At 47.6% G+C, this 223,203-nt stretch overlaps 1 protein-coding gene across 4 annotated transcripts; it reads right to left on the bottom strand.

Moving 5' to 3' along the window:
• Positions 1-2,506: 2,506 nt before the first annotated feature.
• On the bottom strand, positions 2,507-173,434 carry Pld (Phospholipase D). Of its 4 annotated transcripts, XM_055062215.2 has the most exons (26): positions 172,452-173,434; positions 80,626-80,852; positions 79,977-80,142; positions 79,565-79,808; positions 61,272-61,337; positions 58,859-59,019; positions 58,197-58,349; positions 56,438-56,587; positions 54,732-54,897; positions 50,760-50,870; positions 47,492-47,631; positions 45,307-45,388; positions 44,996-45,092; positions 44,025-44,257; positions 40,738-40,773; positions 38,541-38,609; positions 29,486-29,544; positions 27,139-27,281; positions 26,469-26,587; positions 25,855-25,977; positions 20,222-20,332; positions 18,077-18,168; positions 16,307-16,473; positions 14,898-14,965; positions 10,918-11,265; positions 2,507-9,143 (listed from the first exon to the last, which is right to left on the bottom strand). In XM_055062215.2, the coding sequence occupies exons 2-26, from the start codon at positions 80,798-80,800 to the stop codon at positions 8,919-8,921; spliced, it is 3,504 nt and encodes a 1,167-aa protein (XP_054918190.2). In that variant the 5' UTR covers positions 80,801-80,852; positions 172,452-173,434; the 3' UTR covers positions 2,507-8,918. The 4 variants fall into 4 exon arrangements, with proteins under 4 accessions (XP_054918190.2, XP_050050469.2, XP_050050470.2 ...); XM_050194512.3 differs by lacking the exon at positions 40,738-40,773; XM_050194513.3 differs by lacking the exon at positions 38,541-38,609 and having other exon boundaries at positions 172,452-173,433.
• Positions 173,435-223,203: the final 49,769 nt, after the last annotated feature.

The raw sequence follows: 223,203 nt of genomic DNA on the forward strand, positions 1-223,203 counted from the left end.
GCGCCGATACACTCCGACGTAACGCGCGCGCGCGCGCGCGCGCTCGTCATGGCGACGTTACGTTGGCGAAAACACGACCCTCTACAGTCCGGCGGCACCTGGCGCCGACGCGACCGGCGGCATTCGGCGCGCTCGGACGTCGTCCGGCGCCGAATGCAACAGACTGCATTTCGCGCCGACCGCGCCGAGCAAGTTAGCGCCTAGCGCCCTCTCTCGTCGAGGTAGAGACTCACTACTCGGCAGGCTGAGCCAGAACGAGATGGCCTTTTCGCAAGAAAGCGTGTCCGACCTGTGCGGCTACAAAATCGAAAGGGTTCTGGACGTCGTCCAGCAACACCCGTGTGTCTACGACACCAAAAGAATGGACTACTGGGATGCGGAGCGGGAAGACAACGCGCGGGAGCAGATAGATACGCATGTACTCTGGCCTCTCAACAGGAGCGTCAACGCTACGCACGTGTGTGAATACGTCTCTGGATATGCTATTCATTCAGCGCCTGTTTGTTTGTCTTGTTTTCCCTGTTTCAGTCGAAGAGTGCCTGAAACTATGGAAGCGGCTGGGGGACCGCTATGCTCGTGAACTGAAAGCTGTTGGAGCGACGAAAAGGAGTGGCAGCGGCTACGTGTCTGTGTTATGTAGAGAGACCTGTTCCTCTTTCGACGCAGACCACGCGACACACGGTCCGATTCGGTGTCCGACGCACCGGAACGGCAGCCGGAATCGAGGTGTTTTGCCGTGCCGAAGCGCCGGATCGGACGTCCGGCGTGCGACAAACCGGGCAGATTTTCATCGTCTGACGCGTCCGACAACCGCACCGTCGTTTGGCCGCAGCCAATGACAGCGTGGCTAGCATGTGACGTTCTCTGACGTTCCCTCCACGGAGGCGGCGCTGGCTGGCCGGTTTCTCGCAGTCTTTTTTTTTTTTTTTTCCTTGCCTGCTGCAGTTTGTTTCCGACACGAAATAGTTACCAGTCCAGTAAAATTATCTCGAACGTGTGCCTGTTATGCAAAGCAGCGCCTAATACACTAGCACCAAGCTACTGGCGAGATCGGGAGCCGTGACGCGAGGGCATTTCGCGGGCAGACAGCACACACCGACCGTCTGAGCGAGGCTGCTCGCTTCGCTTGCACGTTTGCCCTTCGCAACGACTGCGTCGAGTAAACCAATTGTATTTAATTACGGGCGACCTAAATGTAAACTGTTAATTGTTTTGGCAAAAATAAGCGCTCTTTGAAGAGCTCGCGTTGGATCGCTAGCGCCGTCGGCCGCAGCGTCCGCCTAGCTAGGCCTACCGGCCGTATCACTGGTTGTTGGCGGAGCCGTCAGTAGACAACGCGCCGTTGTGAAGTGTTCCGTCACTCGCAGGGGCATAATTTTATTGACAGTATTCGCGTAAAGCGAAGCAGTGTTGTGCAGAGTTGTTTGTATTGTGTTTCTCGATGTGGATATGAAGTGAAGCTGGGGGGCTGTATCTGGGCGGAGCTTACTCGCCGCTCAATCTTTCGGATGAACGCACCGTGTGCCCCGAATCGTCGTATGCCGCATGCCGGTGCATGTGGCGCCGCACGTCGGATCGTACGCCGAATCGTACCGTGTGTCTCCTGCTTAATTTCGTCTTGCGGAATGTGTCTGCATCCGTGCCATCGCCGAGCAACAGTCCGGTCCGCGGTCGCAATCGCTACCGACAGAGAAAGCGCGCGAAAGATTTGTTTCGATGTTCCACGACAGGCGCCACGGAGCGGCGCGGTGTTCTGCGCATGCGCTACTCCAGCTGCGGCAGGGGCGCGGCGTTGTACTGTATGGGGACGGATTTACGCCTGACGCGGCGTAGCCGACCTGGCGTGATGTAGCACAACCACTGCGCGCGCGCGCGCCGGGTCACGTCGAAGTGTATTGGCGCCTTTACCACGATAAGACGCTAGGTAAGCCAGTAAAAGCGCAAGGACGAAAGACGGGTGGCGACGCCTCCTTGAAGTTCCCGCATCTGGTAGCTGTGACGTCATGGATTTTGATGGCATCTTCTAGGGCCTACTTAACAATATAGCGGTACAGATTTACTACATTGTGTTCTAAAGGAGCCGAATATTAAACATGGCAAGTTGCGGTAACCTTTACTCAGCCAATGCGGCCCTAATGCGAAAACATACTTTGGAATCCCAGACGTCACACTGACGTACCGGCATAGGGGTTTCGGCGCGAAATTCAAATACTGATACTTCGACCTTCATTGCCTCATCTAATAATCAAACTATTATTTGGAAATGACTGCCTGCAGGGTTCTCAAACAATGCTTTATTATATAGTCTCAACTGATTTATTGTTTCGATTCAGTGTCCCTTTAGAAATTCCATAAAACAAAAATTATCCCCCTGTATGCTGTGGCAACTATAGCTGCACTCACCGTCAGGAGCACTACAGTCGGTGCCGCGCGACTAAACTAAGTGCAGTGATTACAAGATTAAACAGATTGCATACTTCGTGTGACTCAATATGATGCACAAATATTTGCTTTTGAACTCTTTATTTCAGCGTGCTGACAAAGAGATGAAAGCATGCACACAGAAACATGCCAAAGCACTTGACAGCAGCGACATGCACGTGGCCTGAGGGCAGTGTCACAACATGGTGGTTGCACCAATGTTGCCATAGAAAACGGTTAAAGACATAGATCCCCACATTTGACACATATTTGGACGCCTTTTTGACATATGTTATTACGACTCAGAACGCACAAATACACATAAGATGATGTCAATAAGTCAGCCAAGAATACATGAGGTCATCATAAGAAACATTTTCATGGAGACATGACAAAAAGATTCACCAACATGAACCGGAAGGCAAATGTGATAACGAAATGATATACGGGTATGGAAATTGACCAGCTTTCAAGTGACATTTGAGACAAGACAAAAACAGTAGCCCAGGACATTACTTCCAGAGGGTTTTCCTAAATGTCACGCACATCCGATATATGTATGCATGTCAGAAGTTTGGGATTGGTTTGGAGGCATAAAGCACCGTCTACCGATGTCACTCAGCACTGTCTGAAATGCAAAGCGAACGTGACTCATCAGTTAAGAATACGATGTCATCTGTTTAGGAGCTTCCAACCGAAGAGAAATGGTTGTGTATATGTGGCACTTATAAAACTCATAAAGTGAAGAACGATGTACAGAAAAACAGACATGACAGACTTCTTCATTCTTAGGTCAACACAGAGGCACTTCAACGCTTCAAGAAATGTTATGAGCCATGAAACACTAAGACTGTCCAGTGAAGTATACTTAAGAGTCCCTCACCAGGTATGGTCGTTTTAAACAGACGCGCGTAGTTTATACAACGCTCGCTGACGATCGTGTGTGCAAAGTATTACACCGCTGCGTGCCCTCTGCGAAAACAGCTGAGATTTCAAACCAAACGCCGCGCGCCTTTCTTATCGAGGGAGCTTCGACCTCAGCCGGAGTGGAGGTCAGACGCACAAGTGTGCCTACGTAATTCGCATTGCTGAAACGTCACTCGCCGCGACACACGACTTCGAGAATTATTCAAAGCTAAAGCACCTATACGTTGGTCCTGTTGCTTCACAAGATGATTTAAAGTTTAGATAACGAACAGAATTTACAAGCCGAATGCCTGCGAGTCTTTTTTCTTTACCATGTTCCGTAGCAAGAAGGACGTCCTACCGTTTCCTCTGCTTGTTCCGACGTCGTGCAGTCGCGCGTGCAGAAAACGAAACTACTTGCAATCGTGTGTGCACTATAGGGGATCCACTTCAATGCAGCGCAGAAGCAACCATACAACCGCGCGGTTGTCCTCATGCACAGCGCGCAAAATCGTGCACAGAGCGAATGGAGCCAAACGCAACGGCTAGTTCGCGCGCGAGACCGTCACCGGAAGTGCACTGCGCAGCAGAAACGCAAGAGAAAAAAAAAGAAGGGCGGGGTCCGTGACGTGTGAGTGACGCGAGCTTCCGGGTACGATATGGGAGAACGTAGGGAGGAGAGAGAAAGCGTGATTGCAGAGAGGAAGAGGTGGGGAAAAAATTTCGCTTCCGGAGGCTAGACGGAGCAAGTGGAGAGACATTGTCGTGTTGGCAGTGAAGCTCGCCTCCTGAAATCATGGAATGACGACACTTCAAATATTTCTACATCTGCCGTTAACGAACCACTTTGAAAAATTCTTGCGACAGAACGCTCCCTGGAGGGTACGTAAAGACTTCCAGTACATAAGCAAAATTTGCTCTCGGGCCTGGTGAGGGGTCCTTTAATAGAGGACTAGTACGTCCATCATAGTACATAAAGATGTATGAATCTGAGACATGCACGGCGATTGACTTTTATGCCCTAAATTTTCAGAACTTATACGATGGTTGTACACGTAACTTATAACAAGTGCCGGCCTTTTTCATAACTAAATAAACTACAGTTATTCCAGAGCTCCCTCTCATGATAAGTTCATATGCTCCTTCATCTAGAGCAGAAAAAATAATCTCCGTAGTAGCATATAATCTACGATGGGATAAAAGCCCTGAACAAAGCCTGCCCTAAGAATGGGAGCACACCAGAAGTGCCAAATAAAATAGATCATAGTTATCCGTCTCCAGCAACACTTACACCAAAAGAAAAAAAAATATGAGTGCGCTATGAAAAAAAAAGGGAATAACAGATCTGTCACAATTTCAGGAAACGCCAAGGGCCTTAAACAGAGTGAAAATAAACAAGCCATTATTACCGCACCAATATTCATTGTGCGTAATGCATGACTTCCAAAGAAAGTGGATATTTCATTAAAGAGTGCCTACGTCAGCAATAACACCTTAATTTCCCAGCACAAGGCTCTCAAGAAAACAAACGTTAAAACTCTTTCAAGACTAGATAACAATAGAAGCGTTCACCTTCCATACATTTCCATTGTTCTAGTATGCAAATGTTCACTTCAACAGACTGCTTTCCACATCAGCACAACAATGCTGATAAAATGCATTATCACCTCTGAGCAATCAGAAATTGGGCGAAATATTGAAAAACGATAAATGAGGTTCAGTGAAATGTCCCGATAAAAAAAAAAAACTTATGCTTCATACTGCGACAAATCTCATGTCCTAACGGTTCAAACACAGACCGATTTCTTGACACAGTTTATCCTCCCCAGCCAAAAAGGCGAAGAAAAATAGCCCACACAAGCATTTAAAAACAATACAAAAGAATACAGAGCCCATCACCTAGAAAGGACACAGTTTCTAAAATTCTCAGCCGCCATGCTATATAACTTCACCGGTAAGGAATCCGTATTATGCACACATACTAGCAAAGTTGATGTTGTATACTGAAAGCGCTTCAGTGCTAGTTGCACCACACGTAGCATGTGTTCCTGGTGACTAGCAAATATTCACTGTCTAATATGAAGTTAGCCTAGCTGTTTCAGCAACCATCACACCAAGCTATAAGCATGCTGTTACACCCATCAAACATTAATGCTCTCAGCATTAGTGCAACCCCTCCGACCGGGAGATGGGAAACACATTACATACGGGCAGGCAGCAATAACATCCTGGCTGACGTTCCTGAGTATACGCTCATTGAGAGCCACAAATGTTCACCAACCTTAAGTCAGACAACACGCACAATGATGTTGCCGAAACTCAGCAGTGATGATGCAGAGCTAACAAGCAAGCTGAACTATAAAAAAAGGCATAAAAGAGAGCTTAACAAATACACTGAGCAGATGCTGTGATACCCCTAGGGATTAACGCACTTGGAGTTCCTTGATGTTCGTAGCATGCTGACAAGAAATTCTACCAAGCTTCAAGTGAAACATGGATAAAAGTACCACCTACACAATTTGCCCTCACATTTGCACTTCACAGCAATACATTGCCTCCTTTCACTTGTGTGCATGCAAAATCACAGCAATTCTCTCACAATAGAAGCACTTGCTGCCTTTCTACACAGCCTTTCACACTCAAGGCACATCATAAACTTCATAACAGAGCAAATAACAATAAGAAACTTTTCGTCATTGCAATTCTGTTCCCCTATATAGACATGTCATTCAACAGATACTTTAACAGATCAGCTGAGACATTAATAAGACAGCTGCGGCCTTACCAAAGTAAAGAACAAAGAGAACACTGGCACACTGGCATGATGGACATTGAGAATGAAAGAGCAAAATCCATGCTTAAGCGACCAACCTTAAATATGACAAGAAACAATTTTAAAAACTTTGATGAAGACTGACAGCCTAACGTAAACAGCAGCTGCGTTCGTAGCGTTTACTTCTATCCAGTTTCTTATTTAGCAATTGGTTATTAAAGCTTCCCTGGATGTCTCATAAATGTTCAGAAGACAGAAATAATTCTTGCTGCAGTCAGGGTGATCTGTTATAGCATGGTACTCATTACATTAGACAGTTTTAGCAGAGTGTCGCTTATACTCCGCTTACATTCCCGCGCACCAGTGGCTGCATGAACTGCATTGATTTAACTTATTTAACAAGCGTGTCTCCCAGAGACACCATCGACGCGCTCTCAGCTTGGCTATAATACGACAAAGAAACCAAGTAGACACAGCCTCATGCTCTGCTCAATTGGTTTTTTAGCAGGACATGGGCAGCCTTCTACATTCTGCTGCCAGAAAGAGTGTTGCGTGAGCATGCATTAGTACTCCCACTGGCGTTTTGCTGAGCAGCTGTGTGCACATTATTAGGATGCACTGGTCCGAGTGGGGCAGACTGCTAGCACTTTTCTAAAGCTGTCTATTAACAATGTTGATAATGGTGTTGCGTAGCAAACAAGAAGATGACGCACAAAGCACTTGACGAAAAAAGGCAAGAAATGTCACACATATTTGATAGTGTACATCCCTGAAAATCTTGGAAGGGAGATAAATCATTTATCTAACAGAAACAAAAGAACTGGCCCTTGTAGAGTGAATGTAAGAAAACAGATCGAACGTGAGATTAGCGAGTAATTTCATCAGTCCTCGAAATTCTGTTCTGTCAACCCTATATGATTTCCCATTGTTGAGAGGCCATAGGAAACACATTTTGGGGAGCTTGCTCAAACAGTCACAGAATATGGAAACGGGTAGCCTCAGTGAAAGCTTGCATGTGCACTCATTTCTTCATGTTTCACAGGCTATCCTCATGCATCCCAGAAAAAATAGTACCTAGAACTTGCTTTTATGGGTGTTACAAGTGTCTGGTACATTGATTTCCGACTCGTGAACTGTAAGTAGCAGCAGAAAGACTAAATGGCTTGTATACTCTGTTTTGGAAAAGCTCCTGACCTGAGGTGCTATTATGAAACATAGAAACAGCAAGCGCATTCTTGTAAAACAAGCAAAGAGTCCTTTAACCTCGTTTATTTAGAGCAGCTATAGCCTGTCACATTTCTAATGTTTAGGCAGTACAGCCACTATATAATTAGGAGTGGACTTCTGAAGTTGACCTCACACAGCAAGAACTATAACCAGTGCCATTACAAATAGGTGAGCGGTCAGCTTCCCCCCCCCTCTTACAAAAGAAAGCAAGAAAGCTGACCCTGACACACTTGGCCAGACAACGTAATGGCTGGCAGGCAATTATTCCTCCCCCACTTTTCCTTCCTTCTTACCTCTAAGCACATCTGATGCCTCTGTCTCTACCCTAAAGACTGCACTACATGTGACCTTGGTTATCATTCAGATCTGTAACACCGCAGCACTCAGCATGATTATTTTGTTTCACATGTAAACTTTTCTAATAGTGCACTCTGGGTACATAACAAGAAAATATGTTTGACACACTAGGACAACAAAAATGTGGTGGCAGATGGCACAGACAGGTTTGTAGTATTGGACTTAATGAACCAAGTAGCACAAGTTCAATGCATGCAGCAGCAATAAAACACATATCATAATTAGTGTTTACAGCAGTGGATGCTTCATAAAGAAATAGTAACATGAAATAAACTAAAAAATTGTAGCGAACAGCCCCGAATTCCAGCAATAGTCTCACCAGAAAGCTATGTCGCTGTTTCGTATACTTATGAACACAAATAATGTTAGAGAAAAGTTGCAACTTAATCGATTACAATCGTGATCTTCGTATTCCTCAATCTTCCTACACAGGTGATGGTCTTCTAGTCATCTTTAACATTATCACCAGATATCATGAGAGCTGCTATTGCAGAATCATGCAGCCGGGGGATAACACTTAAACTTCTTTGGATTGTATATTCACATCGACTGTGCTGCAAAAAGAGTGTCAGAATACGAAATAAAGATGCTAGGTAATGTTTCATGCTCTTACACCTTACTCAACGAACCTACCACAGGTAACAAAGTATGCATAGGTAGATAAGTGCTCATACAAGAGAATTTTCACTGCTGTTGTTGAAAATACCCCAACTCAAATGCAGGCATCATCAAAATTGAGCAGGCCTCTATTTCGTGTGCGTAGGCAGCCTAGCACGATGTATAAAAATTATAATTTGAAGTTCTGGCATAATCAGGAAACCTGCACAGGGCTTTGGAGATAGTGCTCTTTGTTAACTTTTGACTTAATTGCAGCACAAGTATGAAGAAGCCTTGTGCGAACCGACACACACTTTAGAAGCAACTTTCATTTGTAGTCTCGTGCTCCTTCATTCAGACTTGGTGCCTGTGTAGGCAGCGCGGCTGTTGCACAGTTGTGTGGCCTTGCGTTTCAGTTCTCAGAGATTTGCGGCCACTGTCGGAACAACAGTCACAGCTGTGCTCACGCTGTGAACTGTAAAAAAAACGCAGCATCACCCAGAGGTGTTTACACATATAGGTAGTAGCTCCGATGCCACGTTTTCGTAGCCCACGCAGCGGGAAGACAAAGAAAACATTTCGATGCACAGGGATTGGTACTCAAGGGCCGATTGCGCAGGACCTCGAATTGCATCCTTTAGGTCCAGAGAGCAACAGGCATGAGAGCCTCCTTGGTGCCGGATGCCGGTGTAAGGCTCTCCTCGGCAAGAAAATCCATGGGCATGTCAACCAGGTGACCTCTGACCTCGCACAGTTCAGCGCGGGCCTGGTCCGGGTCAGTCTCAGCGAGACCGGGAATGGCCGTGAACTCCCGCAGACCCGCGAATGTACGCACGCTATCCGATGGGATGCAGCGGAATACCTGTGTATAAAGAAGTCGGCACGCACATGCATCGATACTTAAAAGTACACTAAAAGTAGATATTAATAAAGCCTCGCTTGTACACAAAATGGAGCACTCGTGAGCAGGGTTGGGTTGCCGCTGCCGCTATGAAAGCACTGTACTGGCTTTGATGACAGGTCCCCTTCATATTTGGTAACAGCCACTGAGACACAAATTTATTTGTCTCATCACAAAATTAAAAAAAAGACAGTTTGGAGAGAGAGAGATGCAAATGAGAGTAAGGCAGGGAGGTTAATCAGACTTCAAACCTCCGACATCTTTATTGCTCTTCCCAGGTAGCTCTTTACACAACTCAGTAGGTGCTGTTTGCACAGTGTGGCGCCACCTCTGGTTGGACCCCTGTATCAACGCCAGAAGTACGTAAGCATCCAGCAGAGTATGAGCTTCGAGATCACTGGCACAGTGCAGGCACTCTACGTGGGAAACCTATTTCGTAGCGCGCAGTTTGAATTGTGGAAGATTTACGCGGCTCATTCAGTCCCATTTATTGTTTCAATAAGTCACGCATTCTGCCTTAAAAGGACCCTGAACCACTTTTCATCGAGGTGGAGATATGTATCTGAAGCGAAAATAGGCCATTTCAGAAATACTTTCCCGCAAAAAGTACATTGATGCATTCAGCATAAGCGGAGTTACTGGCAATCAAACACATCATCTGTGCTCCCATTCTTCGGTGGCTTGCACTGCGAAGGCTACGGTGCAGTGGGGCATGTCCGCAACGCTCCGCCTTCTAATTTTCACCGTGGCGCGCATTTGGAAATTTCATTTTGAATGTTAACCTAGACGGCACGACTTCCGCCTTTGGTGCCTACGACGCACTTACCATCTGCCAAACGCGGTTGCCCTTAGGAAGCCGCAGTGCGCTTAGCCAGTGGTTTCGTGGCGGCACCCCACGGCGGCCGCGGTATCTACACTATGTAGCCGACCGCAGCTTGAAGTCGGCTATCGGTCAATAGGAGTCGTCTGAGGAATGACAAAATAGTACGTCCAGAAGAGAGTGAGGACAGGGCTTTCTGTTGGAAAGAAAGCGTTTGAGAGAAAGGAGACTTGGCGATCCGCTTGCGAGTTCCACGCACCGCGTACCACAGCAAAAGTTGGCCGAGATGTTCGCAGCAGCGTATGCTACCCGCAGACTATGTTATTTCGCCAAGCCAGAGGGGTGGTTCAGGGCCCCTTTAAGCAGATTCGGCCAAGCTTGCTTATAGTTTACGCTGCATGGCTAACTATGTGAACAAAAAAACATCTCCCGGCATAATATTTCTTTAGGTTTCTAGAAATGTATTCTAACATCATATGCTAATTCAATGTTACATACAGGTATTCCATAGTGTATAAAAATGTACGTACGTGTTAAACAATGCACTGCCAATCTACACAAGGCATACTTCATTTTGGAGTTGAAATCCGAGGAAAAACATGAAAAAAAAAAAACAATATGCACTGTCGCATGAATTAAAATATATTTCCATGGGTCTTACAAAGGAATCTGATGAAATAATTGCATAGCTATTGCAGCAGTAATTGTATTGATTGCAGCCAATACGCGTCGTTTAAGGTTGTGCATTGTTGGGCCAGTTCATTGAGGGAGCAGTTGCGCGTTACTGAAACCATTTAAGTTACTGCGTGACTTAAACTTCAAACACTGGGCCTGCGACCGCCTTCGTGCCCCGTTGACAGTTGGGTCTTTCGCTGGGAAGCCGGCGCACCTTAGCTACAAAATCCGGGCCCTCACCTTCTCGAAGATCTGCGCGTTCCGGCGCGCCGTGGTCCTCCAGACGCCGTCGTAGAACGAGGAGGCCACGGGGTCCCTGATGTCGATACCGTTGGCGCCGCCGTCGCCCTCCAGCAGGCCGAGGTGCTCGCGGAACAGCGTGCGACGCAGCGCCCCGGCGAACCGTCCCGCCGAGTAGGGGCAACCGTCCATGACGCTCTTCTCGCGGTCCGTGTCGTGCACGACCACGGCCAGCTCGCTGTCGCGCCTGCCCAGGAGGCTGCGGTCGTTGATGTTCGCCGAGCCGATGATGGTCACCTCGTCGTCCACGATCATCATCTTGCTGTGCACGTACACCAGCTCCTGGGTCTGCGAGGCGCGAACGAGAGCGAACGTGGGCGGTCGGGGCTGAGCACAACCGCGTTGGCACCGACACGTCGGCAGGCCATAGCTGCATCCTCCCACGATCAACCACACAGCGTTTACGTGTACAGAACAAGTCTCGCCCGACGAGTGCGGAGCCAGCGCAGATGAGGATGGGGCGCTATAGAATGCTGGCTGATCCGTTTTCCTTCTATCACCCTCCACGCGAAGCGCGAACCGTAGGCTTGAACTCGCTAAAGGCGACGGCCTCTCGATCTATCGTTGGCCATCGAATCACAGAAGCATTGGAGCAGTCTTCTTTAACACTGTAGCAAAATGTACGTAACGTGTAGAAAACGATCCAATGAACACGCCAAGCAAATACTGTTCCGCTACATGCGGCAGGGAGGCTAGGCTCTCGTATAAAAGGTCACCCACTCTAACCTGCGGTTTTCAAATCTGTCTCTGTTACGTCCCGCCTATGATGTCATACACCCGCGCGACAACCCATAGACGCCAGCCAGTGGGCCATTGTTCATCACCAAGGGCTACCTCCTCGCACACGCAGGCACATTCCTCCAATCTCCCAACCAACATATAAGCGCAAAACATTTAACGCGTCACGCCATTCTTGGCAACGCTCCTTCGTCACTATCGGGAATATCTGTCAGAGGCTAGCTTTGTACAGCGTCACCGTAAGTGCACCGCGGAACCTCAGCCGACAGAAAACGCTCTGTTGAGGAGGAATGGGGAAAGTAAACGTTGAGCATTTTCTACCTCCGTTATTATTAGGTGCTCTTCAAAAATTTCTGCAGGAATGTATTCCTCGGAAGGCATCACATTCGCTGCAGTGCGTTTTCAGTTCTTAAGGAAAGACGCCGGGAGGCACCCCTTTAAGGCAATGCAACGCCCTAGTGCATATGATCCCGGTTTACGCATCAATACGGTGCTCTACTACTTTCGTGTAAACGATGATATGGTGCTCCAACAAGACGCCCAATAGCTGTGAGCTCGAACAGTATAACTATACCGACGATGATAAGGATGTCAGTAGAAGCCATGGATAATGAATGGCAAAGACACCATTAGCGTCCTTGAAATCCACTCGAATTCCGCTGAGCGTTCGTGGCAATTTTTTAAAATTACTATGACAATAATTATCAGTGATATACACCTGCATTTCTTTAAAAAAGAGCACCTAAAACACGAAGCAAGTTTCTACAAGAATGCGACACACCAGGAAGAAGAGTGGCGTGACGTGCAGCGACTCGCGTGCTGAAGCGGCGAGAGGACGTGAGCCATGGCGTCACAGCTTCCTACAGCATGCGCGCCTCGCCACATCACCACTAACACTAATTTGCACTACTCCACATCCAATTACATAAGGTTACAACCGCGACCGACCATGCGTTGAAGAATCATGTGCTGACGCGTTGAAGGCCTGGATCATGCTCGGATCAACGCAAGGAAACCTAACAATTAAAATAGCAGGGTGTGCTGCAGTGCTGGCATGTTCAGCGACCATTTGCTTAGACAAACAGGCGTAAACGGTTCACGTATTTTTTTGGGGGGGGGGCTAATCAAGTTGGGCAGTTGCAAGAAATGTTCGTTCACTCCCCGCCGAACAGTAGCATCGGGCGAAAATACTCAGTGCACGAGCGCGTGCCTTATAACGTGGCAGGGGTGCAGTGAGACCAGACGTGACATTAATCTCGACTGTGTCAGCTTCACGCTACAATTTTGATGATTCACTAATCGAATTAACGTCACACAGTAACACAGAGGCGATGAGGGAAACCGTAGGGAGCGCTTCACGCGTTTTGATAATTTGAGGTTGTGTGTATAACCTGCACCCAAAGCGCGGTATATGCGAGCGCTCGCGCATTGCTGCCCAGGCCGCGCGCAGCCGCCGCGTCCGGGAATGGATCGCGGAAACCGTGGTCACTAAGTCACCGCCGCAGGTCTCGAACATATTTACGCATACGTGGCGGGCATGTCTTCGTATACATCGCCAAGGGCCTTCCTGAAAACCTGTTACATATTCTGAGTGGCCCTCCGGACAAGAACTTGGGTGCAAAACAACGGCCACATTATTGCTATACTACTACTACTACTACTACTACTACTAAAATAATAATAATAAAAATATTATGACTGTAACTACATGATACAATTGCGCGCTCTTCCTGACGTAAACAAATGCAACATCTGCTGAAAATCAATCTATATTACGTTTTTTTGCCACAACAATCGCTTCCGGTGCATGCAGCCAGCAAAAGCATAGCCTTCGAGAACTGTCTCCGTTACTGGGAGGGAGCCGCGACTGGCGTGTCGATTAGGGCACCACCGATTGCTTAGATCAGCTTCACAATGAAAGCCGACCGTTCCTGATAGTAAACTCTTGCGCGAAGCGGCCTTTGTGTATGCGCGTATTTGCAACAGCATGGGCGGGCAGGAACGTCAATGTGGTGGCAAGAGGGTTGACAGTGGGCTTGTTGGTAAAAATTACACGACACGGCAAAAAGCGCAAACATGGAACAAAGACTATAAACGGACAACACATCCCTTTTTTTTCACATCGGTTCTGTTTCTATCCTGCGCTGTATAGCAGTAAACATTAGTTGAAAGTAAGTGTCCGTGCTTAATATTTCCAACTTTTGTCTCGCGTTAGCGCTGTTTACCGTATAATGTGGGGAGGGGGCGGGAGGCGGCAAATTGTTGATGTCTATTCATTTACACTGCGTACGCCAACGAAGATTGATCTACAAAGGCTAGCAGGCCTATAGAACCACTTTTTCTAAACTTGTCAATGAATGTATTAGTTATCTTTTTGCTATAGTTTCATTTACTAATGTATGCCTGTATGAGAGTGCATTTAGGAATGCTGTGGAAGTGTGCTTATGCATCATGTTCGTCTTTCTGGCGTGCGTCATTTTATATTTCCTATCTGGAAAGTGTATATATGTACACGTACTGCATGTATTCCAACTTTTAACTTGCTTCGCCGAACAAATGCCGATGATTTCGCCATAATCACGACGGCGTTCGTACACGCTCCAAGCCGGTGAGGCACAGCTGAGAACCAGTATGGCGTAGGCGGAGACCCTGTCCCCACCCAGAAAGCCGAGCTCGGCAAGGGCTTGGTATATCGCGGCACCTTAAACGCCGGTGTGATGAAGAGCACCGGCAGCGAGGAGCGAACGCTTCGTGCTGCCTCTCGTGTGACCCCGTCACCGAAACTTGAGACTACGCGACCTCCAAACCAAGGAGCGCGGGAACTTGCCCTGGATTGCCCTTACCTTTTGCGCCCGCCACACATTACCTCTACGATATAGCACGCGGGCAGGGTTGGCGCTCCGCCTCGCGGACAGCCAGTGTAGCCAGGGCCGGACTAGTAAAGGAGACGTGCGCGCTACTCACGCAGCTCGCTCATCAAGCCACCATCTTTCTCTGCTCACCTTCGCGCGCTTCACCTCGCACCGAGACTGCATACGGCGGGCGGTGCGTTGTCTGATCGCGCTAGGACTTTATGCGCAACGTCACAGAAACGACGAAAATTCGCCTGAAGTATCCACACGATTGCTGTCGCAATAAGGCAGACATGATGACGATGATTCTCATGATGACCAGAGGCTCACCAGCTTTCCGTGCAGTTCGTCGTGTTTCCTGAGTCCAAAGAAGTCGATGTATTTGGTAGGGTCAGGAACTGCACAAGGAGCAAAAGAAAAAGAAAGTCGCAGTTTCGCCCGAAAGCCGAAGCAACGATTCCAACAGCAAATTATCAGACAGCTACACAAAGTAAGGATAGTACTTTTACCGGCCGTATTAAGTAGTACACATTCGCTTGATGACTACATTAAGAAACATGGTGCCAGCGCGCACAGCAAACACATCGCACTCGATGACCGCGCACACTCGCTGTCAAAACGCTAGCGTGAGGAAATGAGGCATCCGCAGCGAGCGAGGTGACCTTCGTGCTGTCTATCGTTTCAACGTAAACTGAGCGCCTACAACACAAAGCACGCTCAAAGCTACTGGCCGCAGGCGCACCTAAACTCCGCCCTAAACGCATATCGTTCTCAAGATACGGCTGCGCGACCGCACACGACCATCGCATGCGCAGTAGCAGCCGCAGTAGAACGCCGCCCCCCTCCACCCCACGGTGCCTCGCACGCGACGGAAGGGGGCGCGCTTCCTCCCCGCTTTCTTCCCTTTCGCGCGGCCGAGATTGAGCTGCGATCGTCAGCTCGCCTCACACTCTCACTCGCACATGCAGCATAGGGCGCGCGACCACGGTTTTATAGTTCTTGGACTTTATACGGAACAGCAACGCGACTGCAGAAATTCGCCTGCAGTGTCCATATAATTGCTATCGCAATAAAGTTGCAGAGTACTACTGAACAGAATGTTGCACGTGCCACTGAAACCAATTGACGACAGAACGAAAAGCACGACGTCAATGGCACGACGAGCGACGATGACGACGGCTTGATGACGTCACGGAACCAAGTGCTGCTGGGGAATTCCCGCAGCCTTTTAGCGCAAAACCACAGAGCGTTCGCCCTGTGTCCTCCTGCCTGTCACCCTGGTGTTGCGATATTACTGTAAGAAAATGTCAAACCGGACAAGGCCGAACTTTGTCTGTTATCGGGCGGGAACAAGTACACAGCTTCGGTATCTCTAAACTTTTACCAAAGAAACCAGTGATGACATCTGTAATGACGACAGCTGCGACTAACGCAAAATAAAAGACACAGCTAAAGTACCCTTCACAACTATTGTTTTAGGCATATAATGATTGCCTAAGACAGCTATAATAAACAACACGAAATATATTTAGACTGGTGACACTCTGCCCAAGCTGTATATTAATTTATTCCGGGGAAATATCTCGATCTCTGACGAAGAAACTCGTTACTGCTTAATTTCGTGCTTACCACGCTAGGCATCACGGTGTAGCGTATCTACATGGCCTCCAAGATATGGCGGCGCGACAGCGCGCGCGGGCTAATCTCGGAGGCGAACGAATCACAGATCGCGTGCTCACCGTCGGCCGCCTTGAGGCGCTCGAGTATCGAAGAGTCCCCACGACACATGGAAGCGTAGTTCCAGTGGGTGATGGCCTGGATGGCCGTGCCGGTGTCCGTGCCCACTTCGCCTTCGAAGGCCGGAAGTAAGGGCATCACCACGTACACCCGGAAGTTCTGCTTGTTCCTGCACGAAGGATGACGATTACTATTGTGAGTGTGCACTCGGCTTTGAAACGGGGCGGTGGCACATGTGCCAATATTTTCCATGCGCGCTATTCACCACATGCAAACGGAATTCGCAGGAGAGGAATACGAAACAAGACATTGATTGATTGATTGATTGATTGATTGATTGATTCTTTATTGGTTTATCACATATAGATGCGATGGGAGGCGAAGGGAAAAGCCATTCAAGGATGGCTTCAGGGAGTCCTTCGCCCCCCATACTGGCAAAGACAACAGCAGAGGCACACGCATTTGTTCACATGGTCGTACACTTTAACAAAACCATCATATTGAACACAACGTTGTCATACACTTTGACAAAACCATAAAATTAAACACATCATAGTGCCCCAGCAAGCGTCGCCCACACCGAGCAGAGAAGTCTATAGGGCGTCCCGTGGCCGCCTTTAGCGAGACGGGTGCACCGTAAAACCACTAGCATCGAGCCGCACAAGCTGTTACGAATTAATACACCATCCCGTCTTCTGCCTGCCCACGACTGACTTTATACTGGCATATATAATCGTTTAAAGAGCCACGAATGCACGTACGCGACGGTATATCGTACCGCATTAAGATCTTTAGCACCTGGAACTCCTGTAAACAGGGACGATATGCTAGGAAAGCCGAATCGCCTGAGTGCGCCAGCGAGAAGCTTGCGCGGGTGAAGTCACCTTTAGCGAATTCATGCACAGCGGCTGACGGATCACATCGGGGGTCAGAAATTGAAAGCGGGGCACCTTACGTTTGCCCTCATTCACTCGCAGACGAGGCATGCTGGATGAAAAAAGTAAACAGGCATGAGCTCGTTTCGGACAACGTCGAACGTGCATACGATGGTGCATCGGATTAATGCGCGAAGGAAATGCGATGCGCAAGCATCACATCGGTGTGAACGCGACTTCCAATTAGCTTGCGCGGTAGCGCGCGCCCCGCATATATGTGACAACATGTAATGGAACTATAGACTATACGTGTGTGTTATGCGAGGGCTCTTCTCAAAGTTCACAAGCCAGCTTGCGCGAGGTGAAACGGGACAAAGAAAAAAAGAACTCGCGCGTCTAACGCAATGTTGGAATCTAAAACGACGTGAAGCTTGCTCGAGTTATCGAGGTAGCATCGAGGTTATCGGGGTAGCGGGTGACGCGAGCACAGACTCGTTGCCTGTAATGTAAGAAAAGTGCGGCCCCTGCTCTGTTTAGATAAGAAGAACGTTCGGAAATTCCGTGCCGCAGGTACGAATGAATCGGGGAAGACGGTTTCCGCATTCGTAATTACTGCGGAATCTCGCACACGATATGGTTGTATGTAGCATAATTCAAGGATTCTCGGCTATCCAATAAGCTTAAAGCAGAATTTTAAAGCAAATTTATAAAGGTAAATGTAATTTAAGTGCAAATTATTTTTCGAAATAGTTTATTGTCGAAAGTAGAATTCCCAGGTGGAACGTTGAAAACCGTTTTCGCTGAAGTCGACATAAAATTGAGTGAGCACGCACGACTTATAGGTTCAAAGACAGCATCGATCCAGGCTATATATACCAGCGCCAAGCGCACTCAGACCTGTGTGCCTTGAGGATTCTCTGAAACAGGGCCTCGCCGATCTGGTTCTCGACAGTCGGATTCCCTTGCTCCAGTGTGATGAAAAACTGGTTCTGGAAAAGAAGGAAGAACATAAGCCTGGCACTGGCACTATTTCTGAGATAAGATAAGAAAAAAAAAATAACGCCGCCAATACCTCGCGATACACACCCTAAGATGACTCTTGGAGTTAAAGATTTCTCGAGTAAGACTTCTAGGGCCTCAAGTGACCACTTATGGGGATGTTTAACATCGTAACGAAACACATGGGGCTGTGAGGGAGCAAGAGAAAGGGAAAAGATTTATCCAGTGTGAGCAATTTATTATGCGATGTATTTAAAAGCCTATAGCATCAAGCTCTTGCATAAGGCTGTCAAAGACATGGCACAGCGAAAAGCTCGGTATCATTGTAACCACCCGAACTTCTTTCCCCTGCACTCAAATCTCGGCAGCATAGCGTCTTTACATTCTGTCCCCGTTCAAACTGCAGCCGCAAGATTCGAACCCGCGGCCTATCAATGAACAGTAGAATTCACGTCATAGCCACTAATTAAGCTGTCGCGGGGCAGGTTCCCGGAGCACTTACACTAACCTCCGAAATGATTTGTCGCTAGGTTACGCAGATCAATCTTAGACACAGGCAGACAAGAAATAAATTGTAAAGTCAGATTTGTTTTATTCTTTTGCCTCTTTATCACTGGTTTGCATTCGCATTACCATGTCATCGATACAATCTGCACGTCCAGGAGGTCGCTGAACTTGAAATGAACGCTTTTAGTTGAATTTAAAAAAAATATTTTTTTGACGAAGATCATCGCTAAATGCGACGAATGCAGTAAAGAAGTGTCACTAAACGAACGCTTTCTTTTCGTGTCTACGCTTCGCATTCCAATTATCCCATCGTGTACGAAACACGCAGCCAGAAGTTAGTACATGATGGGTAATGCACACTGGCAACACAAGAAACAAAACAAAATTGATCATTTCCGCCTGAAGGTCAATGCATTAACAGAGACGGTAAACGATGCCAAGGGCGCGGCACATCTACTGAGTCTGGCGTGTTAACGAGTGACTCAACCGCTCGCGCAAGTCGAACAGATAGACGTGGTTCTTGAGAAGAGGGAAAAGTGCACGCTTATCTTCTGCGGCCCTCGAGGTGGGTAGCACGGCTCAACGCCAAAGTGATACTGCACGCTGGCGTCACTGAACTCCACCGAGCCTCATCTCTCATTTGAGAACGCCGCTTCGAGCCAGTAGCGAGTAAAGCCCCTTAAACTTCGTAAAGTCGTGCCATGCTTTGAAGAATGCCGCCTCCTCCTCGCGCGCTCTGGCCGAGGCCAACGCCGCACCGCTATTGGCCTAACAGCATCACGTGTGCCCGCGCGCCGTGCATCAGCGCCATTTTTGCTCGAGAAGCGTCTACGGAGTGACGAGGAACGCATGTTGGCGCCGTTGCTACGCGCGAGCAGTGTAGGCGGCGCCACGGTCGAGGAGGGAGCGTGAAAGAGAGGAGAAACGAAGAGGAGTGAAGGCGGAGGAGGAGAGTGTCGCTACTTTACGAAGTTTAAGGGGCTTTAGTAGCAAGTGCATCTGAGCTTTCCCCATCCCACTCCTCCGCGCCGCTCCAACCAGTAGCGTGCGCGCATGCTGCCCAGCTATCGACGGCAACGTCCGACAGATGTGCGACGCGGCTCTCGCCGCGCAGGAAGCTCTGCTTCACCACGACTAGGCGCGTCAACCGCGCCTCATAAGCGAATGTAAACAACTTGCCCTCGCGCACTGTTTGGGCAGCCGCCGCCGCGTCTCTTTCACCCTTCTTTCAATTCCCTTTCCCTATTGTGCAGCGCGGTTGAGGTGTCCTCACCTGAGAGACAGTTACTGCGCTGCACTTTACCCCAATTTTTCTTCCCTCCAACAAGAATCTCTCTCTCTCTCCTCTCTCCTCCCTATCCTGAGTGCACCACCCCTTCGTCTTCGCACCTCCTGCAACACCCTCACCACATGTTTCAGCCAATCAGCTGGTTTTAGGTTAGAAACGCGATTCAACGACCACAGAAAGTGGCTGAAAGTTATCGCTGAAAATTATCTTGCGAGTGTTCACCGTGACTTCAGCGATGATCAACTGACCTCGATGTAGATGTAGTGCTTGGCGTTGACGATGTTGTCGATGTAAGCGGAGTGGATGGAGGACTCGACCGCCTTGATACCCGTAGACCAGTTGCTCGCGCTACGCAATATCTGCAACGAAGAAAGTTGCAAGATTGGTTCGAAGATAAGCTGATTGCTCAAGCTTATAATATAGATAATTATACAGAGGTCACCTGAAGATACGCTTACCTGACACTTAGCACCTGATTTTACAGTTATTTGTCTAAAATAAAACACAATTTTTTCGTTAAAGATGTTAACAGCTGTAACTCTAATGCGACCTGAGCGCCATCTGCAAGCTATTTTTGAGACTGTTCAACAATTTGCTATCTAATGTAAGAGCTTCCTGGTCCAATAGAACGAACTGTGCTTGGAACGAAGGTAGGTTATAGTATACTGAACTTAGTGCACGTGACATACTGTCGGTCACTTAAGGCCGAGGGGAGTTGTAAACGCACGCATCAGCATACATATGTACACAACATAGCGCACAAGCAAAACGACACGACATATACATACGCACAAACGTGCATGTACGCACAGATACACACACACACGAACAGCACGTACAAAAACACGAACGTACGCAAACGCGACAACAAGCACGCGCGCACACAAACATACACACATAAAGAGAGAGAGAAACACACGACACATACGCAACCACATGCGCTCACACATACGCATTAACACATACGACGCCAAACGCATGCGCACGCAGACAAATAACACATAAGCACACCTAAACACGAAAGATAAGCACACACTGCACGTGAATAAAGGGGGGGGGGGTCAAACACTGCACGTATGTACACGTCTCCACATGCACGCTAACAACACTTCCGCACGCGCACACACGTACGCACACACGCGTGTGCACAAACACACGAGAGCGCGCCCGCTGAAACAGCACACGTAAATACAACGCACCATTCCTTTGACTTATCGTGTTAGCCACGAACGATTTCACAAAAAAGGCCCCATTTCGGCCTATGCAGTAATCGATTACGATAGCAAATTATTAGACAGCTATATGCGAAGGATATATATTAGTTCAAGGCCGCATCAACTTGCAAACATTCGCTTAATAACTAAAGTAACAAGCTTGGCGTCACGCAAGCACAGGAAAACACGAACACATTTCACTCGATGACCGCGGACATTCACTGTGAAAAACGCTAGCGTGAGGAAGAGCGACGGCAGCAGCAGCGAGCGAATTCACCGTTGTGCTACCTCTCGCTTCAACGCGATCTAAGCGGTGAAAATACAGCGCATACGAAGCTATCAGCATTCGGCGCACTCTGTCCCCATCGCAGATCGCTTTAGAAATAGGGCCCGCGCGGCCGCGCCATACGCAGCAGCCGCCGGAGTAGAACGCCCCCCTCCCCCCGGTGCCTTGTGCGCGACAGAAGACGGCGCGCTTCCTCCCTGCTTTTATCCCTTGCGCGCGCGAAATGGAGCCACCATCGTCGGCTCACCCTCGCAAGCTTTCACTCGCACATGTGCCATACGGCGCGCGGCGACGATGGTATTTATAGCCCTCAGACTACATACGTAACATCACGACGGCGACGACAGAAAAGCGCCTGGAGTATCCATATAATGGCTGTCGCAATAAAACTAAAGCAAACATCACACGTGAAATTTTAGAGTACTTGTAGACGATCATGCTTCAGTACGTCATCAATTTTACTAACCGTACAAAACAAACGTTCCAGCTGTGCAAATCTAATCTTAGCATGTTTGTAGAGTGTAAGTAGTGTGTTTTTCACTTTAAGTGGTTGTTAATGCTTCTCATATTTATTATGTTTATTGCGACAGCAGTTATATGGACACTCCAAGCGCATCCTCGCCGTCGGCGTCAGCATCGCCGTCGCCGTGAGGTTCCGTATAAATTCCAAGGGCGATAACACCACCACGCGCTCTACGCGTATATGCGAGTGAAGGCGTGCGAGGGGAGCCCACAATCGCGGCTCAACCTCGCCCGCACGAAAGAGACGAAAGCGGGCAGGAAGAGCACCGTCTCCAGTCGTGCGCGAGTTACCCAACGTTGCGAGGCACCGGGGGAGGGCAGAAAGAAGGGGTGGTGGCGTTCTACTCCGCCCGCAAATGCGCATGTGGCGGTCGCGCGACCGTATCTCAAGAGCGATCTGCTTGGGGACAGTGTTTAGGCACGCCGGCGGCTTTGTGCGTGCTGTGTTCTCGGCGCTCACTTTACGTTGAAGCGATAAACACCGCGAATATCACTTCGCTCGCTGCTGCTGCCGCGTTTCCTCACGCCAGCGTTTTGACAGCGCGTTTCCGCGGTCGTCGAGTAAGATGCGTTGATGTTTGCTAGTGCGCACTTGACACCATGCTTGTTCATTTAGTTAGTGTGCTTATGTTTGCAAGTTTATACAGCCGATAAAACTACTATCCTTACTTCATATCATCATCATCATCATCATCATCATCACCACCACCATCATCATCATCATCATCATCATCATCAGCAGCAGCAGCAGCAGCAGCAGCAGCAGCAGCAGCAGCAGCAGCAGCAGCAGCAGCAGCAGCTGCCTAGTTTATGTCCACTCCAGGACGAAGGCCTCTCCCTGCGATCTCCAATTACCCTTGCCCTGCGTCAACTGATTCCAACTTGCTGAAGTGACTAGCACAAAAGTGCACACGGGACACTAAAAAGGCGCCAAGGAGAAGCGCAAATTGCGCCTGCGAATTTCCTAATTTCATCACCCCACCTAGCTGTCGGCAAGTATAGCATGCCTATGTTTACAAGTTTATACGGCCGATAAATCTGCTTTCCTTACTGATAGCTGTCCACTACCTTGCGCAACGGATAGTTTGCCTTTCGGGCGAAACTGCGACTTCTTTCTTCTTATATTGGTTTTTCATTTAGTGATGTGTTATTTTGTATTTAGCTACAATAGTGGTATAGCGGGTTCGTCGGTAGCCAAACTTCTCATACTGTCGCATTTCAAACACACACACACACACACACACACACACACACACACACACACACACACACACACGCGCGCACACGCACGCACACACACACACACACGCGCGCACACGCACACACACACACACTAACAAGGCTAATGAATCAAGTAAAAAAAACTACTTTTCTGGGGCGCCTATAACGTGAAGCTATTCCAAACTTTTCTATTGCAATTCTGCAATCTACCCTCCACGATTGGTCAAAAAATTTTCGGACCACCCCCGCTTCGCCTGTCTGTCACGCGACGTCACGAAAACCGGGAGAACGATTCATTTGATATGATACGTGCACTAATTATGCATAATTATGCCAAAACGAAAGAAATATAATTATTTCTGATTCGATGCCTTTTTCGCCATTAGCCCTCCGCTATTCAATCGTTTTAGGGCTTCGCTCACTCCAGCTGTCTGTCACGCGACGTCACAAAACCGCGACAACTCACCGCGTCAACGTGACGTGTACGCGTTAAAGGCGCATTAGTATGGCGAACGAAAATGAATTTTTTTTTTCTGAATAGCCGGGCAGTGGCCCGATCCAAAAGGAATAGAAGATGGCTGCCTGCCGATCGCTCTTAATTGCAATGGCGAGTCGGGGCTGCCGGGAAGCATGGATTAATTTGCGAATAATAAAACTTTCAGCGTGGCAGTATAACGTTATCGAGCGCTTTCGCCGGATATACGGCAGTTCTCTGCCAGCTCTTCTTTGCTGAGGATCCGTTTCAGCGGCATTTTCAACCTTTCGTTGCACGCCGCCGCGATTTTCGATCAGCCACCACAAGCTAAGTAAGGGGAAACGGACCAATCGCAGACGCCAGCACCACCCGGGTTATCTGCTCTCACTGTGCTGGCTCGGCCACGTCGAAACCCTCTCCCCTTGAGCGTGCTCCTCGACTCTTTTCAGCCAATTAGATGAGAAAAACTGTTCAATGTAGGAAACACTATAGGCTTTGAAAGCAAGAAAAGTGACCTCCTATAATGTCACAGAGTGCATGCCCGCGCTCCTCTCAAGATGGCCGCCATTGCCGCAGCAGCAGCAACGCCGCTTGAACGGCGATGGGGAAGAGAGCTTCCCATTGTCCCGAGCTCGCCAGACCGGTTTGGTCACGTGTGTCGCCTGAGCGCGGCGGAGGGACGAGGCGGCTTGGCGAGCGGCAGAGCAGCTTGGAGGACGAAGGAGCGGGGAGACAGCTCAAGATGTGGTCGGCAGGCTGAAACCTCCAGGCCGAAGTCTTCGCCGTTCGACCGACAGACGGTGCAAGTCCGTCAGGATCTTCGGCAGCGAGGTACCAGCAGCCCGACGCTCTTCAGATCGGGATCTCGGCAAGCACGCCCCAGATAAGCCTCGTGTTCCAGGCCGCTCTCCGAACTTTCCGCCGGACTCTCTTTTCTAATCGCGTTTAATCTTTCATTTGTTTATCCATCGCGTGTTAATTTTTGTATGTTCTGTTAGTGTAGTGTTTGCCGTATTTATTGTCGCGTATATTTTTCATTTGTGTCACGGATTTTTTGTTATTTCGCGAGTGTTAATGGTTCCCACGTGGTGGGCTTAGTGTCGCGCGAGTGGCGTCAGGGCGTGTGCTGTGTGACCCGCACGCCTTCCGCGAGCTAGGACCCACTACTGGAAGTTTGCATGTTTTTTTTCCAGTATGTCTCGGACATGATTTTATTTTATTAAATTGAATGTGTGTGTTTTACGTCGCCTCCCGTCTCATGCCTCTGGTTCACGGTCGATCAGGCGTGGACCTTATCGCCGGTCAGCAGTCGAACCCTCACTAAACGCACGCGGGGTGGGTTTGTTGTCACCCCATCCCCTCCGGTTCGGAGAGTGCGAATTACCCCACCACCAATATTTGACATATAAACGAGGAGTGCGTGCAAACGAGGCTGTGAGTTATCGCCCGACGCTTGCGTCGGTGGTTACGTAAAGTTGACGTCAGTATATTGAAACAAAAACAGATTGGAACACTTTTACGCTATAGAGCCCCAGCGTCATAAGCAGGAAGAACCCTAACTCTTTCGTTGTTTGTTTTGCTATAGTATGCCTGTTGAAGCGATCATTAAACTTTCAGTTTTTATTTCAGCGGAGCGACATTCGTCTTCCTTACCGGTGGTTATGTCACTGCATTCAGCTAAAACTTATTCTGCAACGTAACATCGCTCCTGCGCGTACTACGGGCATGCACGACATAAATGTCTTTAAGATGTGAAAACCGCCACCCTGAATCAAACCCAAAATGCATGCTCTGTTGTTCAAATAACTATATGCGTGTACTTGAAGTCAGCGGTAGCCGCGTTCATACTTGGTCTTGAACAAGCGCAGATGTTGCTAACTCACAACTACAGTTTGTTCAGAACGCAGATATATAGAGGCCAAGGAACTCTGCACTGACCGCACCGCGTATAACAGGACAGGTTCATCGTGGTGTCCTCGCAATGCATAAAAAAACAACCAAATCATTGTTACTGAAAACTCTTATTCACGGCTGCGGAACTTTACAGATGCCTCCTGTCTCGTCTAAGGTGTGCGCTTATTTTAACCTGCAAATATGTGAACCTGCTGGCTCAGCTATACACCTTATACTAAGCCACGTTCGCGTAAGCGTGCGGGAACGCACCTGGCAGTCTGCGGTGAAGAGGGTGCCGACAGCAGACTCCGGTAACGTCGACTCCAGCTCCACGTCCTGGTAGGACTTGGGAAGCAGCCAAGGGTAGTTCTCGTGTTGCTTGGCCTTCTCGAACTGTCGATGGGGGAGGGGGGAGAGATGTAAGGTAGAAGAAAAGAATAACAGAGGAAAGGGATATGTGTCAAAAGTGGTAAAGTCTTACAAGGATTTATATTTTGTACCGTACAGGAGGGAATACGCAGGTACTATCGATCGGCATCAAAAGCTAACCAGGCCCGCAACACAATTTCAATTTCCGCGAAGCCTTGGCATGCGCCTGAAATTACCCGTAGCAGTCTGCGGTATACCTTGTGTACGGTTTTTTGGAAATAAAGATGACAAAGGCGAGCGGCATGTGTATATATATATAGATATATATATAATTTACACATTCTATACGTGACACAAACACTTTCTTTCTCTTTATGATCGACGCTCCTGAAGCTGACGCACTAATAAATTCGGAAGTCAATCAGGCAATGCCATTTCGTAAAAAGAAAGGAGAACCGCACGTCCCCTCCTCTTGCAACGAGCAAAAGCGCGCTTGTTGTACATAGAGGGCGCACCTTGGTGAAGTTCCAGCGCTGCACGAAGTGGCGCGCTATGTCCCGCGCCGCGGCGCCGCTGACGGCCGCCCCGATGTCGTGCCACGGCATCCTGGGGGTCACGTTGCGGTCCACGATGTCTGCGCGGTGGGCGGCGAGAGACCGACTCACGACTGTGTTCCTCGCATTTCGTCTAATTGCACAATTGGTAATTGGTCATTAATTAGGCTTTGTTGACCTTCTTACGTGACAGTGGCCTATTAGAAAGACTGTAACGATCCAATGCCATGCGTTATGATTTTTTTTCGCGCTTTTATTTTCGTCACGCTCTTCTTTCCGTGTTTGCTTCCCCTTCCCCTAGTGCAGGGTAGCAAACCGGAGGTTTTAACTCTGGTTAACCTCCCTGCCTTTCTCTCATTTGCATCTCTCTCTCTCGTAGTTATTAATTAATTCAGTTCATTAAATATTACAGTACTCAGAGCAAAAGTGTCAATGAGAAAACTGCTGATCATTCTGATAAAAAAACCCGATTAAGCTTTCTTTTGCTCAATACGCGCTATACATAAATGTTCCTTGCAGGCCTAAGAAATACGGCTACAGGGCACCTAAAGCTCTCTATTCTAGTAGATAACCGCCGAGCAAGCAGAACTGGTCACGTTCTACGTCGCCAGCGATGGACATGAGGACGCACCGACAAAAGGGTTGTCCACTTCGGTGAGGTCCTTGAAGATGAAATTTGTGTAGTCCTTGCCGAGCCAGTACTTGGCCGATCCTTGGAGGCCCATGTCATCTTCCAGTGAGCTGGCCCGAAGTTCTGAGCGGGGAACGTCGGAACTGTGGGACCAGGCGCGAAAAGCATGCGTCAAACGCTGAGACGTGCAGCCGCCTGTGCTGGGTGATTTCTTATTGTTTTTGTTTTGACGGACACGTGTCCGTTAGGAAGCTTTAGGAAGCTATAGTTCTGGGCCGCCTCCGAATTCTCTTTTCGATCAAATACATGTAAAACAAAGAAATATACTTCTGTGAGACAACTGCTATACCAATTTGGATAACACTTGTTGCATTCGTGAAACAACGTAGGATTCGAGCATGTAGGAAACATAATTTTGATTTAGGAGCGAATTTTTAATAAAAATTGCCGGCAGTCGGGAAGCTTAAAATAATTGATGCACGAAGTTTACAAATCCGAAAGTCTCCGTGAGCCAAAAACAGCTTTCGCAGTTCTGTAAACGGAATCTATTAGATCATCTAAGGCGAACATATTTGATTCAGGAATTGACAACTTACGTGAACTTGTTACAATTTTTACGAGCGTTTTCCGAAAGTCCTACGCATTCAAGTAATAAGTATACATTTCAGAGCGGTGTGATACGCCTTCCACTTTAAGATATATGTAAAGGTGCAGTTTACATAATCGTGATATCGTTTTTCATATTGCTGAGTTGCAATGTAGTAAACTTGGTATTCTCGCGTACCAAAAAACGAGAACTGGAGTTTTTTTTTTTTTTGAACTTAGGACAATTCAAAAGAAATGGTGGTATCAATTGAAAATTAGTGTTTACATTCACTAGATCCTCCTTTTAACACAACAAGCCTCCCTAAATTCTCACTATATATATATAAATATATATATATATATATATATATATATATATATATATATATATATATATATATATATATATATATATATATATATATATAAGACCTTTAGTAGTGTTTCTGAAGATTATTATTATTTTTATTATTAGTCTTGTTCAGCAACAACTTGCTTACCTATTAATAGCTTCTCGCTTTCGTCTCACTCTTAATAGCTGCCCAACTTCGGTCACATCTACGCTGTCTGTACGACTTCTGTAGTATTGCCTTTGCGATAAACTAGTACTATTATGCCAACCACAGGTTAACGCTATAAACTGTCATAGTAATTTTTGTCGTTCTTCCTTTTTCTCACGTGCTACGAGGGCGTGCACTATTCTCATTACGTAACTCGTGAGATAAAAAAAAAAGTTTAAACACCACGGCAACAGCAAGAAGCAAAAATATTTATTCTATCACGGCTGTGCAAATTGGAATCATTTAAGTGCATCGTATTGTCTCAGCTTCCATGCCTAGGCTGCAGATAAATAGATAGAAAACAGAAAAACTTTCGTCGCGGGCATCTGTGGTCTCCAAGCTTTCTCGCTCCAGAGCGATTGACATATGTGGCGTTCATTTACACTCGTCTGATTGCCGGGATGTGTGATTATCACAATTTTCAAATCTGATCGAATATTCGAGAAATATAACCTACGTATATCGAATGGAGTATCGAATATTGTGGCTTGCGAAAGTAATCGCGACATAAAGGTCACGTGGGGTCCAGCTGGAAAAAAGAACTCCTTTAAATCGTGTTATGCACATATCGTCTTTGTCAACTTGGTATCAGGTCAACTGGGAGGACGGAAAATAACGGAAAAGTGAACGTATCAGCTGCGTCAATGGCTACGGTAGAAACGATATAATAACTAGTTGCACGTGTATTTTCCCCTGCAGACTGAACCATGCGATTTTGTGCCTTAGAGTATTGGGGCAGAAACGAATATTCGACAACTTCGAATAGCGAATTCTCGAATCGAATACGAATCGAATTCCCGCCGCGGCAGCCTAGTGGCGTCGCGCTGCTAAGCTCGAGGTTGCGGGGTCGAATCCGCCGCGCAGGCCGCGTTTCAATGGGGGAGAAATGAAAAAAAAATGCTCACGTGCTTACATTTACGTGAACCTTAAACAACGCCAGGTGGTCGAAATTAATCTGGAGTGCCTCATAATCAAATTTTTGGTTTTGTTACGGAAATACCATAGAATTATTTATTCGCCAATCGAATAGCAAACTCCTATTCGATTCGTATTCGAAATATTCTCAAACTCATATGTTTTTGAGACTGACAGTATCGCCAATATATAGATTAAGCAAAGCAGTGAGAATGAAACCTGGTAGCACATATAACAACATAATAGCAGCAAAATAACAGCAGGTGTAGTGCTCGCTGGACACCTACAGGTCGTCGAGAGAGTCCAGGGAGCCCTTTCGGGTGTGCCGATGGAAGGCTTGCATGCCCTGCAAAACAGAGAGAAGCGTCAGCAGTGCAAAAAGGAGAAGAAAAAAGAACAGAAAAAGAAAGACACCGCAGCGCTCGCAACCAGAACGGCAGGACGGAAGGAGGAAGGCGAGGCGTGTGTTGTGCATACAGTGCAAGGCGACGGCGACACAAAGCAATGCACGAGCACAGCGTTGCTGCTTACGCCGCGATCACATTCCGGGAAACACCAACGGCGCATGCGCTCGGGACAATGACGCAGCCACTTGGCAGTCGACGCGTCACGGCAGTGGACGATGGCAACGTAACGCGCACTTATAATGCAGTACGACAAGCAGAGGCGAGGCTGTCGAAGCGGACGGCACCGAAGACGAAAGCGAGCACGGACTTTGTGAAAAATACGCAATGTTTAGGAGACGCTGGCTTACTCCGTTTCGACGCAAAATTGACTACGCACGCTACACCTGAAATACGAAGTTAGCACTCAATTGAAAGGTAACAGGGACGAAAAAAAAAACAGGGTGTGAGACCGGGCTAGTTGGTATTCCATGCTGAAGTGACTAGCGCAAGAGTAGACACTGGACAAGGACAAGCGCTTGTCCTTGTCGCCCTCTCGTGCCCCGTGTCTACTCTTGCGCTAGTCACTTCAGCATGAAAAAAAAAAGGTCAGAAGTGAGGTCAGGCGACAAATGCACTAAGGACAGCTCACGACAGAGGTCACATAACACACTGCAACGTAAGGTCAGGTAGGATGAAAAAAAAAGGAAAAAGAAACGAAGTGACACCACACAGAAAGGCACATGAGGTAGCGCCGAAAAAGGAAACCTAAACTCGGGACAAACGAAACTGATACAGTCCGCTTACACTATCCTTTCGAAAAAGGCAGTTTCGTTCACAGTTTCCCACTGTTAGTGGAGTGAATCTCCTCGGAACCTTTTACCGTGCGTGCAACTTTTGGGCATGCTCTCTGCACGTACGTCTACTGCAGGACGACTGCTGTGCGATGTATATGACGGACAAATCGGGATTCCTAGTGGGTAAGTTCTCATTGAACTAAAAAAAAAGGGGGAGGGGAGAAGAAATACCGATTAGAGGAGTGCAGTCTATCACCGAACAGCAAATCCCGATAGCAGGGTTAATATGGGGAAGGACGACGCCTTATTGTACGAGAGAGATAGACAAGAGAGAGAGAGAGAGCGAGCAAAGGATAAATGAAAGGTAGGGCGGTTAACCAGGACTGAGCCCGGTTGGCTACCCTACACTGGGGAAAGGGGACGGAAAGGTTAAAAGAAGAAGAGAAAGTCCACTAGGGATATCATTCGGTCACTCAGTCCGGATCAGAGAGGCTGACTCAATCCTGTAGCTTTCAAATATAGCAGCAGCGCTTTTGTGGCCTTTTTCAGGAGAGAGAAAATCCATAGTAAGGCAGGGAGCTTAACCAGATGTAGTTGCGATTGGCTGCCCTACACGGGGTGAAGAGGTAAAAGAGGTAAAAGAGGTAAAAAGAGAAATAGAGCAGGCGGCGGTCTTAAATTGCATCGTGAAGGCACGCAGACGGCAGTTTCCCACGCATCGTACACAACACTACACGACCAATCAGGAAAGAAAAACCCATCGTGATCTCTGCATGCCTTCAGTATTCCAGTTCACGTCAAACGTAGAAATGCTTGCGTGAGGAAACCATTAAACTGACTGCAACGAACGTTGCTGTAATAAAAAACGAAAACGTTCAACTGCAGCGTTAGGCGCGGATATTTTAAAGCCAATAGCTTTTTCTGCCTCTTTCGCCCGTTTTCGCGGTGGTCTGTGGTGGCTGGACTTTCAGCGCAGATACAGAGGCAACACAAATGACACAAAGCAGATGCGACTGGCGCGGCTCTCGACCAAACCGAGTTGCGGTTCGCGGTCGCAGCCGAATGCGAGTCATTAGAGAGCTTTAGGTTAGGTGTCTGCGCATGCGCAGTACCGTGGCCCAAACCGCTAGGGGGCCCTAACGCCTCGCGGCCCCCTAACCTAAAACTCTCCATTGCAGCTCGCTTCAGATGCGCGCGGGCTGCCGCGCGCTACCGCTGCCGATGCGCCGATTAACAGCTCCGTTGTCTACGAAACTGCGCTATAAAACAACAAGTGCCGGCCGAATAACCTCACTGTAACTAATTTACGAGTTCACGCGCATCGTTCCTTTAAGAAAGTCAATAGCCTTCGTTAGAAGCGTTTTGGCTATTCGTTTTACATCGACAATTATTGTCGATGGCACAATTTCATTTTTGTTTGGGACCTCCAATTCCTCCCCTCACCCCTAAATATTGAGGAAAATTCATTAACCCCTTCAGTCCGTGTACACATCTGTTTACGCGACTCGTCTTTGCCACTGCTATCCAGGGGTGGCAAGAAATTAAGAAACCAATGACATCGTATCTGCAGGTCAATACATTACACAGAGCAGCTCTACTTCGCTATGGTTGTTCAGGGTGTCGCTACACACGAACACTGTTATGAAAGCACTATCGTGTTTCAGCGTATGCTCCACACGTAGCGTTCCGACAGCCATTGTGAAGGAATAGCTTCGTCTTCCTCGTAACGGTCGCAGAAAACGGTCAACTTGCACGCGTCACGAACCCCGGTGATTAAGTTATTTATTCTTACGAAATAACGCCACGTGACTGAGCGCGCGCTTAGCCTATTGATTTAATGACTCTGTAAGTGCGAGAACTCACCAGATTATGCATGTGAGATCACTGACTTTCTTTCGACGAAGCTTGCAGCACGTCGGAATGAATTTACGTAACTTCGGCTCACTTATTGACAGTTTATGATTATTCGTAACACGAAAGGTCTAAGCTAAACAAATTTAAGAACAAGGCGTACAACACAGCAACTGCGTGCCAAAAAAAAAAAAAGAAGAAAGAGAGATCTCGCGTTTCTGTAAATTGCACAGGTTAGACAGTCTAGGTGGCCCATTATGAAGCATATGATGGATCATAGATGCGTCCACACTTCGAGCCAGGTCAAGTACTGCAGCAGCCTGCACAAGAACTTTCAAGGAAGCAGAAAAATCCTTAAGAGGGAAAGCATTTCCGACGGGGCTAACACGGCGAACAAGTACAAACAAACGTAATGCACCGTAAATAAACTAAAATGGCGCATTAAAACAGCTTTAAAATGTTATGCGTAACTGAAGAGAACAGGACAGTGCTAAATGCATTGCTAATGAGTAAAATAGGCAATTAAGGCATTCCTATGAGGCCCTTAGCACAAGAAATTGATCAATTTCTAGCAAATAAGAAGCTTAGAAAAGACAAAATGCGGCGGAGAGGTGAGCATAGCTGCTAAAGTGCGTCGTGCGGTGACATGCATTGCAGGGGGGCGAAAAAAAGTATGTAACAAGCAGTAGTGCAACTTTTGCGCTAGTGCTGCCTGAAGTGTTTAAGGATAATTGCAACGATGTTTCGGACAGCGTAAAATATAGAGCAGCCTCAACGCAAAACCTTGCGTTCGAAATACGAGTGGATGCGTCCAGAGAAGCTCGAAAAACATTGTTTTTATGCCGAAATTAAAGAAAAGAAGAAAAAGGAGGGATTCCCACTCGTCCGAAGCGACGCCGAACCTAGAACGATGACAACCAGGCGTGGCTCCTCGGCCTTGCCTCAGAGATTGTTGGGCGGTGCCCGCAGCGCGCTGAAAGTGACGGAGGCCATGCGCTGGGATCTGCGTCACATCCGCTCACCACCAGCTGCCCGCGTCGTCTGCTTAGGTGCTAGTTAGAGGAGCCATGACGTGATCGTCTAGCTATTGTCAGTTTACCATTGTAAGTGAGAATGGAAAGCCTTAGAGAGAGTAGGGTAAATTAAAAGCAGCGAGGCTGGCATGGGTCTCATACGCGTTCCATAATGGCGCTGAACTTTCGTGAGCTTCGCCGCAATACAGACATGTATTGCGATGAGATCACTTAGCAGCGAAAAAAATAATGCCGGCAGACGAAGGCCGCCGGAAAGTACCTGAGATAACATTTATATAAAAAAAAAAAAAAGAACGGGCATCGGGCGATCTTCAGGACACCCAGTAGGCAACGGGGACAACAAGACTGGAACCTGGGCGGTGTGTGTGTTTGGACCACCAAGGCCGGAGCCTGCCGGAGGTCGTTTCCATACAAGATCTTGTACGACCCTGGCACTCGGAGGGTTCGGCGAGCCCCTTAACAGACGCACCAGTCCTGGTTCCAGATTTCGATGTCCCCATTGACCCTTCGGTGTCCTGGAGGCACCGCCGAAGTGTACTAAATAATGACACGTTGTTTACACTTTGTACTTGCGCAAAGTGTCCCTTCCTGTACTTTGTACATGCTTCCCTGCATTACGGAAGTAAGCTGCGGTGAAACCATTACGAAACGCATAAAAGATTCCTGCTGAGAGGTTAGCCGAAGGAGAAAAAGAAGGGGAAAAAGCCCGGTTCAGTGAAAATTCTCAGCACTGTATGAGTAGGGAGCACAATGTGGTTATACACAGAAATTAACTGGGCTCGCGAGGCACATATTAATTTGATTTTTTTTTAAATCGCTACGACTCGCAGCCCTCTCTCATTTGCGTGTTCATAGACGTGTGAGATGTAGCAACTGACTCATGAGGTGAGCGCCGTATCGATTTCAATGAAATTTGTCCATCCAAAGCGGAAAGTTCCATTAAGTAGTGAAGGGTACAGATTTTTATTTATGTAGCATTCAAACTTTTGTTTACGGTATTTTCCATAGGCGTAAATTTCCATAAAATTGGAGCATTAGATCTTCAAACTCCGCGCAGCAGGCATCACTATTACGTGCAATGCATGTATTAGAGTGCCTCAAGTGAAAAAGTGTAATCCACCATGCCGGAGTGCCCCCAGTTTACGTAAAATCTTTATTCTCTAGAAGGTAGTATTGGAGAAAAATGTCCTACTCAAACATTTCTCACGACAGCAATACATAATATATCGATTTTGGGTGTATTAAACATGAAAACAGATGTAGTTAGCGTAATTGCAATCAATCAATCAATCAATCAATCAATCAATCAATCAATCAATCAATCAATCAATCAATCAATCAATCAATCAATCAATAAAACATTTTATTCCCTCCGCAAATCTGCTCTTTCACAAATTGCTCTTTTGGTGACAAGCTATGGAGCCCTAAGCGACATGGTTCAACATCTTAGAACTTTCCGGTTTTAGGTGATTATAGAATTAGTATTAAAGCTAAGGTAACCTATTTGCAGGAAAAAGTCAACAAAGCAGAACTTTTTCTTTTCGAGTGCAGGAAGTTACGTTGAGATAGGTTTAGCAAAGGCTTAATTGTGCGCATTTTGGTGTGCCACGCGTATTCGATTAGATAGGACTTGAGGTAACGCGTCATCCTAAATGTCGCGCTGCTTACGCGAGAATACGGAGAAGGCGGGAGATGGAAATTCAAGACGACTTAAGAGGTTAAGCAGTTATACACATGAATCGCACGGTGTGTTTTGATAAGATGATCAGGCGGGCAGCTTCTGTGCTCACATATATTTTTTTGTATTAAAGCCGTGAGCCTTCACCGTGAGCCTTTCTAGGCTCACGGTGAAGTTTGTCAGCAGACCTGACCGCCGGAGTGTCCGCCGAAGCGTCATCACGCCATATGAAGACAGATTAAAAGGAAGCTTTAGCTCAGGCCCAATTCCGACGTGGCCTATCCAAATACCTGTAAAACGCAAAAAGCGTTTTTCTGAGATAACCCCTGGACCGATCTTGATTAAGTTTGTTGCATTTGAAAGAGAAATTTAAATTCTAGTGACTGTTGGAAGCGGAATTTTGATTTAGAGCCTGAATTTGTTTAGAAAAGTTATCAAAAATTCAGAAGTTTCAAAAAAATAGAAGCACGAAGTTTACAAATTAATAGCTCTGCATCAAGAACAGATATCGTGGTTCTGTAAACGGTACCCACTAGATCATTGAAAGCGGACAAATTTGGTATGTCATTTTATATCTTCCGTGAATTTGTTACGTTGTGTAAAAGGGTTCTGCAAAAGCTGTATCTCCATATTAGTAATTTTCTTTAGATTCATGTGCAACATATCAATTTTGTGCGCTTTAGACGTACTATCAGATGCAATTCACAGAATTGTAGTACCCTTTCTCATTGCTGAGTTACAGAATTGTAAACTTGGTAGTATCGTTTCCTGAAAATTTTCGACTTTTTTCCACTTTTAGTAAAAGATTGATGATATAAACCGAAAATTAGAAACCAACAGTCACTAGATTTTAAGTTTGTCTTTTAAATGCAACAAACCTCAGCAAATTTGGTGCAGTTGATGCCGAGAAAAATGAAGTTTCCTTTTACATGTATTTAGATTGGAGCACCCGAGCTAAAGCTTCCCCTTAAAGACAGATTAAAGAATGAAAAATAATTGAGAGTGACAGTTAGTGAATTCTAACGTTATAATACAGATTGGTAGAGGTTAACAATGACTAGTAATGACTCATAATGACTACTAATGACTTGTGATGACTAGTAATGACAACGGAATGACCAATATGTCTAACGACGGCTTGTAATGACCACAATGCATTACAAATGACTATAAATGCTTACTAGCGAGTAGTAATGACTAGTAATGACTATGAAATGACCAATATGTCTAACGACAGCTTTTAACGACTACAATTCACTAGAAATGACTAAAATGCTTAGTAATGACCAGTAATGATTATAATGACTGAAATGGCTTATGACTACTAATGACTACGATATGACCAACATGTCTACCGACGGCTTGTAATGGCCACAATTGATTACAAATGACCAAAAATGCTTAGTAATGACCAGTACTGACTAATAATGATTGAAATGACTTGTAATGACTATGGTATGACCAACATGTCTAACGACGGCTTGCAATGACCACAATTGATTACAAATGACTAAAATGCTTAGTAGTGAGCAGTAATGACAAAAAAAAGAAAAAGAGAATAGGCATTGAGAAAGAGGCGAATGATAAGAGGAGGAAGAGTGGGTTTTCACCGTTCACCTCTTAAGAGAGATCTTAAGAGACCCTGCAATTTTTCCCCAACTCAAGTTCATTGAGCATGTCCTTTAGCAAGTAATTTCGAAAGTAAATTCTAATTGAATAAATAAATTACAAAGGATGTGCGCAGACGTGAACTCCAGAGTGCAACCATAGTACCACGTGTTTCTGGGAATACTGTCTCACATAAAAAAAAAACAAAAAAACACGGCATTCCAGATAAAATAACATTTGCTGCCACCGAACTTCAGAGCAGTGGCGGACATCGACATTTTGCGCGAAAAACGCCAATAGCTTATTAAACACGATCACTAATTAGCTTTTTACCAATTACATTATGGAGTATGTCGTACACTGTAACAAAATTTACACCCCTAAACAGTGAATAAGAGCGTAAATTATTTTACAGTGTAATCGCAGAATTCAAATCAGCCAGTATTCAAAGCACAACCTTTCGTTAGGAACATTTGCTACCAGCGCAAGTTTAAAGAAACGCGAACACAAAATATGCCGCAGAAAGCACTGCTTTTCAAGTGTAAATGTTTTTCGCACTGCATTCCCCCCCACAATATACGGAAACATACGTGCGAAAAATATATATTGTATGGAACTTCGAGCCCTTATCTCTCGAAACTTGTTTCGTTTGAGTACTAGCTGACTTCGATTCTGCGATAACAAGATGCCGTCTAAAGTTATAAAAGAGTTCATAAGAAAGAGAAAAGAAGTTTCGATGAAAAATGTCGGAATGGGACGCAGTGGTACTGCTTGTTGCTAGCATCTGCTAGCCCTCCCTGAATAAGTAGTCGACAAGGGTCCTGCAATCGTCAGGCAATTTTGTCGGACGAATACATTCAAGGAAGGTTTTTTTGGGCATAGAGTTCTGCGACCTGCGCCTGCGGCCTAAATGTGAGGTTTATAAAGAAAATTGTTCATTAATAACTGCACCGGCGATTATCGCGCACATTGTGATGTCCCCCCCTGCCATGATGTTTGTTCACTAAACATTACAATCTCGCCTCGTATCCGATATTTCACATACAGGGTGTCCCAATTATCTTGCGCCAAGATTTAAAAATATGCAAATGCCACCTAGCCGGACAGAACCAAAGTAATGTTGTTTGCCGTCGCTTGGAGATGCTCAGATTATTTTTTCATTCCCCTAATTAGATAACTAGTCCCAACTAATTAACCAGCTTCTCCAATATTATAATTAACGAAAAGTGTAATTGAGAAAATTGTAGAGCAGCATGAGAAACTCCCGATGCAGCTTTCTGTTGTTCAATACGTGCTACAGAAAACTTTTTTTTTTCGAGCGTGAAAGAAGCCCGCGAATACACGCAGGGTGCTTCGAGCGGCCAGTCGCGCGGCAATTTCGCGCGTATTCGCGGGCTTCTTTCACGCTCGAAAAAAAACCAAAGGGCTTCGGATCTCAACAGTGAGGAGGACTGGAGTCGGCGCATATCCAGCGAAGTCCTCCAAGATCAACTCCTGGCCGTCCGGAGAGCTCACGACATCGGGAAAGCCTTTGGCCTACCGGTGCCTACGTGGGCGCAGCCACCGACTTAGCCTGGGGGCTTGTGCCCTCGGATCCTAGTTTCTCTGGACTAAAATAAAGTTCTTGCCATGCCATGCCTGTAGCACGTATTGAGCAACAGAAAGCTGCATCGGGAGTTTCTCATGTCGCTCTTCAGTTTCCTCTCTGACACGTTTCATCTAATTACAATATTTGAGAAGCTGATCAATTAATTAAGGCGAATTATCTAATTAGGCGATATGGGAAAAAAGTAATCTGAGTATTTCGAAGCGACAGCAAACAACGTCACCTTGGTTCTGCGCCGCTACGCGGCACTTGCATATGTTTAAGTCTTGACGCATGAGGGTCGCGAGACACCCTGAACGCATATGCCGATACAGTCGTCACAGAAACACGTGCTACGAATGCAGTGCCACCATGATTGTGCGGTGCATGACGTACAAAGACGTACCATGAGCAGGGGACCACTGCGACGCTTCTTTAGCTGGCTGGTTATGGCACTGGCGTCAACCAGAGGAACCTGTTTCGAATCCCAGGAGTGGCCGCGAAACATTGTTGATATTTTATATGGTTCAAATTACGTTTCGCGTCCACGTCACGGGCAGACAAGTAGTGCACAAACTGAGCATTATCCCAATTGCCCGTGTGATCCCGGCAAAAAAAATTCCAAGTGCATCAGGACGTGCGCGTCTCAGACACTGCTAAAGAAGGGAAACGTGTAGCGAGGAGTCAGTTATTTTTTTCACGACTGAGGCAAGTGACACGTCTAGTTTAGTACGGAAACCTAACCACCGACGTGGTTTTCATTTTTGTTGTAGTGTCTGTTATTGATTCCGTAGTGTCTGTTATAGATTTTATTTTTGGCCGCATATTTTCAGCCATCGCATGAAGTCGGCTGACACAAGCCAGCTGTAACTAAACAATGCTGGCCAGAGTCCATCGTCCCGACGCCAGAGGACATTAAGAACGATGATGATGACTACGACAACGAAAATTTCTTTTGCGAAGACGGGAAATAAAAATGTGGCACAAGGCACAATTGCGTATTTCGAAGCGAGCGCCAGCGGACGTTTGTCGCTCGAGCCATCCCGACATTTTTCTTCTTGCCCCCCTGCCGCCGCGCGGAATAGATGTAGTGCTCTAGGGCCTTTACCTTTAAGGCCTTTAAGGTCACCGAGTTGCAGCGGTCGAGCTCTGCGAGCGCGACTTCGATCTACTGTGGAAGTAGCCGTACGTCGATCGTGATACGGCAAACTACAAAGTACGCTACGAGTACGCTGCAATCGGGCTGACACGACAGCAAGGCGATTGAGTATCGCATGGAGTTTTGTATGTCGACAGGTAGTCAGCTAGATTACTTTTAGTTTAGGTTGGTCAGAGATTAGCAGCGATGCCCTATGCCAGTGACTTCGAAAGGGAAAAGCTCTGGTCGTCTCCACCTTGGGGACGGCTGAAACCGAGGCGAAAAGCGCGAGAAAGGTAAGACGACACCTGCAAATTAACGAGTGCGGATTGCTTCTGACGACATAGCGCGTTCGTGAGGGCCACTTCGTGATAGTCAAGGTCATCAGTCAACGGTCACGAAGGCCTACACTGCATTGACTGGAATGAACGACAGTGGTGCGTGCGACGTCCGAGAGAGCGAAGAGAACATCGAGCATTTGTTGTGCCACTGCCGTCGATTTCTGTCGGAAAGACAAACACTGTCCAACGCGTCGAGACGACTGGACGGTCGGCCTTTGTCCGTGCAGGCGCCGCTCGAAGACCATCCCCATCGCTCGCCGGCCCGCAGAGCTGTGAAGGCACTTCTTGAGGGTAACTGGCCAGTGTGAACGCCTTAGTCTTGGTGAGACCCTCCGTGCGCGTGTGGGAACTCACCACGTCTTTCCTCTCCTCCCCCTCCCCCCAACTCCTCTCTCTATCCCTAATCTTTCTATTGCCCCATTCCCGTTCCCGGGTATAGGGTAGCCAACTAGACGCATTTCTGGTTAGCATACCCGTCTGCTCTCTTTCTTTCCTTTTCCTCCTTTATTGCCACATGGAGATCCAGTGCAGGAACAACATGACTGGCCAAAGCAGGCTATATATACACGCCGAATGACGTCAAAGTATTCTCTTCGGCACGCGCTACAAAGGGCACTTGTTATGCAGGACTGCATATATGGAACACAAGAGTGTCTCATACCCTATTGCAAAAGACCCACACGGCCCCATCTACCACAATCCTACGTAACTGTGTGGATTCATACGGGAACAAGCAGGTTTTCATACGGGATCATAAAAGAATCAAATGGGATTATCGGTACAGGGCGTATGGGGGCATAGGAGATTTTTCGATAGCAACACAGAGCACGCTTCTGGTTTGCGCTGTATGGTCTCACAATTGTCGCGTCGAAGCGTCGCTTGAATGGAAGCACGAGTGACTCTAGGGGAGCGGCGAGTCACAAAGAAAAAAAAAAGCAAGCGCAGTTTAGATCGACAGGCAGGCCAACATCGAAGGCAGCATGCAGGACCGCAGAATGCACAGCGTTGCCAGAGGACAGTGAAGCACGGGCAAACAGCTGCTGCTGCTGCTGCTGCTGCAGCAGAAAGATGTGCGAGCAGTGTGGTGCTGCAGTGCGTGCGGTTAAACCCAGAACGAATCGTACCTCATCTTGCTGCTGCTTCTTTAGCTTCTGGCATGCCTGCGCAGCACCGTGGCAGAGCCCCAAAAAAACAACAGGCCGGGTGTGAGCGGCATCGTCGAAGCCATACGCCGAACAAAACATAAAAAAAAAACAGGCCGGGTTAAGGAGGCGACGGCAAAGTCGACCTCCGCAGAAAAAAAAAAAGAAACGTAGAAAAAAAAAAAGAACGCTTGCCAGGACGACGTACAGCCACGCGTGAAGGAATAGCGAACGGGAAAAATAACAAAACCGGAGCAGCGAAACGAGAAGCTTGCACCATAGGTGGGAGACACTGTATATTATGGCCGAATTTGGATGTATGTAGGACGGGTAGTACATCGCCTTCTTTGTTGTTATTGTTGGAAACTCCGGAAGATATTCGTCTTTAATTTTACATCGAGAACTCTAATAGATTCAGTAGTCCCGTTCACCTTTCCGCACGCCGATGACTGTACACCGATCAGACAGAGCTGTACGACCACCTATGCACTGTCTCAATGAACGCGCCCGGCTTACAGGGGGGGGGGGGGGGGGGTGTGTGGAGGCTGCCGAAAATACCTATTACAGTAACTGGAAGGACACAAACAATGAGTTACAGCTGACGGCTAGCCTTTATAAGTCACCTCATTTCCATCGAATATAGATCATTGACGCGACAGGCACCAATTTCTTTTTTTTAAAGGAGTTTACAAATTACGTCCTCGTATTGTACACAAAACTACGCGAACTGAGTATGCGAATCGTTCTCCCTTTTATCCTCGCATAACCCAAACGAAAGAGGGTTTCCAGGAACGTATGCAGAGACCTAAGTTGGGTCAGAACATGGGGTGTATATACAGGAGGGTGGTCATAACGTTCTGGGTGATCGGTGTCTTTAGTGGCGCCGTAAGCTTAGCCCAGGTTAATCACAGTCATGCACATTAATTGCAACGTGACCGTTAGGTAACAAAAAAGGAAAGTCACACACATCACTTACCTTCATACGAAAAGCAAAATATTTCACTCGGATGCACGATAAACAGCTGTTCGACATCAGTTTTCAAATGAAAACACACTTCTCTGTGCAGAGGTTGGGAGATCTCTGTTTATAGAATATCTCTTGGCAATCTTAGTACGTGCGAAATCAGCTAATACTAATGCTTCCGTAGTAATTTTAATATGTAAACTAATGCAGATTCGAAAGATTTGCTCATTAAACGTACTATGCAACATAACTTCACGGCACAGATTTGGACGGGGCAGTGCCGGATGCAAACGTCCATCCCGCAGTCTCGTCCAAATGTGCACCGTCATATCATGTTGCACAGTATACTTGTAACCAACGCCAGCTTTTCTTGAATAATCACCGTATGTTCAGGAAACAGTTTCACGAATACTCGACTTGGTTCAGTCTACTCGGCTAAACATTAAAAAGAAAGTTATACATTAGCGTAGCGGCATGGACCCAAGTTGGATGTAGATGAAACACTGTCACGGAAGCCCCCTTTTTATCATTCTATTTTTTCCCTGTAGAACTGAGAGAACTGAAGTACACGAGGTATTTTCTTCTCCAATCTCCACACAGCCGCTGACTTATAAAAAAATAAAAAAAAATACAGAACAAAATAAGAATATCAGGAACTGTCATATCCACTGCAGCAGACATCTTGTAATTCAATCCATATAGTATAAAGTAAACTACACACGCTCTGCCGCGTACTGCGAAACACTGCAGTAATGGCGACACGCAGATAGCGAGAAGGTAATATTTAGGCACAAAGAAAACTACACTCTCGCTCTGGCCACCATGTAGCCGAAACCACCTGTGGGAACGCGACCATGGTACAACGCAGCGTCCGACACGACGCAAGGCAAGCTAATCTAGCAACGCTGACGCATGGTGGGTCCGTAAGTAGGCTGGCTCAACACTGTCCGGCTGCTGCTGTTGAACACTTGTTCGACACGACTGCTGGCACGATAGTTCGAACACCAGATCGAAAGCGGATTCGTACTACGAGATCGACTTTGCCTGAACGTGGGTTGCATGGGACGGAAGTTTCGATCGTACGTCCGCCATTGCCGAGCACACATCGTCGCGGGGCGAGTGCTTGTTTGCGACCGCGCGGAGGATCGTGCACTTTGTTTACCTTGTCTCGTCGTTTCGCACGGCGAAGAAGAATTCTACACTTGGTTTTTTTTATAGCGAAAGTTTCGCCGTCGCCAGCAACTTGACCTTCATTTCGCCGCAGCTGCGCCGTAGCCTTGGCAGCGCATCACGTGACTCGCCGCGCCGAGCTCCGCCTCGTGCGCTACCCGCCGCCGCCGACTAAAGTGTTCACTACGTGCGCTGCAGCGCCCGCTGAACGGATAGGGCTTGAGAGTACGGGGGTGACGATTGGCGCCTGCCCTTCCGGCTTCGAGCCAATCAGTGCACGCCGAAATGGATAGTCCGCTAGGCTGACACTTACAGAATAGTCCCCCAACCCCTCCGGACTGCGTCCGGCATACCTTCATAAACTTCGTACTAAGATAAACTCGGCAGAGAAAGAGAAGTCCATCTGTATCAACACCAAGTCCATCCATGCCAAGTCCATTTCGCTACTGATGCCGCACTTAAAGCGAGCCTACTGCGCCAATTGTCGCGCACGTTGACATTACAAATTGTCAACAAATTAGGCTTGGTTATGTTGCTAACTGGTTGGTCTTTCCAAACACTTACGCCCGCTGGCACGAACGACATTCAGTGTTTTCGAGTCCTTTCTGTTGAACCACGCAAGTGGCTGACTTCTCGGTACACACCTTGGCGAGGTCGCACTGCTATTTTTTTTATCACCTTCGGCAAACGCATGCAAACCCTTTTCATCCCCCTTCTATTTCCCTCTCGATCGTTCCGCAGACTCAAAATATCACGCATATCGCACGAATCGCCTCTGCGACGGCGGGAACGGAGGAGGTCAGAAAGCTCGATCCAGCGACGATGTCGATAGTTCGCCATCTCTACTGCGCGACGTGCTCAGTAATGGCGGCACCTAATCCCAGAGTTCCGTCCTGCGATACCCGTGCAACCTATGTACATGCGGTACCTGTAAATACGTGCACGCCAGGCTAGAACTACCAGGGAAACAGTTCCGAGATACCGGCCGCTGTCCAAGAACAAAACGAAAAAAATGGACAAAAGAGAACAAAAAAATGTTTGTAGGTCAGTTCATGCTTTCCAACTAGCTCGTGCGCATGCGCTAAGCACTCATTTGGAGCCCGTTCACGGGCGCCTCTTGCATTGCCGGACTCACCGTGACGGCTCGGAAGACGCGTCGGGCGCGCATCAAGTTCGACGCGATCCTGGACGAGCCGTCGTCGCCGACGACGACCTTGCCTTCCTCCTGGTCGACGTAGACGGCGCCGCCGTTGGACATGGCGGCGGGTCCGATGGAGAGCCTGCCGACCGCCAGGGAGCGCCTGCCGCGGTTCCTGGCGTCCGAGTCGGTGACGGCGCCCGGGGGCGATGCGTCGCCGCCCCCGTCCACTTGGAGATGAGACCGAAACGTACATTAATTTATAACATTGTTCTTTTTTTTATTGTAATCGAGCATGTCACACTCAAGGTGTCGCTATAGCGTCTATATACGGAAGTTAGAAGTGTACGGTCGTTTATACGTTATCAGCTCCTGCACGGTTACACGTGTGAGGATTGTTAATTGCGAACGGACTGACAGACTTATTCAACCCATTTAAAAACGAGCAACACTGCTGCTTTCAGTAAAATCCCAACATAAAGGCAATGTGGAGCTGAAGCGACGCTTACAACTATGGCGGAAAGACGTCAAACCGCAAGAAAGCAACGACCGGACAGGTAAGAGCAATCAGACTGTCGCTCTTTCAAAGAGCCCTGGACTGCTGTTTTTCCTGTACTGCCCTTTCCAGTCCAATGGTTTCTTCAGAAGGTATCGCGTCTTATCCGACATAAAACGTGTAAATAACTAGTCCAGCAACATGTAGTGACCAGCCGTGGTTGCTCAGTGGCTATGGTGTTGGGCTGCTGAGCACGAAGTCGCGGGATCGAATCCCGGCCACGGCGGCCGCATTTCGATGGGGGCGAAATGCGAGAACACCCGTGGTACTTAAATTTAGGTGCACGTTAAAGAATCCCCGGTAGTCGAAACTTCCGGAGTCCTCCACTACGGCGTGCCTCATAATGAGAAAGTCGTTTTGGCACGTAAAACCCCACAATTTAATTTTTTAACCTGTAGTGATATGACCTCACCGGCGTCGGTCGTCCCGTACCCCTCGGAGAGCCCGGCATCACCGGCGGATTCCCTCTGCTTGCGTAGCCGGTGCGACGCGAGAAGTCTGTTCGCCACCTGTCTCAGAAGAAAAAGAAGCAAGAAAAGAAAACATATATAAAAAAACAAAGTAGATCAGTGGACACTGAGAGCCGGTAACCAGCTTGCCGAGATAACGCAATTTTAATTAGATCAGGCTAAGCGCCTGTCACTGCGAAACCAGGAATTTCATTTGGAAACAGCTTTCGACGCAGCAAGAGGGCAAGGCGCACTCGTGCATCTATGAGCGCACCTCGCTCATAGATGTGTTGACTTCAGGCTGCTCCGACTTGGAGATCTGCCTCTGCATTTGAATTCCGCCGACATCTGTGAGCCTGCGAGAGAGAGAGAGAGAAAAAGAAAAACCGCGCAAGTGTCAATAACGATAAGACATCACAGCGTCAAGTAATGCGCGTGCGTGCAGCAGGGGAAATGTCTAGATAACTCGCGTGAGCGCTTAGCGACGACGATGCTTTCTACTGTCAGCCCTTCCGAAACAGGGCGGCGACATATAGCGTGCTTGATGTAATCGGGTCTTATATATATGCACAGCAGACTATATAGCATTTTGCGTACGCATCGCCCTGATATTGTCTCCCTTCATTTTCTCGCTTGCCGCAAATTCGATGGCACGCATTCGATGACCCAAGTTGGCGAGACGGTCATTGAAGCACACAGTGCGAGAGGCTCATTGAAATTCACATAGTGCAATTGTGGCTCAGCCTGCAGATGCGTCGGGTTGCTGTTCTCGAGGAACCCTTGCGACGTGGGTTCGATTCCGCTCAGCATGTGAGAAATTTGCGGGATCTCTTTCGTCACTGCAGAGCGGCACACTCCCAGGGGCACACACCTATAGTTACCCAAGTTGGCACCAAATAACTTTCCCTGATGAGGAGGATGAAAAGGAAGGAAGGAAAGGTAGGGAGGTCAACCAGACGCACGTCCGGTTAACTACCCTGGGGAACTTTCACTGAAGAGCGGCACAAAGCTGCCTGCACACCACCCGGTGACCCAAGTCGACATCAAACAGGTTCGTTGAAGTTCGGTACACTCTGATCGGCGCATGCCCGGTGTTCCGAGTCACGGTCAATGAGTTTTTTTGAACGGCGGCGCCTACCCAGTCCCGCGTCTACAGTGACTCGTGTCGGCATGAAAGAGCAAGAGAGGCACGCATGTACGCACACTGGCCCGCACTCAGTAACCGAAGTTGATCCCACGGTTGGTTGCTCTTATACCGAAGGTTTCGGCTTCGGAGCCGAACCTTATTCGGTCTCATGGGGCGCTGTGATAATGAAGCCGAGCCAATTGAAGTGGCCGCGCTCTGAGTAAGTCGCTCTTCTCCTCGAACCCTGTTACCTCAGCACGGCAGTCTGATGTGCTAACAATTCGACCACGGACTACACAGTGACACCGGTAGGCGAGAAAACAGATGGATATATATATATATATATATATATATATATATATATATATCTGTGTGTGTGTGTGTGTGTGTGTAAAGTCATGGTGCAGTTTTGAGCGGTCACAGGAAAGCAACGAAGCAAGATAGAAATGTGAAATCTCCACCAAATAAAAGGAAAACTCCAATTTTCCGTAGTATAACGTGCAAGGGTGTGCGCACACAGGTGATGCCGCAGCACCACACTTGTGGCGTTAAGTGAAGCAACATACGTGCAGTTAACGTATCAACAACATCAATCATTTAAAACAGAGAATCATTCCGTTGCACCAGGCGTCCTTAACCATGCGTGGGAAGAACTTGAATATCGTTTAGATGTGTATAGGGCGGCAAATGGAGGCCACATCTAACTGCACTGAACAGGCATGAAAGTTCGAGAGTTTTCCTTTTATTTAGCGAAGATTTCACATTTCAATCTTAGTTCGTTGCTTTCCTATGACCGCTCAAAAGTGCACCAGAACTTTACGGACACAATATATATATATATATATATATATATATATATATATATATATGACTGGATTTCGAAGCACAACTACTTCGCGGTCTTCTTTGGTTTATGTGCCCAACAATTTCAGTCGGTTCCACCGACCGAAACTGTTGAGCAACTGAACCGAAGATAACCGCGAAGTTGTGTTCTTCAGCTTTATATGTATAGCCCCCCGGAAAGTGCGTGAAGTACCCTAAGCATTCAAATCAAATCCGGCCACATATAGTGGCGGGATTTGATAAGTGTCCAGAATAGCAGCCCAGGTTGCGCTGGCAAGCCCAGGCATTCGGTTACGGACTGCACACAAACTAAACTAATAGGCTGGGTGCCATTTCCTCCAAGACCACGCGCACACGCGTCGCCCGATCACGGATGCCACATCGCAGACGCAGCTAATGCAGGCTGTGGACCGCGGATCCGTACGACACCTTGATCAGCAAGCGGGCCAGCACAGCATCTCAAAATATCCAACACCATAGCCGCACGTACCTGTGGTTGAAGTCGTCCCAGCGTCCGTAGCACAGGTCCAACCCGCCAAGAAAGGCGAACTTCTGGTCGATGACCACCAGTTTCTCGTGGTGCGCCCAGAGGAGGATGCCACCTGTCATGTGGTCGGGATGCCTCAGGATCTGTAGTCGGAGCCACCACCAACATTTATCACACACGCCATAAAGCTTTTGTTTGGCGCTTGTGCTGCTCCCGCAGGGGAGGCCCACACACCCAGCTTCGTCCCAGCGCCTTTAAGTTCACTTGAATTGGTAACAATTGACTAGATACGGAACCAGATAGTGGCTTCACGGATGAGATTTCTGAATGTTTATTATGATAATGTTGAAGTTGCTTTCACCGTTGCGCATCCCTCTTTCTACGTCATCACAATCCCTCATCACACCTTTATGTCCCTGTTCCCCCTCCCCCTCTGCAGAGTGGCAGGCTAGAGCGCGTTAGCTGCCTTCATTCTGCCTTCATCTGCCTTCATTCAAATAAATTATCTATCTATATCTATCTATCACAGAAGTGGTGTGCGAAGGAAAAAAAATGACGGAGATATATTGAGGGAATTGGGAGAACTGATTTCACCCAGTACCGCAAACCTAATCAATAACCCAATTATTGAAATAAATTTGCAACTTTTATAGGGGTCCCCTGTAGTACTGTATGTCCGGGCGTGGGGAACAATCAAACTTCGAGTGTCAGAGCCCGGATAAGTACTTGGTCGAAGAATGTGTCCAGAAAAATTTAAGGACTACTAACAGCCCACGTGGATCTGAAAAGCTAATAGCATTTTTGGCTCTTTAGGTCATTTTTGAGGTTGGTGGGCGGTCGATCGATGTTTTATGGCCGGACTTGGCAAAGAAAATGTTCGCTCTCTCTCTCTCTCTCTCTCTCTCTCTCTCTCTATATATATATATATATATATATATATATATATATATATATATATATATATATATATATATATATATATATATATATACATTAAAATTAAATTATGGGGTTTTACGTGCCAAAACCACTTTCTGATTATGAGGCACGCCGTAGTGGAGGACTCCGGAAATTTCGACCACCTGGGGTTCTTTAACGTGCACCTAAATCTAAGCACACGGGTGTTTTCGCATTTCGCCCCCATCGAAATGTGGCCGCCGTGGCCGGGATTCGATCCCACGACCGCGTGCTCAGCAGCCCAACACCATAGCCACTGAGCAACCACGGCGGGTTATATATATATATATATATATATATATATATATATATATATATATATATATATATATATATATATATATATATATATATATATATATATAGTTTGTTCACTTTCTCGCTCTCTCGTTGTGTGACAGTATCTCTCTCGTTCGCTCGTTCGTCCGGTCCCCCTACCGCTCATTTTCTCGCTCGCTCTCTTGCTGTCGTTCACGCTATTCACTTCTTACATTGACTATCACTGTCGGTGGTTTCTGCAGACGTCTTTTATTGAGGCCATCGAATTTTTAAAACAAGAATTGAAGAAGATCGCAAGTAAGAAAAAGCAAAACTGAATCAAGCTTAAGGTTGTGCATATATATATATATATATATATATATATATATATATATTTAAGCGTGGCTTCCGAGATCACGCCGGTGGAAGCCACGCAGGCGTCACCACTATGTCAAAAGCAGGCAGGACACAGCAGAAGACAGGCGTAAGCTGAAGGCAATGTGAGCGTCTCGCGTACTCGATCCCATCGCGTGCCGTCGCTGTTTTTCAGGCAAGATCTTATTTTGCAGAACCACTAATACCCTAGCTCGTCTGCTTGATTAGCTGTCATGAGCGGTACAAAATAACTCCGCGTGAGTTGCGTACCCTGCTTTGTGACGTTGGGGGCGTTTGGTGTCACTTCTGCTGGAGCAATGCCCTACGAAGCTGCGGCTTCCATGGAAGGCAGTGTATCGCTCTATGGCCACGAGAAAATGATTATGCACGGTCCCGCGCAACTATGACCGAAGTGATTTCATTGCGGCACGTGACTGAAATCGTCTGCATAGCCGCGTTCCCCCGTTAAACAAAAGAAAGAAAAACAGAAAAAGCCATACGGTATAAATAGCTACTCGATGCAAAAGTTACTACAAGGTTCATTCAACGCCACCTCTGCGTTGAATGAATCTAGTATGTATACCTGGTAGTGAAGCTTCCGTAAGAGCCCATACGTTCAACACATGGCGGTTCATCGGTGGTTCATGGGGAATAGCACCATCTGTATGTGGTGGGAACACTTCCGGCGGAAGAAAAAATGTGACGCCTTATCCGTTAAAAGCAAAAGTGACGTCATTTTGTTTTCGAAGGCGCGAAATTTGTTTTGTTGGCCTGCCTTTGGAGCTATATATTCAATAGCCCCGCCATTCGACTTGATGGGTGTTTCGAGCTTTCAACGCGGAAAGCGATGCAGGAAAAGATCAGCCGTAGGGTTGTCGAAATCGCGCTCCTGCACAGAACATACTTTCTTTGGAGGCCGACGAAAGGTTTAGGTGTAGAGTGCTGATCCTATCGTCGGATGCCAAGCCCGTCGGCCAGCGTAGTCGCACGAAAACAGCCACACAATTATCTGGCGGTCGTAACTCCCTACTTTTGACTGAACAGATTAAGAAGCGATGAAGCTACCCGCGTCACCAAATTCAGACAAACTTCGACAAGCAAAAAAAGAAAAAGCACAACGTGTGAGGGGGGCGTATTTCAACAGGTGAAGTTTACGAGCGCGCCTTTCTGCACATTTCAAGAGCTGCATTGCATTACGAGCGATAGTGGCGTCAACGCCCCCTGTAACGGTGGGCTCTGAAAAGAAATGTATTTATTATTAATAATAAATTCAATAAACTTGTATTTCCTTAACTCGTCACGAATATATAAGATTGACCGGGACTTTTATTTTCGTTGAATGAATCTAACTGTGTCTCGCTTGAATGAAAAAAAAAGAAAAAACACTTCTTTCTTTCCCTGTGTTTGTTGTTTGTTCCCTCCAAACTATGTTTGTTCCCTCCAAACATAGTCGCACTTCAATCGCTGCTCCCTTAACTCCCCTTGCTGATGTCGGTGACAATTCGTAGTGAACCGTTTTTCGCCCAAAGCTTCGCGACCTATTTGGATCGACCTTGGTTATACTGTATATGTCAGTGAGTCACACCGTGTACTTTGATGTTGGGACGCATGGCATGAACGGCAATTTTGTGTAATATTTACGGTACAGGTCACTGTATAAGTTACTCTAACCCGCCGTTACCTTGATGTTGGGATGCATGGCCGCCAGCTTCTGCTTGCTGTAAAGGCTGTTGATGCTGAGCGCCATTTCCACTTCCTTGTAGAGGAGCACGAACACCTTCACGCCTTCCTCCTGGCGAGAGTAGAAATGCGGAAGAAGAAAATAGGCCTTGCTGAACACGACCACGCCACAACACTGCACAAAGCGCATTTGTTGAGCAACTGTAGACGACAATAGAGTTCATATTCTGCGTTTAACAAACAAACGAAACTTCGAAGACTATTGGAGCAAATACAGAGCGATAATTGTCTGCTCAGCACGTATACCGACTACAGTTAAAGAAAGCAACATTATTTTAATAACGCTGAGTAAAAAGGCACGATCGCGCAAAAATATTCCAATATGTAAGGACTATCCGTAAGGATTGCGGGTCCTTTATTTAACCCGTACGTGCCGACATGCAGCACGTGGGTAAAATGTAGATAAGTTTTCTTGAAAGTCCATAGAAAACGAACGCGTGTGGGCCGGCCCTGCTTGCGCAAGGGTCGGAGCGGCGTCTTAGATATTACCGATAAGCAAAAGCTAGCAGGGGTGCATAACTGCCTGCTCCCTTAAGGCGATATGAAATGATTCGCCACCTCTGCTTTATGAGCCTCACTCGGGCATCTCACGCAAAGCGTTGCCAATTACACAGGAACACTAAACCGGTGGCTAAGCGACGTAAGTGGCGAATGACGCGCGCAGTGCGTCTCTATAGGGTAGACCAGAGGTAAAAAAACCTTCGCTCTCCCCAGGACATGGCTCCCATCAGATAGACCAACTTCAAAGCCCTTCTCCCAGACGTATTCCAAAAGGCAATCTTAAACAAGCGCTAAAGACAGGACAGTTTACAATAAAATCGGCAAAGCCAGACGTCCGGTATGGATAAAGTACGATAACTTAAGGCAACAAAATTTAGAAATTTATCGGATGCTGTTTACCATCCAGAAGCATTCACCATTAGAGTACTCTGTATACGTACTGCTGAAAAAAAGAAGAAGAAAAAGGGGTAATTCATAGGGTTTCGCGACCGAAAGCAGCACTGGCCTATATTAGTATTGTATTGTTACAAGCATTATGCGGCTCCGAATTAATTTTGACAGGCCACCATTCTTTGACGTGCACCTAAACGTAGATATACGAGCTCTTTTCGCATTTTGAGCCCATCGAAATGCGGCCCCCACAGCTAGGATTCTAACCAGCCACCTCGTGATTAAAGCTTCATGTAGTCACTGATCCAACGCGGCGCGGCGGTAATGGAAGGAGGCAAAGTACAGAGAACTAATTAAAAAAAATATTGCGAGAACTCTAGGCGATGAAAGCATAGAGAAAGGGACGGAGGAACCGTCACAGGGAAGAAACAGTGCACACGTATAGCCGACCACGAACCCTCAGCGTATATCTCGCCGAATTCGGCGCCATATATACGAGACGGACTGAAGGCCTTCGGATGCGTTTCGCCGAAGTCGCGCGCACCATCGGAAGCTCGTCGTCCGCGCCGACTCCACGCTAGCGATTCACGACATACGTTGCATCAGCTCGATCTACCCTCTCAGTCAGATGCTGTATCCACCGGCTGGCAAGGAATGCCACGATTCCGGTCCACATTCCAGTGATTCCCACGCGTGCGGCTTCGTTCCTGGCCAGTTACAGCGACGGATTCTGCCAGTTGGCCGCCCGCCATATGTCACCCAGTATACTGCAGTTTCCCGAAGATGCCTGCGGGCAACTTCTGCGCCGAAAGGAAAGTCTCCGGTGCAACACGCGGACGCTCTCTTATACCTCCACGAGAGCGAGAAAGGGAGAGATAGAGAGAGATAGAAGGTAGGCAGGGGTGTTAACCAGTCAAGAGTCCGGTTGGCTACCCTGCGCTGGACGAAGGGAGAAGGGGAATAGAAAGAAGGGAAAGAAAGAGAGATGGGGGTACGAGGTTCCAAACTCCCTGGTGGCCTCACTCGCCGAGAGGAGGTGACGCTTCGGAGGCATCGCGTCGGGACTGCGCTCGCGCCATAATGCCGTGACTACGCCGGCAGTGAGCGCCATCTAGCGACAGCAGTATCGCGCCGCGTATGGGTCTTCATAACTCGTCTTGTGCCACCTCCACTAACGCAGTGAACGTGACAGACTTGCCGTGGTCGGGGCCGCGGCTATGCCGCAAGCGCGTCTGCGGCACGTCAGAGCTCCCGGTCTTTGTCCTGGCCACCTGCCGCTCGACTTGCAACATTGTCTACATACTTATTTTATTTACGTATGTTACCCTCAACGCCTGAGGACATTACAGCGGCTAGTGGTGAAACGGGAAGCGTGACAATGTCATATGAAAAATAAAAATAGACAATGTAACATACACGGGGCTTTTCATGGGTCCTTGCTCGAGTTTATGCAGGAACACTAACTTGTTCGCATACGAGTGAGGCCCCATTTTTGTATTTGTGTCGTGAATTGTACTATGCCTAAGGGCAATTTTCTGAATAAATAAAACGAATGCCACCGCTTCACCCGAAAGGCGATGCGCAGATAGCGACAGCAAGATATTAGACAACTAAACAAAGTAATGCTCATGGTTTCATATCGGTCGTATAAATTGCAGTCAACATTCGCTTACCAATTACCGATAATGGTGTCACAGGCGCACAGGCTAACATTCGCTGATTTCAGTCGAGGACCGCAAACACTCGCCGTCACAACGATGAAGTGACGAAGAGCGCCGGCAGATGGAGCGACCGCAGTGTGCTATCTCTCGCTTCAACACATTCCCGAAACTTCAGATTACGTGACCTCCAACACTAGGCGCGCGGGAAGACAGCCCACATGAAGCCATCAGCCACGTCGGCTCGCCATAACTTTGCACCCGCTGCAGGTGGCTTCCAGGATGGGGCGCAGAGACCGCAGATACGCTAAGGCTCACCAAGTGCAGCCGCAGCTGGGCTAGAGGAAGAGACGCCTCCCTCCTCCCTCTCTGCTCTAGCTGGATGGAAGATGGCGCGCATCCCGGCCTTACCCTTTAACTCTCGCACGCTTTTTCTCGGATCCAAAGCAAACAGAACGCGGAGATCGATAGCATCTTCTCCCACGTGGACTTGTGCGGAACATCACGGCAATGGCGACGCTAACGAAGACGACGAAAGTTCGCCTGGAGAACCCATTCAACGCATTAAAAGAAAAGGTGTCCGTGTTCCACACAATGTAGGAATCGGCTGGACGCGAATTTTCCTGACGGTTTGCATCGCACATTCGAGCAGAATTGCAAGTAGAATTGCACAATTGCAAGTGCTTAGTGAGACGTACGTAACGTGAAATTTGACGTTTAACGCATTCACACCTATTGCAAAAATACGATAAACTGTACTTTCCAATCTAAACGTCAGCCAATGCCCTTTACGTTCGCAGTTAACTATACGAAAGTCATTTGTGACGTATAAACCGGCACTACGCACTACGCAAGCGCTTCCTCTACGAACTCCTCCAGGTTAAAGTCACAATTGTTCGTGCTTCCGACAACCGTGCCTCAGCTGTGCGGGAGACTCCACGCTTAGGTCTATTAGGGAGGACACCGAGGCCAAACCAGGATAAAGGGGCAAGGAAGCTAGGTCTACATGCTACACCTGAGCGATTGTAAATGTGATAGGTACGCTGTTATGGGACACACGAATAAATATATCAATGCAATTCAGTTACCGAAGTTGGACTGTCTGGAGGGATCGGCTCGCTTATAGAAATCACATTAGATACCTTGGAGGTATGTAATGTGATTCTATAATTCGGTGGGCTAGATTCGGCCCACCGAATCACCAACTTCGATTACAATCTCTCCGGAATCAGCGCAGCTTTGATTACACCGTCTCCGGGATCGGCTCGGTTCACCCGGCGAGACAGCCGGACGACAACATGCCTCTAAAGAAACCAGTGATTTGCGGAAAGAGAGCTTCGCTTTCTCGTAAAGCAGCAACTCACCGCTTTCTTCTGAAGGAGCTGGTCCAGTCGCCAGCGGTTGTTGGGCACCACCGGGCGCTTGAGGTAGATTTCGGGGGTGAGCCACCAGTCGGCGATGAAGATCTCTTCCCGGGCCAGGTCGATGGCGTTGGCCACCGCTTCGCAGTACTTAGACCCATCGATGTACCTGGGGTATGGTATAGGGGGGTGCGAAGGCTTTCCTCTCACGGCCCGAGATATCAAAAATCATCGCACAGAGTACATGTTTAGTTACACTGCCATGGTTTGCTTGCAAGGCAATTATTTAGAACAGCGATCGAAGCTGACGGTTCCGAATTTAGTACCTTCGCGTGTTACTAAAAGACACTGCAGTTACAATTAAGTAGTGGTATGCAATTTCACTTCAGGAATCAGTGGTTTCTCAGGTTGGTAGTATGTGCAGTTGACTTTTTATTTGCTTCAAGTATAAGCAAACAGTGAACTGTACACAACAGGCAAGCCGTCGGTGGCATATGTACGACCTATGGTGTCGGATGCAGCACCGATTAACACTGGTATGCACGAACTGCTGAATTCCTATAGTGGATCACTCTGCCAACGTCTTTTATTCGTCATAATTCACCATAATTCAGTATAGAGACATGTCAGAACATGTTTCTATACTGAGACATGTATAATGAACATTTATTTATCAACTCATTCGCACAATCATGTACGTTAATTGACCTAGTCTTTTTTAGCAGCGACACCATAAGCTCACACTATTTTTTTCTCCCTACGGCCGAGACGCTCGCCTTTTTCGCCACTGACGGCGGAACTTAAATGGGCTACAATTTGTTTCTGACCCGAAGTAATAGCATAAAGTGACTTCAAAAGTTCGAAAGCGTGTCTGTCATAAAACGCTGCGCGAAACAGTAAATTGTTGGCGTGAGTTCAACACGGGAGCGGTCAGCGCAGCCGCCGCGCAACCATAATCTATGCCAAGTGGATTGCCTGGCTGGCGTGTTTTCTTATCGCTGGTTACATTACGTCGGCTACGTCGGCGTAATGTAGGGTTACGCCGGCTGGTTACATTAAGAGCGACATAAGTGTGCAGGCGTTGACTGTGCTGGCGAATATAGGCGCCTTATTACGAACTGCGGACGGATCCCAAGGGCCATCGGCACCGGATACGACGGCTAGCGAGCTAGGCCTAGCGTGTGCCAACGATCGCCAGGTCGCCTGTCTTGCAAGCTCGCTCTTCGTTACCGTCAGCGTCGAGAAAACCAACTGCATTGTAATTTGTGCGCGACATAATCACGTGCACGTTATGCTGACCAATATAAGCGCATTATTACGAGTTGCATGCGGCCGTACCCCGAACTCCACCGGCCTCGGATCCAGCGACCCGGCGATCTAGGCATGCCGGGTCCTAACCATGGGCGGCTGTCAGCGGAGCCGGCACTGCATACGGACGGCCTTAAGGAACATTTGCCGCTCGCAACGACGTGTTTTTATTGGCATCGCTAGTGTAAAACGAAATAGCTTTTATTGGAATTATTTATCGGCATTACTGGCATTACGTGTTATTTTGAAAGTCGTCGATGTCGTAGGGCCAACTATATGCAGACGCTTCGGGCGGCACTGAAGTCTTTCACGACCCTCTGGAACTGTTATTTCGGACTCCAACTAACCAACAACGCGAGAATATCACACAGACTTTTGACTGCGTGTATATATATACGCACCATCGGCAGCGACTCGCGGACCGGACCGGGGCGAAAGCGTCGTATCGGTTCGGGTTGGTGAAGTCCCGTCCCGACGTCTTGGCCAACTCCTGCAGGTGGTCCTTCCACTCCCGCTCCTTACGCTTCGTCCAGCACTTCACCAGCAGGTTCCTGACGAGGGAGACACGCGCATATGCGGTGTGCGTCCACAACCATTATATACACGAGCACGCGGGAGATTATTATTATTATTTGTTTTGAACACATATACACATATACACAGTCAACAGGAAAGGGAAAGCGAGGAGCAGGCTGGCAACTGCCACCGGAAGGGGCACAACGCCTGTCTACTCTTCTGAAGGGAGGTGACAGCAACACAGAAATGGAAGATAGGAAGGAGGGGAGGAAAAAGGAAGTCTACAGACTAAAGTAGAACACTGCAACAGGACAAATCTAAAGACTAAAGTAGAACTCTGCAGCCGGAATGAAAGTGACGCCGCGTCGAACAGCCTCCACAATTATCATCCACATACATGGCTAGTTCGGTATGCGGTTATACAAGAGCGGAAAGAAAGCACAAAGCGCCGATGCGGTATACCACTTGTCATGCGGAGTTTCCCTATACAGTTCACAAGGCACGTACCGGAGTCGTTATTGAACAGGACTCGGCTTTTCAACGTGAGCTGTCCGCTCCATTCAGCACGAGGATTCAATCAGACTGTGTGTCAGAGACCCTAATAGATTGCTGAATGATGCCGGCGTTGCAAACGTTTAACCAAGAGAAATTTTCAAACGAGCTGTGAATCAGCCAACACTGAGTTAAATGGAACAGATTACGTGGTTATTTAAAAATTGACAAAAAAAAGAGAAAAAAAGGTGTGGGGGTGGACCTAACATGATGAGAGCAACTGCGATTTCTCAATGACACAAGGAACATCGGCGTGGGTAACGTAAATAGAGAAACAACTTTTTAATGAACCTTAAAGGTCAACACTGAGCTTCTTTTCTATACTTTTTATGAAGAGGACATTCGCTATAGTATAAGGATTCACTGATAAGTTTACTTTCGCAATGTTCTAGGAAGTGGCAACTACGCTATGCTTTGGGAGAATTTTGATGTGGCAGTGAAAGCGTTCGGAGCCGAAAGAATCACTTACGTTAGATTTTTTTTTACAAATGCTGCGACTTAATTATCTCAAGGTATCTAATTTTCACGCACCTCGCGAGACCCCTCAGTCCCCGAAATTCCGTTGGCACGAAGTATCTACAAGACGCATCCCATTTGGTTGGATTGCTATGTCTTGTCCTTACATTTTATTGAATCACGCACTAGAAATTGTTTCCGTGCCTCTAATGGGGAAAAAAAAGAACACACTCACACGGTCATCACTCGTCCTCGTATTCTTCTCTCGTCCGTGTGCCTCTAACGCTGTTTCAACATGAGGGTATCGTACTAACTAGCTCACGTATCAAGCTCCCAAATAGAACTTCGTTCACAGCAAGCGCAACAAATATGACATGCTGATCGATGCGGTCTTCACGCTTCAAATTGGTCCCGAGGGCGATCGAATGACGTACCAACAAGAAACAATTATATATATATATATATATATATATATATATATATATATATATATATGTATATGTATATATATACCACGCACAGCGCGGAACGAGTTTCTCGCCTCAAAGTGAGGCGATATCGAAAAGCACGCTGCAAGTGCAGCCGAACGGCGCCTGCCAAGTCGAGCGACGGCAGCAGGGGGACGTCGTGGCCCACCTGGTGAGGTTCGTGACGAGCAGGCCGTGGTTGACCCCCGTGGCCAAGAAGCCGGACTGGACCTGGAAGCCCTGGTCCATGAGGAGCACCGACTTGATGACGCCGTCGCGAGGGCGGACGTACAACACGCAGGTGTCCTTCGCAATCAGCCACCTACGGGTGCCGCAAGAACGCGAGGTCATGGAACGAGGTCATGGAACGGGGTCAGGAGCCCAGAATTAACTGCAAGACCCGCCTGCACCGATATGACCTACAAAGCGCATATCCGATCATTGAATATATCCAGCAAGTGCATAGCTCCGTCAAGCCTAAGTCTGTACACCATCTGACTAAATCCGCGCGGAGTAGCGAGAAGCTACGAATAGCGTCAGCCAATCAAAGAACAGAACCAGAAGAAGGGCTCCTCCATTGTCCGCATGTGACTGCGCTCCACGTGATCGTTTCTTCTTTTACGGAATATTCGCGGAAGGGTTAGTAATGCGCCAATAGCCGAGCCTTCCTCCCTTCTCTGAAACACACAGCTAGCTCTCGCTGCTGATTGGCTGACATCGGCCTTAGCCTTCGCTCTACTGCACGAAACTGACGAGAAGGGAACTACGGGAGCGCGCTGCTGCTTAAAGTTTCTACAGTTGAGGCAGCGTGAGGAACAGCACACAACTCACCTCTTGCGCCACCTGCTGCAGCACTGGTAGAAGAGGAAGTGGAGCCGGACGCAGCCCCTGGCACTGTAGTGGCCGCCGGACCGCTTGTACACGAGTCCCTCACGGCCCTTGGGCCCCAGGCCACCCACGAACGAAAGGTGGCTGACCTCGAGGAACTGCATCTGCGAGCATGTGCAGCGGCAGTGTGTGCATGTCAACAATTGAGGACACGAAACGTCTTTCATTCATAACCTCCTATTGCGTGAGTCACTGTCGCTTCTCCGCTGCCGCAACTCTCCGTACTGCGGGCACGCAAGAGATTAGCACATATGCAGCGTCATCAATGGGAAAGTGCTCGGCACGCGCTTCGCGCGACCAAATGTCATGCGGCCCTTAAGTGGCACGCTATCCGGCACTCTTTTAATACATTACTGCGTGTCTCGTCACGAGGCTTGGCGGATTGCTGCGTCATCCACTGATAATAAAACGAGGTAACATGAAGTAAAGAAAAAAGAGAAAGAAATAGAACTTAAACAAAACTAACCTCAGGATTACAATTCTAGAACGTTCCTACATTGCTTCACAGAGTGCTTCACAGAGCACTCCATGATAAATAAAGCGGCCGCACCTCATATATTACTCTCCACGGCGATTCGCGAAGCGAAATAATTTCGTAGTCTGGTGCTATTGCTTTCTGCTCGAATGGACTCTAGTAAAGGTGTGTACCTCGAGCTTATCGTCGCCATCGGTATCACAGATAAGCGTTACTAAAAGTGCCGCCTTCTGTCGAGAGGCGGCGCTGTGCTGCATTCGGCGGTAAAGCCCTTTAAACTTCGTAAAGTAGCGGCACGCTTTGAAGAATGTCGCCTTCTCCTCGCGCGCTCAGGCCGAGGCCGACTCCACGTCGCTATTGGCCTAATAGCATCACGTGGGCCCTCGCGTCGGGCATCAGCGCCATTTTCGCTCGAGAAGCGTCTATGGATGGCGAGGAGCGGATGTTGGCGCCGTTGCTACGCTCGAGCGATGTAGGCGGCGCCACGGTCGAGGAGGGAGCGTGAAAGAGGACAAACGAGGAGGAGTGAAGGCGGAGCAGAGTGTCGCTACTTTACGAAGTTTAACGGGTTTTATTCGGTGGCCGAGCCACATACAGAGTGTTGCAGTTAGCCAAGCTGCTAAAAATATATATATATATAACATACGATTATGGTGCTAACGGGCGTTCGGCCATGAGTACACTTCCGAAACCAGGGCAGTTTCGATCTACACTATCTGGTTAATTAGAGAATTTAACATTTTTAGAATTTTTGAATTAAGATCGTTAACCCGCCGTGGTGGCTTAGCGGCGATGGCGTTGCGCTTCTAAGCACGAGGTCGCGGGATCGAATGCCAGCCGCGGCGGCCGCGTTTCGATGGGGGGGGGGGGGGGGAACGCAAGAACGCCCGCGTGTCCCGTGCATTGGGGTCACGTTAAAGATCCCCAGGTGGTCAAATTTAATCCGGAGTTCCCCTCTACGGCGTGCCTCATAATGAAATCGTGGTTTTGGTACGTAAAAAAATCTACAATTGAATTCGAAACGAGGTCGTGACATATCTAATCAGGAAGCTCTTATCGCCTGGAAGCAGCAAGCTGTCGATGTTGGTGGGTCGTGGCTTCCGCTGGTAGCGAGCTGAGTGTACCGTGCGACCGCCGCAGAGCACGCTATGACCAGGCTGGTATACCGACCCGCGGTTCCTTTAGATAACTTCTTTTTTTTTTTTGGGGGGGGGGCACTGGTGTTCAGTGGTGGGCACGTAATCAGGTGGAACTTCTCGTATTTGGTGCGCAACGATTTAAGCGGGTAAAATATATATATATAATCACGAAGAACGTAGCACGCTGAAAACGATTGAATGTGTCGTTTCAGAACACGACAAAACCTTTCCCATCGCAAATCAGGTCCTTACTCGGAAATGAAATGTTTGTTAAATTATCCTTCCCTAATTAGCGAGACAATCAGTACCAGAAGATTAGCCTCGTGGCTAAACAAGTATGACGACAGAACACCGTACGTCTTATAATCATAACATGTTTTTCTTAGCTGCTTTGCTAGCGTTAGCTGGGAGGCTCCATTTTTGCACTGCTTCCATCTTTAAGATGGCCTGCTTCTCACACTCAGGTCCCTCGCAGTGGGGTCACCTACAGTAAAAATAAAGACGAACTCGTACGCTTTCACCCGATTTAGCAGCCGCCAGCTGCCTCCACATCGTCGTTTTCTGTGCGCTGCCGAAGTGAAAAAACACAAGAAATTTACGTAAATCTGTGCCATGCGGCTATAGCGGACTGCGAGCTATCCGCGCAGAAATATCCTTCACTAGAGGACGTAACGCCAGTTACGAAGTCATGGTTCCGAGAATAAGGCACGCTACCGTACGCAGCCTGCCTGGCGCCTCTCACCGTGTGCGGGTTCATCCGGTAGGCCGGAACCATGACCAGGTTGCTCAGGTAGGCTTCTAGCTGCTCCTGCATAGCGAAAGAAAATTAGAGAAGAAAATTTGCGATACCCGCGAGCGTCGGTCAGGTACAATATTTATACACTGAATGCGCAATAAGTAAACTGCAATATATATATATATATATATATATATATATATATATATGTGATAAGTGGGCGTGGCCAGGCGGTTGGGCGTGGCTACGAAGATTCCTGGAAGACGACATATCCAGAATGAATCAATGCATGAGTAAATAAATAAATTGCCAGTTTTACCCGAACGCGAAGCAATGAAAGCCGCATAGCAAGGTCTAGCGCTGCGCTGAACGCGTCTCACAACGCCGGCGTTACGGGCAGCGTTGCCAGGTGGCGCTGCTGGCGTCGCACCTCGATGGTGCAACGAGACGAAAGAGCGAAGGAAAGTCGCCGGCGCGTGGCGTCCCAAAGAAAGCGCGACCACCTTAAAGTGACTTGCTGTGCTGTTGCGCACGCTTGCGTTTAGCACTGAGGGACGCCGTTAAATAGAGTCAGTTGTTCGTCCCGGCACCTTTCCTGGGTCGCTCAGGCTTCTTACTCGCGCTTCTTCTAGTTTGCTTCCCACTCGGTGGCGTTCTCTCAACCAAAGAACGGATCGGAATATGCACACATAGATTTATCTTGACGCTTACTGGTGCGTTCCGCTCAGACCATTCCGTCCCGCTCAGACCAGTCCGTTCCCCTCAGACGAGTCCGACTCCGCTCAGACCAGTCCGACTCCGCTCAGACCAGTCCGACTCCGCTCAGACCAGTCCGACTCCGCTCAGACCAGTCCGACTCCGCTCAGACCAGTTCGTTCCGCTCAGTCGGCAGAGTGAGCGGAGTCGGTGCGACCGCTTGGCTTCATCGCTTTTGTAGCCAGGGACATAGCCGCGCATCTCTGTGAGCTTTCTAACCAGTGTAGCAAACAAGGTAGCAAACTCAACAAAGAATTTAAAAGGCTGCAAGAAAGCTGCTTTGAACTGCAAGAGAGATTCGAGAATTATGAAGACGAAAAATTATGAAGCGCAAGCCTTTGACGACAGTTTTCAAACGAAAGATAAAAGCTGCCTCATTGCAGCTTTTATCTTAACCCCCGCCATTGTATTTTAGCAATGGAAACAAATAAAGAAAGAAAAAATAGCCGTAGAAAGTAACAAGAACGCCAGGTCCGTATTCCACGAATGTTCTTGTAGCGCAAATCGCCAAAAAGCCACCCGCTATTGCACGCCAACGGACTCAGCTCGTTCCCAGGAACAAGTGGATACCGAAAACCAGGTGGGATTCCCATTTTTCAAGCCTCTACGACAATATTTTGGCCGGACCTCGTGGCGGGAGAGCCGCGAGGCCACGCGCCGGAGCCGGCTTCCTCAACAATTGCCGATCATTTTCTCAATGTTGGAAGTCACCGTAGAGGGGTGCAGCATATCCCAGGAAGAAGTGGATACAAGCAAGGGATGGAAGGAGGTCAGACACAGAAGATCAGACCGGCGAACCTCCCAACATCGCGAGAGCACCTTGTCGCCGACGCGGCTCGACAAGCGCAACAATAACCCATGGAAAGGCAGGCTAGAGCAAATACGCAAGGCAAGCAGAATGCCACAATTGCCAAGAGGGGATTACAAGATTGTGATCAGACCGCGTGGAGGACTCAAGATATCCGAGCACGGTATAGTTCCCCTCACAGCTGCGGTACAAGATGCGGCAGGCATTCCTCGAGACGAAAGGGAGGAGGACATTGTCTGCCCCAACAATTATCAAAATATCCTCATCGTCAGTACATCGGATCAAGAGCGTGCAAACAAATATCAGGAAGTAGCACGTATCAAGATTCAAGACACGTTTTACGAGGCCAATGCTTACGAGACAGCGCCTGACATGACGGCCAAAGGAATCATCAGAGGAATCCCACTCGACGAGGGCCCAAGAGACATCACAGCAGCGGTGGTTACGAGTAAAAACCCAACGGCGATAGCAGCAAAGAGACTGAGTAATACTACCACAGTGATTGTGCTCTTTGAAGGACACAAAGTGCCCGCGTACGTCCGATACAGGGCAGCGCTACTCCCTTGCTCCCTGTACAGGAAACAAGTGGATTTCTGTCACCAGTGCAACAGACTTGGACACAGAGGAGATGTATGTCCCAACCCTGACAACAAGATTTGTGCGGGATGTGGAACATCAAACCCAGATAAGACCACAGGTGCCAACCTAAATGTCAGTTATGCGGCGAGGACCGTCCGACCGCAGACAAGACGTGCAAAGCCAAATTCAAAAAACCCTTCATCGTTAAACAGAGACAATGGCACAGACTGCAACGAGAACGACAAGAAGAACATGAAGACGCTATCTCAACAGAAGACAGAGCAGAGTCTCGCGGAACGCCTGGCCTCCTAAACGCCAGGGAACGACGCTCCAGATCGAGAACAAGGTCTCCATCCACCACCAGATCATTATCCCGGTCCGGCTCCAGGCAACCGGGGACACGATCCCGATCCAGGTCCAGAACTAGGCCATCCTCTTCAGCAAACCAGACTAACACGGTGAGCTGGGCAGACGTGGTCGATGGCGTGCGCCCGGGGGCTGGTGGGGAGACTGCCATTAATAACGAGATCAAGCAACTAAAACACGAGAACGTGCAGTTGAGGATTTTGCTAGCACGTATGAGCGATGAAATCAAAATTCTGAAGGAAGGAAAAAGCCAAATAAATCAGGTAACTCCCACTCCACACGCGAGCACGAAAGAGCCATCTGAAATCCCGGACAATAAGATGGACGAAGGGGATGACCCCCCTCCACTCAAACGCAAGGCCCAAGCCATCAGTGATAAACAAGATACCGCAGTGGTAGATAAAGCATTAGCCGATATTCAAAAGACCCTAGAAGAAATACAAAAGTCAAATGAAAAACGGGACGAATTGATGAATCAAATGGCTAAGGCAATAGCAGCAATTATGAGTAGATTAGACATCCTAGAGGCAAACCAGTCACCAGGTAACGGACTCCCCTCCGTTGCCTCCGAACCATCACAATCATTACCCACTTCACAACCACATAATTATATAAGATCAGCTTCTCTGCAACCTCCCGTCTCCCTCCCATGGTCGCACCCGAAATGAAGCGCGCTAAAAAAGGGTTCAGGATATGGCAGTGGAATTGTAGAAGTTACGAAAACAAAAAGTCAGTTTTGCAGCAGTATTTAAAAGACAAGGATGCACCAGACGTCATAATTCTGCAGGAAACACACGGGATTGCAAAGCTAGCAGGATACAGATCTTTTGGCTATGCCGAAGGGGACACCAGGGCATTAACTACGCTGGTAAAAAGAAACATAACTTGCGTGCAGCACAACACAGGCATAACGCACATTGACAATATTCTATTGGAACTCATCCCACAAAAAAAGACAGGACCTAGCTTATTTATTCTCAACATTTATAGCAACCCCATGCTACATAAACACAAATTCAAGAACCTATTCCAGAAAACACTCAGACTTGCTGGAGAAAATCCGGTAGTTATAGGAGGAGACTTTAATGCCCCGCACACCACGTGGGGATACTTAATATACCAGAGCAAAAGGAAGGGACTTATGGAACGACTCGCAAGAATTAGGCCTCACGCTCGTCACAGACCCCGCCACTCCGACCAGAGTAGGCACGGCGCTAAACAGGGACACAACCCCAGACCTAACCTTTACCAAGAATATTGAAAAGGCGACGTGGCACAACACACTGGAAGATTTGGGTAGTGACCACCGCATATTGGAGTTACACGTCAGAGAAGGGCCGAATAGACCCAAGGAACGATAGATAAAATTAGTAGACTGGGAACTATTTCGTAGAACGCGAGAGACGAAACAGCAACGATCAATCGCAGACATAGAACAATGGACTAAGGAGCTCAGTGATGACGTCAAAGCTGCCACAAAAATAGCACCACCTGAATCTAACTTGGATAAATGCGACAGCAGACTTCTCCACATGTGGGAAGCTAAGCACTCGCTTCAAAATAGACTTAGCGGTCAGAAGCATAACAGAAAGTTAAGAAAGCGCATAGCACTCCTCAACAAAAAAATAGAAGAACATGCTAAGCAATTGACCAAACAACAATGGGACGAGATATGTAATTCCATGGACGGACAATTAAGCACCGGCAAAACCTGGCACCTGCTCAGGTTTCTGCTTGACCATGACAATAACAAGAAAAATCACATGCAAGCCATTAATAAGTTAATACACGCATATGAGGGTACACAAGAGGAATTTCTCAATGAATTACAGCAGAAATACTTAAACCAGGCACCCCCTTGCATCTATCCTAGCTACAACGGGAATACAAACGCAAAATTAGATGAGGAACTCACGGAGGCAGAAATCCGCGCGGCCCTACAAAAGTTAAACACCAAATCCGCCCCAGGCCCGGACGGTATAACCAACAAGACTCTCAGGAACCTCGATGATGAATCGATAGCCAAACTAACAGAATACATAAACGAGTGTTGGGTAAAGGGAGAAGTGCCACCTCAATGGAAGAAAGCGACGATAACGCTTATTCCAAAACCTGGTAAGAAGCTTGAGATCGACAACCTCAGACCAATCTCCCTAACATCCTGCGTCGGAAAATTAATGGAACATGTAATTTTAAACAGAGTAGACAACTTCTTAGAGGATAACAACATATACCCAGATACAATGATAGGATTTCGCAAAAATCTTTCGACACAAGATCAGATAATCAGATCAGATAATCAGATCAGATAAGATAAGCATCAGATAATCGATTATAAAACGCGCTCGACAAGGGCCATCTTGGGCCTTGATCTTAAAAAAGCTTTCGATAATGCCAACCACGCAACCATATTGGAAAACATCGAACGAATAGGACTAGGGCAACGGACGTATAACTACATCAAGAGCTTCCTATCAGATAGGAAAGCAGTCATCTCCGTCGGAGGGCTCAAGTCGCCCGAGATCGACATAGCGGGGGCCGGCACGCCGCAAGGCGCTGTTATCTCGCCGATGCTGTTTAATCTCGTCTTGATGGGACTCCCCGAAAAATTAAATCACATAGAGTCCCTGAATCACACAATCTACGCGGACGATATTACTATCTGGACCTGTGATGGCAGCGACGGATCAATAGAACAACGACTCCAGACTGCAATTAACACAGTAGAGGAACACCTCATAGGAACAGGCCTCACATGCTCTGCAGAGAAATCTGAACTTCTATTGTACCGCCCCACACTTAGAGGCAGGCCTCCCAAAGGATACGACAGAAACAAGGCTCATGAGGAAATCAAGCTACACACCAAGAACGGGCGGCATATCCCAATAGTCAACCAGCTCAAAGTGCTGGGTCTGGTAATCGAGAACAAAGGCACAAATAGGGAAACCGTAAAGAAGTTAGACACAAAGGTAACAAACACCATGAGATTAATCAAACGAATTACTAACAAGCACCAAGGTATGAAGGAAGAAAGTATCATACGGCTGATACAATCATTCGTAATCAGTCAGATCACATACATAGCAGCCTTCCACAATTGGTTTGCAGCTGAAAAGCGTAAAATTAACAACATGATAAAAAAAGCATACAAACTAGCACTAGGTATTCCCATCAGTACGAGCACGGATCTCTTGCTAAGGTTAGGACTCCACAACACACTGGACGAACTCATAGAAGCACAACAAACATCTCAAGCAGAGCGACTAACCAAAACCAAAACGGGACGGCATATACTAAGCAAACTAGGAATGAATTACCACAATTTATACGGGGAAAAGAGGACGATAACGAGAGAAATTCGTGACAAACTCCTAGTACCAAATATACCCAAGAACATGCATTCAGGTTACAACGACGGCAGACGCAAGAGTAGAGCAGAGAAAATTATCCGAAGCTTTGGGTCAGACGACAGAGCAACCTTCGTAGACGCTGCTGAATACCCAGACAGAAATAGCTATGTAGCAGTAATCGTAGATCACACCCAAAAACTCCTTACAAGCGTATCAGTTAATACCAAACATTCCGAGACCGCAGAGGAGGTAGCCATTGCACTAGCATTGGTCTCCACGAATGCTCAGTACATCATTAGTGATTCTCAAGCGGCCATTAGAAATTATGCAAAAGGTAGGATCTCTCCTGAGGCATGGCACATCATCAGAGTCAATGAAGCAAAGTTCTCCAATGCAGAGAAGAACGGCAGGCAATTGCTCTGGTTCCCAGCGCATACGACTTTAGACATTCCCGCAATCAACCTCAACGAGGTAGCACACCGCGAAGCTCGAGGTCTCACTCGCCGAGCTGAGCAAAGAGTGACTTCCATCGGTCAGGAGAACGCGGAGGAGGAAATCTGGAGAGAAAAAGATATATTAACAAGATTTAGCGATATTACCAAATTCTATCAAAATCGGAGGCGAGTATTACCACCGCCTCACACTAAACTGAACAGAGCTGAGTCCGTTACTAGGAGGCGACTACAAACAGAAACTTATACGAGTCCCGTGCAACTAAAAACTTTCTACCCCGATATATACGAGAGCGATATGTGCAAGCTCTGCAAGTCTGTTAGAGCCACCCTTCAACACATGTTGTGGGGTTGTGAAATATACCAAAATAAAATGGCAGTCTCCCCAGAAAATCTACGGGCGCGGTGGTCGGCCGTGCTGCTCAGCTCAGAACTCCAAGACCAACTTTGGGCCGTCCAGCGAGCCAAGGAAGCCGCACGGGAGCAGCAGCTCCCAGTGGCCATCTAGGCGGCCCCAGGCCCGGGCCTCCCAATCGCCGGATTCCAAATAAAGTTATCACATCACATCACAAAAGATACAAGCAGGTACAGGTAGCACAACAGCTAAAGCTTCTTGGTTCAGATAATTCTGGCAGAAGACGACTGCCAAGTGGACAAAATGCTGTAATGTATTGGACATGCTAATATACGTTACTTTTCTGCACTTGCATGTCTTCGTTTCGTTTATAAATGAACATAATTTATACTTTTACTTGGATCCGATATTGGCAAAATTAGCGGCTGTCAGTCATTCATCGAGCGGCCGAACGTTCGGCTGCTTCCTGACGATAATGATGACGATTATTTTTATTGGCATTCCCGTCGAAACGGTACGACGACAAATAGTCACCTAGCCTGTTTGAGCTAATCAGGTGCACATATGACATGTATAGCGCTCTAGCGTCTTGCCTATCTCTCATTGAACTACTCGCTCGATTAAAGTTATGTCACTATACTGCACATAGTTAACTATGCTTGTAAACACACCCGTTCTATCTATAGACCGTTTCATCGGGCGAGGAGGATAGGGCGCGCGGAGAGCCTTTCCTCCTCTCTGGCTTGGGCGATCCGGCGCGGCGCTCCTTGAAAGTATTGCTGTCGCGTGCTGCGGAACGATTTTGAGATGTTTTAGATGGTACTTTGTGAAATTTACGCCATGTCCGTTCATATAAGGTCGTGCGGGAAGCCTTTCGGTGCATCGGTAACTACAGTAGGCGGAAATATCTATTGGGGGCGCAAAAATGTGACGCGTTTTATCAGCCGCGGTGTACGCACATTATCAGTCGCGGTGTGTGTTGTGGGAGATATGGGGTTGTCCTCCGTACTCTTGGGACAAAGGAACGACAACACAGTAGTGCAAACAATCACAAGGGCATTTATTGCGCCTTTCATAGATCAATGCCTGCTAGCCGAGTTGGTATCCACAAAACATGCCGATGGGCGCGCGACAAATCTAGAAGTCCGACTCACCGCGACCGCATAGCGAGCGAATATGTTCGCCCCATGCTGGATCCCAACGCCTGGTCGTTCGCGTGTACGGTCACGCCAACGGTGGCGCGTTCGAAGGCGGCCACGCGAGACGGTCTCGCCGAAGCATGGATTGGAGCACGCGCGGCACGACACGTCCGTCCCGCTCGCAGTCCCGGATCCAAGAGAGCGCGCCTTGTCTTCCCCGCACCCAAGTAACCCCGCAGCGGCGCGACACTCGCGCCATCTCTCGCACCGCGCTTGTACCACTCCGACCGCCGCGGGCGCCAGGTCACGCGAGCCGTCCGGGAAAACCAACATATCAGGGGATGCGTGAGAGTCGCGCATCCCCACAGTGTATGTGTTGTGAACTATTTTGCTTATATCGGTTTTAATTCAACAAAGAAAACCGGTGTCTCTGTATTAGCAGCTTGAAATGGTAAATCTGCTCAATATCTGATCGCTTGGCGCAGGGAGTAAAACATGAAGTATAAGAGCGCATGCTCGTGCACGGCCAACTTAAGGATACCACGAAACATCTAAGCAGCAGGCGCAATCAAATATTTCTGATGCACCGGCATCGTTCTCGCGCATTTGAAGTCTAGTAGGCTTCAAATTACCATATGTCTACGGTAGCCTTCCTGCATGAGGCCGATGGCGCTGCTCAACACAGCGATCACTGCGGTTGGTGAACCAGCACGGTACATATGTAAGCTGTGCGCTTCGGCATTGCCTTTTTTGCCTGCATACAGCCATAATATATGAGGAATCGCATAAAAAGAATGCGATGCTTATTTTCGAGGACAAAATTTCCGTAATACGCGTGAGTGCGTCGTAGAGAACGGAACGAACACAACCGAAAAAGAAATTCGGTTATCATCCTCTTTCTCGAAACAGCAAGAGAAAACGGGCTAACGCCGCAATAGGGCCTCGCATGGTCTCGCCGCACAACGTTTATAAATATATAACCGCTGATGCGGTATGCTTGGACCATGCGGTGTATATAGAACAAAGATATTTATAATCCAGCACCTACCACTGCTTAGGACGCTCGCGCAGTTCGTAAACAGTCCCTTTGCTGGACAAGCGCGTAATTCAGACTGTAAGGTATGCTGCTATCACTTGCCAAAACTATTTTATTCAGGGGCGGAAACCTCATCCATCGAACCAAGTAGTCACGCGATGTAACCTGCAGCGAACAGTTTGAACGCTTGTCAAAGTATAACATCACAGCTCCTATCGTAGCAGAACGTTACCCACACTCACGCTGTTACGATCGTCGCGTATGTTTCATGGCTCCTAAATCGCAGCTCAGAAATAGAGGATAATACTGCAATAAGGTCACATTAGTGATTGAAACATTCAGAAATACACAATTGATCTCCGAGGCTGATTGTAGGCTCGAATATGCGCGCACACATCGCGCTGCGTGTTCCGTCCACCTCAACGCCAGCAGAAATTCCGGCCATGACGCCTTAAACCACTTCAGCACGTCTCACAGAACCGTTTACCACGTAGAAGACGCACGTCATACTAAACAGACCGCACGACCGCGAAAACAAACGCCAGAACCTGCCGCCTAGCGTATACCTGCCATGCTAAAGACCGCTTTCACCCAAGCCAGTATGGCGCTGCTCATAGGCGGCGCCACTGCGTTCACAATATGGCGGCGCCTACGAAAAAACAGTCTATACCTTCCCTGCTTTTCCCCCTACGTACTCTAGTACTCTAAGCGTCTCTTGCTTGCATCGACTGCCTACCAGTTAATGCTTCCGTCCGCTTTGAATCCCAGCGCTTCGGAGCGTGTACGTTTCTTACGCGTCTCGCAGGGTGAATTCCCTTTGCATTCCGCCGGGATGTTCCGAATCGACCTTTCTATTTAAAGACTCCAGGGGCGGCCTACAGGAACATCAATTAAGGAAAATAATAACGAATAATAACGTTCTTGCGCGGACAAGGCGTTGTACATGGTACATTCAAGAACGCGTTCGTAAATTCGTTATTATTTTCGTTATTAAATGCTCGTGCAAGCCGCCCCGAGTCGTCTGCTTGCACTTTCAGTTATCCTGCACTTGGCTGCCAACTTTCTTGACCTCTTCCTCTATCACGTGTCCACGCCTTTTAACTTGCAGATATTAGCGCACTGTATGCAGATATTAGCGCACTGTAGCCGCCCATTCCTTCTTCATGCATGTTCCCGAGTCTTCAGAACTAATTTTGCTCCGCGCTTCTCTTCTGACTTCAAAAGAGGCCCAACCCACGCCACCCTGCAGCCCCATCACTAGCGCCACGAATCGCGTTGCGGAGACGAGCCGAACTAACACCCCCCCCCCCCCTCCAACACGGCTACGGGCGGGGGCGGAGGAGGGCTCACGGCAGTCGTACAGAAATAATGCATGAAGTTCAACGGCACCTCAGCGCACGTTATATAGAAGGCAACGCAAATTCAATAGAAGCGCAACAATTGGTGTAAGGGTAGGCCGCTCCATGGAAGATCTAGCGGCCGTGTGCGCCAGTCTTCGCTCTCGTCTTTCAATTTGGAGCCTCTCCTACAAGGTGAAGAATCTGATAATGCCGAGCACGAAATGCCGTCTCGCGTCTTGCAACTGTTTAAGTTAGAGACGTTAGTTTTAAAAGTGTATGCTGCGAAAGGGTTCACTGAGGCAGCTGTTGGTTCGATCTACTGCTAGATTGTGCACGGGGGAAGTACGCACGGAATCCCTCTGCAGTGAGCAGAACAGCTGCGAAGGTGATGCAGCATGGCATTTACGTGGCGTTCCCACTATGCATTTGGCTCCAAAGGCAATGCACGAATTCGGTCAATTCATGTTCCAACGCGGAACCGCAATGTAGTCTGAGAACGCAAACGCGAGTACTTTTCGGAGTTGTGGTGTGTGGGGGCATTCGCGTTGTGGCGTGAACGAGGGGCCGGCCAAAGAAAGCGACGTGGCCATTACGACGCCGCTTACGGAAACACATGTACGAGCAGGCTTGCCTGGACCTGACCAACCTAAATGTAGACCAGTTCCTGCGACGCGTCTTCATAGAGCTCCGCAATGGACGCATTATACCGCGCAGCTGTTACCGCACTGACACCTTAATTCGCGGCAGTTAACACCACTTCCCAGACTTGTGTGTAACCTAAATGTTTGCCTTTTCGTCATAGTGTGCCCAAGCTGTTGATGTAATGTAACATTGTCGCTGATGTTTTTTCCCTTTACTTCAAACCAAGTCCGCATGTATCTTTCTGATTAATTTTGTTGGAATAAACTTCCATTCAACATTCAGTGCACGCACAATGTAATCCAATATAGAAATGAACTGTGCACACACAATGTAACACCCCAGGTCCTTCAATATCACGGCCACAGCGGACGCACCACGGCGCTGGCGCAAGTATAAAAAATTGGAGGCTTAACCTTAGCGTATCCTTAGCGTTTGGAGGCATCTTGACCGCATACACGCCCGGCGCAAAGATGCTGGCGCGGTTGCGGGCACAGAGACTGACGCGACGGCGGGCGCGCGCCGCTTCATCCCTGGCGTGACGTCACATATCACGTGATGCAGCGATGGTGGCGCCGCCGCCGCGTCGTGCGCGACGGCGCGAACCGAAGCGTGGAGGCCTCCGCCGGGCGACGTCCGACGGCGCGATATGAGGCCCCATCTGCAGCCGGTGTGACGTCATCACGTGACGTCACATCATGTGATCTCACTTCAGGGTCAATGGTGGCCACCGCCGGGAGGCGACCGACGGCGCGATATGAGGCCCCATCTGCAGCCGGTGTGACGTCATCACGTGACGTCACATCATGTGATCTCACTTCAGGGTCAATGGTGGCCACCGCCGGGAGGCGACCGACGGCGCGATATGAGGCCCCATCTGCAGCCGGTGTGACGTCATCACGTGACGTCATGTCACGTGACCTACTTGAAGGTCACTTGAAGGTCAATGGTGGCCACCGCCGGGCGTCGCGCGAAGGCCCGAAACCTACGTTAATATGCTTCGCATAAAAGGTAGTGCGGTGATGTTTCTGGCGGACGGACGTGTTTTTCCAGGGCTCCGTGGCGGCGACGAAAACATAAGCTGCATGCTTCGAGCTTGCTTCTGTTTTTGATTTACTGTTTCTTTAAGCCTTCAAATAATAATTGGCTAGATTTTTTTTAACGTGTGCGCAGGCGTGTTTTATGTATATTTGGTTTTGCAGGATAGTCACAGCATCCTTTCACGCCACGCACCACGATGGATGGATGGGTGGATATTATGAGCGTACCCTTTGGAACGGGGCGGTGGGTTGTGCCACCAAGCTCTGGCTACTATACTGCTTAATATCCTACCTAGCTTAAACAATGAAAAAAGAAAAAAGGAAACACTCTGAACTACCACGCCCGAATTTTCTGATCCCCTATTGCGAACTGTGCTTTTGTACGTCTCCGTCTTTTGTCGTTTCCCCACTTTTCTTCCACCAATCCTCCAGTCGCCTCTTACTAATGTCTATTGCGGACATGTTTGCTTTACCATTGCTCCCTCTGAACCCAAGGGCTTCAAGGAGGCCAGTGGTGCCTAAATCGACCACTGGGTAGACGTCTTCACATTCTAATGTGAAGACGAATGTGAAGACGATGCCAAGGAGGCGAGCGCCAGCTGGTGGTATTGAAAGGAACCGCGCGCGCCGCTCCGTGGTCCCCGAGACACCCGCGCGCCAGTGTGCGCAGATGGCGGACGCCGCGGCTGGCTTGTGAATGGTAGAAACGCTAGAAAACGGGTTCCTTTGAGTTTTCGCGTAACAGAATTATGTTTTCTTGTATAGTCAAATAACAAAGCGAGAGTTCTCATGTCTGTAGGTTGTGTGTAAGTCAAATTTTGCGATCTTTCCTCGCATTTTCGCTTGAGAAATGCCTTAATTCAGCACATTTCTTGCGTCATATAGGGCCTGGGTATGGGTGGTGCGAAAATATTTTGGCCGAAGCGACGTCCGACGCCGAAACCGGATTTTCTGCGACATGGGCTCCTTAACTCTATCGCGTTAAAATGTCGTTGGGCGTAACGTATTTGTGGATTGCAGAGAGAATAATAAAGAGTTAGTGGAATGTCTAAGAGCTGATATTAAGGGTTTCGGGAATGATGCCGACATTACCCTATTAGGTGAGATGAATGCCCCCATACATGATCTAGATGGCTGTACCGACAACAAAGGGAAGTCAGAACTAGATCTCTGTGAGCGACCTAACCTCGTTATCGTGAATACAGGGCCTAAGTGTGTCAGGCAGACCACATGCGAAGTGGGAAACCGGCAACTGAGCAGTGATTACTGTCTGATGACAGAAGGAATTTATGATAAGTTGAGAGAAAAGGTAATTGACGAGGAAGGGACAGCATAGGGATTGACCATAAACGCATCATTTTGAAATTGAAATATGTAGTTGGGAAATAAAGCAACGAGTGCAGAATGGCCAGTCCAAATTTGAATGCTGAACAAATAAGAAATATAGCCACAAGAGTCGAGTGCTGTGCAGGGTGATATGGGCTGGGCTAGTTTTGAAGTCAGGGAAGCTCGCAGTGAAATTGAGTATGAAGAACGGCTGAGGAATATGGAAGTAAATGGGCTGGGATAGTGTTCAGACATTTGTAGAGGAAAAACATTGATTCACAGTGCAGGAAAAGAACCAGGAAGTTTACCAGCAAGTATGCGAACGGCATGGTGAGGAACATGCCAACAAAGAACGTCAAGCGGAAAGTCAAACAGGCTGAAATAATATCATGGGTGGCGGCAATGGAAAAGAAACCTGCTATGAGCAACTACTCAGGAGCGAAAAACGAAATCAGGAAAGAAACAATTTATGATAACTCAAAGGGAAGCTCACTACTTTTCGAAGCGAGATAAGGATTCCTTAGAACACACACTTAAAAGCGACATACAAGAAGGAAGAAGAAGCATGTGCTTGCTGCGGGCAAAGCTAGGGTAACCATGGAGCACGTTTTATTAGAATGTGGAGATACGTGCCCAGCGGTAGATTTAAGAAACACTGGCTTCCTTGAACCTCTCGAGTTGAGCGAGAGCAGGGCGAAAATAAACATGTCCGCAATAGACATTAGTAAGATGCAATCAGAAGATTAGCGGAAGAAAAGTAGGGAAACAACAAACAACGGAGGCGTACAAAAACAAATGTCAGAATAGGGGTTCGGAAAATTCGGTTATGGGTATTTCTTTCTTTCCTTTTTTTTCTTTTTTAACATAGGTAGGACATTAGGCATTATAATAACAAGAGCTCGGTGGCGCAACCCACTGCCCCGTTCCAAAGGGGACGCTCATAACATCCATCCATCCATTGAAGAGCATCGGAGCCGACGCCGGACGGACGTCACAGGCGTTGTTTGCTGAAAGCTCGACTGCCATTATCGGCGTGTGGATATTGTTGGTCCAAGTCCAAATCCCCGTCCTGTTTCTGTGCGGCGTTCAAATATCATGACAACAATTTCCACACAACTACAACGCCTTCATTTCCAGGTTCGCCCGCATTTGAAACAGCGGCCCATAATGCATAATCGAAAGGTATACTTGGAACTACTACATCGTTAGAAACCATCTGCAACGCGACTACACGCCCCATTTTTTTATCTAATTACGCGTAAGAGGCCCGCATTGACATTGTTAGTCGCTCGTGTTTTAGTTTTTGTCCTCTACATCTCTATCCATGTAGTGATGGCATGCTTCGTGATAACGACAATGCCTAATATTTGACCGACATGAAGGCACATGTGGGTCAAGTTATACAAGGGCACCTAACTAACCTTACTAAGTGCACTAATTAAGAGGACATACTTATTAATTAGGTATAGAAAAACCATAAGTAATAACAAAATACTAATTAAACTAGCGCATTAATGAACTAAACGCACTAATACTGAACTTAACTCATCAATGCCTACCATAACAAAGCTTACCAATCAACGAACTAAACGAATTAACTAACTAAACTCGCTAATAACTAGCCAAAATAAACTAACTAGACAATAACTAACACCATCGAACCAAATATAACTATAACTAAACAACTTGCCTAACTAACTATACCTAACTACCTAACCAAGTAAATAAACAATTACTAAACTATTTAATGCTCAATCTAATAACTAAGTAAGCTAACCTATCTTACTAAACTTACTAGTTGCGTAGCTAATAAATGAGCGGATTGAAAGAGCCCATTAACGAACTAAACTCAATAATAAGTTACGTAACAAACCCCACTAACAAAACTAAATAAGGTATGGCAAATAACAAAACTTACGAATTACCTAACTAGCAAATTGAAACTATAGTTATTTGAACTACCAAAGGTAACGAATTAAGTTATCTAACTAAACTAACAATACTATATATTCCCTAACTAAACTAATAATCCACATATAAGTCAGTGTAGTAAATAATCAAAAATATTTTATTTACCAATTAAGCTATTTAATCAATGAATAACTAACTGGTTTACTCAACTAGCTAACCAAGTATAACTAACACAACTTAAAAAATACACCAAATAGAGACAGCCGAACGAAATAGTTTGTGCAAAGAAGGCTACTAAGTGGGGGGGAGGGGGGAACGAGGTGAGTCACGTCAACCACAAAACGGTGCCGTGTATAACTTAGCACAAAAGTTCCCGTTGGAAGTTCACTCTGCAAATGTGCTCAAATAAATATGGAAGAGGCGACATTCCTCGTGAAAGATTTAGATGATGGCGCTGCCCGGCCGTCTGGCACGGCAGATTGTTCGATGATGATGATGATTTATTTGCATCCCATTTGAAACGGGCCGGTGGTAAATAATAACCAAGCCCCTTCTTACGCCAGCGCATCTGGTGCCGCCTTCTGTGCCTATATGAAACTTCAGAGCAAGTTTCGTGACCAGAATGAAAGTACAGAAGGAGCCTGGTTTAACGTTGCGCAAGAACGTGTCGGACGTCGTTTTAGCTACGTGAGTCGGTGAAAGATCGCGCAACGCTGCCCGCAAGGCAACTCCTGCTGCGTAGAAGGAACAGCGCCCAGGCAGCCACCGGGCATCTCACAACGGTCGCTTGATGAGGCGCGTCGCCATTGGACCTGCAGGCGTCGCACCAAGCTCGGCGGCGCACGAAATGAGACTGACGGGAAACTTTAGGTGTAAGTCAGCGCCCATAGAGTGAAATATTAGGTAGCGTCAGCTTCGCGTTCACTGTCTGTTCATCTCAGAACAGTGCATACACCCAAATACTTGCTAACTGGGACTGATTGAAAGAATGCTCGTGTACCGTGTGGTGTGCGCACGTTAAAACGCGCCACGTGGCATAAATTTAGCTGGAGGCGTTCCCAACTACGTCTCTGTCATATACCCTGGCACGATAAAACGATCGATTAGCAACAAAAATTGAAATAAGAAATTCTGCAGGGGTTGGAGTTGTCTAAGTATGTGTAAGCACTGTGCCGCTTGCTCGTCTCCACGCCACCCGTCGTCATTATGAGTCTTATAAAGCTTGATCCGACCAGTATGGACACTTATCAACCCTTATCGAACTCGATCCAACCTTTATCTACTCTCATCGGTAGTTATCAACCTCGTCGGACTCGATCCGACCGTTATGAATCCTTATCGTTCATCAACCTTATGGCAGTCCATCCGATGCTTATCAGCCCTTATCTCTCTATGTGAACCTTATCGGACATGACACGACCCTTATCAATATCATTAGAATTGCTTCAACCATAATAAGCCCTTATCACTCTTTAGCAGCTCGCACATCCGCGTCGAACCATTATCAGTCACGATGAGACCCATACAACCCCTCATTGCTTCTTATCATCCTTATCAACTGACTACTTATCTGTCTGTGTTGCGCGACGCGTCGCGAAGCGCATGAGCCCTCACAGATCGGCGGCGTTTCGGTAGGTGAAGGAACGCCCCAACGGAGGGCACATCCCGCGACCACCGAAGCGCAGCGGGGATGTGGCGGGTGTGGCATTAAATTTTGGCAAAAACGGAATTTTCCTGATGCCTGCCAGGCTATATTTAAGGCCCTACCACACGGAAGACGGCATACGTGTCTCGCTAAGCGTATACGTGAGCGTTCGAGTATCAGATTCTGTACGCGTGTGACGAAAGGAAGGGCGAGCAGCCACACGATACACGCACAACTGAGCGCTTCAGTGCGCGTACCGCAGTGCTGTTAGATCACGCTAAGTAAACAAGCACTTTGTCACGCGCCCACGGACAAGCATGGACAGGTCCCACAAAGGTCCCACTCGATGAATGCCAGCACTCGCTATCACAACGTTGGTGGGATGAGAAGCGCCGGCAGCGGGAAACGTGCGTGCAATGTCCCAGAGCAAACATTTCGAGCAGCCGCTCGCTTCACCATTTCAACTGTGCCGCGTCTCTAAAAGTCAAATTACACGACCTCGCACACTACAGGCGCGCGGGAAGGCGACGCGCATCAAGCCACCATCTTTCTCGGCGCACCCTCAAATGCTTGCGCTTCGCCCTGGCAACTGCGGCAGATGAACACACGCTCGGCCGCACAGGTAGCCACGGCGCCGCAGGGCAGTGCGGGCGCAATCACGTGACCTCGAACATTGGGTGGGCGGCAAGCCACCATCGTTCTCGGCGCACCCTCAAATGTTTGCCCTTCGCCCTGGCAACTACGGCAGATGAACACGCGCTCGGCCGCGCAGATAGCCACGGCGCCGAAGGGCAGCGCGGGCTCAATCACGTGACCTCAAACATTGGGTGGGCGGCAAGCCACCATCTTTCTCGGCGCACCCTCAAATGCTTGCGCTTCGCCCTGGCAACTGCGGCAGATGAACACACGCTCGGCCGCACAGGTAGCCACGGCGCCGCAGGGCAGTGCGGGCGCAATCACGTGACCTCGAACATTGGGTGGGCGGCAAGCCACCATCGTTCTCGGCGCACCCTCAAATGTTTGCCCTTCGCCCTGGCAACTACGGCAGATGAACACGCGCTCGGCCGCGCAGGTAGCCACGGCGCCGCAGGGCAGCGCGGGCTCAATCACGTGACCTCGAACATTGGGTGGGCCGCAAGCCACCACCCTTCTCGACTCGCTCTCACACGCATTCCCTCGCATCTACGGAGGAACGGAAAAACGTCCTCCATTCTCGCACCCGCCGGACATCACGTGATCACCAGCATGCGGCCGCTCTTTCTCCGCGCACTTGGACTTTATTCGGGACAGCGCGACGGCGTCGAAAATGCGTCTGGAGTGTCCGCATAATTGCCATCGCAATAATAAGCGCAGTCAATGAGGGCGCCCAGAACTTAGTGGTGTGATGAGATCGGGGAATTCGTAGTAGGCGCACGATGGTGTTGGCAGACGCGCGCAAAGATGTGGTTGGGGGTCGCTGGGAGGCCTTCGGCCTTGCACTGTGCACACGGATACGATGATGACAATGACGCTGATGAAGATGACCAATGATGTCGCGACAGAGTTTCAGCCACTGACCGCCCTCTGCTGGACCTCTTCCTGCGACAGCAGGCTCTCGGGCTTCTTTGGAAAGCGAGGCAGCGGCCTGCGCGCGTTGTTGTCCTCGCGGTAGCTGCGCCGCCGCTCGCGGTGCTTCTTGGTCGGCAGCGGGATGGACATGGCGGCGCGGTACATCTGCAGCTGCTGGTGCAACTGCTGGAAGTGCTTGTACCGGCGCCGGATCGACCACTGGAAGTCCCCGTGACGCAGCTCGATCACGTACCTGCGAGATGACAACGCTGTGTTGGCATTCACCCCCCTTCGAAACAGGGCGGCGACAAGCAGTCACATAGCCCGCTCGATACAGTCACCACACTCTAGCGTTTCTATCGCACTCTGTAACCGCCCCCACAGCAATGGCAGCGCTACATAGGAGCGTGGTTGTTCTTACAGGTTGGGGTAGAGGATGTGCGTGCTGCTGTGGTCCCGCTCGACGGAGACGATCTTCACCTCGAGGGGGCAGTCGGGCAGCGTGAGCAGCCGGTTGGGCGTCAGCAGGCTGCAGCTCGGCTCGTGCACACGCGAGAACGAGAAGCACGTCCCTCCGCGCGGCAACACTGCGTGAAAGGGAAGAGAGAGAGAGAGAAGACAGCACGTCGTCAGAAACAGAGAGACGCAGACATTCGGCTTGGGTGCGTGTTATTACTTTTCTGAACTGTAACGCGCCTATTGAAGCAACAGATTACACAAATAACAGATGTCGCCTCGAATAATTCTCCAAGTGTCACGGGTCACAATGAAGCGACGCCACAGCATACGCAGGCACAAGGCACACTTGCTGATGTACGTCGTCACCCCGTCTTGGAGCGCGACGCCCACGATGAGAAGGGCGAACGGCGTCTAGTTTGAAATTTCGGCTCTTTCCGCGGCGCGTAGCGGTGTATTTTTGGCAGACACGATCGTGAGCTCGCACTGCATGCACTGCGCTTGTCAGTTAAAAATGGCCGGACCTGGCGAGGGGCCCTTGAACGAACGTCTCCTTTGTTACCGTGGCAGTAGGAAAGAAAGATGGGTGCCTCGGCCGCAGAGCCAACGCTCACCGTCCATCGAGTCTCCCCCGTCCTGCTCAACGGTGCAGTCCTCTCCTCCGCCTTGGTCGAGCAGATCGGCCAGCGGGTCCACCTCGGGCGGGCGCAGCTCCTCAAAGTCCGGGTCCTCCTCCTCTTCCTCCTCTCCTCCGGAGGCGAGAGCGTCCTGTGACGTCGCCTCGGCCATCTTTTTCTTCTTCCTCTTACTCCCGCCCCGGCGCTGCTTGCCGAGGACGCTCCTGCACCAAGAACGTAAGAGAGAGAGAGGGTGATTGAACTATACGTGAGCAGTACAGACCTAGACTGCTGTGCCAATACCTGCTAGATCAAGTTATTACCTATCCGGTGATCTAGGACCTAGAACAGGTCATTAGGAGGCGTCGGCTGTGCACGCATTTGCTACTTGGAAAAGCAGGTTTCTTGTTCAAGATGCCTGGAGTTCAGACACGACATTTCTTGCTTTCAATCTTTTTTTTTTTGGCGCTAAATGAAGCTTCTCGAACTGAAAAACCCCAAAAGAAAAGAAAGGAAGAAAAAGAAGCACTGACGAGCAGCATGACACGTCGGCAAATCTACAAAAAAAGTTTTTTCTACGAACAAGTTCCGGGTTAGCTTCCCAGGATGCGTATGAATGAGTAAGTAATCCATTGGAATGAAATTGGAAATGCCGGCCACTATTTTGTCACCGGCTTCTCAACAACAACAAAGAAAAAAGACATTCTCGAATGATCAAAGGACGATAACACGTAGGTGGTATGAAAGAACGTTCAGGCAATAAGGCACATTTCGTAAACACAATATAACAGTCAATAATAATAATAATAAAAGGAGCAGCAGTAACAGCACATTCTGCAATAAGCACACAAGGACATACTAAGTGTTAATACTGAGATACAATGTCACTCTCAGTAAAGAAGGTTAATAAAGCTCTCAGAGTTGATCGCTCTAAAGACGCGTTATCCAATGGCCGAAGCACCTCTTGTATGCCGAAAGTCCAATCATCAGGGGTCATAATTACTGCCGTCAAAGGGCATACTTGCAGTTCAAACTTAGGACAGCTTAATAGAACGTTAGTAGAAAGGCACAGGTGGACGACGTGTACGATACAAAGAGTTATCTGTACACGCCCCTTCCAACCTGCACGTGTCGCGACGTCATCGTGCAGAAGATGGTCACGTGGGAGCAGAATACCGTGACGGTTTAACTGGCACCCACTCGGTCGGCTGTCGCGCTGGTATACACGGGGCCGTGCAGCGCCCAAATGCGTGCTTCACTCGGTATAATGGTGGCCGCTTTAGCTACTGCGGAATAACGCTTAACTTATTAACCCTCCGCAGTGCCACTTAAACGGGATCCGTTATTGTTTGAGCTTCACGCTGTACGCGTTGCGATCGAAAACCTCGTCAAATTGCCGAACGTCAAGGAAACGCACATCAACACAGACACCTCCAGCGCAGTTAGGCAGCTCAAACAGGGAATGTGTTGCTTATTTTGTCAGTAGATTCAAATACTTAACGAGTATTCGCGTGCGAACATCAATGTTCGATGGGTAGAGGAACACGGTTATGACCACAAAACCATGACATTGAGGGACGAATGACACTTCGTATTTAATGAATCACTGTGTAGGTGACGAAGGCTACTACATGCTGGAACATTTAATTCGAGGCTGTGTGACCCCGCTTCGCGAGATTTCAGCTTCTTGGCAGATACTGCGTTCCGCAAACTTTTGCGGTTGACTCTACGTACATCCGCAAGTACGACAACTGCGTTACTTCTTGGAAGCAGCGCAAGCCACACGTATCGCATGCACAGCTGGTCAGTATGCAAATATGGAAACAGGCGAAATGTCGCCACTTGCGTTGACAACGAAGTGCCCGTGCGAAACAATAAGTACAACTATCTCGGATTACGCACTGGAGCTAGGTTGAAATAATATTGCGAACGTTGCTGAGAGAAGATGGCGCGCATTCACGGCGATCTCAGAGGCAACGCGATGAAAGACGCCTTCGCTGTGCCCGTCTGTTCTCGTTGAGGAAAAAATAGAACACGGCTATCATTCGAGCTGCTAGTCTCCCATTAACTAACGGGAGACTAGACGGAAGTTAATGAGGTGTTACAGCGAGGGCAACAACGAGGCCACAAACTCCGAACTTTAGTTATGCTTGCTGAGCGCTTCCTAGACTTGCTTCCCTCACGCACGATTGAAGAAAACTGGGCATTCTTCAAGCACAAGCTATCTCAATCAATAAATCAAATATTAATACATTTGTTCAGGTGATAGTGATAAAACACCAAAATATCGAGTCGTGGTGTAAGCAAAAATTGCGGCGTAATAGCAAAAAAAGAACCGACTTTACCGAAATTCCGCTAAAAAACCGTCTTTCAGAAGTATGCAAAGTCTGATAATTGGAATACCAATAACTGTTAAGACCTACGCGCTGTAACTTCTTTTAAACCACGATGTATCTTCCATGCTACAAATAAACTCCCTCAATGTGTTGGCGAGTAATTAATCCGCGCAGGCATCATGATGTCATTCTCAACAATAACAGCAGCAAATAATTTCGGGGTCTCACTGCGCGGATTATCTGAATACTGCTGTCATATCTGTCCTCACGCGGGAGAACGCTACTGCATTTACTGATATTTACATTTCTGTTTGCAGAAATTTCTATGCCAGCGGTAATTATTAGTCAGAATGTCGTGCTCTCTTTGCTGAATAAACTTTCAACTGCTTATCATGACATTAGATTTAATAAAAAAGATAAAAAAGTGTCGTCCACACTTGCTTCTGTTCTATCCACTTTTCTTTCGCAATCATCATCAACTAACACCGCCCCTCATGACTGGCGTGTTGCCAAACTAATAGCCATTTTTAAGTCTAGTGATCATTGTTCCCCGCTTGACTATAGGCCAATATATTTAACTAGTATCATTTGAAAGTTCTTGGAACATGTAATACTGTAATCTAATCCCGGCCACGGCGGACGCATTTCGATGGGGGCGAAATGCGAGAACACCCGTGTACTTAGATTTAGGTGCCCGTTAAAGAACCCCAGATGGTCAAAATTAATCCGGAGTTCCCCACTACGGCATGCCTCATAATCAGATTGTGATTTTGGCACATAAACCCTCGTGATTTATCTTTTTTAAACATATAATACGCTCTAAAGTTCTAAATCACCTCGAAGATCACCGAGTCATCTAAAGTATCATCGCATTTTTCACAAGAGATATTCATGCGAAACTTTTTTCGGAGGGTTCTTTGATAACATCGTTACCTCAATAGACGCCGGCTTATAGGACGATGCAATTTATTTTAAAATTTTCAATAGCTTTCGACCGTGTCTTACACAACAGACTCCTATTAAAATTAACAAAGCCCAACACTGACCGTGATGTAGTTGCATTGAACAAAGGATTTACTTTGCTCTCGAACACAATCTACATCCTTTAGTAACCGTGATCTTTCTGTCGTCCATGTAACTTCCACTGACTTTCAAATCAGTGTTATCGCTCCCTTATTTTTTTCTCTTCTATATGAACGCCTTACCATCTCGCGTTTCTTCCCGTATTAGATTATTCACTGATGATTGCGCGATCACATTTCTTGTGACGCCGACCACCTAGCTTTACGAAAAGGATCTTGACGTACTCAAGATTGGTGCAACTGCTGCCTAACGCCTATAATTTTTTTCTAAAACCAAAACGATGTCTTTCACGTACAAACCACATTTCCCAGATGAAAGGCACTCGCACAATTAACAACCAGCCAGTCCACCTTCCTACCACTTATAAGTAACCCGAACAGCACTTGCAGCCCGACTTATCGTGGCACTACCGCATTGATCGCATGCTTGTATCGCAGTACCGCAGTTTCTGCCAACCACGCTCATTAGTATTACTCAAGCGCAACCTCCAATACCTTCCCGCTCAAATTTGCGAAGACGCTCGAGTTCAGGTAATCCGTCTAAAAGCAGAATGCGCTTTCGCCCCCTGGGACTCGGAGCAAGGCTTAAGAGGAAGCTTTAGCTCGGGCCCAACTCCGACGCGGCCTATTCAAATATATGTGAAACGCAAGAACGTTGTTCTGAGATAACCCCAAATCGGTTTGTAGCTAAAGCCTTTATGTCTTTTTTTTCTAGGTGTTTATGTCGGTTAGGGACCCGTTTACCATGCGGCTCGTGCGTCTGCTGTGTTCAAGGCCGCAGAGACCCTGCTGCGTTTATTTTTAGAATGCACCCACCTGTTGTATGACCGCCTGTGACTAACTCAGAGACGAACGTTTGTCTGTGCAAGTCTGTAAAGTGTGAGCTTCTCTCTTCCTTCTCCTCTTTCACTCCCCCTTCCCTCTTCCCCGGTGCAGGGTAGCCTACCGCGCTCAGCCTGGTTAACCTCCCTGTCTTTCTCTTATGACCTCTCTCGCTCTCTCTCGCTCTCTAAGGGTGTAATTTATCTTACAGTAACTCTTTCGCTAGCACTATAAGTGTGCCCACTTTCCGTGCTTTCATGTTTGAACATTTTATTTCAGAACGTAGTATAGTTGCAACGTATACTGCGATACATAACATTATAGCTTGATCACTGGTGTTTTAAATGGTTGAATAGCAGGAATAATTACCCGTGCAATTTTTCCGAATTATCACGTGACACTTCAAAGAAGCTCTTCAAGGCACACGACTGAAAGTAACAATTTCCTTTTTTTTAGCTTAAGCGCTGAGAGTAAAAGAAAATCTTACTTATACAACATATGCAAATGATTCCTAGTTCTGAACTCCTGTGAGTCAGATCACGCAAAAATATATATTTATATATTATGAAGATTAGTAGGTGTCAATAAAATCCATGACGGCGATGATGAATGTGGCGTTTCGCGGCGCAAGGACCAAATATGGCCAAAGAGCGCCAGGCCGGTGCTAACGTCGAGTTCCCCGTTACGGCGCGTCATATCGTGGTTTTGGCACGTAAGAACCCAGAAGTTCTCGCCTCTCTCTGATGTCCTTCTCCGTAACGCGCTACATAGTCAGTGACGATGCATGGCAAAAGCACTTCTCCGTTGCCCTGTATATGAACGGGAACTGGTGAGCCAAAGCTTCCTCTTATCTAAATGTTTAGCACCAATCCGCGGTGAAATGCATAGCTGTTACAGTTGTTAAAGTGACTTCTTTTTTTTTTTTGCAATGATACGTTGGTATGAATGTGCATATAGAAAAATCTTGGCTGAAACGAAGACCACCTGAATTCCAGAGGCATTCCACTGAAAATATTGCACCCTTATTTCTCGAGAGTCGTTTCATTGTCGCTCATACAACACACGCCACTTAAAGCAGTTAAGAAGTTGGCTGTATGTTGTAAGTCCACCAAGATGTGATTAGCGCACACACCCTCATGACCGTCGCCGGGAACTGTTTGTTTCAAAAGAAGAAAATGAGGAAAAAAAAGCGCTTCTTCTTTTCCGCTGCAGCCCGCATAGTCGCGAATAGACAACAATCCTAGCAGTTACACATGCTAGCTTCTTGGCAGAGTTTGCGAAAATTTCTCTCTCTCTTTGTCACACACACACACACACACACACACACACACACACACACACACACACACACACACACACACACACACACACACACACACACACACACACACACACACACACACACACACACACACACACACACACACACACACACACACACACACACACACACACACACACACACACACACACACACACACACACACACACACACACACACACACACACACACACACACACACACACACACACACACACACACACACACACACACACACACACACACACACACACACACACACACACACACACACACACACACACACACACACACACACACACACACACACACACACACACACACACACACACACACACACACACACACACACACACACACACACACACACACACACACACACACACACACACACACACACACACACACACACACACACACACACACACACACACACACACACACACACACACACACACACACACACACACACACACACACACACACACACACACACACACACACACACACACACACACACACACACACACACACACACACACACACACACACACACACACACACACACACACACACACACACACACACACACACACACACACACACCTTTTTTGTGACAGAAAAACCACCAGCGGAACGGCCGACTTCATGCACCAGCTGCGGCCACTTTCCCGCACAGCGACCGAGCACTGCGGCGAAAACAGTTCACAAACCGCAAAACCTCTGCGCGCGCGCACACACACACACACACACACACACACACACACACAAATAAAAAATAAATAAATAAGAGTGCAGAATAGGAAAGCCATGCCACAGGCTCTGACACTGGCTCCCGCCAGACTGGCAGCGAGCTCCCCACCGCCCTTCTTCTATCACAATAAAGCGACGGCCCGGCAATGACCCCCAGCCAGGCGCGTCGCCGGTTTCGAAGCTCGCGGCCACCCCTTTACGAAGCATAGCGAGAATTGACGGCCCGACCCTTGCCAATTTGCTGCGCGCAGAAGGGGAAAAAGAATAAATATACAAGCGAATACGCGCAGAGTGCAATAATGACCGCACGGACGAAAATGCGCAATATGACTTCCTATAGCGTTCGCTTCTCTTTCGTCGTCGGTGCCACGCGCTCGAAGGCTGCGGGCCCACTGCGAACGCAATTTTGGGGCTCACGGGGCAGCGCTTTTTGAAGTGTAACCATTAACGCTACCTGACTGCGAAAGGGCGGAAGCGTTCCTCGAAATTGTCGAGCCTATGCGCCGACTAGCGACGCCAGCTTTCCAAGAGGCAAATAGGTACACAGTTACAGTACCCCACAGTGCACGGAGGTTGCAATGTGGGCTTGTTGGTTATGCATCTTCAAGGGGTGTACTGTAGCGCGAGCAAAAGGCGGGACAAAAGAACGCACACACAGCGCTAAGTTGTCCGTCAACGCACGTAAAGCTTTAATTCTCAAGTTCTCCCGTAAAAAGAAATTTAATATATATATATATATATATATATATATATATATATATATATATATATATATATATATATATATATATATATATTATCCTAGCGGAATTATTGCATATTGCATACGGATTCGAAGAGAAAGCTAAATAGGGGTATGCGAAGATTTGAAATTTCGAATGCGGAACGAACAGTCCCTGCTGCTCGATTAGTATTTGATTCGTGACTTCGGTATTCAAAGCTGTCGTTCATTCCTCTCTGTTCGAACGCTCCGAGCGAGTCTCGAGGCAGACAGAACGATGGACGTAAGCACTGTTTCGGATGGCTGTGCTGCAGGACAGCTGCAGCTTTTAGGCAGGGGCACCGGTTCCTGAACGCATACGGACGGGCCAGACAACGCCTGCTCGGAAAACTCCGGGGGACATCCAAAGCATTTCTTAGGATAAATATTTTTAAAGCGCAAATAAGAGACACCGCGCACAAAAGGAATGTCATATACGGTACCATGCGCTTGTCCTTGTCCGTCTTTCTTGTTTCCGTGTTTTTATTCGCGCTAAGTTACTACTTCAAATATACGGTACAGGCGCTACTTTCAACTACTTTCAACTGTCTGCGACCTTCCTTTTTGCGTGGTGTCTCTTGTTTGCGCTTTATAAATGTTTCTCATGCATGCACCAACTAGGCCCGCAGAAAGTTCTTCTTAGCCACATTTCCCAGGAGTTGTAAATGCGAAAGCATTAATGTCCACTTGAACGCCGCAAAGCGGTCTCCCTCGAGCTTTGCGATTAAATCGATGCGGGTAGCCTGCGGCGTTGGCACCGCAGGTCACGTGCTGCCCGAGCCAGCAAGCAGCAGCAGCAGCCTGCGGTGCCAGCGCCGCACAATCACCGGCGTCGTGCGCGACGAGAGACCGAGGAAGCAGCAGCGGCCACCAAGGCCGGGCGGCGCGCGCAGCAGCGAAGGCCAGTGACAGAGAGAGAGGGATACGGCGCGCTGGTGACGTGGCGTCGAGGCGATGCCATCTCCCCTCACGCAGCAGCTTGCACTCATTCCGTTTCGCCTGCTCTGAATTTAGGTGACGTTTCGCCGCTACACACGCGGCTTTTTCGCTCAATGGGCCATTCAATAATTTCCATTCATTCAACAAGCACGATTTACGTTCGAGCAGCCTATATACAAGTTTGCTTCAGTTTATTATTCGGCAAGTCTCACCATCTGTGTATCCCTTTAAAACAATGTGAAGAGCTGTAGCATCAGCTACCTCTCTCTCAGCGAATACAACGCTGTACACGTGCCCTTGATAACATGTCTTAGGTTGGTTATGACTGTATTGGATTGTCCTGCGTAATGGCTGGCATTGTCATAGTGCCCCGGATGCTAACAGTTTATCATTTGCAAGCTCCTCAGTTGCCCGGACGTGTAATCCTGAACGGTATAATGTGCACGTACCTTTCTATATCAGGCTGGTTTCCAGTTGCACTATGGGAACTTGTTGCAAACTTCATACTTAATATTACTTTAGAAATTAGACCTTCGATACTTGATTTGGTATATTCGTATTCGCTTCCATTCAGGAATTTCACAAATGCAACGCCCCTAGAAAAAAGAATATATATATATATATATATATGTGTGTGTGTGTGCGGTTCATCCCTTTTAATGACTCGAAATATCAATGAATAAAGACATCTCTGTCTGAAAAGACTGGATGTCTTTCCCTCAGCACACGTGTAAGCTCCGAACGTAATTACCTGAACAGATCGTCGAAGACGGAGCATCAGCTGACGTGCGACACCATGATCTAACACGGCGTCAATAAAATTCGGAGACGTCTAGAACGTCGCACAGCGCACAATGCCGCACAATAGGGTCTCGTTTGCATAACGCGAGATGGCCACCTGTGCTTGGGGAACACGCCGCAAAATAAATTACACCCTTAGAAGTGAATAGCGGCGTAAATATGCCTTTAACTCACACTCGCACACCCTTCTTGGGCGTTAATGGCGCGATTTACGCCAAATTTGCGCCAATTGCATCGATTTACAACCGGCTCACATGCGATTCACAAGGTGCATTTATTATTTTACAATTTTCAGAGAGCAGTTAACCGCCATCACAGAAAGCGTTATCCGTGCAGCGGTACCAAGAAGCGAGAATGTAAGCATCCGATTTTGCTAAGGTCAGTACTGTTCGTTCGAAGAGGAAATTGTCACGGATATTATATTATATATATATATATATATATATATATATATATATATATATATATATATCAGGGCAGCTTCAGCTTACGCCGTTGTTTGCTGTTTCTAACGGTCCGAATTGCGCGTCGAATCCTGGGAACAGAGCCCGCTTTGGTTCTTCGCATATTTCAGTACATACCGCTAGTCCGACAGAGCAGTCGCCGCCCTCTCTGCTCGCCGCATTCGATGCCCTTTGTTCTGCGCCTCGAGTAATGAGGAAGCATTGTCGCTGTTGCCGAAAGCAACACTCGACGCGGAGCGCCAGCTGATACGATCAGCCGGGCGTTACAATAACATCCGAGCGGCGCAGCAGACAAGCCGGCGAACCCAGCGCAGGCGAGCGGAGCGACTATGTACATCACGTGGCTCCGGTGCTTTTCTCATGGTACTTCCTGTTCATTTATTAATGTGATTAGCATTCTTTGGGAAGCTTCTCCAGTTTTCGGTATGTATGTATGTATGTATGTATGTATGTATGTATGTATGTATGTATGTATGTATGTATGTATGTACGTACGTACGTACGTACGTACGTACGTATGTATGTATGTATGTATGTATGTATGTGCCAAACCTCTTTTACCCTAGCTGCGTGACCGAGTAGTCGGTGGTTAAATAGAGCATCACGCTGTGGTTGAGATGCAATACAGAGCATGCACCGCTCTTTAGTGAACATGCTTCACGCCAACTTGGGTTACAGGGTATGTGTCTTTTTCTTTTCTTTATTGAAATGAAAATAAAAGAAAGAGACGTAGTCAGCTTATAATAGTAACGCCTACTTCTTTTCCCATAGCGGAAACAATATACCGTATTTTCGCGATTCTAATCACCCCCCGATTCTAACACCCCCCCCCCCTCTATTTTCGCGAGAAAATTGGGAAAAAAGTTTGCATGCGAATCTAAGCACCCTCCCTATTTGTTAGGAAGAGCGCGTAGCCAAGGCCGCCAAACGCGCTTGCTCACTCTGTCCTCGAGCGCGAGCCGTTGGAGTCCCGAGGTGGCACGGCGTCCGCGGCGCGAGTACACCGTAAAGCCGGACTCTACGGCTGCACGGCGAAAGCTACAGAAAGCGTACCCATCATCCATCGCAAAGTGGATTTCGGACGCTTGGAAGCGGGTCCAAGTGGACGCTGTGGTCAAATCATTTAAGAAGTGCTCGATCACAGACCACTTCGACGGAACGGAAGACGACCTGCTGTGGGACACCGAGAGCGGTGGTTCAAGCGGTGCGACGAACTCGAGTGGCAGTGATAGTGACTGAGCATCCTACACAAGCGGTGGATTCACACTCTGCACCGATTTTTCTTTTGAATGTTTGCAAAATAAAATCTTATTTCTCGCACCCGTCTCGTCGTGATGTCGCAGAGAAAAGAGGGAGGGGGGTCATTCTAGATTTTTCGAATCTAAGCACCCCCCCTCACTTTAATTGGGCATCCTGATCGTGAAAAAAGGGGGTGCTTAGAATCGAGTAAGTACGGTAAAATATATGTAAGAAAATGAAAAGAAACCATGTCATATGGTCAGAAATCCACAGCACATAGTCCTATACACCCATGAACTGATGACTGTGTATGTGTCGCTGAGTATCATCGTATAAATACATAATTACCCATTACACACACAGCATAAGACAGATTGAGAATCACCTCATAATGTCGTCACTCAACTCCAAATGATGGATGCGCCACCAATTCTTACGACTAGGCTTCAAGACTGTCACGTGACACTCCCTGAGTATTTGCTTCGCTCCACGTAGATTGGCCAATGAGCACGTCAGCCCCCATTCGAATAATGTCTCGAATGAGAGCGACATGCTCCCACATGAGGCTTTACTCGAATGCAATAAGCTGTGTGCTATTCAGTTGCCGAGGTGAAAGCGCCGGCAACAGCATAATCACGAATGTATAGCGTACGTGTTCCTTATTAACTTGCGACGAGAACTAGCAGAAACACACATCAAAAAAATTTAGGACACTCTACGGTAGAACCAATTACCACGAGATGTCATTGCACCAGAGCTGCTGAGTTTTTCTTTTTATCGGGAACATGGATGATAAGAAATGGGCAACCAGTGAGTACAAATATGTGCGCCTCGAAAGCGTAGACAAGAAGGCACAAAAACTGGCAACCAAGCACAGGGTAATCGGAAGTACAAGCAGACAACACAGAGTCGCCAAAAGGCAAGTGAGAGAAACAGAGATGGTAAATTGCATGCAGAGGACTGAAACAGAAACATTCCGTGAATGCTTACATATGCGGCAAGCAAAAAACCAGGAAAGAAAATTTGTACGAAAACATTAAGGGCCGTGCCTCGCTATTTGAGGCCTCAACTGGCAGCCTGAAGACACAAAAAGGAACGAAAAAGAAACGTACCGGAGCAAGTTTTCGAAACAGGATGATGCATGTGTCTACTGCAGAAACAATCAACAGAGGACTCCACACGTTGTAGTAGAATGCCAAGTCATTCACCCACAAGAACTGTAAAAAGAGCATCCACCTTTCCGAAACGTCAGGCGTCAACTAAAGCTGATCGCAGAGCAACTCGTCAGCGGTCGAGGTAAGTAAGATACGTTTAGAGGATCAATATGAAACAAATAGCCGGGAAGAGAGGGGCCGGGATCGTTACAGGCATAGGTAACCTTACAAGATCAAGTACAGTTAGGCAAAATGCTGGACTGAAATCGACATAGTAATGACCTGATCCACTCAAGAAGGCTAGGTGACTATTTGCAACCACTTTGTTTCAAAGCGGATGCTATCATAAATAATCATCACAGGAGCAATGTACACTAAGCTAGCTATGAACAGAGCAATAACGAACAGCAACATTGAAATCATAAGAAAAAATTTACCATAATTCAAAAGACAGTGTCCTGCTGTTTGAAGACGGGTGAGGATGCCCAAGAAAGCAAGCTATATGAGAATATTTTCAGATGAACACGTCTCTTGCACAGTGCTGGAAAACAGTATTGGAAAAGAGCCAATGTTTCCCTTATTGCCCTCAAAACGCATGACCTCGACAAGTCTAATTATTCAATAGACAGCTAAGGAGACAGTGACCATCGTAAGTCTGATTCCAATTCTGACGAAGTCGGCAATGAGGATATCTTTGCGAAGACAGCTTCGTAGTTAAAAGCAATGCGGGCTACATTGCTTTGACAAGGCAATGGCCGAGAAGAAGGCTTGGCGTCTTGACGGGAAAGTAGTCTGCTCACAGAAAAATTCAGGCAGCCATTTACGCACTTAATGTAAGCTACGTCGTGTTTTCCATAGGTTAGTACACAGATGCCAATGAGCACATTCTGTCAATCTCAGAGTGCTCACACACAGACGAACACTGAATAATTAAACTTGACGAGACCATGCGTTTTCAGGACAGTAAGGGAATCATTGGCTGTTTTCCAATACTCGCCGTAGACGGCTAAACAGACAGCTAAGGGGACAGTGACCATCGTAAGTCTGGTTCCAATTCTGACGAAGCCGGCAATGAGGACATCTTCGCGAAGACAGCATCGTAGTTAAGAGCAATGCGAGTTACATTGCTTTGACAAGACAGTGGCCGAGAAGAAGGCTTGGCGTCTTCACGGGAAAGTAGTCTGCTCACAGAAAAATGCAGGCAGCCATTTACGCACTTAATGTAAGCTACGTCGTGTTTTTCATAGGTTAGCACACAGATGCCAATGAGCACATTCTGTCAGAATCTCAGAGTGCTCACACACAGACGAACACTGAATAATTAGATTTGACGAGACCATATACGTTTTCAGGACAGTAAGGGAAACATTGGCTGTTTTCCAATACTCGCCGTAGACGGCTAAACAGACAGCTAAGGGGACAGTGACCATCGCAAGTTTGATTTCAATTCTGACGAAGGCGGCAATGAGGACATCTTCGCGAATACAGCACCGTAATTAAAAGCAATGCGGGCTACATTGACAAGATAGCGGCCGAGAAGAAAGCTTGGCGTCTTGAAGGGAAAGTAGACTGCTGCCAGAAAAACGTAGGCAGCCATTTACGCAGTTAATGTAAGCTTCGTTGTGCTTTTCATAGGTTCGAACACACAAAGTATTAAAATACATCAATAATACATGCTTTTTCTAGCTCTTCCTTTTCGAAGCAAGGTGGCGTGATGTCGCAGGAACATGTTCCAGGCGATTGCAGATGGATTACGTTACTTGGGCTCGAAACTGTCTTCCTGGTTGTCAACGTAGGCTGTCCAATGCTGGCCAGAATCCGAACACTAGCATAGACAAAAATGATGTGGAGACTGGAGACGTTGTAACAAAAGACGGCTGGAATATTGGTTGTGCGTATGTATAACCAGCGCTGAAGCGAGCTTCGTACAGTGAATATCACAGCATAGAGGATGAAGGTATCGAAAGACTGAAATGCACCACAAAGTTTTAAAGAACGGAGTTGGCGGGATGTTCTATCGCCCCATATGAAACAGGGTAATCACACCGTCATCATCACCTATTACAGTGTAGTTCTATGCAGTGACCCTGTCCGATGCCTCGGGCTTTCAATATAAGAGAGAAATAGTTCATAAACCTGCAGTGCATGAAGGGAAAGATAGCTGGAGGTGTGAAAAGAGGGGACACACAGAATAAAAAAAGACTTACGTATTTAGGGTAACGTTCTATCATGTTCAGTAACTTTTTTGTACAAATCACTGGTAATATGGTTCGATGATGAGTGCCGACAAAAGATTAAGATAAAGAGCTGCCACCAACCCGTTTTGAAAACGACTGCGCACAATATGCACCTATTCATCCATGCTGCCGTCCATCTTTCCGGTGTTAGGGTATAAGACAGATCAGAGAGTTTTAGCGTGTCCGTAAGCGTATTGCTGTTTGCCGATTACCGGGCTCCCAGAGAGCTATAAAGCAGTACCAACGCTGCTAGTGGCATCTGGAGAAGCAGGGCCCCTAACCAGAGAGCACACAAAGCTAACACCGCGATGACTTACATACCCGACTAGGCTGTTGTTGTAGAGCGTTGGTAGCGAGATAATCGTTAACCTGCAGTACTTTTATAGTTTTCCTTCGGCAAGAACAGCGACTCGAAACAAACATTTTTTTCAAACGATTATAATTGAACGATACGCCACACGATGTTGCTACCAGCTTTTTTATACGGCCATCCACGGCGCCAATAACCGTTAATCCGCAAACGATAGGAAGTTTGCCAACAAACTAAAGCTCCATTAACCTTATCTGTAGAGGTATCACACTTTGCAGAATCATCATCATCATCATCATCATCATCATCATCATCATCATCATCATCATCAGCCTGGTTATGCCCACTGCATGGCAAAGGCCTCTCCCATACTTCTCCAACTACCCCGGTCATGTACTAATTGTGGCCATGTTGTCCCTGCAAACTTAATCTCATCCGCCCACCTAACTTTCTGCCGCCCTCTGCTACGCTTTCCTTCCCTTGGAATCCATTCCGTAACTCTTAATGACCATCGGTTATCTTCCCTCCTCAATACGTGTCCTGCCCATGACCATTTCTTTTTCTTGATTTCAACTAAGATATCATTAACTCGCGTTTGTTCCCTCACCCAATCTGCTCTTTTCTTATCCCTTAACGTTACACCCATCATTCTTCTTTCCATAGCTCGTTCCGTCGTCCTCAATTTAAGTAGAACCCTTTTCGTAAGCCTCCAGGTTTCTGCCCCGTACGTGAGTATTGGTAAGACACAGCTGTTATAAACTTTTCTCTTGAGGGATAATGGCAACCTGCTGTTCATGATCTGAGAATGCCTGCCAAACGCACCCCAGCCCATTTTTATTCTTCTGATTATTTCAGTCTCATGATCCGGATCCGCAGTCCCTACCTGTCCTAAGTAGACGTATTCCCTTACCACTTCCAGTGCCTCACTACCTATTGTAAACTGCTGTTCCCTCCCGAGACTGTTAAACATTACTTTAGTTTTCTACAGATTAATTTTTAGACCCACCCTTCGGCTTTGCCTCTCCAGATCAGTGAGCATGCATTGCAGTTGGTCCTCTGAGTTACTAAGCAAGGCAATATCATCAGCGAATCGCAAGTTACTAAGGTATTCTCCATTAACACTTATCCCCAATTCTTCCCAATCCAGGTCTCTGAATACCTCCTGTAAACACGCTGTGAATAGCATCGGAGAGATCGTATCTCCCTGCCTGACGCCTTTCCTTATTGGGATTTTGTTGCTTTCTTTATGGAGGACTACGGTGGCTGTGGAGCCGCTATAGATATCTTTCAGTATTTTTACATACGGCTCGTCTACACCCTGATTACGCAATGCCTCCATGACAGCTGAGGTTTCGACTGAATCAAACGCTTTCTCGTAATCAATGAAAGCTATATATAAGGGTTGGTTATATTCCGCACATTTTTCTATCACCTGATTGATAGTGTGAATATGGTCTATTGTTGAGTAGCCTTTACGGAATCCTGCCTAGTCCTTTGGTTGACGGAAATCTAAGGTGTTCCTGATTCTATTTGCAATTACCTTAGTAAATACTTTGTAGGCAACGGACAGTAAACTGATCGGTCTATAATTTTTCAAGTTTTTGGCGTCCCCTTTCTTATGAATTAGGATTATGTTAACGTTTTTCCAAGATTCCGGTACGCTCGAAGTCATGAGGCATTGCGTATACAGCGTGGCCATTGCGTATACAGGGTGGCCAGAATACCGACTACTAATAATGAAGCTAGCGACACATTACGTTTAAACAGAGAGCATATCAAGTTAATTAATAAACCCTTGACCAGCCATTTGCAGTAACCACGATGCATGCAACACAATACCAAATGTTTCATTTGGATACGTATTACGTATACTATGCTGATCTGCCTAAGCACATTGTTCTTGTTTCATTGATCAGGCAGTCGGTGGAGTTCGCAAATAAGCGTTTTCATTCAACTCAAGTTGATTTGTATTACCAGTATCTCCTTCATGTGAATTGTAATGTTGAATTACAGCACGGTTTATTATTCTACTTAATCGCCCGTGCAAAGCGTCAGGCCAGTACAATGGTTGACACACTGCCCTTTTGTGATTTCACTCGACGAGAACACTCCTCAAACGCGTCGCAGTTCGATAAGGCAGTAGAAGGTGTCGCTACCAACATTGCCACTGCAATCCGCGACGGCGACAACCAAGTAATCCGTAAAGGTAAACAAGTTTAAGGACAAACAAAAGCTCTCTATTGAGTACGTTCAGTACGTCTGATATAAAGCCAGGCCTAAACACCTTCTGCTAAATATCAATCAATCAATCAATCAATCAATCAATCAATCAATCAATCAATCAATCAATCAATCAATCAATCGGTCCGCGTCAACAAGGTCAATATCTTTTTACGCGATCCCAGCGTTGAGCGAGTCCAAACTATTTCCTTCGGAATTTCGGTTAATTCCAAGCACATCAAAACCGAAGAGCCTGGTTGGAATTATGCCCAGCACGCTTCGCTGATCTCGATCTCAGACCTGGCCCATCCACGAAGAAAAGCTGAGCCACGAACTGGGTGTACATGTGTGTGGAGGGCTCGGGATGCGCGTTTCTTGCGCAATACGCATGTTTGCCGAGGCCGATGCAAAATCGGGCAACACCGCACGGCAGGGGTGCGACTTCGACTCTCGCCGTCGTATCACCGCTTTAGTCGTGAGTGCGTGCGTGCGTGCGTGTGTGTGTGTTTCTCGAAGTCAACCATCGGAAGTTATCGCCGTCCGTAGTCGTTCTCACGTCAGTCCCTGTTTTCCACAGCGCTATACTTAGCACCTTGGTGCAAAGACTATATCCTTCCAGGCAGCTTATACTTCCTTCGCGTGTCAGGAATTTCCACGCTGAAATGGAGAGAGCTATACCAACTTGGAGAGACAAAACCAACTCCCGCGGCGCGCAAACGGGCAAGTTCGACTCGAAAGTAAGAAAACTCGGTTACTCATAAGCCCATATTCAGGACATCGGCGAACGTTTTTTTTTTCTACCTTGCGCAGTAATTTTCGCACAGAACTGAGAAAATCCGTTCGCTAAGAGGGAGCTTCGCGTTTCGAAACGGTAAACTTCTTAGACTTGGCGTGCCGCAGTCTTCTTAGACTACGGCACGCCAAGCTATAGACTCACGGAACGCCGTGGACAAGAATACGGCGGCACGCCCAGGTCCCTTAATTCCTTCGTTCATTCCAGAGGGGCGCCGTTATTGCAAGCTTTCGCAGAAGACAACGCGCGGCACGTCGCCTGGCGTTTTTGCCGTCGCCGCCGCTCTTCGCTAGCATCAAAGAGCTGCGTGGGGCGCGTTTACTTTCATCCAGTCGTAAAAAGTGGTGATGCGTGCACGCGCGGAGAGTGTACTTTGTGCGCAAATAAGGTGGTCTCACAGTTAGTGAGTGCATGCGTGGTGGCGATTAATGGGAGTGAGGGGGAGTGCATCCCTTTGAAGGCACCGCAAAGCGAGTGCTCCACCCCTCCCTCCCTACCCCGAGAGCTGCAGGATGATAGTGCCAACCTTCCCAAACGAACCACTTCGCTCTCCGACAGAAAATAAAATAGAAAAAAAAGGTTCGTGCGCTTTCTTGGGCGGCGCAGTAAGTTCGCTCGGCGATATTGCTGTGGGCGCGCGACCTCCGCGTTCACGCCTCGTGCGATTTTCTGTTAACGCGTTTTTTTTTAACACGTTTACTACTTCTTCTACACCCCCCCCCCCCCCTCCCGACCCACCGATTCTTTCTTTTCTTTCCTTTTCTTTTTTCCTAGAGCATAGCGCATTTGATGTGCAGACTGTGACAAGGCGTGTCCTTCTCCGGCCTGCAGGCTGCACGATTCCCTATACTACGCCTACATGTACTACCGTCGAGGGTGAATTCGGAAAAGAAACAGAAAAGTGAGCCGTCCCCGGAATCGTCTGAATGACGCGTGACAACCAGCTGGCGCGGCCCGCCGTGGTCGCTTAGTGGCTATGGTGTTGGGCTGCTCAGCACGAGGTCGCGGGATCGAATCCCGACCGCGGCGGCCGCATTTCGATGAGGGGGCGAAAAACACCCGTGTGCTTAAATTTAGGTGCACGTTAGAGAAACCCCGGTGGTCGAAACTTCCGGAGTCCCCAACTACGGCGTGCCTCGTAATCAGAAAGTGGTTTTGGCACGTAAAACCCCATAATTTAATTTTCAACAAGCTAGCGTTGTTTCAAACGCTTATTAAGCAGAGAAAGGGGAAACCAGCGGCCTCCAGCGAGTGTTGTAGCGCGTTTCCGGCTAAGTTCCCGAAATCCGCAGAGCTAACGTTCGAGGTCACAGCCTACTGTGGCAGAGTGCTTGTCACAGTATGTGCAGATTGCTGGAAAGGGACGTAGTTGTCGGGGTCGGGTCTTGAAAAGTGAGGTGCGTTGCACTCACGTTTTTAGAAACAGAGCGCCAGCGCTCACGCGTTGAGACGAGGCACGTGAACTTAAGACGAGGCACGTGACGAGGCAAGACGAGTCACGTGAACCTAAGAAAAAAGGCTTTGTGATCTAAGTACCAGAACCACGAGGCACGCCGTAGTTGGGGGCTCCGGATTGATTGTGACTACCTGGGGCTCTTTAACGCGCGCCTAAACCTGTACAGTACTAAGCATACGAGTGCTATTGCATTTCCCCCTATTGAAATGTGGCAGCCGCGACCGGCACCGAACCCTCGAGCTTGAGATCCGCAGAGCATGCAGCCACGGCCCCTGATGAGCCAACAGGGCTGCTCACGCGAGCTTTCTTGAACGACCTTATTACCCAAGTCAGTGTTCAAGCGTTCCTAGTGCAAGAACTCTGTTAAAGGGACACTAAGGGGAAATAAAGTTGAGCTAGATTGAAAGATTAGGCTTTTGTACTAACGAGTTCACCCTTCTTAGCGAGGATAGATTGTTTTCTAAGCGAGAAAACGAACATCGGCTACTTTTTTCAATTGCGTAAGCATTTCTGTGCCTACCCAACCAGAAAACCCGTCCGTCACGTGAGACGATCTCTTTCAAGATAGATGGCCTGCAGCAGCGAGCGAATTCACCTTCTGGCTGCCACTCGCTTAAACAGGGGATCTTGAAAGTGCCCCCAATGCACGGGACACGGACATTCTTTTTTTTTTTTTGCATTTCGCCCCCGTCGAAATGCGGCAGCCGCAGCCGGGATTCGATCCCGCGACCTCGTGCTCACTGGCGCCGCACCACTGCCGTAAGCGATCGCAGCGGGTAAGTGCGAGTCGTGTTCGTTGGTGGCAATTGAGTCCTATACTAAAACAAGACTTTAGCTTCTTACTGCCGGATTCGTCCGGCTTTTATCGGATTTATTTTTGGCCTTCAACACTTAGAGGAAGCTTTAGTTAGGGTGCTCCTATCTAAATGCATGTAGAAGGAGAATTTGTTTTTCTCGGCAACCACTGCACCAAATTTGACGGGCTTTGTTGCATTTAAAGGACAGTGTTAAAGTCTATTGAGTGTTTGTTTGCAATTGTCGATTGAGGTTGTCAAATTTTTATTCACAATTGGCAAAACTCGATAATTTTAAGAAAACGAAACTATCCAGTTTACAACTTCGTAACTCAGCAAAGAAAATGATATCACAATTATGTGAATTGCATCTAATAGTACATCTAAAGCGGACAAAATTGGTACACTACATCTGAACGTAAAAAATTCAGTAACACGGAAATACAGCTTTTGGAGAACCCTTGTACACAAAGTAACGAGTTCACGTAAGATATAAATTGACATATAAATTTGTCCGCCTTGAATGATCTAATGGATACCGTTTACAGAACCGCGATATCTGTTTTTTTTAAGCATGTCTATTAATTCATAAACATCGTGCGTCTATTTTTTTATTCGTACTTACGAATTCTTTATAATTCTTCTACCGAAATTCCGGCCCTAAGTCAAAATCCCGCTTCCAAGAATCCCTAGAATCTAACTTTATCTCTCAAATGCAACAAATTTCATTCAAATCGGTCCAGGGGTTAGCTCAGGAATAAGTCATTTTTTGCGTTTTACGTGTATTTGAATAGGCCGTACGAGAGTTGGGCCCCGGCTAGCTTCCTCTTAAAGGCGTCACACTAACCTCGAGGAAAATAAGGCGACGTGCAGCACCATTCAGTAAACACGAGAAAGAAAAAATAAACCGAACGCAAGAAAAAGAAGGCTCTCGATAAATCGCTCCGGGGTGCCCTATTAGTGAGACATTTCATCCCATCATCGTCGGCTCAGATCAACCCCCCCCCCCCCCCCATCTGCGGTACGCATCGGATGAAATTGATCGAGAATGCCACGACACTATAGCAGACGCATTCAATTAGCGTCCTTACACGCAGAAAAATTGTGACATGGCTTCCGCAACTTCAGGAGCTCGCGACGCTCCAGAATGCAAAGGCGCGCGGACGCCAGCTCTCGCGCGATAACAGCAGCGAGAGAGCAGCCCCAAGAAACTTCCGGCGACGGGCCTTACCAGTCCGCTGCGCCGGAACACAAAGCGCGTTTTTTTTAATTCTTCCGCTGTGTGAAAAGTCTACTTTTTAAGTTTTGAGATAAAAGACATACGCGTTGGCCGTTAAAATCAATACACAAAGTTTCTCGTATATCTATACGGCAACCTTTGACTTGTAAAATTGTCGTTATGTACAGAGGAAAGTGTTGAAAATCTGTGGGCTTTGATTTTAACGCACTCCTGCTACTCGGAATAACCGCCGATGCTTCTCTTACTCGCTAGATTTAGCGGGGCTACGTCGGTGAGCAAAACCGGAAGCCGTACAGGGCGTTGCAGTCGATGACGGCAGCCGCTGGCACGATCGCGCTCTCCAGTACAGACCTCCACAGCCGTAGTAACATCGGCATGCGTGGTGGCTGAGAGGTACAATCGTCGAGTGCCAATCCATTGGTTCGCATGTAGTTCGAATCCTCGCATCACAGTGAGAATTTCTCTTTCTTTCGAATTTCGATGGGGGCGAAATGCGAGAACACCCATGTACTTAGACTTAGGTACACGTTAAAGAGCCCCAGGTGGTCGAAATTTTCCGAGCCCTCCACTACGGCCTGCCTCATAATCAGAAAGTGGTTTCGACACATAAAACCCCGTAATTTAATTAATTTTAACACGGACAAAAGACTCCTAAATCGTGTTGCCAGCTTCCTTTTTCAAAACAAATGCGTACTCACGTTTCTCAGGACCCGAAAGTCCGTACAGGCGAGCTACAACGAAGCTACCTCCGGCGAGCTACAACGAAGAAACTGCCAAGCAGCAGTACAGCTAGAGCTGTGCCGAGAAACACCGGAAGCGGAACTGGCTTCCTTTAAATGACAAGCAGGCGGTTACGCGCGACCGGAAGTGCGCAGGGGGGACGCCCGACAGATACGACAAGGAAGAACGATTGGACCGCGCCTGCGATGACGCGCGTATTTCGCAGGTGCCAATGCGGAGTTAACGAGCATTTTGTCTGTAGAAGAACATCACTAATCTGACGCGGCTGTCCGTGGCTGGCGTTGAGTGAACGATCGGCGACGTAGCACGTCTGGGCTGATCACATTCAGCTATTCGCGTCCTTGTTAATCTGGTCGGCTCCGATGAGTCATTTCAAACACACGTAAAAAAAAGAAAAAAAGAAATGACCTTATGAGAACTATACAGCCGGACCGATTTGAATTAAATTTATTGCATTTGTGGTAGAATTCAAGTGACCCTTGAAAGCAAAAAAAAATTAAGTTTCGGGTCTGCAATTTTATAGAAAAATTTCCGAAATGCAGTACGTTTAGAAAAAAAAATTGAAGAGCAATGTTCACAAATGCGGAACTATATGGTATGTTTGTAAACTGTATCTGTTAGACCATCTAAAGCCGACAAATTTCATAAATTAGGAACAGGTTACGTTACATTGTTAGTGTTTACTAGGGGTTTCTCTCTCTTTCTTTTGCAAAAGTTCTTTTTGCAAGTACGAAGTTGTAAACTTGATACTTGCGTTTTACTAAATTTTGCGTTTTCTACAATTTTCTTTTTTTGTGTGTGTGTAAAAAAAGGGTCTAGACGAAAATTCGCTTCCTAGGGTCACTAGGTTTTCATTTTTTCACCTTAAATGAAACAGACCTCATTAACATCAGTGCAGCATTGTTGCCTAGCAAAAGGATTTATCCGTTTGCATGTAGCTAGATCGCAGATCCAGACCTTAAACTCGGGGGGCAAACACCAGTTACCTCAGTTCAAATACGTGTGACGCGCAGAAAGGCTCTCATTAAACAAGCGTGAAATCAGTTCGCGCGAAGTTTGTTGCAGATTAATATGCAGAAGACAAATATAATGATGAATAACCGGGCAAAGGAACAAGAGTTCAGGATCGCCATTCAGCCTCCTGAGTCTGTGAAGGAGTACGTTTACAGGTCAGTTACTCATAGGGAACCCTGATCATGAGAAGGAAATTAATTGAAGAATAAAAATGGGTTGGATCGCATACGGCAGACATTGTCAGCTCCTGACCGGAAGCTTACCGTAATCATCGAAAAGGAACGTGTATAATCAGTGCGTTTTACCGGTGCTGACATATGGGGCAGAGACTTGGAGACTGACAAAGAAGCTTGAGAACGAGGACCGCACAAAGAGCGATGCAACGAAGAATGCTAGGCATAACCTTGAGAGACAGAAAGATAGCGGTTTGGATTAGAGAGCAAACGGGTATAGCCGATATTCTAATTGACATTAAGAGAAAGAAATGGCGCCGGGCAGGTCATGTAATGCGTAGGGTAGATAACTGTTGGACCACAAGAGCTACAGAATGGGTAACAAGAGAAGGGAAGCACAGTAGAAAAAGGCAGAAGACTCGGTGGTACGATGAAATTAGGAAATTCGCGGGTGCTAGTTGAAATCGGTTGGCGCAGGACGGAGGTAATTGGAGATCGCAGGGAGAGGCCTTCGTCCTGCAGTGGACATAAAATAGGCTGATGATGATGATGTCGATGATGATGATGATGAACCGTCGCCTGATTAGGAACAGTTTCCCGAATTGTGATACAGTTTCTCATTGCCGAGCTGGAATTGTTAACTTCGCACTTTAGTTTGTATTTAAAATTCTGAATGATCTTCAAGAATGTATCTAAAAACGTTACTCGCCAACATAAAAAAAGCATTCTGCAGATCCAAGCCACATGTAGGAATCAGAAGCGAATCTTTGGTGAAGCGGTTATATGATTACTATGCAGCGGATTACATTCTGCACGGCCAAGACGCGACACCCCCACCTCGTTCGTCTCCGGGATTGTTTCCGGCCAATCCCTAAGACCATTGTCTCCGGGATTGGCTCCCTTTGCTATATGACACGGTAACCAGGGTCAGCCCGCCGACTATAGAGCGGGCCGATTCTTGAGACAGTGACCGATGATTCGGACTAGACGTCGCCGAAATATCGATAAAGAAAGGAGTTTTTTACCCCTCTCTATCTCTCTTTGGAGGTAGTCCAACAGAAGATTCCACTTTGCACTTGGTGAAATACCAGCCATGAAGACGCGCCAAACCCCCCAAACCATAGAAATAGAAAGGTTTGGCTTTACTGAAGAAATTGTCCTATTAATGAGGCATATTTCGTGGCAATGAAGGTATTTAGTATCGTTTGTTCTATCACTGCGTAATTGCGAAAAAAAAATTCAGTGCCATTCCACTCTGTGAAGGTGGATGACCAACAAAGCTGTGTATGTGGGCTCCTTAATGGCGAACTGTCCATTGCCGTGCGTCAAACGCTGCACGCACATAAACGGAAGGCGAGGCGCGGCTAGTCGTTCCTCCACGATGTTGAGCCTCGGGAGATGATGAGGCACCGCGGGCTTCACATAGCCATGTATTGTTGCAAAACGCGGCACGACACATTTTACTAATGACTCCCGGCACGTAAACAGACACGCACCTCATCGAATTCCGAAGGCACACACTGCCTCACCGTAGCCAAGGCGATCGTGCGTTGGCTGACGTCATCCGGAGACCACTCAGCACATCCTAATACGTAGAATGCGAAAGCATTCACCCAGTGATACCCGTAGGTCACGCACACCTTCCAGAAGCGCTTGGCTTTAAAGTGGACGGAAGCTTCAACCGGTCAGCAGTCGAGATAAGCAAGTGACGTTTCAGAGTATTGATCCGTTACATGCATGGCATAGGTAGCGGTACAAGACAGACAGAGAAGTTATCAAGAAGAAATAAAATGATTAGAAGATGTATGCAAAAATGCTAGGATAAAAATGTGTATAGGATACTTGATTAAATTAAGCCGTCTAGGTGACTATATGCCACCGCCCCGTTTAAAAGGAAATGCCAATAAATTGTAGTCATCATAAAGCATCACCTAACTGCAACTTGAACGTGTCCTACCTAGGTTTGAATTGACGCTACAGCGTAAGTGACATGTTACGTCTCAACTCACAATAGCGCTAATTAGACATTTTCCCAGAAGTAATTAAACATCCACCTATCCATCAGCGCCTATACAAACGTCAACTCAACGCCCAGATGCGCGGCCGGTCCCTCTCGCTTCGGCGGTGCGTCTGACGAATGACGCATGCATCTGGCCCGTCATTCGCCGATTCGCCTGTCGCTAGGCAACGGAAGTAAGCCGCAAATTTTTATTTATACGCAGATATTCTTACTTCTGCCGGGAAAGAATAAAAAAATAAAACAATTTCTGTTTATCTCATTTCGCATTTTCTTTTCGATGCTCGCGGCAACAAACGGCCGGCGTTAGTACTATAGCGTGACGTATTTCCTGTTGCCACTTTTCGCCGGGTGTCCCCGCTTGTTATATTGCTTTCTCTATGCTGCAGCTTTATGCGAAGGTAATCCGCAAGGTGAGATCTCGTGTAGGCTCACAGGTCCGCAGCGCCGGATGAGGTGAAACAGAGCAACCAAGTCGAGTGGGAATACAGGCCGCATACAGGCCTGCTGCGCTCAAAAAAAAAAAAAAAAAAAAAATGAAAGAAAGAAAGAAAAAAAACGAACAAGAACATGCCACTCATATTTCCAAGAAAGCTTAATTTTAAACCGTGCACGTATTTGTACCAAGACGTCAGTCGTCAAGAGAAGACGCACGAGAACAAAGGAAGTGCGAAAAGCATAACGTCACTTAATGATGCCTCTTGATAGCTAACACAAAAAAGTGCCAGCTATTGCTAATTCGGAGCCCGAACTGCTATAGGTCAAAAACAGAGGCAGGAGGAGACAAGAAAAAGCGCTGAGTGGCAACTGAAGCTTTATTCGAAAGCTTAGAAACTTTAAAAAACGCGGTATGTACATACCGCGGATGCGTATCACGTGATACGCCATCCAACTATATATATAGGTAAAAGCAAAGGATTTGTGTGTGTGTGCGCGTGTGTGCGCGCGTGTGTGTAGCACAAGACAAAAAAATAAATTGCGCGAAAGAGACTACGTACAAGCCTCTCGCAATGCATATAAGAGACTGCAAGTCACCTGGTAGGTGTACACCCCAGCTCGAAAACTACAACTATTTTATATAAGCCCGAAGATCAAACGACAAGAGAGGTTGTAGAAGCCCACGATACAAAAAAAAGGGGGGGGGGGGGGGGGGAGGGGGTTCAGCCACGCCTCCATAGCTTCATGATACTGAAGCGACTTTTCTAGATGCGACTTAGGACATACGGCCGAGCTTTTTTTCTTTTTTTTTTTTGCGTATAACGCTGAAAAAAAAAAGCGGTATTTTGTATTGTGTAAGCGTTCCCCCAGTGCACATATCTATTCTGTCTACTGCTAAAGTGCTGATTGGCTGGGTGCGCCTGTCTCCTTCACACGCGTTTACCCCAGGCCAGCCAATCAGAATTTCAGCAGCAGACGAAATGAACATGTCCACTAGATTGGCACTTAGCGAATATTCCCTCTCACCTTTGATGACGCATGACATATCGCGTTTTTAAAAGTTTCCAACCTTTCGAGTAAAGCTTCGGTTGCCAGTAAGCGCAGTGTCTTGTCTCTTCTCGTGCCTATGATTTTGTCCTTTAGAAAGTCGCCCTGCGAATTAGCCACGTTTCCATAGCAACGCGCCCATTTCTTGCGCTTCTCTCAGCTATGTGTCTGCCAGGACTACCTTAATAGTGCTCACAGCGATTGGTTTCGCGCCTCTTTCATCTCCACTTCAAGTCATCACATAAAAGCGCACGTTTCTAAATGAACAGTACATCAAAGAAAGAGGACTTCGTTTACACATTCAGGCCATTCGTATTTATTATCGTTTTCTTCAGCCGCAAAAGTTAATAATAATTAATAATAATTATGGGGTTTTACGTGCCAAAACCACTTTCTGATTATGAGGCACGCCGTAGTGGAGGACTCCGGAAATTTCGACCACCTGGGGTTGTATAACGTGCACCTAAATCTAAGTACACGGGTGTTTTCGCATTTCGCCCCCATCGAAATGCGGCCGCCGTGGACGGGATACGATCCCGCGACCTCGTGCTCAGCAGCCTAACACCATAGCCACTGAGCAACCACGGCGGGTTCAGCCGCAAAAGTTAAAGAAGCTCAAGTGTCAAGATCGCACATGCGCAACTCGGCGATAAACAGAAAAGTATGTACCCCGATTCTGTAGACTCCACCTATCCAGACATCGAACGCGGATACCATTACTGTATTATACAGCGCTGTGAGATACGCACATCAATAACTCGTGAGAGTGTCATTTGCGAAAGAATTCGTAAATATTGTCGGAATATCGCGTATAAGCTGCAAACTAACAGAACAGATGTGTCCACTTCGGGTGCTCTACGACGGATGCACTGTACAGAACTGCGATAACTGTAGTTTTGGTGCAGAGCTGGGATTTGCAAACGTTATGGGCTTCCATTTGTCAACTTGCCAATTTTAGTCAATCCGCGACATAAGTTCGAGGCCCTAAATAAATATTTTGCTTCCCGCATTCAGTAGAATTCAGCCTTTCCCTGTTAAATGCAAAGGAATTTTATTCGGGTCGGTTCGACGGTGGCGTAAGAGGACAGTATCTGTGTTTACACGGGTGTTCGGATATGGAAATCACCAGTTCGTCCCCACGGTGTCAGCTTCCTGTTGAGCCTGCATGGCGTGCGCGGGCAGAGCGACAAAGTCTGTGACGGCATCAGAAAGGTTGACGCCGATCGCCGATCTGGCCTGGCCAGATTATTGGGAGGGGGGGTGGGGGTGCTTGATAATTTCGTCCGGCGAATTAAAGTCGCCACCGGAATGAGCCAGTCCGAGTGCGGAATCCTTGGGTCTAATTAAACTGTAGTAATACGAAACGAATACGTAAATAAACAGCCCAACCTACGCGCCCTGCCGTTCATCCGGATTCCTTTACGGGAATCGGCGGCGCGTCCCGGCAAGGTGATGAGAGAGAGAGATATAGAGAGAGAAAGGCAAAGGAAAGACAGGGAGGTTAACGAGAGATTATCTCCGGTTGGCTACCCTGTACTGAGGGAGGGGCAAGGGGATGCGATAGGTGGGAGAGAAGGATAAAAAAATTAGAAAAAACCTACACACACACGCACGTACACGCGAACTGTTTCTGTGGGCACTGTCACGCAGCCCGCAAAGGCGTTCCTAGTGTTACGCAGTGTCACCGCACCATCCTACGTCACACAGTACGGTGATGAGGACAAGAACTGCGCCAATACGCCACCAAAAACGTGCTCGAAGTGCGACGCCGCCAGCACGAGACATCGGCCGACTTGATATTTGTGACACTTCTCGCCACACTAAAGCTGCCCGCACGTCATTGGTAAATTGCCGCGACGCAGCTAATTAGCACTGCAGCCTCAGCGCGTCGTCTCCGCACAGCAGCCGGCGAATCCACGCGTCAGGCGCACTGCGCAGCGCGACGTCAAATTCACAGTACTCGTTACTCGTGCCAAGGCGGCAAGGCGACAAAGGTCACGGAACAAGCCGAAGCTGACGCGATCGTCCTCTGTCGAATATTCTCACCTTGACCTTTGCGGAAGACAAGTGTCGGACGAATCGGAAGAAGCGTCAGGCATAACCAGAAATAAAGCTCTCCGAATGGACAGGTGTATACTGCCCTCGCTCGAGGGCGACAGGCCAGGTGGACGGTCAAAGAGCGGTGGAGACGTTCGAAATGGCTGCACGGTTCGACGAAGGAATTCCGCCTAATACAGTGAAGACGCTTGCAAAGTCTTCGGCAGATTTCGGGCAACGCCATGTACGGATCCCCTGAGTACTACCGAAGGGTGTGAAGGAGTGGCTTGCATGTAGCTTCGCTGTCTTTTACGTTTGCGTTGCTCGAACTGGTTTATATCTACGAACGTGTTTAAAGCGACGCTTTCTATTTGCCTATAGCTCTCTCACGCGTAGGGTAGCAGACCGGACGCTCGCCTCGTTATATATCCCTCCTTACGCTTCCTGTGCTGTAATCTTTTTCTCTCTAGCTATTTTTCTCTCGCTTCCGCGTAACCAAGAAGAAGCAAAAAAAAAAAAGAATATATACGATTTCACGGCGGCCCGGACAAACGAAATATTGGTGCAATAAATACCAGGCAACAATGTTCTGTGTCGGTCTGCAATGTTTCGCGCGCCGGAGCAGCCATGCAGTGTGGTGCAGTGCACTTCTTCCGACCGCGGAAACCGCGTGTCGCAGTTCATATCGCACGCGACTGCGCACGTGCTCAGTCGGCTCACGGGTGTCCCCAAGGCGCGCAGACGCTCTCAAGGAAATGGAGCACGATACCATTGCGGCGGCAATTACGTCGACGCTCGAGGCGCATTCCGCCGTCGGCGTCGCCGCCGCCGTCGTCGTGCTGCCCCCGCTTAGACGGCGCCCGCTCGGTTCGCGATGTAGAACTCGCTTAATCTGGGTACCTCATCGCGACGCGTAGGGTTTACTGGGTAACACGTCCTGCAAACTCGGGCGCCGGATACCAGAGTGATCGTTCGGGCGGATACAACACGTCTGCTCAATAATTTCCGGTAAATGAATAGGAGAAGAACGTCCGACGATTACGATACTTCGCCTAATGCGAAATTTGAGCTCAATTGGATACGCGTTTTCATTTCCGGACGTACTGAGGCAAAGGATTTGAGGCCGCAATCACCGCACCGACTGTAGTACTGGGCCAGCGCCGTCGATCAGCGCCTTCGCAGGGGGAAGGGCAGTGTGGGAACTCTGGCACGATGAGCGACGCATCGCGGTGCCAGCTGTGGAAGAAGACGACGACGACGAAGGCGCGAGCAGTGGATGCTACGCAGTGGTGCTGCTCGAAGACGGTATTTCGACCCTCGGATTTACTTGGACGTGCCCGTAAGCGGCCACTGCTGATCTGATGACGACGACCGGCCTTGCGACGTTCCAAGTTGGCCAAGTTTGTGCTACCCTTGTAAGTGCACCCCGTAAATAGTTTCCCTGCTGTGCTTTCACGTAATTGTATATATATATATATATATATATATATATATATATATATATATATATATATATATATATATATATGCGAAGATTATCCGTGCGCCAAACGAGTACCAGCGAACGGACGTATACAATCCTTGAGCACTGACCGACAATCTAGTACTACAGTAAGAATCAGTGCCACTTGTTATGGGTAACAAACAAATGATTGTTTCATGAAACGTGATCATATAATGGCGACTCACGGGTATCTCCAAAGCACACTGATATGTTAATGAAGCAGCTCATTATTCTCAACTGGTTATACGAGTTACTTAATCTTCTTTGACTTAGCCATTCGGCATGTGTCACTCCGTGTGTGCCCATTCCTGGGGAGGAGTTCCGCAAGAGTCCACCTAGTGGACGCGTCCAATTCGTCTGCTCCTCAAGTGCTGATTGGCGGCGGCGTCTCGCTGCGGTAGACGCGCAGCCGAGCACAGCCAATCAGGTTTTCAACACCAGAAGAAAATGGACACGCCCACTAGGTGGACCCTTATACGGAATACCCCAACTGGGCAATCTTTGCGGAATCGGCACGTGCCACTGTGACATGCCAGAGGTACAAGAATTCCTAATGACATTTGGCTAAATGTGTGTCGCTATTCTCTATGCCCGCGCCTGTCATCGCCGTTCTTCCCGCGTCAGGCATCAACACACCGCCTTCGATCTCGTAACGCCGCTGCATAGACGCCTCGCACTAGGCATCCGCGTGATTTGGTGTCCGCATTTAGGCTTAGCTTGAAAGCTGACACCCTTTTCGGGCGTATAAGAGCATGAGTTATACGCCGATTCGCATCCTTATTTACTTTTTAAGGGTGTAAATTATTTTACAGTGTGTAGTGCATAAACGTAAAAATTGTGCGCGATCGAAGCTGCGAACGTTGTGGCGAATAAGCACAGACGTTGCACTTCGCATGAGAAGAAAGTGATTACAACTAGCTCCGCTGTGACCCAGCCTTGCACTACTATAGTGCAAGCTGCCCACATTCTTTTTTTTTCTTTCAGTTCTGGTGTCACTGCGCTATAATTTCTTGCGGAAAGGTTCAATGCGCAGAGCCGTGAGCCTAAGCCACATCGTACGCAGATCGGATGAACTTGCGAGGTAGCTGAAAAGGCCATTGACCAATCGACGCAGTTCGCGCAGCGTTCGCAAACGTTCATTAATCGTGTCCGTTGATAATTACTATGCTCTAACTACGATGTTCTGAGCGACATCGTATATGCAGATCGGATGAACTTGCGAGGCAGCTGAAAAGGCCATTCACCAATCGACGCAGTTCGCGCAGCGTTCGCAAACGTTCATCAATCGTGTCCGTTAATAATTACGATGCTCTAACTACGATGCTCTAAGCGACATCGTATATGCAGATCGGATGAACTTTTGCGAGGAAGTTGAAAAGGCCGTTGACCAATCGACGCGGTTCGCGCACCGTACGCAAACGTTCAATAAATCATGTCCGTTAATAATTACGATGCTGTTTATTTCAAGTTGGGCTCGTTAAAGGGCAACTACCGCTTTCTGTTCGTTTTTTTTTCTTCTGTGTGCGGGTGTTCCTACGAACGTCAGGTAAATGTTCGCGTCACGAACCGTGATCCGGCTGTCCCCTTTCTCCCGCTTGGCGCTGAGCCGCGTAGTCCCCTTACAGGGGCACTAAGGGCAAATGCTAAGCCAAGCTAAAGTGATAGATTTAGTGCTCGAGAATCTCTAAGGCGTCAATGTTATCGCGAATAGAGCCTTAATAATTGAGAAATCGAGATAAAATGCAGGACACGATTAGGGTAGATTGCCCCAGAACATTCAACCACTTGCCCGATGACGAAAGCACTCCTCAGCTAAATTCTGTCGCTAGTACTCAACTATTCGGCGGAAAAAAAAATCCTCGTACTGTATTGTAAGATCAAACAAAATGCTACTTGTCCAGTTCCATTTCGTGTGTAGAAAAAAAAAGAAGATAGCTGATGGAAATTACCGTTGACAACGACGCGGGCGGTCGAAAGGTTTCGTTTTGACTCGACTTATACACCGCCCACGCTTTCGCGTTTCAGTACTTTCCTGATCACGTAGTGCTGCGCTGGTTTTGCTGGCTCGCGAAACTCGCACAAACTGCAAGTAGCAGGGAATTCAACTTCCATGTGATGTCGCGGGATGCCCGAATGGTCTACACCACTTGACCAAAAAGCAGCTGCAGCGGTGAACCCGCCGCTTTGGATGGATGGATGGATGGATGGATGGATGGATGTTATGAGCCTCCCCTTGGGAGCGGGGCGGTGGGTTGCGCCACCAAGTTCTTGCTATTATACTGCCTAATGTCCTACATAGGTTAAACAATAAAAAAAAAGACACGATGAACTCCCACAACTAAATTTTCAGATCCCTTATTGCGAACATGTGCTTTTGTACATCTCCGTTTTTTGTCGTTTCTTTAGGGGGGCTCGTGGCGCCCTCTGTCGGGCGCCGTTTTACTCACCGACGGCAGCAAAGGACGGTGATGGCGTATGCAACATCACCACTCCCCGGGGTCGGTGGCGGGAGATTTGAATTTTAAAACTGGTATTCGGACCCTTCAGATACAATTTTCTCCTAAACTAAGTATTTTCTTGGCGCGAAACAGGCGTTGCGAGGTTTCTGGAAAGGAATTTAAACAGTCCACGTCGACTTAGTAGTTTCCTTTAGTGACCTTTTAAGGGCTGCCGAATAAAGTTTTACCCGTTCGAATAAGGAACGATTTCTCCCGCTCAGCGAATCGATTCACATTTCAATAATTACGAATAGACATCGTGCAAAAAAATAAAGTGCGCTAACGGGCGCCGCTGTAACCCGCGTCAGAGCTTTGCCATAACCTCAGCGATAAAGTACCGCTGCATCACCATGAATCAAGCAATTAATTAATTAATCTGTTTATTTCCGTTTTACGCATACACTCTACGACGAAAATAGGTGGCAAGAGAAAGAGCTGCTTCATCGCAGCTTGACTGAGCTCCTGCCACCAGCCGCTCGACACCATTTCGGTAAGCCCCCCCCCCCTCCTGCATTTTTCAAAATTTATTTAATGCTAAGAGAATTCTTTAGGAACTTCCCCCAGTTTACGGTGTGCATGACTGCCCATGCCTAACCTCTTTTCCGCCAAATTCGGTCAGTGTATATTGTCACGTGGTAGTGACGGTGAAGAAAGCAGCAATACCGTGGAATACAAAACTAGCTTTTATTGGGCGAACCTGTGCCCACAAAAACAGGCTACACTTATAGCACAACGATAGCGGCGAAGACGGTCGGCGATCGTCGAAAACCTGATCAGCGGGTCAAGCGCGTCCGCTTTTATACAGCAGTCGTCGAATGTTCCAGACTAATCGTTCGGACCCGCGTGCCTTCCACAAAGTTCTACACCATTCGCGTCACGCGATGAAATCAGATAACACAAGGTTCGGCGACAACAGACAGCCGGGTAGAAGCATCGATAACTTTCCAGAAACTTCGGATACATGCAGGCGCGTCCCACGCTGTGCGATTACATTTGTTAGGCGGCGAAACGGGGTTGCCCGATAAAGATAAGTACCCGTGTCAATATAGACCATGGCCAAATGCATGGGCGGAGCATCGGGCTCATGCGCTGAGGCAAGCGGGTTACAGAAATTCGGTCATAGAAAGTCGAGTGATATATATATATCACTCGACTTTGAGTGAATTATGCTCTGATGGTTTCTGCAAAATTTTCTTTCCTCAGTCATGGTGAGCAAAAAACAAAACGCTAAGTACAGGTCGTACAGTCGCTAAGCGCAATGCCCCGGCACAATTACCATTCATGTACTTTCATTGCCTTGCAAGGAGGAAGCTTCAGTCCCCTTGCTGAAGGTGAATGAACTCATCACATTCGACATTCGCAACGGTCAGATGTAGCCGATTTAACATAAAATGCCGCAAGCTCTGTAGGAAACCTCCAGTAGAGCCGCCTTGCCTGATTTGGAAATGCGTTGTTACCATAATCGATACAGTTCCAGTGAGGTGTCCCGAAGCGCTGAATAATTTAAATCTATTAACGTCGACTGTGTGCAGGTTGATGTGCCTTGGTCCTGGTTGCCCCCGAAAAACTCGTCCTACCTATTCGTACATTTATCCCGGAAAGGAACAATTATTGTTGAAGAAGCGACGCTCTCGATTCAGTGTTTTCCGAGCGGCTAGTTTCAAAAAGGTTTCGGTCACAGTCAATCGTTCGTAGGTGACGTTCGGTCCTGAAAAGCGCAATCTAACAGACTGATTTCGAAAACGCACGAAGCGCAGAGGGGCGGTGATTATAATCAGGCAGCCTCTTATGTCCCACACCACTATCTGGTAAGAATTTTCATTTTACAACGAATTACGCGCGTTAATAACCGCCCGTTTAATAACCTAAAAGAAATGATCCCCTGCGCGCGACCACGCGGGCGAGGACGATGGCAAAGCCAAGGTAGCGTACGTATACACAGGCCGAAACAAACAGTCACGTGTGCACAAGCCCGCGTCGAGCCGCGCGCAAACAGTCAGCGGGAGCTCATCACATGCTGCGTTTCTTTGTTTAGTATCATGCTATGCATAGAGTGTTGGCATGCGCTCGAACTGCGCGTATAGTGTGGGAGGGAAGCGTGGCGGATATCGGTCGTCCTCGTCCTATTTATCCCGCCTTAATGAACGCCCTTGTCATCGACGTCCAATGGCCCCTGCCTAGAGCAAAGATTACCGAAATTTAACAATTATCCCAGCTCTATTTTTTCGCCCCCCCCCCCCCTTTTTTTTTCAGGACATCTGACGCGACACTGAAGACTCACTCAATGTGCTGGAGAGAAGGGATACGTAGTAACGTTATCGCCAGCTAGTCGTCTAGCGACAACTGCAGGCACACGCATTCCGGAACCCCCGAATGAGAGAGAGAGAGAGAGAGAGAGAGGGAGAGAGAGAGCGAGGGAGAGAGAGAGAGAGAAACATTTATTTATGCACGCAAAATTACCGCGCGACTGGCCGCTCGAGACACTTTGCCTGTGTTCGCGCGCTTCTTTCGCGCTCGGAATGGAATGGAATGGAAAACTTTATTGACTCTTTTAAGGTTTTAGCGGGTCGAGGCCGAAGTCTTCATTCTTGAAGCTTGGGTCCTATTCAGCCATGGATGGGCCCCTAGTCCAGGGCTCCACTGAGGCGAGCCGCCTCGCACGCGTGCGCTATTAGAGCTCTTTGAGCCTCTAGCTCGCGGCTGGTGAGCCAGCTCTCCCATTGCTCCGCACTTGGTGTTTTGTGTTTGTGGAATGCCTGGTTTCTTGTACACTCCAATGTAATGTGGAAGAACACTCGGAAGCATGTGTTGAGCAACAGAAAGTTGTATCGGGAGTTTTTTTCATGTAGCTCTACAATTTTCTCATTGACACTTTTCATCTGATCAAGAAATTTGAAAACTTGATTAATTAAGACTAATTATGTAATTATACGGAATGCAAAAAAAAAATTAATCTGATTATCTCCGAGCGACGGCAAACAACGTTACCTTAGTTCCGTCCAGCCACGTGGCATTTGCACATTTTTGAAGTTTGGCTAAAGTTACGTGGGACACCCTTTATTCGTGCATGGGCGAGTGAGCTTGATTCCCTGTACGCATTACCGATGACCTGTCCAGGGGCTCGCACACAAGCGATATTGCTTTGCGGGCTGAATATGTATTTCATCTAAAAATTCTGCTACGTAGGTTACCTAAATAATGAATTTTATTAAATCCGTTCCGTACTTTGTCCTGTTAATTGAAGGCCGAGGAGCCTTTGGCCACACACTGTGGCACACGTCATGCTTTCGGCGACGAAATTCGCGTCAACTTCGTTCCGCGACCGGAGCTATACGTAAGGAAGGCAGGCCACCGTGGCCCTACAATCTGACCGCGACTACATTGGGTCCATCGGCCAGGGGCAGTGGCGAGCACACATTCTACGCAATGTAGCGGCTATCTCAGTAGTGTTGCAAGCCGGGCTATCTTCGGAGCTATGCGGGAACAATTTGCACTTGTGCCAGCTGCACAGAACAAAAGTCCACGACCGGTTGAGTGCGGGCGTCTATTCTGGATACCGCCTAAATTTCGGCCCATTGTCGCATTCCGCCACGTTCGCATTTACCCCAATCAGCAGGGGGAAGGGGGGGGGGGGGGGGGGCACGTAACCGGGGCAGTGACACGACCGCATAGAGACAATGGACACGATCTTCCCTTTGTCGCGGGGTCCTCTTGGGCGTAGAGGCAAATTGGAATGCCTTGTCGATCAATATGTCTATTGAGTTTCTGGTTTCATTGCTTCCTTCCAGCTATTTATTTCCAGCTATTTATTTACTTTCCCGACGCTTGGTAAGAAGTTATTACGCTGCTATTTTCACCTTTTACAACAAAGGAACGCTTGGTAAATTCCGGAGATAACGCAAAAACGTACGCATCAACTCTATGGTGGATCTCACAATATATGGTGGAACTTGGCGGTGTCCCGCATAATGCCCAAATTAGCACATCCCTTCTCCATGGCGACAACACGACGATGGAGACCGAGCAGCGATACGAGGGGGCGAATCGCGAAATTCAAGCCGACGAGTAGTAGTGAAGTCAGGTCTGATTGGCAAAAATTCTAAGACTAGCATCAGGTCGAGGTACCTGACCTCCAAAGATGCTACGAAAGCGTGCCTATAATAGTGCGGCACAATCCTAGTTTGAACCCCGATGCATTTTTTTTCTTTAGCCGATTTCGGGGCTGGATATCACGACAGTGAAACGGTAGTCTCAGGATCTCCTATATGCAGACAATGACTTCATTGCTCCTCTGCTTCAATTTCAGTATTACTACATGCGCCGTAAAATGAATAAGTAGAAGTTAATTAGAACACGTAAGTTGATCAGCGATATTATCGTCCATATATTTCTTTCTGTTAATGTACGCCTGGTCCCGAAGCCTATCTGCAAAACCGACAGGGAGTTCCTTTTAAAATAAAGCGTTCCGCATAAAAAGAAAAATGGTCTCCAATCCACGCTGTGAAGATGGTTGGACGGCAAAGCTGTAGACGACAACTAGAACGATTACCCATTGCGACGTAGGTTGAAATTATTCAGGGGCAACATTCACATGCACTCTACCTAATTATAAGCCTAAGACGTTTCGACGGCCTGCCACTTGGCTTGCGCCGTTACTTCGTGCACCTACGAAAAGTGGACCAGAGAGAAGAGAAATTAGCCGCGCCTCGTAAGCACGCCTCTTCAGGAGTCCGCACTACACGTGGACTTCCCATAGTACTTTCACAACACGAATCATTTGCTAGGCAGGTTCTTCTTTTACGCACGAAAGTGTAGTTACGTCACCCCCTGCTTCGTATGCTACAGTCAAGCTGCCGTCGCCGAGGCAGCTTGCGCGACAGTAATGTTTGGCGGGAAACGTATGCAGGGAGCGCTACGTGCTTCGCAGTTCATGGAGGCGCGGGAGCGCACTATCATCAGTTATGTGGTTCGGATGCTCGTTTTGAGCTTGTTTTTTTATTCGAACGTGTGCAGTTCTGTATGTTGTAGGCGTGGTTCCAAAGAATGTATGCGCTGTTCGCTTCATTTTTTCCTAGTGCTTGTAGACTCTTCCTTCCGGGGGTACGAGCCATTGATGATGACAGCTTTCTGTCAGCGTTACGCCACGAATAAATCCCGAGATCCTGGCCATTGACAGCGAAGCTATCTACGGCTAGGGCGAGTTAGGAAGAAACAGCGTGACAAGTTCGAAACAACAGATAAGTTGAAAGATACATATAGAGAAAAGGCGAATACTACAGGTGCAGCGTACCGGGTGGTGGTGGTGGTGGTGAATTGTAGCAACAGGCGGGTTTAGCCTGGCGAACAAGGCCGGCAATTGCTCCGCCTGAGCGTCTCGCGCAATACCGCGGAAGGGTTTCACCATATGTCGATCAAACCAGTCTCTCTCAAGAAATCGATGAGGAGACGTGAAGTTTCTTTGCGCGCTATAACTGATCCCTCGGGAAATATAAGGTGTTGCCGGGTCTCAACATATATATACGCGTGCGCCGAGTTCCAAACGCATAACGGGCGAGGCCGCCATGCAGTTTCGAGACGAGCATGTGCACAGCTGAGGAAGATTTAGATATAAGAAAACGCACGCACAGAGATCCGACAGTCAAAATCGAACTTCCTATCAAGCAAGACAAAAAAAAATAAATAATCAACAGCAAACTACTACAGAGATAATGTACAACCACACACAAACACTAATAATGGAAACGGGTTGCGGTTACGTTATCCAAATGCAGGACGAGTCTATGCTTGTTATAAAGAACTCTAAAGCGCTGTACTCACAGTAATATCAACATCGAGTGTTTAACTCGATGTTGATTTTACAGTGAGTACAGCGCTAGCACGGGTTTCGTTACGGACTTACATTTCGAAGGTGCTCCGCAGTGAACTTTTAACCAACGCTATCGGGCCCTTGTGGCGGGAAGCCACAAATGTTAGTGAACCTTTGATGGACGGGAATGTCACCCGCAGGTTACGGCTGTCATCAGCGATGGCGCTGTTTGTACAGTTAGCAGGAGTATCACGAGGTTAAACGCGCACGCTCCGAGCAGATAAGAGGAGAGTGACTCACACCGCGTCGGCACAAAAAATCCCAACAGCGAAAGCGGGAGCAGAGATCAGAGAAATCAGGAGCAGGTGACAGCAAAGGTAAACAGAGGCATACATTTCCACCGTCAGCTCCGCTGCTGGAAGGATTCCGCCGTGTCCATAACCCCACGCAGTTCAACGTATCGTTTAATTGACAGAGTTCAACGTATCGTTTAATTGACAGAGTTCAACGTGTCGTTTAATTGACAGAGTTCAACGTATCGTTTAATTGACAGAGTTCAACGTATCGTTTAATTGACAGAGTTCAACGTATCGTTTGATATAGTTCACCCTATCGTTCGACGTATCGTTTGATATAGTTTAACGTATCGTTCAACGTATCCGTCGATACGCTCAGTTCGATACCTCGAAGCTGTTATCTAAGCGCGGGAAAGGGAGGCTGAATTGAAACATTAAATGAGTGTATAATGATAACGTAATTTTTCAAAATTCAATACTTGTTAATTTCCCGGTAATAGGCTGATTATTAGAAGAAGAAGAAATGAATGAAGACCGAACCCGCTTTTTTCTTTTAATTTAGCGCCGAAACCCATACGCCGGTACGTCAGTGTGATGACACGGATTCCAATGTACATTTCTTTTTATCTCGTATTTGGGCAGTTGCAGTGCAGCAGAAGTTGCCGAAACTTACAAGCTCCACTGTTCGGTTGTTGCTGAATAGAATGTAGTCCCTCTTTATCTCTAAAAAAAAAAATTACTATGCGCGAGCCGACGCCGTAAATTTCGTGACGTCACGGTGATTCATGACGTCACGTCAAGGCGGCGACTCGTCACTCGTGTTCTTACGCTCTTTTTCTGGCATTACTAAGTATCTCCTCACGGTAAGAGTGCTTTTTTAACAGCATTGTAGAAGCGTATTTGAGTAATACGGCTGAAATTGCTTTATTTTTCTCTTTAGCACCCTTTTAAGGCAAATCATGTAGTAGCTTTTCATACTTTCTTTTTTATGCACCGGTGCAAGCTTCCAGTTCGGGGTACTTCGGGAAACAATAAAATGTATTTCTATTAATTACTTTTGCCCAATAACATTTCTTCGTTTTTTTTAATGCAATTACCACTCTTTGGCATCTGAACGCGCTTTTCTGTATGATGTCCGTCTTGGCTTCTTTCAAGCCAACTTGGGCCACGTGACGCAAAAAAAAAAAATGAAACAGCAAACAATGGCAGAAAGGAGCCCCGCCCCCACTCTACGTGCCTCGTCAATCTCAGTACTGAACATTCTTGACTTGTACTTCTACAACTCCGTCTCTCGTCTTGCTACTTCCATCAATACAATCATCAAACTAATCATCTGTATGATCACACCATATCAATCTTATCGACACCTATTAGGTACCCATCATTTAACCGATCGGAAATCGCATTAACTTCGCCAATCATCAAGAATAAAAAAAAATCAGATTATGGGGTTTTACGCGCCAAAACCATGATCTGATTATGAGGCACGCCATAGTTGGGCAACTACGGAATGATTGGAACCACCAGGGATTCTTTAAGGTGCGCCTAAATCTAAGCACACGGGTGTTTTCACATTTCGCTCCCGTCGAAATGCGGCAACCGTGGCCGGGATTCGATCCCGCGACCTCGTGCTTCGCAGCCAAACACCCTAGCGACTAAGCAACCACGGCGGGTTTCGCCAATCCCCAGAGCATGAATGCGTCAGCAACTTTTTTTTTTTTTTTGTCAATCGAATCTACTCCGCATGGTGAGAAACGAACAAGCTAGTTTATTTTCTTCGGTGTAAAATGGCGTCTGTCCTTTGCGTGGCCAAGAGTGCCCCTCGCCTGTTCCCGTCTTTCGCACACTTCTCTACAACGTTGTTGCCCTAGCAACTATCTCGGATTCAGACCGTCTAAAAGGAAGCTTTACCTCGGTACCAACTACGCCTCCTCTGCTCAAGTTACACCCGTGAACAAAAGTACACAGACCACCGGCTCGCCGACAAAATGAAAAAAAAAAAAAGAAGTCCGACGATTACGTTACTCCCTAATGCGAAACTTGAGCTCAGCCTTTGCGTGTTTTCATTTCGCGATATATTGGGGCAAAGAATATCCGACCGAAATCACCGCCCCGACTGGCAGTGGGTCAGTGACGTCAGCGCCTTCGCAGAGGGAGGGGCAGTATGGCAAAGCTGGCATGATGAGCGGCATCGGAGTCAGCTGTGGAAGACGACGACTACGACGAACGCGCAAGCAGTGCCACGAGCGCGTTCGCGCGGTTACGCCGACGCCAACGCCGACGCTCAACCGGGGAACGGGCGCCTAAGAGCTACGCTCCAAAAAGAAAGAAAGGAATGAAAACTGAATTTATTAGTAATTATAACGCATAAACTGAAATTGAGACAGGTGCATTGAAAATTTCGGAATGCCATGTTCGAACTGTATGATCATCAATTTCAAGTTTACACTCATAGGCGGAGAACGAAAAAAAGAGGACTTTATCGTGAAATCTCTGGTCCGTCGCACTTTTTTTTTTTGCTCGCGGAAGTAGACGTGAAACGCACAAAAGCTCCGAATAGACAACAGCAGAATGGATTTGAATGACATTTGCTGCATGTGATATAGAAGTATGACTTCTACTAACTGCAGCTGGCATACGTTTCATTTAGGGCCCCAAATATGTAACAGGAATTGTCGGAAATCCGTAAGATCTAAACACACTGCAACGAAAGCTGGTGTCACAGTTCTGTAAGTTGCCTCTGTCATGGCATCTCCACCTGACAAGTGGGATTTATCATTTTATACCTTACGTGACATTTTCAGAATGTTAACGACCAGCTCAACAAAAGCCGCACTTAGAAATTACTGCATTTATTCACAAGACGTGTATACGAATCACGTTCGTGTGCTTCAGACGGCTCAAGCGGTGCTGTTCGCCGAATTTCGACCATGTTTCGTTTTCTTTCTTTAAATATTAGTAATGCGTTACAGAGTTGTAAACTTAATACTATAGCTTTCCTTTTTATTTTGCGATATTCAACCATCGCTATCCTAAAGGAACTGACGGCCAAAATTAAAGAAACATATTTCCTTCTTACAGTCGCTAGATTTTACCTTTTTTTTCTTTTCTATTAGATGCAATAGACCTCGCCACGTTGAATGCAGTGATTGAATAGCAACACGCCTTCCCCGTTTCAGTGTATTTAGATAGCGGCACGCTGACGCAAGGCTTCCTCTTCACGGCTGACTGCATCTTCAGTTTATTTCGTAGACTCGCGGGCAAATATCAGCGTATAATGTATACTGCCGTGAACACAGTGTGTCGTAAATGTCTGCGCATTTCGTGCAGTCCGGACGTAAAGGCCTGCAGGATCCGCAAACAACACGCGCGTGCAAGGGCTCAAATATCAGGCAAACGCGGTACAAAGACATATCAGCGTTATATGGAAAAAAAAAAATCTCGGAAGACAAGCTTTTTCTTCCTTCATTTTTTCATCTAGCCTTCCGCAGCAGAAAAATCTCCAGAATTCGGCAATACCAAGGGTTGGGAGCTCATTTGCAGCGACAGCTAGCAGAGAGCCGACAAAGCGGACACCGCCATTTTGGCAATGTTGGCTAGGCTAGCTTTAATGCAGAGAAAGAAAGAAAGAAAGAAAGAAAGAAAGAAAGAAAGAAAGAAAGAAAGGAAACATTTTCCCGCTATACAAAGAGCGGCCCGCTACATTACACCGAACATATGCCCCCTAAAAAATCAAGCAATGTCAAGCCTGTTTAACAGAACGAGGTTTACAGTGCCGCAAGCTCCATCGTATTGAGTAGATCTCCTTTATTACTAAAGGGCGCTCGCTTGCGGTGGGGGGGGGGGGGGGGGGGAGGCTTCAAGAGCTCCCATCTAAATACACGTGGAAAACGGAGAAATAATTTTTCTCGGCATCCGGTTCACCAATTTTCGGCGACGTTTGTTGCATTTAAAGGTAAAATTAAACCTTACCCACTATTGGCGGCGAGGACTTACGGAGTCGCCACCTGTCGGAAGCGCCTCGCTTACGTAGTATGAGGGATAACGCGACGCGCTCCTCACATGTAGGTTTGGCTGTCGGCGCTCAATAAATAAACAGCACGGCTGGAGCCCTCCTGGACATTTCTGTGAGTACTATAGAAACGACAGACGTTCTTTGCTTAAATCTTGGGCCAACAGTAAGCACAGAATCGTTTACAAACGTTGTCGCTTTACCGAATACGTACAGTGAACGCCCACTGCCGGGGTCGCCGCGATGGAGTCCCCCGAACCACTTTCTCACGTGAAAGGTAGGCAATCGCTGACGGGAAACTATGTGAAATGTGCTGTTATAGTGGGCTGTCTGTATAACCAAATGGAGCATTACAGAATGAAGCCTCAATGCAGCGATCGCACGGGTTCGCGGTCGACCGACTACGCGTCTGAATCCAGGACCGCGAACCGTTGCACTTTCGCTGCGAGCGCGTTTTCGCACCGTGCCGTGAGCATTTATGCCGCAGCATGTGAGCAGTCGACAGCACACAAGCAACCATTGTTGCGCGGACGCTATCGGAGCTGTTCAAAAATAATTTCGTTATCACTATACTCCGGGACAACTCCGGACAACTTTCTGTGACAATGAAGGGAATGCGGAGGCAAAGCCCGCACAAGAGAGAGCGCGTCTGAAAACAGCGCCGTGTTTTAATCCACGGTAGTTTAAGCTGGGGAAAAGAAAACATAAACACCCCATTAGCAACAGTTAAGCAAGATGAAACACACCCCTGAATGTAAACGTTTACTTATTTTGCTGCTTTTCCCTTCCGCATCTAGGGAAACGCGAAACCGTCGCACGTGGAAGATGCGTCGATTCAGTGTTTGTTCTGAGAAAGTAAAAGCACTGTCAAACGCTGCCGGACTACTTGGCGCGGTAACACATGTGCAGCAGGCACGTGCCCGTCCGTAGCTTTCCCTTCATTGCCACAGAAAGTTGTGCGCGAGTGTATAGGGATCCTTCGGCGTCTAAGGCGACTTCTGATGTACCGTCGCGACGATTCAGTCTTTTCTTTTTCTTTTCGTTTCTTCTATATTCTTGGACTTTCAATATCATTATTTCTGAAGTTGCGTTGCAATGTATGTTCATCGGTCTTCTCGGCGAGCAATTTCCCACTACTTCTTAATCTAGTATACATTAATTGTTTGGTGCTAACACAAACATGAGCATAAGTCATGCCATTTCTTTAATGTGCTTCTTAACGTTCCCTTTCCATTCCAGTTACTTTGCCAGTATCTCGCATAAACAAAACAAGTTCACAGGTCAAAGCTTCATGGCATTACCCGGGCAGCGCGCGCGGGCGATCCTCTCAGTGTACGCTTTCTGCTACTCAACGAATATCGCAGCCCCGACGCCGTAGCAGAAATCTTCCTCGCGGAAGTACTTGCAGCACACACGAGTTGTAGCCGATGGCCGCTTGCCGGTTCTAGGTTTCACGATCCAAACTTCACGCAGCTTCTTGTCCTGCGGCTACGAGTGAATAAGGCTGACAACAGGCTCCGTTGCATACGTCCGGCACTGCGGCACCGAATAGTACCTTATCGTGTTGGACGCCTTCAAAGGCAGCCATCACCTATTATAGTGCTTTGTAGAGTTGTCAAGCACAGGCGCGAAGCGGGAGAAGCTCTCCACTTAATAAGAACCGCAGCGCAGGTGGGACTTTCATTTTCAGCTCGCTTCGGCGCTTCCGAAGCAGCCAACGCGGCCGCTGTGTCCACGTGATCCCTCATACCACGTCACGACGACGGCAGCGCCAGCTTTTCCAGTGGTGGAGCTCGCCTTCAATAGGAAGCACTCAACTTTTGTAAAAATCATAAAAATCAGAAATAAAAAAACACAAGTGTCAAGTCTACAATTGTAACTCAGCAATAAAAAAGCGATATCACAACTGGACTCTAACTCGCTTGATTGTTTTAGAAAAAAATCTTTCTCTCCAACGCACACGAAATATGGTATCGTAATTAGGTGTATAGGAACAATTAGTCCCCCGTGAGTGATATTATGGAGTATAGGTATGTCGACACGCATAATTTAAAATGCTGATATTTATTTATAAGTTCAAAGTAAGTGACAGAAAACAAGGCCACGCCTGTGCATGCTGCGTCGCAAATGACGTGATAAGCACGTAACCGTGGCATGTCCTACGTCAGCACACGGCAGAAGTGTTTTAAACCATGATCTGCAGGCTGTTATCCACGATACTATTGAGCTGTTCTCCTCAAACAACGCCGGGCTCAGCTTCACTTGGGAAAGTTCCAAAAAAATTGCCAACTACAGTTCCTGGTCCTAACGGTACTATTTAAGGACGACCGTATATGTTGGCAACATAGGCCGAGGTCTAAGAAGGGGCTACTGCCTCTTAACAGTGGCCATTCCAAACTTGTAAAAAGAGGAATTGTAGTGAATTGCCCTCATTCGGCTTTTCAGGTGACGCAGCTGAAAGAAGCCGGGTATATACCCTTCCGCACGCAGTTACAAGGAGCACGAAGTGTCCGCAAAACTGACCTCCCATATTCAGCATCCCCACTGCTTCGAGCTGTCAATTCAAGCCTCGCCCTACAGTCTGCTAGCCTTCTCCTAGCTCAGATGGTAGGGCGACGGCCTTCGGAAAGCCGTTGGTAGCGGGTTCGATCCGCGACACAGAGGACGTATTCACCGACGATTACTTTCGGCGGTACTATCGCCTCCGCGTGACGCAGTGCTCAACCATCCAATCAGCTCGTCCGGTTTCGCTCGACCAGCCAATAAGCGCGCACTGAAACTGACATCGCCGAGAGCTACCGTCTGATAATACGTCCCCAGGATAGATTTCTTCCAACTGTGGAGCTTTCCAAGAAACAAGTGTGGGGGTTCCTTTTGTAGCTTCGCGCTACAGTCCACATGGATGTCATTTTCTTTCTCTCTCTTTTTCATAATGTTTGCATGGTATTTGAGGAAACATTTACAAAACAGCGCGATCCATCGTCTCGAGCAAAGACAAGAAGACATTGCGTCCAACACCGGTGCGACGAAGCTGCGCGATTTGGAAGTCGAGTGCTCAGAGTAGCTGAGCATATGGGGTTTCCGTTGACCATTTCACTCGCAAATCGCGAGGGGAAACGCATACGAGGAAGAAAAGTGGTTTGAGATTGACAGTGCCGATCCTGCGTGGAATGTTATACTTTTGAAGCACTGCTATCGAGGCTACACACTTGGACGCAGCGGAGCGAGTTCGACGAACGCCAAAAACCTTTCCACGTGACAGCTCGCGAGGGACACTAAACAGCGACGCGCACTCGCTCAAAGTGACACGTGACTCGGACATCGCCCTTTAGTGTCCCTCTAAATTAGTCCTAGTTCAAATACTCGGTCCTTAATTAATCATCTCTGTTTCTTCCTTTCTTATGACTCCGGGTCGCCGATTTGCATTTTGAATTAGCCTGCGCTTGCTTAGAAAGTTTGTGCAACTCTTCCTCTATTCCGTGTCCACGGGCAATGCGTTGGTGGCGGTCGCGTTAGTGGCGCCATCTTGTGCGCGCAGTTTGACCAAAGAGGGCACAGAGCTATTTTTGCAGAGACCAAGCGGATTTTACTTAGCTGCCGAAGTAAAGCGTCAGCAGCGACGTAATCATGGAGGAAGTAAAATAATTGAGAGGCCCAACCCCCTCCGCGCGCTAGGAGAAAAGTGCGGATGACGTGACGTGTATTTACTTCTTTCTCTTTTTGCTTTATTTATTTATTTTTTCTTTCGCTGCAGCGGCCACGTTATCGGACCGCAATGGCTGCTTTGTTACGGCTGTGTGCATCACACGTGTTGCTCCGTGGGTTTAGTACGGTATCATAGGCGTCTTGTGCGCAGGATTGCGTTAGTCTCTGTGTTTTGTTCAGCTGCGTTATCTAGATTGTGCTCCCCCAACTGTTGTTGTGGCAAGGTGCCATGGGACTGGAAGAAGTAAAAAAGCGCGAAATGAGCGCGCACGCAACACCGTACACCACGCTACGGAAGAAGGACGACGTGGGGATAACATTTGCTTTTTCGGTATACCTTCGTGCCAACGTGCCACCACAGACTCAAACCGCTGTGCTTCAGATTACGTACGATAAACGCCTTGCGTGTTAGCGACAGCTGTGCAGTGTTCCTGCTTTTGACAAAACGGACGATGCATTTGTAGCACGTGAAACAGCCGCGTGGAAGGATGAGAATGAAGCTGCTACTGCTGCGAGTAATAAAGGGACGAACCCCATTTACTGCGGTAACCTTATCTGTGTGCTCGAGAGACACGAGGACGTGAGGGTTGGCGGCTGTGGTGCAAGAGTGAACAAGGCTCGACTGAAGAATACGTACTCCTGGGCGTACGTAGGTCCCGGTCAACGCGCTTATACCTGGCACCGCAGAACTTTGTTTCAGTGAAGCTTATCATCACCGCTTCTGGCTTTGTTTTCATACCTCTCTCGCGCGGCTGCTCTAAGTAAAGATTACATCGTAACAGCCAACGTCTTACAGCCTATAGATCACTAGGAAACAACAACAAAGGAAGTTGTTTTAGTGTATTTTACGTATAAAAGAAGTATGGACAGAAAACAGAAACGCAAGAGCACTGACATAAACGATTACAAAAAAAAAAAAAATGCGATACGGCTCCTCCGTCGTTCTACATCCCTTTCAGGTGCCGGGAACAGAGGGCTGGTCGTTCAAACTAAAGACTTCATTTGAAACGAGTCAGGACGTGCAGATGACCGCTACGGGGCCATTCCCAATGAAATATGCAAAGCGGCGGATGTACTCGACACGCCTGTTTGACCATCCCGGCGGTGGGATGAGTTAAGTCAGGTCGGCAGTTAAAACTGAAAGACTGGATGTGGAAAGAGGAGGAAGCGAACGAGCCGCAGTTTCGCGCCAACAGAGTTTCCCACAGAGTTTATTACGCGAGGGAACTAACTCTCCGTGCTGCTTCATTGCCCGCCGCAGCTGCAGGCAAGCACCGCGGCACAGCCAACGTGGGAGTGATGGGCAGTATGCAGGGATTCGCTTGTATACAACCTCGCCCATCCGGATCCAAGCGGCCTTGATCATTTGATCGCTTTCGACAATTTGATCATTTTTAACAAAATATTGCGTTTATGTACAATTCGCGATGATTACGAATATGCGTGAAGGGTTCCGTCGCTTTCTATGCTTAGAAAAAAAAATGAAGTGCGGTGCGAAATTTAGGTCGGTGAAGACCGATAAGGCGCAGTAAACAAAGCTGCAAGAACGTCTCAAGCCCCAAGCATGAAGATCAGACAAATCCACGTATTCCCCATCATTCCCGTGGTATGGCTGAACGATCAGAGCGCCACAATTCCCCCTAGTGTAATTTTTTGCAGGGAACGCTATGGTTCGAGTACAGCTGCGAATGTGTTTTGTTTTCAAAAAATACTGGGAATTCCGGCCATCTGGATTGTGCAGGCGAGCTCAAAAATTTTCTGTGCACCGTGTGTGCGAAAAACGTAATATATATATATATATATATATATATATATATATATATATATATATATATATATATATCCTCGCCACTTGGACGCAGAGCCCGAAATTTAGGTCAACTGCGAGCTTCAGTTCGAGGGCGGATGCATTGGCTTGGAAGAGGTTTCGCTTTTCCAATGATACTTTGCTGCGAAAACTCGCGAGGAACGTAGTACACGTAATAATGCGTGTGCTACCGCTGACCCTGCGTTGGCGTCTATGCAGGCGAAGTTTTAGGTTACGCTCGAATGCTACAAACGTTTTCTTCACCCATTAGCGCCTAGCGTGCTTTCGAAAGTGCAGTACCATATTTATTTGTAGATACTTAAAGACAAAACAGACAGTGTTCCTTGCTACGCCATTTTGCTAAGAAACATCCTGCGAAGACGACCGCATTGTAGTTTTTTGTCAGCTGCATGTGTTTGATCTATCCATCGCCAAACTTGGAAAATTGCTGAACACAGCAGGTGCTGCTCTACATACAACTTCTTTATAATTTGTTAAGCATAGCATATGCTTCTAGAAGCTAAAGTTTTTGGGCAAGCTTTAGGAAAGAAGGATGTAAACGATGAACGCATGACATTCCATATACAATACATACTTATACCGTCGCAAGAAAATGAATGCAGATGTACTATGTAAAGTAGACAGCCTATGTGTATGCTGGAGGGGTATGCTTGATCTCGATGCATACACGATGGTTTTTTTTACCTGTATTTCGTAAAATATTTTTTGTTGGCTACAAGAACTTGACACTGCTGCAGGAAAGAAATGTATTTAGAATTACATCAACATTGATGTTATTCCTTCTGGTTCCTTTCTTGCTGCCGACAAAGATGACGATGCTCTTGTCTTCTCAGTCAATAACATAGCGAGCAGTGTTAAAGTAAATTTAGATAAATAGAAACAATTTGGACATCACGTGAAGAATATTTAAAAAGAAAGATGATCCATGCATCATATACTAAAAATTGGAAAATGACTGAGAGGGAACAGAAAGCAACAAAGACAAATCATATTCCTACGCCAATCGAGATGCGCCATGCAATAAAAGTAGGGCAACCTAGATTGGTGAACCAGACATAGACCCCACTTCTTGAAGTGACAGAAAATACTAACGAAAATGACACCTAGCCATCACAAAACAGGACTGTAATGCAAGAACCGACTGTAATTGGAAGCGATGTCACCAGCCTCTTGAATGTTTTAATTATCACTGAACCAAATGCTGAATGTTTTAGTTTTGAATGCCGGTATTCATCGGCAATGATCGCGTCTAGATGTGCGTCAGTAATATATTTGCAATATCCGCGCCTCTGAAAGCAACAGCAGAGCCTCTCCTTGTTACTTGATGAAGTCATGTTACACACCTGATAAGTAAAAACACCTCTATAACAAACCATATTTCTCACTGATGTGCTACTTTTGCTACAAGAAGGTTATGCTAGCTTGCACAAAATTTCGTTTGACTCGACTCGCTGCAAAACTTTTTGTTTTTGGAAGCTCCAAGGTATACCATATACATTTCGTGACCTACGTCAGGTTTTGCTCCCATAAAGGCCCAGCGTGCTTTATAAAGTACACTGTCGTAGCGTTTCAAAGAATAAAGCGCCACTGACAATACTTTCACAATGAATTTACAGTGTGAAGAGATCGTCTGACACGAAAAATAAAATGTAATTGGTAGATTTCTCTTGGGCCTTAATGAGTTAAAGGGACCCTACAAAGCAACGCTACGTCTATTTGGTCTGGTAGTCTGGTAGAGCACTGTTTCAAAATCCTTAATCATTTGGCAGAAAAAGGCGTTAATCCACACCGGAGAAAACGAAGGCTGAACGTCTTGGAATTTCGACAGTGAACATCTGCGCCAGTATGTCAGTGTGGCGTCATGGATTTCAAGGTATACGTCACTGTGACGTCAGTGATTTCGAAGCACATTCTCGTTCTTCGAATAGCGTCAGCGCACGAAATAATTACCCGGAACTTGATATATTGGTTTTATTGATTCATTTAGAACACATCGGAAAAAAATTTCGTGACCATTAAACGCTTCATCAGCCTATCTTTATGTACACTGAGTGAAGAAGGCCTCTCCCAGCGATCTCCAATTGCCCTTGTCCTGTGCTAGCTCATCCCAACTCGCGCCTGCGAATTTCCGAATTTCGTCACCCCAGCTAATTTCTCTTCCCTTGGCACCCATTATGCAACTCAGTGCTCCACCGGTTATCTACCCTACGCGCTACATGGCCTGCTCAGTTCCATTTCTTTCGCAAAATGTCGACTATAGAATTCCGGCTATCCACGTTCGATCTCCGATCCGGCTCTTCCTGTCTCTTGACGTTACGGCTAACATTTTTCGTTCCATCCCACTTTTTCGAGCTTCTTTGTTTCCGGTAACAATTCCAGTAACTGATAGAATCTCGCATAAAAAGGAAAGATGGGAGAGGGTTGCCTTAGTGAGCTTTGTGTTACTTTCATGGCGAAATAAGTCAGATTCCTCGAGGGATATACGTCTGGTAGCCAAACTTTTGCCCTTTTTCTGTTTCCATTACGACGTGTGGGCAAGCCCGTATGACACACACACACACACACACACACGCACACACACACACACGCACACGCACACGCACACACACACACTGTTAAGAATGGCCGTACGGGGTGGCAACGTGCTAGCTTTCAGCCCGCTGCACGTGTTCCAAGCCCACCAGTCGGGGCGCCTTCCGAGAACTGCGGATGACCGGCAGCCACGTGGCGCGCGATCAACTCCGGAAATTGGTACTTGGCCGAGCCACCCGGGACAAAGCAGTTCTACGAAGCCCTCGGACGTCGGCACTGAAAGCTGGGCGGTACCGAGAACTGCGGATGACCGGCAGCCACGTGGCGCGCGGTCAGCTCAGGAATGTGGTACTTGGCCGCACCACCCGAGACGGAGCACAGTTCTACGAAGCCCTCGGTCGTCGACTCCGGAGCCTTTGTGTGTATGGGTTCGCACCTGTGTGTTTGCGTGTGTTTGGGCGTAAACGATAGTGCGGGGCGGCGGCAAGTTTACAATGCTTGGACGAACCTTCCCGACCATTCCTGCTCCGTCCCCGCCGAACGATGACGTCGAACTATGACGTCAAGCGGATAGCTTATAAGCAGCGTTTGCCGGCTGCTAGGGGGTGCTCGTGTCGTGATCGTTGTCGGGAGCTGAGTGCTCTGTCATGCTCGAAATGTAGTAGTGAGCTGTGTGCTCGTAAACTGTTTGCTGTATGTTAGTTTTGCGGGCTCCATATGGGAGTCGCGCTAGGCTGCCAATGTATGTCCTGTTTTAAATGTTAATCCTGCAATTAAATCCTGCTCGCCCAGTCCTGTCGTCCCAAGTTCATCTCTACAGCTACGTCTGACAAATCTGACAACACACACACACACACACACACACACATACACACACACACACACGGAAGCTGGAATAAACAGCTACCTAATGAGCAACCATACAGCGATAACACACAATTGAGAGACGGGAGAGGGGCTCAGCTAGAAATAATGAGCAAGATGAAGTGCGAAGCTCGGAACAATAAGACAACAAGCTTCGAAAAACATCGACAATGAGAAAATGACGGTCGTAAAGAGTTCACATTCTTCTGAGAGGCGAATGTCTGCTGAACAATAATAATAATACAATCGATTAATCAACGCGCACAAGAACAACACCAACATTTATTTATTTATTTATTTATTTATTTATTTATTTATTTATTTATTTATTTATTTATTTATTTATTTATTTATATAGTGTTACGGAGACCTATTATTGATTTGTGTGCCGTATGCAACTACTTTTTTTATTTTCTTTCTAATCCAGAGCTCCTTGGATGAAAGAAAAGCACAGTTGGAGCGGATAGGGGCCAACCGTGTCTCGAATAAAGCTCGACGACCGTGCGGCTTCATAGCATTACAAAACATGAAGCCCATTCTGTGCGGAGATACTTTATCGGCGTATGCGTCAGTCAACGGAAGAAGAAAAAAGGAAAGGCGTAGGAAACGGAACGATGACTCGATCCCTCATGTTCTTTCAGACGGCCCAGGCAACTGTGCGCGGAGGCCGTCGCATGAAGTACTACAATCGCTGAAACGGAATCGTCAACAGTGCGGGTTTTGATAAACGAGACGACCCGCTTGCAACCCGCACTCCCGATTGTTGAGCGTGCGGAACGCAAGGTGATCTGAGCGCAGAGCGCTGTTATATTCTCCGGAGACCCCCTTGTACATTATATTAAACTACGTTACATTCCGAGAGCTTCACGTGCCGCAACCACGATACGATTATGAGGCACGCCGTAGTGCGTATAGGGGTCGATCACTTCAGGTTCTTTCACGGGCACCCAACGCACGGTGCATTGCGCAATGCACTCTGCCACCCATCGAACTGCCGTCGACGAGGCCAGGTGAGATCCGCGGCCTCGGAGATCAGCGATGCAATATAGACGCTAAGCTACGGCAGCGGGTTGTACATTGTACTGCACATTGTGTTCCTGGCTCCTCAAGGTTATAACCAGGAATGGATTACGTAAGAAATTCACCCGGGATATGATGTGTCGCATTTGGGAGGGACTGTGCGCACCAAATGTAGGTTTAATCGTATTCGTAACGCCAGCTTTTGAGAAATATCGAGCCTCGTTTGACGGGAGACGTTGTGTCGTGATAGGGAAGTTGATTCTAGTTCATTAAGCACAGCTCGATGTTCGCAAGAACTTCATCTCACCATGCCCGCACAGCGTAATATATATATATATATATATATATATATATATATATATATATATATCCACAGCGCGAGAATACAACGTGACATGGAGAGAGAGATTGATTGAAAAGAGAAGAAGGAAGCAATGAACGAAGGAATGAATCAAGATGAAAGAATAAAAGAGAACAGCGATCGGAATCGGTGATTTGTAACCATCTTGTCTGGTCGAGTCGCAAGTTCATGTGAAAACGAAAGACACATACCAAAAATGTGTTCTTAAGTTTTAGGCGCTCATAAAATCCCCCAGCGTAGGGTAGCCAACCAGACTCTTGACTGGTTAACATCCCTGCCTTCCTTATAGCCCTCTCCCTCTCTCTCTTCACCTAAGTATTTACCTATGCAGGTGGAAGATTGCGCAATTGCGATAAGGTTGATGCTTCAGGCTTTATTCTTTTGTGTGATTTTCATCATTCCTTTTAAAAACATTGACGACGTAATAAAACATGCACTCCATACATTCAGCAGAGATTTAACGGTTACTTTTAGGTGCAACCCACCTAATCAAACTCGGTCAGCGAATGCTGAAGAAACCAATTTATTCGTTAAAAAATTTTGATTCTGGGTTGATTCTGGAGGGGGGAGGGCGCCGGATTAATTTGGATTACCTGGGCTTCTCTTGCATGCACCTAAACCTAAGCACACAAGCGTTTTAGCATTTCGCTCCCCACCCCCCAATCCAAATGCGGTCAACGTTGCCGGGGTCGAACCCGGGGCCTCGAGCATGACCATCGCGACGCGGCAGTCCCCCAAACTACCACGGCGGGTGTTTCCCCGGTTCCCGGTTATTTAGCTAAAGGAGCTCCTGAGATAAATCATCTTTTTTTTTACTCGCCGTTCGGAAGGGCTTATATTTTTACGACCAATTAATTAAGTTGTAGGTTTAATGTAACGAAATTGTACTGGTGGGGGAGGAACGAAAGCATAGTCCATCGCTTCGGATTAATTTTGACCCCCTCGGGTTGCTTACCGTGCACCTGAATTTGAGTACACACGCATTTTTTTTTTTTTTTTTTGCATGTCAGCCCTCTGGAAGTGCGGGGATTCGAACCCGCTTATTCGTGATGAACAGTTATAAAACGCCAGAGCTACCGGCCAGGCGTGGCGGTTTTGTAAACAAGGCGTTCGTATGCGGAAGCCGTAACGCTTGAAACCTACTAACCTAGCATCCTTTTGATCGGAGCCATCTTTATTTCTTCTTTCTTTTTCTTTTTTATTCGAGAAACAGCGAATGTGCTGTTGCGGACGTGCGCAACGCTAAACGAAAACAGCTTCGAAGATCGAGTGGCACTTGTTCAATGCGACATTTCGTTCGCGAGCTTTCCTAGGAATTTCGAAAGGGCAACGGCTACATATGTCGCATAAGAGCATTAGTTGAGCAGACGCAGCATGGCCGCATTCCTCCACGAAGCTATCAATTTTTAATTCTGGAGTTGTGCGTGCCAAAAACTATACGATCCCACTATGATGCACGCCGTTGTGGGGGGACTCCGGATTAATAACATGCACCTAATGCGCGGGCGTGTTTGCCTTACACCGCCATCGAAATGCGGCCGGGATTTTGTCGCGCGGCTTCGGGCTTAGCACCGCAACGCCAAAGCCACTACGCCAAAACGGCGGGTCGTGAAGCTATTGCAACCAGAGAGAGCTTCGCGACCGAGAAGTACCGTTTTAGTTTTCTTTTTCTCGCAGCTAGCCGCTGACAGCAACAACTCCGAACAACGACAAAGGTTCACCAATGGCTTTGAAGTCAATTGGCTTCAATGAAGCCAACTGGAGCCAGCAGTTCCATGGAGGGAATGCGTGTCGTCTGCAACTTACCCCAGACGACACTCCTGTAGTGACACCTGGATTAAGTTGCAGACGACAAGTATGCCTACAATGTGTAAGCACATACCTTAGCTGTGGCAAGGCCACGCGAGCGCTCTCATACGCCACGAATCAGCTCGACACACCACAAGAGAACAGATGCGATGACAGAGTATAACTGATTACGAGGCCTAAAAAACGAGCAGACAACAACAAGTGTACAACTCACCCCATAGTATTCTCGTAGGCAGACGAAACTGGCGCGCAGAGCTGCAGACGATGACCAACTACGTATACACGACGTCGGTCTGGCGCACAAGCAGACGACGGAGCGCAGAAAAACAAATGTGACGTCCAAGCGCACGCGGAATCGAGCCGACGTTCTATAATGATCTTTTAGGCCGGCATTTGAAGAACGCTAGAGGTAAACGCGGCCTGCATAGCACGCCCTGGACGCCGAGGATGCACTCGACATGATATTTCTTTTCTTGTTTCCGCGACACGCGGGCACCCTCAACGCGCACTGTGCTAGGGAAGACTCAACTGTTGGGCCGCGCAGAAGGCGTGCTGCCGCCGGAGGTGAGTCTGTTTCGCTCTTTTTTTCTTTTTTTTTTTCAATTCCTCTCTCTCTCCCCTTCCGCCGCCATTGCATCCATTTCACCTAGAGCGCACGAAATCCTCTCCAATCCGCTCCCCTGAGCCGCGGTGCAGCGATCTATGCGTAGAAGGAGAGAGAGAGAGGGTATTGAGAGAGGGCGCCACAGGTTTACGGTGGTGTGCGTACACGCGTGCATTTCTCTCCGGCGACCTGACAGCTGCCTCGGGCCCGGCTCGGGCCACATGAATTGCGGCAAACCCGGCGCTAGGCAAAACAAAAGGACGGCAGCAGATTTCCCCGGGCCGCGGGCATCTAATAGCGAGAGGCGAGGAACTGGACGGCTGACATGGTGTCAGGTTCTAAATCACTTTTGGGAGGGAACTCGAAAAGGAATAGGGGGAAAATGTGAGTGTGGAGTGTTGTTCTCGGTACGAGGCACTCAAGAAGCACCTAGTTGGAAACTGGCCAAGAGCATTCGCAATCTTGTGAGCATTTATATATACTGTGCACCTGAACTTTAGAAAGGATGCTACTGTGTGAGGGTAATCTATCTATCTATCTATCTATCTATCTATCTATCTATCTATCTATCTATCTATCTATCTATCTATCTATCTATCTATCTATCTATCTATCTATCTATCTATCTATCTATCTATCTATCTATCGATATCTCTCTATAGATAGATATCTATAGATATCTATCTATCTATCTATCTATCTATCGATATCTCTCTATAGATAGATATCTATAGATTATCTATCTATCTATCTATCTATCTACCTATAGATAGATAGATAGATAGATAGACAACACTATCTATACAGAGTATAGATAGATAGATAGATAGATAGATAGATAGATAGATAGATAGATAGATAGATAGATAGATAGATAGATAAAAAAGCACACTGGCTCCGTTGGTATAGCACAAAATAATAAACACGACGCACGTGAAAACACGTTCTTTATTTTTCTATCAAACGTTTCGGCTGGTGGGATAGCCTTCGTCATGGACGTAGGCTGGCCCACTAGCCGAAACCTTTGACAGTAGGAAGAAACGTGTTTTCATGTACGTGGTGCTTGTTCTATTGTGCTATATATATATATTCCCCGAAGCGATAGCGTACTGCTATATACTTAGTCGGACCACAGAGTATTTATTGCTCGGCAAGCGCTTGTAGTCTTCTGTGTGTGACAGGGAAAATCAAACAGACAAGAAAATGCAGTACGATTATTGTTTGCGTCGAACAACGTAAGAAGAGTAAGACCACATAGAGCGCCACCCGAGTACAGTTTGCGCCAAGAAAATAACAAAACAAATCGGCGCCGTTCGTTGCACAAGCCCAGCTTTCCGTATAGCTTGGCGTCACAAGACGGGCGGACGTCAGCATTTCCCTTTCATGAACCTTCCTCCACCTCGCGGGTGTCCGCAGAACTGATTTGCCAAATTCAATGTCCCAGCTGTCCTTCGAGTTTTTCGATTAATTCGTCCCCCTCGCGGTGCGATCTACTACAGACTCCTGTTTAGCCCCTGAGTGGATTTGGCATCTGGACGCACGTGTTCGTTTACCCGATTTTCAATTTTCTTTAGTTACGGTGAATTACGGTGAGTAATTAGCTCTATCCTTGAGCGATTGTGCCGAAATGAAGAAAGAGCCACGGAGAAGGTGGGGGTTTCACACGCAATGCTAGAACAACCGTTTCTCGGTTACCAATTAAGGCGTTTCCCTTCCGGGTAGGGCAACACTGTTCATTGGGACCTTACTGGGCTCGCCATGTACATCAGTGTTCGTTGAGCCAGGCAAGTAAAACACAGAGACGCACACACACGCACACACGCGCGCGCGCGATGCAGAAACACGAACAACAATATAGGCAGCGGGAAAAAGAATACGACGTAACAACCCGAACGGCCCGAACATCAAAGATGGCTCGAAAAAAAGAAAAAAAAGAAGAGCGAGGGCATAATGGCGTGGTCACGGATTCCAGAGGGAGACACAGGGAATCCCACAGAGTGGACCCCGTATAATCACCTCGCTGAGTGCGGCGGAAAGCCGAACTTCACGGTAAAATAAACATCCGTCGCCAGTCGGCCTCCAGGGTAGAACACCTCCCAAAATCGCCAGCAGCGAGGTTTATTTAGCTCCACGATGCGAAGGGAACAGTCGTGTCCAGCGTGATGTGTCCGTCGTTTCGTAAAGACGACCAAAGCAAAATAATGCGATGCGCCATCTTTTCTTGGCGAAAGGATACGTGTGCGAATACCTTTCTGCAGGGATTATGGCGAATAGCGCACCATGCCGAACAACTGGCAGAAAAAACAACACGATGGAAAAGAGGACAAAGCGCTGTTTTAAAACTAAATTTTGTTCGACAATTGTAGGTAGGCTTATATACGGAGAAAACAAGAAACAGAAACAACAAAAAGATTGAGCGAAATTCAATACTTTGGAGACTGGAAAATTTCGCTGTACGTCAGACTCTGCAATGGCGACGTCTTTCCGAGCCAATCAGAGCGGCCGCAGCAGCCGTGTGGGCCAATGGGAGCTGACAAGATGGCGAGTTAGACAGTATGCCGGAATATGACAATTTCCGAATACCACCCCTTGTGCCCTTCGTTTCTACCGGCCGAAATTATGTGACTTCGGCAATCCGAAAAGCCAGAAAGGCAATGACTGGTAGAAAGCTGCAAGTTGCTTATTTTGTAAGGTAAAGAACACAAAAAGAACAAAAGAGTGAATGATAATAGCAGGATCCTGTTGGCGAGGAGAATCAGCTCGGTGTTGTTTGGTTGGCGTCAGAAAGCATGACGGGCGGCAGCAACTTCCAATTACAAAGTTCAGGGTAAGGACAAAGCCCCCATCAAATGCAATACCGTCTAACGAACACACACAGAAGAAAAAACGTTGCCGCGGTAAACTCCGATGATTGATGCTCTGGCTCTAAGAGCGCGAGCTCCCTCCTCTAGCGAGGAAGGCGCTGGCGATGAGATTAAAGGACGCGCCATTTTTTTCGTCGTTGCAATTTATTTATCAACTGTACCTAGCTCGTGCACACCTGACGAAGGTCCTGAGCTCAGTAAAGTCGGTATATTGCTGCATCAGAGGACCGGTGGATGATCGGCGCTCGGATGACGTGCAAACAGGCACGATAAATATATGCAGGTATATCGACGCAAGAACAAGATGTTTAAATAGCGCCTCTAGTGGAAGGCCCAGGGTAGTATAAAAGATTCACACTTTCGCCATGACGGCGATGCAATGAATGCGAGGGAACGTGTTAGAACATTATACGAGGTGGTGTAAGAATCGTAGCTGTAGGGGCAGTGTGAATCGAAGTAAACGTAAGTTAGGCAAATACGAGCTGTTGTGTTAGGTGTCCTGTGCTTAAATATTGCAATCGGCCAATTTAATTTATGTTTATTAATTAAAGCCAACGTCTTTCTTAGCGACTTTACCACCAATGTTCAAGTATCGGGTATGCTTCAAACCTCTTTCCTGGGCCGGCCCCGGAGGTAGCGGACAGCCGGCCACGCCAATATATATATATGTCATTTTCAGGTTTGAGCTCTGTTATTGTTTCGCACTTCTAATATTTGAGTCTGATAAGATTTAAGATAAAAGCCGTGCGCTGTCAGTGCTTTGTTTCGTGAAATTTGTTTGTGGGCTGCCATGCCCGAAATTCGGACGAATGTCTGGTCAAGAATGGAAGACCCGGTATGAGCAACCTTAGCGAGAGAATGGTGCGGCAATGGTGCGTATGCCGCATGTCATATAGCATGACGTGGCCTTTAGCACACATATACCTAAATATATACGGAACCCCACGGCGACGCCAACGGCAAAAGTTCGCTTGGAGTTTCCACACAAGTGTCATGTCGCAACAACCACGAAAGATGGCTGACTATACATCGCACAAAACTATGGTATGGAAACTATACTGACATTACCAGGGGGAAATGTCGGGCCATATTCGTTCAGTCTAACCACGGTGGACAGATAGATGATCTACGACGACTCGGCGTGGCGTCGTTGAGAAAGCACATTGCAGTTTCTTCTACTGTTTCTTGTTCATTTGGGCTGCACAATCCTTGCGCGACGTTCATTCGGATATATATATATATATATATATATATATATATATATATATATGCGCGGAGTACACAGGTAGCGCTACCTTCATTTAATGGTGCTCCAGGGCATGCGCCCGGGTTTTACTGGGGACCTGCGCTGGCAGTACTTTGATGTGTGTGTGTGTGTGTGCGTGTGTGCGCGTGTGCGCGTGCGCGTGTGCGCGTGTGCGCGTGCGCGCGTGTGCGCGTGCGCGTGTGCGCGTGCGCGTGCGCGTGTGTGTGTGTGTGTGTGTGTGTGTGTGTGTGTGTGTGCACTGACTTCCAAAGCGGTGCACTGGGCCATACTCGTTCCACACTTATTTCGCAGGCGTGGCGGTGCAGCTGTACACTGCAAAACAATTTACACCCTCATTCACTTCGAAGGGTGTAAATCTTGCGGTGTAGCGAGTGACGAAGGGTGTGAGTGGATAGGGGTGCATACGAACGGGAGTAAGTGGCGGTTAACGCGAGAACGAACGAATGGCCAGTGACGGCGAACTTGAGTGGACGTGACTGACTGATAAGCGAGCGTATGTGTGTGTGTGTGAGAGAGAGAGAGAGAGAGAGAGAGAGAGAGCCGGTGAACGGGAAGAGACGCGAGCGCGAGCCATCAAGTGTAACTACACATCAGCGTTAGCGTGTGCTTAGTCTGCGAAAATATTGGCGAATGAGTCAGTACCGGCTCATACTGCCACCCTTTATATATATATATATAATCCTTCTTACAGCGCGTACTCCCCCACAAAGCGTTTCCACTGGAGCCAGTTGCAGTGAAGTTCCGGCCACCCCGCCGCCGCCTCGGGGGGGGGGGGGGGGGGGTGATGACGATGACGATGATGAAGAGCTGCTCCTCTGCGCGCACAGCTGCTCTCGAATAGCGACAGGAAACGTCGTTTGTTCGCCCCATTGGGTTCGCCTGCAAACTTCCCGACCTCTCAGAGCCCTCACCCCGTTCTTTCTCTACCGCAGCCACAATCACAAACACAAAAAAAAACGAAAAAAAGAGAGAAAAAAATAACGCGGGAAAAGCGGGGAAAAAACGCAAGCCGAACACGTGACTGCGGTTTCCCACATTCGGTCTGTCGACCTTGATGCAATCCGAAAGCGCCGTGTTTCATACGCAGGAACTACATAGCAGTGTCGCGCAGTTGGTCCTATAGTCAGACGCGGCGCAATTGGGGCGACGCGCCTGCGTCGTTCGAACACGTGTCTCTCTCGATTCCGCTGATTCGGGCAGCACGAAAACAAACGGCGCTGCTTTTGTAAAGAATCGGCACGTTGAGTGAGGAACCGGCGGATGACGTCATGCTACTCGCGGCGAGGTAGGTGTCTCGCGCGCCGGTGATACTGCTTAGGCCCAATCGCCAATTTCACCGTTTCGATTTTTCTTTTTCTTGGTATATCACGCGTGGCTAGAAGCGCTAGTGAACGCCATTAAGTTCCTTATTGGGAAGCGATTGTTTCACTTTGAAGGCGACGAAGCATCGAAGTGCCTACCCCACGAAATAAAACATCGAACGCTTACCGGGGAAGTGGAGGGGAGGGGGGGGGGGGGGGGTATGCTGCTGTTTAATACAATACGGTCTGAGAACTATTCAAGTAAATTAATGCGCCCAACGTTAAATATACTATACTTCGCTGCGTTATTGCATGCTAGCTTATATTAGGTGCATGCGTGTGTCTGTGGTGTCTGCGTTATTGCCTAAACTTACATAATGCGCGCATGTGCGTGTGCGCTATTCTTAATGGAGAAGGTAACTGAAGTAGAATATTCATCTTTTCCTCTAACAACAACATAAATATTATCTGGAGCTTATCCCTTATCCATGTAACTTCATTTTCCAAAACAACAGATCAGTTCTCCTGTGCTTTCCTTGGCGTCATGGTCTGTAGGCTCGTGTGATCGTTTATCTGGCCGTAATTTAGTTACGTTCCCGAAGCTCTTATCGAGATTGATGTATTGCATTTTTTTTTACTTACATCACATAATTGTTATGCACTGTGTGCGCTACCCTCGTTTCTATGCACTGCAAGTTCTTCCTGCAAGTTCATTAATTAGAAAGTGTCTAACAAGGCTGTCATTATTTGTTTTTCCCCCGAAGCAATAGCGTACTGCTTTACACTATAGTCGACCTACAGAGTATTGGCTGGCAAGCGCTTGTATGTATGTATGTGACAGGGAAAAATCAAGCTAATAAGAAAATACAGTAGCATTACTGCTTGTGACGAACAACGCAAGAAGAGTAAGACCAACGCGCTACCCGAGTAGAGTTTGCACCAAGGAAATAATAAAACAAGTCGGCGTCGTTCGCTGCAGAAGCTCGCTCAACTTTCGGTCTAGCTTCGCGCCACAAGACAGGCGGACGTCAACATTTGCCTTTCGTGAACCTTCCCCCAACTTACGGGCGATCCGCAAAACTGATTTGCCAAATTCAGTGCCCCCCAATTTGTCCCCCTCGAGCTGCGATCTGTTATAGCCTTTAGAAGGGAAGAAGTTTGGGCGTGTTGGTGGGATACATACAAACTGGGATACATAGCGCAAGAAATTACCCAGGGATTTTCAAATTTTCGTTGGACTGCGTATCATGTGTACATTTGTTTTTCGTGTGTGTCTAGTTGTAATTTAGCTAATTTTCGCACGAAGCTACTCATAATTCCATGCAATAAAGAATCTCTCAGATGGGAGAGCGATCGAGTGTCCTAAAACATGTGTTGGTCCCGGGTTCGATCCCCGGACAAGGACGAATTTCTTTTTCTTGAACTGCGAAGTTTTTCTGTTTCTGAGAAAACATTGTAGATTCGTGCTACGTTGGTGCGGATGACAATTTTCCGTTTTCACAGAAGCTATAGGCTCACGAGTCAAAGCTTGTTTTAGAGCCTCCTGCGACGAAGAGATCGCATGCATGGGCGCACCCTGCTAGCGGCTAGTCAATGCAGCTATTTTTACTGACTAGCTACTAGTACAACATTGCAGGTTAACCGTGCAAAGCGACTTCTCTCATGGTGAAAGAAGCCAAGAAATCCGTGTGACCATAGATAAACTTAATCACGGGCGTGCAAGTCCCCTTCTGATACAGAGTTTGAGATCACAACAGCGTAACCCTAGCACTGGCAACATTTAGATGGATGAGAGCCATGAGGTATACATTAGCGAGCAATACGTGAGTGATCACCTAATTCGCCTAACAACGTCGTTATTCGCGATGACGCCGATTCGCGAGCCTGACACGTTGATGAGCACAAAGTAGCTTTCTCGCTAAGTATCCAACACCGGCGAAACATGTTCGGCACAGGTGTAAAGCCACCAGAGGAGTTCTCAAATACAAACTTCAGTTGTTTCGTACACTATGCGCCCACAAAGTTACGAAAGGTGCGGGATTCGGCGTCCACCGGCAGCGCGACAACAGCGGGCCGTCCCAGCGGCGCGTCTTGGGGCACGGCCGAAGAACGCCGACGACTTAATTCGGTTCCGTTGAAATGACATCAAGCCTAGCTGTGACGCTCAGTGACCGTGCGCGGACGGACGGAGCAATTGCTTGCATTACCTCGAAGTATTACTGTGCACGGTTTTCCAAGCGACGGTCACCTGCGTGCGCTTGTCGCTATTAAAGTGAGCCGACAAACTTCCCTTTGCGGGCATAATTCGGGTCTTGCTCGCCGAGGCACGACTTCAGCCACGTTACTTAGTAGGGCGTGACACTAGGGGTCGTCCGCCCCACGGCGAGCGGCAGCGTGAATGAGTCTCGTACGGGAGCCCCGGCCGGAAAAGTGTACACGGCCAGCATTATTACATTATATAATTATGTTATCATAGCGATTACACTTCTCCGGCCACTTAAGACACAACATATCGAGCCTACTTACGCTGCTCTTCATGGAGACCTTCCTGCGCGGACTTATATACACCGACACCACACTGAGTTTTCGTTTTCCTAGGCACACTTGCACAGCGGCGACTTCCAAGAAGGTAGAACAAAGGTCTTGCACTGGTAAGGTGACGTGAGCTATTTCTCGCCTGATGGATATCATCGCACTTCCATTTGCAAGTGACGGTATACTCGGATTTCCATGTCCGATGAGCGGTCTGATACCCCTGACACACGGGCACTCTAAAGTCCTTTAGGTAAGGGGACATCTACCGGAAAGGCGTTCAAGTGCAGTGACACACGACAAAGGAGTATCACCTTTACGGCAAAGTTCCTTTTCAGGAAAGGAGATCGCGCAACTACTTTTCGAGCGGAAAAGGAGTTACTCTCGCACACAGCGTGCACAACTCGTCAATAGAAGGAAACCTGCCACACAACTACGGTGCCCATAGGTATTTTTTTTACCTTGCGAAAATGTTTTCATTGTTAGCGGTAATACAATTTGTCGAATAGTGAAGATTTCCTCTAGCTGTACTCTTAAACGCTCGCATAACATCGCTAGTGCCGCCATGTTGAATTCCGGCACTGTCGTCGTCGTTTGCTGCGCGCATATGGTGTGTTCACGTCGCGAGATGGAGACTGCACAAACAGCGCCCGCAGGAAATACCCAGAAGAAACCACAGTTGTTGGAATAACGTATTGAATAAGACGCGTTACGCCTGCGCGCACAAAGGAAGGGACGACAAAGACGTGAAAAAAGGACGACAGAAACGTGGGCATCACCAGAATAAACAGCACGCACAGCAAAACACCCGCTGCACATAGTTGCTGGACCAAGTTAAATGGCTGCTAACAACGCAAAAACGCGAATAAAATGAACGACTATAAGCATTATTAGCCATCAACAACGAAAAAAAAAATTTTAAGGTTCTACAGTAGCTAAGTGTAATTAAATACGCAGCTTTTTAAGAATGTTGTCTCTCTTGTGGCTATAACAGCCAGCGCTATTTTTCTTGCAGCATTCATCTGAGGAACTACCTAAAGAAGTTCAATGCGGTGCCGTGTGTCATCGGCGCAACTCCTTTCTGCAAAGGGTCCTTCAGAGTAGCAAAATGGATTTACTGGAAAGGACTTTAGTTTTGCCCGTGTGTCAGGGGTATTACGCACAGGACCTTTGAAGACATTGTTTTCCCCGGAGGGCCCGCGGCATTCAGGAAGAGAGCGCAACGACTGCTGATAGCCTTCCTGCGAGACACGGGGCTCATCGACACCTGGTGACACACCCCCGATCTCAACTCGAAGGAGGACCAGCCGGAACAATTGCCGGCTATGTATGCCAGGCTAACCCCGCCTGCTTCAACATCACCACCACCCACCACCACCTACGCTGCTCTTCAATGCAAGAAAGAGGGGGGGGGAACTCCAAAATTTATCCGGTGCCGGGCGGAATGAAGCCCGCATCACACTGACCCCCTCAAGCACCGTTTCCCGAGGCTGTATAGCGCGCTGCGTCGCGAATGCAGGCGGACAGGCAGGGGTTGATTATCAGGGTTAGCACGCACAGGCACGCCACCGCTGCAGTCTCGGAGGCTGCAGGGTACTCCAGTCTCGGAGGCCGCATGGTACTGCAGTCTCGGAGGCGGCAGTCTCGGAGGCCGCAGGGAACACGCGCGCCACTAGATGGCGCAGCGTGTTCAGAGTGGGAGCGCGAGAGAGGAGCCCGTTTGCAGCACGCGGCTCGTAAATGACGCGTTTCGGCGGCGAATGCTTGAATGCTAATATCAATGACGTCAGAATTGTCATTGTGAGATGGGTTCTTCACCCGTACTTTACCCGTAGATCCTTTTTCTGATTGAAGTGTAAGGGGAGAGGAGCACACATGCAAATGTAGCACAAGCAGTGCCTCATTAAGTCAGCATATATACCCAATTAATATAACGGTGTTCCATCCCCTACCCCTCGGGGACAAAAAAAAAACGCACATGTGCTAAGCAAGCAAAGTAATATGTATGCAACAGAATTCAGTGAGCTGCTGTAAAAGCGTCAGTGTCCTCTTAAGTAACAAATGAAGCCGGTAGTCAGTTCTATTTGAATATTGATTTATGAAAATTTTTTAGGAATCATTTGTGAATATATTTGTTCGGTACTTGCGCACTCAACGGAACGTTAAATCAGGCTTATTTCAGTCTACAACAGTGTGATTGTGACATAAGTTACGAAATAATTTCAGAAGCTGACGTTCGTCTTCTTGCTTAAGGCAGAATATTCAAAGTGCGCCGCCGGCGATTTTGACGCTGCTGTCCGGCGCGCCAGCCGAACAGGCATGAGTCTGCGCAGTTCTTGTCGAGATAAAACACTCAACTAAGCGGCCCGCTTAGTGATTAATTATCACTACTTGCAGGACCAAATAAAGTTTTACTTCCTTCCTTCCAAAGAGGCGCGCTATGCCGCGATGAGCCGCCGACCACGTTGAACAGGTGCTCAGTATATATATATATATATATATATCGCGCGCCAACGGAGTTCCTCGTCGCATCGTTAGTGGCAGAGGCGCATACATAGTAGCAAGCAAAAACAGCCACCGCGGCGCAGACGGAAGGAATCAGCCTAGCGTGACGACTGTGACAACAAACAGGTCACGGTGATCAAGCGGCGACGATAGCCGAGAGCGGAAGGATCGCGTGACGCGTCGCTGCTTAATTCACCTCGATGTGCGATGCATGGGCGCGCAGAAGTCGTGCTGCATCCTGCATTCATCTATGCTATAAGCAGCGCATGCGCTTACATGAACCCTGCGGGAGCAGATCGAGTCAAGTGTCGTGTTCAGACGACCCGACTCGACAGCGCTCACACGAACTCGACACCACACGGGTCAAGATTGTTGTCGCGATAGGCTATACGTGGCGGCAAGGCCCCGCTGACCTCTCCGCGCGCATTCACCCTTCGGGAACGAACGCACGTGGAAGAGTCCACCCGGTCGAGGTCCGGAGATAAGACAAACGCGTTCAGTTTTATGATCGCTTCTTGCTTCGGGCCAGCGTGATACTCGCACGCGTGCCTTTCGTGTCGTACGTCTGAGCACACACCAGCCCTCGGCATTCTTTGCTCGACGAACGTCGCCTTCGTCCTCGAGACGTCACTGCATCGACGTGTATACCCGACCAGTAGAGCCGGTTCCCAAGCGCACATGTGGCTCCAGTTAGGATAGCATATAGAGCTATTACAGGTCAACCTATACAGCTTGCCGTCGGGCTGCCTCAGCCCGACCGGCTAGCGTTTACACGAGCGTGACGGGCGAATTTCAGCCCGAAAAGCGTACTCGACCAACACCACCTAGGTAGCACAAGGCCTGTTCACTCCCATCCATGACGTCATGCTACTGGCCCGACTGCCATAAAATCTAATGGATATATGCGCCCAAGTAAGTCGCGGTGATTTTGACGTCACCGCTTTCGTGATGCCAGCCTTGGAAATGGAAATTTTGGGCCAGTAGCATGACGTCATGGATCAGAATGAACAGGGCTTGTGTTGACTCGACCCATGTTTCTTTCTTTTTTTTTTTGTCGCGGTCATGTAAACGCCCGATATGGTTAGAGGAGCGCTGTCATGACATTTCCGACTTGTCAATATTTTTAAAGTTTTTTTCAGGCTAAATAAAGGTCAATATGTTATAAACCTTAAAGAAAGAGGCAGGGGGGGGGGGAGAAATAAAGAAAAAGAGAGAAACCGGCAAGTTGAACATCTAGCCCCCTAAATAGTTTACTCAATACTTGTTTCTACGAGCCATCCAGTTTAGGTTTCGTTACCCACGAGGCTGGTGCATCATGACTTCACGACGCGCTGATTCACTCCATTGGCGTTGATCACTGCGGCTTGTTAAGAATGGCGAGGTGCAAGGAAAAATTGCCACCCAATTACGACTGGGGGACAAGGCGCGCATCCCCCACTCTCCGTCGCTGCAGCTAGGCTGCGTTCGAAGAAGCGGGCTTTGTGCTGAAAACCGCCTCCATCCAGCAGCCCCATCGCCGTTGTGACGAAACGGGTTCGACGGACGAACTATTGTGCCCGAGGTCCCCAGCGCGAACCTGATTTTGCTACGCGTGAGCAAGCCGCAGCGGGACAACGAGCTACCCAGAATGTCTCCGAGGTACCCGGAACGACTCCCCTCTGACGTCGGCTCCAGACCTCGGAATGTGTGTGCCTTTGTGTGCGTAAACTGTTGTTCGGGGCGGCGGCAAGTTGACAATGAGTAAACGAACGCTCGCGTCACCTTGTTTTCGCGGGAGGCGGCTAGTTTTGCGATGACGAAACGAACCTTTGCCGCCATGTATCGCCGACGGACCGAGTGTTTAAAAACGGCTGTTGTGCGGATGCTCGACACACTTCTCTCGTGCAGTCAGGTTGGACTGACACACTTTCTCTTGAGCAGTCATGTTAGACTGACACTCTTTTTCTTAAGCAGTCATGTTAGACTGATTTAAATTCTGTAAATAAACCCATTTTCCTCGTTCTCGATGAGAAGCAGTTCTTCCCTTCATCAACGTCCTCAGCGTGTTTAAGTTGGACGACGGCATGGGCCAGCTACCTTCGAATTCATGCCGGACTCCAATCTTGGCAACGGATCTCGAGCGATGGGATTGAGCCCCCAATCCTGACGACTGGCTGACAGCGGTGAGATGGACTTTGCGACATGGTGCTGTATCTGCGGTGAGTGCTTGATTCTTGCTTTGACTCTCTAGGCTTCATTTTGTGGTTGTTCTGTTTAGAACTGTAGGGAAGCTAGATTGTTGTGTGTTAGCTAGGTTGTGTTTTCCTAGCTAGATTTAGAGAGCAGAATCAAGGCAGTAAAGCAGCAGTCATGGAGTTAAGGACACTGCTGAGAGACGAGTTGTTGATTGTTGTTGAGGAACTGGGCCTAGATGTACGCGAGGAAATGCTAAAATCGGAATTATTGCATATCATTTCCGAACAGGCCAGTGAGGAAGAAATTGAACTGGGGTTGGAACTTCTCAAAAAGAGAGAGAAACGGGAAAGAGAAAGAGAAGAACGGGAAAGAGAAGAACGGGAAAGAGAAGAAAGGGAAAGAGAAGAACGGAACAGGGAGAGAGAGGAACGCGATAAAGATCGCGAGTTAACAAAAATGCAACTTGAACTTGAAAGCAAACGTTTGGAGTTGTCTCAAGGAAGTGAAGGCGCTCTGAGACGATCAAGTGAGGCAGAATCATACTGCATGGACAGGCTATTAAAGCCATTTGAGGTCGGGACCGACATAGGCTTGTTCCTAAGCAATTTTAAAAGGACTTGCGAGAAGATGAACTTCGGCCCGGGTACATGGCCACAGCGGTTGCTGTCTATGTTGCCGTGTGAGGCGGCGGAAGTAATCGCCAGACTGAGTGCACAGGATGCATATGATTATGCAAAAGTTAAGGCTAGTCTCCTGAAGAAATACCGTCTTTCAGCCGAAGCTTTTCGGCAAAGGTTTAGGAGCAGAGGCAAGAAAGATAGCGAGGGATATCCGGAGTTTGCATATAGCTTAAAGGCCAACCTAGTCGAGTGGCTTAAAAGCGCGGAAGCGTACGACAGCAGAGACATGATCATTGAATGCATGTGTCTAGAACAGTTTTACAAAACCATCCCCCAAGCTGTGAAACTGTGGGTGCAAGACAGAGGTAATGTAAACACTGTGGAAAGGGCGGCTGAATTAGCCGAAGAGTACGCAACCCGTAGAAAGTTGAACGCCGAGGAGGGAAACTGGGACGGTCGAAATGGTCCGCGGAAACCATTTCCGTTCAAAAAGGGTGCGCAGACTAGACGATCGGAGCCTGTAGACATGGCGGAAAAGCCCGCAGAAAAGAGCGAGGAGAAACTTAACGGAGAAACCGCACAAAAAGAACAGAAAAGAAAATTCGAATCTTTTAGACCAATGCGCTGTTACAAATGCCACAAACTGGGACATATAGCTGTAAACTGCGAGAAGGCTAGCGTAGTTTTCTCCTACGTGGAGGAAAAAGATGAGAATATGGAACTTTTAAGTCCATATCTTCACGACCTGCAAGTTAATGGAAAACCATGCCGAGTGCTAAGAGACAGTGCCGCCACGATGGACATTGTCCATCCGTCTTACGTGACGGTAGATGACTTCACCGGAGAAGTAGCATGGATAAAACAGGTTGTAGAAGAACACAGCGTGTGTCAGCCCATGGCCAAAGTCAAAATCAATGGACCATTCGGGGAGCTAGAGACTGAGGCTGCAGTTTCCAAATTTTTGTCACTGCAGTATCCTTACATCTCTTCGAATCGTTCGAATCAGTTACTGTGTGACAAAGGGCTCAAACTGGGAGAGGGCATAGTACAAGCATTGACCCGAGGCCAAGCTCGTAAGATCGCGGCGCTTTCGGTGGAAAATGCACAAGCTCCTCCAGCGGAAGCAGAAAAGGGGATAACTTCAATACCCGAATCCGAGCTAGGCCCGAGGGACAAAAGAACAGTTGAGGAGAGCCTGCCAGCTGACCAGCTCAATGAGAGCGTAGCACTTGAGTGTCAAAGTTCTAGCCTGCAGGAAGAGCAAGCTGACGCACTCACAAGCGAGACAGGGTCGTTATTATCACCGGCCTCAAAGAACTTTGATCAGCTCTTACGTGTGGATAAAGAGTCACTGGCATCTGAGCAAAAGAATGATGAGAGCTTAGCTAAATTACATGACACAGCTAAAGAAGGCATTGCTAGGCGCAACGTGACGATACATGAGAGAGGAGGTTTGTTGTATCGGCACTACAGAGATCGAAAGGGTAGGATTTTAGATCAGTTAGTCGTACCTACTAAGTATAGGGAGGACCTTTTGAGTCTCTGTCATGGAAATGGGTGGTCCGGCCACCTAGGCATAAACAAATCAAAGGAAAGATTGCTTATGGAATACTACTGGCCTGGCTGTTTCAAAGACGTAGAAAACTTTGTAAGATCATGCGACGCCTGCCAGCGTTCTGGTAAACCAGGAGAGACATGGAAAGCTCCACTGAAGGTAGTGCCCTTAATAACAGAGCCTTTCAGACGACTTGTAATAGACACGGTAGGGCCTCTTCCAAAAACAAAATCGGGCTACAGGTACTTGTTTACCATGCTGTGTCCGGCTACCAAGTTTCCAGAAGCAATCCCTTTGAAAGAGCTCAGTTCCACCGAAGTAGTAGACGCGCTTTTAACAGTGTTTGCACGAGTTGGGTTTCCAGCCGAAATTCAGGCAGATCAAGGGTCAGTATTCACGAGCGCACTGACTTCCACATTCTTGCAAAAGTGCGGGGTAAAGTTAATACACAGTTCTGTCTATCACCCTCAGACAAACAGTGTAGAGAGGTGGCATTCGGTGCTTAAGCGAGTTTTGCGTGCGCTCTGTTACGAGCATAAGGAGGACTGGGAGAACTGTCTGCCGGCAACTTTGTTTGCTTTGCGAACGGTTCCACATGAAGCGACAGGGTTCTCACCAGCAGAACTAGTGTATGGGAGGACACTCCGTTCTCCACTGAGAATGTTAAGAGAGATGTGGGAGGAAAGAGGGGAGAGTCCAACAGTGGTTGAATACGTGCTAAATTTACTGGAACGGCTAAGCGCAACCCAAGAACTAGTCGGAAAGAACATGGGAGTAGCTCAAAAGAACGCCAAATTCTATTACGACAAGAATGCGAGGCTTCGTACGTTTAACGCCGGAGACCAGGTAATGATCCTCAAACCTTCAAGAAAGAACAAGCTTGAAGTTCACTGGGACGGCCCCGTTAAAGTGTTGCACAAACTTTCAGATACTAACTATGCTTTGAGAATGCCCGGTCGCAGGAAGGAAGTGCGGATATATCACTGTAATTTGATGAAGCCGTATATAGAGCGGAGCGGAGTCGTTAACTATACCATCAAAGAGCAGGATGGCACTAGTACCAAGTTTAAGGAGTATAGGGCGACCTCCAACTCTGAAATCGGTCTAGAAGAAGTAGTCGAGCACTCGGTAAGCTCGCACGCTCTAAGACCCGAGCAGCTAGATGAGCTAAAAGAGGTGTTAGGGGAATATCTCGACAGATTCAGCGATCGGCCGGGTAGAACCGAACTGATAACGCATGAAATTGAGCTGACATCAACCGAACCAGTAAGATCAAAGCCTTACAGGGTGTCTCCAAGACAGAGAGATTATGGAGGCAGAGATACTGCGCATGCTAGAGTTAAGAGTTATTGAGCCCGCTGAGAGTGACTACACGTCACCGCTAATACTGGTAGAAACCCCTAACAAGGACCCCCGTCCGTGTGTTGACTACAGGAAGTTAAATGCCATCACTAGGGATCAGCTGTACCCGATACCCAACATTGAGGAACGAATTGAAAGAGTTAGCGCTGCTAAATACATTTCAACTATAGATCTCGTGCGGGGGTACTGGCAAGTTCCAGCCGCTATGCAGCATTCACCTCGCCTGTAGGCACTTTTCGCCCTCTCGCACTCAGCTTCGGGCTGAAGAACGCGCCGTTTAGCTTCTCTAAGTTAATGGATATTGTCCTAAAAGACTTGCAGGAGTTCGCCTTGCCCTATCTTGATGATGTGGCAATTTTTTCGGACAGCTGGGAACAACACGTATCGCACCTCAAACAGGTGTTCTCACGGTTGAGGGAAGCCGGCTTGACGATGAAAGCGGAAAAGTGTAGGTTTGGTTGTTCGCAGGTTACTTATCTGGGCCATGCTGTCGGTCAGGGCATGAGACGGCCGGCTGAGCTGAAAATAGCTACGATTGGAGGATTTTCTCAGCCGCGCACGAAAACGGACCTTCGTTCATTTTTGGGACTTGTGGGGTACTATCAACGGTACATTCCGAATTACTCGCAAATGGCAAGTCCATTAACAGACGCCCTCCGAAAGGGAGCACCGAGTAACGTACACTGGGATAAGGACAAAGAGAACGCTTTCCAAATTTTGAAAACGCTCTTGGTTTCTCGCCCTGTGCTTCGCGCGCCAGACTACACAAAGGAATTCATAGTTAAAAAATTAAATTATGGGGTTTTACGTGCCAAAACCACTTTCTGATTATGAGGCACGCCGTAGTGGAGGACTCCGGAAATTTCGACCACCTGGGGTTCTTTAACGTGCACCTAAATCTAAGTACACGGGTGTTTTCGCATTTCGCCCCCATCGAAATGCGGCCGCCATGGCCGGGATTCGATCCCGCGACCTCGTGCTCAGCAGCCCAACACCATAGCCACTGAGCAACCACGGCGGGTAATTCATAGTTCAATGCGACGCAAGCGACAGAGGTATGGGCGTGGTACTTAGTCAGGTCGGCGACGATAACGAGGAGCATCCTATCCTCTATGCCAGCCGTAAACTAAATGTAAGAGAGGAAGCCTACAGCGCTTCAGAGAAGGAATGTGCTTGTTTGGTTTGGGCCGCACAGAAGTTGTCGTGTTACTTGTACGGAGCGAAGTTCATCTTCGAGACCGACCACTGTCCTCTGACGTGGCTCAATCAAATGTCACACAAAAATGGTCGCTTGCTCCGATGGAGCCTCACTCTCCAAGAGTACAACTTCTCCGTTAGATATAAGAAGGGAAAGTTGCATAGCAATGCGGATGGTTTGAGCAGGCTAATTTGAATTCTGCGTTTGAGGGTCCCGCCTAACTTTTAGGGTTACTAGTGCTAATTTTATTAAACGAAGAAGATCCCCTCTAATTTAGCAGGATTCCCTCCATGATTGCTGAATTTGTCAGCAGGAATTTGCTTCAGAAATTGGCATAGCGAAATGCAGCATTTTTTGTTTCTGCACTTCTGTTGTTTTTTTTTGAAGCCTAGCGAGTCTAAAGTGAGAGCCAATGCACGTCATCTCGGCGCAGAGCCGTGTTGTGGGGTTCATTTTGCAGTTGCCTGTCCTTGTTGGATGTTTTGGGGCGGTGACATCAATACACAAGTGGTCGCTGCGAGCCAAGACATCAATCCCCCCCTGACCACCTGCCGTTCTCTTCCTGCCTAGCGGTTGTCAGCGCTAGACAGTCGAGATTTTTCGGGCCATGGAGGCGCTGTTAAGAATGGCGAGCTGCAAGGAAAAATTGCCACCCAATTACGACTGGGGGACAAGGCGCGCATCCCCCACTCTCCGTCGCTGCAGCTAGGCTGCGTTCGAAGAAGCGGGCTTTGTGCTGAAAATCGCCTCCATCCACCAGCCCCATCGCCGTTGTGACGAAACGGGTTCGACGGACGAACTATTGTGCCCGAGGTACCCAGCGCGAACCTGATTTTGCTACGCGTGAGCAAGGCGCAGCGGGACAACAAGCTACCCAGAATGTCTCCGAGGTACCCGGAACGACTCCCCTATGACGTCGGCTCCAGACCTCGGAATGTGTGTGCCTTTGTGTGCGTAAACTGTTGTTCGGGGCGGCGGCAAGTTGACAATGAGTAAACGAACGCTCGCGTCACCTTGTTTTCGCGGGAGGCGGCTAGTTTTGCGATGACGAAACGAACCTTTGCCGCCATGTATCGCCGACGGACCGAGTGTTTAAAAACGGCTATTGTGCGGATGCTCGACACACTTCTCTCGTGCAGTCAGGTTGGACTGACACACTTTCTCTTGAGCGGTCATGTTGGACTGACACTCTTTTTCTTAAGCAGTCATGTTAGACTGATTTAAATTCTGTAAATAAACCCATTTTCCTCGTTCTCGATGAGAAGCAGTTCTTCCCTTCATCAACGTCCTCAGCGTGTTTAAGTTGGACGACGGCATGGGCCAGCTACCTTCGAATTCATGCCGGACTCCAATCTTGGCAACGGATCTCGAGCGATGGGATTGAGCCCCCAATCCTGACAGGCTGCAACCGATGGGCGTACAGCCACAAGACAAGGACGCTCAGCAATGTCGTTCGCTGTTTGAATGCGAACCTCAACCCTCGCAGACTTTCCCGACCGTCCTCAGCGCAATTAAGCTTCCATTATAGGCAGCGGACGCAGGAATGAAACGCCATATGTCTTACATTGCATCGTACATCTCGGCAAACGTCAGTCCTGACCATCCTTTCCTCGACAAACATCGTCTTTGTGACGTAGATGCCTCGCGGTATGCAGTCGCACGAACTGCGTGCTTGCATCTCGGCTGAGATCGCGAACGGCGTCGCGCATACAAATAAACATTGCGTCCCATTGTATGTTACTGTTACTATTTGTTTTGAAAACATCTTATATACACTAGACAGGAAAGGGAAAGCGAGGAGCAGGCTGGCAACTGCCACCGCAAGGAGCCCAACGTCTGCCTGCTCTTCAGGAAGAATGAGACAGAAACGTAGAAACGGAGGATAGGAAGAAGGGGAGGGAAGAGGAAAGAAGGAGAAAGATGAGCAATCTCAAAGAATTAAGCAGGACACACACAGTACGGGTCACACAAAGTCGGACCAGTCACTGCAGGTCGCGCCACCAAAGAATGTCGAAATAGAAGAAGAAATAGTATCCGCATTACACGTTGCACAGATGAAATAAAGACAAGTGTATAGTAATTTAGACTTCCTTTTATAATATTCAATTAGTAACTGACCGCTTCACGTACATTCCATGAAGCGGTGTGATTGGGCGGCACTGAGCTACATCTTGCGCCGATCAGCGAAATTCTTGCCGCTGTCTCAATTTTTTTTTTTGCCCGTATATTCTTATACAGACAGTCTACATCACATTTAAGACGGGCATGGCTCGGTTCCGCCGAAATTAGCGTCGCACAAGAGGAAAGCACCGACGATGCTGCTTCCCGGGCATCCGTCAGCACGTTGAGCTGTCGGGCCTCGCCACCCGACTGCTCTGCGTGCTGCAAAGTTAACCATGCGCAGACAAAAACGAGGACGCAAGAACGCGTACACGCAGGAGCGGGGCTGTGCTCTGCGTGGCCTATGGAAGGAAGGAAAAAGTGGAGAAGGAAGGCAGGGAGGTTAACCAGTTTAGCCTAACCGGTTTGCTACCCTACACATGGGAGCGGGATGGGGGGGGATGAAAGATGGGGAGAAGAGATAGAGGGCACATAACACGGCACACACATCGTTGGTTACAGTCTGTCACTCTTGTGCGGTACGTGACATCACTGTCACAGCCGCTTGTCCAAGCCCGTATCCTTCATAAACCGAAGTAGTCCCTTCGTCGCCTTCAGCTGCGATGTCTTCAGTCGGCGATATGTGAAAATGGTTGCAACTGACAATGGTCTATTGTCAATGTGCGCTAGAACGGACGCCATGGACTGCCCATAGTTGCCACCTAGTCATGCGGCCTAGTTACTCCAGGAAGCCACTCCAAGAAGGGGCTATGGGTAACTCCGTCCTACAATCACTGTGCTGCACGCGTACGTGCATTATAGTACAGCTATTTACCCTCTCCTTTCTGTTGTCCTAGCTCTCTCTCCCTGCCCTTTTACTCCCCTATCCCCATTGCGACCGCAGTTCAGGTGTCTGCGCTAGGCATGCATGTGGTTACAGTGCGGTCGGCAGCGCACTGCCTCGATCGCTCGCTTCCTTTCTATTTACAGTTATGTATTATTCGTGTCGTCATTGAACGAACAACCAATTACTACTACTTACGTCACACTAGTATGCGGACTGATCAAGCGATCGGTGCCGGCGCGCGTCAATGCAGCGTTGTGTAGTGACCAGACTCTTAGCGACACGACCTGGTATACTCTTCGAGTAATCGCACCTGCGGAGTGTTCTGTATACCTGAAAGCACACCTGCCAACTCTCCCGGATGCGTTTCGCGAAGTTTACGCACCTGGGCTCGTTCAAGGATATTACGAACGTTCCGTTACGCTTCACGAAAAAAAACAATAAGTTATGTTCCCGAAAAAAAGATAGCTTTAGACGTTGTTAGATACGGGACCGTTTCCTGAGCCTACTTCGAGTTCACCAGACCACATCGAATCGCGCCACAGCTAATTAAGGAGCGCAGAAGCGCGTATACCACATTCCCGAGGCGCGGCACGTGCAAACGAGTTGGCGTCCCCCACCCCGTATGCCGCATCTGGAGCGATTCACTGCTTGACTCTTCCCGATAGTGTAGCGAGAGCCTGGCACTGTTCCAGGTAAAGTGGGTCCCGAAGCAAGACGGCTGTAATGCACCGTGAAACCCTGGCAGCGCCGCCCCCTTCCGCAAATTTGTGACGGCGCTTGCAAGTCAGCAAGGCAATACCGCAGGGAGAAAGCCCTCGGACAATTGGGGCCCAAGGAGCGACCCTCTCCGCCTTGGTGACGGTAGTTGCAGACCGGGACGGCAAGACCGCAGAGAGAAGTAAGCGCTCGGACAATTGGGGACCAAGGAGCGACCCTCTCCGCCGGGTGTGACACAATCGCACGGGCGCCTACCATTGGCCGAAAATGACGACACCTGAGCGGGCTCGCCGATTGGCCGAACGTGACGTGTCTTCGAGACACCGAAGGGCTTAAAAGACACAGACCGGGAGCATTCCTTGATTCATCTCTTTCGAGCTTCTCGCCACGGGCCGCAGCGTCCGAGTTGCTGCCGGCCCGTAATGACTCTGTGACTGTTAATCTCTTGGTCGTCTCACTGTAAATGATGTAAATAAACCTCCAAGTTTTCATCCCAAAGTCCTCCTCAACTCTTACAACGTGTCGATGGATGGGAGCGAAGGAAGATCCCTTCAAAACAAATGCGGGCAAGACAGGAATTAGGTGACACGTGCGCCGTCTTCCCGAGGCACCTCTGCAAGACACCGTATGCGGGTACACACACTTTGGCCACACTGTGGTCCTTGCGCCATTGGACATCAAATATTCGTCCATTCACACTTGCTTTTAGCAAGTTCGTTCAGTACAGTTTCCGAAGCAGGCGACATATCGGCACCAACAAAGAGCCTGGAAAAGTCGGCGCAAACGAGAATGTGCTGCCTGTCAGTCTGCTTTTTCAAGTTTTGGCTGCCGCTGTTTCTGTGCGTTGCATCTGAAGTTCAACGGATAAGAAAGCGCCATGTTGAGCTAGTTGGTGGAAGTTATTATATATATATATATATATATATATATATATATATATATACGGAGCAGAAACATGGAGGCTTACGAAAAGGGTTCTACTTAAATTGAGGACGACGCAACGAGCTATGGAAAGAAGAATGATGGGTGTAACGTTAAGGGATAAGAAAAGAGCAGATTGGGTGAGGGAACACACGCGAGTTAATGACATCTTAGTTGAAATCAAGAAAAAGAAATGGGCATGGGCAGGACATGTAATGAGGAGGGAAGATAACCGATGGTCATTAAGGGTAACGGACTGGGTTCCAAGGGAAGGGAAGCGTAGCAGGGGGCGGCAGAAAGTTTGGTGGGCGGATGAGATTAAGAAGTTTGCAGGGACAACATGGCCACAATTACTACATGACCGGGGTAGTTGGAGAAATATAAGAGGGGCCTTTGCCCTGCAGTGGGCGTAACCAGGCTGATGAAGATATATATATATATATATATATATATATATATATATATATATATATATATATATATATATATATATATATATATATATATGTCGTTCACCCAATAGAATTTAAACCATAAATAAAGCTCGAGGCAAAGTGCTCCAGAATGTGTGCCACATCCGCCGACCCATCCCCGTTTGCGGGATATATTTACGAACTTTTTTTTGATACCTCTCACACGTTGCCAGATATATGCTTAAAAGCTTGCCCCCTCACGTTGAATTCACCCAACACTGTATATTGCGGCGCGGCCCACTTTTGAAGTGAACACGCATGCAATTAACGTCACGCGCGCATTCTTTTTTTTTTGCTTTTTCTATCCTGCCAAGTGTGCAGAAAATCGGCCGGCTTTTGAGAGTTGCGGCGGTTGGTGGCGATGGGGCACCTTTCTGTACGCGCTCCCTGTGAAGTGCATTTACGCGGCTCCAGTCGGCATTTGCAGCTGCATACACACACGTAGAGGGGGACAGCCGAGCCCCGCGCGTGTGCAATCAAGTGTTAGCTGCCTGTAATGCCTTAAAGTTCAATGACATTAGCGCAGTGTCACACAGACGCACTTAATGACATCAAAGACTGATCGACCCGCCGCGCGGATGGCTGCGGTTCCAGGCGGTTCCAGCTTCGTTTGCCAGCCACGGCGGCCGGCCTGCACTTCGACTGGGGACGAAATGCAAAGAGAGAGAGAGAGAGAGAGGGAGAGAGAGAGAGAGAAGACGCTCGCGTACCGTGCAAGTGAAGGAACTTAAAATTAATTCGGAGTTCTCCAGCACTGCGTGCGTCATGCTCACATGGTGGGTTTGGTGTGTAAATACCCCGCAAATCGATTCATTTTTTTTTAAGCTTGACGGCGGTTTGCGGTGCAGTGTGTTCTCGTAGCTCATTCGGTTGCCAAATGCGTATACTCTTGGTTTCCATACGGCTGCACATTAAAGACGCATTTCCGAATTAAACTGAAACATTCCTACATAACGTAGCCCCCTGTTTTATTTATGTTTAAGTTTATTTCAAAATTCTAAAAGCCCAGAGGGCATTACATAAGGGGATATTATACAATCGGGGGGGGGGGGGGGGAGGGTGAGTATAAAAAGGTTACGAGTTGCACGAAAATCAATCAAATAACATAATTACAATACAAATGGAGCGTTTACTAATTCTATCGATGCATATTTAGCGCTATTTCTTCGACTTTTGCCCGACGAATATATTTTGCAGACATTACGACTGGCAATCTTTTTGTATTGACCGCACCTGTCATCGTCACGACGCTTAAGGTCACTAAAAGTACGCGTGTCATAGCAACTCCAGATACAATGGCAGTGAGAAACTGAAGGTGCCGGGAACTGGCCATGACCTCCCGCAGGTATAATGACACCGACCTGGAGCGTGAGCGATGGTCGCCGTGCCATCAACAAAGGGCATGACAAAGCATATCAGTGGACACCGCGGGCCATTGCGGCAACTATTATGACTATTATATTAAAGACCATGCAGGCGAGGCCAGCCGACATTCTCGACGTGTATCCATCGTTCCGTAATACCAATGTCGAGAACCGACGCAGCTACAACTACGATGTACCTACTACTACTACTGGGTCGATACTTCCAAATACCCGATTTTTTACCCAGGTGTTCCGTGACTGTTTCTACGAACATTTTCTCGCAGTCTACGGCAGCGGAGGTTCGGGAGGAAGGGAAAATAAAACGGTGGTTCATAGCTTGCCGGCGCGGCCGTCATAAAAGCCCGTTCATTTCAGATCAGAATAACGACCAACCGGCATGCACACGTGAAAACTGTGACTGCGAAGAGAGTGGAATCTCATTCGCGAATGACATAGCTTAAGCGCGCCGCGAAAATGACCCTTCAATGCAACTATACACGAGGTGATCATTTTTAAGTTTCATTACATTTTTTCTTTAAATCGCCCGTGGAGGATAGCATAATTCTTGTCTTTGAGAGGGATTATTCGAAGAGGCAGACATTACTAGCATGTGAAATCAAAGTACATATTCGGCTAATTAAAAAAAATCAGCAATTAACTTAATGAACTACTTTACGGCACGTATTGAAATTTACGGATTGCGGCCGGTGAGCATGCAAGACGTATCCACTTGAAATGAATTTCCAGGATGACTCGAGTTCCGAGATATTATTTCCGAAAGTGTGGAACGAAATACGCGAGCGTTCCAGTTACTGTTGTTTTTCAATGAATAAAAGAGCGTTTCGTTTAAAGAAAAAGTAAGTGGAACAATAGTGCATTCTTACGGAAGTGTTGATGGCGCGTATCTCCAAACTGGCGTCATCCTGGAAATTCATTACAAGTGGAAATGCCTCGCAAACTCGTCGGCTTCAATTCGTAAATTGCGATATGTGCCGCAAAGTAATTACTTCAAAAGATAATTAGTGAACTTTTGTTCATTGGTTGAATATGTGTTCCTATTTCTCGTGCAAGCATAATGTGCGCTTCTCTGAACAATCCAGCTCAAGAACTAGACTTATGTTATCTGCCAACAGGCTATTCCATACAACTTATGATCAACTTGTAGATTGCACAATCGCCTTGTCGCGAGAGAGGATCCTCGGACACATGCCCAGACCGTCAGCCGCGCAGAAAGCGTTGAACACGTCAGCGGGCTGAGTGACAAACCGAGAATTGTCATGCGCTACATCGTCATCATGTGACGCTTTCTCTCTATGTTTTGCTTTATTTTAGCTCGCGTCTCCTTTCACCGTTCATTCCTTTTACGCTTTTACCCCAGCCCAGGGTAGCCAGCCAGTCTATACACAGGCTACCCTCCATGTCTTTCCCTTTCTTCTTCGTCCTTGACGTTGCATCTTACTTTAACCTTTCTGACGAGTCACTGTATTCTTAATTCTCCGTTTCATTTCCTCCTCCTATCATCAATTTCTGTGTTTCTGTGCCTGCAAGCCTAATTATACTTATAGGATGCCTTCATAGCGAAACACACACAAAGAAAATCTGGACCTAAACCGCCGCTAATGGCATTATATCGTAGATCGTTAAGTTTAAAGGCATTCTTGGGCCCTTGGCGAATCAGAGCGAAGCGAAAGTGCAGTTTCATAGTACTACTACTACTACTGATGATAATAATAATAATAATAATAATAATAATAATAATAATAATAATAATAATAATAAATCTGGAGGAACGGGGCATTGTTAAGCACGGGCTGCTATTAACGGATCTTTTTTTTAGGTCCTACCGTGTCGCGACTTCCCACCAGAAAGGTGCAGTATATTTGCCTGACTAACGGCGCTACCAACACGGACAGAAGTACAGCGAACGGTTAGATGCCTGCAACAGAAAAATGAGCACGGCGACGAAAACGAAACCGGATTTACGTTCGCGACAATGCAACAGAACACAAACAAGAATGCGCAAACGCGCTGTCGGGCGTTATGAAACGCAAACCTGGTCTATTTATTCTTCTGCAGTAAAGAGAGAGAGAAAAAAAAGAAAGAGGACACCTAAGCGCTTACGAGTTTTGAATTCGAAATCATTAATGTCCAATTGCAGGGCGCTGAGCGGCCTTTCGAGTTTTGCGCTGCGAGTAATGTACCCCAGAGGCATGCGGCTGCCCGAGCCAGCAAGCAGCAGCTGCAGCAGCCTGCGGTGTCAACGCCGCATGTCACCGACGCGACAACGCCCTCTCCCCTCACGCAACACCTGGCGCGCTAACACATCAGCAGGTCTTCCCTTCCGCCCGCTCTGCCACCGCTCTTCATCAAGGAACGCTCGTGCCGAGAGCGAAAGCGAGGGTGGCGAGGCGATCGATACCCTCTCCCCTTCAAGCAACAGCTGGCGCGATATGGCTCCAGAAGGCGTGTCCTTTCGCCCGCGCCCTGCTCGTGACGCAGCTCGTGACGTGGCGTCGCAGCCAATGGGAATTCACCGAGGCGCGCTTGTGACTTGGCGTCGCAGCCAATGGTAATTTACCTGCCGCTTCGCTGCCATACAGACGACAGACGCCGGCGTTCTTGCTCAATGGGCCATTTGACGCTTTCGTCGGGACATGTGGCAGTCCCGACCGCATCGAGTCGGGACACGGGACGCTTACTCAAACGTCGGGACTGTCCCGCTAAATTCGGGACGGTTGGCAACCCTAGTCGCTACGTGCGTTACGTGATATTGCAGCTTTCTTTGTTGTTGTTGTTCGCATAGTTGCTTTGAGAGCTTCTTCGTAATGTCCCCGTGTCGCTATGACCGTGACGCTGTTGTAACTACGTTGCGCTTGTACCAACTTTTCTTGTACTCGTTCTCGTGCTCGAACCACGGCACGTGCAAAATGTGCGAAGCGCAACTAACAATACCACTTGTTCATGAAACAAGGAAAAGCCAGCCCCATATGACCGCGCGCTAGCACCTTTCCTTCCATTATGTTCATGTCAGTGATAATAATAACAATAATAACGACAATGATAATAATAATTATTTCACGTGTCATTCACGTTATATGTAGCAACACGTTAAACATATGAACGGGTAAAACTTGTCTGTCATACGATTAACTGGACGCTAAAGAGAGAAATGAGCTGTGCTGCAGTAAATTACTATTACTAAATCATAAGTAATTACTAAAAAGAAAGAAAATACTTTTATCTTACAAAAGAGCCTCGGCAGGCGGGAAAATACGCATAAATATCCACATACGGGTGGCGACAGCACGGTCAAGTTCCCGCCCCGGCCCCCGGTGATGTCAATGACCTTGACGCAACGTCTACTTGGGCGCAGTTGTTATCGGCATAGCGCTGGACTACATGGAATCCTACAGAAGTCAAAGGTCGAAATTGGCAAGTTTCGGGAACTCTTACCGAGGCACAAACCCTCCGAAACGAGAAAAATAACGCCGAAATCCGCGACGTCATGCAGGCGTGTACGAAACGCTTCGAATTTTGCTTTTCGATATTCACCCAATACCGCTAAATCAAGGTAAACATAGTTTTAACAGAACGCCTTATTAGTGTAAACCAATTTGCAGTTTCTATTTAAGGCCACTTCAAAAGGAGTGCCTCATTCACTCCATTCACCACCACCTACGCGACCCTTCGCCACATTTCATCAGGACAGTAACTAATGATGTGCTTAATTTTATGGCTTTGTCAAAGTGTATTCCCATGTTGTGTTTAATATGACGGCTTTGTTAATGTGTACGACCACGTGAACAACATGTGTGTGCCTCTGCTGTTTGCCAGTGTGGGGGCGAAGGACTCCCTCAAGCCATCCTTGAATGGCTTTTCCCTTCGCCTCCCATCACATCTATGTGATAAACGAATAAAGAATCAATCAATCAATCTCCGCGTCGACCCCCGCGAAAGCCGCGCGCGCTGAATGACCGGAGTTGAGTCAATCGACTTTAACGAGCCGCGATGAAAACGCGCCCAGAGGCTTCGCTAACACAAAGGCGGGCGCCATTTGAGCTATCACTTAGACGGGCGAAGCTCAGCGTATCACGTTGAACTTGAGACGGCGGGACGGACGGCTGCCGACGGCGGCGTTCAGTCGTCTGCTGCGGTTCGCAGACGACCTTTTGGAGCGACACGCCGAGACGAACAACAAAACAGTTTAAACTGATAAGATATTGTTTCCAAACACTAAGCTGGGTAATTTCGCGGTAAAAGGTCATTAGGAGAGATAATGAAGGTCAATTCTATAAGAAAAATAAATATAGCGTTAATCTCGTATGATTACATGAAAGCACACCCGAGTCGTGTGTTTTCACGTGGTCTTCTACGAGGTTATTGCATATGTCGCCACACGTGTCACGTGTCATATATATATATATATATATATATATATATATATATATATATATATATATATATATATATATATCTTTTTGCTAGAGAAACTTGCCCTGCTTAGAATGTCGCGTCAAAACTGCTGCGATCGGTATGACGTCTCGGATTGTTTTTCTCCTATTTTGGCCGTTGGGGCGACGTTAGAGCTTCCTTTTTCTTCTTTAGTTCTGTAATTTTACGTCCCAAAACCACGATATGATTACGAGGCAAGCCGTAGTGGGGGGGGGGGGCACTCCGGACTAAATTTCACCCCCTATAGGGGAGGCGGGGATCCTTAACGTGCACCTAAACCTAAGTGCACGGGCGTAGTTTTCCTTTTTTTTTTCGCCACCATCGAGATGCCGTCGCTGCGTCGGGGACCGAACCCGCGACTTCGAGTTGAGCAGCGCCCCGCCATAGACATCGCACTACCGCGGCGGGTACCCACACTTCAAAAGAGCAGTTTATTAAATGTTAATAGCCCCGTTCAAGCCGGCGAATATACATCGAGGTCGTAAAGCCTATAGAGAAGCAATAACAAACAAAAAGAAAGAAGCACAAAGCTTTGACGAGGGTGCTTTTACAACGGCGCATCGATGTCTTGCACGCTTTGTTACATGCGTATATAGTTTATAGGTTATCGTGCCGGTCACCGCCTAGAAAAAAAAAAAAAAAGCCTCATTCGAAACTCGACCTGCTGACAAGCGCGGAAGCAATAAATCGGGTCTGACATTTAATAATAATAATAATAAACTGCCGGTTCGTGCGGCACAATTCGCGTCGCGCTTGGCCATTTGCGACGGCACATATGCCGCGCGCCGAAGCACCGTCGAAAGAAATACGCGAAGCTGGACAAAACGTTCGCCACGTCTCAGTCGCCGAGGTAATTTAATTATGGGGTTTTACGTGCCAAAACCACTTTCTGAATATGAGGCACGCCGTAGTGGAGGACTCCGGAAATTTCGACCACCTGGGGTTCTTTAACGTGCACCTAAATCTAAGGGATTCGATCCCGCGACCTCGTGCTCAGCAGCCTAACACCATAGCTACTGAGCAACCGCGGCGGGTATCGCCGAGGTGTATACGCGAATTTCGAGCAACAAACGAGCCCGTCAGAGCGGTCACATTGCGCTCCCTCGCCGTCTGTTTGTATGCAAAATATGTCACAATTAGCGAGAAAGTCGGGCTCGGAACTTTGTCCTTTCTTGAACTACGACGCATCGCACGATCAACCGCGACGCCGACGACGTCGCAAGGTCCCGATATCTAAAAGTAATGCAGTATAGGGAATTCGCGCTCCTTCGTACGGTAAGAGCAAGTAAAAGCTGCTACACTGCATTTCCATAGGTTCTCGAAAGCAATCGAATCTTTGTTTTGAGTTCTGGATTTTGTTCATTTGGGTCACGTTTGCCAAATGTGACGGTGCCACAACCGCGATGTCGAAAAAAGTCGATTCAGATATCTCAAGGGGACATCGCGAAGTGTCTGAAACTACGGCGTTTTTTTTTTTAAATACACAGAACAGAATACTACATTAAATGAGTGCTGGTATACATACAGATAGGCGTGAAAAAATGCATTATGCAAAAATGGCTAGTAGGTGCTATAGACCAGTTATCAGATTCTAAAGCGGCAGGACGGCAAAACAGGGAAAAAAGCAATATATCCATAAATACGCTTTCAAGGAACAGGAGGTTGGCTGCTTCTGCTATTTAACTGCGAACGAAGTTAAAGAAAGTGATAAACAATTGTCCAGCAAAGGTATACAAAAGGAGCAACAAATTCCAGAGAAATGCCACACAGCAAATACCCTAAACAGACGATAGTGGCACACGGTATTGTTACGACAATATTGTTTTAATATAACGAGTAAATTTTTTGGTATGCTTCATAATTTCTGTAAATGGGTTGTCTTAGAGTAATGATTCAGCGCTGTCTAATCTTCTCTTTCCAATTACGCTATGGATTTGTGGCAAGAGGAACGTCTCATTACAGAACACTGCCCATATTGCGCGTCCCCAAATAAGAAAACAAAAGAGAGAGAGAGAGAGAGAGAAATGCCGGCCTGAAAGGTCAGCCAGTGGTCAATTCAGAGTCTGTTTTTTTTTTTTTTTAGTAAGATGAACATAGTTTCCATTTACGAAAAGTTATCTACTGAACTAATGTTGCCTGATTATTTCTTAAGGTACCTTACCAGTCTGAAGTGATATATCGCCATTTCAATACCCCCCTTGAATATGTCAGGCGGCAAAAAAAATTAAAAAAGAATGCAACTGCCGCGAAAGATAAAGGCCGAACTTCGCGCACAATTAAGGCACGCCGCGAAGAGTGTGACGTCACAAATTCTGCGGCATCTTTTGACGTTGACGCGTCGGATTTCTTGCCGACATTGGGATTCCAGCTATACGTAATTCTTAAAAGTGCATGTAATTCAGTACTTATATTCTCGACCACACTGCAAATAAGACCAGTGACGTCACAGGAAGCCGGTGCGGAAATTCCTAAGTGGAGTCGCCACGTATCTTTAGTTTCCGCGGTCCTTTCTAGCGTATGGCCATGTATACCTACAGCACACTTATGTGCAATTTCCCAAGCGCTGTTCACCGATATTGCATGACTCAGCATCTCTCTTTGGCGATCTATTAATGGCCGTATGGTGTACCTGCAAGTTCAGTGCGATTCAGAACATCAATTAAATTACAGGAGTGATGCACATCCGTGACCTACTTCCTTAATCAACCTAAAGATACTAGCGCTAGTCGAACGCAGACTCTTACGTGCTCCTGTTCCTTTTTATTTAACTCGAAAATAACCAAAATAATCAAACCTAAGACTATTATGTAGTTTCCAACGATCTCTACGTCTTATCTCCTGTTTCAACTGTAATTCCTACCTAGCTTCTAGTGTTTTTTCTTTCCTTCGTTGGGCGTAGAAAAGCAAATGATTCCGTTTATGACGTACGCTTTCCCGCATGTTATTTTTTTTTTACATAAGGTTGCGCATTAGACAGTGGCGTAGCTAAGTCGTCTGGCACCCGGGGCCCATAGGTCTTCTGTCACCCCCCCTCCCCCGGGTTTAGCCGGCAGAAAGGGTGTCTTCAGACGTATATGACACCCCACCCCCCCTTCCCACTGGCCCCTTGCACCCGGGGCCCACGGCCCCCCGGCCCCCCCTGTTGCTACGCCACTGGCATTAGATTATTTTCCAAACTAATTAATTACACGCAGCGTAACTAGAAAATGATAGGGCGCCTAAATAGAACATTCCTAGAAAAACAAACAGAGCCGTAGTTATGAAATCTCGTACTGTATGTCCCAACTATGGACAATAATTTGCAGGTTTTGAAGCTTTAAAGCCAAGCTATCTCTGCGATTGCTCCCGGAGTTTCATGACCGTGGCTGCAGGTTAGCTGGATTCTGCTCCTGTCTTTACAAACAGGTCACACTTAAATAAAAGAAAGGAAAAAAGAAAGAACTACACGTCCAATGCCGGTATCAAACTTAGGCCCCCAAGCACAGCAAGCCCCATGTTCTAACCATTAGGCCACACTAGTTTTTGTTTCTTTATTACTTATACGCGATTTCAGGGCCATGAATTCGCAATGACGGTGGAATTTCCGTTCACGTGACTTTCTTTAACGCAAACGCACGTAGCCACATCGATTACGAAAGAAAAAACAAAACCATAGCGGACGTTGACATTGCTCTCACAGGCCTGCAGCGGAAAACCCCGCACTGTCTCCCGACCCACCAATTTGGCGTAGAAAATTTCGAGATACGTACAGTCGCGGACAGAATATTACGGACCACGAAATCTAAGAAAAAGCTGAATATCTCCGCAACCTCACAACGCAATCTGGTATTTGCATTTTGGACCTCGACTAGAATATGCTAACAACGTTGTCGTGGGCAGTTTTACTGGTTACTGCTACAGGCTGCTCGGAAATTGAACGTTTTCGGAGATCCCGTGGTCCATTTTATTCTGTCCGCGACTGTACATTGCGGAGAGAAGCGGCGCGGGAGCAACGTCCCACATTAACGCGTAGCAACGAACAGGCACGCTGTCGATCGCGCTCCAGTTCGCGACGACGTTATCCGCGCGGTGCAATTTGCATGTGCCATTTGAACGCCCTTTTCAATTACGGAGACAATTCGCTGACGTGCTTGAGAAGCGCGAACGAAACCCGTGGGGGAGAACTCGGTCGAAGGCCTTTTTCCAAGTCGAGCCGTATAGCGTTGCCGCCCGATCTCGTCGCAAAACTAGAGGATGCAGCGGGGGGGGGGGGCTTGGTGCCGCAAGCTTGGTGCGCCCCCCCCCCCCACACAAACACAAGAAAAAAATCACTCGTATACGCTTCTATCGTGTCAACGCCAACACGCCATTTGAGGTGATCGCTGCTTGCTGTTGGTGATGATTTCCATGCTATGGCACATGACCGCAACGTGAGACAGGCCGAGAAGCGGCCGGCTAACTTAATATAAATAGGAAAACATTAATAAGTACAAGTCAGTATAGTTATCAGTTGTCACACTGCGTGTAGCGCTCGCACGCGAGGGCGCACCAGTTTCCTGTGTACACCAAAAGACGCAGGAATGAAATGGGCAAATGCGAAGCACCGCATCGACAGCTTCGCGAAAGAATTCGCCTCGCATGGGTTCCAAAATGTGCGTTGCATCTGCACAACCTCTTTCACATATATGTGTACTTCCCGAACGCATTGTATCCACAGACAGAAAAAAAAAATATCACTATACGCATGCTGCAGCGTATCGGCGGGCGAAATTTCATTAAGCTTCAAGAAATCTAGGCCTACCGAGGACAGGAGCACACAATGCGAGCGACAGGCCACGTCCAGGCGGCAGATAAACATATCGTTCAGGACTTCCAGACGACAAAGGGAAACGCCTCTTTCCTGTCTTTTTTTTTTTCTCCTAATAGCTTGTCTCATACAGAATGCGAAACAAAAGGAAGCTACATGGAATAGCAGACGGCTTGTCTGTTTTCCTCTCTGACTCACTTCCAATAGTGGTCGCTTGGGCCGTCGATGTGCGTTTTTAACTTGAGCGCTCAGTTCTCCCACGTGACTCGTCCTTCATGCTTGTGTTGTTGCTGTACTCGTATAAACTTTTCTCTTATTTGTTGTTAACGTGTTTACTTATTAGTTGTTTAGACGTGTTGTCTGTTATCCCTACCTCTTTCGTGTGCGTGTGTGTGTGTCTGTACCTATGCCGTACCTCTTTCCTCGTTTGGTGCCGGATAACTTGAAGCTAGCATTTCTTTTTTCTTTTTTGCGTTGGCTATCGTCCTTGCTTCCTGCCGTTTTTCTGGTGTGTATTTCCGTTTTTTTTTTTCATAAACCACCTGTTTACAATGAGAGCCCGTTTCTTGGTCTTTCCATGTAGTCCTGTTGTGCGCCCTTTTTTTTTTTTGTTCTGTATGTCGATGTTCAACCAACTAAACCAAGTGGTAACACTGTTGTTTTCTGTGTAGCTCTCCGTTTTTATCAGTGAACCACGGGCTATCTTTTTTACCAACTATACTTCACGGCACACAGCGCAAACCCTATTTCACGTGAAACAAAACCAGTTCACGTTTTATATCAGGGTCCCAGTGAGTAGTACATGCGTACACACACACACGCAAGAACGCCTAAACGTGTTTGAGTAAAACATTATTAGCGCAGTAATTAAGGGGTTAGTAGATGGCTTTCTGAACTACCTACAATCGAATGCTTGCTCCAGAATATGAAATTAAAAAAAGAAAAACATTATAGGCTTCGCATCAACTTTCGGGCACTTTTATCGAAGTTTGGAGGTGTCAAATTGCGCTTATCAAATATATATATATATATATATATATATATATATATATTATACATACGAGTGCTCAAAAATATTGCCGTAACAGAAGCACCGATCAGAAAACACAGGCACACGCACGCACAGGCACGCATACAGTGACGTCATTTCTAGCGCTAAACGCATTTAGAAAACATAGACGTTCGTAAAATTGAACATTTCGCGGGCAGGTGCAAATGAGGTCCCCTTTTCAGTGACACATTTCAAGCGCCTCACAACACTCGCTAACACGATACAAGTGCCAGGGAAATATATAAACACAAGGAAATGCGTAAACATGAATATGTGCTATATCGCATAACAAAAAAAAAAAGTAATACAGTTGCTTCGACAGCGCCTCGTAATTTCATTGCACATTTTTTCGTTCTCGGCTATTAGGATTTTGGGAAAGTCGGTCCTTTCAGTGGCCAGACTTCCCGCGTTTCACAGCCCTTAAAGGAAGAGAAAGTAGCATATGTAAAGTGGCGCGGACACTTTAATGGCACCGCCGTTTTTCGAGCTACATATAACCATGACTGTGCCTGGCGGGTCTTATGCCTGCAGTCTTCTGTTTCAAAGTTTGAATTGCCGTTTCCAGACGTAACGGTAGCTAGGCTGTTCCGAATTTCAATCAAGACTCCAGAAACGAATTCTCTGTTTACAGAGCGACCTTTAATTCCGACCCGCAAAGCATACCTCGCGGCAAAATGATCAAGGTACCGTTCGTGGAACACGTCGACGTGAGCGCATTTTAACAATTCCCGTTCGAGGGCGCATGCAAACACAGAAATTAAAAAGAAAAACTAAAGTTTCTTAACTGTATTCGTAGTATTTACGTTAAGGTCCCAATCCAAGCTAGCTGGTAAGGTAACATACTTGAAGCAAACTGTGCAAAAGGCGGGACAAACGAATGTGTTTGCCATTCGCTTGTCCCGTCTTTTGCTTTAAAGATGCACCTTTTAAATTAAACTGCGAACAAAAATAAAAAATAGAACCTTCCCTTGCTTGTTTTTTTTCGACATAGTGATGTCGATTCCCGTCTCACAGCAGTATATTTTTCTCACTGTGGTAGTCGAGTTAATAACGCCAGGTTGTTAGGGGCCCTTTCAACTTCTTGCTACATCACGCTATGATGACAGATTGAACTTTATAATTGACACATTCGAGGCGCAGTTAGAGCAAATCGAGTGAAATAAAACTGCCATTTTTCTTTTGTTTACCTCTACGTTCAGCCTTTCCGCAGGCTTCTGCAAGTCACTATGTCGTCTGCTACGCGATAAAACACTCAGAGCAAACAACGATATTGCGAGTGCGTTGAAGAACATGTAGGATTACACGTAAAGGCCACCCAGATAAATGTTTGTACACGCTGAAATTCCAAACGAACTGGGCAGAGGATTGCACTCCTATGCGTTTCTTCTTTTTTTTTTTCTTGCGCAACCAAGCCATGAACAGCTATGATCTTGGAGCGGGAGAAGCTCACCACGTGACGCATAAGAAGGTCGAGCGGGAGTCGACCTTGAAAGCGCAACAACTTTCGGCACGCCGCCGCCACGACTTCGTGGGAGAATAATAAATAAATCCAAATAACAAACATCGTCAAACTGTTGAGATGGCACGAAGAGAACGTCGCCCGCTCCGCCATATAACCCCGATAACCACGTTCCCAGACTTCGCGCACGATAATCCGCGCCAGACAACATCGCGTTGGCACTGGAGAGAATAGATTTAGCACGAACAGACTCCTAGACGGACACAATAGCGACACGAGAAAAAAAAGAAGGCAATTCTTTCTCGCCTGTGTGTAGTGCGCTTCCCAGCTGTTGCGACAACATTGTCGTTCTTGTTAAGGCGACGGCAAAAAAGCGCTTTTCCGTGCAAATTTCGAAGCAGGCGCGCAGGTCCTGTCGCCCGGCACAGGCAAAACTCGAGAGGTGAAAAGAAGACAGCTGCACTACTTTTTTTTTTTTTGCATATAAGAATAGATACGAAAAGAAAACAAACAAACAAAGAAGGCAAGTTCAAGGAAATCGAACAGCACAAAAGACGGTGCAGACGACAGACATGTCTGTCTACAGTCCTTATTGCGCATCAACTGCAATATACAGGAAAGACAATCTACGCAGAAAGCATAAGAACACCAATTCGTCACAGGCCACCGCTGTCCTCACTGCGCTGTTCGACACCCTTCAACGCGACCAGTTAACAAGCACAGATCGGCGCACTCCTGCAAAGCAGGCAAGGATGCGCTTCAGGCAACGCGCCGGGAATGGGAGCGTGCGGATTTCCTCGACGATAAAATGCCTCGCCTACCGGTGCGTACTTTTCGTTCGCGTTTCGCGCATACGCCGAGTATCCGGGTAACGCGCCGCACAATTAAGACAATTAAGCGACAAAGTCGTTACCTCGAAGATAACAAGTCAGACACACACACACACGCGGTACCTCCTTCTGTCTCGATTCCAAACGCAAGACGGTCGGAACACGCGGCACCGTTCGTTATTCCGAGTGTTAATATTCATACAACCCGGGGATCGTCCCCCCCCCCCCCCCCGGGGGGGGGGGGAGGGGTGGCGAAATCGAAGTTACGCACCTAACCCAGCGCGCCGCATTCAGCGTATGGAAGGGCGCGCTGTTTTCAAAGCGACTATTGCGAACAGGGCGATTCGATCAGCGCGAAACCGCGGAAAACAGTGGTTCCCAGAGCTTTCGGTAAACTCGGGAGGAGGATCAACGTACCCGACCAGCGACTGGATCAACGCCGTGTCACCTCGACGAAACTTCCTCCATGCGTTTCCGAGCCGTCGGGAGATCCGCAGCGGCCATACGACGCTGGATTCCGGACGGTTAGTCAAGGCCGAGCGCTGAATCGGCCGAGGCTCCTTCGCTCTCTGTCACACACCCTCACAGGCACTTGCTGCCTCGATGCGGAGCGCGCTAGCTAGCGCTGGCGTCAACACCGAGCCAGTCGGATACACACGACTAGCGCACGCTGGCACGCACACACGCCCATAAACAAAACTACACCGCGGTCCGAACGACACGGAACGAGGCTCGGCGCGGCTTCGAGCGCGGATTGTGGCTTGAAACGGATTTCTCGAAAACGAAACTGCGCGCCCAAGCTAGTTTGGTGCCGCCATCTATCGGAGCTATCAGACAGCCGATACGAGAGCGCGAATTACGATATCGAGATGCACGAGCCCAGCGTTTCGTGTCTAGCTGTTCTGCTGTACCATGGAAATAAACGTACGTACGTAAAATAATGGTTAGCCGGAGAGAGAGAGAGAAAGGCAAAGGAAAGACAGGGAGGTTAACCAGAGATTATCCCCGGTTGGCTACCCTGTACTGGGGGAGGGGCAAGGGGATGCAATAGGTGAGAAAGAAAGAAGGATAAAAAAAAAGAAAAAAAGAAACCTAAGCACACACACGCACGTACACACGAACTATTTCTGTGGGCACTGTCACGCAGCCCGCAAAGGCGTTCCTAGTCTTACGCAGTGTCACCGTGCAGTCCTACGTCACACAGTGTATAGTCACAATTTGTCGGAAAGTCCCGTCATTTTGGTACAAAACGCATGCTATTGCAAACAGCGCAAAGGATGGTAAACAGGGAACAGGAATCAGAACGGAGAAATCGTTTTTCTCGGCAACCAAAGCACCAAATTTGATGAAGTTTGTTACATGAAAAAGAAAAGTTATAATATTATGACTGCGAGAAGTCATTTTTTTATTTAGGCCATCGATATTTTAAATGAAAATTGTTAAACGTCAAACATTTTCAGAAAGCGAAACTATCGTGTCCAGAACTGTGTAACTCGGAAATGAAAAATTATATCACCTTTCTGTAAATCTCATTTAATAGTACATCTAAAGTGGACAAAGTCGATGCATTATACATGGCTCCTAACAACACCCCTAATATATGAGTAGGACAATGCGAAAACCTTCTAAAGACTCACGTAAGTTCACGTAAGAATTAAATTTCTCCATTTTGGATGTTATAGCGGATTCAGTTTACAGATCAGCGATATCTTTTTTCGGTACAGAGTTACGGATTTGTTAACTTCGTGCTTCATTTTTTTTCAATCTGACCAATTTTCGGCAATTTTCGTAAAATAATTCGGGCCCCAAATCAAAATCCCGTTTACGAGAGTGACGATAATTTAACTTTCTCTCTCAAATGCAACAACTGTCATTAAAAGTGGTCCGTGAGTTATATCATATAAGTGGCACGTCTACATTTAACGCGTATTTCAATAGGCGGCATCGGAGTTGGGTCCCCAGTTAAAGTATCCTCTTAATCTCGGTCCCATTTATCGCGCTGTTTGCAGCAGTAAAAGTATGAATGTTGTGCCGTTTTCTAACGCGAGAATAAGCAATGACAGCCGAAGCATGCACTGACAAATGCACCTCCGTCAAAGTCACGAGGCTTCGCACAATGGCAACATTTGGCAAATAAGCCCGCATTGTCTTTTGACCGATGATGTCTTCGCGAAGCTGTCTCTACATTGCCGGCTTCGTCAGAACCAGATAGAGGCTTAACATGGCCGCTGTCCCGCTTAGCTACAATTAATTCTCCCTCTACAGCGAATATCGCAACACAGCCCAGTCGGGGGCACCGATCACCACAGCCTATGTAACAATATTCATTGCTTTCTTTTGTACTCAGAACAAAATAATGCAACATGTCTTGTGTGCTACAGATAACCAATGGCGGAAGATAATCCTGAGGTAGCTTGAGCGTAATCGGAGGCCACTGTATTTTTTAAATCATGCGCGAGAACTAAAGTCCTTGACGTTCTGCGATTTATGAAACTATGGGACCAAAATTAATAATAACGGAACTTAAGGAAGGACTAAATAATACACTTTGCTGCGCGTTTAGGATGCAGAAAAGTATGCAGAGACAAGGATTTCAGAAAAAAAACTCACGGTAAAATGACATCGAATGATAGCCCGAATAGGCCCATATTATAAAGCGAAAGCTTCAGGGGCCGCGAACTTGCGATTTCGCCGTGGCCGTGCTCCGAGGAGGCACGTGATGTCACAGCGCGTTCCTCGTCGTTGCGTTCGCCTCCGCTCGCTTCACCAGCTGCGTGGCATGCCTGATCACATGTCGGAGGATTGAAAAGGAGAGCTCGCGTGCGCCGCAACCAGTTTAGGCGGCAGTATGGACGGCGACAATTCTGATAAGCAGGAGGAGGCCTGGAATCGACATCGGAACGAGATGAAGTGGAAACGAATCGCCCAGGAAACAGACGAACAGCGCGCCGAACGACTGGCTAAACGCCGCAACAAAGCTAGACAACCAGATTTACCTGGACTTGCAATCAAGATTAACCAAGGCTAACCATTATACCTTAGCTTTCGCCACGTATATCCTGGCATAGCCGAGCTAAGCAACTGCCAATTTTTTTTTAACTTCGTATTCAAGAGTCAAGTTTACCATTTGTTTATTCGTGTCGTGGGCTTACGTGGACAGCTGAATCTATTTTATTTCCACTAACACAGTTACGTAAAGTAGGTACAAAACGTATGAAATCACAGAAAGTGTTACACATTTCTTTTAGGCTCTCTCATATAAAATCATCGCGCAATTGCATAAACCGCATCTTCCACCTTGTCCAAGCTAAGATTATTATTTTTTCATGCTGAAACAAAGGCGTGCGCTGAAAGAATGAGCTTGGTTTCAAGGTGAGGGCTTTCTACTGTGCTATATAGAAAAAATAAAAATTCTTTTATAGAATATATAGTCGGGACACCCCTCTGACTGCCCTTATCCAAACACAGCCAGCTGGCGTTCCTCTACGAAAACTCCCATTCGAGTAGGAAAACGGGCGACAAAAAGAAAGGAGAGAATAATTTATTCACATAAAGCTGCAGAAAATCCCCAAAAAACGAATTCGGTTTATTAAACCTAACTTTTGTTTGATTATTGAGGTAGCCTTCGTCGTTTCATTGCGTAATTCCGTATAGAAGACAGCAGGCAACCTAGCCAGATTGCTAGACATATATCTTGACGTATACGTTGACTCGGCATGTGTACTGTGCCGGCTGTCCCGTGTTGAGCTTCATGTCGGCCAAAGACGTGGAAAAATGCATTACCTGTGCGCATACTCACGCATATTGTATATATGAACTTTTTTTCTTAACTAGAACTGTCAAAAAATGCAAGAAATCTCTTGCTGTCGCCCTCACAATGTCGTTCGTCATTGCTAGCAGCGAAGCCCACCAGTAGCTGATTTCATGATCGCCAGATCATTATCAGCAAAACTATTACTGTTGATTTCGAGCTACATAAATGGAAATCATATGTGTCTGTGACTTAAAAGAAGACGGTGAAAAAAAAACAGTTAATCTTTGTACTGCCTGTATAACACGACAGTTGCGCGTTTTAGCATTTGTTCGTGCGAGTAAAAATTCCATCGTCGTTTTAACGTATAGATCAGACGGCATAGACGTAGGTTGTCGAGCTATATCCCAGTTTTGCTTGCCTTGAGAAAGGACACAAGACGCTGCTCGGCGCCGTCAGCAATTACCGCATCTACAACTGCACCACAAGACAACACACAGACGCTTCTCGGCGCGACAGCAGCAGCGAGCGAATTTACCTTCACGCTGCGACTCGCTTCAACACGCGAACTATGCATCGGAAACACAACACATACGAAGCTATCAGCACTCGGCCCACTTTGTACACATCGCAGACCGATTTCAAGATATCGGCGCCCACGCGGCGTACGCAGCAGCCGCCGGTAGTGGCAGTTCCAGTTCGACCTTGGCTGAGCTTAGTCTGATTTACGGAACCAGGCGTTTTCTGGGTTTGTACTAGGAGTAGTAAAGCTATCGCTCTAGTATTTTTGGTTCCACACCCTGATTGCAACTAACAACAAGGGCAAGCAAATTACCGGCATGTAATTTTAGTTGAATGGTACGCCAAACAAAATGCGTGGGCATTTGAGAATCGCGTAACACCGCGGGTTTCCGCTGTATCCACTCGTCTGTCCCAACTTGTAGCCTCCCCTACAAAGAGCACCTTCTGAAAATACTGAGCCCGAGATCCGGTCTCGCGCCTTCTAATTGTTTAACTTAAAGACATTAGTTTTAAAAAGTGTACGCTGCTCCTTTTGTCATTGCTGATATTGTTGGCTTGGATATTTACTATCTTGCACACACAGATATACTCATTGAAACGGTGTGCAATGACCAGAGCAGTTTTTGAGGTTTATTAGGATAGCATTTAGTTCCTATATGTACTGTGAATTCGGCTCCAATGGCAGCAACGTATGCTGCAACTCGTCGCGTTCTAATTGTGACAAGCTGGTTCAGTCTATCATATGCGCCTACTATCGACATGAGCATCGCTCGTCATAAGGTTTCTAAGGCTGTTCAGAAATCGTGTGCAGCACTGCCGAAGGTACGAGGCGTGCACGGGTGCGTGCCCTTGCGCAGCGGAATGTAGTTCCTGGCGTAACTGCCTCATTATTGGTGGGATTGGAGAGCTCCACTCTTCCTTGCATGGTACACGATACGTTACAGCGATACGTGACATGTTAGGCCCTTTGTATATGCACGTCGTATCACCACGAATTACGTCGACGCGGCTCGGAGGAACACATCTCGATGGGCATTCGGCGTTCCTATTGGCTAAACAGCCACGCAGCTTCCACAGTGCTGCGAACGACTTGTGAGATGGATATACTTCGTTTCATACATCACGTGCAACGCTGTGGATGCTAGAGATATTTTTATTGCGATAGCAATTATTGGACACTCCAGGCGAACTCTCACGTCAGCTTGACGGTTCCATATATATTTATGTACGTACATTCAACACACTTTTTTTGCTTCAAGATCGTGTTGACTTGGATCCGGTTGTCCGTACCTAATTGCACGAGGTACATTGTAAAATAATTTACACTCTCAAACGTGAATAACGGTTTAAATTAGTCCATAACTCCCGCATTTACACCCTTTTTGGTGTAGGCAGAGAATAGTGGGAACCGAATAAGGTGCGCACGCGGTGATGCAATAAGTGCTACGCGATAAGCATGCGACCCGTGCGTCACCCTTTTTTTGTTTTTTTCGCCTGGGTTGCCACGGGGCGCAATGTAGGCACGAAATGAAATGTAAGCATAAGCCCGTTTCATCCATGCATGTACTGCAAAAGAGAACTACGAAATGTGTCGTCCATGAGCCTTCTTTCGCAGTGTTCAAGTTGGTCAGTTCTCAAGTGCACATCCTCAAGTAAATTTTCGTGGACTTGGACCTAAGACACGCCCGAAGTAGATGTTGCAGACACAGGAACGGAGCATGCATTGGACGTTATCTTTGCATGGTTTACTCCAGGTACAAGTGATGGCTGCTGTAAGGGCCCGCTTCCGCCGAAAGTCTCCGGACAGAGACTCGCTCCATCCGAGAAATATTGCCTCTTCAATCTTGACTCGGCGTCATAAACGCTGTCCAGAGGAACCTGTTGATAGTTTCGTTCTGCTAGCGTTGTTTTAACGTCATTTAGGTGGTGATATAATCGCTGTCTTTACTGCAGACTCTTATTCGTTTAGCTTGTCCGACAAAATGTCCCTCGCTTGCAGTGCCGCGGGTGATGACTGGTGTGGTTTAAATACTGCAAGCTGTCCGTAGGCTTCCGGTAAAGTGTCGTTCTCAGTTTTCCATTTTCTATGTAGACCGTCATGTCGAGGAAGTTGATTCGACTAGGAGAGTGGTGAGCACTAAACGTAATAATCGAGCGAAAGCGGTTTAAGTGGCTATTTAGGTCCGTCAGCGCGCTTGTACCGTGTTCCCATGTTATAGATACGTCGTCAGTGTAACGCAGATAGGTGTGGGGTGTTAAAGGGTATGATTTTATTAGCGAATTTTAGTGCGTCCGGCATTCCCGCAAGCGCGGCTGGTTTGCCGGTTTAGCGGGGGCGTAAACGGGAGCGGCCAGATTGGTGGCGCCAGCTGGTGGCGCAAAGCTAAACCACGCAAACACAAAGCTAACTACTATATTCTGCTTAACTGCTATTGTAAATTTTTGACAGCGACGTAATCGTGTTCACAATTACGCCGCTGCCAAAAATTTGCACCAGCAGGGAAGCAGGATATAGGGGGTTACTGCAGTTGTAGCTCTGTGTTTGCCTGGTTGAACTCTACGCCACCAGGTGGCTGCACCGCAAATTAGCCCCCGAAAATCCGGCAAACCGCCTCCTTTTTTTCGGAATAGCGGACAGGCTAAAAGTATCCACTATAACCCCTTAAAATGAAAAATCCATGTATATATACGGCTGCTAATACAGTCGAACCCGGATATATCGAACCCGCACATAACAAATTATTGCGTAGAACGAACAGCTGTAATGATCCCCTTGGATTTTTTTGTGCAATATATTTATTTTAAATAGCAATTACTCATACGTATATCGAACTATCTTTTGTGTTCTCCTTCAGATTCGATATATCCGGGTTCCACTGTACATTGTTTTATATCGATTTGCTTTTCGTTACATTTCTTTTCGGTTTCGTTCTTTATTTGCGGCCCATCACGGCAGCCTAACATGCACGCTTCCGCAAGACGCAGCGAAGCATACAGGGAAACGCGCGGTGCAATACATTTTGGCGGCCGAACTTCTTGCGCAGCTTCCGCAGCATTGCACTTCGAGTATGAATCGCGGACAACTTTCTGTGGCAATGAAGGGAACGCTACGGAGGCAAAGCGCGCACAAGTGAGAGCGCTTCTCAAAAGAGTCCCGCGTTTTCGTCCACGTAAGTTTAAGCTGGGGAAGAGAAAACATAAACACCGCATTAGCAACAGGTAAATTACCACCGAACGTAAGAGTTTGCTCATTTTGCGGCTTTTCCCTTCCGCGCCTGGGCAAACGCGGAACCGTCGCACGTGACGCAAGCGTCGATTCAGCGTCTGCTCCGAGAAACTAAAAGCACTGTCAAACGCTGCTGGACTACTTGGCGCCGTAACTCATGTGCGGCAGCCGCGCGCCCGTAGCTTTCCCTTCATTGTCACAGAAAGTTCACAGTTATCAGTAGTCTCCGCTTCTATACGGCTTCTTTACTCCGGCAGCGGCTGGGCATGGCGCGGCTGTGCGCGTCTGGCTTGGAGGTAATCTGCGCTAGGTTCAAAGGCTAGCTGACCGCAGATGGCTGATGGCTTCGTGTCAGCTGTGTACTCGCGCGCCTAGCTCACGTTGAGGCGAGAAGCAGCGCGAAAAGGAATTCGCTCGCCGATGCCGCCGCTCTTCATCACGGCAGCGCTTTTACTGCGAGTGTCCGCGGTCATCGAGGGAAATGTGTTTATGTTTGTCTGTGCGCGAGTGGCACCATGTTTGTTAGTTTAGATGGTGAGCGAATGTTTAGAGCAGTTCATAAAGCTGATAAAACGACTCACCTTACTGCGTACAGCTGTCTAATAATTTGCCTTCGCAATCAATGACTCGCCTTTCGGGCAAAACTGCGACTTTTTAATGCGATTGGCATTCTTAGCCTACTTCCCTCACTTTGGCGTGCTTTTGCTATCTGCCTATAGTCTCTGAAACGTGGCTCACGACACAATAGCGCGTGCGCAAAGTCACCGCCCAATTACAAAGTACAAGAGTTGCACGTCGCCCCTGCTATGACGCCAGTCACTGACTGTACATAAAATGGTTTACCGAGACATATACTTTGCATTTAGGACATGCATCTAAGAAGGCCTTATCGGTTGTCGAGCTAGAAGAAAGGAAACGAAGCCGCGTCCAAGCTGCTCGACGTCGATATGCTGCCCATTAAGTAGAAGCTATCAGCAACGACGTTTGCAACCTTTGCGGGACGCCTCGCACGCAAGATCCTACGCGATAAGCGACAGACAGAAACACAACGCATAATACATTGCTTGAATGGCAATAGCATTAACGTCAACCGTCAACCTGAGATGATTTCTGCCGGAATTAAAAAATACATATATATTCCGGAGTTCTAAGTGCCGAAATTACAATATATGATTATGAGACAAGCCGTAGAGGGGGACTGCGAATAAATTTTGACCACGTCGGGTTACTTAATGTGCACCCAATGCACGATATATGGACCCTTTCTTCTTTTTTTTTATTTTTTGCACCTTGCCGCCATTGAAATGCGGCCGCCGCGGCAGGGTTTCGATCCCAGGCCCCCGGGCTTAGCACCACAACGCCAAAGCCATCACGGCGGGTCAGGATTTTAAAGCGAAAGCTTTACTGGCCGCGAACTTGCGATTTCGCCCTGGCCGTGCTCCGAGGAGGCACATGACGTCACACCGCGCTCCTCGTTGCGTTCGCCTCCGCTCGCTTTGCCAGCTGCGCCGCATGCCTGATAACATGTCAGAGGATTGAAAAAGAGAGCTCGCGTGCGCAGCAACCACACTTGAGGCGGCAGTATGGACGGCGACAATTATGATAAGCAGGAGGAGGCTTGGAATCGACATCCGAACGAGATGAAAAGGAAACGAATCGCCCAGGAAACAGACGAACAGCGCGCCGAACGAGTGGCTAAACGCCGCGACATAGTTAGACAACCTGACTAACCTGCACTTGCAATCAAGATTAACCAAGGCTAACCATGCTATGCTTTAGCTTTCACTACGTATATCCAGGCATAGCCGAGCTAAGCCACTGCCAGTTTTTTTAAGAACAGTCTTTCTCGGCGAGGTATACCCCGGCCTTTCCGTGTCGGGTATGTTTCTGTATAGCCTCGTTCGTGGTCCGATCCTGCAGATGGAGCAGCCTAAACATGCGGGCCGATATGTGCTACTGGGTGTATGCCCCCGGGACCACTGGATGTGAGCTCCCAGGGCCACTGTCACCGTGCTGTTCCTTAAACGATATGAGAAGCAACTGTTGAGCCGAGGCTTTATTCCCAAAGCACGACCGACGCGAAGCGATAGTATACAATGTACAGATGAGGAAGATGGTGTCCATAATATCGTCAGGTGGTGGTGACGTTGAAGAACACAGTAGCAATACTGTGAAAGACAAAACTAACTTTTATTGGGCGAACCTGTGCCCACAAAAACAGGCTACACTTATAGCGCAACGACAGCGGCGAACACGGTCGGCGATCGTCGAAAATCTGATCAGCAGGTCAAGCGCGTCGGCTTTTAGAGATCAGTTGTCGAATGTTCCAGAGTAACCGCTGGGACCCGCGTGTCTTCCACAAAGTTCTACACTATTCGCGTCGTGCATACATGCAATCAGATTACACAAGTTGCGGTGAAAGACAGTGGACGGAACCATCGATAACATTCCAGAAAGTTCTTTTACATGCAGGCGCGTCCTGCGCTGTGCGATAACATTTGTTAGGTGGTGAGAAGTGGTCGCCCGATAAAGATAAAGTACACGTGTCAATATAAGTGCTCACACTAGCTGCCCCCCCCCCGTGTACTGAAGCGGCCAGCCTGGCCGCAAATTGGCGTGGAGCGCCAACGGAACTTGAGGTGGGAAACATGCACGATTTCTGCCCCCGCGCTGCAGCTTCGGTCAGTCTGTGTATCAACAGGTGTGGCGCGATAGTTCACTGGGGAGGTTTTCTCTGCGACCTTACTTACATACTGTTCAAGCGCAGAATTTGCAGCAACCACAAAAAGGGGGAAGGCAAGAGATGGAAATTCAAGATGATGAGCAAAACGAGAACAAGGTGAAAGCAGGAGCCTACGTTCGACAAGTGGGCTTGTCTTCTCCAAGGCGACGAAGAGGACAAGTCTACTTGTCGAAACGTTGGCTCCTGCGTTCCCCTTCTTCTCGTTTTGCTCAACAACCACAATAGGGACACGAACGGGACAGGCGCTTAAGCAGTACGTAGTAATGGATTACCAACTAGCCCGTACCAACGCTTTATTCTATGACTTTGTAGGGGTAGATGTACCGAGACTGAAGCTTTTCATATAAACCAGGCATTCGCACAGGATGTCCAGAGTAGTTGCATCGACGCCAGGCCGGTAGAAAACGACATGCTGCGTGGCATCATAACGACTCTTACGGTCTTCTTGGCTCGCCTCGGTGTTTAGGCGAGCACGGTGGTGACATCAGGCGAGATGACGCACAAACCGCAGGTCGCATATGAACGGTGAAGTGCCGATAGGACCGGAAAAGAAAGAGGCATGGAAAGCTTTGCTTTGGAAGAAAGAAACGTCGAGGGCAGAGGTTGGATGTAGGCCGTAGACCAGGAAGAACGGAGAGTAGCCTGTGGTTCGCCGGACAGCGGTGTTGTAAGGCAAATGTCACAAAGGAAAGAATGGCATCCCAGTTACGATGATCAGGGTGGATATACATGGACAGCATATCACTGAGCCTGCGTTAAATTTGTTTTGAGCCACGTTGCCACGTGACCAGAAGTTATTCAGACGGAAAACTCGGCTGGAAATAACGCCGTAGTAAAGGACATCGAATTAATTTAAACCAACTCGGATTCCAGGCGCACACATTTTCTTTTGCGCTTCGCATTCCTAAAAAAGCGGCCGCGGCATCCGCGACCCAAAGTCAAGCGCTAATAGTTCCCCAGCCGCTGTTGTAGGAGAGAAGGCAAAACAATATGTACGTACATAGCTAAGGAGCTTCCCTGCTTGACATTTATTTTCTTTCGCGATAAACATTTGTCCGTCGTTCTTTCATTCTGTTTCGCGAACCCCCCGCAACAACATTTGCACAGTTTATTTGTGAATTTCTTTTATTTACATCATGAAGTGCTCCCGAACGTCAGGCTCATGTGCGAGTATGAGACACACCGACACCCTACATTCCTATGGAACGAATAAAAAAGGTAGGAATGACGCCAAGTAAAAGGGATCTCTGCAGAACTACACACAGTATGCCAAAACACAGAAAAACAGTGCGAGTACATTCCATACCAAGCGAATGGAGACCTACAGTGGAATTAATATGCGCAAATGAATTCCTTAATTCATTACTTAATTATATTCACAAAACTAGCTTTTTCAATGCACCAGAAAAAGTTGTGCATTCAGATAAAGAAGACAAAGAAGGGTCAGCATACATATGTTGCACCAGCTTGCTAAGAACAGTACAGCGAACTTTAAAGTGCAATTTCTTTTTTTCGTCGTGCTTCTCTTCACTGATTGAGACCTTTAACGTAAAAGTGCAGCTTTGTTAGGACATAAAAACGCACAACTCCTGATGTGAAATCATCAGCATGTAATTTGCAGCCTATGGCATAGCCAAAATTAAAGCTTTCACTAGGATCACGACATCAACTATTCTGTCGCTGCAAAGCTCCTCTTTGCTGAAGAAGGTTGTAAATACATTCCCTCAAGTTTCCTTAGTGCTTCAAAAAGCAATTTGGAGGGATACAGCAATCCTCCCCTGTCACAAATTTCGTGAATTTTGAGACTCTGCTACTGACACTAGAGTTCTGCAAAAGAAGAGAGCGGCAACCCTCACGGTTGTTGAGAGTAAAAAATTTCTGCGCGACATACCCTGCCATATATAATGGATTAGGCGGTCATCGCTCCTTTCCTCCACATAAGCCCGGTGCTCTGCCGGACTAGTGTTTAGCCTTTGCTCTACCAGTGTCAGATTTCCACAGCTTCATCAAGTGACGCAACGTCCCCTTCCTTGTCAGAATTATCAGGTGAGTGAAGTAGCGATAGCAAATCTTTACTGACCTCTGTGTTACCTGTTTGCATTGCCTTCGCCAAGTTATGAAAAGAGAGGCAATCCACAACAATAAAAATTGAGATGGCGTTGGATGATCATTGGATCCACACGACTACCTCACAAGAAGTTCTCCAACTTATACCATCTTAGTCTAGATGTCAGTAGGTAGTGAAAACCCTCTCCTTCCAAGTATTCTAACAGAGCCAAAGTGCTGCACAATGTCCCACAGAGCCCATCTGCCGTCGATTGGCTCAAGAAGCCGCAAAGACCATTTGCATGTGACTACCAACGAGACGGAAACTCGAGGAATTCCTTCAGAGTCCTTCGGAGCAAGCACACTGCAACCGGCCGCAACACACGGAGAACGCGTCCGTACAGCACGTGCGACTGCAGCGCCACCGCATACATCCGGGACGCGCATTTACATTCGCTCGCCTGTGCAGCCGGTCGACTGCAGCGCCGCCCCCGCGGCACCAACGGGAACTATATATCTAGGTAACTTTTCGCCCTAGGGGAGTCTAGGTCCCTAGTCGTCGTGTAAAAAACGCGCCTAGCTCCTGAAATGCCCTTGTCCCCATGCGCGCGCGCGCGGGGCCCATAGAAATATGCGCTAGCGCAGGGTTTGTGCCAACTCGCCGGAGCAACAGGGTGGGCGGTTCACTGCGCGTGCACGCAAGCAGCACGACCACGAACGAAGCGATACAAGGTGGAACAGCGCGTTTTACGGCAATCGAAGCTGTGTGTGTGTGACGCGCTTGGTGTGTGCAAAGAGCAATTAAGTTGCGTGTGTGACGAATGTGTATGCGCAAAATAGGACGACCACGAACGAAGGTGGAACATCGCGTTTTGGCGTTTGGTGTGCGCAGAGCAATCGAGTTGCGTGTGTGACGCGTTTCTTCGCGCAAACAGCACGACGACGAACGAAGCGATGCAAGGTGGAACAGCGCGTGTTGCACAATCGAGTTGTGTGTGTGCGTGTGTGTGACGCGTTTGTGATGCGCAAACAGCACGACGACGATCGTCTTCTAAAACTGCGCCAGAGCAAACCGATTGTTGAGTACTACATACGTATTGCGCGGGCGTTAAAACTAGAGAAACACGGGATTGCGACGCGACCAGCCGCAGTGTATAGGACTGTACGTACGTACGTACGTTTTTGTAATGTGGTCAATCTTAAAAGGACGATGGCATTTCTGCACCGGCGAAGAAGTGGGAAATCGTGATTAAATTTGGCCGATCATTGTCAAAAGCAAAGGCTTACCCTTAATTAGGGGTTATCCCCTACCTTCTACTGAAACTGCAGCCTCTAGTAGTCTTCATGCACTATTGTAATCATGACACCATACGACGATACCCTCTGACGTGGGGCCCAGACTACTGGAGAGCTGGTTGATCAAGCTTGCTCAATAAACTTGACCTTTTGTTCTTTGATTATACTACTGTGCTAGAGCATAGTTTCTTGCTATTAGTAAACAGGCAAGACAACAAAGCATTGCTACTCTACTCCTGTTGTGGCTCTTCAGTCAGTGACACTAGAGGGGAAAGGAATCGAGATCCAAGCCAAGGGGCAAATTGTGTTTAGTCAGTCTTAAACACCCTCAACTCAATGTTTTAAATGCCTGTGTGGTTGATACCTTGTCTAGTGGAACTTCTTGCCTTCCCCAAAATGTGCATAGCACCAGAGGTATAGTTTGACAGCTGTAAGCAGTGCAATTAAGGGAGTGCAGTACCTGTATTGCAGCTTTACACCGGCTAAGATATTGAAGCTTGGGAGTATGTTCATATTTCTCATCTATAGTGTGGCAAGAACTTGTAATCCGCCCTCAAGTTCTGCTGGAGCACAAGCTACTGTTGCTCTTTTGTGCAGCTAGTGTCAGCAGACAAGCTTGCAGTATTGCTAGGTAGAAAAGCACTTAGGCTTCACGACCATCCAAGTCATAAATGAATAAGTGCATGGCTAGAAGTTGTAAATTGCAAGAAACAGTTCAAATGCCATTGAGCATAGTTGCGCTATTGCAATGTATCCTTCGGAGCATTGTACGAGCCATGGTAGTTCCCACATTGTGTTGAAGTGCCACACCAGTGACATATGATAATGATGCTAGTGTGATCCAGTGTGGCTGTACTTTGTTCTATAAAAACTTTTCATGTGTTTTAGATTATATTTAGTGCAGTATCTGAAAGGTTATGCGTAGAAGATGGTAGTTGACCTTACAGCCATTTTTTCTATACAGTCCTTCACTTTCCATCAAGTTCAGCAAATCATTGAAGCCCCAAAATAACACATTTAATATTGGTACTCAGATCGAACAGTTTTAGTTCTATGTGTATGTTTCAGAGAACTGGACCAAACATCAAGAATGAAAATTTAGCTGCCTGTTGATGCTGTAGCTTTAGGCTCTGCAGGAACCATTTATCTGCAGCACCCAACTTATCCCGTATTTGACGGATCATGATAGATGTGTGAAGAAGCACGAGTGTTATGCAGAACAGTTTTCGAGAGGTAATGAACCTCTACCATATAATTCATAAATAACTGGAAGGCTTCTCCTAAGGAAATGTTCGTGCTCTGCACTGTAACATTGACAAGTCCCTCCCTAAGATAAGGTGATAAAGAGAGCTGGTTTTATGAATCTGTTGTATTTCCACAATTTTAACATGGTATAAGTGAGGCCCAAGGCATAAATGGGACTGCGTGCTATTCTGTATGCGTGCTGCGCTTATTGTACAGATCAACAGTAGCCAATCAATAGCCATTTTATTGAAGATGCAAACTGCATCATATCCTAGGGCCAACTCACTGTCAATGAAACTGTTATACTGGCTTCCTGCACTGTTTATTGATCATGGACTTCTTTTTAGGGTGCGATTGAAGTCCCTCAATATCTTAAACTATGAATTGCAACTGGGAGAACGTGTCCATTCATTAGGACCACACTTTTTGTATTTAGCTCTCGTCATTGTAAACAGCTTCATAATGAGAGGAACCTCAGACGAAATGCTTATTTTTTCCTGGCATCCTTCTTCTGCCTTTGTAAGCACTAACTATGGACATGTAAACAAGGTAATCTTGCATTTATCCTGCCTACAAGTGCCTCTTTTGACATTCATGCCTGTATTGCCTTTTCAGTGCCACTGAAAAGGCAATACTGGCCACTGAACCACTGAACAGTAATGAATCTGAACAGTAATGACGAAAGCATTGTGCGGAAATATGCAAGGTGAACAGGAAATGTAAAATGATTCATACACCCGACTGTAGCAAACTGTTACAGAGAAAACCCATGCAGGTTTCTCGGAAAGTCTTCACAAACCTACCACATGCTTCAGACTGCTCCTGTGATTCAGATGTCTGCGATAAGACGTAAAAGTAGGTTCTCACGGGCCCATCTATTCTCTAGTTCATGAAGTCTTCATTCCAGAGAGCCTCACCATGCCGTAACACGAACCCCCGTATTCATAAATGCATCTTAACTTGAAGCCCATGCTTGACTCGATTTAAATGACGCCTGTCGTGAACACACCAAAAGAAACGCAATGAGCATCTTGGGCGCGTTCACACCATGCGTCATTTATATCAAGTCAAGCATGAGCTTCAAGATGTATTGCTGAATACGGCGGTAAGACTTGATAAAGGTTGCTATTAATTATTTGTCCAATGTTTCAATTTTTTCATCAAGAATATCTAGCTTTTTCTGAATGCTACCAATTTTTGCTTCATTCTCCTTTTCACCACATGTGCTTCATGGCAATCTCTTTCATCTTTCCATCCCTTCTCCTTTCCCATGCTGTTGGCCAACGTGCAGGTGTCGTCTATGCGCTAGACAGTTACGATGTGGTCAGCAGGCTTTGGATTTCTCTGTCAACCAATTTCTCTCTTTGCTTTTGTGATCAAGTCCGCCTGACCCTTAGATTACTGCATACAATGAAAACAAAGCCTTTTTTTTTCATGAAATGGGCAAGCACTTGCATCTCTTGCAAAGGATCTTCCAGTAAAGTTTCTCGTTCCTGCAATCACACTGAACATGCACGTGCATCATAATTTTTATGTATCTAAAACGCACCGCCAGAAAGAGTAACAAAAAGCAGCTATATTTTCAGATAACACTTGTGGCTAAGAAAGCAAACCAAGACCAATTATGGATGGTCTCCATTTTTTTTTCAACATGCAAGGAGCATTGTGCACACACCTCTCAAGCATAAAGGCAGCACGTATGAGCCATGATGCCTCAATGGCTCCCATGTCTGATCACCCAAAAGAAGGCAGGCCAAACATAAAATTTGTTTTTTGGAAATTCCGTTTATTATAGCTAAAATTTTATCTTGAAAACACAAAAAGTAGTCTTCATTTCGTGCAACCTCTGGCTGTATTTTGCAGAGCATGAAAACATGAAAATATACTAAATTGAAATGGCAACAGCAAAGAAACACTGGCTTCCATCTTCTGGAATGCAGAAGAGAGTGACACTGTACACGGTAATCCAAAGTATGGACCCAACTTGGTCGTAGCATACATGCTCTGTGCTGATGTAACTTTAATTAGAACTGAAGTGTGGCATCCACTACTCGCCTGCGTCGTCAAAGGCCATTTCATGTTGCCACACATTCTTTATCCGCTACCTGAAAAGATTACATTACACCATGAAGATGACAAAGCTCACATGCATTAAAGGCAAATTGGTTGGCTATCTTGTCTCCCATACAACTCTGCCAAATACCTGCAATTAGTGTAAGCATGCTAGTTCCTTGCACTGTTTCCCATAACATCTTTGTTGAAGGTACTGGGTAACAATATCTCAATCACTTCACAAACTGTGGAGATTATTGTTAATTTTTAAAGCGAACAGCTTTATTTGCCTCTCGACAGCACATGGCATAATTTGTTTAATGTAAAAGGTTGAAGCAATTCATCGGCATGTGCTTCACAATGTGCCTTGCAAAGATTCCTCATTAACAAATATACTGTTTCGAGAGTTGTCATTGTGTCAGCAAACTGAAATGAAAAGAGACAGGAGGGAAGCTACGAAGCTGCTTGTCTCTCCACACCAAAAGCCAGCACCTATACTCTCTGCTAAAGATGTACTTCTCAATATCTGGCTACTCCTTGACCAATCTGTGCAAAAATGTTAAATACGTGAGTCAGAAGTTATGTCAATCAGGCTGCTGCCACTCAAAGGGCAAAGCTCCTTGAAACAGCAAAGCTCAAAAAAGAAGGAAAGAAGAGCACGTGTGAATGTTTCATGCTTCATAATGTAGAATAAAGATTTCACCAACGCCAGGAATGACACGCATCAGTGCCAGCGGGAACATCGTCTTGAGAATGGCTCCTTGATTTGGATTACATATTTCAACTAACAATTCTGCTGTATTCATTTACAGGTTGTATTTATGAAATCAGCAGCAATTCTGCTTGTACAGTTTGAGAAATACGCCAAAATTGATGCATGGTTCTTTCACATAAGAATTTGAAGGATAAATTCTAGGAAGCGTTACAAAGGCAGAAACAGTGTTCGAAGGCGTCAGAATGAGGGCCATGAAATGAGGTCCTTGACTAACCGAACAGTGCCGCTGCTGCAGACATTCTAAGCATGAAATGCTTTTAGCTCCTGTTGTCAGCCACCTTCAATGAACCAAAAGCCAGAGCCATTATCCTGGCACTCAAACCAGCTCATCCGGGCAAACAGTCAAGACTGCAATACATATGCTAGTTACTTCCCAAACATGTTACAAAAAATATTGCTTCTGAGTTCTAAATATTTGCTCACAAAAATATTTGCTCATATTTGCTCATATTTGCTAAATATTTGCTCACTCAAGCTGTAACTTCTAGTACGCTGAAGTTTTATTTGTCACTTCTAATAGCGACGTTCAGAGGCAGATACAAGGCACTGTACACTTGATTGTCATTTTTCGGCACTGAGACACAGTTGCTTGTGCTCTTTTCAATGCCAGGAGTCCGCGAGGTCTACGGCACATATGCTGGACCGAGACGAGACTTGCAATGGGGTTCTGTCTTTGACAGGAAACTTGCTTCCATATGGACCAGTGTACAGTTGCGTGATGCAGTGGGGTGGGGTGTGCCGTTGCGAATGTGCGCTACACCCATTTTAAGATTGTGGCTAGTATCATCTACAATCAATCTGCTTTGTCGGCAGCCATTTCATGCTTACATCTACTCTCGATTACAGGAGAGCCAGTATTCTTTAGTGTCACCAGAACAGCCTGAAAATGCTCATACAAAATTGTCCAAAGAGTGCAAGCGCTTCCGAGCTTTTTTAGTCTGTACATTCCAGCTATCTGAAATGAATCCAAGAAAGTAGTGGATGTTAAGGATGTGATCATAGAGCTATGGCATATTACTTCGAGGTAGATGAAGTGGTACACGAAGGTGTCCTGTGTTTTCTATTTCAGTGATAACATCGTAGTGAACTGTTGGATAGTGTTCAGGAGAGATGCCGCGCTAGTGTGGCCAGCATCAAGTGCAATCAAAACGTGGCTTTGCTGTTGTTCAAAGCAGATATTGCATTCGCCCTACAGTAGAAAGGAAACGAAGCAACACCTTCAAGAAGGCAGTCCCCAAACAGCGAAAAAAAAAAGGTTGGAGGACACTTAAGCTGCGCCTTTAAGAGTGGAACACGATAGCATTAAAAGATCCCTGGCTGCTTCTCACGCTTCCGGGCAGCTGCAGCTTATGCTTCTGTAATGTTTCCCTGGAAATGCTGGTGGCAAACACTATGCACGAAGGCGAGCTTTCTGGGGCGTGCCACTCCTAAGACAGACCTGAAATGGCAGCTGGAAAAGGGGTTTGCGTTTGAGTTTCCGCGCAACAGAATTATGTTTTCTCGCATATTCAAATTACAATCCAACGCTATCATGTCTCAAAGTTGTGTGCAAGTCACATTTTATGAATTTTTGACACATCCTACTTTGAGAATTTTAATTAGTTCAGTAATGCCTATATGCCACGTGGAGGGCCTGCATGAATCGGGATGCATGGTTCGGGATTTATTTTTTATATGGAAAAGGTCGCCAACACCACTGCTGGATTTTCAGCGACACGGGGCCCTGAACGCTATGGCTGTTAATACTATTGTGAATCAGTTCCAGGCCAACAGCACATGTGCCATGCACAAAAAAAAATATAAAAGCAGATGCACGTGGGTACTCCCCAAACATTTTTTTACAAGAAAGGCAGAGGAAAAACCTTCGCTGCTAAGGCATCAGATGAGTAACGTGTAAAACATGCAATATAAAGCTTAATTGTACACCCGACAACGACTACATTGTAACGTAGATTGGAGACAGAGTCTTGCAAAATATACGCTTCTCTTTAATGGCGGGCCAGAACAAGAGCGTGCAGCTTACGCACTTCATCGTCTTTAGTGGCACCGACCTTTGCGCGCGCCGTCCTGCTGTGCGGGAGCCCCACATCTTTGTGTCAATTGCCTCCCATGAGAAGAGCGACCGTCTCGGTTGCGTCAAACAGTTCTTTCAGCTACATAAGAAATGGAGCTCAGCATCTCAGCATTCAGGTATGCGCATAGTATGGTTTCATGCGCACTACACGAACAACTTCAGCGGGAGGACGACGACGGAGTGAACTGGGGTCAGAACTGCAGGGGACTACTTCGTAGGTCACGTCACTGAGGCGGCGTGTAACCTTGTAGGGACCAAAATACCGGCGGATCAACTTTTTTGAGAGTCCACGGTGGCGGACGGGCGTCCAGACCCACACGCAGCCGCCGGTATTGTAATGGATGTCGCGTCGACCCTGGTTGTATCGAAGGGTGGCGGTATGCTGTTGGCTCCGGATACGATGCCGAGCAAGCTGGCGTGCCTCTTCGGCTCTTTGTACGAACTCTTCTACGTGTTCGCTGGTCGGGCTATTATCCGCCATAGGTAGCATGGCATCAAGTGTTGACCTGACGTGGCGCCCATATACAAGTTCGAACAGCGTAAACTGTGTAGTCTCCTGTACAGCAGCGTTATACCCTAAAGTCACATAGGGTAAGATTGCGTCCCACGTCTTGTGCTCTACGTCGACATACGTGGAGAGCATATCAGCCAGTGTTCTGTTCAGACGTTCCATTAATCCATTGGTTTGAGGGTGATATGCAGTGTTCTTGCGGTGAGAGCTATGCATCAGCTGGAGAACATCCTGCATAAGTTCCGCTGTAAATGCTGTACCGCGGTCAGTGATGAGAACAGACGGTGCACCATGTCGTAGGACGATGTGGCGTACAAAGAACTTGGCCACTTCATATAAATTTACTTGCGAAATAGCTTCGGTTTCGGCGTACCAGGTTAAGTAGTCGGTAGCGACGACTATCCATCTGTTGCACGACGAGGTCACTGGGAATGGCCCAAGTAGATCCATTCCTATTTGTTGGAACGGTGCTTGAGGAAGGTCCACAGGATGGAGAAAGCCAGTCAGTTTAACTGGTGCTTTTTTGCGGTGCTGACAATCATGGCAGGTCTTCATGTACCGTTGCACAGAAGAATAAAGCCGGGGCCAGTAATACTTCTGTCGTATGCTTGCCTAAAGTCTTGGCGAATCCCAGGTGTCCCGCGCATGGCTCATGATGGCAGGCTCGCAAAATGTCGTGGCGTAGCGCCTATGGCACGACAAGGAGGTACGTATTGGGGCCGCTTCCGCCGTTTTTCCTGTAAAGGACGTTGTTGTGCAAGTAGTATGATGATAAGCCGCGCATGAGCAAGCAGGGTAAAACACCTTCAACTCCTTGGAGGTGTTCGATTCGCGGCAGCAGCTCAGCGTCAGTGCGCTGGTGCTCAGCCATCTTTATGGCGTCGATAACTAATGCGGCGACAAATGGCAAGTCATAGTCAGGCTCCAATGAGGTCGTAGGGAGTGGTGCACGTGACAAACAGTCAGCGTCACTGTGCTTCCTGCCAGATCGGTAGACAACTGTAATATCATACTCTTGTAAGCGAAGGCTCCAATGGGCTAGTTTGCCTGAAGGATCCTTGAGGTTGGCAAGCCAGCACAGGGCATGGTTGGTCGCTGACAGCGTTAAAGGGTCTACCGTACAAGTAGGGACGGAATTTACCAATTGCCCACACAACCGCTAAGCATTCTTTTTCAGTGGTTGAGTAGTCTTTCTCAGCCTTGGTGAGACTGCGGCTTGCATAAGCAACGGGGCGTTCCGCACCAGCTTGCCACTGCACAAGTGCCGAGACTCGCATTGCTGGCATCAGTATGGATTTCAGTGTCAGCGTCTTCGTTGAAATGAGCAAGTATCGGGGCCTCTTGCAAACGCTTGCGCAATTCATTCAACGACTGCTGCTGCTCGTCCGCCCAAATGAAAGGCACATCGTCGCGTGTGAGCCGTGTCAGAGGTTCAGCAATTCTCCAGAATCCCTCGACGAAGCGCCTATAATATGCGCTCAAACGAAGGAAGCGTTGGACAGCCTTCTCTGTGGGTGGTGAAAACTCGGCTACGGCGGCTAACTTGTCAGGGTCTGGTCAGACGCCTTCAGGACCAACAACATGGCCAAGAAATTTGAGCTCTTGGAACCCGAAGTAGCATTTTTCAGGCTTGATGGTGAGGCCGGCAGTATGGATCGCAGTGAGGACACCCTCGAGTCATGCGAAATGTTCGTCAAACATGCTCGAGAACACAACGACATCGTCCAAGTATACGAGGCAGGTTTGTCATTTGAGTTCAGCAAGCACGGTATCCATCGTCCGCTGAAAGGTGGCAGGTGCGGAACAGAGACCGAAGGGGAGAACTTTGAACTCATAAAGCCCATCAGGTGTCACAAATGCTGTTTTTTCACGACCCTGTTCATCAACTTCGATTTGCCAATATCCTGATTTAAGATCCAACGAAGAAAAAAACTTGGCATGTTGTAGACGATCCAATGCGTCGTCGATGCGTGGCAATGAATAAACATCATGCTTGGTGACACGGTTCAACTTTCTGTAATCTCCACAGAAGCATAGTGTGTTGTCTTTCTTTCTAACACTACAGGGGAGGCCCACGGGCTGGTGGATGGCTGGATCACGTCGTCTTGGAGCATCTTTTTCACCTGATGCTTGATCGCTTCCCTTTCCACTGGAGACCCTCTGTAAGGATGCTGACGGACAGGACGTGCAGACTCGTCCGTAATAATGCGGTGCTTTGTGATGGACTTGCGCCGCACTTTGGATGACGTTGAAAAACAGTCCACAAATTCATTCGCGAGACTCAGTAGACGGTCTTTCTGATGGTCTGGCAGAGCGGCGTTAACATGAATCCGTTATTTTTAGGCTGGGGAACCCAGATTGCTGAGACGATGCGGTTTCCAATGTGGCAATGTCAGTAACGTTAGTGATTTCGTGAAGAAATGAGCTCAGTTCAGCCATGTCGTTCCTCGCGGTACATGCCGATACTTGTTGCTAAAGTTTGTTAGCAAAACAACTGAACATTTGTTTTGCACCTGAAGAAGCCCTCTGGCTATACAAATGTGGTGCTCAAGAAGCAGGGCCACGTTTGCCTCAGCAATTCCTTCGGCGGCGTCCTCCATGTCGCATTGGACAAGGGTAAGCACGCTGCTCTTGGGTGGCAACATAATGTGATTGTCAGTTACGCGAGGCGCGATGTCACGGTTGTTGTCATTACTGTTCACTATGGCTTGCGTAGTAGTGAAGCTGACTTTAGACTCTTGCAGGTCGATGATGGCACCGTTTGCCTGAAGGAAATCCATGCCGAGTATAAGGTCCTTTGAACATTCAGGAAGATTGACGAAGTCGCCGATGTACGTGAAGCCCCGAATGTTGACTCGTGCCGTGCACCGGCCCATAGGAGTTATGAGATGCCCTCCTGCAGTACGAATCTTGAGTTTCGGTCCATTGCGTTGAAACTTTGTTCAGTATACGCGCGAGATTCTGGCTCATAACAGACGTGTGCGCACCCGTGTCAATTAACGCCATGGCCTCGTGGTCATCTGTGGTAACTGGTACGTCACAGGATACTGACACGGAACTACACTGCTTTCTCTGCGTCTAAATTACATCATATAGCGGTTGTTGCAGTGGAGGATCTTCAGCGTTCGCGACATCAGCGACCTCACCTCCGCAAGTCACTGGACTCAGTTTTCCCGGGAGGCTGGGCTGAGTGAGCGTCGTCTCGTTGATCTCAGCTTGAATAGGGGCTGGAAGACCTGTTTCGGGCGGGTGACGGTGACCGGGGTTCACGGAATCACGGGGCAAACGAGGTCCTGGCATCCGAGGTCCAAGAATCAGCGAGGTATGCTTCAATCTCCAGGGCGCATTCACCATTGCGCGGGCACGGCGCATTCAGTGAAAATTCACGGAGCCCAGCTCGTTGGTAGGGACACGCCCTGTAGAGGTGATTGGCTTCACCGCAATGAAAACACAAGGGCCTCCGGTCTGCGGAGCGCCATACATCGCTCTTGCGAGGTGGGTGTGTTTCAGCCATGAATGGCATGCAACGAGGCGAGTGGCTTGTTCAACGGCGCGCACACCAAGAAGGTCCAGGACGTCGCTCACATCGCGAAAAATCGGGGACAACGAACTTCGTGCAGCTTCCGTATACGACATGCGAGGTTGTGGCTGCCGTACCTTGTGCTGTGGTGTCTCGCTTCGCTCTGGGAATTGGACTGCCTGCCTGATTTCCTCCCGGACGACCTCAGCCAGAGCAGGTTGCTGTACCGATGCTGGAGCCACCTGAAGCTTTTGAAGCTCTTCTCGAACGATAAGCCTAATGAGCTCCCACAAGGCATTGGTATTGTCCAGCGATATAGCGAGAGAGTCACGCGATAGGGTCGACACGTCGCGGTTCGGCCTGCAGTGCCTTTTCTATCGATACGGCTTCCGCGAGAAACTCTGCAACAATATTTGGTGGGTTGCATATCAGGGCACCGAATAACTCTTGCTCGACACTGCGCATCACATTCCTTAGCTTCTTTTCTTCCGGCATGGACGGATCCGCGCGTCGGAAAAGTCGGCACATATCTTTGAGAAACATTGCGACGCTTTCGTTCGGCCTCTGTACTCTCGCCTGAATTGCAGATTCAGCTCGCTCCTTGCGATGGAGGCTGGCGTATGTGCCGATTAGCTGCCGTTGGAATTCGTCCCATGTTGATGGGGCCCTGCCTCACGGTTCTCAAACCAGGTCCGTGCATAGTCCTTGAGGGCAAAGTAGGCGTTGCGTACCATGCGCTCTGTAGTCCAGCCGTTGAATTCTGCGACACGCTCAAAGTGATCGAGCCAGTCCTCTACATCCTCAAAGGTGTCCCCATGGAAGGACGTGGGGATTCGCGGCTGGTTCAGGACGACCTCGGTCGTGGCGGTCGAGGAAGAAGGTGGAACCAATGTATTCATCCTTCTGACTTGATTGCGTAGAGGCTCGTGCTCAGGTGGCAGTCCTTGAAGTCGGCAGCTTTCCGTACCTGCACAGGAGTCAGCTCGACCGGACTTCGTCCTGGGCTTGTAGACGGTGTTCGATCTGGGAGTGGTAGCACGTACCCCACACCTCCACCAGAAAAATGTAACGTAGATTGGAGACAGAGTCTTGCAAAATGTATGCTTCTCTTTAATGGCGGGGCAGAACAAGAGCGTGCAGCTTACGCACTTCATCGTCTTTCGTGGCGCCGACCTTTGCGCGCGCTGTTCTGCGGTGCAGGAGCCCCACACCTTTGTGTCAATATGCACAAATTGCACGCAGAATTGACGTCGACTTGGGGTGAAGGTCGCTTTCCGAGTTCTGCCTGGTTTTGTCTACAGGCAACAAACGCATTGGTGAAGAAGCTTACACAAACATTTTTCGTTGTCCTTCACTGTCTTTAGTCTCTGTGTATTTTCTACATATCCACCAAACCTAAATGTTTTCCTTAGGGTTTTTCATGTTTCATCCCTAACAGTTAATGCCCATTACAGTGTTGAAGATGTTTACATGCTTTTTTTCTTCTACGCACAGCACTTAAAGAAGAGCCATTCTGTCAGCCACCTAGGTCTACTCCTTTTGCTCAACTACATCTTTTAGCCCAATGATGAGAAAGACTTCTCTAGCATACCTGAAGGTCATGAAGAAGTAGAACAGGATTACCGGCTGCGTGAGATATTTGAAGACATACTAATGATTTTTTTTTCAGACAAGATTCGGAACATGAGTTCCAAATTTATTAGCTTTCTTTTACCATTTTTTATAAGGCTATTGAGTAAAAGCATCTTCATCCTCAATTACTGAATTCATCTTTGTTAGCAGCAACATTCTTGTATCATATAGCATGTGTTGATGTTGGGCAGTGCTTCCACAATAACAGCCTTTAGGGAGTTTTTATCAATGTGTAGCTGTTCGTTAGTCTCCTTCCCAGTAACCCCCACCATACATAGTGGCATGCAGATTGAAGTATTTGGAATTAGGGATGCTACATCGAGGTTGATGTGGCTTTAGAAATTTACCACCGGACACTCGTGAGCCATGCAGATGTTGTGGAAGCAAATAAATTATATAGAGTGGTGCCTAATGACATTGTGCCTAAAAAGCTTTACTATGTCACCTAGGGCTGCTTGGCTAAGGCCATAATTGGCTTTTGAAGGTTCTCACTCGTATCACCCCCTACCTCCTGGAGGAACTCAACCATTTGAATGGCACCTTGCCACAGGCATCAGTTATTTCTTTTTGTCACAGATGATAATTAGACACGATTTCTTGTCTCACCCTGAAGACAATGTGGTTCGTGACATTTCGAGAAGGTGGTGACCTCCAAGTTACTGTGGTCAGTGTGTAAGGCGACTAGCACAACATAAAGTTCCATCTCGTGCATCAGGCAGAATGCTGCTATTTTCAAATAAATTTGCTAAATAGGTCACAGAGGTGATTGTGAAGCTGAAGTCGAGTGCTTAGACAGATTGAGAATGTTAATGGTTGTGGAGATTCAAAGCCGCATCCTCAAATACTTTGCGCAGCTTGCATGACAATGTTGAAACTGGTGTCTGTGTGCTGTACACTAATATTTCACTGTTTTGTATGGCTACTTTTATAGAAGACGAAAGCCAAACTTCTCCAGGTTTAAGACTGGTTTTACGACAGCTATGACAGAGCCAACTCCTTGGTGCATGCTTATGGTAGTGGTGACGAAGCCATCAGGAGCACTCCACACTTTTATGGATTACACAAAAACTGAACAAGCAAGCCCTATGAGCATCATATCCAATTCCTGCAGTAGAGCATACCCTTCAGATACTACGAGTCACAGCTTGGTGTATGAAAAATTGATGCCCAAATTCAGGGTTTTGGCAAATCCCTGAGAAATTACAGAAAGTTCTTGACCACCTTTACAGCACCGTTCCGTTGGTTTCGTTTTAACTGCTCATGCGATTTGGTATCTGGTGTGCCCCAGATCAAACACAATGGTATATGAATGATATCCATCCAGAACTTATATGTGTTGCTTGTCATATGGTCGAGGTTATCAGTTGGTGCTCAACTAAACAGCAACACAACGAACTCTGCAGTACATTTGACGGCACCCACTATGCAAGAGCTGCCATCCACAAAGAGAAATGTAAGTTTGGCATCACAATAATATCCTACTTAGGGCACACGAACGAAAACAAGCTCAAAGCTGTCACAGACATGCCAAGACCATCCTCCAGAACTACTGCTGCTAATGGGCATGACCACCTATCTAGGTTTATTCGCTCCTAACATGACAAACACTACACCCATTGTCCAGCATGCTGTTTTCAAAGCACGGTTTGTCTGGAACCCACACAGATTCCAGAATTCTCAAAATGGAAAGAAATACTTTCTTCAGATCCAGTGCTTGGCTGGTGCTCCTCAAAATGAGAGACCAGCTGCTAATCACAGCTGATGCTTTGTGCTGTGGTCTAGTTGCAGTGCTCAGCCAAAAGCAAGACGATGGGCAACATGTTATTAGATACGCCTCAAGATATTTTGCAGAGACAGAATGCCTGGCTATGCCCAGATATAGAAAGAAGTGCTTTCTTTCTTGCAAGCTCGAGATAAATTCTATAAATGGGGCAACAATCTGTTTCCCAATTTATAAAGTGTGCACATTATTGATGCATTATCAGGCATAATGTACATCTTAGGCAAAGACTTTCCCGCAGCTGATACACTGTCAAGTTCTCATGTGAAGGAGAATAACAGGCACCACAAGGGCCTACCAAGATTGAAGGCTATGCATGCTGCCTCTCCCCACCTTCTTTACAAGAACTGAAGAAAGAACAAGTGCTAGATTAATGCTGCTGCCAACTTTGCATTTTCACTCGAAAGAGCTGGACAAGGTGTTGCAACCTCTGAAAGAATTCTGGCTTTACAAGGACAATGTAGTCCAAGACATGCTGATATTTTGGCAATAAAACCATCGTGCCCATGAAGCTACAGGAGCTTACCCACCCAGCACTTCTCACTTGAAGGCCACTTTGGAATCAATAAATGCCTAGCAAGACGACAAAGTACTGCATCATAAATACATACAAACAGCAAATGTCTTCAAGTCATGTCGTACATGCTAGCACCACAGGGCTAAGAGAAAGGTGACACTCCTGCAATTGGGATTCTGAGAAAAGCTGTTACAGAAGTTCACTATGGACATATTTTCTATTGGAGGGGTGTGGTGGCTCATCGTCACAAAATACTAGTAAGGGTATCCTGAGCTAGTACTGGCTAGTCTGACAGGACCTGTGGTTGCGACTCAATGCCTCTTTGTTTTCACAAGGCGTGCAATAGTGTAGTGGTCGTGAACCACAACAAACTGTAGCTTGCAAAAGGGCGCAGCTCGCTGTTTGCAGAATTCATAAGAATTCCAACAAATGGCGTGCAGTCCACGCTACCAACAGCGCAATGATCTCACAGAAGCCACCGTAAACTTATCCAAGAACTCCCTTGAGACGTCAGGTGATTCCTACAAGACACACAATTATAGACTGAGCCTTCTGAAAAATAGCTCCTCGCTAGTGCAAATGCTTACGAGCCAAAGGCTTAGGACTACACTTCCAGCTACTGCAGACAGCTTCTTTCCACAACTCCCGGACCGGAGGAAAATGAAAGTGCATGAGCAAAAGTGCTGGCAGAAACAGAAAACTTACTCTGATGTTGGGCATGGCATACAACATCTACCCAATTTGTATCCAGACATTAATGTCAGAGTAGTTGACCTGGAAAATGCAGGCACACTTCAGCAGCCAGGAGATAAACCCAGGTGATAGTGGACACAACGGACACAACAGGACACAACGAGTGCCACTGCCTCTGGCTGCATAATCAAGGGTTCGATGAAAGTTCGGCTGGTCAGGCATCGAAACAAAAAAAAGCGTGATCTAAGAAATAATAGTCACACGACTAATATTTGCCGAGCATGCGCAGGAACATAGTCGCAAGATTGACCGGGACAATGCCACTGTTGTTGCCAAAGAAAAGAACATGTCATCCGGGCGGCTGCTAGAATCGCTAATCGTTCAATTGACGCCAGCTACGATGAACCGGACACCAGGGACTATGCCTGCCATTTACTCATGTTCATTAAGTCACATGCTGGCTACATAAGTGACGACGATTTCCTGTCCAACTCAGTGAACGAGGAACCCGTGTGTAGTTCTGAAATGTCGGGTTATACATCAGACTTGGTCAGTGACCGTGAACCCCCCTTCATGCCTCTGGCTAGGGGAGAAGAACACAAGCAGCCACACGACTGTACCAAAGAGGTTCCGTTTTGTAGAGATCCTGGGCATCAACACCATAGAAGTGGACAATGCATAACACCAGCTAAGCAGTAAACAACATGACCCTTTTTATACAGGGAAGGATGTGCTACAAAGATGCTCGTACTACTGTAATGCTAATGTGCATGCTTGTAGAAAATGATCACAATAAAAAACTCACCTCTTGCCTTGTGCTCAATGTTGAGGCTACCATTCTGAATCACAATTACTTTATCCCACCTAGCTAACAGTTTGTCAAATCTGAACGAGGTTTTAATAAGAATTTTGTCTCGACTACCCGAAACGCCAGTCTGTGTAGTAGTGTTACACAGTGTTGGGTTCAAATCTGCCATAATCATGAATCCGAATGAACTTGCCCACATTTCAGTTATTCTGCAAAAGTATTTGGAATCACTTCGTTGCTTCTATATGCACTGAGGCAATCACAGCTGTGAAACACATTTAGGTCGTACTGAAGATGTCAAAGACCATGTAACATATGTGCTGAAAGGAGCAAAGACAACTTACGACATTGACAGGTGCCATTCAGATAAGCGTTGCTGTGCCAGTCGAAATCGCTGCTCTGACAATGGCTAAACTTGAGACAGAATACCATGAGGCATAGTGAAAAGAGAACAAAGGTGCATTTTTCAGCTACATCACCTCATTGCTCCAATGCCCATGCATTTGATAATTCATTCATACAATGCGACGGCCTAGGCAAAGCCGCGTTTGGATGAACCAATGTCTGCTTTTAAACATCACAAAATTCCACTTTTTCACGCACTAACGAACAACTGGCAGGTTTGAGGATTTACGAGTGTCAAGAAATATTGAATCTGTCATTCATGTGTTTACACTTTGTCTCATTATCTTCGTATGATCAAGTGTATGCTTGAAAGTGCAGACACTACTGCTGGCTTGCTAGCTAAACGCACTTTCAAGTGGCAGCTGGTGATAGAAATTTTCGAGCATTTGTCTATAAAAACGCTCGCGTAGATTTCGCGGTATGCTCATGCGCTTTCAGTGCAACGCACTGCGTGACACCTGCCTGTCACGCCGAGCAGGAGAGCGCCAAGGGACGAAACACCAAATTGTTCATTTGGCACTGTAAATACGTATGTCTCTATTATAGTGTGCCTGTATATACACTTCGACGACGGCAATGATGCCACCGCTTGCAACAGTCGGCCAATTTAAAGAATGTGTCACAGCGTTCGCTTTCCATGTGTACAATCTAACACGGCGAGTCTCTTTTTTCATGCGGAAGCAGCCTTCTGGATCTAAAAAACATTGATATCGCGAGCGCAACAGAACAAACGGGCGGTAGTGCGCATGAGGTTAAAATCGTAGTCCGCAAAATATGGGCTATAAATAACGGCTCAAACACGTTACAGATGGGTGTCAATTTATGGCGTGCAGTGCATTTAAAGCGTACTTTCAGCGAGAACTTCAGGCGGCGTGAATGATGCCTAAGCATGCATAAATAACACAAAAAAATTATGTACGTCCCAGATGAGTTGAAAGTGGTCGCGAACAGCTACCTTACCTGTCTATGTGAATGACAGGTGCAGCCTCTGAGCTTCTATACGATCCCTATTCGGTATTGTATTGGGTACAAGAAAGAGTTATTACGCGGAAATATAAGGAACAGCAGAGGATAACCAAAAAAGCTGAGATGTACCATTGAAGCTCCCATGCTACGCTCACATCCAATGGACAGGAAGCCGCCATGGCACATTTTGACTACCGGAAATAGGTGGCGCTTAGAGCCTTAGAATTAGAGTTGCATTAAAGAATGTTGAAACAGTTTTTCGTTTAAAATATTCTACGCGTTGCTTATTTTAATTGCCAGTTTTCGTTTTCGTCCCTTGTCCAGAGAATCGCCAACAAAAAGCACAATTTACAAACTGTTTATTATCACGAATAGCAACGGGAACCGAAACCAAGGCGACGCGCTCGTTGCGGGTACAGTTTTATTAACCTTGATCAATGCCTCGATGATAGTGCGCCGAAGCCAGCACATGCGTACAAAGGCGATGGATGCTACATTCGTGAGAACAATATCTCGACATCGGTCAATGCTGCATAACATAAGCTTGCAGCTTTAGTTTTCACACATTTTTTACACATGGTACGCTTCGGTTCTTTTCGGATTTACTCTTCGACACATTTTAAACTGTGCCACTACGCACATGCCAACATTTCGTCACAATTTCTTCAAAGCGGCATTTAGTTCATGGAGTACACCGACAAAACATGCGTGGAAACGCTTTCGAGCACCTGTCTCAGCAATCCCCGCCGCCCTCCGCCCCCCATCCCCTATTTTTTTTCTATACCGCCGCTAGTTAATGCACGTATGAGTTAACCTCCACATACCGATCACTCGTGGCGTGTCCCTTATTCACTCCGAATTAAAAGTCGGTGCTGTAAACTTACGTACGTACAGTGCTATACATCGCGGCTAGTCGCGTCGCAATCCCGTGTTTCTCTAGGTTTAACGCCCGTTCAATACCTATGTAGAATCCAACAATCGGTTTGCTCTGGCGCAGTTAGAAGACGATCGTCGTCGTGCTCTATGCACACCACAAACGCGCCACGCACACACGCAACTAGATTGCGCAAAACGCGCTGTACCACCTTGCATCGCTTCGTTCGTGGTCGTGCTGTTTGCGCGAACGAACGACGCGTCACACACGCAACTCGATTGCTGTTTGCGCACGCCAAAACGCGATGTTCCACCTTCGTTCGTGGTCGTGCTATTTGCGCATACACATTCGTCACACGCGCAACTAAACTGCTCTTTGCACACACCAAGCGCGTCACACACACACAACTTCAATTGCCGTAAAACGCGCTGTTCCACCTTGTATCGCTTCGTTCGTGGTCGTGCTGCTTGCGTGCACGCACAATGAACCGCCTACCCTGCTACTCCGGCGAGTTGGCACAAACAATACTACCACTGCGCTATGGTGTATTTCTATGGGCCCCGCGCGCGCGCGCATGGGGACTAGGGCGTTTCAGGAGCTAGGTGCGTTTTTTACACGACATCTAGGGACCTATGCTCCCCTAGGGCGAAAAGTTACCTAGATATATAGTTCCCATTGTTGCCGCGGGGGCGGCGCTGCAGTCGACCGGCTGCACAGGCGAGCGAATGTAAATGCGCATCCGGGACCTGTGTACGCTCCCGGCTTCAAAGCAGTGCGTGGCGCGTTCCGCCGTCTGAACGCACTGCCCTTTTTCTATAGTCGGGTACAAATTTAGAAAAAAAAGGGAGGCCCCACCCACATGACCAAAGCGCGACAGCCGATTGCCTCCGCGACTCAAATAGTTCCGCTCAAAAAACCGTGCTTCTCAGACTTTTCTATTTTGATGACTCGTTTAGTAGAGCTCTCGTGTTTGGAATGCTACAGCATGTGCCGGATCGCGAGGGAAGAATAACCCTGTGCCCTGCGCGGACGGCCACCTTTTCCACCAGCGGGGTCATCGGGTGTCCGGCTCGTGACTCAGTCTACAGAGTGCGCGCCCATTGATGGAGGCTCGCGTGCATCCGCCTTGGAGGAGTAAACGCCCCTTATTTCTAAAGTTGTACCCGACTATATTACACTGTACCTTTAGACATGCCTAAAGCCCCTTAAACTTCGTAAAGTAGTGCCACGCTTTGAAGAATGCCGCCTCCTCCTCACGCGCCCTGGCCGACGCCGCGTCGCTATTAGCCTAATAGCATCACGTGGGCCCTCGCGCCGTGCACCAGCGCCATTTTTGCTCGAGAAGCGTCTACGGAGTGGCGAGGAGCGCATGTTGCACCGTTGCTGCGCTCGAGCAGTGCAGGAGGCGCCACGGTCGAGGAGGGAGCGTGAAAGAGAGGAGAAACGAGTGAAAGAGGAGGAGTGTCGCTACTTTACGAAGTTTAAGGGGTTTTAGACATGCTGGGTCATTCGGCGGCGCCACGGTCGAGGAGGGAGCGTGAATGAGAGGAGAAACGAGTGAAAGAGGAGGAGTGTCGCTACTTTACGAAATTCAAGGGGTTTTAGACATGCTGGGTCATTCGGCGACGCCTCCACTAAATCCACGGGTGGCGCTTGTGTGAATATGTACAGGGTGTCCCGACTATCATGCACAAAGATTTAAACATATGCACATGCCAGATTGCTGGACAGAACCAGGGTAATGTTTGCCGTCGTTTTAGATAACTTTTCATTACGCCTAATTACATAAATAGCCTTAAGCAACTTTTCAACTATTATATATGAAGTGTAAATGAGAAACTTGTAGAGTAACATGAAAAACTCCTCGTACACCTTTCTGTTGCTCAATACGTGCAACATGAAAGCGTTTTTTTTCCGATCGTGAAAGTAGCCCTCAAAATTTCCGCGCGACGGGCCACTCGAGGCAATTTGCGTTGTAAGGAAGAATGACGCCAAGAGGCTCGCGCCGCGCCCACAGAAGTTATAAGAGATTATTTTACTACACAGTGTCGAACTCTCGTGACGTCACTCGGCATTACCGCAGCGCCTATAGTGCTCTGGCAGTGAAATCCTTGCTCCGCCATATCTTCACTTTGTAAATAACCTTAACATACATCTGCGGCAGCCACGCCGCGTTTCACAAACGCTTCGAATCGCAGTCAAGTTTTGGCACTCTGAAACAAACGAACGGAACGCCTCGCGGGGGCACAGAAAAAGTGCCGTCGGCAGCAATACATTCCCTGTCCTGAAAACAGGCGAGTCCAATGCAGCGCATGAACAAGAAACTTCATACTATAGGTAGCTTCATTTCTTTTTTCCGAAAATCGCTTCAAGAATCAGTGAGTGGGCGACGTGAGGCGTCGACAAAGAAACAAGAAATAAAGGGGGAAAAACGCGTGCTGCGGTGCGTTCTAGAAGCGACAGTCCGGCTGCCTGTACAGGCCGTACAGGGGCTTCCTGAAACCGCTCTGCGTGCCGTAGTGCAGGTTCCTCACGAGCATGTAGCGAACGAAAGGCGCCCCGCACACGCCGTCGTAGTTGTCGAAATCGAAGTCCGCCATTAGCACGCAGGCGCTGCCACTGCCCAGCCCCAAGGTGGTGAAGTTGAAGCGGGCGTTGTACTGCTCCAAGGACGGGACCAGGTAGAAGAGCGTCTGCGCCTCCTCGCCCACGCGGTGCACGATGCACGAGTTCGAGCGGGCGTCCTTGCAGAAGCTCGGTTTGTTGCAGTCCGTGTAGAAGGGCAACGGGCCGTACAGGCTGCCCTCGCTGGGCAGCCGGGTCTCTTTGGCGACCGGGTCCCAGACCGTGCGCGCGGTCACCGGCGCCAGCGACTCGACGAGGCACAGGGTGCCCGTCTTGACGCCCGCACCAACGGTGCCGACCCGGACGAACGCGTGGAGCGTCGCGTTCGTCTGCTCCGTGAACTGTTCGCACAGCCGAAACGGCTCCGGCAGCCGCTGCGGCATCCGGTACGCGAACACGAAGATGTAGTCCACCACGTGGGCCACTTTCACCGCGTAATCGATGCTGACGGGCTCGCTATCCGTGATCACCGAGACGATGCGCCGTTCCGGCTCGGCGCGCCCGGCGAAGGCGCTGCGAAACCCCAACACGACCCTGGTGAAGGCGAGACGGTCGTCGCCGCTGCGGCAGCCTGGGTGCGGCTGCATCCAGTGCAGGGCCACGCCGTTCAGGCGCAGCAGCCTCACGGTGGCCACGACGTGGGCGGTGAGCGAGTCGAGCGTGCTCGGGTCACGCCCGGTCGCGGTGAAGTGGGGGCCGTCCTCGGGGTAGCCGCCCAACGCCAGGAGGATCTTCATGTCGGCGCTGGCGAGACGGTCCGTGATCCGCCGGAGTTGGTGCATGCCGTGATGCTTGTCGAACATGGGCATCCGGCTCAGCATTCGGCCGTTCCGGAAGCCGACCGACCAGTAGACGAGCGTCGAGCATATCTGGAGGGGCAGCGACTGGACGGAGTAGTACTTCTCCTGGCCGGTCCACGCATTGACGCGCGTGTTGTTGAATAGGCACATCAGCTCGGACGGCGACGACTCGCCCAAGGAGGCGCTCACCCTGTAGACGGTCGCGTTGAACGGTTTCAAGACGTCTTTCACCTCGGGTCCGATGTTGCAGTCGGGGGCCGGGGTCGACGACTTGGACGACTGAGTAGTAGGACTCGGCTTCGCCAGTGTCGGACCTGCGGGTAGGGATGGCAATGGTTGAGGAGAAAAAAAAAATATCGCTGGAGAAAAATAAATAATGAAACGCTTTTTTTTGCTGAATGCCTGAAAAAATTGGCCATAATTTCAAGCACTTAGATAACGTAAAGTTCCAAAATGTCGGGGCAGAGGACCCAAGCGAGAGCAGCGATATATACCGACGCGGATTATATATAATGCGCTAGCTTGTTTTAGTTGTTTGCGTTTTTGAAATATTTTTGCAGAAAATTTGTTTTGATGCCACCTTTACTGCGGCAGATCCACTTGATATTGTAAGAGAGAAAACATATATTGACATCCTGTTTATATTTTTTACAGGTACATTGTACTATAGCTGCTACAAATAGTTTATTTTAAAACCTAGTTTATTTCCATTTTTTCCTGAAATTACAAAAATTCCGGCAGAAGCCATCTCACGATATATGTCAACGTTAACGCGATTGTCACATAAGCAATGCGTGCAGTGGCCCATTTCCACCGCCGAAACGCGGTGGCAATATGTCAGTGTTCAGCGCATCAGATCTCGCAGCACCGGCGCGCCATTCATTGGCAACGCGCAAGCTTCGCGGCGGCGACGCCAGATGGCGTCGAGTGTTCTTAGGGAAGCGCGAAACAGGAGTCCCGCTGCAGTAGACGCTTCACGTATAACCCATTTAGACAGTGGCAATATAGGTTGTCTCGCTACACTGATTCAATGCTGAACGCATTACCACCGACAGTCATTGGTGAGATGGGTTCTGCCGAAATTTTTGTCCCAGAAGAGCGGCACACGCTCAGTGTTACATAATCGGTAGCGCAAGCTGGCCCAATGGTTGGATTTGAAGACGGTTCGCTCAGCACAGCAGCCAGATGCTCTCCGTCAGACCACGCGCACTACCCAGAAACCCAATTTGGCGGGAAACACGGTTAGATTAGATTATGGGGTTTTACGTGCCAAAACCACTTTCTGATTATGAGGCACGCCGTAGTGGAGGACTCCGGAAATTTCGACCACCTGGGGTTCTTTAACGTGCACCTAAATCTAAGTACACGGGTGTTTTCGCATTTCGCCCCCATCGATATGCGGCCGCCGTGGCCGGGAAACACGGTTAGACGCACAGAAACGCGAAGTATTCCGAGAATATGCTAATCGCACTTGTAGTATTCCCCCAGAAATCTCGCGCCCGCACACCTGCAGGCCCCGGCGAAGTCGCGGACGGCTGCGCCGGCAGAGGCGGCAACCGGACCACGGTGCCGTTGCCTCGGAACATGAACGGCAGCAGGAGCATCCACGTGGAGAAAACGACGGGCGCCATGGCTGCGGCGCACACGGCCCAGCTGCGCATGCAGAGGCGCTCTTCCTCGGGCGTCTCCTGCGCGGGCAGGACCGCCCGTCGCTCGGGCGACGGCACGTCCGGGATCTCGGCGGCCGGGCTGTCGACGCTCGCAGTGCCGACGCTGCCCAGCGGCGTCCTGCGCGGGGCGAACAGGATGACGTCGGGCGCGACCTGGGTGGCGCCGACTCCCGGGAAGCCGGCGTAGCGTCGAGCCGCGGCGCGTTCCAACGCGGGCGCCTGGACGCCCGTCGGCTCGACCTTGGGCGGCGGCGCCGGCCGAAGGGGTTCTGCCCGTGCCGGTTCGGGAGGCCTCGCGGTGGGCGACTCCGACGGCGACATGCGGGACTTGGAGCGCAGGGCTAGGCGATCCATGGTTGGGAACAGGCGGGGCTAGCTTATTCTCCTCGGCCTTTCTTGTTCTTTTAACTCACGCGCTGGAGCACGAGCCGACACGCGCCCTCCGAGTCTTCTTCCTCTCGGCTGTTCCTTCTGCCTGCACGATGAACGCGACAGAAGGAATTCAAATCGTAATTGCATACGAAGCAGTATTCTCTGCTAGCATTACGTGATTTGAAGCCTGGGAAAGAAGTACAATGCTATCAAAACGCATTACTGGTGCTTAGCTTTTGTCAAGTATTGGAATTAGTTTTTCTAATTTTCGAATCCGAATGAACCCACGCGTGTTCACGGAATTTTTTTTTACGAGGTTGAGAAATCTAGCTTAGACAATTTAAATAGCATCTGCATCACTGTTGTAGTAATGCCATCAGAGGCTGGGAGCTGAAACGTGGCAGCGACTTCACCACATTCGCTCTCCTAGTGTGCGCGGTTATATAGTCATCCAGGCGCGGATCCGTGCCTAGCGGTTTTCGGGTTTCCTCAAATCGACGCTCAAGTCCCCCGGTGAACACTGTCATGTTTGAAGTCGGCCATGAAATAGATGGTAGCTGGGCCACGTCGTCGTCCAACTTATCCACGCTCAGGACGTTGTTGAAGGGAAAGACTTGTTCTCATCGAGAACGAGGAATATGGGTTTATTTAAAGTATTTATATGAGAGCGTTACAGTTCATCAGTCTAACATGACTGCAAGAGGAATGCACTCTGAGGAGCCGCCATCGGCTCGTTAAATACTCTGTCCTCCCTAGATCCCTAGGTGAGGGAAAAACGGCCGTTCAACCTGCTACAAACTCCCGGATTTCCACCGCTTCTAACACGTGGTGGCTACGGCGAGTCCACGAACAATACTTGGTCCGCCGAAACCGTTTAGTCATAGCGGTGGCGCTTGCTTGGGGACGCGGCGTATTGTTGTTTTCCCAGAACGAGTCATCGCAGCGGGCCGGGCGCATTCCAAGGTCTGGTTCTCCGAATATTGCCACCCCCACCGCTGCGGCTGGCTGGGAATATTTTCTATAATTTATAGATCGGTACCCTTGCAGGCCGTTCGTAACAACACCAACGGCATCGTATTTACACTGGTAATGTCGCAACCAGGGATCAATGCCCAGGGTGCATATTGTCACGTGGTCGTGACGTCAAAGAACACAGTAGCAATACTGTGGAACACAAAACTAACTTTTATTGGGCGAACCTGTGCCCACAAAAGAGGCTACACTTATAGCACAATGATAGCGGCGAACACGGTCGGCGATCGTCGAAATCTGATCAGCGGGTCAAGCGCGTCGGCTTTTATAGAGCAGTCATCGAATGTTCCAGACTAAACGTTGGGACCCGCATGCCTTCTACAAAGATCTACACCATTCGTGTCAAGCGATGAAATCAGATAATACAAGGTTCGGCGACAACAGACAGCGGATAGAAGCATCGATAACTTTCCAGAAACTTCGGATACATGCATGCGCGTCCCGCGCTGTGCGATAACATTTGTTAGGCGGCAAAACGTGTCGCCCGATAAAGACAAGTACACGTGTCAATATTGAGCTAACCTGAGCGCAAGGAAGTGTTTGATTCCTTTTTGCGTCGCCGAGGGGCTGGTGTAGACAGCGGCCAGAGCAACGTCGACGTCCCCGTACTTGAGTTGCAGAACGCACGCGCCAGCAACGCTGTCAACCAGTGCGCACCTGGCTTCACAATTTGGTGGCAAGGGTAACATTGTCGGTCCAATGAATAGACGGGCGTCCATTTCGTTCTTTTAGATTGCCACTCCAGCGCTTCCAGTAGCACACTCGTTCTACAGTGCACTAGAAAATATTCTTTGCTTACTATTCCCGAGCAAGATCTGCTGACAATAGTGCCTTGCACAATGTCAATGGAGTGCTTGAGGTGGCATGTGATGTCCTTGCTGTAGTCGTTCTCAAACTCGGCTTGGTCCATGGCACCCTTGCAGAAAATAGCAGTATTTGAGTTTTCAAAAATATCTTCCGCCTCCTTCATCGAACTTAATATAACTTCCTTGCTCCCTTTTCCGCGAAAGTATTGGCGGCGAGGAGTTACTGAGTCGCCATCTATCGGAAGCGCCTCGCTGGCGTAGTATGAGGGATCACGCGGCGCGCTCCTCATAAGTTTTGCTGTTAGCGCTCACTGAAAACACCACGCACGAACTCTCCCGGGCATTTCTGTAAGTACTTTCGAAACGAGAGAGGTTTTTTACTGTCTAAATAATAATCTTGGGAAAACTGAAAGCACAGAATCGTTTACAGAGGCTATCTCTTTACCGAATACGTACAGTGAACGCCACTGCGCGCGGTCGCCGCGATGGTGTCTCCCTATCCGGCTTCTTGCGTGAAAGGTAGGTAAACGCTGAGAGCAAACTATGTGAAATGTGTTCTTATAGTGTTTGTATAACTAAATGGACCGTAATAGAATGAAGCCTCAATGCAGTGATCGCACAGATTCGCAGCGACCGACTGCGCGTCTGCATGCTTGTCCGCGCAATGTTTCGTTTTAGCCGCGTGCGCGTTTTCGCACCGTGCCATGAGCTTTAGGCCGCAGAATATGGGCATTTGACAGTATACAAGCAACCATTGTTGCGTGGGCGCTATCAGAGTGGTTCAAAAATAATTTCATTGTAGAGACTTCGACGCCTGTGATGTGCCGTCGCGACGATCCAATCTTTTTTTTCTTCTAAATTCTTGGACGTTTCAATATTATTTCTCGAGTTGCGTCGCACTGCATGTTTATCGGTGTTATGAGCGTGCGATTTCCCGCTGCTTCTTTTTTGTAATTCAGTGCACTAATTCATAACACAAACATGACCATATGCCATGCTTTTTTTTTTTAATGCGCTTCTTACTGCTCCCTTTCGACTCCAGTGAACTTGCCAGTATCTATAGCATCGACAAGTTCATAGACCTAACCGCTATGACATTAGTCGGGCAGCGGAATCGGCTGAGCATCTCAGTGCGCGTTTTCCGAACATCGCAGACCCGGCGCCGTAGCATAAATCTTCCTCGCGTCTCTGCTTGCTGCATAACCGAGTTGTAGCCGATGACTGTTTGCCGGTTTTATGTTTCGCGAGCCAAGCTTCCCGCAGCTTCTTGTCCTGCGGCTACGTGTGAATAAGGCTGACACCGGGCTCGGTTGCGTACGTCCGGCACTGCGGCACCGAGCTGTACTCTACCATGTTGCGCGCCTTCAAAGGCAGCCACTATCTATTGTGCTTTCAAGCGTTGTAAAGGAGACACTCGAAGCGGGAAAATCTCGCCACTAAATGAGGACCGCAGCGTACGAAGGAATTTAAACTGTCGTTTTCAGCTCGCTTCGGCGCTCCAGAAGCAGCCGACGCGGCCGCTATATGTCCACGTGATCCCTAATAGCACGTCACGCCGACGGTGGCGCCAGCTTTTCCAGTGGTGGAGCTCGAGGCCAATAGGCGGGCGGTAACTGTGTTTGCGCAGTCAGTCGTAAACATCAGCATTATTTCGTGAAAAAGAGCAAATGAATTTTTTCTCACACTTGTCGTGGCAAACAGGACTCCATCGAAGTCTACCGCATCAAGTCGTGTCCACGGTAACACTCTTTACGATCGTTTGAAGATCATGCTGAGGCACTGCCACATCCAGGCTGTCGTTGCCATCCGCACCATCATCTTGGGATGATGAATCATGAACGTCGCAACGAGACAAACGCACCTTCTTCGTACGTGCAGCTGGGCACACTGCAACGCGTTTTCTCTCTGGTCTTCTCTGACGCATTTCCTTTGAGAGTTAGGATGGCAAATCGGGCAGGAGCGTGGGCACCGCGTCGTCGGTCAGCGCCGGTTTACCTCGAGGAATCTTTACTTCCTCACCGTTGATGAAATGAACACAGTCGCGCAAAATAAAATGCGCTTCAAAGTGCCTCACACACACTTGTAGTCTCGGAGAGTGGCTTATCTTTGCGGTGAAGATTCCTCTCCCATTGTTTCCGCCGGTCATTGTCTTTAGGCACTCCAAAAAGAGACAACGTGCGCCCATTTACTTTCCGAAAACCAGGATACCCGCTCTTGAATCCGGGCGCATAACAATGTGTATCGCTTTTTTTCTTCTTCTCTTCCATTATCCAAAAAGCAACAACAGGGCAGCATCGAACAGAGCAACGGTCACACTCGGCACTCTCAGTAGCTTCACTAGCAAAAATGCGAAAAGCACGCTGGCTCGTAGCACTAAGAATGACGCGGTAAAGCGCACGTGGGCAACGCGAGCTCCAACCGGCACGGTCTCCTCGGGAAGAGCACACCAGCGCCCCTAGCGGGAGTCTTCGCTCTCGGCTTCACGCTGTCTGTGCGGCCAGCCCTCCGCTCTTTCCACTACCCAATACTTCTAGTTCACTGTACTCGTTCCAAACCGGCAATCGGCTGCGGGCCAGCGCTCCGTGTCTCCGACAAGGCGATGATGTCTGCTTTCAGCATTACGCAATCCGATTCATTAGAGAATGGAGTTTAGCCTGTCCGCTATTCCGGCAAACGGGGGCGGTTAGGGCGGATTGCAGGATTTTGCAGGGGCGTAAACGTAAGTGGCCGGAGCGGTGCAGCCACCTGGTGGCGTAGAGTTGAACCAGACAAACCCAGAGTTAAAATTGCAGTAACCCACTATACCTTGCAAGCTTCGCTGTGCCGGTGCAAATTTTCGGCAGTGGCGTAATGTTGAACACGATCACGCCGCTGTTGAAAATTTACACTAGCAGCTAAGCGGAATATAGTAATTGGCTTTGTGTTTGTGTGGTTGGGCTTTGCACCACCAGCTGGCGCCACCAATCTGGCCGCTCACATTTACGCCCCCGCTTGGCGGAATACCGGACGCACTAAAATTCTCTTGGTCAGTCGCCTGCACTCGTCCACGTATTTGTGTTGTAACGAGTTTTGTGCATGCATTTCTGATTTCATGTGTAGTTTTTCTCTGACCGATGAGGCGTCATGACGAAGCCTCGTCGGAAGAACTACTACTTCGCTCCTGGTTGCAGAAGCAGGTATAGCAGCGTAAAGAACATGCGAAGTTTTTGAATGTCCCCGAGGACGACAATAGGCGCTGTGTTTGGAATCAGAACATTCACCGTGCTGATAAGCCCCTCGAGCTAACTGACGCTGTGCGTTCAAAGAAAAGTACGTATTTTGAGACTACGTTCATGTCATTGATGGAAAGCCAGTGCGGATACCATGTGGAAAGCCCTAGCTTTCACGGGACGCAGTATCAACTATTCTGACGAATGTTCCCAAGTACCTGCCGAAAGTGACAGCACGCCAAAGACCTCCAAGAAGGTGTGCGCAGAGCCTGCAGTGTGTGGCTTGTCTAAGAAACCTTGCTTGTAAGTTGATGAGCTTCAAACGGATGGGCTGGCAATCGACGTGCAGTACATGCCATTGGCTTATGGAATGTGTATCAATCAAGAGAGCAGTGCGCTGCTCACAAATTACCCAACTATGGTGGTGTTGCTTATGTTCATGTCTCTTTTAACAGTCAGTCTCACGCTGTCATTATCGAAAAGACTGTCTTCATGGACTCCGGAAGTACACAAGGCAACATTGTCTGGTGGACGTATGTTTGCCGTACGTTAATATCAAACCACTCTCGGCACACTATGGAAGAAGCGAAACATGTGCTGCATGACTCGTTTCGTCCTGTTTTAGAGCAAAGCTGTCTATGGCTAGCAACCCAGTATTTCTTCGTGGTGTAACGTGGACAGAAAACTATAAACTATGGCTCATATCTCTGTAAGGCAGAGGCTACAAGTACTTACCTAAGTGAAGTGAACAGTGCATACATTCTCTGAAATCACGCATACAACAAACAGAACAGCATAGGTTTCAATAAAAAACAAGCTCAAAACAAGCATCTGAATCACATGCATAATTGATGACAAGGCACTCACTCCTGCGCTTACACTCAATGCGAAGCACGTTTCAGCACCACGCATGTTTCCCAATAATGATTACCGTAGCATAAGCTGCTGCAGCGACGGCAGCTTGACTGTTGCATACGAAGCAGGGAGTGACGTAACTCACTTTCAAAAGAACCTGCCTAGCCTAGTAAATAATTTGTGTTGTGACACGCCTGTATAATGAGGACTCCTGAAGAGCAGCGTGCATACGAGGCACAGCGAATTTCTCTTATCTCTCGTTCACTCTTTGTAGGTGCACGAAGTAGCGGCGTGGCGCAAGCCAATTTGCAGGCCGTCGAAATGTAATAATTAAGTAAAGTGCATGTGAATGTCGCCACGTGAATAATTTCAACCTACGTCACAAAGGGTAATCATTCTAGTTGTCGTTTAAAGCTTTGCTGTCCAACCACCTTTACAGCATGGATTGGAGCCCATTTTTTTAAACAAAGCGCGCTCTGCAGCACTAAACCTGTGTACGTTGAATGCTTTCTTTTCAGTGCAGGTTCCGATAAGCCAGTCGTGCCACCGGGGCGTGCTTGGACTCGCATGTACCAATAAAACTTTTTGAGCTTGTGTCCTGGCAAGAAAAAAAGAACAAGAAAAGAAAACGAAGCTACTCAGTTTCTTTGCCCTCTTTATCTCTCTTCTGTATAATAGAGAACACATTGTTTTTTTCAACCGGGCGAGGAGACATCCGACGAGTATGCATGCATGAAGGGCCCAGGTGAAAGGCGCAGCAGCGCCACCTGTACGTTTCTGGGAAAACCGCTTCACTGCGGAGCCTTCCCATGGCCCACTACCCCTAACCTAGTACACTATACCAGCGGGGGCAGTGCAGGGGGCGGCACTTTCTGCATGGCTTTGGCGGCATCGTCAGTCGTGGCAGCGCTGTGATCGACCAATCTTGAAAAAGCAGCAGACGAAACGCTCGCATACACTGCGACGTACCTATATGCTTCTTGAAGGGGCAGCGCAATAAGACGAAGACAGAAGGCAGGAACACACAGGACAGCGCTGTCCTGTGTGTTCCTGCCTTCTGTCTTTGTCTTATTGCGCTGCCCCTTCAAGATGTTCAACCAATACCAACTGGCCCAAATGTCGATCCTTCTACCTATATGCTTGACGAGCGCAGGAGATTGAGAATTTTGCCCAAAGCATTTCGTTTATTTTGTCCGTTTCTCTGCTTACAATCAGACAATGAAATGCGTATTGCTTTCTTGCCACAAATCCTTAAGCGTTTCTTGAAATTACTATAGCACGTCCGTCTTTGCCACTCGAACCCAGCCACACTGTTAAGAACACGGGCACTTTTGATCACAATTGAGTCCCATTCGAATGAACTCTTTCAACACAACAAAAAAAGATCACTACTAAAGTTCAGCGAGCAGGCTCGAGTTTGTATAGCTTACAGCTTGAGGGCACAGACGGCAGTCGGTATGAACTCAAGTGAGCAGATTCAGATCGTACATAATCGCGACCAAGTGACTAGTCCCCGCAACATCAAAAATAAGTGTAAGTTAAACCGTTACGTTACGCATTCATTCTCTCCTTGGTACACCTTTCAACAACACATTATAGATGAAGCCTCAGATGAAAACAGAGACTGTGCTAATGAATAACGTCGAACAGACGGACTTGCAGCTCCTGACGCGAACAGAAATGCTCACGAATTGAAAAGCAGCAGAGAAAATTTGCATGCACGGATTGAAGTCACATACGCCCACAAAAGCCACTTATTCTGAAAAAGTCACTGAAATTTACCTGCAGAAATCATGTCACGCCCGCACAGTAAACACGAATGAGCAGAAGAAGACTAGCAACAATGATGCTGAAAGCCAAGTGGTAGCTTTGCTGAAACAGAAAAGCAGCTAATTGTTGCATTTATGCACCATGCTTTAGCAAGCTGTTTAATGCCCCAGTGAAAACATTTCATCCATAGGACATCCGAATCATAACCCAATATCTATGCACCATTTCGGATACATATAGGACATCTGCTGGACATCAGTCCTCGGTCTTAACGTTATCTTACATGGACTTTTTTTTCACACGTGAACATTTGTCCTTCAATTGAAGCTATCTCTCATGAGTTTCCTCGTAACAGAATGGAGTTTTCTCACATGTTCAAATTATAATCCAAAGCTATCACGTCTGCAGCTCGTGTTTAAATCGTACTACGAATTTCTGACGCAGTTTATTTTGAAAATTTCAATTACTTCAATCAGGCTATCGCGCATGGTGCAAGGCCTAGAAGAATGAGGAGTATGCTGCACTTCAACACATGTGCTTGTCCACATGTCATGTATACACAATGTATATGCGTGCGCGCTCTGCCCATGCATCTATCACCGTGCGCTGCGCACCTAACTTGCATTATGGCGAACAGTATGCAAAAGGCCCTGGTGTATGTCCGCAAAATGTACACAGCACGACCATATAATGTTCTTTGCGGATATGCAACGGATGTCCGTAGAATGTGGAAAGTGCAACCAAATGGTCATGTGACGGACGTTCGCAGGACGTATTAGACACATCCCTAGGATATCGATGTCCTAGCAGTGGATGTGGATATCCATAGGACACAATTCTTGTCACTGGAGGTATGGGTACAGCATTTCACAAATGGGGTCATTAGTCTGCGTAATCTGTAACTAAATGCATGCTATACAGGCACCACAGAGTATGGGGAAACACACAAGAGCCGGTAGGGCACTGAAGAATGATATCTGGAATACTTTTCCACACCAGTGCAATGACAGCATTAATTGGTATGGTAATGGGCACAAGAACAAATAACCTGCATTACAAAAGTCCGCTGCTTGCTTTGTTTCAGCAAATCCTAGTCCCAGTAACAACGCAAGTTTAAGTTGAGCAATTACATTGTATGATTGTTCTCTCCTTGGCACACCTTTCAACAGCACATTAAGTGAGACCCTGTAAAATAAGAACTGCAGAAACGCATGTCGCACAGTATCAGCTGCCAGCCTTCTTGCTGTCGATGTGAACTATAATGTTCACAAATTTAAGAGTAGCAGACATTCACAGAAAGCGGGCGAAACACCAGCTGTCAAGCTCTTCCGAGCCACACGACAGGTACCACAAGAGGGAGCGATTGTAGTGCCTTTGCTCCTTTCGCCATCAGCGACGTCTTCTGCGTCTCAATTCTGCGTTTTTTCCGAAGTCTCAATAACGAAAGGACAGCAAAGAAAGAAAAGCTAGAACATTTGAAAATGAGATGATGAAAATAATTGCATTTCACCAATTGCGTCACATCGGGGACGCACGCTCAGCGGCCCGGTAATTGTCGTTCCTTTCTCTATTATTTGTCTTCTTATTCACGAACCTCTTGCTATTTCATTGGATGTTGTGTGCTGTAATTTGCTTACAGTTTTCTAAAGGTTCTTCATTATTCTGTTCATAATTTGTTTTCACTGTGTGCTTCATTACTTGAGCGGGATTATCACGGAGTAGAACATACTTGCACAATTTTACCTAATGTCTAAACATATTCAGTTGCTCTCCTTGACCACGCACGATATTAAATTTACATGTTACATCGTTTCCTTGCATCACATCACCGGCACATGCTTCGCATACGATGTTATTTCTTTTTTCCTTTTGTTTACTTTTGCCTTGTGATCTATTATTATGTGTTTATATTTGTTCTCGCTGTTCTTGCTCACCCTTAACTGGAAGTGCTGTCTTTTTGTCTTGTGTAGGTTTTGAACAAGCTTGGTTTTTTTTTTACCCTCTACTATGGCACATCGCACACCTGTACCTCATGTTGGTTACTGATGCGGAAGCATCATATGGCTCATGAGGCAGAAAATCCGGCGTTGTTGTGACCCCGATGGTCCAAAAAGTCAAGTGAGCCAATCGAGGCAGTTGATGACGTCAAGTAAGGCAAAGTTAATTAAGGCAACACCAATTAAGGCAGAGTGAATTGAGGTGAGGTTAATTAAGGCACGTTTAATTAAGCTAGAGTTCATTACGGCACTCGAACCCACCCCCTTTGTTGGTCGTGGGTTCGGGTGTTTCGAGGAGGAGCACGAGCTCAGAACCTCGAGCTCCTCATGCCTCCCCCCTCCCCCGGTTCGGACCCCCTCCCTGCTCTAACAAATTTTGCTTTGTAGTTGCTATAGCACTGCATGGGCTGGTTTTTAAGGCCAGCTCGGTGGTTTCAAACCTGGCCCGTACCCGTCACTCTTTGGCCCCTTACCTCTTGAGCCTAAATGAAGCATTGTTAAGGACTCGTTTATTGTGAAGACAACAGCTGCGCAGATTTATTTTCTCGGCAGATTTGAGTGTGCCACATTTCCAACGTGCATTTGCTGCTGACAAATAAACAAGTAAAAGACAGTAAAAAGAAGTCTGACTATTACGACACTCCCTAATGTGAAATTTGAGTGCAGCTTTATAGATGCTTTTTTGCAATATATTGAGGCAGTGAAATTGAGACCGAAATCACTACACCATCTGGCTGTGGGCCAATGCCGTCAGTGCACCTTTGCAGAGGCATGGCATTTTGGAACTGGCATGATGAGTGGCACCGGAACCAGCTGTGGAAGACGAAGACGACGAACGTGCAAGCAGTGGCATGCGTGTTCATGTGGTTACACCACCGCTCAACCCAGGAACGGGCGCCCAAATAGTTACACCCTCTGTTCATTATGCTCATGCGTTACTATGTGATATGCATGAGCATTTCTACTACATTTGCCAAATAGCTGTACAGCAATATCCAGTGAAGACATAGGCAACTACTCTTGTGCACAGTGCATGTGAGACAAGCCCAAATATTACTAAGGGCTCACTTCACTTTGGGCACAACACAAACTACTAGTCATTTAATCTCTTTGAATTTGGATGAAACATTGCAATGCATGCTATAATTCAAGCAAATAAAATGGGCAGGAATGTACATGTAAGTACATTGTTCTATTGGCATTCAGTATAGATAAATACATTGCCGCTAGAAGCTCTTCTAGCTCCATATTAACAGGTGACGCACAAGACTAATGCTCATGTCGGATTGCATAGTCATATGGAACAAGGAATCTTTAATTCTACTTTCAACTTCATTTTAATGTAGTCAATTTGCCAGTCAGCAGTTCAAGCACTTGTGTTTCACCATATGTGTGAATTTCACCTCTACTACTTTTGTATTAACATGTGGGGTGTTAATTAAGCACAGAGAAAATTAAAAAATGTAGACAATGCAGCTTTCTTTTTTTTCTGCGTTAAGATGTCATACTTCTTCAATGATAACTCCCAGTGAACATAGTGCCAGAAAGAAAAGAGATACGTGGAAATGAACACGAGGGCAGCGCAATTTAGTGCCAAAATTTTGTTCAGAATAAAAATGCATTGACACATAACATTTTCCTGTGTTCTGTTTTATTTTCAACATCCCCTTCACCAATGCACTGGTGTTGGTTTGAAATATGTATATGAGTCTAAATTCAATTAAGTTGAGCTAATGTGACAAACTACGGCACATTATTCAACTCCTTTGAGCAAGGAATACAGAAATGGAAACCAGAAGCAAGCTGCACCATGTTTTAGCGTGAAACATAATTTGTGAGCATATATTTCAGAATTTATTTGCTGCTACATTAAGGAATTATTTCATTTCTCAAAGTGTTCAAAATGTGGTTCATTTGTTCCATCTACTCTTAAAATGATAATGGGCAAGGCTATGGAAGGTGCCACAATATCCATGGCTGCCTAATGTAAGTAGTTTTGTGCAGAATGAAAAGCGTGTCCAAGAACCCTGTTTTAAACATGTTTGCTCTTCAAGAGTGCAAACAGCTGGACTGAAACCGTTTTTAATGGCTTGCACTTGTGGCTGCTGTATATGAAGAATAGTTTTGGCAGCTGAAGACACTAGAGAATTTCGTGCTGCTATTCACCATATTCCAGCAGGCATCCTATTTCTTCAGCTCCATCGCAATGGAAATATCTGCCAAGCTTGTCATTTTGTTTTGACTGTGTGACATTTTGCCGTTCTTGAAGTTTGTCCTTTGCTGCCACCTCCACTCGGCTAATCCGCTCGCCCTAGCTGTCCGGCGGGGCCGCCGCCAAACACGTTGCACAAACTGTATTCAAACATTACGCCGTTTGTCTCTCGTCCAAGTGCGAAGCTCCCCTCAAAGAATCCGGGGTCTTAAAATTCTCGAAACTATGCTGACCAGTTTTCCAGTGTTGCGAAGATAAAAAAAAAAAGCGGAGTGTAAGTGGCGCAGACAGCCACGGGCACTGTTTTGCCAGAGACTGCGGCGGCTGCTACCGTACACTATTTGGTAAGGTGTAATGGCACTGTGCTGTGCCCGAACCTGCCTCTCTCCCACAAATAGTGGTCTTACGACGGACTTTTCAAGGAAGGAATCTTCTATCACCACTATGATGTTAGCGTGTAATCACGAGCCACTTTGGTTCCCATACCAGTTCTGTCAACTTGCAGATGACGCCTTCTACATAATTCGAAGTGGTTGTATTTGAGTGCTGCCTGATTAAGAAGGGTTTCAAAGTGCAGCTTGCTCCTGTTGGGCTGACCAGTTGTATCCGGTGCAAGCAGAGACTGTGACAACTGCACTCTCGGAGGGGTACTTGGCTTACAAAGACGTGACATTCTAGTTGCCTTGTGGCACAGCAAGGTTTGACACCTTCTCGAGGAAGTGGCTAATGAATTTTACGTACTAAGTAAACAAAGGTGTAATGGCCTTAACAAGAGAGTCTATGAGCTGGATAGTCTTTAGTAACAGTTTGACAGCTAAAAAAAATGATGGGCTGGTTGAGGCCGGCGGCATTTTGTATTTCCAGTACTGCGGGCGAAAGGCTGTGTCAGTCTCTTCTTTATCATGTGAAGTTTAACACGATAACGTTAAGGAGCCCGTGTCGCAGAAAATCTGGCGTCGGCGTCCGACGTTGTTTTGGCTAAAAGATTTTTGAACCACTCATACTCAGGCCATCCATGTGACGCAAGGAATTTACTGAATTGGATTTTTCATGCTAGAATATGTGGAAAAAGCATTAACTACGACATACACAAACCTACAGATGTGATAGCTCTTGGAATGTAATTTAACTACACGAGAAAACATAATTCTGTTACGTGAAAACTCGTAGAAACCCCTTTTCCAGCATGTCAACAAATCACAGACCAATCGCGGTGCCCGTCATTTGCGCACGCCAACGTGTGGGTCTTGGGGGCCACGGAGCGGCGCACCCGATTACATGTAATACCTTCAGCTGGTACTCGCCTCTGCCTTATCACAGCCCACACAAGACGCCATGTTTCTGCCCCAAAGGCCGCCTTCGTGCATAGCGTTCGTGACCAGCGTTTCCCGGTAAACATTATGGTTACATACGCTCCAGTTACTGGGAAGCGTGAAAAGCAGTCAGGGATCTTTGAATGCTATCGCGTTCCACCCATAAGAGGAAGCTTTATCTCGGGTGCTCCCATCTAAATAAGTGTAAAAGGAGAATTCGTTTTTCTCGGCAACCACTGCACCAAATTTGACAATGTTTGTTGCATTTAAAAGAAAAACTTAAAATCTAGTGCCTGTTAGTTTTGAATTTGTGATTTAGGTCGTCAATTTTTTATTAAAAAGTGGCAAGAACCGAAAATTTTCGGAAAACGAGACTATCAAGTTTACAACTCTACAACTCGGCAATTAAAAATGATATCACAATTATGTGAATTGCATCTAATAGTACATGTAAAGCAGACAAAATTGATGTTACACATGAATATAAAAAATTCAATATGGAAATACAGCTTTTGCAGAGCCCTAGTATGCAGCGTAACAAATTTATGTAAGATATAACATTAGATACTAAATTTGTCTGCTTTGAATGGTCTAATTGGTGGAGTTTACAGAACCGCAATATCTGTTCTTGATGCAGAGCTATTAATTTGTAAACATTATGCTTCCATTTTTTTGTCAAACTTTAGAGTATTTGAAAATCTTTTTAACAAAGTTCAGCCTCTAAATAGAAATTCCGCTTCCAACAGTAACTAGAATTTTACTTTCTCTGTCAAATGCAACAAATTTCATTAAAATTCGTCCAGGGGTGACCACAGAAAAACGTTCTTGGGTTTTACATGTATTTGAAAGGGTTGCATCGGAGTTGGGCCCAAGCTAAACCTATTTCTTAAAGGCGACGCTCAAGCGTCCTCCAAATTTTTCGCGCTACTTGTCTGAAGAGTGCCATATGCACTTGCCCAGCAAACCATCCTTGTGGAGTAAATAAAGGCTGCCAGGACAAGGCCTTTGTAGGAAACACTATTATTATTATCATCATTGGCTGCCTTTATCTACTTCAAGAAGATGGGTGAAC

Source organism: Dermacentor andersoni, chromosome 10, assembly GCF_023375885.2.
Source record: "Dermacentor andersoni chromosome 10, qqDerAnde1_hic_scaffold, whole genome shotgun sequence".
NCBI classification, from domain to species: domain Eukaryota; kingdom Metazoa; phylum Arthropoda; class Arachnida; order Ixodida; family Ixodidae; genus Dermacentor; species Dermacentor andersoni.

Excerpts from the sequence above, each read along its gene's own strand:
- Pld (XM_055062215.2), bottom strand. The coding sequence starts at position 80,800 with ATGGCCGAGGCGACGTCACAGGACGCTCTCGCCTCCGGAGGAGAGGAG. Across the intron at positions 44,258-44,995 it reads GTACGGGACGACCGACGCCG|TGGACGGGGGCGGCGACGCA; the intron begins GTGAGGTCATAT and ends CTCATCTCCAAG. Across the intron at positions 11,266-14,897 it reads ACGAACTGCACGGAAAGCTG|ACCCAGGAGCTGGTGTACGT; the intron begins GTGAGCCTCTGG and ends CGCGCCTCGCAG.